We start from the raw sequence: 288358 nt of genomic DNA, 5'->3' as shown, positions 1-288358 counted from the left end.
TGAACCTGAATCACAGACTCCATGATGCTTCCTCTGCCAGGCATGAGCAAATTAATTCACAGCCGAATTTTATTAATGGCTGGGGTTCCTCCACAGCAATTCAGAGACATTAGGATTGAAAAAGACCAATTTCTACATTTTTGTCCTCCTTCTCTATAAAGTCAGGGCTAAACCCTTTGTTCAACCACTCCAGTTTTGTCTCTCCAGCTCTGTTTGTCTCAGCCCATAGGTTTTTCATCATACCCGAGGGAGTGCTCCATGGCATGAGGCATTCCACTTCTAGGAGCTTATCCAGACACTTGGCTTAGATTATTTCTTGCTTAATTCTCATCTCATTAGTTTTGGTTATTCTCCTTTGTGGTACCTGAGATATATCTTTTCTCTGCTTAGTTTTCATATCCTTCAGCTATTTGTTAATGGTTATCTTGATGCCTTTAAAGCATTCCACAGCCAGACCATGTTTATTTAGATCTTTTCATCTTCCTTCATAAGTCAGTGCCTTCAGCCCACTTTAATCATATCAGTGGCTTTGCACTGACCTCTCTCAAATTTACAACTCTTCTCAATAATGAGAGTCTCAGGGCTAAACACAATTTTCTGAGAACAGCCATACACTGCAGGGAAATGATTTTACCTGTGATTTCAAGTGTGATGTATTTGCAGCTGCAAACTATATTTTTCCCCTGCAGTTTTGCATTGAAAGGTCTGTTTGCTGTCACGATTACCTAATTTTCTATAAGATGTCCACTTTTTTTTTTTCCCTTCTCCTTCAGATCCATAGACATCATGAATGAGAAAAATGTTTCAGAGGAATGTGGAGATCAAGGGCACATGGAGCTCTCACCCAAGTGGTGTGGAAATAAAGGGAGGGTTTTTTGTATTTTTACTTGAGAAGTCAGAGAAATGGGCATAGTTGCTAAATCTAAGCATCAGACTCAATGAATTGCCACTGTATATAGGAGAGCTGGGGAGGTGTAATTGCTGCATTCCCGGCAGTTTTTGGGTTTTAGAATTTTCACCCAAACTGGTGATCTGCACTAAAGTCCTTGTCCGTGCCAGTGGAGATGGAAGAATTTAATGAACCTTGTAAGCCACCCTTATGGGAAGGCTCTCACAGTGAAAATCAGCAGCTTCAATTCAATGTGACAAAGGAAAAAAGCCAGCAGAGGGTAGCAAACAATAAAATGATCAGCCACAGAAGGCTCATTTTAAGATAGCTTTTGTTAGGGGCATATCCTGAGCATGAACTGAGAGGAGTTTTGTTATGTAGGAAAATGTTTGCTGCTGCTGAGGACGTCAGTGATGCACATTTTTTATTTAGAAAGACACCCACACCAGCAGAGGGGTGAATGAAGTGGAGATCTGGATTGTCACTTAATGAGTGATTTGTTGTTACTGTGAGCTCAACTTTTCTACTATTTCTGCCTTTCCTCATGGTGCAGATTTGTTGTCAAGGTTCTCTCAAGTTCCTGGATAAACTGTAAGGGACTTGTAACGGGAAAAAAAATCCTGCCTATGGCAAAAGTGGTAAGTGGAGAACAAATCACGCTCTGCAAAACTTCAGGCAGGATTATGAGGAAAAAATATTGTACTTCTTTAAGATTCAAGTTAAAACCCACATTCATTTCTAACATGGCTCAGCAAGCATGCCTGTTATTTTTAGCTCATTTTTTCTACAGATTAACTACTGCAATGATCACACTGTATAACTTGTCATAAGAAGTACATGTTTCTCTTGAATACAGAATAGTGTCATAAAATGTAGATGACAGAACATATAAATTACGGGTATTCTCACAACGTGATAAACTGTAGACTTTTTTTTGGTGAAATATTAGATACTCAGTGCTTTATCCAGATTTTCTGAATATTTATCTTGACTTTGTCTTGATTTTGCTGCGTCCTCCAGTGGAATTCATGTGATGAACTAAATGGTAAAAACACAGGAGTCACCCCAGATTTATTTAGTGTAAAAAAGGATATGACTGAAAGGAAAAGGGGACTGGATGTTTACTAGGTGAGTACTAGCAGCACAGACCATCCTTTGATCTAATTTTCATCCCTATTTCTAACAACATGGAGCAACTGGGTGTGACAAAAAAGGCCTTTAGAACTGCCACGTAAACTTGAACATTATAAATAGAAATTGTAACTCATATATTTTGGGTTCTCACCTCTGTTTGACTAATGATTCATATGAATAATCAGTATTCAGTCTAGTGGTTTTTCTGTGGCTCAGTTTTTAGACTAAAAGAGTGTATCCTTTCTCTGTTTAAATATGTGTATGTTTATCCATGATGATTTAGCCATGGCCAGAACTCTAATGTGGAAAATACTATCATAAAACATTAAGTTTTTCTTTTAATGAGCCTGGTTTTCTTGGAGGAAGTCTTCATTTTGTATGTGATTCCACTGCAATTAATAAAGCTTCAGATTCTAACCAGGATATAAATGGATGTCTGATTACTTATGTATTCAGAGCAGTTACTTCTATTTTAAAATACAGAACCTAATCATGCCACTTTCTTCATTTTGGGAGCCCTTGCTCTTATGTTTTGCCATTCATCACTTTCTTTCAACTTCCTGCAGATGCACAGAGATAAAGAGATGGTGAATTTTTCTTTTATGTTTCCTTAATGCATTTTGATGGGTAGGGAGTAAAAAATTGTCATTCACATCAGTGTATATAATAGTAAAATTATATTTTCAGCCTCTGATAGTTGAAAGAAAAAAAAAAAACCAAACCAAAACTCTGAAAATCACAAATGAGTAAAACTTATGAGAATAGATATTTAATTGAGACAAAGCCTAAGTACCCGGGACTTTGATAGATGAAAAATGGAAGTCTCTTAGCAGAGTTAAAGAGTCAAGGAGTAACCACAAACAACTCAGGTAGATAAGTTGGTTGGGCACTAAGTTACAACCTTTGATCTCCTGTGATCTTCACCTGCCTCTCCTGGGGAGATGCAGCCTCAGCATTGCTTTAAGGCTGTGACCTCTCCTGTAAAACCTCTCCAGGCTTCTGAAGTTTTATCTCAGTGCCCACTGGAAGGCCTTTAAAGGGAGCTGAACAGCATGCAGCTCTTGTAGACACTCTTATGTGCTGCTTTTTGATGTTTTTAGGGATCCCAATAATCATGGATAATGGTCCTCCAGAAATTGCCAAAGTCAGAGGGAGATCCTGAAGGCTTTTAATCAAAGCTATATTGCATTGATGGAACTCTACGGATTTTATGCCAGACAGAAATTTAATCTGTATTTAACAATTATTGTGAAAAATATCCTTATGTGGTGTTTTTTTTCACCCTTTCCTCTTTTGGTCTAGTTCTCGAACAGCCAAGTGCCAGCTCTGATTGCAGGTGACACAACCATTGTTTTGTCTTGCCAGCCATGGCATCAGTTCAGCATCGTAGGGTCCCACAGACATAGCAGGATCCCAGATTTTTGTTGCAATTTCAGCTCAGCTCAGCCTGGAAGGAAGTGACACTGACACCCATGGGATCCAATGCACCACCAGCACTGCAGAATTCCCACCCAAGACAACCACACGTGGCTCTCCTTTCAGACAGCCCCAGAGAAAAACCTGTAATAAGTAAAGGTGGTTATGATTATTCTAGGCTAAGTCATACCAGCTTTTCACACACAGGCATCTTGGGGAAAAAAAAAAAATCAGTGGGATATCCACGCAGCAGCAAGGATACACTTGTTGTAAGAGAGATTAGTTTGGCTGTGTGTGCTTTTGAGACACTAATCAAAGAGAATTGAGCTCTACAGTGTCTCCAGGTACAAGCCTTCCTCTGAATTCAGTAGGACTTGTCTGTGCATAAGAACAGCAAGATGTGGCTGTGATCCTCACCGTCTTCTGCCTAAACTGAAGCTGTCATAATCAGGTACTAAATAGGATCACTGAGAGGTGAACCTGAGTCTGCTGCCAGCCCATTACGAGTCAGTGTCTGATTGTTTCAGAAAGCACAAGCTCAACTGACAGAATTGCTTTGTGCTCAGATAATAAAACTGGTGTCATTCCGTGACATTTCTCTGGATTTATAGGAGCTCTGTGGGCAACTTAACAAAATTCAACCAGTTATTTTTAGAGAACATACAAATTGAATCTCAGGACAAGTCTATATTGTTCCTGTTTAGCAAACACTTTTTCTCTGAATGAAGCACCTTATTTACTAGTTAAATATGTTTTCAGTGTCTGCTGCAGCTTTGCTGAAGTAACAGACTTTCTACTGACAAAAAAAAAAATTGTGCATTTAATTGTTCCTTTGCTGAAGAATAAGGTTTCATGAGTGCTTTCCCTGCACCTTTCAATGCAGTTGTTTCACCTTCTGTCTGCTTCTCCCCTTCTTTTCTGTCTTACTCTTTCTCAGTGACACTTTATATATTCATAAAAGTACGAAAAGTGTGAATTGTCACTGTCATTGTTTTGTTCTTCTCTCTTTCAAGAACTGACACCTGTGATCTTAGTTTAGCAGCTAATTAATCACAACAATAATTATCCTAGCAGTGTTCATAATATGAGGAATGATTGGTAAAGATGTGTATGTCCACTGAAATACCTGTATTATCCATTTCCTAAAAGCCTATAATGGCATAAAAACCCTTTTTTTTTTTTTTTTTGTAGGAGGAGTGTATGGAGTGGCACTCACACTGCAGTAATTATTTTCAACTTTCAAGAACACCTGAATTTCCAGACTCCACAGAGTTTGAATGCTGGACTGATCCAGAATGAGATTCACACAGTTGTCATGCTCTTGGTCCCTCCATCAGTAACAGGGGTTCCACTCTGCTGCCTCTGAAGCTCTGGCACCTTTGAGCAGCTGAATGTCCAGGCTCTCAGGGTGAGAAGGGACAAACCCTGTGCCATCCAGGCCAGGACAACTCCCACCCAGAGGCAGGAAGAGGAGAGAGGAGTGGGGTGGGGCCCAGAAATTTACCAGCAGCTTAAATTCACTGTGCCAAACCCCAGGACAGGAGTGGGAAGAGCAGCCTCCTGTAGCTCTGGTTGCTGCACCAGAGTTTCTGCCTGGCACTTGGAGGAGAAGCATGGGAGACTTGATTCAGTGCTGCCCTGCAGCTTTTGATCCTCATTTGTTGGTGCAGCATAGTAAATCTGCACTGTACCATATCCTGTCTGCACCAAGTTAGGCAAGTACTGGTTCCAATATACCTTCAAGCTTAGGGAAAACAAAATCGAGGTGCTGAAGGGAATGTTGCCATGAGTTATCAGGGAGGCAAAGAATAATTACACGCTGAATTCAAGTGTCATTTCAGTGCTGTTCTGAACAGAAGTGCAAGTGCATTAGGAATTCCTGGATGTGCTCCTTCTTTACCTCCCCACCTCCAGTAATCACTTTTTCCTGTACATGTGTACTCTCTCACACACGCTGTTTTCAGAGAAAATTTTCAGAAAGTCCAAACACGAAACTTGAGTCATCCTTCAGTTTTGGGCTGAATTTGAACTTTTTACCTAGTAGTCAAAAAAACTGCCTGAATATACTGTCGCCTTGTTTCATCCCTCAGGTTCCACAAAGGGACCATTTTTGTTAACAGGAGCATGAGCACACTGCGGTGGGATTAATCATAAACCTGGGCCTGCGAGTGTCTGTGCGTGTGAATGATGCTTTCTGTGAGTTGAGCTGTGACCAAGAACAAAGTTAAGGCCCGAGCCTCAGAAAGCAGCCTCTGTGCTCTCCTTTAAATGCCCTAATTCATCTCTGGGCAAAGGGGACTAGAACATACCAAGCAGGTCCCCTGAGGTACCCGGTGCCGTTTGTGTCGTGACAAACGCACAAGGCGAGGGCTTGTGTCAGGTGTACTGTGCACTCCATTGACAGCTTGGGAAAACTCTTCCAACATTTCCTGCTTTCCTGTGTGGAGGAAAAATATTTCGCCCCCAAACGGCGCGTGGCTGGGCGCGTGGATGCGTCAGGGAGAGGAAGAATGAGGGAAAAGCTCAGCAAACTCCTGTCCTTTCGCCTCAGTTCAAATCTGAGCACGAGCTGGCATTTTAGGAGGGAATGTGGCAAAAATTATCATGCCTTGACAACGTTCCTGAGTTTCCAGTCCATGGGGAAAGGGCCATGGTGTGGTGTGGAGTAAAACTACCCTGTGATTCAGCCCTGCCTGCTTCAAGGAGCCACTCAGCCACTGAGTACCCTGAAAGGCGGCCCCAGGAAAACCAGCTCCAAGGGACTTGGCTGGGGCTAAAATATTGTGCTGCACTCTGTGTAAAATATTAGTAGTATTAGTATTAGCATCAGTATTATTACTGTTAGCATTATTATTATTTCTGGTTATACCCTGAAAATTATTCTGACACCGGCCTCTTAGACCCAAAGAAATCCTACCAATTTTTGACTTCCTGGAACAAGCCAGCAAGCTTTTAAAGCAGTTTTTCTGAATAATAAAATTTATAAAACATAAGAAGGTGGCACAGCCCCAGGGACATGTTTTGACACATTATTTCTGGAAGGTTCCCTAGTGTGTCACCACTTGTTTCTCCTCTTACACGGAACAATTAAGCCAGCAGATTTGAATCTGAATTTAAACCTTATAATTCAGACCAAGTTACATGAAAGAAAAAGTTTCATCTCACCTCTTGTGTAAGGGGACTCTTTGTGCCTTTGCTGGCCTGGGTTGTACCCTGCCTTGTGTTGAATTGTGTGAGGACAAAGCATCCTCCTTCAGTAAACTCAGCTGTCAAATTTGAGTGTTCGCTCCTGACGGCTCAGGTTTGTTGCCTGCTCTGGGAAGGTAAATGCAAAGTTTTTCCCTTGGTCCACCCTGCAGGCTGGAAGGAACCTAAGGCAGAAAACAGCCAGCCTCTGGCATTCCTTTTCAAGTCAAAATCTTGCTCCAGATGAAAAAGGAGAGATTTGTGTGTTTGTGATAGTTTCTTTAGGGCAGAAAGTATCGACTTCTATCACCTTTGTGGGTTGTTTCCCAGCACCTCAGGTTTCATTATGCTCCAGAAGGTAATGATTATGTGACACCGTTCAGTGAACTTGGCTTCCCTGAGTTCCGTAATACTATCCCAAATGTTACAAATTAATTTGCTAGTTGATTAAAGCTGATGAGAATAAATTCATTTAAACTGCATATAGAGGTCATCTACTTTTCCAGACAGAGTGTGATGTGATTTTTTCAGCAGTTAATGGACATTTGTCATTGTGATTGAGTCTTCTGCAAGAAGATGAGAATAATGGCCTAGAATAACACTCATTCTTGTTGATACTTGAATAGCCAGTCTCTTATTTCAGTTATCGTCATAAGGAAATTAATTGGTAACAATCACATTTCTGGATTAACTTTTTTGAGTCTGAGTTTGGCTTTTTTTAAAAGGTAAGGTCACTTTTCCCTCCATGGCTTCAGCTCTCTCTTTTTTTTTTTTTTTTTTTTTTTTTTTTTTTCTTTTTTTTTTTTTTTTAATATGACCTTCATTATTAAAGCTTTTAAAGAATGAGGAATTAATTCTCACACTGTACTCCAAGGCTGACCAAATGTCCTTCAAGTTCAGGGGTCTTAAGAATATGCAGCAAAATGAAATAAATGCAGAACACCACCCTGCTTTTAATGTGTGTTTATTCAGATTTTATATAATAAACCGCGCTCCTCAGGAACTCAGCTATACATTCCTGGTGAACAAAATTCCCCCAACACCAAATAAATGCATGCTTCACTCATCATAGTTATAAAAGGCCTCTTCATAGCAGTCAGAAAACTCACACAGTCCCCAGTGAAGGCTGGAAAAGTCAATTCACTCCAGGCTTGCACCTACCCCACCCCAGTGAGAGGCAAAATAGAGGAAGCTGGCTTCTCACCTAAAGGATTAAGGCATCAGAGCTCTCTGACTGTAGTAGGAGACAGCCTGTAGGTATTTTAAATTTACATTGAACCATCTCCACTGCTATGAATTACAGCTGTGGAGTGTGAGACAAGAGGCACTCCCTTAGCTTGCCACATCTGAAACCATGTTTTAGAGGGTAAAATTCAACACCACAGGATGCATCTGCCACGACTTATCCTGAAACAGTGGAGCCATGGCTAAAATACTGGAAATTTTGCTCTACTTTTACTCCTTCTAGATTTAGAGTGTGTAATTTTAAGTCTATAAAGGGCTGAAAAAGGTGCTCAAGGAGAGATACAGTCTGTTTCCATGCACTGAGATTAGCTGAAGTTATTTAAACCTCCCAAGACAGGTATTTCCCTGCCACAGTGCAGTGGTTCCCTCTCTGAGATGTGTCTAACTCTTCTTTAATGCAGGATACGACAGCCAGCATCCCATCTGAGAGTTTACTAATCACTCTAGAGCAGAGTAATTTGGTTTTATGTCCTCTGCAAAAGAATGCAGTGTTAGTATAAAACACAAATTTAAAGCACAGTTTTAAATTTGTGGTCTGCCTATAACCCCCAGGTTCCTTTTCTGCTACTTGACTCATGCTTTGCCCTCATTTGGCATTTGTGAATTTGGGGTCCTCTGTCAAGCTGAATTCCTTTCTGGATTTTTAAAAAATTCTTTCTTGATAAAATTTTGAATTCTGACTCGGTCTTTCAAAGCACTTTCACCTACTATCTGCAACATCGTCTAGCTTTAGGCATATCTTAACAATAAATAAGTCAATAAAGAAGTAAATTGCAGGGGAGAGGGGAAAATTCCCCATGACAATCAGGCTCACATTCACATTCAAGAGGAAAGTTTTGAGCAGGTCAGCTGGGTGATTGATTTTATTGTTCCTTGGTGACCGACAAAGTAGGAAGCAGAGCCAGAACACAGGTGGAGGCACATGCACCTGTGAGAAGAGAGATGAGACTCCCACACAGATATAGAAGGAAAAAAGTTTTAGAACACAAGCAGAGAAGCAAGTGTAATATCCCCATGAAAAAACTCTTGTCAAAGGTTTTGAGCAAATTTAAATCTAGAAATAATCAAGGGGATGACACATCCTTTATAAACAAGTGCTAGTGGGATTCACTACTCAGTGCTACATTTTTAACCCTCCCTGTAGGAGACAAAACTTTAAAATCCCAACTCTTTGGTTCAGAGAGGCATTACAGGACATGAATTTCTTTTGTGAGTAGGGTAAGGTTATGGCAGTGAGTAGAAATTCATTACAGGCTGCTGCAGGAAGGTCCTTTGGTACAAGTTGCAGACAATCAATTAAATCAAAGTTCATCAGCCAAAGGTTACATCATAAATCTCTGATCTTCACATGCTGCATGGATACAGCTGGAGTGCATTTCCCCGGGCTTTTTGGTATTTTTTATGATCTGAATTGTATTTTTGCCCTGAAAATATTACAAGTTATTTAGTTTTCCTTGCATCATGGTCCATTTTTACTGCCACTGGCATTGTGACAGGTATTGCCACCTGCTGCAAACAGCAGTGTATTTTAGTCATGAATATTTGGTTGCATTGGTGCCAGAATGAATGAGAATGGGAAACTTCCTCACAGCAAGAATAGAATACCAGCTCTAAACTGTAAGGGATTGGGCACATCCATTTGTAGGAGCTCAAGATATAAGACTGATCCACTCCTGCATCCTTGCAAAGGTCTTTGGGGTTACATCACTGTAAGCCTTTGTGATGATAACAGAATCATGTGGGAGCAGTAAGATCTCCAGATGTTTGGGAATTTGTCTTTGAATCTTATCCTGGCAGCTTTTGTTGCCTCTTTATTCTCAGGCCTTTCTCATCACAGGTGGATTATCCCTTAAAATTCTGTGGCTTCTATGGAGGGCTCAGCTGTACGAAATGCCAGTCTTTGCCTTTCTGAATTTTCTGTAAAGAGGCCCTGACAGAAATATAAGTGTGCTGCTGATTCTAAAACAACAGGGACAATTATTAGTCTTACCTTTCTGTCTCCCTGTCTCCACAGCCTCACCTGTGAGAGTAGCTGCTCTTGCAAACAGCACCAGGACTCTCGAATAATCTCAGTTCCCAACCCAAATCTTCCCGCTGCTTTTATTAAAGGTGGTTACTGGTGCTGGTGCATTCAGTCTCCAGCCGTTTTCTCCACACTGAAATGAAATGACAAAAGTATTTATTCTTTCTTAATAACAGTTTTGCCTCCTCATTGCTTAGGCTCTGATTTGCATCAGCAATATGTGAATAGACCTTAACTATTTCTGTTTTTGTTTTTCAGGTTTCTAGTTTCTGCACTTCTCCAGCTTCTTGTACGCTCATGCGGTGAGCTAGAACATAGAATTATCAGTCAGCAAATTTTACTGTGGGATGCATAGGAAGAAGGGCTATTTTTTTAGGTCTGGAAGAGTCCATATGCCACATTTGCTCAGGTGCAGGAGCAGATGTACAGGTACAGCAGAGGGGACTCAAAAGGTGCAGGTGGGAGAAAAAGGGGCAGACAAAAAGACTAATGCATAATTACTGCCATGGCCTCATGGCCACTCAATTAGGTCCTTTCCTTCTGCCCTCCTGCACAAGAGCTTTCAATTAACATTACTACTACACACCTTAATTGCTGCATTCCTGGCTTCAGGCTGCTTTCCCCAGCTTGCAGCTTCCTTAAAGTATGAAATCGTAATTTTATAAATGTGCAGTTTAGATATGCAGTGTGCAGCCCCTTCTTAAGGTGTAGAAGTTGTAAACTTGTGGGCTTTCCTTGGAGTCCATTTATATAACTTGCAAGCACATAATAATTGCTGATCTGAGTACAAAATAACCCTTTGTACTTTATAAGATTTAAGACCCTCAAATTATAGGTGTTGAGCTAGGCAATAGCCCAGGTAATTAGTAGTATTTAAATAACTGATTGGACAAAGAAGGGTTTAACCTATTATCACTTAAAGCTTTCTTTGAAGTGCAGAATTGTTCCCTTGTGCTTATCCCGGCTTCTTGCCAAAACTGAATGCAGTCACATTCCTCTGTGGCTGCCTTTAAATGCACTTTTCTTTTTGTGAGTGGGACAGTCTGACACAAATTCTGATTATCTCCATTTTTTTCACACCCGTGGTGCAACTAACCTTACTATATCTTCATTCTGAGAATAAGTACAAAGTTATCTTAATTTTCTGGAGAAATTCATAAGGTTGTCTTCTTTTTCTATGTCTTTCTATAGGAAAGTAAACTAAACTTACTGAGCATAACAGAATTATTACTTTCTGTTGATTCCTCTGTAATTTGGGTTTCTTTGTCTTTATCTAGTTCTGTAGTCCAGACTTTGAAAAATTGTACTGTGATCCAGGAAATCTATTTCTCTTTTCTTCCTGACACGTTGATCCTTGTGCTTTAGGAAGGCATTAACAATGCATGAAAAAGGAGTCATTACTCATAAGTAAGAGAAATGGTTGTTACGACTGGATTGTCTCAGTTTTAAATCAGTGTTTTGTATTATTGTTTGTAAGCTCCCTGCTTAATCCCCTGACATCAACAAAGCAACCTTAAGGAATGAGTTTAGCATTTGCAAAAACCGCTTCATGCCCAGAAATAGGAAAAATAATATATGGAGTTTCTGTTTACTGATAAGGCTGGAATATGGGTTTGAATCATGAAGAACAGATTGCTGAATATATTAAGCAGTGAAAGAGAACTTGCAGCTGGACCAGGTTTGCTAATGGATACTTCTGCAGCCTGTGGGAATAACTGCAGGTCCAAACAAGCATAAACATGAAGAGAAAAAAACACCTTCCAGAAAGGCAAAGAAGGTTAATGAGTTAGCCTTCCATTTTCTGGCTGCAGAGCAAAGTAATTAAAAGGTATCTAAGTGAATGTTATGAGCTGGTGTTCATTTCAAAGATGCAGAGATGATGTCAGCTACTGAATGGTGCATTAGTATAGGTGTGACCTGCTATTCTAATCAATTATCCCTTCCCCACAAACATGGGGAAAACACATTGATTTAATCTTGTGATTTTGTTTCTGTATACAGCCTAAATTGCTTTTGGCACCTTGAGCATGAGAGTAATTTACTCTGCTAATACTATGCTTTGTGGTCTCCGGTGTATTTAAATACTGCAATTTCCTCTTATTAAGCTTATGCTCCCCCCTTCAGCCCCCCCTCAAAAGAATAAAAAAAAAAAAAAAAAATTAAAAAAAAAGAGATGAACGCTTTTGCAGGTTACTTTTTTGGTCTCTGAATAATCACCATGTAGGTTTTCCATGTAGAAAGTGATTAAGATTTAGACAGAATATTTATTGTGCCTCTGCACTCTGTATACTGTAATTTGTGAAGTTTATATTGTAAATCTAACCAGTAATCAGAATAACAGCATGAGATTTTACATATCTCCTACTTGAATTATCACGCAGCTTTTGTCTTAAAATTGGCTCCTGCATGCAGACTTGCACCATTAGGATTACTTTCATGAAAAGTATTTCCTTAAGCCTCCATTACCTTAAATTTTCCTGTGTGTTTCCTTGTCTCTTTATCACTCACACTGAAATAAGTGACTTTATTCTGACATTCTCTACCACGGTTATATCATAGCACTGCTTTTTGATTTCACCCCTTTTCCTTCCAAATATCATGACTTTATCCTGTTTAACCTCCTTTTATCTCTGAAAATTTTATTTAGGGATCACATTAGTCCTTTTCTCCATCTGTCCATCTCATCCACAGTCATATATTGTAGTCAGAACTTGAAAAATAAAAAAGTTACTGATGTCAGAGTACTTTTTTAAGTTCTCCAATGATTAAGCAGATCTAAATCGGTTTAATTTTGGAAATATTCTCTCTCTTATTGACACTCCACGTTTCATGGTCCTTGACCAGAAAACCAAAGGAAATGTTAGTGATCATTTATCATCCACAGATGAGAAAGAAGCCAGCATGAAAGGTGAAAACACTGGCATGCATCCCTCTCCTCTGCACACTTTGAGAGGCTGACAGAGCCTCAAATTGAGGCAAAATGACATTCCTAAGGTGGTTTCTCCTGTGGAGCTGTGGTGGGCTGCACATACTTCCAGATGCATAGAACTGGGCAGACTTTTCCTTACCCCCTTAAATAATTAGAAGGGAATGTGATGACCTTCCTTCCTTCCTTCCTTCCTTCCTTCCTTCCTTCCTTCCTTCCTTCCTTCCTTCCTTCCTTCCTTCCTTCCTTCCTTCCTTCCTTCCTTCCTTCCTTCCTTCCTTCCTTCCTTCCTTCCTTCCTTCCTTCCTTCCTTCCTTCCTTCCTTCCTTCCTTCCTTCCTTCCTTCCTTCCTTCCTTCCTTCCTTCCTTCCTTCCTTCCTTCCTTCCTTCCTTCCTTCCTTCCTTCCTTCCTTCCTTCCTTCCTTCCTTCCTTCCTTCCTTCCTTCCTTCCTTCCTTCCTTCCTTCCTTCCTTCCTTCCTTCCTTCCTTCCTTCCTTCCTTCCTTCCTTCCTTCCTTCCTTCCTTCCTTCCTTCCTTCCTTCCTTCCTTCCTTCCTTCCTTCCTTCCTTCCTTCCTTCCTTCCTTCCTTCCTTCCTTCCTTCCTTCCTTCCTTCCTTCCTTCCTTCCTTCCTTCCTTCCTTCCTTCCTTCCTTCCTTCCTTCCTTCCTTCCTTCCTTCCTTCCTTCCTTCCTTCCTTCCTTCCTTCCTCCCTCCCTCCCTCCCTCCCTCCCTCCCTCCCTCCCTCCCTCCCTCCCTCCCTCCCTCCCTCCCTCCCTCCCTCCCTTCCCCTTTGCATATTTCATTAAAATCACAATTTTTTTTTGCACTTTAGAAGTGACACCACTTCCCATCTAAGTATATTTCTTTGGTGCATTTCCATGTATTTTTGCCAAAGCAATGTTTTGGTAAGCCTGGAAAATGATTTAAAATAAGTGTTTCAAAATTTATCTACATGGACGTACTAGGAATGATATTCTGGGGTTTGTTTTGTTTTTTGTTGTTTGTATGTTTGTTTGTTTTTTGATTATTTCCTGTTTGCAATTATGTTTTATTGACATATATTTAAATTTTCAAATTTCTCCTTTTCTCTCGTGTATAAAACATACTAATAACCATTGGAACAATGGTTTGTCTATCACATATCCCATTTCTTGACACCGGTCTATAGCAGATTTTTCAAGTCAGAGAATCCAATAGTAGAAGGAATAGGAGATTATGAATATTCCCCTTTTGTGATGGATGTAATCTTAGTTTTTGAAACTCACCTGGACCATTCTTTATTCATTTTTTATCACTGCAGTTATCTTACATTTCACATTTCAGGAAGTAATTTTGCTCATTTATTTGTTTTATGGCTATGGGAAATCTGCACAGCGACCCTCCTTGATGGAAAGTTTTTATGGGATTTCCTTGCTGCACTGGGACCTCATCTAAGAGAACTTTAGAGCTCCTTATCGTTTTTCATTGTCCAGACACAGTTTCATTTCACTCACCCACACACACAGGGACACACATCAATACATTTATGAAGCTTAGGAATTTCTGTGCGTTTTCAAGAAAAATGATGTTCAAAAGCCTCCCATTGATTTTTTGATAAATGGTTCATGCAGAAACTTGCTTGACAGCCAACAGGAATGAATAAGCTTATTCCAATAAAATCACCACCATGTCTGATTACAATATTTTTCAATGGCCAGTTTTGTGCAGAGAAAGAGATCCCTACGGGGAGGTCATTTGTCAGCCTAAGTCAGAGCTTTAATGTTACTCTGAAATAGCTTAGTTGAAGTTGTGTGAGAGTTTCTCTTTCTCCTTTCAGAGGAATAATAATAATAAAAAAAAAAAGGTGTAAAGAAAGTAGAAGAAAAAAATAGAGAATCACAGCAGTTGTATAAATCAGGACACAGCGGCCAAAGTGATTTCCTGCAAGCTCCTGGTGCCAGTGCATTCATTTTGTGTTCTAATGGGGCACTTATTTGAGAAAAGCCTCTTTTACATTTTTCTACATCTACATTTTCTTTAAATCTATTGCAGCCTATTTTACCAGGGTCTGCTTCAGCACATTTTAATCATAAGATTATAGGATTCATGTTTATCAGTGCAGTGGCTACAAAAATATATACTCTGTCTCTAGGAGTTACTTTTGCTCTCAGCTCTTCCCATAATTATTTTTAACTAGACTATTCTCTGTCTGAAACAGTTTCTGCACTAAATAGTTTTTCGGTGGGATATGAAATTTAAATGGCAATTAATCTACATGTTTTGCTCCACAGTTGCCAGCCAAACCAGATTTTTTTCTTTTTCTGTGTAAAGTATGCATTTTTCTGGTCACATTAACCATTTCAACACCATCTAGAACCTGCTATCCTCAGTTAAGAAGGCCTAATTTTGGTGGAGTGACTGAATGAAGAGCGAAGGAAAGATTTTTCTTCTGTGTGCTTAGCAAATTCTAGGTGGAAGTGTGAGAAGTACAAAGAGGAACAGTTGCTATAGGTTGAGAGTAAAGCTTGAGGGAAGAAGGATTTCTCTTAGCTTTTCCTATTTAGTCCGATATGCAACTGGTACAAAAAAAAATCATTATTCTTTGAGGAAAAGATCAAGCCAGGTTGGATGTGCATATGTGCTACCCTTCCAGTTCTGCCAAGACAATAATGTTTGGTGTCCCTTTGCTTCCAAAACACAATGAAAATTTAATTCCTAGCAGTGCCTACCCTTCACCTCTCTGTTTTTGAGAAGGGTAGATCTCACACATTAAATTTTATAAAAAATATTCCAAAACAACTATTCAGTTGTTGGGTGTTATCATGTGTGATTTTTAGGAGGCTTCTTCCCACAGCAGAGGGGCTGGGATTAGGTGATCTTTGAGGCCACTTCCAACACAAACTATTCTAGAATTCTATGATTCTGCCCAGAGGGAAATCCCAGTGACTGAGGCACTTCCTGGATGTTGAGTCTTTGCTTCTTTTTTCCAGGGCTGGGATTAAATGTGTGAGAGAGCATTTCTTGTTGGGACTCAGATGTTTATTAGTTCTTATCTCTGTTACAGTCTCACACACTCTGAGTTCTACAGCACTTCCCTCTAACAAACTAAAAAGGGAGTCCTGTCTCTCTCTCTACAAGGCCTTTTAAGGATAAACTGTGCAATTAAGAAATGACACCTCAGTTATTTTCACTTTTAACCCAAGAACCAACCACCTGTGCCTGCAATGGGGACTTTTTTTATCCAATAACACAAAACCACCCAAACCCATGGAGAAGGAGGTGAAGAAGAAGGACCAGCCTCTGCCCCAAAGCCTCTATCTTGCTTTATAGATATTACTGTATTCTAAACCCTTAAACTCTGAGTTTTCCCCCCTGTGATATCACACACTTCTATTCAAACTCCATAACCCACAATCCCAGATCTGTCATTCCATTTTGGAAGCTTCTCCACGGCCTCAGGTCACTGCAGTGTTCTCTTGGAGGTCAGTGCCTGTCAGCACAGAAAGTCTGGAATTCTCAGCAGCCAGGCTTCCAACACATGGGGACCTGTCAGGAAAGAATTCAAACAGGTCAGGCTGCTGAACAGGGAATTTGGGTGGAGATAACCAAGGGAGCATGGGGCCAGGTGAGACCTGAAACCTTGTCCTTCCTCAGATTTTGGCACTATTCAGAGTGACACCATCAGGTGGTGCTCAGCACGGCCTGTCTTCATCAGGCCTGGGAGGATGGTGCTCTCCTGCAGTGCTGAGCTGAAAGGTTTCTGCCAATGAGGGTTTTAAGGTGGTTGAAAGAATCAAAAGTGTTGGCAAAAGCAGGTTTAGTACAAAAGTGAAAGTGCGGCAAAGTTTGCTGGCAAGATTCACTCTGCTACTGACTAGATGGTTAAAGCACACAGAGAAAAAACAAACAAAACCCTAAAATCAATCTAAATGAGCCCGAAATCAAGCTAAACAACATCTCTGTGGAGGCTGGGTAGTAGGCAAGGGGGAGAAAAGGGTGAGGGTAAGAAAGGGCAAGGATGAGAAGGAATAAAGAAATTCCCCTTTTTGAGTCACAAAGTTCAGAGTGGATCCCAGCTTCAACTGAGCTCAGGACTTGAGCAACATGTCAGGCCGAACGTTTTTACATAATTTAAACTTAACAGTACTTAACTGATAAGTTAAACTATGTTAAGCTTAAGTTAAGTGAAAAGATTTATACGTTACACCACAGCACTAACTCGTTTTCAGGCCTAACCTACTTACAAATCCACGTTACTTAAAGGAGAGGGACATCCCTGGGACATTTGCTGTGGCATATTCATATCCCCCCACACACAGACCTAAGGAGTCCATACAAGGTTTATATATGTGAAAAAGTGCCCTTGAATTCAGTGACTGACTCTTGCAGGATGCCCTTTGCATCTTCTTAGGGGAGGTTGGGGAGTGGGGGAATCAGCTCAGGACCCACTGTCACTGTTTGCCAGTGCTCCAGGTACATCAAACTGGAGAGCTCACTGGCTCTCAGAGGTGCCCCACTCCCAGGAAAATGTTGCTCATAGCCAGCCTGCTGCTGTCCAAGAGAGCTCAAAAGTCTCTTGACTGCTGTTTATAGGGTTGCAAAGAAGTTGGTTTAATAATAATTTTTCTCCCCGGCCAAAATTCAGGTCAGTAACTTTCCTTGTAAGTTCGATAACAAAAACATTATTTCACTTGGATTCAGGCAAGAAAAATTTCCAAGGCTGTTGTGTAAAAAGCAGGAGCTTGTTAGACAAAATTCCTGGGAGCAGAAGGTGTTTCTAATGAGCTGGAGAGGGGCTCAGCCCAGGTGCTGCTCATCAAAGCCGAGGCCTAAGGACCAGTTCTGAGATCATAGTGCAGCTCAAGAGCCTGGGGTGGGGGAGGGAGGTAAATGCGCCACCGCATCCTCTCCTTAACCAGATGTGCTTGACAAGAAATCATGCCCATGGCAGGGAGGCTGGGACTATGTAATGGTTTAACCCAGAAGACAGCCAAGCACCTCACAGCTGCTTGGTCACTCGGTGGCGTGGTGGAGAGATTTGGAAGGGTAAAGCTGATAAAACCCATGGGCTGAGAGAATGCTAATCGAGTTTAACAGGCAAATCAAGAGTTGTGTTAACAAGCAAGCAAAAGAAGGAATGCCTTCTCCAATTCCCATGGGCAGGCAGGTGTTCAGACCCCCCTTCCAGGAAATCCAGACTCTGTCATGTGTAGCAGTGACTTGGGAAGACAAACACCATTGCTCCAAACATCCCACTCCCATTCCTACAACTTGCCCCGCTCTGCAGGCTGAGCAGGGCACTACATGGAACATCCCTGGGGTCAGCTGTCCAGGCTGTGTCCCCGCCTTGTGCTGGGATGGGTGAGCAGCAGAGCAGCCCTGGCTCTGTGTGGGCACTGGCCAGCAGAACAAAACCATCCCCGTGCTATCAACATCACTTTCACCACAAATCCAAAACAGCCCCAAACCACCTTTCTTGACAAAAACTAACTCTATCCCAGCCCAAACCCTGCACTACCTAGATGACCTTGAAGGTTGCTTCCAACACAAACCATTCCGTGAATCTGTGGAACGGGTGACTCTCAGAACAGAGGAGACACGGCGGGTGCTGTAGTCTGATTTTGGGCGTGAAAACTCATCCCCCATTGCTGCTGCTGTGCTGCAGAGAACACATTTCACACAGAGGGTTTACTCTGTGCTGTGGGAGAGCTGTGGGCAGCACCTTGTGTCAGGCCCTTGGAGCTGGTAGAGTGTTGATTTCTCGGGGTTCTGAAGGTCAGCGTGACCCCGAGATCGTAAAGAGTCTTTGCTTCCTAACCCGTGCTGCCAAAGAAGGAGCCTGGAATGTGTCTGATTGTGCATTCAAGGTTTATTTTTTCTTATCTATTTTTTCTTTCTCTGACCTGCCGAGCTCTGACTAGAAAGGAGGCCATGGCATTCTGCTCCAAGCCTCGGGCGGCTCCCACCTTATATATCAAAACTATGTGTAGTTTATTTACAATTTCTTTGCCAATACCTAACATTTATGTTGGACAGTGTATCCCTATCTTAAACCAATAGAAAAGTGTCACTATCACACCAAGACATGGAGGGCAAAACGACGGAGAAGAAGGCCAGGACATGCCCATATTCCTCCATCTTGACCCCCTGAATTATATTCTAAAACCCCCAAATTTCTACTTTTCCACCCTGTGTCAATTCCCCTATCACACTACTCTAACCCTTGTGGCTTGTAGTTCCTCATACAAAGTTGGCAGTTTTTTCCATGGGCTAAAATGGAAGCCACAGGTGTCTTTGACCTCATGCCCGGGTCTCTGAGCCCCCTGCCAGGGTCTGGAGACAGCCAGGGCAGCCAGAGGGATGTCCTGGACTCTGACAGTAGAGATGCCCTGAGCCCGGGTACCAGAGTCTGCTGAAAGCCCTGGAGCTGTGTTTGGCCTTCAGCTCTGTCACCCTGAACCAAACACGAGATTTTTGACGTGAAACAAAATGACTTTTAAGCAACTAAAGGGCAAAGTTAACAATGTGGTTGCTAGATTTGGATAGAGAAGGCAAAGAAACAAGGCAATTACAGCACCTTATTAGCCAGCTGCACTTGGCTGGGGTTCCTGCCCGCACTCTGCTTGTTTGTTTGAGGGCTGGCGGGATGGATTTGAGCTTGTTAGGGCTAGGACCAAGCTCGTGTAATGAGCCACATCCATCTGGCTTCATCTGTCCCTTGTTGGAGCCTCCTACCTAGGACAGAGCCTGTCTTTAATGAACTACTTTGCTCGCCAAGGTTTCTGCTAAGTGTAAACACACCACAAGGGAATTGTCAATAACCTCTGATCTTGATGATTAATTTGGTTACTGCTTGAATTTATGAGCTATCTGCTAAAGTCAATCTGTCTGATGCAGTATCAGCTGCTGATACACAGACATGTTTCCAAAATAAAACTCCATACTGGATTGCCCAGGGTCTTGGTTTGAAAAGACAGGTGGCTGCTAAGGAAGGCAGGAGCCTCCCTTGAAATGGAAAATGCAAAACCCCTCCCTCTGAATTATTACAATTTTGAAATTAAGGGGCTCTCAGGCAAAGATATGGGAATAGGAATAACAATTATTTATTAGGAAAATTAAAAATACAAATGCAATAGAACAAAACAAACCAGTGCCAGAGTCAGTGCAGGCCCTGGCAGCCTGTGGGTCAGGGGGGTGGCAGCAGTCCCATCCCATGGTGGCTCAGCCCTCCTGCAGTGCCAGCTGTGCTTCTGCTGGAGCAGGGATCCTGCACAAGGGTGGAGTTTTCCTCTGAAGCTCCAGGGCTGGTGGGGATGGGCCTGGGCTTCCTCTGGGAATGTAGTGGGGAAGAAAGCTGCTCCTCTGGGAATGCAGTAGAGAAGAAAGCTGCTCCTCTGGGAATGCAGTGGAGAAGAAAGCTGCTCCTCTGGGAATGCAGTGGGCAAAGGCTGCTGTGGTGTTCCAAGGTCAGATTGTATCCAGGTAGGAATGCTTGGCTCCTCCCCTGGGCAGAGCCTCTCCCCATGGGATGATGGAATTTTCTCATCCATGCAGGGACACTCACTGGCCATTGACAGAAGATAATTAATAATTAATAGCCCATGAACAGGAGATAATTAATAATTAATAGCCCATGAACAGAAGATATCTCCTGGAGGGAGGAGTGGTGGTGGAAGGGATAAAGAAAAAACTGCCCAGTGAACAGAAGAGAACTGCCCCACCTCCAACACATGGCAATATTTCCCTATTTCCAGCCTAAGACATCCAGGTAGTGTTGTCACTCTCTTCATCAGTAGATGATGCCTTAATACCATGTAAATGCCATATAAAAATGCTGCTCTCAATGCATGGTTGGTGAATGTACATGGAATCAACTGAGCTTGTAAGGCTTTGGGTAATTAATTCTGCTAGCACATCAGATTTATTTATAACCATATCACTTCAGGGACAACTAAAATTATAGGCAAGAGATTGGTGATCAAAAGGAAACAGCCAATGGAACATGGTTTTTTACTTGGGAAAATCTCAAAAAGCAAATGAGTTGTTCAGATTTTGTGAATGGGTCAAAAACTTTATACAGCTTTCATATTGGAAAAGTAAAGTAGGCATTTTTCAGCTTCTTGTGAAATAAGTAGAAATTAAAACAAGCAAAAAAAGTGAGCTGAAACACTTTCTTGAACAGAAAAATGCATGTAGTTTTGGTTTTGGGTTACAGAACCTTTTAATTCACCTCAATTTTCAGGGAAAATAGTGGTTTCAAAATGAAAAGCCATGAATGGTGAAATTTATTAAAATGTTGACTGCAAAATTTTGGGAAGTTCAAAGTAATTTTTTTATTTCATTGTCATGTTGACTTCTTCCAGGTGACTTTGATGTTAAAGTTAATCTTATGTTGGGAAAGTCCTCTTCATTGGGAGAGTTTTATCCTGCATCAGACCTGGGGGGACACATTGCTCTGAGTGATAGGTGAGACTGAAAAAATTGCTCAGCATCTGCAACCTAATTAAGGGTAATTGTCTGTTGCATCTTAATGATGTCCAGTGTGACCAACATTAAGTTTCTTCAGGATAGTTACAGATGAGCTGTGTTTTCAGGGTTTGGGTTTTAGAGCTCAAATTCTGAACAAATTTTGTTTTGATGTCATTTGTGTCCATCTTGCCCAGGGCAACAGGGAATCTATCATTACTGTGTTTTTAATCTTTCAGACTTGGAATAAGTGGGAGATTTCTTTTGCCTTCACTTTTGTAGCAGTACCTGGTGATATGTAAAGTTTTTGGTACAACAAAGAGCTAAGACCAGGTTTACTGAAAGATTCTTTTTTTGATGAGGAACCCCAAATTCACCAAGACTCCTAGTGCTTGCAGCACATTTATGTCTCATGGAAACAGAGAATATCCTGAGCTGGAAGGGACCTAAAAAGATCATTGATTTCAACTCCTGGCCCTACAGAGGACAATCCCCAGAATCCCACCGTGTGCCTGAGTGTGTTGTCCAAATGCTTTTTTTGGCAAGGGTAATTCATTAATTCCTGATTGAGACTGTGTCTCACCCCTTATTCTACACCCCCAGTCAAAATATAGAGGTGTTTCTTTGCAGTACAATAAACTAACTATTTTTCCCTAGTAAATGTTGCTTCTTCCAGTATATGTTTTCCCTACAAATAGCAAAATTTCACAAGATAAGCTGTCATTATTTACACTTTCACAAACCTTGCAGTGGTGCGCTCATTTTGCAGAGGAATTGATGCAGTGCTCGAGGCAGTGCAAGGCTGGCAGCCCTGAAAAATGAAGTGCTTCAACCACTGCAAGGCCTCCAGACTGAGGCTTCTCAGGCTAATTTTGCCTGAACCTCTCCTGAACTGCCTGGAGCTCTCTTTTTACATGGTGTAACCACATCAGTAATTTTTCTAAAAACCACGTGGCTAGACGTAATTTATTTTGCTTTCGCTCGTCTTTGTGTGATACAACCAGGGTTTTTGTGCAGATAAGTGTAACAAGCCATTATTCTTCTGTAAAATGAAATATTTTTGAATTAGATGTGGTGTAGAGGAATGGAATCCTGGAGTGGCATCAGGGCTTTTGAGAAATAGAGGTGTGGGATGTGAGGAAGAGGAGCAGCTGTGGGGTGATAAGACAGAGGCAGCACAGGAGACCTTATAGCTATAGACAACTTGTCATTAGTTAGTTAAATAAGAGAAAACTGGGCAAAGTCAGCTTTTTGGGGTAAAAATGAAAACAAAATCCAAGTATATAATGTGAGGAAGTCCCTGTGCAAATTGTGAATTTGGACAGAATGTGACTTACAGAGTGATGAAGAAAGACCAAAGTGTAAAGCACATTAGTAAACATAAAATAACCCACAAGCAGGTCCTGGAGTAAGAAGGAGAAACGCCCACCATCCTCAGGCTGCTCCAAGGGAAGAACTCGGGAGTGCTGACAACCTGCTGTGGTGAAAACATGAGCAAACACCTGGGAAAATTGTTAGAATGTAGAATTGTGTTTACAGTATTAACTATACTGCGATTATTGAGGGATTTGGGTTTGGATTTTTGGGTATTTGTGGGGAAGTTTTGTTGTTGTTTTTTGGTTTTGATTTGGTTTTTTTTTGTTTGTTTTAGTTTTCTTCCTTTTTTTAACACTTTTTATTGTTTTCCTTTAAATAACAGCTCTTTAAGCTATTATGATTTTACTTATCCTGATACTATATTATTGATTCTGCATATAACTGAATTCCTGTTCTTGGCCATGACAAAATTTTGAGTGTGACTCAGCTAGACCTGTAGTCAGGGATATGATCTTGATTAGATTCCCACATAACAATTGGGCTGTTTTCACAGTAAGTAAATCCCCTCCCATGTGATGGAATTTAGATTTTTATGCATCTGTAGTTACCACTTATTTTAAAATAATTGAAAGATGAATGAAAATAGAATGAAAACAGTCAATTAATGTTTCATGGAGGTTCTATTTCTCCTGCCTCACCTTTTTCTTGTTTTACGGAGCTGTAAGAATCAAGGCTGTTATCCCTGCAGAGGGAAGGAGGAGCATTGGGATTGCTCTGAGAAAATAACAGGAATTCCGGGAATAACCTAAATGCTATCCTTCTGTATTTATCGCCTCCATTTCACTCAAATAAAGAGATAATACACCGCATTCTTTGTTTTCCTACCCCTCCCATTTAATCAGCATCACAAAGAGGGATAATTTCACTTCAAGACTGGTGGATGGGAGATAGGGAGTGAAGCGTTATGGGATGGCGTAAACCAGGGGTGTGGTTCAAAGGCAAGGCCCTGCAGATGCAATTTGTTTTAGGGAAAGAAGTCAAAGAGTCAACAGAAACCCATTTTTCTTGGGTTTCCCCGTGACAAAGATATTAAAATATGACCTGATGCTCATAGCTTTAAAATTTGGGACAGCAAGCTCAATGGGAAGGAAAGCTGAGAAAGAACAAAGAGGGGATTGATGACTGGAAAAACATGGAAAATTTTGAGGAAACCAACCTGAAAGCACATGAGAAAAAAACTCAACCAGCAAACTAGCCAAAAAGGAAATGAGGCTGAATTCTATGGCATGGGCTCTTCTTATTAACTATAAGGACTTGCAATTTTTGCTTAATAGAATAAAGGAAAGAGAGAAAAAGAGGCAATCTCTTGGAGGTGGTGAAGAAAGGAATACACAGAGAGGTGGAAGGAGTTGAAAAGCTCCCCAGAAGTTAAAAGATTATATAATTCAGCTGTTTGTTTTTTTGTTGTGGTTTTTTTTTTTGTTGTTATTTTTTTGCAATAATTTGCTTTTCACTTGTAATTTATTTACCTCTTTGCCCATAAATATTCACTAAATTAATTAATTAGGGCCTCAGTAAGCACCATCAACTTCGGATTCAGGTTAGTGGAAGAGAGATTATTCTTCCTTCTGCACAAAGAATTCTCTTTACCAAAGGTATGAGGTGATGAGGTGTCTGAAAATGACCTGACAACTCTCCACATGGACATGATCTGGACTTTTGCATTTTTATATTTCTATCTGTGGAATTTTTTTTGTTTGTTTTGTTTTTTTTTTTTTTTTTTTTTTTTTTTTGAAAGCTCTGCATGCCGAAGAAGAATGCAGTTCTGTTTTAAAGGTAAATTTGTTGAGGGGAAGGGGAATGTTCTCCTACACATGGCGGAGATTTATGGCAGAATGGTATCAAATGAACTGTAATTGTCTTCAAATTTTTGCTGATATTCACAGATGAACAGAAGTTAATGAAAAAACATTTTACAACACAGGCTGCATTTTTTTTTTTAATTTTGGGGATTTGTTAGCACCAGGTGGATTGTATCTGGTGGAAAGTGATGTCCTAAGTAGTGAGGGTGGCAGCTAGGAGAGGATGTTGGTGCCATGGAAAAGTTATATCCAATTATGGCCTTTTTCCAAAAGGAATTTAATGTAAAGGCAACAAGTCACTGCCCTCCATTACCTCAGGATATAACTCATTGTTAATAAAGTAAAAAATAAAATTTCTGTGTTTCTGAAGAACATCCTTTCTGCCACAAACATCCTCAAACCACTATGCTGTATAAACTCAGCAATTTATGAAGTCTGATGGGCCCAAGACTTTCAAGGCAACACAAGGAGGGTGACACAGAGGAAGCAAAGTGCAGAATAAGACAAGGAAAAAAAAACCCAAAAGAAAACATCAACACGGTTTATTCTAATATCAGGAAATTCCTCCTGATCCCGTGTTGCTGAACAGATAATGCTGAGTGCACAGCTGTGAGGGGCAAGAAAAGTTTTCCACGCTGGCAAAAGCCTAGGTCAGGTCTTGGCAGTGAAAAATACCTAGAATTTGTGAGTGGAAAGGGAAAATTGTTCCCTAATCCTCAAGTCAGCTGTCAGAAGCTTGAAAAGCTGAATATTTCATGGTGAACACCTTATGAGTAATATTATGAGTATGCTTAAATGTGCAGGATGTCTTTGCTGCTGTCACTACAGTAAATGAATACATTAAACCATTTTGCTGGAGTGTAGGCTTCCTGATCTCAAATCCCTTTTTTTAAGACCTGCATCCAACCTTTTGCATTTATATTCTGTTTGTTGTGGCTTAATCCTGGAAGGTAACTGAGCCTCACAAAGCCACTTGCTGGGGACAGACCTGGAAAGGCAAAAGTGAGAAAAGTTTAGGGTTGAGATAAAGACAGTCAATAGAGAAAGCCCAAATCAACTTTTGGTTAGGATATTTGTTTTCCATTTATATCTACTTTCTGCAAGTATTCAGTGATTAATCATATTCTCTTTAACTCTTATTTTCTAGTCTTCAAATGCACTTTTGTTATCCCTACAGGGATAGTTATCCTGTTATCCTCCTGGTAATCCTCTCTACAGGCCCAACTAAATGGACCTTATTTTTACTAGGAGTGACATGGATTTTATTTAAAATGACCCATAGGAATGGTCTGTAAAACAGAGAAGAACCTGCTCCATAATTTTCAAGGAGAACAACCTCAGTGTGGGCCAGGCATGGAAATACACAGTGAACAGCAGCATCCCCAGCATTTCCTGTAGTGTTTTGTCTTCATGGAAGCAGTAGCACCTTTGTGAGAGATTATTAGATGGACAATTTTGATTCATGAGGACTTTCTCAAGGAGATTTCAAAACTCAGTCCTACCATCAGGCCCGATTTACCTGAGCAGGTTCCAGAAAGTTTTGGTTTTGTGACTTAAAAAAAAAAATTGTGTATGTCTTTTTCTCACCAGCTTAAGTTCTTCTTGTATTGGTTTAAATATTGCTTGCCAAGAAAAACAGATATAAAGTGGTCTATCATATTCAATGACTTTTTTTTTATCACATAAGGCACCAAAAAGTTATTACATTCAATTTGTATTTACACCAAAAGTAAGAGAAAAGCATTATCACTCAAAAAAAAATTATTTTCTCTGGGAATTTTTCCTCTTTATAAAAAGAAGGTGCAATGCTGTGGTGAGTCTGTATCGTGCCATCCAATATTAATTTTAGCATCTCCGGGGTGAGTGCATCCCCTGTGGCACAGTGCCATCCTGTGGGCCCCCAGGTGATCCAGGGCAGCCACAGGGATTTAACAGTGACACAGCTTTTGTTTAAAAAAAGAAAAAAAAAAAAATCATAAAGTCAGGCCTGACTTGTCTCAAAAGCCCCTTCTTGATGGACAGCTACACTTTTGGTGGTATTTGTTCAAAATTGCTGTGAGTGGTTACATGCCCGTGGTCAGGACAGAGGTCACACACGTGGGAGAGCCAAGGCTCAAGGCTTGGCTGTGATTCATGAGGAGTTTTTCCTCACAATTCATGCTAAATCAACAAAGTCACACCCTGAGGCAGATTCAGGAGGTTTCCCATCTCCCTGAAACTTTTTCTTCCTTACTCATGTGCTTGTGAAATAACTTTGTTGAGCTGAAAACTCGTGTTGAAAAAAATTTCGTCTGCCTCTGAGAAAATTACTTTGTCTTCCAGAAAGGACTTATTTCCTGGCAACCCTTTTTCCCCCCAGAGGTGGAATCTACACCCTTGCTTTTAGTGTTTTGATGGGCCTGGAACAAGGCATCCAGCAGGTCTTGGGAGACTTTTAAAACAGCTCTAGAAAAGGCTGAGAAAAAACCCTGAGAGTTCATTCCAGGGTCTGGCTGGTACCAAGCGTGTGACCCCGAGTGGATAAAGGCTTTTCATTTGATTTATACACCTGCAAACATAATGCTGCTCCATGCAAAAGTGGTGAGTGAATGCTCTCTGGTGACCATTTATGAAGGCAGAGTGTTAAAAGTGTTAATGTGATCAATAAAAAAGGGAAAGGGTCTGGGAGCAGGACTCAATCTAAATTGTCGAAGCTTTACAGAACATTGCCACTGAAATAAATATTTAGTAACTCTGCACTAAAGGTGCTGTTCTTCTGACAGGATGAATTTCATGCCTCACAGCACAAAAGTTATGAGATTTTCAGTCTGTATAATCAAATAACTTTTTTTTTTTTTTTTTTTTTTTTTTTTTTTTTTTTTTTTTGGTGGGAAAAAAGACATTGCTTTTTTTCCCCCTGACTTACTGGTGATTAAAAGACACGGTTCCACCTTTTACCCCCTCTGCCATGCATGCTTTCCATTTTTGGGCAAAAAATAAGTACAAGCAGTGGGGGGGAAAAAAGAGTACAAAGAGAGAAGAGGAACAGAGGAAACAATAGGAGAAAATGTGTGTTAACCACCTGAAACTGGTGAATTGGTGTGGGTGTGCAATAGATGCCGCTGCATGACACTGTCACATGGTTTGAGTCTGAGGTGGAATTGTGGTCACCTGAACCTTAAAAATGCTCCAGAGCTCATGATTTAGATCACAGGGAATGGACTGAGACGTAGACATGAAAAGTATTTGGATATAAAATCAGTTTCAGTTGTGAAATACATCAATTTTTTCTCTCTACTACGAGATTACTGTGTCACATATGACACGATGTTGTTTTGCAGATAATTTTTTGTTATTAACTAATTCTACAAATTTATTTTTAGACTACATCCAGGCCACTTCACATAGACCTTCCAGCTGTGGCAGTGAGGTGGTGCAGAAATATGTGTAAGCAACACATAAATAATAAAACTGTGGCATGTTTCTGATGAGATGCTGGAGATTTTCAGACAGCTGAGGACTTTGGCAGGGAGGAGAGCTCTGGAGAAGGTGTTTCTGCTACGAAATACCTTCATAATGTTGCCTCCTAAAATGTTTTCTCTCTGCTGGAATCCTCCAGGTGAGTGATGCTGTACATGGACCTTGAAATCATATTTCCATGAGTGTTTCAGCCTCCAGGGACTACACCACGGCCACCAAAGGGGCACTTTTCTCTTAAGGCATAAAATTTTCCTAACTGTGAAGGGGCAAAGCTGCAAGGGCATATTTACCTGTTAAGAAGTTACCTGTGTCAGGCGAATGGTTGGGACAATTCTGCTGGGAGCCAGCAGGAGAGAGAGGGAAGGGACAGGGAAACCTGTACTGGTGTGAAATAAATTACTTGGCATCGAGCAGCCCAGAAGTGGAACGTGCTCTGTGAGACAGAAGGGGTGATAAATTGGCATCTGAGTGTCCTTGAATTCCCACGGTGTGACTTCCTGGAGATAGTGAGGGAATGCCTCAGAACACAGCCCAGAAAAGTCTCCTAAATAAAGAAAAAGATTTGCAAATAAACAGCAGAACTAGCTGTATTTCTAATCATGTACGGGCTGCAGCCGTTAGCAAGTTATTCTGTTTCTTATCTAAACTCAGTGTATTTCAGACATTTAAAGTTCATAAATAGCTTAAAATGCCTTGAATTGTATTATTCTTGGTGCCTAGGACAAGCAAGGAGGATAACTAAACACACGTTTTGGTAGCAATGAGGTAATTTTTTTTTTAAATTATTTTCCTTTCCTTTTCAAAACTGAAAAGCTATTATTAGAAAGACAACAAAACCACTAATTTTTAAAGCAATTTTTGAAATCACTTCCACCACTGTGATTCTGAAGTCACCCCCCAGTGGCAGCCAGAACTGGGTTCTGCCATAATTTTCAGGTGGTTTTGTGCTTTTCAGCAGCACTTTTGACTCTCTCCAATCAGGGTAATTAGATTGTGGCCAGCCTCAGGTGTCCTGAGGGCTGTTGTCTTTTCCTGTAAGCAAATTTGCCTAGGAAAATGAAAATGTTGAAATATACCTGTTCTCAGATGAGAACACGTGATGCAACACATCATCTCTGATTTTGTGTTTTATGGCTTACCTCCCAAAAACTCCAAGGAAAAATCAAGAAGAAAGGAAGAAGAAAAAAAATCAATAAGGAAACAATCAAGAAGAAAAACTCCAAGGAAAAAATCAAAAATCTTAGGTGACGTTTCATGCATTTTCAACAAATTTTTTTTTCTGTGTGGTTTTTTTTTCTCAAACACTAAGAGAAACCCCTCAATATCATTTCAATATTTGTTTGCTGAAGATATTGCCTTAGTTCCCAGGAGAAGAATTTCTAGTGAGATATCCCATTAGTGGAAATTTCTTCTTTCTATTAAGTCTTGGTACGTAATAAAAGTGTTGATTTATTAATTTTTTACTTTTTAGCTTCTTAAATGCTCACATGAGTCTTGCTTTTAAATGTGCTGGAGTGGGGAGTGGAATCCACACAATCTGTCACCCTCTGTAGAAATTTATAAAATTGATAGCTCAAGTAGTTAATATTATTTTAGTTGTTTTGTTTATGTGTTGGGTTTTTTTTTTTTTTGTGTGTTTTGGCCTTTTTTTGTGGGAGGAGGAGGTGAGGATGGTAAGAAGTAAATTCCCCTGTAATAAAGGAACACATTATTGCCTTCATGCCATTCAATATATTCCCTGCATTTTTTGTTTTATTATTATTCAAGTGGCTGTTGTGAGCAGGGGGTTTAATTGCAAATATAGAGGAAATACCCAAATATATTTTATTTACATAAAACACAACAAAACACCTCGGTTAAATGAATGGTTTATTATAGGATGAGTTATATATTAGGGTTGTTTTCTAGTAGCTTAAACTATCTTTTTGTAGAGCTTATTTATGACATAAAATTGATAGTTGCAAGGAAAAGGTCTTCTGATTTCTTGCCTTTTCTTTTTTTGGCTAAGCTTAAAAATCCCAGCTGTCCTGCTAAGGTAACCACTACCAAATATATATTTAGAACACAGTGCAATTTTCTCTGTCCCTTCACTGTATTGACTTTTGTAGAGGGAAAAAAAAAAAAAAAAAAAAAAGCCTGCCCAGGACATGGCTAAATATCTGGTAATTTAAAAACAAACAAACAAAAAATGAAAGGGGAAAGACATATAGTCAAGAAGAAATCTTTTGAAAGCACAGAGTACTGGCCTCAGATTGCCCCCACTGAAAGTGCAATTATTGATTTCAGTGGATGCTGAGTGATGTCAGCACTCATACAGCTCATAAATTTTTATTTTTCAAGCCTATATGTGTATACATATATATATTTAATAATTATACTTACCTGCTGTGATAAAGAAACACAAAATTGCATTTGAAAATCAGGTGGATGAGGTGGACTCTCAGACGCTGCAGCCAAAACCTGAGGGGTACCTCAGGTCCTGTGGGCTCCAAATTCTGCTACACATGATGGGGAGACAACCTGGCCATGTCAACCTTCAGCTCATAAAAAGGAGTTATTTACAAGACAAGTGTGTTTCTTTTGGTTGACTGCACTAAAACCTTTCTGTAAGGACCTCCTCAGCTTTATCACAGAAGTCACGCAGGGCAAAATTTTGTCTCAACCAAATATATTTGGTGTTTTGCAACTGTCAAACAGAGCTCAAGTAGAGGACTTTGGAATATTTTTTAAGCAAGCAGAACTCCCATGTCCTGGTTTTAAAATGATGCTCAAAAAATGGTTATTTCAAAGGTTGGATCTCACAAAAGTCAGAGGAGCTTCTAACCCATTAATGGCTACAAAATCTTTCATTCATGGCTACAAAGAACATTCAGCTTCAGCTCTCCAAGGGTTTAAAATGGTGGTTTTTTTTTTTTTTTTCAAAAATGGTATAGCAAACCCCACATTTGGAACCCTTATTCCAGGTTATATTGAGTTATTGCCTTGCCCAGTGGCTATCCTTAATGGCTCGTGTGTTTCTTTGCAGAGCTAAGAGCAGGTTGGGCATTCTTAATTACACACATTTGTTATTTACACTCCAGTCAGCACTTCAGAAGTCCACGGAAATATCCTGAATGTACATGTTTGTGAGAGAGTGGTAACATTTCTATATTTTCTAACAGTTCAATGCTGTAAATTCATCACTGTCCCTTTCTCCTTCTTGTATCTGTGTTGTCCCCTTTCACCAATATGTATTAGTGAATATATATTTCACCAGTATAACAGGAGGTTTCTAGGTACTTCACTTTCAAAGCAATTCTTGCCACTTGCTTTTATATACAACCATCACCAAACTTCTTTTAAGCCTTCATTTAAACTTCATTTCACAGCAAACCCATTCCAAATGAGCTTCCCGAACTTTACATTTCACGTCGTAATTATCTGAATCTTTTACATACTAGTCAATAATTTTTTCCCCTAATATATATTTTTTTTTCAGTGAGACTGGTCTCAACACACAGAGCTGAAAAAGTATATATATATTTTTTTCCTTCTTGTCCAATTTTTTATGTTTGCTTTTTTGCTTTTTCCTCAGACTGGGCAGTGCTTGCCCCTCTGGGCTTGGAGGATGATGGCTGTGGCTGTGCTCTGCAGGTGACACAGTCCACAGGTCTGCTCAGGGGTCATTTTGCTGCTGGAGACAGCTTCCTGCCTTTGGATGAGACATAATGCACATTGTGTAAAACACCAGGTGATCTGAATTGATCAGGATATTATTTGCTGCTTCGCAGAGGCTCCTGCTTGTTTCGATGTTGGAGGATTTTTTTTTGTCTCTTTTTAAAAAAATATATATTTATTTATTTATTAATTTTTTCCCTTTCATACCCACTGCTGAAGATGCTGGGTGCATTTTAGACTTTCAGGTTTCCTTGGTGTCTCTTTTCGTGGCCTTTATCGATCAGGCAGCTGGATGCCCTGCTCCAAGAGACGGCCAATGCACAACTCTGTTGAGCCACATTTTTTTCTTCCAGGAGGGATAAATCAACAATTCTCTTTTAAAAGTTTGTCTGTCATTAGTCCTTTAAGCTATCCTAATACTGAACTGCTTTACTTTTTCGATCACATTTTTGCCCATTGCTATACAGCGAATTCCATAGTGGTGTTGAAGGATATTTTGATTTTCCATAGAGGCAACTAGATTTTGCAAAAAGTACTTTGTAGGGAGGGAAAGAAAAAAAAAAAAAATTTGGTTCTCGTTATCTACACAGCTATTCTTTCAGGTTCTACCCATGATTCTATGAGGCATCCTAGAATTTTTTTTTCCTTTGGAATGGTCAATTCCAAGATCTCCTCAGAGCATAATCATGCCTTTTCATCAAACCTGTGGGGGTTTTTTTTGTCTAAAATCACACAGACCTTCATAAGGAAATAAAGTACAGGTCATATTCTAAAATTTCATAATATCTGATTTTTTAAAATCTAAAATTAATGCAATATGAATGCCTTCTTAATGTACTAGTCATTAATACAAATGAATTTTCATTATGCATTAATTTAATTATTGCCTCAGGAAGTCGTAGCTGATACGTCTATGCCTAGAGGGGCACAATTATATTCAATTCAAACTTTACCTCCCCAAGTTGGACTTGCAGAGTTTTCTGCGCAGCTTCCCTGAGATGCAGCTCTGTGTGTAAGTCACACATCCTGGGAAGGTTCTGAACACCCAGATCTGCTAAGGCAGCTGCAGAAGCCACGCTTGTGATTCCTAAACTAGGAAAAGAAACCCGATAATGCATATTTGACTCCTTTATTTCTGATGAAGAATGGAGTTAGTGGGCAAAAAAGCCAAGCACCTTTTTTTCTTGTGGAATCGTGGAGTCACAGAGTGGTTTGGGTGGGAAGGGGCCTTAAAGAACACCTCATTGCAACTCCCTTGCTGTTCTTTCTGGTTTTCTTTAAAAAAAAAAAAATTAATTTTTGCCATGATTAGCTGCAAAATGGAAAATACTTATGCCTTCAAGCAACTTTCTAGTGTCATGCTCCCTGCTTTATTATCAGGTCCTTATAATAATTTCTGTTGGCAACTCAAAATTGCTACTGTGAATTTTGATTATTGTAATTTGTATAACATATAAGCCAAGTATGTTTTTATTCAATGACTCCACGACAGGGATTTTCCCTCCATATATTGCTTAAATATATTTTAAAAGGGGCAGATTTTCTTCCTAAGGATTTTGAGTGCTCCAATGAGCATCTGAAAATGAAGGATATTCTGTGCACGTGAATTGAGTGGAATTCATTTCCTTGCCATTGACCACCAAAAAACTGAGGCATTTGTCAGCCCTGAAATTTGTTTCCAGAGGATGGATGTTGTGAATACAGCATCAGCTATTCCAAGTGCTTATGAACAATTTCACCTTGTGTTTCTTACTGTGTTTATGTAAAAAAATAGACTATGAAATAGAATATGAAATCCATATTGAGCTTAGGCATTTGAAATTATACCCTGTATCATTTCAGCCTGAAAACTTTATATTTCCAGCCAAAGAGAAACAGATAACGCAGAAGGTCAGGGCAGGAGAAAGTAGCAACAGAAAATATCTATTAATATTTAAAATTCCTTGTTACCAAAGATTGGCTTTTTTTTTCCCTAGTGTTTTATCAGAGCCCAAATACAGCAAGACAAATGTTTATTCCTAAGTGAAATATTCCAACTGAAACATTCAACAGCACATTTACTTTTTCATATGTGTTCACACACCCATATTTTGTAGTCTAAGATTTCACTAGTGGCCTCTGCTAAGACTTTTTGGTGGTTTTTTTTTTTGTCACATTTGGTGTTAGCAGTTTAGCAGGATTAAACAGGGTTTAGCACAACTGCTGACTGTGTAGGAGGCAAAATGCTGTACACAAAGGTGGTAAAACCCGGAATAAACTCGAGGTGCCATGGACTGTGTCCCGGGTGACTTTCTGTGATAGACAAATTTGCAAAGGACAAACTATCTGGAAAAAAAAATTATTTAAAACAATTGTTGATCGCATTTATGTGCACAAGCGGGTCATTGCGTTATACTTGTGCAAAATCATGGCGTGTCAAGAAGGAGAAGTCTCAGGGTCAAGGCCAAGAAGGATCTCACAGAGAAGCACTGGAAGAAGGAAATGTCTGTTTTTCCCCTTCTGGAGGTTTCCCTGTGCCCTTTGTGCTCCTCTTGGGATGTTCTTCCACACGGGCATTGCTCCAGTGCCACAGTTGCCCTGTCCCTGTCCCCCACGCAGCTCCTGTCCCACAAGAGCCTCAGAGAATAATCCAGTAATTATTCTTCAGGAAATAAGGATTCTGTGCCAGCACAGCAGCTTGAATGACCTGGGTTTCTGAGTTTTCAACTCACAAACTGTGCAGGTGCTCCATGCCCTGCCGATGTCCCCGTGAGGTTGTGTAAAACTCTACTTTATTAACATTTGTTATTTCTGCTGGTGCCTCACAGGCTGGGTGAACACATTAATGGTCTCTGCACATGGAAGGCTCCAAGCTGCTGCTATTAACAGTGTTTCCATTATGGTTTTCAGCTGTGCACCCTCAGAATTCACCAGGATAACAAAAGCGTTGCTTTTCCCACCTTCTGTGTTACTAAAGGGGGAAAAAAAAAAAAGGAAAAGGTGAAATTCTGCAATGCTCCAAATTGTCAACACTGCAGTTATCTGAGCAATGACCAATAATAATATCAGCCTTCCAGTCCTTTTCCTATTAGGTGTCATGAGAATAAATAGTGGTTGTGTTGGTTTTGGTGGAGAATGGGAAATCATGTTTAAAATGAGATGCTACAATTATCCTTCTTTTTTTCTTTCAATTTTCCTTGCACAGGCATTGGGAGATATTTTTAAAGTCATCTTTTAACTACTATTATTTTGGTGCATTTCATAATACATTTTGAAGCTCATCATTTTATTCTTTCTATTCTGTCATCCCTTTGAAGCTATGTAGTATAAATCACAGACTAATGTGAAATGAACTAATAAATTGGTACATAATAGGCAATTTCTTTGTATCTGCTGAAGTATTTCACCCACACTACTAAATACATTATCCTGAATATTTGTAAGTGGCTTTTGAAGAATGCAAATTCAGAAATCTCTACTTCTGGAGAAATTTAAACTCTTGACATTCAGTGCTCTGGGAAGACACAGGGGTTTGGGCCTGGACCATTTTTTTTGTTTTGTATTTGTTTTCCTGGTGATAAAAACACAGTTACCTGTAGCCATGGAAGTAATATGGGGAAAGAAACTCCAGCTAAGCACCACAGAAAATAATCTCTTTATGATGACCTTGTGTCAGTGCCAGTACAAAACTCTCTTCACAGCTGAATGCTCTAGCCCTGGGGATTACTAATGATGGAAAGTAATAGCTTTTAAACTTCTAGTCACATGAGCTGTGTGTCACATACATTTATTCCCGTCGGAATTTTAAAAATGCATTTATGCAGTATCTTTGGGGATGTTTTCAGAGCAGCAGAATCACCCTGGTGATAAATTTGCTTGAATTTCAGGCACATTGCAGTAAGACACTGTTAGTGATGAGTTATCTCCAGGGAGCCCAGCTGCTCAGGGCTGCACATGGCAATCTAGAAAACATTGGTGACTCTCTGTTGTGTGGGTGTTCAGTACGTCCAGTAAAATACTCCCTGGAAATGCTCAGGGAAACAAATCAGCAAAATATCCATAAGAATTTCTGCTTTGTTTCTGTTCAGAGATACGGATAAAAACAATCACTTGGATAACAAGAAGAAAACCCCAAAGATTTATAGGCTTAAAAAAAAACGAAGGCGTTATCTCCTGTGACCTTAATTTCATTCCTCTCTGCACATCTGTTCCCTAATGAGCACTGGCCAGCCCAGGTTTGAGACATCAAGCCCTGAAGATGCCAGGTGTTATTTTCTTTGAAAGGTTCTACATCAGCTGACTCCACGAGCAGGAAGTCAGTTATAATTTCATGGATATCCCTGGTTTGTTTTGAAATCTTGTCTCAGTTTGAAAAGCCAGGTGTCTGCTAAGGAAGGCAGGATCCTCCCTTGAAATGGAAAATGCAAAACCCCTCCATCTGAATTATTATAATTTTGAAATTAAGGGGCTCTCAGGCAAAGATATGGGAGCAGGAATAACAGCTCTTCACTAGGAAAATTAAAAATACAAATGCAATAGTACAAACAACAAAAAACAACACTGCCAGAGTCAGAGCAGCCCTGGCAGCCTGTGGGTCAGGGTGGTGGCAGCAGTCCCATCCCATGGTGGCTCAGCCCTCCTGCAGTGCCAGCTGTGCTTCTGCTGGAGCAGGGATCCTGCACAAGGGTGGAGTTTTCCTCTGAAGCTCCAGGGCTGGTGGGGATGGGCCTGGGCTTCCTCTGGGAATGCAGTGGGGGAGAAAGCTGCTCCTCTGGGAATGCAGTGGGCAAAGGCTGCTGTGGTGTTCCCAAGGTCAGATTGCATCCAGGTAGGAATACTTGGCTCCTCCCCCTGGGTGGAGTATCTCCCCATGTGATGATGGAATTTTCTCAGCCATGCAGGGACACTCACTGGCCATGGACAGGAGATAATTAATAATTAATAGCCCATGAACAGAAGATATCTCCTGGAAGGAGGATTGGTGGTGGAAGAGATAAAGGAAAAACTGCCCAATGAACAGAAGAGAACTGCCCCACCTCTGACAGTTGGGGATAGAATACACAACCCCGCCACATCTTGCGTTTGCAACCTAATAAAAATCTAATGCTCATTATTGATACCAGACCCAGTGCAAACCTGAAGAAGAGAAGCAGCGCTTTGCTAGAGGTGCTTATACCAAAGAGTGGTTTGGGCTGTAAGGGACCTTAAAAATCATCTCATTCCACCCCCTTCCCACAGCAGGGACACCTTCTCCCGTCCCAGGCTGCTCCCAGCCCCAGTGTCCAACCTGGCCTTGGGCACTGCCAGGGATCCAGGGGCAGCCGCAGCTGCTCTGGGCCAGGGCCTGCCAGGGCCTGCCCACCCTCACAGGTAACAATTAATTCCCAATATCCCACCTAAATCCATGATCTTTCGGCTTATGATGTAACCAGCTGCAGTTTGGGTGAGCCTGAGGTGGAGTGCACAGGTAAGTGACTGTTCTGCAAGATAGCTATGTGATCTTAAATGAGAATTACTTCATGTATTCAGTCTTTAAGGAAGAGAAATTATCTACTTTCACTTGACTTATTTTGTTCTTATTAGCTATTTTTGAAATTTATCGAGACAGTGGGTTTTTCTAATCTCTAGCTGGAAGTGGATGATTAGTCAAAGATGAACAATTGGCATGGAAAAAAAAACCAACAAAAAAGATGTGCATTAGCAAGTACAGAATACAACAACGCAAAGAAGTGTATAATGTGATTGTGTGTAAAGATTTTAGCGAAGCATTTCATATAGTGGCTCATAAAATTTGGCCTGGAATGTATAACTCAGGTCAGTTGGGAAAAGCATGAGGAGAAAATTACCAGATCATTAAAAAGTGCCATGATAAACAGTAATGTGCTAGGATGTTGGAAGGTTGCTGTTGGGAAATCAAAAGGATTAACACCCACTGTCAAACACTCAACAGCATGAGCTGTGCTCCTTTACAAGCTTCTAGGCACTTTTTTTTCCCTTCTGTCTTTATAGAACAAGTATTTCTGTGATAAGGAGCATTGAAAGCCCTCCCAGTGTCGGGAGGGTGCTGTCCAAACCAGGTAGACCTTTGGGCTTATCAGCAATTTATCAATAATACCTGGCTCCACGCTTATTTTCTTTCTCAAGCCACCTCTGTCTGTCAAGAATCAGATTTTGACAGCAATTAGCACAGTGCTATCACTGAAGACTACCCCCTCCTTTGTTATATTGAAATCTTGTCTTTGGCTCTGACAATAAAGCTAAAAATAATCATCTGCTTCCAACAAAACCCATCTCATGGGATTATATGTGAAAACAGAGCAGGTACACTCTGCTGGTTCCTTGGTGAGCAAAACAAGAAGTCACCACAGCTGGCAAGTGACAATTTTTTGAATTTTTTAAAGTGTCCCCACGGCTGCTTCTGTCTGAAAGGGCTGAATATTCACTGCTGCAGATTTCATAATTTTTCTCAGGCTGAGACAGTTTAATTTTATCTGTTGGGAAAAGTGATGAAAAGAAAAACAACCCACCTACTGGAACCAGCAGAAGCACACAGAGGATGATGGAACATAAAACAGCACAGTATATATGGTCAGGTGGTTTAATGATGCAGTTTTGTTATTTCGTGATAATTAGTGTCACTTGCATGAAAGCTTACCCCTAAAATATATTGATTTACTCAGAAATTATCTGCTCCAATGGTACCCTTAGGGACAGCTGTGGGTAATAACAAAGGGAGGAGATGTTTGAGCTGGATGGGTATTCAGACAGATGGACAGGCAGGTGATTTACATGAGTGTGGGGTATATAGGTACAGGCCTTCTAATTAAAGAAGAAACCACCAAAAAAAAAAAAAAAAGGAGTGGATAATTTCTCATGTTGTGTGGCTGAAATGGAAACTCTCTCCCCTCTGCACTCATTTTGCTACTTGTGAGGTCATTACCTTATGATTCAACATTCACTTCTCTTTCCATCTCAGATTTCTTATGTAACCAGTTTTCTTAATCTCAGGTTTTTTATTCTGGCCTCATTGCCAGGAATTAGAGAGGTATCTGCACACCCAAGAGTAATTTTAGTGAAGTAGGGTTATTTCTCATCCTCTGAGGAGCTGCCAGCACCTTTTCTTGGATTTGCTGCACCCAGATATTCCAGTTGAAGAAAATTATTTTTATTTTTGTGCTACAAGGGGGTGACAGAGGAGTTATACACCAGATTCTGTGCTGACCTGGTACTGAAACTACTAGCAAAGTCTGCAGTGGAAAATAGTTTTGATTTTAAGCAGCTGAGTGAGGTGCAAAGGGGATTTTTCACTGTCATTACAATTACTTTGTGCATGCAGGACCCTTTCTCTTACTGCTCTGGTTAAATGCACACTGGAATTTTTGTGTCTTGTCCAGAATGCAGGGAAAAAAAGAAAAAGAAAAAAAAAAAAAAACAACAATTGCTGAAAGATCCTTCCTTTGATACTGGGGAAAAAAAAAAATAAAAAAAAAAAAATAAAAAGCATGTGAAAAAGAATAAAAAGATGTAAATGATAAGTAAACTAAGGAAATAAATGAACTGGAGAGCTGGTTTTTTTCACTTCTCTAAGACTTCCTGATCATCTCTATAACAACTTAATGGTAAAACTCTATATCTAATGAACCCATATAATTGCTGTCATATCCATATAATTAGTATTGTTCAAAATCCCCCTTTATTAGAATTCCAGTATTCCCTTCATCCCCATTTATTTTTCTCTGCCATTACTTTTCTATAGTTCTAAATTGCATGCTTATCTCCCAAAAAGGTTTTAAAAGCATAATATATTCATGTAAAAAGAGATCATGGTGACAATTGAAAGGATCTCTTGAATTGCATCTCCTTTAGTAGTCTTGTTCAAACTGTGCTGTTATTTCTTTGTCAAAGAGTGAGAAATGCGTCGTGTGCCCTCTGAGCTCCTTGTCTTTAGGGACTGGGGAGTGTAAAGCAGAGTGAACTCTGATACCACAAAGATTCTGAGATAAACACATTTAGCAATTATCCTCAGCATTATGTGGGAAAGATCAAGCAAAACTAATCAATTTTTCCAAATCAGAGATTCCATCTCACTAAAAAAAAAAAAAAAAGAACCAACAAAAAAACCCCCAAAAAACCAGAAGCCTGCCTTTATTCTTCCCAACACCATCCACACGGCCATTTTCCATCTAGATGTTCTTGTCAAGAAAAGGGAAATACCAGAACCTTTCTCACGACAGCACAACATCAAAGCAGCGCAGTGGAAGGCAGCCCAGGTGACCCTGGTGTAAAACTGGTTAAACCATCAGAATCAATACTTTGAAAGCCCAGTTAAACCATCAAAATCAATACTTTGAGAACTCTGGAACGAGCTCTGTTCCCCCCAACCCTGATGGCACTTTGTGACAGGTCCACACCAGCCCCAGCCTCCCACAGCAGCTCAGTCACAGCTCCACGTCTCTCCTGAGCCTGCAGAGGTTCCTGCAGCTGGTATTTCCAGACCTGCACACATGTCCAGCCTGGTGGACAGGAGAAATGCACCAGGACCCTGCATTATGCATGAAGGTCACTGGTTTGCACCCGTGCTGGAGGAATTCTGCTGTGCTTTGGTTTGGGGGGGCTTGCCCCAGCTCCAGCGTGACAGTGCTGTCAGCAGCCTGACAATTCTCTCCCAAACTCATCCTTTTGAGGGCTCTGTGCCAACCCAAGCTGTGCAGGAGAGCAGAGGTGGAGAATTTAGATGTTGGTATGGATATTTTTGAAGGAAGGTCTTGTGAAGAACAAACACAGTTTGTTGTTCTGCAGGGCTAACCTTGAGCCGCTCGGTTTTTTTTTGAACAGCCTGTTTGAACAAGATTTACGGGCTCACTGTTCACGGGTGGCTATATTTGAGCAATGTGATGTGTGTAAAGTGCATTTAAGCTATATATATATATATATATCAAAAACTTCCATTGCTTAGGAAAAGTCTGAGGGTGGGAGTACACTGCATAAAGCAGGTGTGTTGGCCAGAGCCATCAATTAAACCTTTGCCTGCTTAATACTTCTTTTATAAAAGGATTTTATGGTTATGCATCAGAGGTGGCATGTGTCTATCAGTCCAAAGTGTTTCCAAAATTCAGAATGCACAGATCTCACAAACAGCTGTGAACTGCTATCTGTTTTCACTGGCCTTTTGACTTCACAGCTTGATTTTTGTGTTAAACTTTTTTTTTAAACACTCACTTTCATACTGTATTGCATGTGTTCGAAAGGGCCTGGCTCAGGTCTCTATTACATTAGCTAAACCATATTATAAAACCCACTGAATTAAAGGTCTCCAAGACATTTATTTGATGACTTGGGATTTCGAGGAAGCAGTTGTCCATTGTTATGTTTCCTGAATCAATGCTGCTCTGAAGGAGTCACTGAGTTAATTTATGATTTTAATCCCATGTTGCTTGCTCAGTCTGGCAGCTGTGGAGAAGGTCAGGGGAGGTAAAGCTGTGCTTCTCAAGCTGCAGTGGCTCAGAGAAAACCTGGGTCACTCTAATTACTGCCAGCCCAGGCTCAGCATCACAGCATCCTGCCTTGTGCTTCAGAGAGCCCGGCAGTGCCCTGCACCTGGGGAAAATGAAACACACTTTTCTGTGTCAAGCACTCGCAGGGATGGAGTGGCAGTCACCTGGGATGCAGCTGGATTTGCCTTTGAATGAAATCCTCTGAAGTGAAGCAACTTAACTGCCTTTTGTCAATAATTACACCTGCTACATGGATCAATCACCACGTGGGCCTGACCGTGCATGGCACATCTATGACATTTTCCTTGCCAAAAGCAGGAAAAATGAGAAAAAGAGCACTTGGCAGAGCAAAGGAGCTCTGTGCCCTGTGTGGGTCGAGTTTCTGCCTTCCTCTTGTAATGGCATCTGTATTCTGCCCAAACCCAACCAAGCTGCTGATAAATTCTTCAGTTTTGGGTACATGCCCTGAGCTCTGCACCTGGAACCTGTCATGCCCACGTGGTCCAACCAGCCTGGGTGCTGAGGACATTTTCCTAATGATCAGCCTACAGTTTAGTTTTCTTTCATAGATCCCAAGTGTCCCACAGCCTTCACAAATTGTCCATTTTATAACATTTGAGTTTCTGGCCCTGCCTCCCCTTGAATTCATTTCTGTATTTGTGAAAGTGCAACTGTGCATGAAAATGTTAAGCAAATTGTGCTAGACATTTTCTACACTTTGGAGGGAAATGTTTCCATCCAGGCATGTGGGAATTCTTCAATATTTAATAAAAAAAAAGTGTATAGCATTTGAAATAATGAAGATTAACACATGCTGACAGTTTCTGGGTTAAGCCTTCTCCTCTGAGTAGGTTTGTTCCTTGTGACTTCAGAACAATAAATTGTGTAAAGATGGTAAGCAGTCACAAATAAAATATACATTCCATTATTATTTAGGTAGAGCTCGAATTTACTGAAACAGAATTGCACTTAGTCATATTAAAAACATATCTGAAACAAAGGGAAATATGTTAATGTTGAATATGCACTTTCTTTACTTTCTTCAAAAGATTCTTCAACATTTTTAGATGAAATATCCAGAATCAGGCACTTCCGAAAATGTCTGTGATTAAGAATTATGATCGGAAGCAGAAAATAATAATCTGAATTTACTCCCCCCCCACTCCCACCCCCCAGTTTCTATTATTAATGATGTAGAACTTCACCTACAGAAACAAACCCCGAGGAGACTCTAGCTTTTAAGTGCTTTTCATCACATACAGGCTATTCCTCTCTTTCTTTTCTTTTCCAAATAATGAGCATAATTTTATGACACGCATTTCACATGTCTTATAAAGAGCAAAATACTGCCTCAATTAGAGAGAGACTTGAGCTGCAAAAAGACTTAAGTGTTCAGCATTCACTGTCTTCCTTCAGGCTGTGAGGTAAGGCATAACCTCTCTCCTGATGGTAATTGTTTCCTGCATTTATCACATTCATTTTCCCTCCCTCTCAAAGTATGGCTGAAGAAGGATGGAAGAATAGGAATGGCTTCAGCAAGAGGGATTGAGCAAGCTTTATCCTCAAATATTACACAGCATTCCACAAAAACAGTAAGAGTCATCCTCTGCATTAATAACGTTTGCTGTCTGCATAATATTTGACTAGTAAATGCTACGCTTTATGAATTTAAAACTGCATCACTGAAAGTAAAAGGAAGACCCGAATTAGATGCACATTTAATTTTTTATTAGTATGTTTGCATGATGCATCTGTTCAAGACAATATTCTCAGAAAGAAAATATGGTTATAGACTCACAGAATGGTTTGAGTTGAAAGGGACCTTCAAGATTATCTTGTTTCACTCCCAGCCATGGCAGGGACACCTTCCACTGCCCCAGGCTGCTCCCAGCCCCAGTGTCCAGCCTGGCCTCGGGCACTGCCAGGGATCCAGGGGCAGCCCCAGCTGCTCTGGGCACCTTGTGCCAGGGCCTGCCCACCCTCACAGGGAACAATTTCTTCCTAATTCTTCATCCAAGTATACTCACCTTCAGCTTAAGGCAAATTCCCCCTTGTCCTGTCACTGCATGTCCATGTAAAAAATCTCCCTCCAGAACCCCTTTAGGTGCACGAAAGCTACTCTAAGGTGATATCTAATATTTCCACTCCCTTCCAACTTAATTTGGATTAAGATCAACAAACACCTTTCAGGGTCCACAACATATTAAAATCCTGCAGTACATTCTGGCTTTGAGATGCAAGCTGATGGAATCAGAACAGAAAACAAAGGGGCACGAAACAATCCACTGTGCCCAGAGGTGAGCACAGAGCTGATGGCACTGGAGAGGCTAGAGGAAAAAGCCTGTATCTCCCTGGAGGACTCCTAGATCTGGCAAAAAGTCCTGACATAAATAATGTACAATTACAGAAAGGCTGAATATTGTTGTCTTGGAGTTTGGTGGTGAAGTCCAAGCATAAGGGACACCTACAGATGTGCAAAACGCACATTTGGCTATCTCTCACAATCAGATGGGCTTCACATGATGAATTCCACTCTTCACCCACGTAATTGTGTCAGAACAAGGCAGGTGGGACATTGAAATGGAGGAATAATCCTCATCTGGTGGGCTGGGGGCTGCTCACAGCCTCAGTGACACCAGCAGACCCATTCTGCAGTGCCACTGTGGTTTTCCTTTGGGTCTTCCCAGGAAAGAAGGGGTGGATTCCTGCTCCTCTTGCAGAGAGAAGGGGCAGATTTCCCTCTGCCCTCTGCCATGGCTATCTAGGAGGGTTGGGATGAGGGTGCTGAGGGTGCTGCCAACCTCCCTGCTGTCCTTCAGGCACCTCGTGCCACATCTTGTGGTGGATACTACAAGGATGTGCCAGAGTGGAAAAGGCACCATCAAAGCTGCAGGCACAAGGGAGAAAAACAAAAAGTTTGTTGCTACATTCCCTGAGAACAGCTTGTGGCACATCCTCTCTGGCTTGCAAATAAATCTGATGTTTTTCCTCATGTCTCACGTTTCTCACCTTTTCTCTAGCGCCTGTTTTGCAAGTATTCACATTGCAAAAGCAAACACTGTTTTCTAGGTAAATAAGCAGAGTAACATAGAACGTATTAGCAAGCACTGATTTTTTTTCATTGTACTGAGAATTAACTCTTTGGTCTTTGTTTCATTGTCAGCTGCAAGGAATAATTAACATCGGACAAAGAACGGGTGCCACTGTAAGGAGCAGCACAGCTGAGATCTCTTGTCTCATTTGCAGTTATGCCTGGAGCTAACAGGATCACATAGCAGGCTGAGATCCTGCATAATTAGTTAAGAGACTTCAATGTAATAGGAATAGAAAAGAAGGTCATGGTGAGGAGGCAGGCAGAGATGCCAGTCATGCAGCTGTGCCTGCTCCTGCGTTTTGCAGTCTGTGTGGCAGTTCCAGGCAGTTCCAGGCAGTTCCAGGCAAACCTGAGCACTTACCCATGACAAAGCCCATCACACCTGCACACACCTCTGGGGGGCTGTGCTGCCCTGAGGAGGGCAGGGAAAAGGTGCCTCTTACAGCTTTGCTCCTCCTGCTTCTGCAAATATATCTCAAATTCCAGCTTTTCCCTTTTCCTCTTTTCCCTTCCTCCTTCTCTCACCTACCACAGCACCACCCCTTAAACTCCAATTTAATAAAGGGTGTGGATTAGTATTCATGGGAATGATCTTTCCTGTTCCCAAAGCGACTAATTCTCCTGCATGCAATCAGGTTGTTTCAAGATGAAAACAGATAAAGAAGAGGCCCCTGTGAAGTGGTTGAGATGTGCATTGAGGCAACATTGACATCTGAAATAACTTTAGCCGGAATTGTGTCAAATCAATGAGACTTTCCAGCAGGTTGGCTATAAAATTAATTTAAGTTAATTAAGGTGTGGGGAAACTCAACTGCTCAGAGCAGACCACACTTCTTAGGGACTGGGAGACCTGGAGAGTCACGGGACTGCTGAGGGACTAAGTTCAGATGAAGATCTACCTTTTTTCCCCTCCTGTCCCTCCATAATGACTATTCGGTCCAAATAAATTGGATAAAAAGCAACAAACCCAAGTTCTGTGCTGCAGAGGGTTGGGACAGCCCTTTTGAATGGGAGGTGCTGACTCTGCCCACGCTGTTTTTGGCAGTGGTGCTCACAGAGCCTCGTGGTTGGAATAGCTGCATGAGGGGTCAGCCCAGTCCTGCCTCCTTCCACACTTGCTTCAGTTTCTGTGTGCTCTGCACCACGGGGAGAACGCCAAGCCAACACCACGGGGAGGCTCAGAGATTCTGAGGCAGAATGGGAGCTGGAGTCACCTTCAGCTTGTCTGTGCCAGCATTTCTTATCCTCTGCTAAAATCTCTGCCAGGAGTGGTGCTGATGGGAGCTTAATTTCTGCTGGGCAGCTGGGGAAGGACTGCTGAAACCCCAGCTTTCCCCACTGCTGAGGGAAGCACCAGGATCTGTGTCAGATCCTCTGGGATCTGGGCTGGTACAATCAATATTTTTACTGCAGAGCTAGAGGAAAAGCCCCTGGAGAAGAAGATAAATAGGAAAAGGGGAGGTTATCAAAGAGCCTCTCCCCAGCACAGCCTGATCTACACCTTCCCTGGTTTGAAGTCTGGCCAGGGGGAACCAGGCCAGGGTGCCTTGAGACAGTGAAGGAATGCTAATAAGGCTTTGCCTGTTCAATCAAAACGCTCCTTTGCTGCAGTTCAGGAGATGGTCTGGGCTGCAAAACTGTCAATACATTCAGCTGATTCACTGTGGCATGGGAATACAACCAAAAGGATCATCCATATGTACAGAGGGCTCAGAATAAGGAGGAAAAGGCAGCTCTGAGAGGGCCCTCAGTGATTTACCGACAAATTCTACCCATGGAGATTTTCACAAGACTGTGCAGTAGGATTTCAGCATCACTTGTGAAAGGCATCAGGTGAGAACCAGGGAGTGCTCCTTCGAGCCCTGGGGATACAGAGCTGTTGGGTGGGTGCCTGGCAGGGGCACAGCACCCATCAGAAATCACACCACCACTCACACTGCAGCATCAGTGACACATCTCACTCTCCTTCAACCTAAACCAGGTCCTTAGCTCGGTGAAGTGGTGGTTTGGTGTCAAGTTGTTTGCTCATCTGTTTCCTGGTAGCACCAAGGGGGTATCAGGCAGCCCTTCCCTTTGGCAGGATGGAGATGCCAGTACCCTACATCTCATTGTGGAGTTTTGGCACTCCATTATCTGACTTCAGGAGAATATTCATCCACTCAGGCAGTCTAAATGCATGACAGACATGAATCTGAATAGAAAGCAACCCATTGGAGAAGAAATTAACCACAAATGCTTTTTTTTTTCTTTCTTTTTTTGCAGGCCAGAGGAATGCTTGCGGGCAGAGGCGAGGGAAATAGATTGCTAAACGTTTTTAAAAATACCCAAATGTTTCAGTTGAAGTGCAGTCTTTTATGCCATGAAGGGATTAACTGGGACATGTTTGCTGAGCCATTCCTGCTGCCCGCTCCGTGTTTGCAGATGTAAACTGTGCATGCCATTGAGGCAGCTCAGCTGCTGCTCTGGGACCAGGGGTGAGTTTTCCTCCACCACATCACACCCAGCCCCTGGGCTGCTCTGGTTTGGAAGCCTGGCTTTGGATTCCCAGAAATATCTGGGGAATGTGGCCGTTACTGAGTGAAAAAGCCACTTGTGAATAGCTGGTCTCACTGCCACAGCTGAACAACACTTTCTGTCAGGGCTCAGAATCTGGAAAGGAACAGGGAGGTGGAGCAGCCGATGCAGGTGGTGAGTGGCATGTGCTATATAAGTATGTTACATAAATATTGGGTCAGATTCTTCTGGGAGCCACTCTGACTCCCATCTTTGTGAACCAGAAAACCTCCCCACTCATTCCGGTCGCTGGCCAGCCATGGCTCCTGAAAAATATGAAAATGAGATACTTGCAAATTCCTCAGTAAAGGGAAAAAATGGCTTTAAAATAAAGAAGCGCTTCTGACTTTCAAGTAATGCTGCCCATTTCCATGCGAGCTTCTAAGGAAAGGTAACTGGGGACAAACCTTTTAGCTGGCTGGACAAAGGGGAAAGGGTTTTAAACTAAAAACGTGTCAATTTAGGTTAGCTATAAGGAAGAAGTTTTTTTGCAGTGAGGGCAGTGAAGCAATGAAAGAGGTTTCCCAGAGAGGTGGTGGCTGCTCCATCCCTGGAACCACTCAAGGCCAGGTTGGATGGGGCTCCGAGTGACATGGTCTGGTTCAGGGTGTCCCTGACCAAGGCAGGGGGTTGGACTCTTTGGCCTTTAAACCCAAACCATTCTGTGGTAGCAAACAGGGTGCAAAATTAAACACCTACAAGGATGCACCGTTTTCCCCATCCTCATCAATTTTTTTCTTAAATGGAAGAAAATTATATCAGCACACATCAAAAGAACAGCTAGATTAGGTTGATGAGCTTAATTAGCATCTTTGTAATACTACTTCCACTTTTCTCTCTCTATTCTCAGATGAAGTGTGACATATATGACGTGACCTGTAGAAAATGCAGATATATATACATATATATAATATGTATGTAAATGTTCACTCCATATTTACACAAACAACTCATGCTTTAATTGCTTAATCAAAAATGACCCTTTAGTGCCTTTTCGCTGTTAGAAAGAAGCTGTGAACACACACTTTAGAGAAGCTGTGAACCTGTTATAGTAGCATGTAATAAAGGAATTACTCCATGTCAAAAATAGTAGAGGCACATCCTGCAAGAGAAACAATGAGGGAAAACCACCAATTTCTCTTCCCTCATCCCCCAGTGCTGTAGCTGCATCACAGAACCCACCAGACTTCTCAGGCACAACTTGCCCTCAGTGGAGCCAGGTGAAGATGTCAGAAATCATCTCCTTATTTTCCATGTGCCTTGGCATAATTTCCATAATTTAGAAGGATCTAATTTTTTTAGATCCTTCTAATTTTTTTTTTTTTTCCTTAGAAGGATCTAAATTTTTCCATAATTTAGAAGGATCTGCTCGACCTTCCCAGCGGCACCTCCCACCCTTAATTCCCCTGTTAAAAATTTAGGTTATATTTCCTCCTTTACAGTCAGTGAGACCTCCACCAGACTGCCATGACTTCTCAAATATGACAAAGGGTAGCTCAGCCCCTTCCCCTGACAGCTCCCTCATGACCCACGGGTGCATCCTGCCAGGTGCCATGGCCTTGGGAACCTTCAGGTGTCTTGGTTGGTCTCCACCCCGATCACTCCTCCTACTCTGGGCAGTTCCTCAGCCCCTCCCTTCACCTTCTGCACTTTGGGCAGTGTAACCAGATCACTTCTTGGTGAAACTGAGGCAAGTGGTTGAGTACCTCATCATTCTCCATGTCCTGGGTCTCCCATTTTCTTCCAGAGTGGGTCCCCATTTTCCCTACTTCTCCTTTTGTCACCTATAGAAACTTTTCTTGTTGCCCTTGATGTCCCTGGAAAGATTTAACTTTACCTTTTCCAACCTGATCCTGGAAAACTTCTCTGTGTGCCTCCCAGGCTAGCTGTGATGACTCCATGCTCTAGAGACTTCCTTTTTGTGTTTTTATTTGTCCACGAGCTCCTTGTTCACCCACACAGGACCCTTGGCATCTTTGTCTGATTTTCTTTTTTGTTGGGATGTTTTGGGTTTGGAGGAGGTGACAATTGAATATTAATCATCTTTTTTGGGCCCTGATTCCCTCCTGGACTTAATCCCATCATACTTGACCAAGCAGATCCCCGAAGAGGCCAAATTCTCCTCTCCTGAAATCCAGGCCATTAAACTTGTGTGCCTTCCTCACCACCCAAAAGATCTCTGATTCCACCATTTCACAGCCACCACAGCCCCTCTTGGTAGGTTTAGTTTTTGGGAAGTCAGGAAGAAAAGGTGGGTGGGCTTAGTTATTAGGAAGGTATTCCTTCCTGGCAGGGTGGGCAGGCCCTGGCACAGGGTGCCCAGAGCAGCTGGGGCTGCCCCTGGATCCCTGGCAGTGCCCGAGGCCAGGCTGGACACTGGGGCTGGGAGCAGCCTGGGACAGTGGGAGGTGTCCCTGCCCGTGGCAGGGGGTTGGATTAGATAATCTTTAAATTTTCTCTCAACCCAACCCAACCCATGGTTCTCATTTGGGGTGCTTGAAGTCCTCCTTGAGGACCAGGGCTTGTGAACACAAGGCTGCTCCTGTCTGTCCCCCGAGGGGCTCATCCACCCTTCCTGCACTCTGTGGCACATCCCTGCCACCCTGTCACTTGTCCCTGCCCTCCCTGTGAGCTCTTTGTCATCTCCTCACCCATCCCAGCACAGCTCCATGAAGTCCAGCTGGTCTTTTGCTTAGGGGTGACATCCCCTCCTTGTTTCCCCTTGCCTGTCCTTCCTAAAGAGCCTGTGGCTGAGGCTCCTCTCCCCCAGAGACTTTAGAAGGGTAAATCCATCAGAGACAGACTTGTGCAAGCTCACTGTGTGTCAGACCACAGCGTTTACATCATATTTTCTGACACTTTCATCAGAAAGTAGCATGTATCACTTTTTAGGGGCCTATGATCTCGCCTCAATGCCTCACATGTATATTTTATGCAGTCTGTGCACTTTATTGCATTTATTGTGGCCAAGGCAGCACAATACACTCTGCCACAGCTCCTACCGACCTCCCACAGCATCCCAGAAAACAAATACACTCACTTAGTCTGCTTTTGATTTTCCAGCCTGATGCAAATGATTAGCAACCTTTCCTAGTGTATTTTGAGGGTTGGTTTCCTCCATCTAGTGAGAAGTGTGCCTGCTGACCTCAGATCATGTTTGACCTCAGGTAACCACAGCCCATCAGCTGGCAAACTGCAGAAATAAATATTATTGTGGCAAAGAGGCTGTGCTCCTGCCATCCTCCCCCCCTCCTGTGCCCCACCTGTGTTCCACCAGGTGGTTCCAGCTTCCTTGAACATTCCCACACACGTGGAGCCTAATTCCAGTTTGATATAAGCTGCATAAAAACCCAATTATTCTTACTCGCATACACTGGTCAAATAGATTTTGCTGCACTCCTAGCAAGCTAAATTGTGAGAACAAGATATGTTTCCATGTTCTCTCATTCAGAGGAATCAAAAAATATATATTTACAATGATATATGTATCACTGAAAGGTAATATGAAGTAAATGAAATCGTAAAGCTGCACAACAAATTTTTGTGCAAGTCTGCCTTTTATATTTTAGATTTTTAATCGAAAGCAGCATTCTGCATTCTAAAGTGTATCTCTCTATTAAGAAAATTATGCAAATTAATTAAAAAAATGAAAATACTTTGGGATCAGTAAAATTATTTAGTCCTGTTTAAAAATTATCTTTGATTTCTAAGACTAAGTGATCACAGGTCACTTAGTAATCACTAAGTGAACAGATTGACCTCCTGCTATTAAATCTGAGGTATAAAATAAGTGTCATTGTGTTTACCACAGAAGTATCAGAGACTACTTGTTTCATGATGATATAGAGTGTTGATGCCCATGTTAATCCCTTGAGCTCATTAGCAACAGATATGGGAGGATGGACATTGATAAACAGTTGCTATTCTGAAGAGATTTACTCATTATTTTCTCTCATTGGCTTCACTAGAATTCCTGGGTTATGAAGTATGTGAGGAAAAAAAAACACTTTTCAGTTCTTCAGGAAAAGTCCTGAAGAACTTGTTTTTGTGAAACAGTTGCAATTTATAACCAAAAGTCAGAAAGTTTCAAGATGCAGAAATTCATGACTGAAGTGCTAATATTCAGCTATCATTCTCCAAAAGTACTCCTCTTCTCGTGTGCAGCACCGTATTCTCTTTTTTTGTGACTGGTGGAGACATGTAATAAGGGGAAATTGCAATTTTGTGACTTTTCTTCTTAAAGACAACATGCTGTGGTGAGTGTTGAGACTGCATGTTGGACAGACATTGTCACCAGTGAGTGCTTGTGGATGGTTTTTGTCTCTAAAAGATGATTTTTGGAGAAAGGGCACAAGCTGAAACTCATAAAACAAAAGGATGTGTATTTTTACAAAAGGGCTCATTCGAGGTGTAAACTATTGAAGCTTCATCTCTCTTCAGTAAACATAATATTTTTATGTAATTTAATAGTTTAAGTGGTTTGGGAGCGAATGGCTTTTCCATGTGCTACTTTAATCCTTAAACTTCTTCAGAAATTGAAATTATAGAGTTAACTATCTTGGGGAACAGATAATAGAGTTAATATTTTGGGAACCATTTATTATGTACAGCAAATGAAACAGAAAAGGGGCAAGGGTGTCAGCAAATACCAGCTCTGCTGTGGCATCTCATAGCAGGTCTGGGCTGCAGCCACTCCTTATCTTCTCAGAAATTAACTTGCCTATGCAGGAGTGGAGGAGAGAGGATGAGGATTGATAAATATCCCAGGAAATTTGACTTACAGGAAATGAAATTGTCATTTTACATTTCTGGTGCTCGTTCAGAGAGTTTCAGGATAGGACAAAAAAGGTATTTTTAGACTCATTTAAACCTACTTTTTTTTTTTTTTTTTTTTTAATCTGGAAGAACAAAGGGAACACATTGAGGGGAGCACAGCACCAACAGCAGATTTTTCCAGAAACAAACTTACCTGCCACAAAGACCCCGTGGACGAATCCAGGAAAATGCCACGCGATATCTCTGCTCCACACATGCCACCACTGAGATAAACTGTGTCTCCTCCAAGGTGTGGCAACATAACAGCTTCAACAAAACCACCTCATTTTTCAAAAGTTTTATTGTTAAGTTTGAAGACTAGACAAGGTTGTACTGGTTTTACATCGCTCTACATGATTTAGGTATATACAAAACCATTTGAATATCACACAGCTTGAAAGGTTGCAAAGGTCGTTTGTGTCCGAGATACTTCTGTACTTACTGACACATCAGAAGCCAGCACTGAATATTATAGTTCACATTGGTTGTATAGCAAAGATACACTCATTTAGTATCCTTAGTCTCCAAAACTGACACTTAATTTGTATGAAGCCATTCCAAAAGAGAAAGTCAACCTTGGATCCAGAGCCGGTTGAGGCGACGGGCCCCAAACACTGATAAAGAGGAGCCTCGTGCCATTGCTTTATTTCCCAGGCTATAAATGTAGCATATTACCTAGCAACATAAAGGTGAAGCCTGCCTACAAATACTTAACTGGTTCAGGGTGAAATTTAATTGGGAGAACACTTCTGGCCTTGTTCAATGTCATTGTTAACAATTAATGCAGAAGGATAATTTCCGAGCTTTTCTCCGTCCTCTCTTAAGGGACATCTCCTGTCCTGCACTTCTGGTTTTTTTTGGGGGCTGGTTGCTTTCACTGGGAGAAAATAGTTGTGTTAATTTATAACTTGCCCCTTATGGCAATGGTATGCACCTAGACAACAGAAGAAAATCAAATGGAAAGAGTTTAATTCTATGGCCTAATCTGATTCCCACCTCTTTTGTTGAATCTGAAGGATTCCACTTAAACCAGGAGTTATTTCAGACTGATACTGCTGATATTGGGAGCAGAATTTGGTGCTGTAAATGCCATTCCAAGAAGGCTTTTTGGTACAGGAGGAATAATGTAATTGGAAAAACTCCTAGCATGCAGGTTAAAACTGTAAGGGCATCAGATATATGATTTTTTAATGAATTGTCATGGAGTATTATCACAAGCACTATCCTCGTGAAGACTGCTGACAGCTGACCCAGGACATGAGGGTGGAAATACTCAACACAAAATTAATACCAAATTAAAACTACTGTGTTACATGAAAACTCTATATGCAGATGAAGGGGTTACAATTAATCTACTTAACCAAGAAATATTAATCCAAAAGCAAAACTGAAGTTGCAAAAGATGAATTACGTGAAAAAAAAACCACCAGCATTAAGAACGGAAACCAAATATTTCAAAAGAACATTAACACAAGTTTTTAAACTCGGAAGTCTAATTTTCTGATATGGCCTTCTGTTTTTTGGATACAATCAGTTAGAGAAATATCTACATGCTATTCTTCATATCTGTAATTAAATTCAAGGCCAACTGCTCTCCCATAATAGGAAAATGTATTTAAACCTCTTAAAGTATTGTGTGTTGATACCCTAAAGAGTAGTTTTTATCTTATTTTTTTTCTTTTTAATCTAAAGCCTAAATTACAAAATATAGGCGGTAGATAATGTAGGGATAGACTTGTCCTCCATTATTCAGATTTTTTTTCTTGTTAGAAGTACCACCAAAGTGATTGACTTTCTCTTTAAAATTGCTCCTTTTGCTTGAAGACCACTCCATATATACATCATTAAGGAATGCTGTTAACACAGTTACAGACAAGACAGTAACAGTCTAGTGGCTTTTGTTATGCAGCACAAAGTAAAAAATAAAAGAACAAACTTAGCAGTGTTGCACAGGACCTCAACATTTCTTACACATACTTTTACCTTTACAGGACTCTTCTTTAGAAGTCTTTAAATGTCTAAGCCTTATAAAATAAATACTTGTATAAATACAGTTTAAGGATTAAGTCATTTTGTAGAGGCAGGGTGTTCTGTTTGCTAAAATGTGACAGTTTAAGTGACACTATCAGAAAACCGCCACCATTATATCCCCAATTCTTGTATGTAAAATTCCTGGCTGCTATTCTAGAGTCTTTCACAGTTCAATGGATAATATATATTTACTCTGTGGTGGAGAATGTGTGATTAAATGTGGGTTTTTTCAAAATCCAAACCATTTTGTTTCCAAGGTAAACTTTGCCCTTTGCAGATTTTGGGCCAGCTAGCTGCTGGCCTGGGAAGCAGTGCCCAAGTTCAGAGTTTTGGTGAGAATGGAACAGTGACAGAAAGTATAAGTTCAGTGACATTTACTAAAACATGCAGCTGCATCTCTCTCTCTCTCTCTCATTCTCTCTTTCTCTCCACATCAGCATGTTATGATATTAAAAGGTTGGCAGTAATCCCAAGTGCTGTTGTTTCAGGTAACAGATAAAATGTCCCCTCACTCCCTGTCCCGGGATCTTTTTTAGTCTGAGGTGCTGCTTTAACTTAGTCACAGAGCACTTTACTCCAAGGGAAGCTGGATTGCTCTTCAAAGGTTGGTATTGTCATCTCAATCAGCAGGGGAAACTGAGGCATGGGGGAGAATGTCCCCCCTACTTCTCCACTTTTCCTCCTAAAATCTACTTTTTAAACTGGGGTTGCTATCAGGCTGTGTGTGGAAGCATTCCTGTAGATGGGGCATGATGGGAAACAGCCTCCTCGTGGCTCACTGGTGTGTATCTGAAAAGAATTTTTAGGAGCAGAAGGGGACAAGTGCAAGGGTTTGGTGTGCTCCTGCGTCACCTCTTACCTTTTGGGGAGGAAAGCTGTGACTTTAGGAAGAGCCTAAAGAGAGAGGGTTTCCTGGCAGTAAGGGAGTCATTCCTCCAGTGTGTCCTTTGGCACCTGGTTCCTTCACCCTACATTTTCCTCCTCGCTGGAATTCAAAGCGTTTGTGAAAGCAGTGATGGGGTGGGCAGGTCACAGTCTGGGGCTGTGTGCTCACCCCTGGACAAATCATCCTGGAATGGGATTTCTGATGGAATGTGTGGGCACCCAAGATGAGACACCACAAGTACCCTGGTGCCTCACCTTAGTCTCCGTGAAAAAGCACAGAAACTTTGCAAATTCATAAACTTTGGCAAATTCGTTAGCTTCATAATAAACTGATTTGGTTACATATGCAAACAGGTGACATCTTCCAAGGAAAACAACACCAGCACAGTGTGATACTAAACAGAAAAAAGATGGAGGCCGTGTCTACAGCATGCAAAATAGAGAAGGAAAATGGGGTAGTTAGGAAAACCCTCCAGGTGCGTGGACTCTGCTGTCTGGATGAAAGTGGTGGAAGGTAGCTCGTAACATCACAGGTACTGTGTTTTTAACAGTACCATGGAGAATTTCCCAAAATATATGTTGTAAGAACTGACAGTGTTTGTTAGGCACAATTACTATAATGCAGTCATCCCCAAGTAAACTTATTGCTAAAAGCTGCAGTATCACTTTTTGCAAGTAAGATGACGGTATGATTTGTGGAGAACTCGTCAGACCAGTGTTCCTGAAGCTGCAAATGAGCTTCGTCACACTATTTCTCTTCCCTTGTAAAAAGGATGCTGCTGTTTTTTTTTGTTTTTGTCTTTCTCTTTTTCCCTCAACGCGTTTCAACTGGTGGTGAACAACCCAGAGGAGAACTAGGAGGATAATTCCACAGCAGAAGGGACAACACCAACAGATTTCAAGGGCAAAGAAACCGGATTGGATCGTTTTAAAAGGGCAGGCTTAGACCTCCTGGCGAAAGACAGCTAGCGGCCTACCATAAAAATGAGCGAGCACTGGTTCATGGAAAAACCCCACTCAGCATCCTACAAGCTTCTTCTACAGCAGGAGCAGGGCGGGCTCAGTCCTCGGCTGCGCAGCCCAGCAGCTCGGACCGCAGGGTGATGCGGCCGTACCACGACCAGGGCAGGATGCGCACGTGCCGGGCGTAGATCGGCGGCTCGATGACGTTCTTGCGGTGCGTGTCGTTGTCGAAGTTCCCCTGGAACACCTGTGGGAAAGCAACGGGGGAGGTTTTAGTGGAAGTTCCACCTGGAATACCGCCGGGGAAGCAATGGGGAGGTTTTAAGGTCAGCCTGGCCTAGGGTGAAATGCCGACGGCGCTGGATCCGCGCAACTTTTAATGCTGTTTAAGCTTAAGGTTTAAAGTGGCAAAGAGAAGGTTTGGAAGGTTTTAGAAAGGAACCCTTCACTCTGAGGGTGGGCAGGCCCTGGCACAGGGTGCCCAGAGCAGCTGTGGCTGCCCCTGGATCCCTGGCAGTGCCCAAGGCAGGGTTGGTCACTGGGGCTGGGAGCAGCCTGGGACAGTGGAAGGTGTCTCTGCCATGGCTGGGATGGCACTGGATGGGATTTAAAGTTCCTCCGAACCCAAATCTTTGATTCCATGAGCCCCTGCCTCTGCTAAACCTTGTGGTTCATTCACATTCAGCCCTGGTGCAGGCAGAGCCTTCTACTCAAAGCTTCACCCACTGTTGCATCAGGGCCATGCTCTGAAAGTTACACAAAAATCATTAACATTTAAAAAATTAAATGTCTTTTGACTTGGCATTTGTACCATCTCAAATTAATCCCAGGAGATCCTGTTACTGTTTCTGAGAAAATAGCATTAATGATTAAAGTTAAGAATTTTTATTGTATCACTTATGAAGGTAGCTGGGATGCAACCATATAAACCCTTCTAAAATTGGTGATTATCAAGGATATGATCTTCTCATGTCAGGCAAAAGTCAGCAGATGAATTAAGAGCATCAGGCTGTGATAAAAGTAAAGCATGCTGGCTCAGTACAATGCCTGCTATGATCCTATTTCCACCTGTATTGGTTAATCCACACAAAAGTGAGTTATAAAACTCCTATCTGTGATATATCAGTGCCAGATTTTCCCCCTGCCAGCCACTATTTAAATTCAGAGGCCACCGCATCAATTGTTGGCAAAATGATCAGATTATCCCCTTGGGTTATTCTCAGTTTTTATGGGAAATGTTCATTCTCTTAAAATGTCAGCCAATTCACTTCTCATTTGTAAAAACTGAACCTGATGGCTTTTTGACTTAAAATGAATGACTGTTGTTTGCATCATGCAGAGAAGAATATAGACCTCCTGGAGAAGTGCTTATATGACTGAATTAATGCAGAATTACAGGTTTCCTAGAAGTTCTTGGGAAAATATCAGAGTTTGAAGTGGCTGATCTAGCATTTTAGCCCTGACTCAGGTTCCTTTGTGACGTGTTCACAAAGGTTTTGGCCTCCCTGCTGCACCTCTTTGGATTTTGGAAGCTTCTCTCCAGTGCTGTCCTTTCAGGACATCAAACAAAATCTGTCCCCTCCCCAGGTGATGCTGTTTTAGAAGTGATGAATTCCCCTTCTCGTCTGCCATCAGAGAGGTGGGAGCATGAAAGGGTGTGGGAGTTCTGATAGATGGACAAAGTAGTAGAGAAAATGACCACAGAAACATCAGTTTTGTGACTCTAAGGAAAAAATAACCAAAAAACCACCAACAGACTACCAAAATCATTTAGCACAGGGAAAATTGTTTTCAGCCCAGGTACAGTGTTGATACATGAATCAGCAGGAGCTTGGGCTAACAAGGTTTGCACCTCAAGTCTAGTTTCATTTGTTGCAAAAATTTACATAAGTTCATAACTGAAATTACAGTGGCACCTTCCAAAACCCAAAATGCAGCTAGGAAAGCTTAAAAGTGTTTTTTTTTTTTTTTTTTTTTTTTTTTTTTTTTTGTTTGTTTTTGTTTTGTTTGGTTTTTTTCCACTTGATTTCTTGCACATGCATGTGAAATTTCTGTTGATTTTTTTTGCTAGGCTAGACAAAGGAACTTTTCTACAGCCCCAGTGTTCATATCTGCATATAGATATGAAAGATAAATAAAATTATGTGATGCAAAACCAGCAACAAATGCAGCTGAAGGAGGGAGGATTATGTAATTTACTTACAGCATGAAAACAAGAATTTAATTTTAACTCATGCATGATTTTATTATCACTTGAAGTCTAACTCATCTCTCTCAAAGGTTATTTTATGCAAATATGAAATACACCTTATCTCAAAATTCAAGATCTAGTTTTAAGAAATTAACCAAATGTGCTAGATCAGAAGAAGGATTTTAGGGGAATAAATTTATCAGAAAGTAGGGGAAGTATTGTCAGCATGCACAAATGTGACCTGCATGAAATATAACATTCTAACAGAAATTTACTGTTCTTTTCCTGTGGCCCCATGGCAAATTTCTTATGGGAAATATATCCTTTCCCACTCTTAATTTACTTTTTAGCCTCAATTCACTACTGGAGTCAAGGAATTTGGAAGGAGCAAGAAGGACAAAGGACAAACCATGAGTTCTCAGTAGAAGAACTTTTAGCTTTTCTGTAGCTAAAAGTAAATTTCTTTACTCTATCTGTTCTTTTATGCCCAAGCAGTCAATACTAAATAAGACACCAAAGTAATTAAAACCCTTGGAAAGCTGATGCCTCTCAATGACCACTCCTCACATTTGTTCCTGAGCAGTTTTTTTCAGGATAGCTCTGAAGACTGCTATGACTTTTTAAGATTTCAGAGGCTGATGTTGGAATTACAATATAATGTTCTATGTAAAAAAAAAAAAACCAAAAAAAACCCAACCAAACAAAAAAATCCCAATGGTGAAATAACCCCAGGGTGATTTGTACTCAAGAAATAAAGACCAGAATGTAAATTATCAATGTGTCAGCGCACACCTTCATTTTCAGTTTCGGGTGAGTGCAGCTCTGCTCCTGCCTCACCCCAAAACTGCAAACACAGAGAAAGAAGCAGCAAGAAGTTGTTTGTTTTTTTTTTTTTTTTTGGGGAGTTATTAAACAGATAAGTCTCTCCAGCCTGAGAGGAGATACTGTGGATGTCTATAAAACCATAAGTGGCGTGGGGAAAATCGATAGCAGGCAATATTGCAGTGTCCCCTCAGCAGGGTCTGGCCAGGAGGGGACAGGCAATGACAGCAGGGTCATCCAGAGCCATCTAAAGGTCACAGTTCCCCTTTCAACACATAATTAAACCATGGCACAGCTTCCACAGCCTTCAACCACTGCTAAAGATCAGATAAATTGTGAGGGGGAGAAACAGCGTGGGGCTAGTAAGGACACGGACAGAAAAAAAAGAATAAAGATTCAGAGCTGGAAAAGGGCACTTGGGAGGAATAACAACCTTACTTTTCCTGATGCCTTGCTGGGATTACCTAAAAACAGAGGGCAGACAAAATTAAGGGAATAGAAGGTGGTTATATTTACTGAAGGGCCTTCAGGTAGATTTTGGGCAGGCAAAGCCCCCCAGGGACTACACCCAAAAATGGACCACGGGTCATGGGTCTTCACACTTTTATAATTCGGGTCCATTTGCACATTGGGGGTTGATCTAACAATTACAGCTTCAGCTCATGAAGTCATTTAGCCCAAGTTTCTCCCCCAAGTCACTTTTGTTTGCATTTCTGGGCCCTGAGGCACTGAGGTGTCCTTGGTTGCCAGGCCTGGAGAGGAATTGCTGTGTCTGCCCAAAATGGGACAGCAGCAGCTGACACTGGATATGGAGCTTGGAGCTATTCACCAAAGAACTGCAGGACCACAAACACATGAAAAATACAAAAGCTAAAATCCCAAGGCAACATTCCAATCCACAGGATACTCCATCCTTTGGACAGAGCTTCACCCTCCCCAAAACCCGTGGCTGCCACGTTACAAGGTGACTTTTCTTTCGTACAAGTGGATCAAAAAGCTCCTTCTTTTTGCCAACCCTGCTGTAGAATGTTTCAGATTTTACAGTTTCTGTATCTATGTCAGTCTGCACACTCAAAAGGTGTAACTTTCTGGATTATTTACTCAGCATGTCTAGCAGTTTTACACATACAGACCCTCCACACACTCCTCTGTAGCTCAGTCTCTTGAAGCTGCTGTTAAAAAAAAAAAAAAAGCCAGAAAATGCATGCTGCTGTACTTTTATATATGATAACTTTATTCATGATTACTTTATGGAAAAAGAGTGAAGGACAGGAAAATAGGTACTGATATTCTCTGCTGAAAATCTGAAATACAAACAAATCTTGTTTATACTTGTGTCCAGCAAGCAATTTGAATGTCTTGATGTCAAACATTCAGTGAGATTTTTCAATGTAAACAAAGTGTTTTATGGCTCTAGCAGAAAATCCAGGAAATCCATGACAATGTAAGTTGATTAGAATTTTTAAAAGAAAACTGTTGCAAGACAGAATAATTTAGGAGAAGTATCTGAAGACTAACAGCCTGGGGAAAGGAGTGTTGTCTGCTGTACCTTAAAAATATTTTCACACCTAGCAGAATATTTTAAAAATGTTATTTCATGAAGCAGTTAATCCTGCTCATATTAGAAGAAGAATATTTTATAAAGCATATCCAGTCATGGCTCCTGTTTGGAGTTTTCTTCAGTGCAAAACATCTCAATATTCAGAAAAATAAAGGTGGCTTGTGGATGTGTTTGTGGGCACATGCATTTTTGGAGTGAATAAGAGGAGAAAAAGTATTTTTTTCTCTCAGTTACTATGGATAAAGTGCACACATATCATATCCATGAATATCTTTATACAGTCTTTATTATTTCTCCATGTTCAGAACAGATAGAGGGAGATAAAACGTTAAACCTTATGATACTTTAACATTCTCATACTGTCTTTCCCATGTGATCTACATGTTGACGCTACAAAAAAATGGGCATTTAGTCCACTGCTTATAGGAGGTTCAAAGTTAAAAAGAGAAATATTTTGAAGACAAACCTGCCTCCAGAAATGCTTACAGAAATTCAAGGTAGGTTGTTGAAATGAGCATTTTGTCTTTTGCTCATTTTGTCTTCCCCTAGCTTTTGGTGTGGTGTCAGGGAGAAAAGTGTGTGCTGAGGGCACACCTGAAATGAGCATAGCTAGATCTTCACCTGACACAAATCATGGTAATTCAGCTCAAAGTAGTGGAAGTCACTCATAATTTAAACCAGTGCAGATAAAAAAGTCACTTAGATTAGAAATTACAACTATTATAAAAGATTACTATCAAATAGTAATGATTTAAGTAATATTACTCAAAAAAAATCATTACCTGTGCCAAGTATAGGCACAGGTATATATAGGAATTGAATCTACCAGTGTAAACCAGGTATTATAATAATCAAACATCATCAGGAAAAAAGCATTAGCAAATCCAGCAGAAAGATTTTTAACCTGACATGATCTAACTTTTGTTAAAGAAGTAGGTTCCTCTCTCCTCTCACCCTGGCAATTGACTGCAGATTCAGAAATGTGTAAATTACGACTAGTTCATCATTTTGTGTACAAACCCAGTGGCCATTTGCATACTAGATATTGTCAACCTGCAGTTAATTGCACTGCTGATGGCTGATGGTGACTGGCAGTGCTGCAGACTGCCAGACTGCTTTAGGCTTCTTTCAAATGTTCTCATCTTCCTGTAAAAAAACAGCCTCTGAAATGCCATTTGACACTGCAGCTGGCCTTGAGTTACCTACAGCAGGCTGTGCAATTTATAAATCACATGTGGAATGTGATTAAAAAAAAAAAAAAAAAAAGAAAAAATAAAGAAGGAAAAGGTCAGATTTGGTTTGGATGTCCTCAGCTCTGGAGGCACAGTGAGCTACTGACCTCTAGTTGAGAAAAACAAGATAGCTATTAGCTCTGGTCCTGCTTCTAAAATATATTTTCTTCCTATGTGACAGCCTGCAATGTAATTTATTTTGCTTCTTGATGGCAACAGGCAAAGTTTTCATATTTTTTCCAGGCAATTCAGTCAAACTACTTAAAATGAATGAGAAAGGCTCTATTTGCCTTTTTTTTTTCCTCCCAGTACCTTTTGTCTGCACTCACAGGAATTCAGCACAGAGGTGAAATGAAATGACTGGCCATTAAAATAGCAGAAGCCAAGCGGGAGCTGCAGGAGACACTGTTCTTGGAACAGCTTTTCCATGTGAAATACTGCAAAACCTGAACACCCTATTTCCTTCTCCTCTAAACCACTGTTTTGTTAAGGATTGACCCAATTTACAGGCTGCACACAGTGTGCAAGAGATGATATTTTATGTATTTATAAAATATATAAGTAAAAGATAATGTATTGTATACAACATAATACAAGAGACCGGTAATTTTCTCCTTTGTAAATGAACTTCAGGAAATATTGAGGAGGGATAAGTGAACAGCCCCAGGAATTCAGTGAGGTCTGCTGATCTGTTAGGACTCATCTTGTAAACAGATCAGCAGTGAGAGGCTAAGCACCAGATGGGATTAAGTTCTTTATAATTGCCTAAATTATAAAGCTACAATTTCATTATAAAGTCACAATATTCACCCACAAATCATTATCACCAGCCTACCAATATCTCCATAATTTCTTTTTTGTCTGTGACTTTAAATTTTTTTTCCCCCTTTCATCCTGCTTTCCTTTCCCTGAAATGTTTCGGAGCCACCTTTCCCCTAAACTTTTTTGTTGTTAAACAAGGTAGAATGAGTACAGGGTGACTAAATCACCTGCAGGAGAAATAAGAAATCTATGTGTTGTATCCTTCACAGAATAAATCAAGGTGTTCAGTTAATAAATAGATGTAATGAGGGTAAAATATGAGTAACTTATGTTTGCTGCTGTTGATAGTTTTTGATATCTACCTTTTACCTCCCTTCTGTATCTCCTGAAAACAGATGTAACATTTCACAGAATTTTCACTTTGCTATGAAAACTTCTTGTGGTTTTGTTTTCTTTTTTTTTTCACCGTTTCCTTGCATTTGGGAGCAAATCTCACCTTAAGATAAAGAAATTGTAGTAGATCCTGTTCAAAGGCGGCAATGTCAGACAGGACCAGTGCTGCTGTTCCTCTCCTGCTCCTCATGGATGAGGTACAGCATTGCTTTTTCTCCTTGTGATTTTATTTTTAATTTATATTTCTGTTCCAGTGCACACAGACCAGGGTTTCTCTCCAAATCCCATGGGAGCACTGCATCCACCCAGCTGGAGTGGTGGTGTCAAAAAGGGTTTACTGGGTGACACTCCATTCCTCTGTCTGAAGAAATTTATGCATTTTCAGTCAGGAAATGTTTGATGGAAACAAAGAAGAAATAGGTTGAAATACTCCAACCAAAACAAAAAGATAAAAAATGAAGATAAAATCAGTTTTTTTTGTGTCCTCCGAGGAGAGGGTGGGTGTATGGCAGCAAGGGGGATAAGCCGCCTTTCCACTTTAGAGGATATTTAAACACTGGAGCTGACTGTTTATAGAATTTTCATCACAATCTGTCTCTTGGAAGGTATTGAATAATAATCTGTTGGAGGGTGGTACAGCCTTGTCTGAGGAGAAGGAGAGGTGAATGAATTAAGCCTTAGCTCTGAAATTTACCTGTCTGCACCTACTCCATGGTGACAGGAAGGGGCTTGGGGGTTCTTGAATCCCATTTTCTGCTGAGGCTGTAGGAGGAGAGGACCACTGTGCCTTTGGAGGTCAAAAGCCTTAGTGCTGTCTTGAAATCCTTTCCTGTCCCACATCCTATAAAGTTTTGCCAAGTTCAGTGACTTCTGGCAAGTCAGACTCTGTCATCAAACTTTTAACTTTTCTAGATATTTGTGATATAGATAAAAAACACCCCAAAGCCCAGATATTTTAGTTTGGTGTAGGTGTAGACTCAAATCAAGTGAACTTATTTATTTTGTACAAATTTAGATTCAGAAATCCTGACTTCTAATTTCCAGTGAAGTGCGTTTGATCTTGTTGTGCTTTTAAATGATCTTGACTTGTTGAAGAATCGTAATAATATGCACTAATTTTATTCCCAGGGATGTTAATTAATACAGGGTGTGATATGCTTAAATGAGACAATGATTAGGAGTTTCCCATTGTTCCTAATGGAATATGTGTGTAGCAATTAACAGTCCATCTGATGAAGGAGGCAAAAACAATTTAATTGCTTTGGTCAATGGTACAAACAAATGTAGACTGGAACAGTACTTTAAGTCAGAATGCATTATCTTTTAGATTTGCTGTGACTGTGTTATCACCAGGGATCCAACCCGTTTCTTCTTTACAATAAAATGAATGCTAGCACAAGTTTGGCTTAGAGAGGACATTTCTTTCACTTTTCCCTCTCTTTTTAATTGCCAGGGATTTAAAACAGGATGTGTAGAAAGTACTGAAGCCACTACCTGTCATTAAATTGAATGTATTTGTGGTATGCCTGCCAAAGGTGAGCTGTTTGTTTCCAATTTTTATCTGACATCCAGTTATACCAAAGACATCCACAATCCAAAAAAAGAAGTCATTGGTGGCTGAACCTTGTGAGACAGGTGGCTAAACCTACTGATTTTGTTTTCCCCATCTAAAATCCTTTAGGGGGAAAAAAGTTTCAGTGTTAGGTTAAAGCCACAGTGAGGTGGCATTTGGGTTTCAGGAATTCACAGTTTCACATCTGGATAGCAGGGCCTGACAATGCAGACACAAACATACAGCCATGCAAATACTCAGTACCGTAATTTAGGATATATATTATACATAAATACTCAATCCAGTCATTTAGGACACATTCCCCCAGTCAATGACATTTAATCAATCAGTTAAAATCTGTGCAGTTGTCTAACCCCTCATCATTAGGTCTCCCTGTACTCACACAGAACATTTCGATGCATATCAAAAGTTTTCTCACTGTTTGAAAGAAAATTAATTTAATTGACTTACATGAGAAATATGTCAGTTTATTTCCTGAAGAGTTTTTATTTATACTAAGAAATGTAAGTGGAAGTCTGAACATTTATCACCCTGAACACCCAGATTTACTGAGATGTTAACAGAAGCATCAGCCATCTGGTATTTCAATAAATTCATCTTCTGTTTCAATCAGACATAACCCTACTAAGACATTTAATAAATAATTCACATTTTGTCATCTTGGTTAACATTTCCCTAAGCGATGCATATGCTGTAATATTTTTCTTAACAGATGTTTTTATGAAATTCAGGTATTTGCAGTATAAAAGTGTTACACTGTTTAAAGGAAAGGTGTAATGAATAACAAGAGAAAAGTTAAATGCTTCCAGGTAAATCAACCAGCAAACCTGTACTTTCCCTACGCCTCTCATTAAAAATTAGCAGAGGAAGTTGTGAAACTTTTTTAATGTTTCTTATTTATTTTATAGCATAATAAAAATAATATTTTCAGTGGGTATTTGAAACCCTAGCCATAAATTTCCGGAAAAAAAACCAAAAAAAAACCCCTGTCTGAAATGGCTGGGTAACAAGGATGTGCTTCACAGGAAATCACTGAAAATAGTCCAAATGCACTGAATTTTTTTTTTTTTTTCTGAGTATACAAATACACTGCTATTTACACACCTTCTGCTCTAAGGTTAAATGAAGAAATAGTTTTGAATAAGGGAGAACTGTAAAGTTTTATCTATTTACCAGCATTAAATCAGGTGCATGGCACTGGTAGGTGTGATGCCACTGTCACTGTGTTTTGTGACTCTTTTATTCACCCTGACTCCACCCTGTGGCATCCCATGCATATGGAACCCAGTGAAATAATCTGCAGACTCCCAGGTGTCATCACAACCAAAACACTGATTTTTCTCTTTGCTTTACCTTGTCCTTCTTCTGCTTTTCATCCTGGTATATTTTCCAGTGCTCCCCATCGTTGCTGTAAGCAAGCTTGTAGGACCCCACAAACTGGACGTGGCCAAAATCTTTAGCTCCTTGGGTGATTATCCCAGTGATCTTCGTAGGGATGAGCAGGTCAATCTGAACAGAACAGTTTAAAATTAAAAAAAATAAAACCACAAACGAACGAACAACTACCAAAAAAACTCCAATAAATCAACCAACCAACCAACCAACCAACCAAAAAAAAAAACCCCAAAACCAAAACAAAACCCCAACAAGAAAACAAAAAACCTGAAACAAATTTAAAAAAACCCATCAAACCTCCCCCCTCCCAAAATAAATGAATACATAAAAAATAAAACAGAAGAGAACATAATTGGAACACTTTCTGTTTCTAGTCTGGTTTTGCAACACACCAAAGCAAAATGGTGCAGCTTTGGTCCTCCCACTGTGTGCTGACACCATGGATAATAATTTGCTTCTCCAAGCTCTAAGTCAATCGATTTACCTTTATTTTCCTTTTTTTTTTTTTTTTTTTTTTAATGGCACAGCATGGAATAATCTCACACCTTTCTCCATTGTGATGCGTATCATACACCAACCCCCCAGAAAACCCAGTTAATCTACACTGGGAATGATCTGAAGCTAAAAAGTGTTCCCATGTGCTGCTAATAATCAGAATACATGGCTGATTCCCCAGGTGCCTTTCCATTTCCTTCTTGAGCACGTGCTTTAGTAAGTCTCTTAAAACATTTGCCATCATGCTGCTTTTCCTCCTGAAATTCCTTTTCACTTTACGCCTTTCTTTTTCTACCTCAAAAGCTCAAAGTTTGTAATTTCTTGAATTTTTTTATTTGGTTGGTTTTTGAGTCCTTTATTTTATAATCTCAGCACTATGCTTTTTAAAAATGCAAGGCAGGAGGCTTAAAGCCTAATAAAATCTGAGCTTTCAAGTGGTTTCCATGTGAGTCAGCATGTCTGTGATCAGTTCTTTTTGAACCAGAGCCCAACACTGAATGTAACAGATTTGGGCCAGATGCCTTGGATTAAAATGATCAAGAAAGAGAATGCAATAACAAAAGTAAATTGACCTAATAATGTAATTTCAGAGGCAGAACGAAGGAGTTGAACTCCCTACTAAAACTGATATTTTCTTGAAATTTGAGATTTCATTCTGTGTCCTCCAGCAACGGGGCAAGCCAGTAGCAAAGAAATTAAAAAAAAAAAAAAGTGGATTTATTTCAAACTATAAATGGCTGTGAAGTCAGCATTTTAAAAATTGTCCCTTAAATCAGGCAAGAGAGACTCAGAGTAAAAATATTACAGTAAAGTGAGAGGAGGGCTGAACTCCACAAGCAGATGATTGACAAGTTTTTGCAGAAAAAAAAATTAGAAAGTGAAGAAATAAAGAATCTCTGGCTGATCAGATGATGAAGATCCAGTGCTGGATTTTTAGGAAGCTGAGGACCCCTGAGCAAACTCATGTTGGATGGAATGTAGGGCTGGTCAGAAGAACAGATGTGCTGTGGAGCACAAGAAATTAATCACGAGAAGAGAAACAGAAACAAATGATCTTGAGAAGGCAGCTCCAGCTGGTCCTGGGCAGTGCCGTTGAAAGATGGACATTGGGGTTTGGATTTGTGTCCCAGGCCAGGCTGGACAGGGCTTGGAGCAGCCAGGGACAGTGGAAGATGTCCCTGGCCATAGCAGGAGTGTCACTGGATGGGATTTAAGGTCCCTTCCAACCCTTCAGACCATCCTGGGAGTCTTTGACAATGTAAAGAAGAGAACGACAGAAAAGTGTAAGAGTACATTTATAAGAATAGAAGAGGAAAGATTCACTGTTTAGAGCAATCAAACAAAGTAACCCTGGAGATGCCAACATCAGAGCAAATAGCAGCAAATAATAAGTAGTAAATCCTTTGAAGAAGAGGAATGACTTAAAATATTCAGTACTGAGATACCAAAAGAGTGAGGGGAAAATTCAGGGTCTGTAGATGGCTCAAGAATTTTGGTTTTACCAGAACGAGCTAATTTATTGCCATCATTTACTGCCAGTAGCAATGTTGGGGCACCCCAGGATATGAAGGAAGTGTCCCTGGGAGGCAAAACTGTGTTCTTTTTGTTCAATGGGGAGAGGGAGGGACTCAGTCAGAGCAGGATCCTGCTTTGGAAGCATTCATGGATGGCTTGAAGGGACTTTTTTCTTCTGTAAGGAGTGCAGGGGAGCTGGGTTCCACAGCCTAAGTGGGCCCCTGGGAAATGAGCACTGCTAATTAGTGTAAGTCTTCCATGAATTAATAAACACCAGGTCTCCAGACCTTGCTTCCAAATATTTTGGAGTGTAATGAATAGTCTGTTTTTCTAAACAGACTGATCTGGTAGGGAATCACTAATTGGTCCACAGTTTCAGGCAGCTTTTGAACTAAACATTTCAGAGTCAACTTTAGATTATCTTTATAAATAATTTTGACATTAGCATTTTACAAGTGTAACCTCTTTTTAGGAGAGAATTCTTCTTATACTAAAAGTCAATGTCTCTCCTGTTAACTTGAAAAAAATGCCTCCACAAAACCAGTTGTTTATTTTTAAAATGTTGAAAGTGAGCTGAGAGGATTTCACAAATATTTAACATGGCCATGACACTCAGAGTACTCCTAATTGAAATTCAGAACAGGGAGAAAAAAAAAAAACTCTCATTAAGATTCAGGGGATTCCAAAGGTAGAATCACAATAAATCTTTACTATCACATACATCCAGTGTTAATAAAAATGTCCTGGTAATGATTGTTTTGTGCTTATAGGACATATCCAATGGCCCTGCACTCTTGTACAGAAAATGATGTGGGAAGCTGGAAGATAATTTGGCATTTGCTCAGTTTTTTTTTTTTTTTTTTAATAAGACTTACATAGGACTGTGTAGATTATGTGTGTGTGGGCTTGATTTTTGGAAAAAAAATGGAAAAAAGAAATAATAAATAAATAGACTCTCCTAGGTCTTGACAGTGCAGATAACACATATTGCTGGAAATGAAGGAAAAGAATACAGGATATAGCACCAGCATTTCCACCTCATTTTAGCAGCTTTTTTACTTATTTATTCATAAGCAGATGAGAGGTCTTCAGGCAATAAAGATCATTATTTAAATTAAAGAACTACAGCTTTTACTTTGTAGCCTCATTACCTTCTACCTTGCTTTCTTTTCTTTGTATTGAAACTACTTTAGAGCAGAAAGTTGAGGAGAATTTACACGACTTTCTAGGTAAAACATCTGCACTAAAATAGCTTAAATGAAAGTCATAACTTGCCATCAGGACATGGAACACTTTTATTCAGTTACTGCCGTTTGCAAGTAACAGGCAATCAAACAAATTACCAGGGAGAGAAGTTGAATTAACACACAACCAGTGTGTACCCTTCAAAGCTGAATGTGATTAACAGGATTAGAATGTGGCTCTGGCTTTTTCAGTGCAGCAGAATTTAGAAGGAGGCAAAGGCAATTAGTCTGCAACTGAGAGGATCATTAGGTGGTTACAAGAAGAACCATGGTCTACAGTTAATGTACATTTCTACAAGCAGCTGATCAAAAGACAGTTTAGCATCTTGTGTCTGAAAGAAGCCTCTTGGGCTGTAACTATTCCCTTTTCCTTTTTCCCACCTTGTTTCAGATGTTACAGACAACTCAGGGTGGTTTGGAGAAGAATCAGTTTAAGGAGAGCACAAAGATAAATACACCTGAGTGTGTAACACTTCTAAGGAAGCACTTGCATAGACGTGCAGCACGAGCTCGGTGTTGGTGTGCAGTTCATAGGATGATCACCAGAGATTCATTGCACCCCCAGCCATTCTCTGGCTCTCCAACACATGGCAAAACCCAACCATACTGCCCAAAATGCCAGAGACTGGGAGATAGGCACATTTATTCGGCATTCACACTGACAGACACCACAGGGGAGCGGGAGCAGATCTGCAACGTTGGCACCACAGAACAGGGTGTCTGCACAGCTGTGCTGCAGGGCTTCCACTTCCAGACACCCTGGACCACCTTTTTCAGCACATCTTTTGGCTTAATTTAATCTGAAGGGAGCCCATGGTTTGTGAGGATAGCCCATCATGTGAACCAGTGCGTGAAAAGTGAAGGTGTCTTTAGAAATAACACAGTCCTCATCAACCTGGCAGTGTCAGAGGAGAAGAAAGAACCCTCAGGATCCAGGGAGTGCCAGGCTCTGTTTCACAGTGAAGATAATGGTGAAATGGCTCACTGTGACTTTCAGGTGTTCATCATTTCAGGAGTATTTAAAGTGTTCAGTTAAGTTCTGTCTTCATACAGACATTATGGTTCTGTTCCCAGTACAGCCCATGCTATCTTCAACTTTTCTTGTCATTATTAGAAATGCCATTTTTTCCCACTGATTTTCTTTTATTTACCTTCATGATCCTGTAGATTGTGCTGGTTTTTTTTTTGTTTGTTTGTTTTATTTTTTAGGTTTTTTTTAATCACTCATCAGATAACACTGATGAATGCTGGGCAATCTCAATCCACTTGGCAAATACAAAATCACTGGGATCAGAAATAAAGAAACCTGGATCCAACGAATATGACAACTGGAGGGAGTCACCGCCAAGGTAGAGAGAGTTCTTATCCTTAAGGGACTGAAAGAAGAAGGCCACAATTGTCTCCAGCTGCTAATTCACTAAAGTGTAGACCTGATTATAAAATATCCTGATATCACAACGAGGCCTTAGATTATTTTGGGATGCTTAAGATATCGGCTAGAACTCATGGTTGGACACCAAACCCCACCAAGAGAGAACAATGTGCTTTCCAGGTAAATAAATGGAGAGTAAATAACCTGTCTTAAGCAGGTTATTTACTCTTCATTTAAGACCTCATGATTGCCTTGATTTTTCCGGGGTCAACTGGCACAGTCAGAGCTGTGACATCTACCCTAAGAAAAGGAGGGACAGGATTGTAGTGTCCACAGCAAAAAGGCAGAAATGCAACTCTCCTCGTCTTATTTCGTCAGATGAAGGTGCTTTTCACTCTCCTCCATGCCCAAAATCTGGATGTAAAGGAAAATTAGTGCCGGTGCAGTATGCTTGCTCAGATGTGCAACATCTGTATGTTTCTAAAAACATTTCACCAGCAGCTCTGTTTTGTAAACTGAAACTCAGCATTTCAGGCTTTTTTTCCTAAAGCCTAAATATTAAACCCACAAAAAATCCCAAACCCCAAACCAAGCCCAAACTATAATCCATCATGACCAATTGGATCTAAAAACTGTTATGGGGGGAAAAAAAAACAACTGAGCAACTAGATGCTCTTTGTAGAGAAATCTAATTTTCATCACAGGATCTTCCATAGGAGACAGTTTTCATTGTTCAGTCTCTTAAATATATATTATTAGGGTAAATATCTAATAATATAACCTGAAAAAAATTAAAGCTATGACAGAAAATGAATTGCTCTAGAAGAAGCCAAAATAACTTAATAGAAAGCAACATTTTCCAGCATTTTGATCAATATTTCACTATACAGGATTTTAATGCTTCCTAGGCAAAACAAAATGAAATAAAAATAAAAAGTTTTTCATTCAACAGGGTATGTATTAGCTATATCAGCTGTCATATGTTTAAAATTAAACTTCTTATCAAACCTAGGTAGAGATGGGCTGCTTTCAAATAAAATAAAGCAGGAGAATCACTCTTTTTCTCCTTTAAAAATGTGGAATTTTTTTTTTTTTTTGCTGGCTTCTCTTTCACTTAAGCATAGACCTTCAACATGATTTTAACACTCTGTCACTATATTTTTAATGCCTGTAGTCCTCTAGGCTAAGATGATAAATACTGGTCTTATTTTCTTATTGCTCTTAATTGCTTTTCCCTCTGAATGACTTTACAGCTGCAGTAACTGCGCTGAAGAAACAGGTTAGGAAGAATTCCATGTACCATCAGCTGTCTCCAGTACAATTTAAAATTAATAAATTGGAGGGTGAAGCCTTTTCTTTGCAATCTCCATGGGCCATCAAAAAACCTCCCAGGTTTTTTCATAATAATTTTTTTTCATTATTTTTTTCTTAATCATGTTGAAAATTTTTGGAGTGAAACCCACAACCAGGCTGAAAACTTACTTTATTTCCACCATCAACTTCTTAAGTAGCCGTTACTTCCTAAAAAGTAATAGTTCAGATTGTGTGAATCCTTCCTTATTTACATACTTAATAATCCCTGTTATATAGCTATTACTGGAAAAGGAGGAAAAAAACCCAGCTAAATTACTATAATAGTTTTTCAGCATTTCAGTAAAAATTCAGATAAAACAGGTGTATATGATCAACTATTTGGACATTTTCAGAGCAGTGTCTATTTATTGCAGACCAGCTTTTCATAACTACAATTTACTAAGCCGTGAATAATCTCATTTCATTGGTATTTCAAAAATGAAATATTAAAAAAAAAAAAAGAAAGGAAAAAAAAGTGAAAAAAAAAAAAAAAGGAGAAGGAAATTTTAGCCTTAAGTTCTGGATTTTCAAAAGCGCCAGAGGGAATTTGTTGCCCAGTTTCTCTGGGTCCTTTGAGGCAGATGATGTGCTGTGGTTGTATCAGCACCTTGGTAAATCCTGCCCACAGCACACACGAGGTAATGCTGTTTTCCTCCTGATCCTGCAAACCAGAATGAATTCCACATACCTGGATCACCCTCACAACTTATCAGGGAGCACTCGCAAGGGAAATGTTAGGACAAGGTATTTTAAGGTCTGAAGTAAAAGAAAATTTAGAGTTTTGAGATGATAACATCAGAGATGATTAAATCCATAACCTTTTCTCCTCCCACTGGGTATTTCACATCTGTGCATGGGATATTCTGGCTGTAATCGTGATTAGAGGATTTTTGCAGAGATGACACAGTTGGCTGAATTAGTTACCAACAGTCAAGAAACCACTAATAAAACGTCTGTCTCTCTGCTGTGGGACACTCAGAGCCCATCAGCCCTTGAGGATGCCAGGATATTTAAAAATAGCCCATTAAATTACCAGTGATTAAGCAGGCTTAGACATCTGGTGGAGCTCGGAGAAGCCTTTGAGCTGCTTTAGTGCACCCCCAGAGCTGATAAAATCTGGGGCACTGTCCTGTGTGAGGTCAATCACTTGAAATTCTTGTGGGAAAGCCAAGGGCAGAACAAAAATTAGCCATTAAAATAAAGCAGAGAGAATAAAAATGTGAATATGGTCATGACACAGCGCACTGACTGTGTGTTATGCTGCTTTTCTGTGAGGCTCCTCAGCTGAACACTGCTGCCAGCAGTCCCAGCACCTATTTATGGACAGAAATAGACAAGGAAATGAGAAATTTAATTTACATTCAGTTCTTTATAGAATAGAGCCAAAAAGGCAAAAATTGCAAAAAAAAATTATTGTCATCCTGTATTATAATAAGAAGCGGGTTTATTTCTGGAAGATGTAATCTGAAGTAGTTCTCACCGAACTTACAATAATGATTGTGAGAACTTTTGATCGAATTTGTTGGCTATGACTAGGGGTGAAAATATAGCACAAAAAGAACGATTGCACAGTTTAAAAAAATTAAAATATTGACTATTTGCATTTCTGCTCGTCTTACTTTTAACTTTTAAATAAAGAACAGATCATGTTGAAATGGTAGGATTGTTCCACTCTCTTCAGATATGGACAGGAGTAACACAATGGTTCTGTTGCCTCTCTTTATTTTACTAAAATATATCTCAAGTTGATAAGGAAATGCATCAGTAAGAATTTCTGCATAACACTGTCCCAGTGAAGATTCCTTAGTTTTCTTCTAAAGAGCAATACTGGGAATCTCAGGTGCTGGAGTGGGTAAAACAGCAGCAAAACACTGGCCAAAATGAAGAGAAAAAAAATTTGAAATATAAGCAGAGGAAGGAGGGTGTATTTAACCATAAATTTCAGAATGGCACCTGATAGAAATGTGAGCTCTAGGGAAGTTTGCATGTCATAGCAACACTTGCAAAGGCAGCTAGGAGAAATATGGGTGTCTTTGTGTTTTTCTTGGGTTTTTGGTGCATTATGGGTTTCAAATGGAAATCAAAGATGATGCAATGACTGGGAAGACAAAAACCCTTCCCTACAAATGAAATATCACAAGTTCTGCTTGGCTTTCAGTAGAGAGGATGAGGCAGCAGCTTTTATGGCAGGACTGATAAATATCTTTTTACAAAGTGTTGGGATCATAATCTACACACAAGCAGCTCATTTTGTTTTTAAAATGAAAATTAATGGTGGTAATATGGAAGTTCATTATTTACCTGGTTGCTTTGTTTTATTTTTTTTTCCTTGGGTAATTAATAATGTTGCAAATATTTTCTGGAGCACATAAAAATGTCTCAATAATGTATGAGTATCTGGGCTACAGATCGATGAGCAGAGTGAAGATAAGCTTGCACACCAGATACTGTAAAGTGACTAATAATTAATATAACTATTGAACTGTTGAAACACTAACGAAAACCTGCCTGTAACCAAAGCTAAGTCTGCCTAGAGGATAAGTGGGGTTAAGGCTGGAAGTTTCTCCTTGTGTTTTAAAGCTCTGACTGCGTGATTCTTATTTTTGTAGCAAACGTAGCCAAGACAGCATCACTCAGCCATTGTTTCTAAGAATGACTTTGCCCATCTGTCAGCAGGGATATTATGCATAACCTGTTCCATACAGCTATGCTGCTGTAGCTATACACTAAAAATTACAAAATTGTGATACTAGATTTTGAAAACAGCAGCAAGCTGGGGTCTATTTGTTTAATTTTATTTGGGAATTTTTTGGGGGTTTTTTTTGGGTTTTTTAGAATTTTTTTTTTTTTTTTTTTTTTTGTGTGTGCTACCCTCTGAAATTTTAGGGCAAGCTTTTTTTCCCCCAGTGATACACTCTTAATAATCAGCACAAAAATATAAAATGGGTGCACTATATTGTAGAAAACAGCTTTGGCTGTCTTAGACAGAGAAATATTTTTCCAGATTTAAAGAAGAAATCAGATTTCTCTTCCCTTTTAGACTGAATGTCTTGTCACTTCAAGGCAATAATCTCATAATATACTTTCTGGAATGCAATTAAAAGGTCTATTAATCTTCATTCTGCAGGACACAAGAAAGATTATCTGCTATTAGTCAAAAAGACACCCTGGAGCCCCTACTGCAAAGCTTGGTAAATAGACCTCTGGTCAAAACAAGCCCGGGCTCCTGGCAGGACAGACCCAACCCTGGGACTCAGCTTTGATCTCGCACAGATTTATTTTCTTGGCTTCGCAAACCCCCTGTGAGGCGTTATCAGCTCTGCAGCGACCGCGAGGCCACGGCTGATTTTAGGGATTAATGCTCTGCTGAAAGCCTTGGCCAGGAAGAAGGGTGGATTTTAGAATAAGATTCAGAATGGCACTTGGTAGAACTGTGAGGTCTGGGGAAGTTAACGTGTCATAGCAGCAGTTCCAAAGGCAGCCCAGAGAAATATGGGCGTCTTTGCTTGCGCTTTTATTGGGGTTTTGGCGCGTTATGGGTTTTAAACAGAAATCAAGGGCTGGTGATGCAATGCCTGGGAAGACCAAAACCCTTCCCTGTCGGGGTCGGGTTGACAAGACCCCAACAGTTTGAAAGTCCATTTTCCCTAGCCCAGCAGCCAAAGAAGACGTCTGGAAGGCATGAAGCTGAGTTTTCAAGGTTGTTTATTTCTTCTTATCTAAAATATTTTCTTTCTGACCCGCTGAGGTCCAGCTAGTACAGAAGCCATGGCAGTCTGCCCCGAGCCCCGGGCGTCTCCCACATTATAAACTCAAAATTACATGTACCATGTTTACAGTTCCCATACCAATACCTAAAATCTCTGTTGGACAGTGTGTCCCTATCCTAGACCAATAGAAAAGTGTCACTATCACACCGAGACATGGAGGACAAGAAGAAGGAAGAAAAGGCTAGGGCACGCCCAGATTCCCGCATCTTGTATCCCTGAATTACATTCTAAAAAAACTCCAAAATTCTACTTTTCCACTCTGTGTCAATTCCCTTATTACACTACTAGAGCTCTTTTGGTTTGTAATTCCTCATATAAGGTTGGCAGCCTCTCCCATGGGCTAGAATCGAAGTCACAGGTGTTTTTGACTTGCTGCCAAGGTCCCCGTGCCCCCTGCCAGGGTCTTGAGGCAGCCAGAGCAGCCAAAGTGATGTTCTGGACTCCAACACTTCCCTACAAATGAAATATCACAAGTTCTGCTTGGCTTTCAGTAGAAAGGTTGAGGCAACAGCTTTTATGGCATTACCAATAAATAACTTTGTAAAAAGTGTTGGGATCCTAAACGGGCTCATCTAACGCACAAGCAGCTATTTTTGTTTAAGAAATTAAAATTAATGGTGGTAATACGGAAGTTCATTATTTATCTGGTTGTTTTTGTTTGTTTAGGCCTTGAGCGAGGTGGGAAAATAATTTCCTGTTCCCCAAAGTTAAAAAAAGAAATAAACAAATCTCTACCTGCTGCTAGAAGTGAAAAAAACCCTCAAAAATGCAACAAACAAACCAGCCAAACAAAAATCAACCAAACTCACCAACTCTTCCCAAAGCAAACAAACAAAAAAACAAACAAACACCCCCGGACAGGGAAAAAACCCATAAATATTGTAAGAGATAAAAAGTGAAGTATTTTCCTTTTGAAGGAGCTGATCTACATCTTGTCCTGCTTGGCTCAGGTTCACTTTTGGTTCCACATATTGAAAAGAAGAGCCATGAGAATGGAGTTCCAAATTCCAGAGAAAAGTAACAGCTGAGTAACTTTTACCATTTTTAACATATATGTATTCCATTCTAAAGCATACATGATAGAAGCTCCACAAAAAACTGATTCATATCATAAAAATTTTCAACAAGAAACTTAGATTAAATCAACTTTCAAACAGATTAAAATCAAATTTTAAACTAGAACTCACAGATGCAGCAGCAGCCAATTAAAAAAAGGGTTGATCCTTTTAACAGTGGAATGAATTTCTGTAGAAGAAATTTCAAATTATACAGGAAGTTCTTTCATTTTCAGAAGAACAGGTCTGAAAGTTGAAGTATGAATGCCAAAAGGAAAAATATGGCTGTCAAAATATTTTAAATTTAGTAGCAAATTTGAAAATGCTGGATTTTCACCTAGAATGTTGTCCATGTCTTTTCATATAAATAAGAAAAGCACCTCAATTGTAACAAGTTTTTTTTAAAAATAAAAAATGGCAGCTATTCCATCCTTTGTACTATTAAATAATTAATCAAAAGAGCTGTGATGTTTTACTGCATAAGCAACAGGGTAAATCAATGCAGAAAAACTATTTACTAGACTCATCTGTACTCTTCTAAGTTTGGAAAATAAATTTACAGTGAAGACTGGAGGTGGGCATGGAGTGTGGTGGTTGAAGTTTTTTCTATTTTGGAATTAATGCCTCTCCCTATGCCTCTAGTAGAGGCATCTTCCTTATGGAAATGACAAAATTTCTGTGAATGACCCCTAAAACTCCTTTCAGCACTCAACAGTAACTTTTTAAAGAACATTTTTTCTTTAGTTTTTTACAATTCACTCTGTTTGCACCCTCAGTGGAAGCATGAAAATAATGCAGAGACATAAATATACCCATCTCAGCCTTCCATTCAGCGTAGAGCAGAGTCTTCAAATTTTTCTTATAAAGCTAAGAAAGTTAGGACTGAGGCTGAAAAAAATGTCAAAAATGATGGTTCCCCCAAAAAGAACACTGGATTAACCACTTCCTGGGTTACAGGAAAAAAAAATTAAAAAAAAAAAAAAAGAGGTTGTGTTTTTCTCAACTCAAACACAACCTTGAGAAGGTTCCTGCACATAAAACCTCTATAAGCCCCCCTGGAACACACAGAATGGACTCAATGACTGTTAAAGGCCTAATCTTTGAGTGGAGATTTAAAACCCTGTTGTGAATAGGTTAAAAGTGTTAAATAACACCACTATTTCCAGTATAAATAACTACACACAGGTTCCCAAGACCATGTTTGCTGCTTTCTGCAATTGACTTAATGAAGATGTAGATAGAAAAAAAACTGTAGGCCATTTTCTGGCTGAGCAGGTTAGTAGAAATGTTTCTTTTTAAACATATATTCCAAAATTCACTAGGAGTACTTAGGCCACAACTAACTGCAACCGATATTTGTGGAAAAGAAGAAAAGGGTTTTCTTGAACCGAAGTAAAAGAGAAATGTACAGCAATGGCTGGAAAAGTGTAAAACATCCTCTCAAAAACGTAACTGTTTCTTACAGTCAACAGGGCTGGATCCCAAAGAAAGTAATATCTGGAGCAAAATATTTGCAGATTCTATATTTGCATATACCCACACAACCCCTGCTGACATCTGGTCCAGCTAACAAAGAGGAGCACAGAGAGGGAACTCTGCTCTGCCATGAAGCAGCACAGGGTTAGGAGGTGATAAATTATTAACCAAGTTGAAATCTTTAAAGTTTGGAACGCCAGCACACAGAGAAGTCTGTGAAATCACAGCATTAAGAAATCTGAAAAGAACATATTTTCAGCTCTGGGCGATGTGTTTTCCTTGTAGATCCATCAGATATTTCTTGCCTTTTTTTGTTTTCTCTTGTTTTGATTTTCCCTTGTGTTTCCAGTGTTCCTTTCACAAAGATTAATCTTTTAAACAGCTCCTGCAGCCCTTGCTCTGTCAGGTGGGTGTAAGTCTGGTTTACCAAAACCCAGTGTTTACCATCAGAGTACCTGCACAGTTTTGGAAAGCAAATTTCACAGTCAACCACAATTTTGGAACTCAGAATTTTTCAGCCAACTTTGAGCAGGTGGGAAGTGTTGTGACACATCCACTGCCTTACTATGGGGGTTAAAAATTGCTTTAGGTGTATAAATCAGAGAAATAAACTTGACTTTCTACCAATTGCATGTTGCAGAAAAAATTCTATATAAAACCATGTGTCAATGTAAATTAACTTCTACCAGAAGGCAAGAAACTACAGGCAGACAGAAATAAAATATCTTTGGCTTTATTTTGCAGATGCATTTTCCATCAAGAATTCAAATAAAAAGTTATATTTTCTCCACTGCCTGTAAGTAGGTGTTTCTCACTCATGCATTGCAGTTCCATGGAGTAGGCTGTTCCCTAAGGATTTGCTCTGTAGGCAACTGAAAATAGACCCCTGTTACTGTAACACAAATCACCAATAATTTGTGTCTTGCAGCAGATTATTGTGCTTTTGTCAGATGACTCAGTGATAGTCATATTTTTTAATTTTGCTGTGGTATCCGATAGTGAAAATGTTTGCTTTTCTCATAAAAAAATTCATTAAAAAAAACCCCACAGGGATTAATAGAAAATTTATATATTGTGAGCAAAATCATCTTTAATATTTTTCCTCACTGACTGATTCCCAGCAAGTCTTTGCAGAATGCCTTGCCACCAGCCTTGCCTTTAACCACATGCCCAGGGTACTCCCATGAGGAATATAATTGCTGTGTTCTCCCCAAATGTCACCTAAAACTAACCAGACTTCAAGGCTTTGTGTAAGTGAGTGAGAACATTCTGCTCAGAGCCAGCCCTGTGCTGCATTTCAGCTGGGATTGAAGTGCCTTTGCTTTAGCCACAAAAACACACACAAAAACGGCTGATTAACCTCCTGAACAAGTACCAGGGTAGTTATTCCTACAAGCAAAAAAAAAAAAAAAATAAAAAAAACAGAAAAAAACCCAACCAACCAACCAACCAAAAAAAAAAAAACAAAACAAAACAACAACCAAAAAAAAAAAAAAAAACCAACAAACAAAGCAACCAAAAAACCAAAACCCAAACTTGTCATTAGGCATATGGGTCCAGGTATCAAAGATCCTGAGTTCACAAGAGGTTACAAGCTGAGTGAAATTGACCTTATTTTTGTCACAGATCTCACCCTGAGGTACAGATCATCCCCCAAGACTTCTGGGTGAGGTATTCCAGCCCCTTTAAACTGCAAAGCCACTCATGGGGCAGAGGAAGCTTTCCCTGCAAATACTTTTGATTTTACAGCAGGGGAGGTTTATATTGGTTATGAGGACAAATTTCTTCACTGAAAGGGCTGCCCTGGTGGATCTCCCACTCCTGGAATTATTTAAAAGCCATTTGGATGTGGCTCTTGGGGACATGGGCCAGCGGTGGCCTTGGCAGTGCTGGGGGAACAGTTGGACTCAACGATCCTAGAGCTCTTTTCTAACCTAAGTGATTCCCTGATTCTGTAAACACTTAAGGGCTACCCTGATTTAGAAGTACCTTGTGCCTCTCCATGGAAAATGTTCCATATTATGAAGAGCAACAGGGCAGACTGGGAAAAAAAATCTACTACAAAAAGCATTGGTTTTCTTAGTAGAAAGCAGGTAGCTTGCTCACAGCAGTGGATTTACTTGTGGAACTGTGGCTCAAGAAAATAATTCCTAAATTCACAACAAACATAAGTATGGCAATATTTTACCTGTATTTCCAGAACTACAAATGCAATCATGCTGTATGGATGCTGATATTGTGTTTTACATTCAGTAATTTGTTTTAAGAGGTTGAGATGATGATCATATGATGGCTGCAAATTTTGACCTTTGGTTTGAAAGAGATACTTGGAGGGCAGAAAAGGGACTTTTTGGAAGGATCAATAGTGCCAGGGGGGAATGGCTTCCCACTATCAGAGGGCTGGATGGGATATTGGGAAGGAGTTGTTCCCTGTGAGGGTGGGCAGGCCCTGGCACAGGGTGCCCAGAGCAGCTGGGGCTGCCCCTGGATCCCTGGCAGTGCCCGAGGCCAGGCTGGACACTGGGGCTGGGAGCAGCCTGGGGCAGTGCAAGGTGTCCCTGACATGGCAGGGCTGGCACTGGATGGGCCTTCGGGTCCCATCCAATTTAAGCCATTCTATGATTCCATGATTCTGTGTCCTGCTGGTGCACAAGAGCATAAATATCAGAGGCTAAATCAGAGACCAGCATTCATGCTTTTAAAGCTATCTCTTCTGCATTCCTTACTTCCATTTTTTGATTTCACATTCAACTGCCAAAGAGAGCCCTCAAGAAAGAAGCAGATGCATTTCGCGTGTCCAAGCAAGACGCGTTTGAAATGGACAATGTTTTTTTTTTTTTTTAATGAAACAACAAGATTAAAAAAAAAAAAAAAAGAAAAAAAAAAAAAAGAAACAAGCCCAAACAAACCACCACATAATCCCTTCTCTTTTCCTGGGATGCCTCACAGAAAGCCCCACTGGCTGGGGTGGCAGTGAAATTATCTGCAAGCAGCAGCCTGGCAGTATTTTGATTGCCTGGGAGCCAACTGGAGCCTTAACACCTGCAGGATCCTGAAAGAGCTTTTATTTCAGAACGTTGTAAGCTGGCACCAGCTGTGGACAGCTCTGGGTGGGAGGAGCACCCTGTGGAGATTCTTTAAGGGGCTGGAGGGTGAAATATCACAGGTTTGCATGGTAGCAAGGAACACAATTCACCCCTGGAGCTACACAAATTATTCATGCAGGGTGGATGGAAAACCCAGGCAGAAATTCTTTTACAAGGTTTTGGAAGAAAAATGCAGATGTGAATGAAAGAACCCTTTCAGTACATTTGGAGGCTCCTTCTTTGTGTTCTGGAAGTCTTTTGTGGTAAAAAAAATGTTATTTTATTACAGAAATACTCATGTTTATTTCTAATCTGTATCATCTATCTCTGTCTCTATTTCTATCATCATCTCTATTTTTATCTCTATCATCTCTATCATTTATACCTATATTATCTATATCATCCACAGATGCACACATACACATACAAACAGAGGAATATATACTTACTTGTATTCAGACATACATATTTAAAACACAGGTAATTTTTGCCTAATGGTTTTCCTATCTGTCAAATTGGTCTTGAGTTTACATGCACATTCTCCCCAAAATACTTAATTTTTTCCTTTAAAATTCTAAATTATTTGTACATGGAGACCAGCCCTTAACATAGCACTGTGTTGCCCCATGCCAGGAAGAAATTTATAGGGATTTGTGTGCTCTGTAGAGAGGTATAAATGTATTTTCAATAAATTCAAATGCAATCAGGTGAAAGTAGAATCAAATTTTAAAAAGAAAAACATTGGTGAACACAAGCAGGAAAAGCAAATTTCTTGGAGTAGAGGAAATCAAAGACCAGGAGATGCAATGCAGGTGAATTAATTAAAAAAATGAAAATAAAAGTGTGGGGGATGTTATGGCTGCTGTATCTGAGGTATCTATAACAAAGAGCTCACACCCACAACTTGAGAAATTTTATTTTGGTGCCAAGGACATATTTGATGATATTAATTCCTTAATAATTAAAAAAAATCCATGTGAAATATTAAAACTTTTAATTACATATTTTTTATTTAGTCTGAGGTTGATGCTTCCTTCTGTAGGCCTGCACTACCCCACTGTCAATGCAGAATATTTCAGTATTTCCTGAAAGTAGGGAAAATTAAGGATATGGTCTTCCCGTTGACGGCAGCAAGCCTATCAGCTGGCCCCATAAGGAATATCCATTTTCTCTGCAAACCCAGTCTCAGCTACATCCTCACTGATGCATGCTAGTGATGTTATTTGCTATACACATCAATGCTCTCTCAATTTTTTTTTGAATATTGTAGGAGTAGCCTCCTTCTATCATTGCTTCCTGCACCATTTTTACTTGCACTTACCCTTACTAATCAGAATTCTGGCTTTTCTGAAAATCAACAAAAATAAGACAATAAAGTTTTACTGGGAACTGAAAATGCCTTTAAACTGTTCTTTGCTACGAGTTCTTTGCTACACTTAAGTCACGTGTGTGTTAAATTTGCCCCTGCGACAGAAAGGAGGGTTCTGCATATGGAACGCTGTGTTTTATTTGTTTATGGTTTCTCAGCCTGCAGATCAGAGAAAGTCAGGCTTACTTCTGCACAGCAGATGAAATGCAATGATCCCAGAGAAATATGGGACTAACCTTTCTGAGGAGAAAGCACTGAATTAAAATAAATGAGATGGGACTTGCCAGTATTTTTTTATGTACCACTTAATGTAGAGCTCTGCAGTATATATTTTTATCTGCACAAACTCCTTCAGGAGCCAAGCCTTTTCTAAACAGAGTACCAAATCAATATGAAGCTATATGGCATATGTTTTTTCCCTTCCTAAAAGCTGATAATTTTATCTGCACTAAATTATACTCCTCCTGTTCCAAGGGTATCTCTGCATGCATGCAAACAATTCATAGCTATGTGCACAGCTGATGTGTTGCCACACCATCCCAAGAAATTGCAATTTAATCCACAGCTAAACAAAAACAGCAGCACTAAAAAAAACTACAGGTAGATCACCCATGTTTCAGGCTGACTCTTTCCCACAGACTGATGCAAGGAACTGTGGGACACAAAAGTTCTTCTGCCTTTGATCTTAAATTAGTGTGGCTTTCATGGGCTCCAGAGGGGAAAGTGTTGTGTCTTGCTCTCTCAGTTCCCATGAGCACACAGATTAGCCTTGCTTCTCTCTTGTTCCACTGCCTGGAACAATGCTGGGAGCTGTTGCAGCAGCTACACCACCAGTGACAGGCAAAAAGTATAAAGGTTAAGCTTCCCACAGCTGCTCAGTTAGGAGTATTCTCATCAGACTGTCTATTTGTTTCATAATTTTTTTCCAAAGCTGTTTTATTGCTGAAAGGTAGCCATGCAGGCACCTAGACCTCTTCATCCATCTTGTAATCTGCTTAGTTATCGTACAAATTAAACTCTGTGATTTTTTTTTTTTTTTTTTTTTTTTACTCCACTGAAGCATAAAACCACTACTTCATAAAGGAAAGTATTTAAAAAGCGCTGTTCATTATTTTTGGCTTACTGCTTAAAATGTAATTCTTAGCATATTCACCACCATAAACCATCCCACAGACAGCTGATTACTTCAAGCACCCACCTGAATTTAAATACAGGTTAGAAATGTGTTGACACAGCCAGAGATTAAATACATATAACTGCATTTGGTCATTAAAGTAAAAAATACAAAGAGACAGCAGTTATCATGTAACATTCTGCAATTGGTTTCCCTGACATTAAATTTACCTGTGTTGGAGTAGTTAATGCTCCAGCTTCTCTAGTCTCAAATTTGGTCATCTTTTGATGTATAAATTCTACATGCATATGGATGCAGAATATTTAGAGTTTTGACAAATCCTGCACCTCCAAACCTGGCATCACTGAGGTGGGTGAAACCATGGGAGGCAGGAGGACAGGTGGCAATGGCAGGTAAATGCAATCCTCTGTTTGTTTTAAGGGGATGAAACACCCACAAGAAAATTAAATCAGGATGTTGACAACACAACTCAGGCTGCTGCTGTTTCAAGACAGCAAAGTTATCTTTATAGGAATTATTTTTCCAGGTAGGTAGGCTATATTGGATATTTCTGTAGTGTGACTGACTGAATTTTAAAGTTAACATGAGTCTGGAACCAGTGATACTTTTAATTGGAAAAATGTTTAAAAGATTCTGCCCTTTTTTGTCTTGGAAGTGACACACTTCCATTATAAAATCAATATGCACCTCAGGATACCCTTATCAGCTCACTAAATCCCACAATTTTGGCACGGTACACAGCAGTGCAAAGGTGTGAATTACAGCTATTGAGCAAAGTCTCCCCATGAATTTGAAAAGACATACAGACACCATTAGTGACAACATTACCACCCCTGGGTAATTCTGATTTAATTTTTATTCTGGCAGGGTGACCAGTGCATGACTGCAATAGAACATCCAATCTAACGTGCTGGTTCAGATCAGTGGGTTTGAAGCTCATGTGAGGCTTCAGATGGATCCTGCAAAAACAAGTCACCACTTCACCCCTTGTGATGCAGCTAGTCAAGAACAGCTCATTAGGTCTCACAGCATGTTTCATGTTAAGTGTGCATAAAAACTCAGCAAAAATAAAATGCAGATGCACTGACGATCTCACTATGAAAGGTTAATTATTTTTACAAGTATTTTGGCATTTTTTGAAATATTTGAAGTTATTTATCTGTGGATATATGTAATTTATAATTGAGATTATTTGTTTTGCCCAGAGAAGTTGCCCCTGGATCCCTTGCAGTGTTGGATATTGGGGCTTGGTGCACCCTGGGGTAGTGGAAGGTGTCCCTGCCATGGAAGAGGTGGAATGGGATGGACTTTAGGGTTCCTTCCAACCCAAACTAGTCTGGGATTCTGTGAAATCAGTAAAAATTTATATTTTGGAACATATGTGCTAATTTGGAAACATGTAAAATAATTGGCAAAAATTAAATATGACAAAAACGTTGAGTTCTAATGTAGGGTATCTAAACAGGTCCTCAAGTGTAAAATTGCACCACCCATGCAGTATCCATTGATCTGCTGTACAAATTAAACCACCACAGGGGGAAAAATAAAAACCAGACCTAGGAGAGTATATCTTGCGGGTAACATTCCTCCTCCTTCAGGTGATAACAAGAACAGACAACAGAGAAACACCTGCTTGTTCTTTTTTGGGTGGACAAGTTCTCATTTCCATGACAGTTTCCTGGTGCCTCTCCTGCTCCCTGTAATGTTCCCTCACAGCAATTGCAGCAGTTTTTATTGTTATGATGCAGTGCCAAGCATCCAGGGTTCCCTCACCACTTTTTAGCCTAAATCACTCTTTTTTGTTACTAGCTGAAAGCTAACACAAAGTGCTTTCACCTCGATCAGGGTGCAAAATCTTTCACCCTCTGTTTCCAGCAAAAGACTCCTGAGAGCCCTCACAGCAAAAATTGAGGCTCTTGTTGCACTCACATTTTAAATCTCTATATTTTCACCCTGCTAGCATCTGGAGTGGACAGAGCCAATTATGGTCTATGCCTTGGTTACTTATCAATGTGCCAAAACCATGTTTGGATGTTACAGTAAATTAAGCTTTTTGTACATATTTTGCTACCAGCATCTTCTCTGTTCTCCAATTATGTATTTAAACCAGACTGAAAACTATTGCCATTTGTATAAATCAAAGCAGCTGTTTGTACTTTTAAAATCTAATTGATTATTAGAAACTCTCCAAAATTCTTCTGTGAAAAACTATTTTATGTCTATCTACACAGTAATTTTCAATTCCTTAATGAAGTATAAGCTCCTCTGTGCAATTTTACTGTATAGCAGAAAGAATATTGTGAGGATCACTTGACACTAACACACGTAATGGTAATTTAAGGGGTTAGAAATACTGATAATGAAGCAATTATTATTAGGTAATAACATAAAATGTGTCGTTCTCCTGGCTACCTGCTTAATTGCCATGTAGGTGATTCATTCCATGGTAAAGGTATGTCAGCCATATAATGGGAAATACTGCAGAGTGCTTGAGATGAAAAATGCAGGAATCAAAAGAGGAATACATGCACACAGAGGATTTATAAGATATAAGGGAGCTCCTTGGCAAACACCAGCTACTCATCACCCTCCTTGTCCACCTGCCAGTGCCTGAGGGAACTTTTCAGCTTGGTGATATGGATGAAACCAGCAGATCTGCTAAAAGCAAATCCCAAGTGCTTCATGTTATCTGTCCACACAATCAGGCTGCCCTCACTGCCAGCCTCCAAGGTTTTCTCCATTTCCTAGGGGGTGACAGGAAAAGGAGTATGTTAACTGCAGGAGATGCTGGCACGATGCCATTTGTAGAATTGAAATTGATGTGGAGGGATATATTTCAGGTTATTAGCCCAATAATATTGGAAAAACCCCAAACCTGTTGGACAGTCATATTAAAATTACTTCAACTAAAAATACTGCATGACAAATTTGGGTAGACCTTTTATTTTGGTTAAAGGTAGGCCCCTAACAAAAGGTAATCATGTCAGCTCAGCAGATTCAATGGAGGGAACAGTGTGTTTATTTTTTGTCTCCCAGAGAGGTACTTCACGTAAGTGGTGATTTTTCTTTGCCTTCCTTTAAGTAAGACTCAAGAGGTGGAGTGCCAGTGACTTGCTCATATTTGCCTAAAGGGGTTTAGGAAAAATGCAGACACATTTGTGCACAGTAAAGAATCATATCAAGGTTATCTTTTTGCAGGAAACACCCCATGGTAAACCAGAGCAACAGTTGCAAGACATGATTCTACAGAAATAAACCTGAAATCTCTATAAACCTAGAGTAGCATCCATAAATCAGTCTTTTTGACTTTATTCCTGAGTAAATGGAGTTATGCAAGGTCGGTGGGGAAAAATTGCCAGGCTACACATGTGCACAGCAATCTAAAACAAAACAAGAACAAAACCAAAAAAGACCCAAAACCCAGACAAATCCCCCATATATATATATATAAATATATATACACATGCACACACAGAGGCATTTTTCATTCACTTTCAGATCAGGGAATTCCTCGAGCCTCGTGTGTTTTCCCCATTTATTAATTTCCAGTGGGTTTCTTCCTGTAAGTACTGGATGACACCATGTCCTTGGACACAAACCTTCTTCTCACAGCCACAAAATCACTTGTCAGAGTTTCTCTGGTCTATCCTGCTCTGTGTAAAACCAACCCCTAAAACCCGACTGGTGATACCCTCTGGTTCCTGTTGCACATGCTTTATCCACAACAGGCGGTTTCTTATTATTCCCTAATGGGAGTACAGAGAAGATAAAGGAGGTGCAGAGAGCATAACATTGGTAAATTCATAGAGACTATAGGTGTCTGCTGGTATGGACTATCACTACCAAAGCGAGCTCTTAGTGTGAATATATTTCTTTAATTTGTATAAACCTGCCACCTGCTACTCTCCTGTGACACCATTTAATTCTTATATTGTGACAAATGCTTCATACTGCATACCGAACCCACTTTTTCTGTGCTCTTCTTTATTTTTTTTTATGGTACCTACAGAGAACTTAGAAGATTTCACTCAAATTGGGGGGGAAAAAATCTGAACATACACCAGCTAGCTACTTTTACCTCTGGTGCAAGAATTGTTTCTCCTGGATATTGATCCTTCTGTAAAAAAAACCAAAAAAAAAAACCCCAAAAAAACCCACAACAGAACAACTCCCCACCCCCAGCATTTTGTAAAATGTGTCAGTTAATGGCAGTTCTTGAGCTGTAAAAATCCTCCCAAATAGCTCCTATAGCAATGTGGTCCTAAAGTTGGTGTGATAAACTAATTGATGTAACAAACAGAACTGCCTGCCTTTTCCTTTTAATCCCTGCTACACGACACTTAAAATCAAGTGCAGTTCAGTGAGGAGATCTGTGTTTTAACAGCAATGCCTTTTTAGAGCCATGGCATTGAGTTTCTTTTTATGCTGTTCCCTTTAATCTGTGAAATAATGCAATGACACAATGCAAAGTGACAGATGACCAAATTGTCCAGAAAACTCCTCGCAGAGTCCCTATTTCAGTTTTAAAGACCACATTCCCTAAATGGCATAAAGTGCCACCCTAAAATGAAATTTACAGGTCTCTGGAAAACTGAAGATCAGATTAAATTTGAATAATTAATTTTAATGTTTTCATTTATTTTCTTCTGCATTAAACTTTAAGTTGCTTGTATCTTTTATATGCAAGAAATAAAAACCTAATTCCCAGGGTTCAGTTCTCATTTCAGCCAAAATGAAACAGGAAGGCTTGTGCAGTGTGGGAGGACTGCAATGCAAATTGATTAGCCACAGTTTCCACCTTTTGAGTGAGATACCATAATAGATGACAGAATCTTTTTTTTTTTTAAATTACAGAAATAGATGCTACTGAACATGACAGCACTTATTTACAATTGCTCCATTTACCCCAGAATGCCATTATTCCACTTGAAATTTAACTTTTCAGAGGGTCAGAAAATTACAGCGCTGTGGTCCTTCATGACCCATCCTCTCTTGCTCTAATAGAAGGTGTCATTATTGTTTCATTAGAACTAAAACCAGATAACTTTTTATGACATTTTTCCAGTGGAGTGCAATGCAATCAGAAAACTGGAAAAAAACTGTAGTGGAAAAAAAAAAGGTGCATCTGCAGAGATAGAAAGTAACTCAGACATACAAAATTCTCAAAAGACCCTTTCTTCATTCATTTGTAGTTTGTCTATGATGTATATTTTAAATGGAAAATTACATTAGAATTATTAAAAAAAATGCTCATATTTACAGGGTCATATTCCCTTAGCAACACAAAATTACATACAGTAGGACGGGGAATAAAGAAAATAATGGGAATAATGCTAAGACTCTCTAATAATAACCCCCAAATAGCTCTTAAATTCTCATAAAACAGAGATTTAATTTTTAATATCAAAGTACTTTCTAGGACTATGAATTATTTCTGTGAACCTCAGAAAACAAGACTTCTAAGCTCCTCTCAAATAAAAAACAACCCTCCTGATGTGTTGTGGAAAGCAGAGCAAATCCTACAGCGGTCCTGCAATTTATACGTGTGTGTGTGTGTGTGTCTGGGGGGAAGTGAAAAGAATAAAAAGTTTGGCGGCAGACGCTGTGAAAAATAAAATGGTTCAACACTTGTAAGTGAAGAAGAAGGTGTTTTAAGGCAGCTCTGAGGGTTTTTCTGAGTCAAGTGGTCGTCCCAGCGGAGGCAGACTGGCCTGAAAGGCACAGCCAGGCTTGTCTAAGGAGCAGGATGAACATGTCATTTTTGGTTTTCTGTCACCACAGCATTCTGGCTCCCACCAGCTCCTTTGGGCCTGGCTCAGGTTGCCCTGCAGTGTGACCCAACTCTGAGCTCCTGCTGAGGTGCAGAGTTCCTCACCTGGGGCTGAGGCTCGCCCCACTCGCTGTGCAAGCGTCAAGATGAGCTCACACACAGGAGAAAATGGTGGCGTTCCCAGAGGGACTCTTGGGGCAAATGAGGAACCTCAGTGAGAGCCGCTGAAAACAACAAGGCTGTCTTCGTAAAAGGGTGGAATGGTTTGGGCTAGAGAGGATCTTAGAGCCCATCCAAACCCACCTCTGCCACGTCAGGGACACCTCCCGCTGTCCCAGGCTGCTCCCAGCCCCAGTGTCCAGCCTGGCCTCGGGCACTGCCAGGGATCCAGGGGCAGCCCCAGCTGCTCTGGGCACCCTGTGCCAGGGCCTGCCCACCCTGCCAGGGAACAATTCCTGATTGCCAGTGTCCCATCCAGCCCTGCCCTGTGGCCCTGGGAGCCGTTCCCTGTGTCCCGTCCCTCCAGCCCTCGGCAATTGTCTCTCTCCATCTTTCCTGCAGCCCCTCCAGGCCCTGCAAGGCCACCCTGAGCTCAGCCCAAAGCTTCTCCTGCCCAGGTGAGCAATGGCAGCTGTGCCAGCCTTTCCTGCCGGCAGAGCTGCTGCGTCCCTCTGCTCATCCTGGAGCCTCCTCTGGCCTGGCTCCAGCAGCTCCAGCTGCTCCCTGTGCTGGCCCAGGGCTGGGGCAGCTCTGCAGGTGGGCTCTGAGCTGAGGGGCAGAGGGGCAGAATCCCCCCTGCCCTGCTGCCCACGCTGGGCTCGGCCCAGCGCGGGGCTTTGGGCTCCGGGCTGAGCCCAGCGCGGGGCTTTGGGCTCTGGGCTCGGCCCAGCGCGGGGCTTTGGGCTCCGGGCTGAGCCCAGCGCGGGGCTTTGGGCTCCGGGCTGAGCCCAGCGCGGGGCTTCGGGCTCCGGGCTGAGCCCAGCGCGGGGCTTCGGGCTCCGGGCTGAGCCCAGCGCGGGGCTTTGGGCTCCGGGCTCGGCCCAGCGCGGGGCTTTGGGCTCCGGGCTGAGCCCAGCGCGGGGCTTTGGGCTCCGGGCTCAGCCCAGCGCGGGGCTTTGGGCTCCGGGCTGAGTCCAGCGCGGGGCTTTGGGCTCCGGGCCGAGCCCAGCGCGGGGCTTTGGGCTCCGGGCTGAGCCCAGCGCGGGGCTTTGGGCTCCGGGCCGAGCCCAGCGCGGGGCTTTGGGCTCCGGGCTGAGCCCAGCGCGGGGCTTTGGGCTCAGCCCAGCGCAGGGTTTGGGGTCCCAGCCGTGCCCACTGCACCCCCAGGGCTCCTCCAGGGCTGCTCCCTCTGCTCAGCCCATTCCGTGGTGGATCTAGGCCTTGCCTTGGGCCCTCTAGGAGGCACCTACACAAACCCCGCTGATCAGTGAAGTTTGTAGTCAGCATCATCATGTAAGGCAGCTAGTGAGTCAAACAAACAACCCTTAAAAATCTCATCTCACTTTTATTGTTTTGTTCTGTTAAACTGCATCAGCCAAAGCTCTTTGCTACCTTTCTCTCTCAAAAAAAGACAAAACTTCTCCTCCAATGTGCTATTGAGGCTTCTAAAAGTTGAGGATCCTCAGGATTCTCTAGGAAAACAGAAAATTGTACTCACAATGTTTTTTTAATCTTGTATTATAGCAGCCGTGTTTGAGGTAGCATAGCCAAAATATAAATAAGACAAACTGAAGAACACCTCAAAGTCAAGAAATATAAATTCAGATAAAGAAATGTGCAGGGAGAGTCTGTTCCAACACATAACATATCAAGCCTTTGAATTTCTGATGCTGCCAAAGGGAGGTCATTAGCCATCTGCAGTGAGGTCTTTAAGTGATATTCTGATAGTTTTCTTCTTAATAATTCTTAGCTGAAAATAGTATTGGTGTGTTGTAACTCTCATTACCTCTTAACAATGATAACCCATTAAGGTGGGTCTAAATATTTTTACTTCTGCCATTGGAAAAAACAGACCCGTGTCTTTACAGAGGTGCTTTATTTTCACTAGCTATATATAGAATTAATTTCTAATTGTGAAAATACTTTTCTGCTTAATTATACAACAAAGAAAGGATGGCTTGAAATAGGATTAATATATCTTGTAGTTAATTAAACATGAAGCTTCTAAGGAGATCACTCCAGCAACAAAAGCAATTAAGGCTTGGTTATGTATAGTACATAATTAAGCAGGAAGTTCTTGTAATCCCAAGGACTAACTTTCAAAGCTTGTATTGCTTTAAAACAACCTATTTTCTGGCTTATTTTAGAGAAAACTATGAAATGTAAGTATAAGCACTGTCAACTCAGGTATCTTCTCAGCTCTGTCCTAATGTTGTAAATGAATTATAGCATTAAAAAACAGCTCCATTGTGAAAAAAATAGAAGTGTCTATTTATATCTTTATGCCTGTTGAGTGAATAGATGTATAGAAACAAAAGCCAAAAAAAAAAAAAAAAAACCAGGAAATTCTGATGAAAGTCTGTTGTGATACTTTATATTACAAGTCTCAAGGTGCTCTTGAACAAGGCCCAGATAATTGGGGAAATGTTCAGTTGCAGTATTTCAGTGTCTACAGTGATTTCCCTTTTAAAGTCTTCCCTGCTGAGATTTTCTCTTTTCTGTCATGTTTTCTGACAGGGAAACTGCTCTTGCTTTACTTGAGGAGTGAGCAGGATGAATGTTATTAAGTGGAGTGCAAAGAGGGTCTTGCACAGCACATTGCTGCAGAGACACACCTGACTTAATGTGGAAATCAAAAACAAACAAACAAAAAAAAGAGCCCAATATTCTGATTGGATCAACACTTGACTCTGAGTAGGGTGTTATTAGGGAAAAATACATGATGAAACCAATGGATAGTTGAAGATTCAGAGACCAACAGGGAAATGCTCATATCTACTTTCTGTGATGCTTCAGCATGCTGAGATACAATTTCATTTTCTGCTTACTGCTCGGTAAATGTCAGCCTGGTTTTAAGCACACTTCCCCCTCCTCTGAAGAAAGATGCAAAATGCTCTGCTGCCTTCAAATTTAGATTAATTTCAAGTTCCTTTTCCACAACTCCTTCTTTATGTTTGTGTCTCAATTTCATTATTTACTTAGCTAAAAAGATACCATCTTTGCTCCTCATTTGACAAGATAGAAATCAATCTGTTTCTATGCTCTTTATGCGGAGAACAGAATACAAAAATGAATAGCAGATTTTGAACAAAAATGTTCTGAAGTCAACTAGAATCTCACAATAAAGCTTCACTGTGTTTTCAAAGTGGCATAAAAAGAATGCAAAATTGAGTCTTATTCAGAGCAGAATAGATTTCCTTGACCCTTGAGATGCTGATAGATACACGAAGGAAATATTAAGTATCTTGCCTATTAAAAAAAGTAATATTTGGGAAAATATGTGCAGGGCTAATAAAAATATCACATCTCAGTTAATAAAGCATCAATTTCTTGGAAAACAGAACTAGATACAGTTCCATTCCATTCTTTCACCCTCATTGTGCTCTGGCTTTTTGTTGCGTCTGTGTTTACATCAGGTATTTTTTGCTTCTTAAAGACAGTTGACCTTGACAAGGTCGTTTGTCTACTCTCTGTCATTTCCAGATGAAAAAACTGTGACCAACTCTCCTTGAGTCAAAAACCAATTCAGGGGCAGCTACGAAAACAACAAACAATTTTATTAGGAAAAAGTGGATGCTATTTTGAAGCACCACCATGGAAGAAGAGGGCACGCATAAGAAACACATTTGGACCCTTTTTTTCTGTATTCTTACCTAAACAATTGTGTAGCTATTTTATTTTTTTAAGGGCGTGCAAGGGAAATATGCCTCTGCTTCACAAATTGAGACAGAACATTATTTCAAGCCGGTGAAAATGATAGCTTGGTAAAACAGGCAGGAATTTAAAACAATGAAAAACTAACATCTTTCCATTAAAGTTTCATGCACTGCATTTTCAGAAGGTGCTGCTATTCAAGTAATACCAACATTCCCACTGCAAACACACAGCAACAAAAACTGCCTCAGACTCATATCCCACGTACATCAAAATTCACAACAACCAGGCAGGTTTTGCTTACACTCCCAGATTTTCTGAGGCAAGATCAAAACCTGTTATTGTAATAGGAGATGGGTCATTACTCAATTTAACTTTCATCTGCAGGGGAGTGATACTCACAGAAAAGCTGCAAGTCAGTGAGGGAGCTGACAGTACTCTCTTGCAGGATTCCACTATTTAGGGAAACTTCCCAAGTAATTTCTGTTAGTGATGATGAATTTTTTATGTGTCAAAGACAGGCTCTGGAGCACTGACTTAACCCCTTAGTTCTTAGTGAAGGCTTAACAGAGAGAGCAGGGAATATAATTCAGAGAAAAGAGCAGGACTTTGTGAAACACGACATTTTTCCACTATAAACTCTTATCCATAGCTAATTTACAGCTCAGACAGGGTCTTTGTTCCTGCTCATGGTTTAATGGTTTAGTGGGGGTGCTGGATTGATGGCTGGTCTTGTTGATCTTAAAAGTCTCTTCCAACCTTGATGATTCTATGATTCTATGAATGTGACATCACACAAATTTTTGTCACAGAGTATAATCATGCTATGTCTGTCTGATGCCTATTTTCTGGACAACTTGCAGCAGAGTGCTCCTGTACTCTGTCTGTCCTTCTAATAATCCCTCTGTATTTTGCCAGAGTAAAATCAATGATTCTACAGATGCTTCAGACTTTGCTACCTATATGATAGACCACAGCCTAAATAATGCATTTCAAAGGAAAAATAAACCAAGATTTTATGCTGCCTTATTTAATTTCCAGGCTTAAATTCAATTACTACTATAAACATTTCCATAAAATGAATTGCAGAAGAAAGCTTTGCAAAGTCAAAAGCAATTTAGGAAGGGCAATGCTGAAATGCACAATTTAGTAGCATTCTTAATGTGAATAATGCATTTAATTTGAAATGATTTAGGGAAAAAACTGAGTTAGAGTGCAAACCCTGGAATGGCCATCAAATACTGCTGGAAGACGACTCTGAGTAGGAAATCAAGGCATAACTCCTAATACAATTTCTGTAAGATATACGTTGGTTAGCACTGTTAACAACAGATTGGCAACATACAAAGATTAAAAAAAAATAAAACCTGAAAAAAATAAAAAAGAAGGGAAAAAAAGGCTTTTTGTTCATCCTATCATCTTGAGTTGCACACTGTCCTAAAAGCAAATAGTGACCATCTAGTTGCAAAAGTAAGCCTATAGTTTATGGGCGACTGAAGAAGTGAATAAAGTGACCAGTTTAACATTCTAGCCTAGGTAATGCAAAGTCAGTACATTCAGCAGTGTGAAAATTAGAAGTGGGCATCAGTCTTTATCTCCTTTTGTCTTTGACTACATTGCTCAGAGCTCTTTGTCCTTTATTACCTTATCCGACCACTGGCTGCTTTTTTGCAGGAAAATTTATCTACAGCAAGTCTCTGGCAAAGAGTGGGAAAGATTTGTGTTAATAATTTATTCCCAGCCAGCCTTGAGATGCATCCTGTGAGTTACCAGGCTGTGTGAACAGAGTATGGCACTGTGAAGCCACTCATCATGGTGGGCACAAGAGCAAGGAGGTGCCAAAACCCAGTGTCCAAATTAAGTTCTTCAAGTAGAAATAGCAGCTGCCAGAAAAGAGATGTTTTTGCATTGGAAAGATAAAATGACTGTAAATATAATTTTTTTAACCCAATAGAAACCACAAAAAGGGCTGATCTCTGCACAATTTTCATTTTGTTTTCTGAAATCTCAGAACTTTAGAATTGTGAGAAATTCTAGGGAAAAAAACAGCACCAGCTTTGCGTCTGGAGAACCAGAGACCAATTTTGTTGCTGTTTCTGTAAAGAACATTGATTTCTTTCATGGCCTTGTGGTTTATTAAAACTGCAGAGAAATACAGGTGTCTTCTGTTTATAATGTGATATATTTCAGTTCACAGCTCCTACAGAACACCCTGTCTCTCCAAGCCCACTCACGATGCATGGCTTAGCAATCCAACCCTCATGCAATTTCCTCATTATGTTAATTACCAGACTGGTTTTAAATGAACATTTCATCCTATTCCAATATTGTGTCTTTCAAGCCCTTATTTAATTAAGATGTTGTTAAGCATTTTCAGGGGATTTTTTTGTGTGCTTTTTTTTTGTGTGTGTTTTTTGTGGCATTTTTGTTTGTTTGTTTGTTTGTTTGTTTGTTTGTTTTTTACTCAGTGTGGGTGTTAAAACAATTAAACTACAGGCCACATATAAATCTCTTATTTGGCTACTTTAACCAGTGCTGGTATTAATACATGTTTTGCTAACGACACAAATTGTCAAAAGAAAATTAAACAATCCACACTGTTTTCTCCTTGTGAGCTGTTGAACAGATCTCCAGATGAGTTGTTGAATTTCTATGGTATAGTGGTTTCTTATCTAGAAAGATTCTTCAGAATTCATTGCAAATGAACAGATTATTACATCAAAAAAGGGGGAAAAGGGTGAGGTGGAATAAAAACATTCCTTTTCTTATACTCTATAAAAAAAGACTAGAAGCTGGGTTTGGCTTAGCTATTAAACAACAACTCTGATTTGATCACTTGGAAGCTTAAACACTGGAAATAAATGCTAGAAAATGAATATAAATATAAATGAATATAAGTGATGAATATCATGATGGCATGATAGAGATGCATTTTGTATATGTATGACGAAAAGAGGATAATTATTTGGAATGCAATTTTGCCTTTGTTTTCAAACAAGAGGCATTTTGATGTGAAAAAGATGGTTATGCATTAAACTGAAAGAATAATTTGATTGCAGCTCTGAGACAATCTAATGGCATTGATAAAGAATCTCAATAATATTGTCTAATACTGGAGATTAGTTTGGCAGGAAAATACCCAACCCAAATGTATAATACCACTGGCAATCATCACATTTTTAAAGCATGTAGATATAACAGTTGCTCTGCCAATCTTCCAACAATCTGTTTATCACCAACTGCTTTTTCTAATAGTGTTTAGCTGGCTCCACAAGCAGAAGGAGAAATATTGTAATTTGACATTGCTGTTGCCTTCACAAAAACCCAACACATCATCAGTTTTAAGATAAAATACTGACAATACCCTGGTATGGTTGCAAAGTCAGGACTAGGACAACACACAAAATTTATTCAGAGGGTATGGTTGAGTGGGAGGAGAAAGCTCCACGTGCTTGGGGACACCAAATTAAGTGACACACCAGAATTTAACTAAAATTAAATAAAGAAAGGGGAATTTAAGCTGCTGCCCTGATTTCACAACTTATAACAGCAGAAAACTAGTAGCAGAGCAGGCCTGGATTTTGAGAAAAATGTTAATTATTTTGAGTTATATCCTCAGCTAGGAAAATGAGATACGGAGTGATGGAAATCCATTTACAAGAGCATTCTCCAAGCATCTGAAATATCAGTTGCACTTTAAAAAATAATCTTTACAGCCTCAGTGCCACATTTTTGGACATAAGGCAGGGAGTTCTCCATCACATCCTTTAATGCCAAATAAGTGAAAAAATGGTAAGTGGGGTGACCAGATGGAAGAGCAATCCTGAATGGTGTCCAGAAGGAGCCTGAGCACTCCAAAAACTTGCAGCTTCCTCTTCAAGGGAATGACAAGGGTATCTTTGAGGAAGCATGTAGGGAATTCAGCCCCAAGTTTATGACACAGCTAGACAAGTACAATGTTAGTCATACCATCGATTTAACTTTCTCTTCATGTCAAGAAAATACTTTTTTTTTGCTCACTAATGGTGGTGTTTGGTGTAAATAAATGTTATTTTTGCAATCTGTAGCTTGTAGAGTCTAAGTCACGGCAGATTTTCAACAACTGCAGCATAATTAAGGTGAGTATTTTGCCCCCAAAAGTGTGCATTCTGTGCCTGGACACACAAAATACTTCTTATTCCTAAATTATGGATGCAGCAATCCAAAGCACTTTAAACCAAAGAGCTTAATTGTTAATAGCTGCATTTTATAATACATAGGAGATTCAGAGTTATCTTTTTTGAAAGAGTAAAACAGTCCCAGCTCCCGAGAGAGGAGAATTTATCTCTAGAGTTCATCCAAAAGTGCAAGTAGCATTTGATGCATGATTCAAACATCACCTCTCAGCAAACATTATCACAGCAGGCGCTCTGAGACGGATGTCAGCACACCAGCTTTTAAACTGTTGGTAGCAGCAGTGTTTAGGCAAGGATACCCCAACAATGACATTTAGTAAGAATCTGTTCAAGCCATCCACATGCCCCAACAATAATCATAAAAGGCAAACACCAGGCTTTCCCCCCAGTTTTTCAGACTTTCTCATGAAAATCAGAAAACATATAGCAAGAAAGGCCTGTGGAGAACATTCAAAAGGCATGGAAAGTTGACATGGTAAATATGACATTGGTAAGTCAGCTACTTCAGCAAAATCCAGAAGTCTGGACTAAATGTCTGGCTTTAAACCCATTTCAGGGTACCATGGAATCATCGTTCCGGGCCTGATTCTTTGTGGAATGGCTGAGGGAGTAAGGCGTGCAGACACATTTGCTTTCACACGCTTTTCCTTACAAATGTGTTTTGACTGAACTCTGTGGAAGCAGCAGCAGGGTGATAAACCTTTCAGTCAATGTGTTATAAGGCTTCAATATAATACTCTGCGTTTTAAGGAAAAGAAAAACCACCAAAAACCCGGGGAGAACTACCAGCAGGGAGAACAAGAATGAACAGATGAATTCAAATGATAGACATGTCTCTGTTACAGAATCATTACCTACACTGGAAGCATATGAGACTGTCTCAAGTCATAGCCTGAATTCAGAATAACCTCCCTGTAGCAGAAGCTAATGGCCACCTTAAGCACTGAAAAAACAACTGGATTTAATGCCTTTTGAGGTTTAGATTTGAAGTTTTTTTTTTTTTTTTTACTTTTTTTCCCGAACATGAAATGTTAGGATCCTTTTTTGAAGAAATATCATTATGTATAATGATTTTCAGGAAAAGGTAGATTGTGGATATTCTCAGTTCAGTCAGAGAGAAAAAGAGAAGGTTTTCTAATCAGGCGAGAGCCTGGGAGACAGTTGGAAAGGAATGTAAATAATTTTCTAATCTCTCTTGTTGTTCACATTGTTTATAGATATGTTCTGCCACCATGCGTCATTCACTGCACACCAATGGTGTGAGATGTTTTCACTCTAAGACCAATGAAATTAGTCCGCACGATGTACCCTATAAATAGAGCGGTGCATTTGAAATAAATCATTTAATTCTCTGGCCTTTGACTTGGAGTCTTCTCATTACCGTCCTGCTCTACAGCGACAGTAGGTAGTTAATATTCTTGTGGAATTGTTGAAGTCGATACATAGCCATATGAAAAACTAACTAAAAGATGAGTATTTCTTCAAAACTTTCTTTTTGACCAGACAATAAAAAATTATTCCTTATAGTTCAAAGACTTGAAAAGACAGTGCAATTGATCAGATTAAATTTGCAGGTTCAGGTAAATTCAAATATAGAGAGACTATAACAGCCTGAAAAATTTGAAAATATAAAGATTAACTATGCAGCCCCTTGCCATCTGTAGTTAATTAAAAATACACTGTCATCCACAGGAGCAAGCACACAACAGGAAATTTCTGTGGAGCGTCTGCACACCCTTGGTTTGACTGATGGGGCTAAAATATGGTGCAACCACCTCTCTTTCCTGTGGAAAAACATTTTCATCTGCTTCTCCACCATAAAACACAGCAATGAAATGTTCATCCTCCGCAGAAGTTACTAACTGCTCTTCCAACACGCTGCTCTAAAAGAATTTCAGGAGATTCCAGGATCTCCAGCTATTCCAAAGTTAAATAGGGCAATTTCTCCTTCCTTTTATGGAAAGTGTGTAAGCTTGGGAGGAAAAAACAGTAATCGTATTCCTAACTTGCTCAGCAGCTGTAGGCAAAAAAGGCTAATATGTCATAATTTATATGTGGAGAGATTGCAGGGGGTTAGTAGCCATGTCTGGTGCTATTGAAGCTTCCCACTGAGAGCTGCACTGCAAAGTGGCAGCTGACTGAAAACACTGCTATTTTCAACAGTTCAAAAAAGGTAAATGTGTCAGTGGCTGGTCAAACAAGCTTCCGCACTGGTGATTTATTGAAATCTCTGACATTAGTGAGTTGTATGAATCACTTCTGGGCTGAAAACAACCCCTGGGCACAGGTTTATAATGGATTCAGGTGCTGAATCAGTCTTGCTGGCTCCAGAGTCCTGTCAGAAGGTAATTTTGGGCAGCCTCAGTTAGACAAAGATGATTTCTACGGGCAGGATTCGCTAAGGTGCACAGAACTGAAAGTAAATATGCTTTTCCAGGGAGCCTTGGAAGGGCAGAAGAAAGGAAAATAAACTCATCTCTCTCAACAAATGAGGGGAATTCAGTGAATCAGATCTGCAACCACCATTTTTGTTCATTAACAAAGGAAAACTGGGGCTAGTGGAGGCATCCCCAGGCAGATTTTTCTGCAGCTGTGATAACAAAAACATGAAGATATGTTGGGCCTTCAGAGCTTGTGGCAGGCCTGGGAGGGTTACAGTCAGAAACACAAGAATTTGAATATAAAACTAAACTAGAGAACAGTCCCCACACCTGAAACACAAAGAAGACAAATATCTGGGAAAAACCACGTGAAAATTTACCTGCAACCACTGTGACTGGTCATTGTGGCCGGAGGTCCAGGCATTAACTTTGCCTTGCTTGTCCAGCCGGGCTTTCCTGGGCTCCCAGGCGAACATGTCCATGTTGAGGGTACGGAAAACGCTGGAGGCAGTGATCTGGAAGTCCTGGATGTGTCCTGATTTCATCCCCAAGGGCTCAGAGCAACCTGGAACAGCAGGGCAAGATCAGTGGCACTACCTGCTTATCTCTGTCAGGGGTTTAGGTTTTCTGTTATGGCAGAGAAAACCTGCAATACTTGAAGAAAAAGATGTAATCAAGACTATTGTTGAAGACACTCGAAAACAAATAAATGAAAAATAGTCAATTCAAGGTGCTTTGTTTCAACAATTGCTTGGGTGAGTCAAAATCAAGATAGAGAATTCAACATATTTTATCCTGGCATACACTTATGAAGCGAAACAAAATGAAAAGATTACTTTTGTCTGTGCTTATCATATTTTTATTTTCCTCTCCCGTAGGAAAATATTGTTTCCCCTGTTCTGTTTGATTTTCCTTATGCTTTTATGCCACCTCACATCCACCATGTGTTTGTTTACTGAGCAAACATTATTTTTTCTTAAAACCACTGCTGCAATAAAATATAAAAAGCACTGAGCTCTTTTACACATTTGAATTATTTGACATCTAGGTGAAAATCCAGAAAGCCCAAAATCCCACTGAAGGAGGGAGAGCCCACAGAAAAACAATTGTGGAGGGAGGATAGTAGGAGGATATCACTTAGGAGAAATCGATAGTTAATGGCTTATTTGTTTGTGGACATCCCACACCATTGAGTTATTTTGCTGTAGAAAAGATAGATATTGGTCTTCTCCCTTCTCTGTTCTGCATGAAAAATGATAAAAATAAAAATTGGTAAGTGGCTCTGTGTTCCTCTGCCTTGCTGTTGTGTCCTGGGAATGTGGAAGGTACATTTGGATAGAGAAGAAAGAGGGAAGAAACAAGATGAGGCAGCACTGAAACAACGGGACTGGAAACCAGAGAGGGCAGATGACCTGCATAGTTCTAAGATTTAAACAAAAACAAAAGCAAAACAAAAACAAAAAAAAAAAAAAACAGAAAAAAGAAAGGCAAATGGCAGAGAGAGAGAAGGCTGCTAAAGGTGGATGTACGGCTAAGGGGATGGAGTGACACTTGACAATTGGGGTAAAGTGCAAGATGGAAAAGATGGAGATGGGAATATAAAAAAAGAAGCTGTTTTCTGATTTCTTTCCTGTCCCAGCAGTCAAAAACTTGCATACATGCAGTTATAATACTAACATGATCTTTAGTGCAATATCTCCTGTATTTAAAATTTGAATATTGACATGCTTCATGTTAAATTAAAAAAAAAAAAAAACAAAAAACACCAAATAAACAAATGAAAAACCAAGAGAAAACAGAGTTAACTTTTGAAAAAAACCTCCAGTCTTAACATAACTGATTCTCTCTCAGTGCACAAATGGAAATGGCACAGCCTTGTCTGTAGAATGGATTCATTCAAAAACAACAAAAAATTTTCCTGGGAGTGGGAGGAAGCAATTGATAATAGAAATAAGAGAGACTAATCTGCTGCTTTGGAGAGGGACTTTGCTTATTATTAAATTCTGAAGTATCTCTCCAGGATCACAAGGACTGTCAGCAAGGGTGTTTCATCTGAGGAATGCTAAGGAGGCTCCTGACACAAAACCATGGGTTGTCAAAGCTGTGATTCAGTGTTGGCCCAATCCATCAAAACCAGTTCTATCTTTTCTGAGTATTATTATTGATTTATGAAGCAACAGCTGTGCCTGCCTGTGTGCCTGTGCATGCGTGCATGGATTAATGGGATTTTACACTCGCCTGCCTCCTCCGTGGCCACAGAGGGGGTGGGAAGACAGTTGTTAAAGGTAACGGGAGAAAGTGAGAAGAACAGTGAGAATCTGAAGAGGCAAATGTGATGCACACCGGTGTCAGGATGTCTTGGTGCTGTGTCACAGAGAGCAGCAGCTTCCCAGCCCCTGCCACAGGAGATTGTGGCTGTTTGGATGACTGAGCCATAACCTACAGCACAAAGGGCAGCGTCATCAAACCAGCACAGGGCTTTGTGTCATCCCTTACAGGTGTGTGTTTATAACAATGCTTATCTCTCCCTGAAACATATCCTCTTCACTGCACTGTACCTTTAAATTTGCTTTTCAATGTCCCTGTGAAAGGATTCAATTTCCATTTTTCTTTTTTGAAATCTGTTGAAGTCAGATATAGCTGATGCAGACACATGGCTACACTCAGCGGAGCATCTTAGGCTAGAATGTTTGAGATGCTTTGGATACCTCCCTCTGTGATAAATTATACCTGATACCTCTGTATGTTTAAATCTAACCAGGTATAAGTTTGCAAGACTTATTTTGTCTAGCTCGATGGAACAGGAGAATGGAAGTAAAGAGAAAGAGTGGGGATTAGCAACTGAAAATTGGAGGAATAAACACAAAGGTTTTTCTCTGTTGACTCTTCAGAGGGCAGAATCTTTTACTCTTCAGTCTGCATCCATACTATGCCTCTTATCTACCTCTTCCTTTGAAAAAGCTCAAACCCTCAAAGGAAATACTCAATATCCAATGTAGCAAAGGCAAACCCACAAATGGATCTGCATGCAGCGGTTTTCATGAATCTTGTCTTGGACAAAGATTTGTGTACTGTTGGCAAAAGCAACGTATGTCAATTATTTGAGGGCAATGGTGATTTTGTTTTGATTCATACTGTGATTTTTTTTTTCCTAAAACTTGAGAGATTTAAATTTTTTTCTTCATATTTTTGAATCATAGAATAGTTTGGGGTGATAGGGACGTTAAGATCATCTAGTTACAAATATAATTCCAGCCCCTTTGCCATGGGCAGGGGACTTTTCCTTAAACCTTGATGCTTTAAAGCCCCATCCAACCTGGCCTATAAATAACAAATATAGAATTCCTTTCCAGATTACACAGTTCTGAGGACAAATGAGGAAAGGGGAACCTATCTTTAACTGCAGGTGTGATAAAGTCCCCCTGTGTGTCAGTTTTGTGTGAATGGTGCCTACAGGGTCTGTTAGTGATGCTTCAGGGTTTAACTTTTATATTTTTCAGGTTCTGTAATGTGTAGTTCTGAGCTTCATATTAGGGGATGGTGAGCTCTCTTCACAGAGCAGGGAGACAAAACAATTCCTTCTCTAGCTGGGGAACAAATGATCCAAATCTCAGCCCCAGGAGCACAAGCAACGTGGGCTGAAGAGTGAAAAACAAGAAGGATGGGACTTCATAACCTAAAGCTATAACTGGACAATTAACCCCAGTATGCAAATGGAGCAGAGCTGATCACAGTGAGAGCCCCCGGGAGCGCTCGTGCATTTTGGGACCATTTGGGTCCATCTTGGGTGCAGCCCTGGCTGGGCTCTGGTGCTGCCCAAGGTGGATCCACGGAGGAGATCCTTTTGATAAATCCCTGCTTTATTCTGTAACTCTGTCCAGCCTCTATTCTAGCCTTCACAAGACATCATTAGGATAAAGAAACAGTTACCAGGGAACAGCATGCCTGAAGGAGATGAAAATTACACACTCAGGAGCTTTCTCTGAGTGAGTCCCACAGGGATGTTTAGGTTCTGGAGGCCAACATCCCTCTGCAGGAACTAAGAAACCCCAAACACCAAGAGCTGGCTGAATTGGTGCACAGCAACCAACAAACACGACTGTGAGCAGCAGGCTGCAGGGGCTGCCTGCAGGAAGGCAGATGCTGGAGTGCAAGAGTGAGTTCCATGAGTAAGTGACACTGTTGTGTGAGCACTGATCTGCTGTTAAAAACAACAGCTTGATGCTGCTATTAATAACAGCTGAATGAATAAAGGCATCCTAATAAGCAGTAGCTGTGATCTGCTTCTCTCCTCACATCAATACTCTGTGAAGGGAAGGGAGGGCAGGACACAGAGATGGGCAAAACACAAGTAAGGCAGGAACACAGGGCCATGAAAACGAATGCCTAATTTATTGATGGTTGGCTCCACAGCATTCATGTGGTTTTCAATGAGATCTGACTGTGGGTCCTGGTAAGTAAAGCTATTTATGAGACTAAAGCAGATTGCATTGAACATTTTGCTGAAGTTTGTCCTAAGAAGGAATTAGCTTTTATGATGATCCAATGCTGGAAGTCTCCATCTGTTTGTCACTCACTCTCTTCTCTCTCACCAGGTCATGTTAGAGAAGGCAGACCCCTCAAAGTGCAGACCACCTGGAATTAAGAGTGAATTAGTCTGTGTAATTACACCTTTCCTTCAGTAAGGTTGAAATTGGTCTGTTGAGCCTCAGCTGTCCACAGTTTTAAGAAATGATGACCTTGACACTGTTAGGAGACCACTGAAATTAATTCACTTCACTAGCTTTCACAGTTCTTTGAGCAAAACAATTCCTAGTCATTCTCGCAAGGCCTTACTCTAAATTGTGGTTCCAGAAGTGGAAGACATAAAAAAAAAATCTAATAGAACAAAGCAGCTAGACAGGATTTTCTATTTACTTTTAAACCTATCTATATTGGAAAAGGGCTACACCGAGATTAATGCATTACCTTTTCATTTCTGAATCTGGTCTTGACTGAGAATTGTTTAACTCCAGCTGTTTTGATGTATCACTCATGAACTGGATGACTATTGTTAGTAGAGTAAAGAGGCAGCCACATAAAAATCACTCCTTAATGAATCAGTGGAGTGCTCCCACCAGTAAAACGGTTTATCTCTTGGAAAAGGATAAAACATTTACGTGCTTTTCTGAATTTGTAAGGGAGCACAGTTCTTGCAGAAGGTGGCTAGAGGTCAGGCTTTACATTTCAGAACTTTAATAAGAATCTGAGGAAGGTTTATATTGGGTCCACTTTTTCATTTACTTTTTGCTACAAGATGCTATCCCTGCTTCTGCTAAACCCAGAAAACAAATCCAAACTGAACTCTTGATTAAAGCAGCCCAACCAAATTGTATCTTATTGGACTGGTCCTCGACAGCAGGGGAAGCAGACTCATCCCTCTGAGGACATCACACAGCACAGGGTTGGTGTCACCCCACAGCCAGGAGGAATTACCCAAATCAGGTGTGACAATTGCTGCTGCCATGGGTCCAGAACAGTGCACAGCCAGCTCTGGGGCTCAGAAACCATTTTCAGGCCTTGGGTGACACTCCCTGCCCTGTAGTCTGCTCAGGGTGGGACATTACGAGTCCACATAGCTGTCAACACATGTTAAAATTGCTAAATGACCATCCCTGGAGGTGTCCAAGGACTGGCTGTGGCACTCAGTGCTCTGGGCTGCGTGACAAGGTGGGGATCGCTCACAGGTTGGACCTGATGATCTCAGAGCTCTTCTCCAGCCTCACTGGTTCTGTGATTCCTGTGACCAACAGGACATTAACCCACACAGGAAAAAAATTATGAAGTGTTACTGGGTTAATACCACACAGCCTTATTGGGACACATTCCTGTCCCACTGCAAGTGGCCATCATCACTCAGCTGAGCCAAGTGTTGCGCTGGTGAGGCCACACCTCGAGTGCTGTGTCCAGTTCTGGGACCCCAAATTTAGGAAGGATGTTGAGGCACTGGAGCGTGTCCAGAGGAGGGTAACGAGGCTGGTGAGGGGCTTGGAACACAAATCCTGTGAGGAGCTGGGGGTGTTCAGCCTGGAGAAAAGGAGACTCAGAGGTGACCTTATCATATCTAGAACTCCCTGAAAGGTGGCTGTGCTCAGGTGGGGTTGGTCTCTTTCTCCAGGCAGCACTGACAGAACCAGAGGACACAGTCTTAAGCTGCACCAAAGGAAATATAGGTTGGATATTAGGAAAAAAAAATTACTGAAGGAGTGATAAGGTTCTGGAATTGTCTGCCTGGGGAGGTGGTGGAGGTGTTTAAAAAAAGACTGGATGTGGCACTGGGTGCCAGGGTTTAGTTGAGTTGTTGGGGCTGAGTTGGACTCCATGATCTTGAAGGTCTCTTCCAACCTGGTCATCCTGTGAATTCTGTGATTTTATAACTTGGACAAAGAAGTTGAAAGAGACTGGACAAACTCAGGCTGGCCAAGTGCATTTCACAGGGGGGACAAAGCGCTGGAGGGGGTGGAGGGCTGGGGGCTCTGGAGATCCCACCTGTGAGCTCACAGCCAAGCAGCTCCATCCTGAGGGTGCAGTGCCTCCTGCACACCTGGGGGTACAGCCGGATGTACTGGGCCTTGATGGGCGGCGTGAAGGAGTTGGCGTACGGGGTGTTGTTGTCCACGTTCCCACGGAACACCTGCGGGGAAGCAGCGTTTGCACAAGAAAAAAAAAAGTGTCAGGAGGATCCCTGGAGTCCCAGTGAGTTCCCGTTTCTCAGAAGCACCTGCATTGTTCTGTCTGTGAGGGGTTTTCCCCAAATTGCAGCTGTTTTAGTGCTGCCAGTGCCCGACACAAATTTTCCCAGCAGAATGTCCTGCTGTGCCATATTGTGATGGGTTTGCCACCTGGGCCAAACCAAGGTCTCTGCCTTGTCACTCCCAGAAACTGAAGCTCCTAATGCAACTAAATTATGCCTTCTTTTCTTGATTAATGTATAAAATAGTTGCAGTCCAATTAAGCCTGGACTTTGCTGTGACTGATGTTTATTTCCCCCCCCACCGGTTCAAGATCCAGCTCCCACTGAAGTGCACTGTAACCCTCCCACTGATCACAGAGGGGATGAGTTGAACCCGCCAGCATTTTTCTATTCACATCTCACTCTAACCAGACATCCCTGTGCTGTGTTTCTCCCCTTCATTGTGCTCCTCTTCACACAAAATCTTAATTTCCTAAAGGAGAAACTACATCTAATGCTATGCAGTGCCTGAGTTCTATTCAAACTTACACAGTAAAGGGGTTTTTTTCCTGCTCTGTGTGCACAGCTCCATCAAAAATAAGTGGTAACTATAAACTGCAAACACACACACCCCGCTGGATGATACTGTTTGTGCAGCACAGAGATTAGCATTGATGAATGGGCTCTGTGTTTCCAAGGGTTAAAGCTAATCTGCCGATGCAATAAAGTGAAATTGAAAACAGAGCAATGAGTAATTACTGGTAAACTAATTAATATGAAATTCAGTTAAGTGTAATAAACAGGATTATTCTAGCTTGGGGAAATTGTATTTATGCAACCATCAATTGGTGTATGAGAAATTCTTAGCAGACAGAAAATGAAAATTTGTTGATTTTTTTTTTCCCCACACAAAAATAATAGCAGTGAAACCTATATCATACTGCCAGGCAATTAGGCTTAAATACCAGAGACATCTCATACTTCTGAATGCAGCTAAACCATGAGATGGATTCAGACACAGATGACTTAATCTTACCATGTCTTCCTTTGTGCCTTTTACTTTGTACATTGTCCATGACTTCCCATCATTACTGTAGGCAATTTTGTAAGATTTTACATATTCTGGACTTCCAATCCTCTTGGCACCTTGGGTTATAACTCCAGTGACACGCATCTTCTTCTGCAGGTTTATCTGAAATAACAGCACACTGTTAATCTGACGGACACAATTCTTGATTCCTTTAATTCTCTTTTTTTTTTTCCTAAATGAGAGGAAAGAAACATAGCTGTATCATTTAAATGACTATTTTTATACTTGCATTAATTCTTTTGATCTTTCATTAATTTCATGTGCAAATATATAAAGCAAATGAATGAAAAAATTGAACCAAAAGCTTAGACTATGCTTATTTCTCGTATGTGTGCACACACATATAAATATATTATGGAGATACAGAATATTACTGGGTTATTGCTTAATTTTGGCATATAGGGTTGCTCCTACATATTTCCCTCCTGAAAGGGAAATGAAACAGGGTGATAATTTGCCAAAAGCTATATCTTCTGTTCTGTCAGAAGCCAATTTGCAATACCATGCAAAAGGTCCTAATCTAGCTTCAACCAAAACTTCCATGTGAAGCTAAAAGTACATGGAAGACAGCAAAGAAATTAGACTTCTCCTGACTGTCACTGAAAATTCATATGATCAAGGCTGAAATGCTAAACCTAAAGCAGTCAATAGCAAAATATCAATCAGTGGATATGAACATTCCTGGTGTGCTTGTCTGAGCTGAACACAACGCCTTGAAGTACAAAATGAAGATTTGTTCAGAGTGAACAAATTCAACATTACTCCAGCAGCCGTAATTCTGCCTCCTTTTCTCACCGGTGGCATGGGAACCCTGACAACTCGGGGTGTGATATTCAAACCCAACAGTGTCAGACTCAGTCTGTGGCAGCTGCACTCCCTCCCTGTCAGCCGAAATCTGTGACTTTTGTACCAAATGAAGCTCGGCAAAGAGCTGTCACACCATGAGAGCTGTGTGAAGGTGCAGGCAGATGTGCAGTGCAAAGAGAAGAGTGGAAGTACGAGAGAGCAAACAACTGGGACAGAGTAAATAATACATTACACTGCATTAGCACCTGTCTCCTCGAGATGAGTTTTATCTTTGCTCCGCAGTGGCTGGAGCTGACCCTGTGCAGTCCCCACTGTCTGGAGCAGCAGTCCCAGCACAGGCATGGGAGGGCTCAGAGGCAGATCTGCTGTCCAAATACCTTAATTGCTTTATTGTTTACATTGTGGCCTGAAGATTTTCTCCCTCTTGGTAATAAAATCTAACCTCTGTGAAGGGTGAAGGATGTAAGATGATCAGACTTTTTTTTTTTTTTTTTTTTTTTTTTTTTTTTTTTTTTGAGTCTAGCTATTTCTCTGCTACTTTTCTGGAATAGTTGGCTTTTTGGTGTAGTTTTACCATAGTTCTCCCTATAAGAAATTATTAAACACTCACACACCTTCGGATTAACAATGTGTGTTTTCGAGGTTTAGACCCATTGAAAGAGGAGAAGCCTCCTACAAAACCACCAGATTTTTTACAGGATCTTCCCCACATGTACCAGGAAAGCTCAGGAATATTTGCAGCTCCACTGGGGAGAATGGACTCACAACAGGAATTCAGACAGGTATAAATTAGAAGAGATTCATTACTTTTTTCAGCCTTGGAAAACTTCTTTTCCCCAATTCCTGGTCCCCCAGAGGGGAAAACAAAATAAAATAAGTATGTTATATTTGTAAAAGGATAGCTCCAGAGACTACTATTAGTCCCATAACTACATTAAAAATGTAGCTAACATGGTATAGTATCCACTTAAAGATTTATGTAAGTCTCTTATGAGTAGTTCATTCTCTATGTGGAATTTCAGAATATTAATTAACAGGCAAATAAACCAATTTTCTATGTATTTACAAAATTGCTAATAATGAATTGAATAGCATCTGCAAAACTAAATTAGAAAGCACAGGGAAACAGAAACCAGACATTGATAATTTGCTGACTTGTAGCATCTTCACATTTCACTGCATGGGAAAAGGAAGGTATAACACAACACCAAACAAATTTTGTTTGATCCACTGATGCAGATAACTAATATTTTTTCAACTTAATTACCAATTTTTCTATTTCCAGGTAGTAAACTTTGGGATTTTGAATAAGAATTTATGGGGATTTTTTTCCCTGTTTGCTGTCAAAGAATCATTTCTAATGAAACCATGGCATTAACCACTGGATGTCCTATTCCCATGTGCAGAATCTTTCCTTTTAGAGGATTTCTTGATCAGTGTCCATCCTTTGAGTCACAAACTGAGCTTTATGTTTAAGCAGTATTAAACTTGATGCAACATAAGAAATTAAACCAGGCTGCCTTGTTTTCCAAGCTCTACATATCCTGTCAACGTTTGCAGAAAAATCCCAATGAAGTGGGGGAAAAAAAAATGCTTTTCAATGCCCATGGCTTGCTTATATAGAAATCCCTCCAGGGCTAATGCCATGCTTTTCAGTGAATATAGATACACCAGGAATTAATTTTCCCTTTGTATCTTTGGGTTCTTTAAAGTGTTTTAAATTTTTCAAATTTGACCTCAGCAAAAATTAAAATTACTGCAACTTTGGCAATGGCTGTTACAAAGCAGGATACAAAATCTTTCCTATTTAATATACTTCAGTAGGAAGCCGTGAAGAAATGTGAACTACATCCTTTAGTGCTGAAAGCTTTTTCAAATGTGTTTTCCTGTGGCAATTGTGAGGGAAAAACAGCTCAGGAAACTCTGCTTTTTGGATTAGGATCCAGGACAGAAAATTATACGTTTTAATTACATGTGTGATGATGCTTTAAAACAAAGAGGTGAAAGTCACCAGGATAGAAAAAAAGAATAACATATATTTTTAAAAAAGGTCATGGATTCACTTCTTAAGGATCGCTTACCATTACCTAGATGAACTGGAAAAAAGCAAGGATGAAAGAAGATCAATAGTGTTTTGAGATTTACCTCAGCAATTTAAGTAATAAGGCATGGTAAAGGCCTTGTAAGAACAGGCAGGCATAGACATTTGAGGAATCTACTCACAGAGAGAAAGAGAGAGAGAAAGACAAGAAGAGAGAAAGAGAGAGAGAGAAAGCAAAGAAAGAAGAAAAAGAAAAGAAAGAAAGGAAAAAAGAAAGAAAAGGGAGGGAAAGAGGGAAAGAGGGAAAGAGAAAGAGAAAGAGAGAAAGAAAGAAAGAGAAAGAGAGAAAGAGAGAGAGAAGAAAGAGAGAAAAAGAAAGGAAGAAAGGAAAGAAAGGAAAGAAAGGAAAGAAAGAAAGGAAAGAAAGAAAGGAAAGAAAGAAAGGAAAGAAAGGAAGAAAGAAAGGAAGAAAGAAAGGAAGAAAGAAAGGAAGAAAGAAAGAAAGAAAGGAAGAAAGAAAGAAAGAAAGAAAGAAAGAAAGAAAGAAAGAAAGAAAGAAAGAAAGAAAGAAAAAGAAAGAAAGAAAGAAAGAAAGAAAGAAAGAAAGAAAGAAAGAAAGAAAGAAAGAAAGAAAGAAAGAAAGAAAGAAAAAGGAAGAAAGAACAGATCAGTTTTACCATTTTAACATTTGCCATTTAAATTTATTTTAGGAGCAATGGATTCAGACTTGACACTTGACCTCTGCTCAAGGACCTGTGTTCAGCACCAGCTCAGAGGGGTCTCCTGCATCCAGTGACTTCCATGGGATTTGACAAACCCAGGATATGCCAGGGATTTGGCTGCAGTCTGAGAACACCCAGTGCCCTAAAACCTTACGGCACAAAGAACTATATGAAACTCGGATAAGGTACTTCTTGACACCTGCAGGCTGTGGAATCTGCTCTGATAACCCTTGCATGCCAATGAGGAGGATTTCTGGAACTGGAATGTGTGGTGAACATGGAGTTTGCTCAGGTAAAACTGTGTGTAAAAGGAAGCCAGTAGTCAGATACCAATGTACTTAAATCTGACTCTACAGGAACTGGATTATGCCACACACAGGGTGGACGGTGCAAAGTCACTGTGCTGGTGTTGAGGAAAGCACAAAGAGAGCACAGGCATGGAGTCAGCTCAGTTTACGTGAGTTCAGGGACTGTGGCAAGAAACATCACCTCAGGTCCTCTGCTGGGTACAAAATTGAAAGTTGAATTCATCCATATAGCCAAAACAAATAAAATAAAATCACTTGAGGCAGACACCCTCCAGAGCAGTGTATGACTGAGAGCTAGGGAATAAAATCAACTCCTTTAGAATAAGAAGTCCCTGAAATTCCTTCTAATCTTATTTGTTTCAACCACCAAAGTTCTGCCAACTCCATGATTACACAGATCACTCTGATGGTCACAGCAGGTCACAGAGCTGTGGCCTTTCTCCACAGGAGGGTAAAAAGGGACCAGGGTGCTGTGCTCACTGCTTTCAGCACTGATCTTGTAGGAGTGATTATCTATTAAACAATTTTCACTAATTCTTTGAACTCCACTGATTCACTCCAATCTGTTTGGTGATGCTATATTGTTGTCTATACACATGAAGACATACCCAATCTAGATTTTACAGGAACCTAGGAAAAAATCCATACTGCAAAGGAAATAAACAGGGAAGACTTTTTCTCTAAGAGAAAGTGGTAATATGAACAAGGTAATTTTAAGAGTTCCTGTTGATTGTACAGTGCACCATTTTCAGAGGCAATTCTGCCAATCTGCATGGTGTGTGTGCAGCTCCACTGGTAGCTGTGAGTTAATGTAGGAGCTTGTTTTTCATAAACAAGTCTAAAGGGCTCCACAAAACAAAGGCCATGAGTAGCTTCTCAGCATGGTTTACAAGCCTTAGAACCATAGGAAAAAAGAAGATTCAATTCAGAATCGTAATGTGTGAATGTAACAGAACAGCAGGGACTGGGACAGCTCCAGTGCAAGATGTTCATCTTCCTCTTACAATTTATGATCAAATGCTAGCATATTCACTTTGCAGAAGCTATAAAATGGGCAAAAAAGATAAAAAACCACCCAATTGCATCCATCTTATCTACATTATTCCTGGTAGGAGAGGAGAAGAGGGATGAGAAGACAGAGTGACTTTAGGAAGACCCCTACATGATGCTCCTGGACAGAATCCATAACCATATTCCCCTCATTTGTTATCTCACTCTTAGCAGTAACACCACTAACATTTCCTGCAGAACAGCCTTGTCTGAAGTGTTCATTCAGAGCAAGCTTTCCAGAAATGCTCAAATTAAAGCCTATATGAAACCTTGGGTCTTTGAGATCTTAAATGTAGTTTTTGGATTCAAAAACTGAAATGCATTTTATGGAGAACAAAGGTGTTTACCTGTTTCAGTCATGAGATTGAATAGTGTTGTCATAAATAATTCTTCATCTTTTCTAGCACAAAGTAAATATATCTTTACTGCTACTAACCATTACTCACATAAAATCGGGGTTGAATAAGAGATCAAGGTTATACTGGCATTAAAAGATTTATTACAGCAACCCTTCCCTGCTGATCTCATCAGGTTTTGAAGGATTGAAATTTAATTTTTTTTTTGTATCTCCTCTCTTTTTTTTTTTTTTTTTTCCAAAAGTCATAATTCTGACAAAGCTAGGTAGAAAGCACCCAGACAAACATTTTCTGATTAAAAATAGGGATACTTGCCAATAGAAATGTTTTTTAATAAACCCAGGAAATGAACAACCTGACACAATCCCCTCAATACTGGGAAAGTCAGCAAGTCAGAAAGCTCCTTCCCATGCTTCCTTTTCAGTCTCCAAGATTGTTTCCTCCAATCTGAGCAGGACAGACTGCTGTTTCACCCTGGTGCCACACCAGCTGCAGAGCTGGGCTGGTGATGAGGAGCAGGAAGGGCACAGCAGGTCAGCCACTATTAACTTCCCTTGCAAAGCCTCGCTGGCACCTGCACACAAGGTGCTCATCTGTCTTGCCTGTCTGTGGCTTTTTGATACTCTCCTAATCAGCACTGTCAGCAGAGCTCCCCTGGATTTAGTTCAGGGCATTAGTGCAGTCAGCACAGTGGCAGTGATGTGTGCTCTAAGCAGCACGCAGCGAGGATATGCAGTGATTTATCCACAGCAGCACCGTTGCTGACATTCTGGAAGAGGGTCTGCCCCACGGAGAAAAACAAGTGTTATTGTAAAATGTTCACATGATGGTGTAAATTGTTGTCTTGCAATAAGCTAAGAGAACAAAAGTTTGTTACAGGTTGTTTTGAAAATAGTAATTCCCAGCGTGGTTGTGGGATTGCACCTTGAGGACAGACCAATTAAACACTCAGGTTGTTTCTGATCCCAGCCCATTATGTTTCACTTATGTGGAAGCAAGTCCAGCAAAACACCCTCATAACTTTGCTATTACATCCTCTGAAAACTCACTCTCCTGCAGTTTCCAGTTTATCACACCTCAGGGTAAGAACAAACACCTCTCAGGACTTCCCTGTACCCACCAGCAACTCATCCTCAGGCAACCTTCTACAAACAACTCATCACCTTTGCCATCCTCAATGAGACTTATTCATGTACCTGCTTTAAATTAGACATGCAGAATCAGAGATGCAAATTGGACCACTAATGCAATTTGCCTCTCTGTGAAAGGATCAGAATATATGTTAGACCCTACTTGTATGGAAAACATAAATACAAGGATTGTTTGGCCCATGTAATGCTAATGTGGGGGAACATATGCTATGAGAATTATCAAAAATCACCTGCTTCATTTGGCTTTTTTTGAGAACTTTCAATTTATGCCTCAGAGAGTTTACATAATTAGACAGACTAGAAAACTTGCTTAGTCTGTTCCTTCTTATTATTAAGTCATTATTTTAGTCCCAAAGGTAGTTGTTATGAATGCCATTAACAGGTTTATATGAATTATTCAAACACTGGCATGTTTAGACTGCCATCTCAAGAAGGGGCCAATAATCAATCTCACATTGTTCAGAGGTTTTTAGCCCTGCAAAATATAATCTTATTTGCAAAGTATTGATCAAATGAGTATTAGCTATCTGAAACTGAATGTCACCTAAGAAACACCAAGGTCATTTATTGCTATTATTACTTTCTTCATATGCTTTGAACTTGTGAAAACTCTTCCTGCCTTTGGAATGTTAATGGCTCTCAGAAAGAGCTTCCCTACAATGTCTAGAAGACATCCTGAAGAATCAGCCTAAGAATATGTAAATAAAAATGCTATTGAAAATATCTGCATGTATTTCCCCTTGTAAAATGGCTTTGATCAATAGCTTGTAGATCTAGAGGAGGCGATGTCAGACTCAGGTCAAAAGCACATACTTTTCATCCTATATGAAAACTGTCTTCCTTAGGGAAAAGAAGGGAATTCTGAAAGGTGCAATATAAAAATCGCCATGAAAATACACTCAGGGAAATTTCTGGTTGTGAAATAACTTCAGATATTGAGAGGTATTTTCTCTCACACATTTTCCATCTGTTTTTATGGCACTTTGGCAGATGCACTCTGGTAAAATCTCTGAAGAAAATTATGATCTTTTCTTGGACAACTGGGACAAATTCCCACTCCGGCTTCAGTGGGCTTTGTCTAGGTCCTGTGCATATTCCCAGACCAAGAAGTCATGGAATTATAGAGTTTCAAGGCTTGAAAAGACATCCAATGTACTGATTCAAGGAGTGTTAGCCATCTGAAATCTGAGAATTCTCAGGAGACAAGGTTTTCCTGACCCTGTGAGATCCCACTGCACATTCCCAGAATAAACTTATCTAGTGATAACAGTGCAACCTGTATTAAAATATGTATCTTTATCCCCTTTCTTCATGGTCAAGGTAATCTTAATCAATCTTTGGGGATAACCTGTTAGTCGATGAGACACTGCTTGCGTGAGGAGAGAGGCCAAGATTTGGGATGGACACAAGGGGAGTGAAAGGCTAGTGAAGCACACAGGGGGCAGATGGCTATGTGATTGATGAAAAAACTGCACCACTCAAATGATTTCTTGGCCCACAGATGCTGTTACAGAACGCAGAAAGTTGGCTCAAATTATTAATATCTTCTGAACCCTAAGAAAATGGCTATTTGTTGAACCCTGACAACCACACTCATTAAATATTTTTATTATCTTTTTAAATTAGGACTCAAAACTAAAAAAAAAAAGTTCATAAATAAATGTTGAAAGTTACCCTTTGGTGAGATTTTCCCTATTTATATGCATGTTTTTCCTCAAAATATTTTTCCTTCTACAAAAATTTGAAGGCAAAAGATTAGGTTAAAAAAAATTAAACATTGCTTGATTTTGTGATAGACAAACTTTGAAAAGTCTCCTTGAGACAGTTAAGGCTTGAACCATGTCTTTTTATCTTAACCACTCATGGAGGAAGTAGGTTCTAAGAGTGTAAGAGTAAAATATGCTCACATTTTTCAGTTCACAGAATTAGTGTGTGGCTTAAATTGGAAGGTCTTTGAGATGACAAACACATGCCACCTTTTCCAGGGGAGGTCAAGGAGGCTGGGTTAACTTCAGCCCTTGTTTTCTGTGGCAGTTCTCATGGCGCTGGTGACATCCTGTGCTTCCAACAGCCTGGACTGCTGTGGGGCCATGGAAACTGAAGTGAGAGAAACTTGGACTGAGAAATGAGTGAGCAGCCGGTCCAGAGGGTTGTAATCAGTGTCACGGGGTCTAGTTGGAGATGTGCCACTGGTGGTGTTCCCCAAGGTTCAGTACTGGGGCAAGGAATTGTTTAATTTGTTCCTCAGTGATAGGATGAGGGGTCCTCAGCAGTTCACTGACCACACATGGCTGGGATGAGAGGCCGAAACCCCTGAGGGGTCGTTCAAAGGGACCTTGACAGGCTGCACAGTTAGGCAGGGAAGAAATGCCTGTAGCTTAACAAGGGAAATGCAAGTCCTGCACCTGGGCAGCAACAGCTCCAGGCAGCAGCACAGGCTGGAGGGGACCTGCTGGGGTGGCTCTGTGAGGAAGGACCTGGGGGTTCTGGTGGGCGATGAGCTGTCCCCGACCAGCAGAGTATCCTGGGGGCAAGGCAGGTCCATGGGATTTGGGGGGACATTGGGAAGAGCATTGCCAGCAGGTCAGGAAGGGGATCCTGCCCCTCTGCCCAGCCCTGTGGGGGCACATCTGCAGTGCAGTGTCCATCTCCTCCGGACAGGAGGACAGGGAGCTCCTGGAGCAGGGCCAGTGGAGGGATGGGGGACAAAGGTGATTCAGGGCCTGGAGCATCCCCGTGCCCAGGAAGGGCTGAGGGAGCTGGGGCTGCTCAGCCTGGAGAGGAGCCCCAGTGAGAGCGGCCTCAGCCCTGGCTGTCCCTGAGTGTCCCTGGGTGTCCCCGTCTGTCCCTGTCTGTCCCTGTCTGGGTGTCCCTGTGTGTCCGTGTGTGTCCCTGTCTGTCTGTCCCTGTCTGTCCCTGCCTGTGTGTCCCTGTGTCCCCCTGTCTGTCCCTGTCTGTCCCTGTGTCCCCCTGTCTGTCCCTGTCTGTCCCTGTCTGTCTGTCCCTGTCTGTGTGTCCCTGTCTGTCCCTGTCTGTCGCTGTCTGTCTGTCCCTGTGTGTCCCTGTGTCCCCCTGTGTGTCCCTGTCTGTCCCTGTCTGTCCCAGTCTGTCCCTGTCTGTCCCTGTCTGTCCCTGTCTGTTCCTGTCTGTCTGTCCCAGTCTGTCCCTGTGTGCAGAGGTCAGAGCAGTTCCAGGCTCTGCTCCAAGCCCAGCGATGGCCCCAGAGCCCCGGGCAGGGCCTGAGCCCGGCAATTCCCTGCCCAGGAGGCAGAACCTGCCCTGGGCAGTGCCAGCCCTGAGCAGAGCCCGGAGAGGCTCTGGGGTCTCCTCCTGGGGATATTCCAGAGCCACAGGGACACAGTCCCATGTGCTCTGGGGTGGCCCTGCTGGAGCAGGGAGGTGGCACCAGGAGACCACTGTGGTCCCTTCCAAGCTGGCCCATCCTGGGATTGTGTTTGTATGCTTGCATACCACACAAAAAAAAAAATCTTAATATCCTGACATGTAGTCTTTATCTTAAACTTTGTTCCCTGAACCTTAGCTTTATTGAAATAACTTGAAACAACACTTTTCTAGAAGTCAAGTCTAGCAGGACAGAAACTACGAGTGAGGATCATTTGCTTTGCCAGCTTTTAAGCGAGTGTTTAGAAGGTAAAAATGACTCATTTGGCTATCACACATCAGCATGACATCATCTCACAGATCTGGATGCTGTCCTCCCCACAAGGTGACTAGGATACCCACACATCATTCTGTTATGGACCACCACAAAGGTGCTGGAGCACCTTTTACTTGCTTCTTACTGATGCAAAAAAAAACAAGTGGGCACATGGTTGTTCCTTTTGGTGTCACCACTTTCTACGAATTGATTGCTTTTAATGTCAGAGTGGCAAATGGGAAAGAAAAAATTAGTTGGAATGCATACTGTTGCAGATGCAGGGAATAAAGTGTTTAAAGGTCCTGTTCCTTCAGTCCTTCAGCCACATTAGGTGGAGTAATTAAGGAAAGCTGGCACGGGGGCTGACAGACCATGTTATGGATGGTGTTCATAACAGCATCCTGCCTCAGTTGCCATGGGGATGCTGACTCTGAACTGTTTGTGCGCCCAGAACTTCAGCCCAAAGTTGTTTGAATGTGTCTGTGCCTGGGATGAAAGCGGGAGCTGTGATATGAAATGGATACCAAGACGCAGGGCACCAGGGAGTCTGTGGATGATTACAATAAGAAATAGGCTCTCAGCCCCTTTGTTTTCTGCTCTGAGTACATAAATTACTTTTTTGGCCTGTAAGCTAAATGTTTAGATGCTGAGGGAGGTCTGCAGAGAGCAGACACTGGTATTGAGTTCACTGAAGTCAGTGAATTTATGGCAGACTTTGGCTAGCAGACAGCCTTTTCTAATTCCTGCAGATCAAAGGTCCTGAATGGCATTGTTTTAATTCAACTGCACTTTCCTTATTAGTTTCTGTTCTCCACAGGCAAGGGCTTTCAGATACTTACTGCCTTTCATCAATATCCTCCAAGGAAATCCTTCTATGATATCGAGCCATATTTTTAAATATTGACAATAAAAAGAAGAAATTTAACAACTTTTTAGCATTCAACTCAGTAGGTTAAATCTTCCTATGTGGTGCACATCACCTTGCAGGTTGACTCTGAGACTGCACTTCATAAAGTTCACCTGACACTGAGATGAGAGCTACATTAAGTGATATAAAACATTTAAACTGCAGTGACAGGTATTTTTGGAAGCCCGTTCACCAGTGCTCATGAATGAGGAAATGAACTTTGACAAAATGAATGGCTTCACAGATGGCAGTTTGCTTGGAGCTCTCACCAACAGATGTTTGAGTGAATGTTCTGCAAGGCCTCTGTGTATTTTGGGTTTTATCATTTCATTAGCAAATAGCTATCACCTGGTGTGTACTTGCTCTTTGGAGGCTCTTGATGAGGAAGCTGATAATTTTTTTTCCCCCTGCCTTTTTTTTTTTTTTTTTTTTTTTTTTTTGTTTTGTTTTGTTTTGTTTTGTTTTTGAGGAATAAAACCCACACAATTTTTGTGGCTTTCTGCTTGGGAATAAGAATGATATGGAACTTCAGGTTTTTTATACAAATAATGTCAGCGTGTGTCATAGTAGTTATGATTAGGTTTGTGAGATTCATAGTCACAGATTTAATTATTCTATGGGACTGAAAGTCCCAAAAAGGTGAGGCTAATGACCAGAGGTGGAACTGAAACCAAAAGTGGTGTGGAGACACTTGTGTAAAAAACATATTAAGCCTCAATAAAAACAAAAGTTCTACCTAACAACAATAATATGGCAATATAATTAGACATTTTTTTTAAAGCGTTCTCTGTGCTTTTCAATAAAAAAAAGACTAAATAAATTAATTCTAATTAAGACAGAGATCAGGGAAAGTTTTTTGCCCCAACTCTGTTGGGCTCGGCCCCTTTCCATCACAGGTGATCTTTTTTATAAAAAATATCTGCAGCAAAAATGCTTATAGTTTCAAGAAATGTACTGAAGAAATTTTCTTAAAGCTGGGCATAGTTATTAAAGAAGCTAAATTTAAAAAAGCAAAAGGTATTATTTGCAACCGACACACTGCAATGATAAATAAACCAAATATATTTTACTTTGGACTGGAGTGCTAATATATTTAAATTGCCAATCAGAGGTTGGGCACATTTTCCATCAAACTGTTGTATTTCTCATTATTGTGTTTCATCTGAATTTCAGCACATAATTTCAGAAAAGGTGTCTGGGGAATAAATTAGCAAAATTATAGAATTATTTTTTTTCCCCCATATATTCTAAGTAAGACTTTTAGCTTTTCCATTTTGAAATTACAACATGACTTTCAAAAATTGATTCCAAACAGAAAAACATATGAAATATGGATGGAAAGGGATGAATTCTTTGAAGAAGAAACCTCAGAATAAATATTTGGGATCATCTTGTATGCAATAAAACCTAGAGGAAAAAAGCTGAATAATCAGCCTGAACCAACTTTACTTCCCACTTTTGGTTCTGCAACAGAACTGAGCGGTCTACCTGTTTTGTAAATGAATCCTTCAAACCTCCAACTACTCACAATAACAAAATAAATATTTGAATATTTTATTAGAAAAAAATGTTTTGTAACCATACCAATGTCTCTGGAGAAACAGTTTATGCCATTTTAGTGAGAGATAACAAAATATGGGTTTTATTATTCTATTTAACACTTTACATTTATACATAACAGTCTCCAGCAACAGATCAGGTGATCAAACACATATCCCACATAGTGGCATGATGCTCAGTAATTCATGCATTTTCTCAAAATTCTCCAGGTACAAGCTACACTGGAATCTGCTCTTGGTGACTGTGGGTTTTACTCTTTGTAAAAACAATTTCTGTGTCCAAAAAAAACACAAATCACTTCAAAGTTGTGAATACGGGAAAAATGAATTAAGAAATGTGGGGATGGTTAAAACTGGGAGACCAAGCTGGGAGTGTTGAAACTGGGAGAGGAGAAGAAGTGTAAGGGCACAGGCATGGATTCCTAGGCTGGAATTCACTGGAGAGGAGCAACATTCACAAACTCCTGCTGGCAGTTTGTGTTTTTTATTAGATAGTAATCCATGGGCAGGATCATATCCATGATCTTGGATATGGTAGAGGGAGAACAGAAACAATAATCCTGCCTATGGCCATATCTATTCTGAAACATATTGCCTTAAAAAGAATAACTAATACAGGAATAGAAAAATACAGATGCAAGGAATGAGCAAAGATGAAGTAAAATCAGAAAAAAACAAACCAACATTTTTTTAAAACCATAAATACAAAAGGACAGAAGGGAAAAGAGAAACTGCTTAAAAAAAAAGAAAAAAGAGAGTCATTATTGGAACAGCCAATGTGAGCATTTTGGTTATGCTTCAGGAACAATTAATGAAAAATAGATGTATGTGATTTTTTTTTTTTTTTTTGTCATTGTATTTCCAAACCATAAAAGTTAATATCACTAATAAAGTGCTAAGCAGTACACAGGTGCTATTTTATCACAGCCAAACTGTGAGGAGAAACAGAGGTCAGGAGAACTTTCAAAGGCAGATATGACTTACTCAGGCTTTAATTTGCTTCCAAAAACCTGGTCAGTGACCCTTTAAATCACAAGCCAATTACAAGCATTGTAGTGCCATTACTAATTACATGCTGAGAGTGTAAATTTAAAATGGCAATTTCAATTTTCAGTTCATTGGGAGAATGCAGGAAAATGAAATTGCATACTAATTAGTTCATGTGTATCAGACACCTGAAAGATTAGAGAAAAAACCAAAACTTCTGCACTCATTACAAGTGAGTTACAAGCAGAACACTCAAACCTTTTATTTGCCAGGCTGCATATAAATAAAGAAATTAAATGACAAAGAAAATTGATAATGATGGAACAAGGCAAAAATAGCTACAGGCCTGTACATAATCATACTTTGAGGGACTTTGCCCATTATACACGGCTTCCTTTAGAATTTATCTAGCATTAGAAGCTACAAGAGGGGAACAGGCGATTGCTTCAGGTTCACCGCACTAAATGTTAATTTGCATGTCCTAAAAATGGATTTTCTGGCTTTGTAACTTTCCACTTAATCTCTGCCAAACACTCACACCATTTTTCAGTGCCTTCTTCTGGACCAGGTGCTTCATCGCTCAGAGGAGCAAGGAAAAGATTCCTTGTGCTGCTCCCAATAGGGTCTGGGAAGAAGCTGGTGACACAACAGAGTAAAAACCCAAGTAGAGGGTTTGACATCTTTCTCCCATGAGCCAGAAATTTAGCCCAAACCTGGCTTTTTTTGCCCCTCCACAAACATTTATGGAGCACCTCCCTGGGCATTACAGAACCTGTGCAGAAATAAGATGTGGGAATTCTGCTTCCCCTCTCATCAAACTGCTTACCCATACGAGGGTCAGACAGTGTTGGTTTCTTAAAGCTTGAAGAACAAGACAGTGCTCTGGTGTAAAAGATCTACTATGCATAAAGTGTGAGTCTGTGGAGTCTGTGACTCTCCACCTTGCCAGAGCTCAAAAGAGTTTCTGTAGAACACTGAAAAGCACTTTTTCCTTGCAACGATCACCTCCCTAAAAAAAGTTTTGGATTTTCTGGTTCTAGGTGTTTTAAAGAAAGAGAAAAGGAAGGAAAGAAGTCCTCTGAAGACTTCTGCTCTGAAATGACAAATAATGTTTTTAATTTAGCCCAGAACTGAAGGAAAGAGGATTAAAAAATAGCATTTGGCAAGTTTTGTGAAAATGATAGACTAAAGTTTATTTTGCAAGAAAAATGAGAAGGAAAATAAGGAAATGCTTAAAACACTTTAACTGTATGATGTAAGCTTCTCAAAAGTCCCTACACCCCATGGTTGTCAAAATTACCTGTAAGGGACTGGAGTAACCTCCAAACCTCAAAAAAAAAAAAAAAAAAAGAAAGAGAAAAAAAAAGAACTAATTCTTCAGACCTGATGCCATGGGCTGAGATTTTAGACACATTTTCTTCACTGGCCCAAGGATGTTCCTTGCAGCGAGAGCAGAGGGAAGACTTCCCAGGGAGCAAAGTCCAAGGGAGCCTGGCAACTGCCCCCATGGTGCCAAGAACAAATGTGGAAGCATCAGACCATTAAATATCCCTATCCAGCTCTTCTCCTCAAAAAGACATGTCTAGGGGGCCAGTGCTAAATGATTTTGAAATCTTTCTCCAGCTCATTTAATAAAGCCTACACTCTAACACAGCCCAAAAGCAGACTTTTTCATTATGCATTAAAGTTACATTAGCTTTCTACTCCCATGGAAATAAATCTGCTCAGGTTTCCCTGCATGATCCTTTCCAGTTCTTTTTAATGTATAAATTTCACAGACTTCCTAACCCCTCTGATCTTTATGGAGGAAAACTGACTTATAACACGTTGAAGGGCCTTTGTGTTTTCACTCTACAATAAATAACAAGCAGTAACACTAGTTTTTGTTTTCAGAGGTGACAAAATCCAGCACTCCCAATGCACCAGTTTCAGAAGACTTCATCAAACGGTGCTTTGTGTCTGCTCTCCATACAAGAAAAATAAGCAGGTAATTCTGTATGTTTCTAACCCTAGATATGTAGGAGCATCTCAGAAAAATAAAAATGGTAGTCAGGGCACAAACAGTGACTATGAACAAATATTAATGCCATGTACACCAAGGTAGCCTCAAGAAGAGTGTGTCTAACAGAGCTGAGGGCATTATGGACAGTTCAACTTAATGCTGGCAGATAAAATGCTCAAATACCATGTTTTGCTAAATCCTGGAGTGGGTTCACTGGAAGGAAAGCATCTTCCTCACACATTGAACATGAGGATCAGTGCAGAAAATTTTCACATAAATATCTAACTCACTGACTTTTATTAACCAACAGCTGAAACTGCCAAAGCTCTGCCCAATTCACAAATCATGAAAACATAATCCAAGCAAAGAGCTACAGCAACCCCTAGATAATTATCTTCATTAAAACACTGCTACAGGACTTCAAACTCACTGCTTTTACTGAATTAATTTTTTGGGCACGGGGAAATCCAGTACACAGTGAGGGCGCTGCCATTTGAATCACTCTAGCAATAACATGCTTGAGTGGGATGTGAAAACCTGTATTTTCAGCCTCATGGATGTGTCTGAACTAACAGCTGTTTCAACCTTGATTAAAACAGTTCTTGTTACTTCCAGTAGTAGTAACCTGTGTGCCCAGAGCAGCTCAGCAAAGAGGACCAGCTCTTCCAGCATGCTCTGGCACTGCCAAAACCACGCTTCAAGCACCTTTAGCACGTGTCAGGGTATCTCCACCAAGAGATAAAGCTGTGATATGCTTCTAAGGAGCTGACCACCAAATACAACATCTGTAGAAAGCAGCTTTTTTTTGGAAGGAGCCTGCATAAATCTGCTTCCACGGTTTAGAAGCCACAATGGAACATATGCACACGGTTTTTTAAATTAAAAATAAAAAAAAAAGAAAAAGAAAAAAAAAGGGCTTGTGCTCTTGTAAAGTCAAGATTATCACTGTTTTGCAACTAAATAGTCCCTTTTAGCCTCAGCTATGTCTCTGACAGTGAATAAGAATCTAGCTGTTCGTTAACCACTTGTCTTCATCAGTTTCTTAAGTGACACTGGCAATTGAATCAAGGATATTTTTTTCCTCCTCAGCTCCATCTGTTACCTGAATCCATGGCCATCTGTCATTTTCTGCAGCAGTCCAGGCATTCACAAGACCCTTCTTATTAAGCCGTGCATAGTAGGGGTACCACTTCTGGAGTCCAAAAAGAGCTCGGTGAGTGGAGGATGCAGTGATTTGTTGGTTTGACACAATCCCTCCTTCTATCCCTAGCGGGCCAGAGCACCCTGCAAAAAAAAAAAAAATAATTTGACCAAAATGATCAACTGTTCTGAGCCCCAAGTCACTGTAATTGCAATAGCATACAAATAGATCCAGAATATCATGCCAAATCCAGCTTAGAAGAAATTCAAAATACTTCACTATATCACCTGTTCATAGAAATAAAAAAAAATGCAAAGGTATTCCTTGCAAATAACTATTCTCATTATACAAGTAATGAAACAGATTAAACTTTCAATTTCTTTTAGCTTGTTTTAGCTGAAGACTTGTGAGTTTGGGTTTTATGGACACAATGAAGAAAAAAATCCTCAGATTCAAATATTGAAATGATTGTTAAAAGTATATTTAAGATCCTGTAATTACTGCAAAGTTCCATATTGCTGCTCTTCCCTCAAAGTTCAGCATTTAACCAAAGTGCTGCAAATTGTTATTGCAGTTCTAGAAATATGAAAATAGACATGTTATCATTCAGTTACATTAAAAATATTTAAAGGTTTATCCATTTAATCAGCAAGTCTCAAAGTATGTATTTAACTGAAATGGTCCAGTGTTCATAATTTTATGTATGGTATTCATGATTAATTTATTCACCAGAAATACTTGTAGACCTAATCTTTTTTAAAAATCAAGATATTTCTGCATGCATTGTTTTTTTGAAGCCACTCCATTTGGGCACAGGAACAAAAGCATTCAGCTATTGTGAGCAATCCACAAATGTAAATTGAGAAAATTGTGAAAATTCATTATATACAAACAATCGGCAGTTTATCTACTATTCAACACCCACCTAAGTACCTGAGATTTTCCTTTCCTCAGTTCTGATGCAGAATCTGGAGAGAAGGTAATCCCACAAATTATTCTGGCAGCCAGTGTTACTCTGTGGCCCAAAAGACCTTCTGCTTTGCAGGTCAGCTGCACTTTGGCAATTTTGAGCACCACAGGGCAGATGTTTACTTACATTTCAGGTTTTCTCAGAAACTTGGCAGAGTTTCACCTCAATCAGTACCCAAAAATGAATTCTGAAATCATACTGTTACGAAATCCTTACACCACACAGGCAGAAAGTCACAAATAATTTAATTCCTCGTTAATTTAAAAGTGCAGAGAAGAAAAAGTGACCAGTGCAATTTGCTCCTCTCAGCCAGGAGATGGTGCAGGGTCGTACAGTCCCCAGGTGTGGGGTGATGACGGAGACAAAGATAAACTGAACTGAAGTTTTAAATTGATTATGGTGATGGACAAGCACATACTTGTGCTCTGAAAAGGTAAAGCAAAGCTCCCATGCAGGTGGACTTCGGGAGTGTTCCTCATTAAAATCCCTAAAAACTTTCAGGAGATGCCCAAATGAAATCCTGGCCCCACTCAAATTAGTGACTGACTTGCATCATGTCATGATTTCACACAGGTTTTTACCACCCCACAAAGCTCAGCTAGAACCTAAACTCCTCATGCTACTTCTCTTTATCAGCCAAAAATAAAAGCTTTGCCTTCAGCACTTGAATAATAACTGCAGAAAACATGACAAAACGCGACTCTCTCCTATTGCTGTGCCAGGCGTGAGGCAGCACAAGAAGAAAAGAAACTCTTTGTCACCAGCATGGGCAGGGACAATGCAGAACACATTCAGAAAACCCACAAATGTTGGGAAGGTGTCATTCCTCATTGTGTTTTCATCAAGAATTACTTGACGATTGAAAGGCCTATTCAAATCTTAGCTGTTCCTGAAGTATTTTCATTGAAGCAGAATGCAATCTTTTGGTGTGCAAACTGCTGCATCTGCTTGAAATACAGAGGTAAATGACTCCTCTCTCCTAAGAAAAGTGCAGGTTTTCAAAAGTTTTTCATAGCTAATTATTGAAAAAAAAAATTGTGCTGTTTCATAGTGGAAAAGAAAATTCAAACAGATGTGTTTGTGTGCATGTATAACTCACCAACACAACCATACCTACAGGACAAATGAATGAAATAAATTAACCATCTTTAACAGTTTCAATCATAGACTAATAATTATTTAAAAATAGAGCTGCAAGAAAACAAATGAAGGATTTTCTGAGGGGACCTTAAAGAGGAGGCCTGCTGGAGCCATGTTAATATTTGCCATGTCTGTTAATGCACCTCGTGTCTGAGATGCATTAAATTTTATTTGAAATATGCGTGAAATCCTTACAAGACAAAGCTGAATTTTCCTTTCTAACTTGAGGGCGATTTCCTTTCTAAGTTTAATTACCAAGCACAGCACTTTATTTTTTCAGCTATGACCATACAAGCTCAGCAGTGTTTATCTTCCTTGGCTTTAGGAGGATTATTCCTGAAATCCAAAGACAATCTCTACCTTCAGGGAGCAGGTACTTTATTGTACAAGCTTCTTATTTTCTTTGCAGTTCCAGTCATGGTTTTGTCTTGTTTGTCCATTTTTCAGTCTGAGCAACAAAAATACCTCTCCTAAAATTTAAAATTACCACAGTAGAGATACTTTCTACTTTAGTGTTCAGTTCAAACACAACAACATGAGATGTGTGGAAAGCATGATACTAATTAATAGTTCCTAAACAATATATAATTATATTTCTTAAATTACCAGAATATTCTCCTATATTTTTTTTAATTTTTAATTTATTGAACAGCCAGTATTTCAGCAAAAGTTTCATTAGTATATTATCAGTGAAGTCCTTCCACTGTTAAATTTGCACTTTTGCTCACCCTTTAGGTATTTATTTTAATCAGACATCATTTTCTGCAAGAAACCCTTTCAATTCACTGTCTTTTATCGGTTAAAATCAAATATTGAACATATTTTTGGATAGTCAAATACCACAGCAAATGGACTTCCCTTAGCCATATGCTCATTAATTTCTTCCAAAATCTCCACTAGATTAGCAAGTTACTCTTCCTTCTTCTAAAAACTCTAATGGGGCTATTACTCTCTATATTCACAAGAAATTTGTTTTTCCTAAGAACTCTCAGCTGAATGACCCATCTCTGGTTCCATTAAATGTGGTTTATCACTAAAAGATTGGTTACAGACCACTTCCTGCACACGGTATTAAATTTCAGACACAAACCCCACTTTTCTTCAAGTTATCAATTATTTCTTTATGTGTCTAAGAGCTGTGATATACCACTGACTTCTAACAGTGATAATATGCAAAAAGAGCTTTTTCAGTTTGTTTTTTTTTTGATTAAGAGGCATATTTTGCAGAACAAGTGCAAGATGTATTATATTTTATTGCTACGCTTCTGCTTCTATTAAATCCATGGTTATTTTAACAGAAATCATGTCAACTTGGGAAATAATAATATCACTAGAGTGATCGATTGTGTACAATTCAGACTGGTCAATGTTAGTCATTAAATCAAAAAAAGGATATTTTTATTAGTTAAGGCAGATGCATTGGGGTATGACAACACACTTGATGCAAAGAAATAAAGAAAAATTTAACAGCAATTAAGCTGCCTGACATGATACAGAATCTCCAGGCAGATTTTGTCATCTGGAGATGTTATTTCAGTATCATTAAAAAGCAGGGTACTAAGGCAAGTTATATCCTACAGTGATAAATATGGGTATGCACTAAATAAACCCCATTTAATGCTTCTCTTTTTCTCACCAAACACAAACCTGTGCCCATAAAAATCTCACAATCCATGGAGATAACAATGCCAAGGTGTACCAAGAGCTACGTGAACAGATCCAGAGAAGGATGGGTAAAGCCAGTAACAGAGGAAAAGTGAATTTTTCAGTTCTCCTGAGAATCCCCACCATGTGAAGACAGCAGAGTTATAAATCTGCCTTAGAGGCTTCTTTTACAACCTTAATTATATCTAGAAACACTACGCACCATTTTGCACCACAAACCAATTGGTTTTTGGTCCAGATTTCCCTTGTAGACCAAGGGTATGGGGATCAAACAGCTCCCCAGAAAGGAGATGGGTTCTTTGCTTCCACCCTTATCTCTGGCAACAGCAAATCCCTCCAGCTGAACAATAATATTTGAGCAAAACAAAGTAAATGACAGCTAGCTTACTGTGGTATACATTGATATCTCCGCAGAAGAACATTAAAGTAGGGAAATAAGTAGCTAATTCATGTTCTTTATAGTGAAAAGACAAACTATTTTAAGAAAAAGAATTACTACAGCAAGAGATAATAAGAAGAAATGACTGGGTAAATATGTTACTTGAACATATTTAATTTGAATATTTTATGTTTATGTCAGTCCACAAATTAAGCAAAATGTCCAAATTGTTTAAAAATTGCTTGAAAATGTGATGGTTATGCCTCTGCAACTAGAATGAAAAGGTTTCTTGTTATTGATGATGAAACATGCCTGATTTTGCAGCACGAGTATATAACTCTTATTTCCTCTGTTGGTCTGCCTCTAGCTAACGTCATCAAAACAAACAGATGCAAAACTGGAGGCAGGGAGAAAACAAATCTGCTTTAGACATCTGCAATCCTTTCTTCTTCCAAGCACCTCATTTTCTGGAATGAGATTACCCTGGCTATGTTTAGCGGGGCCTGGCAATGGTGCTGAACACAAACCCTGACAGTGGGATTACAGATGACCTCTGGTCCTGCTCGTGCTTCTCCCCACCACCCAGCCCAGGCTCCTATTTCTTCTCATTCCTTCTGACACATAAATATTCTTGCCCACTTTGCTCTGCCAGGGACTGCTCTTAGATAACAGCAAGTCTGATTTTTAGGAGCTCATTAGATGGGTGCTTGAGAGTCTGCTACCAAAGTGCCCACCCATATACAAAGTGATGTTTTTTCACGGCTTGCTTCATCACAACCATTTCATGATAACCCCAAAATCTTCTTTACAAGTGCTACCCAAAGTGCTTTTGCAGAGAGGTGGCTGGAGACACAGCTTCCATTCCTTCCTGAGGTGTCTGCAGACCCCATCATGGTTGCAGTGATGTGGCAGTCCCCAAATGCCAACTTTACCACTGGACAATAGGGTTACAGATGACCACTGATATTGCATTAATTAATGCTGGTGTTTGCATAGATTACACACATGCTTATGACTATTTCTTCTTGTTCTTCCACACAGAGATTTCCATGCCCTGCCAATGAGCAATTTTCCACACTGCAGTCCCTAGGCTGGGATTTACATCCCTCTGATGGATATTCAGAGGAATTTCCTACCTTGAGCAAGTGTGCAAAAAAGTTTTACTTCCAGCATAGCTCAGGAGCATATGGAGACAGCAGTGAAAACAGATTATGTCTTTTTCTATATAATGTTGCGATTGAAACGGAGGGTGGTTATTCAGGACTTGTTTACTCAGTTCTAGTCTAATTCCTCCGTTCTGCTCCTCGAGTAGGATGGATAGGGTTGCAAATTTCACATCAAAACCCATTTATGCATAGATTAATGCTGGGCAACTGCAAGAGAAAACAAAGCTGAAGAAGGGCAGTAAAAAGGAGCAGCAAAATTAAAGGAAGACACAACTTCTGATTCAGGAAGATCCTTATACTGAAGACTCCTTGAAGCTGGGAAAATACACTGGGACAAACATTTCTTGGTGCTTTTCCCTCTTACACTCATTCATCAATAATTCACTTCTGATCACTGTCTGAAACACAGCCAATGCATTGTCACCAGACCAAGCATTGTTATTCCTATGCTCAGAAACACGGGTACATCTAAAATCTGAAAAGGTATGGTCAGATTTTTTTTTATTTCATTTTTTTTTTAGTATCTCTTCATAAGGTGATTGTGTTTTTAACTCCATCAAGTTAAAAATACTGACATCATCCCCTGGCATATTCAAAGTGATTTTAATGGAACTAGGCTGAGAAGAATTTGAGAAAGGAGATTTGTGTATCCCTAGCTGAGAAAACCATAGCATCAAACTATCTGGAAAAGCTTCTATCCAAAGAAATGCCAACTACATTGCAACAGCACCATTCCCAGTGTGTTTCCTGAATCCTTTTTTATTTTTCCAAAGCTCTGGCAGTGAACATTCAACAACCCCACTTGGTGTTTGATTAGTATGACTTGGATCTTTTTTATTCCTGATTTTTTTGGGTCCTGATTCTATGAACGTGGACCAAAATACTCTCTTCTTAGAACAGCACATCTCTTCTTGCCATATGGGTTACTGCAGAGCTGGAGGCACAACCCAAATTCCATGGCAGAGTTTAGAACTCAGGAAAATGATTGGCTGAACCTTGACTGCAATGCTTATTTAACTACCAAACACAAAATACTTCCTCTGAGAAGGGGCAGACAGGAAAGGGAGAAGAGGTGGAGGGGTGGCCCTTTATATTAGGGAGGTTTTGATGCCATGGAAATTGAAGCTAATGATGATGGAGTTGAATGATTGCGGGTAAGGATTAAGGGGAAGGCCAACAAGGCTGACATCCCACTGGGAGTTGGTTATTGTCCACCCAACCAGGAAGAAGTGGTGGACAACTCATTCTACAAGCAGCTAAAGAACGTTACAGGATCATCGGCCCTTGTTCTTGTAGGTGACTTCAACCTGAAAACAGCTGAAAAGAGCCAGTCCAGGAAATTTTTAGAGTGTGGAGGACAACTTTTTGTTGCAGCTGGTGGGTGAGCCCACCAGGGAAGGGACTATGTTGGATCTGTTGTTTGTAAATAGAGATGGGCTGGTGGGAGATGTGGTGGTTGGAGGCTGCTTCGGACACAGTGATCATGAAATTATAAAATTCTCAATATTTGGTGAAGTCAGGAGGAACACTAATAAGACTTTTGCATTGGACTTCGGAGGGCAGACTTTGGCCTATTCAGGAGACTTATTCTGAGAGTTCCTTGGGAAGCAGCCCTTAAAAACAAAGGAGTTCAGGAAAGGTGGGCATGCCTCAAAACAGAGATCTTGAGGGCACAGGAACAGACGGTCCCTGTGTGCTGAAGGATGAGTTGATGAGGCAAACGCCCAGCCTGGATGGGAAAGGAGGTTTTGAAGGAACTTAGGAATAAAAAGAGGATGTATGACCTTTGGAAGGAGGGTCAGGTCTCTCAGGAAATATTTAAGGGGGGCCTGCTAGAGCATGTAGGAAAAAAAATAAGGGGGCCAAAGCTCAGGTCAAACTTAATTTGGCAACTTTTGTAAAGGATAAGGAAATATGTTTTTTACAAATATATTAATGGCAAAAGGCAGGGCAAGACCAACCTTTGTTCTCTACTGGATGTGGGAGAGAACTTAGTAATGCAGATGAGGAGAAGGTGGAAGTGCTTAACACCTTCTTTGCCTCAGTCTTTGGTGGGAAGATGGCTTGTCCTCAGGACCAGTGTCCTCCTGGGCTGGTGGATGGTGTCAGGGAGCAGAATGGGCCCCTGTTGTCTAGGAGGAGGCAGTCAGAGAACTGCTGAGCTGCTTGGATGTTCATAAATCCATGGGACCAGATGGGATCCACCCCAAGATGATGAGGGAGCTGGTAGATGAGCTTGGGAAGCTGCTCTCCATCATTTACCAGCAGTCCTGGCTCATTGGTGAGGTTCCAGATGACTGGAATCTGACCAGTGTGACACTCATTCACAACAAAGGAGGGAAGGAGGATCCTGGTAATTACAGGCCAGTCAGCCTGACCTCAGTACCCGGTAAGGTCAAGGAACAGTTCACACTGAGTGCCATCACACAGCACTTCCAGGATGGCCAGGGTGTCAGACCCAGCCAGCAGGGGTTTAGGAGGGCTAGGTCGTGTTTGAGCAACCTGGTCTCCTTTCATGACCAGGTGACCCTCCTGGTGGATGCAGGAAAGGCTGTGGATGTGTCTATTTGGACTCCAGCAAGGCCTTTGGCACTGTCTCCCACAGCACACTCCTGGAAAAGCTGCAGCCCACGGCTGGGACAGGAGCACTCTGTGCTGGGTTCAGAACTGGCTGGATGGCCGGCCCAGAGAGTGGTGGTGAGCGGTGCTGCATCCAGCTGGGGACAGTCACCAGTGCTGTCCCTCAGGGCTCTGTGCTGGGGCCAGCTCTGTTCAATATTTTTATGAGGGGATTGAGTCTTTCATCAGTAAATCTGCAGACAACACTGAGCTGGAAGCATGTGTCCCTCTGCTGGAAGGTAGGAGGGCTCTGCAGGGAGACTTTGAATGGTTGGAGGGATGGGCAGAGTCCAGTAAGATGGAGTTTAACAAGTCCAAGTGCCCAGTGCTACATTTTGGCCACAATAACCCCCTGCAATGGTCTAAACTGGGGACGGTGTGGGTGGGCAGTACCCAGGCAGAAAGGGACCTGTGGGCACTGGTCGACAGCCGGCTGAACATGAGCCAGCAGTGTGCCCAGGTGGCTGAGGAGGCCAATGGCTCCTGGCCTGGATCAGGAATGGTGTGGCCAGCAGGAGCAGGGAGGTCACTCCACCCCTGTGCGTGGCACTGGTGAGGCCACACCTCGAATGCTGTGTCCAGCTCTGGCCCCTCAGTTTGGGAAGGATGTTGAAACACTCGAGTGCATCCAGAGGAGTCAACGAAGCTGGAGAGGGGCTGGGAACACAAACCCTGTGAGGAACGGCTGAGGATGAGCTGGGGATGTTTTCAGCTTGGAGAAAAGGAGACTCAGGGGTGACCTTATCATCTCTAGAACTCCCTGAAAGGTGGCTGTGCTCAGGTGGGGTTGGTCTCTTTCTCCAGGCAGCACAGACAGAACGAGAGGACACAGTCTCAAGCTGCTCCAAGGGAAATATAGGCTGGATATTAGGAGGAAGTTTTTTACAGAAAGGGTGATAAAGTTCTGGAATGGCTGCCCAGGGAGGTGGTGCAGTCCCTATCCCTGGGTGTGTTTAAAAAAGACTGGATGTGGCACTGGGTGCCAGGGTTCAGTTGAGGTGTTGGGGCTGGGTTGGACTCCGTGATCTTGAAGGTCTCTTCCAACCTGGTGAATCTGTGAGATTCTGAGTTTATACCACTTATTTAAGTTACAGCATTTAACAATTCACTGATAAACATTGCTTTTATTTTATTTAGTTCTCAAGCAGCAAATCAGGAATTTTTGGGAAAAAAATAATTTATAGTGCAGTAAGGCCTTTAGTCTCTCAAACTCTATTGAGGTCTCATGTAGAAATGAATTAATCTTTACTTGAAAAATGATTTTTACCTTTCAAACTGACACTGTGCAAAATAACATTTCTACCATGTCTGAGTGTTGACATTAACCATCGACATAACTCACAGCCACTTAAATACCACTAAAATTAATCCAACTAAATTATGATGCAACACTAAAAAAAAAAACCTACCTCACAAGAATTAAACTACATTTATATTAGAGAAGATAAATTCATAGTAACTTTCAAGTAAAATAACTGTCATGATTACACATCTAAGAGATGACAGACAAAGAAGCTATAGCCCCTAACTGCCACATAACAGCAATTGATTATTAATATTTTTAACTTAGGGTGCAGTGACATGAAAAAATACATGGTTCTGAATTCTTTTTACCAATCCCAACATTTTTTGTTGGACCTGGATTTGGGCAGAGGTGAGTGGAGGAGATTTGTGCAGTGGTGGATCTATTAATTACCTACTTCATTTCTAATTGTTGCAAATGGTTGTGGCAAAGGCTTTAAGCCAATTAACAATTTAAGCATAACTTAGGCATTTACAAACAAAATTAGGAACCAAGCTGCTCTTAAAAATAATCTTTATTTACTGCTACTGGCCCGGGCACAATCCATGCATTTCTCCTCTTCTCAGGCAGTGATATAAATATTTTTTTGAACAACACAAGAAAACTCAGCAGCTTTCTAGCTGGTTTTTTTTGGGAATTTGCAAATTAGACACTGTTCTGAGAATTACAAACAACTTCTTTCACAGTTTCTACACTTTATATTTGCATTCGTATAGCTTTAGTGGCATGTAGGTTTCTTTCTTTTTTTTTTTTTTTTGTTTTGTTTTGTTTTTTTGTTTATGGAGTGTGCAGCACAACCAAAACCCTACCTGTGGGCCAGTAGAATTAGATTGCAGTGTATCTTCTATTATCCTTAAATTCACTCCAAAAGATCTCTCTTTTTTTTGGGCCACAGTGCAATATTTCTACTAAAAAAGTTAATAATTTTGAAAACCAACTGCAACTATTGCCAATCTGAAGGCTGCTCATGACATATGCATGTATGTGGTTAACAAATGCACCTTAAATCCACCTGCTCCAAACAGCAACTTTGAAAAAAAAAATGCCAAAAGCCCAAACCCAAAGGTTCTCTTGCAAGTGAAACTGCAATGACAAGACAGAGTCACACTGAAAGACAATCTGCATTTTCCTAGCAGGCCTACAACAGAAATCAGTGGGATCCGAGCACCAGGGTAATTAGAATTCCTGCCAGCTGGCTTGACAATGAGCATGTTCATTTGCCAGGAGAGGACTGTGTGCTTTTCAAGAAGCAATTCTTATTTTGCTGCCTGGAGATGTTCTTCCTGCCTTTTGTGGTTTTGGCATTGTTTTTATTCCCCCCTCCAGAAGAACAGCAACTGCTCCTAGAACTGACAGCGCTGCTTGTTACAAGATGTGTTCATTGAAATTGTTATAAGAGGGATTCATTGGAATAGTTTAAAAACTACATTTTGGCACTCATGAATTCTGCATTACAATGGGGTACATGTTCTTGAGAAAGGAGTAAAAGGATGGGAATATTCTACAATATCCTGCTGAAGTGATATGCTAAATATGAGCAATATTCACTGTACTGGACACAAACTGCATGCAAACGATAGCAATTTAAATCTGCCTACACAGAAACAGCCCTTATGGTCTCTAAGCTGTTTCCATCTTCTTCTATAACCCATCCAACATCTTAATAACTGGAAATTCAGATATCTTCATTTAGATCTTGCTCCCAGAAGCCGTTTGGTATAGATATAACCTTATATTCATGTAAAGCAGCTTTATGGATCAGGGCTCGAAGCCCTGTTAAAAAGACAGAATTAATTTAAGGGTCCTGCACTTTTATAAGGGTGGGAAAAAAAATTCAGAATGTAATTTCAGAAAGTTCTGGTTTTACATATATATGCAGTGGAAGAATTCTTTTATTAGTATAGCAGTGCAGTAAAATGAGATGTTTTATTTGTGACTCTTGTGGTGTATTTTAAGCATAGATATCTACATCCAGATTTTCTGAATATCCCCTTATTTTTCTTTATATCCCCTTATTTTTCCTTATCAACATCTATTTAACCATAAAAAGGGCATTATTCTGAATTGTTTAGAGAAATATCTAAACAAACGAAGCAAACATAGGAATGCAATTAATGTGTCTCAGCTTCAGACATCTGAAATTTCCATATCTACCCCAGGGTAGTTGCTCAGGCTTTGTTTGTCATTTGTGGCAGGAAACAGGCAAGCCTAAAACACAATTTTTATAATTTCATCAACTGTTAAGAAAGCATTCAAGATAGATGTAATTAGTTTCTTCTGTATCTACGGACCAAGAACAAACATAGAGCATTATCTCAACTTAGTGCCTAGGTTTAGGTGGATAAAATTAAGTGAAATTAATGCAATGAATTTTAAAAACACTGAAAAAAAACCATTGCTTTAAAAATATATGTTGACCCATTTTTCTGCAGAGCTAGAGGTGGCTAGTAAACACACCTGGACTTTGCCAAAAGAGGTATTTGAAGAAGGAATGAAGAAGGAAGGAGGAGATGAACATAATAATAATAATAATAATAATAATAATAATAATAATAATAAAAAAACTAACAACATCCCAGACTTCGGTTTTCCTGTTGACAAAAATGATCACAAAAAGGTGGATGTGACTTTGGAATTGGCAGGGATGGAGTATCTGACTTGCAAGGAGACACTGAGAACTGGAAGTGTCCAGCCTGAAGAAGGGAAGGCTCAGGGGGATCTTATCCATGTGAAAAAATGTCTTGTGGGAGGGCGTGAACACCAAGGTTTAAAATGTGAATTTCTAACATCAGGTTTTAAAATGGGAAATGCCATTTGAACACAAGAAAATGGGGTTGGTTTTACATTTTAGGTGTGTGTGATTTGAGTTTTGTTTGGTGGTTGGTTTATTTGTTTGGTTGGTTTGGTTTTTGTGTGGTATTTTCAGTCTTGGGGTTTTGTTGATGTTGTTGGGTGTGTTTTTTGTTATTGTTGTTGTTTTTGTTTTGGTTTGGTTTTTTGGGTTTTGTTTACAAGAGGCTGTGGAAATCTGTCTTTGGAGACACTCAAATCCTGAGTGGACACAGGCCTGGGCAGCTGGCTCGAGCTGTCCCTGCTCAAGGAGAGTGGCTGGAGTAGCTGGCCCTGCCAATCTCATCTTGCCTGAGACGTTCTGGTTCCAAATTGCTGCAGCTCCAGTTATTTTCAAATCAATGCTGACAGAGAGGAAATTCCTGGCAACAAACCAGCCCAGAAGATTCCTTCCCAAGAAGGAATAATCTGACATTGTTTTTCTTGATTTTGGAAACACATCTTTATTTCTCTTATTTAAAATAGGTGAAGATTTGTCCCTGAAGTACTTGACTTCATCTAGTACTATATAGTTTTACATGAAATAACAACACATAATTTGTTCATTAGCACTTTATGTCCCCTAGGAGCCAGTCATAGGCAGAACACTATATATTTACGTACATGCATATATACATACATATGTGTAGAGAGAGAGAGAGAGAGAGAGTGTACAGTTTCATAATGTGCTTGCAGTTCTAATTTTTAAAAACAAATTTAGATATGAAAATATTTTGGTTCAAACCAGTCCCAGCCTTTTAGAATGATAGCTGACAAACAAATATTGTGTTTCCTTTCCTATACCAAATCAATTTTTTCCTGGTAGCTGTATGGATAATCAGCATATTTTAAAGAAGTAGAAGTTCTAATTTTAGGAATTACATATTCATTTCCAGGGGAAGGTAGAGGATCAAGGAGAATTTTCATTTTACCAGAAGCTGCTGCTTTTGCAAGTGTGTGCAGACCATATGTGTGAGCTCACACCACGACAGACTGAAGAAGAGCTAAAACCTGAAGTTATTTGAAGCACTGGTTTGGCTTTGTATGTTCAGCTTGACTTCAGTCCTGCTTGCACAGAGCACACACATTGTCTGAAGGACAGTTATCTATCCCAGCTCATTATCCCATTAATTGTTACGTGGCTGGGCTGCAGTGGTCCAGCAGCACTCATTGCAGAGTACCGGTGCAGCTGGAGGTTATGCAGACACAGAAGGTATATTCCTAAATACTCCTTTTTTGAAATGCATTTCCCTCCTTTCTAAAGTTTTTTTTTTTTTTTTTAATTTTTATTTTTTTGCCAGGCACATTCTCAGTGCCATCTCATCTTTCTCAAGTTCATGACATGTTTTGTTTCCCCCTTCATGAGCAGCTATTGCTTCTTATGCCTCCTCTCAAAACATCATTTTTAAATACAAGCAAAGCCTAAGCCCTCCCACACAGAGGCAGGTTTTCACTTGGAATTAATTCCAGGTTGTGCAAGACCTGTGCATGGAACACTAACTTTTAAAATTTTAAAACTCCACAGATCTCTAAAATGAATTTAAAATTACCATTCTCCAAAGGAGATGGTGTAATATGACAGTCATGTGAGCTATAAATCTGATTTAGATAATCAGACCATTACTAAAAAACTAAAAACCTCTAGTTTCAGCATTTTGGTGCTGCTTTGGGATTGAGTATTCAGTGTCTCATTTTATGGGCTGATGTTTGAAGAATCCTTGTGACCACAACACAGCTCAGCTCTGCACATTTTAGCCACTGGGTATTTCAATCATTCTGCAGCTGATCAAACTGTTTGCTCAGTCCTGATAGCTCAAGTGTTTTTTGTTTTTTTTTTTTTCCACAATTCAATGTTCTGATCTGAGAGATATTGAGCAGCTCTGTTGTAACGACTCGTGTTAATTGTTCTGAGGACTCGTCCTATGGGCACAACCCAATCAATGTTTTCATTCCCATTCAAGGAATTTAATCAGCATTTCCACTGGGACAAGGCAGCAAGCAGATCATGTGTTCCTCTTTCTAGTCAATCACAGTGCAAATTAAATAGCAAAATATAATTTACAAACACTTTTTTTTTTTTTTTTTGCACTTCAGTAGACTTGGAGAACATGCAGTGCCAGTGATAGTGTGAGATTTTTTTTTTTCCTAGATAAAAAAGAAGTCACAGGCTTTGTAACTTCAAGGTGACTCCTAACTACACCATGGAACAGCACATTTTCACGTTCCTGGATGTGGTTATTCTATAAAGCTGTTCACCTCTGAAATCTGAATAACAGAAGACATTTATCTCCATAACTTTGCCCCACTGATTTAAAACAAAACAAAATGGATTTCCTTGACCTATTAACATTTTAATTATTATTACTCTAATTCCTGAAGTATGACTCCCAAGGATGTTAGTAGATGGTGTGGTGCTGCAGTACTGAGGTGCAGGGTATGATTAATCTTGTTTTATGCCTTCACATAAAATAATGCTCATCAAAGGCAACATCTTCACCAGTTTGCTTCAGCAGCAGCTAATGAGCACACAGACACTTTCAGACAAGCAAAACTTTTCAAAGGATGCTGTATTGAGCTTCAGGTCTGCAGGAAGTGACATGAAAATGAGGTGATTAGCTATGTTCCACGCAGCAGAAGACAGCTTTTCTGACAGAAATGGGAAGAATTGCCACCTATTTACTGATATGTCCAAAGGGATTAAACCCTTTTTATGCTGATGCAACATCTCCAAAAGCATTGCATTATATTCTATTATCACCATGGCCAGCACAGTCCATGTGTATAAGCAGTGGCCATCAGGACTAATCAAATAAAAAGAAATTGAATGTTACTTTCTACTTCTCAAGTGTGCCATTACTGACAAGTGACTGTCGTGTGCTTCCATTATCAAACCTTCCATCATGTTTTTATAATAATGAAAGATTAAGATTAAGATTGACTTTGGGCCTTTATGTGCTCTACAGACTCCATGCTGAGGACTCAGACTGAAAATAAAGTTAGGCAACTCTTGTATAGTCTGAGATTTAAAAAAAAAATAGTAAGCAGGAAGGATTTTAAGTTTCTTTCAGGCTTTTTTTTTTACACCACTTCTTCTAGTGGTGAAGTTATTTCATGGCACAGAGTTTTTAAGAATTGGGCCAAAAAAAAGTTTCGGGAACTACAGAGGTTTACTGATAGATAGTTCTATAAGATCACAAGAAACCTAAGAAAAGGTGTGAAAAAGAGCTAATATTCCCCCTGTAAATTGCAGTTCTGCTTCACTTGTTGCAGTCCTTTAATAGAGATGATATGCACAGGGATAAAGGAAACACAGTGGAAACAGCACACTTGGATTTTCAGAAGGCACTTGATGAGGTTCCACATGAAAGGATCTTTCCAGGGAGTGGTGAATTGGCCCTGCTATAGCCAGAAGTCTAATTACAGAACAAAAATGTCTTTTCAGGACAAAATGTTACCAGTGGCATTCCCCTAGGGTCATTGCTGAAGTCAGTTTTACTCATCAGTGACATGAGGAAATTGTGAATGGGGAAATTGCCCAGTTTGAAACTCTGTGGCTCAAATGCCACTCAGATGATGAGCAGCTCCAGAAGAACGTGGAAAACTGAGTGAGTGGTCAAAAGGGTGACAGATGGATGAACCTCAATGTACTCAAAGGGAAGAGACAAAAATCCCTAAAATGTGCCTGCACTGTACTGAACTTGGAAACGGCCTTTACAGCTGCAAAGAGCACAGGGTTGTTCATGATGGAGAATGAGGAGGGATACAACTTCACATGAACACTGGCAAGATGAATACAGTGCTGCTTGTCCCCTTGACATTACTGAAGTGAGGGAGCACTCACTGAAATTCACAAGAAATCAGCTTAGCCTGTTTAAAAAAAAAAAAAAAAAAAATCATTCTTGTCACGGTGGGTTGTGATCTTCTGGAGTCTTCCAGAAGATGCAGCACCCAAGGGTTCAAAAAGGAACTGGATGAATTCTGGCACTGCAGGTCCAAGGATGATGCTAAAGAGAATCACCAGGGGTGTACTTTTAATATTCCTGCTAAATGATTGTCATTACCACAGCCAGAGACACATCCACTGATGAAATACCTGCCCTAATGTGAAGGATTTTTGCATTCTTAAGAATTTAGCATTAACATGGTAGTGAAATTTAGCTAAGAATCCCTTTTTTTAAAAAAAATTCATATAAGTAGCATATTTAAAAATAAACTCTCCAAGAAAACACTCTGCATACATAATGAATGCATCCATTAGAACAGAAACTAAACATTAAAAAGCTACTTTTTTAGAAGCATATCTTTTTAATGCTGTTTATAGGCTTTTTACTTGGTGTTCTGTAGGAAATCTAATTATCCAATGATTTAATATTACACAGGAAAAAAAAAATTGCTAGGGGATTACCTAGAAGAGGGTTGTATTTCTAAGCTGAAAAGCTAAGTAATAATAATCTCTTTTTCTGAAATAAAAATAAACGTGATCAATGAAGCCAGCAGATAACTGTGGTGCTTACATTTCAAGAGTTTAGGTAACATCATGTAGTCACCAAAATCCAAATAATTTGGCATTTTTGTTTTAAGAGTAAAATATATATAAACATTTTAATTTATTGTGGAGAAAATCTTCTCTCCTAATCTCAAAAAAAGCTTTTTGAAGGTGTTTGAAGAGGCATAGAATGATTTTGTAGCTTTCACTACCATCTATGTGAAAACAACAATTCATAAATGCTACAAGAAAAGGCAAATGTGAAGTTACCTGTCAGCAATACATAAATAGGTGTAAATACACCAATTTCCCTTGATTCATTAAATTCTGATGTCTGAATGTGAGCCAAGAGGCCTTATTGTGGTAACAATATCTGTATTAGGAAATTCCATAAAGAGTTGCACAAGGCAAAATTGCAGTGCAATTACCAGGTCCGACCCATTTGGTTATTTTGATTCTATGAAATAAGAATATCACTAAACTAAGCTATTAGTTATCCATAATGATTTATAAAAAAACTTTAAGTTTAAAAAAACAAAAAAAACAAACAAACAAAAAAAAAACAACAAAAAAAACCCCAAAAAACCCCCCAGCTTAAATTCCCAATATTTTATTCACTCCATGTCCTCACTGCCAGTGCAAAATTCTCATAAGACCCCAGAAAGTTCCTAACGTTTTTCTTGTCTAAGTCTCACTTTGTAAAATTCCTTGTGACTTCCAATCCCTTTGGGGTTTACAGGGACCAAAGCCTTACAACACTGGGGGCTGTTTTGCTAATTCAGTTGCAGGAGGAATTGACAGAGCAGGGAAATTTGTTTCCCAAGATGCCTTTTTGAGAAGACCTAATCTCAGCAAAACTCAGCATCAAGGGAGGGATGTGAGCACTTGGTTGCCATGTCTCTTCACCATCCCTGTTTTGCATCCAAAACTGTGAATAACAATGAGCTGCAGGGAAATGGGGCAGCTGGAGCTGCAGTTTTATGTCCCTTTCAGGAGTTGTAAAGTTTGAGTGAACAAGACTAGGGTCTGCTTGCAAGGGAAGGAAATTCCTTCCCTGTCTGATCAGATCTGGAATAATTTATCCATGCCCCAGCTCCTGGGGTACAGGGAATTCTTGCCTTCTGAAGGTGCTCCAAAGTGCAAAAAAATTCCAGTTACATCAGAGACTGGAATCTGCTTTCCCCTTCTCCAGCCACAGAGGAGGATGGTGACCTCTCAGCTTTCCCAAAAGGAAACACTCCTTTGCATTACATTTCTTAGACATGGGCACATTGGGCAGGTAGAGTTTTTTGCTGTTCACAAAAATTACTCTTTTGCCATCCTTTCTTTCCCACTAATTTAGCAAATTCCCTACCCAGTAATCTTGGTGAATCACTGGGCCTGTTTCTCTTGTACTTTAAAGCTGTAGTCACTGGACTAGATGGCCTAAAAATTAAGTTTTCTACCTACCCCACTTTTGTTTTTAAAGTGAGGAAAGTCTCTGAAATTAGCACTTTCCATCACTAAATAGCAACAAAAAAACAACATAAAAATAGTGTTTCAATATTTAAAACAATGTAAAATCAATTCTAGAGAAATGTAACATCTATAAAGAGGGCAGACATGTTGAACTTCATTATTAAATCCCATTTTACTTCCAGCAGATATATCTTTGTGTCTAAGATTAAACACACCTTTTAAAGGACCCATGCCCCATTTCACCTGCAGAATACTCAGCGGAAAACCCACCACACCTTCAGCAGAGATGAGGCTGAACTGATTCCATTGTGCTTTTTGGGAAAGAAGTTTAATTGAGGATTTTCCACCTGACATTTTTTATCACCAAACAAAATCTTCCTATATCTAAAAGTGAGTGAAACCAAACACTCACTCAAATTCACACCTAATGGAAGGGAAAAAGACATTGTGAAAGATATTCTGGAGAGACCAGGAGGTAAGAAAAAGAAGATAAGAGGTATCATTAATAACAATAAAATTAATGTTCAGTTTCCTGTATGGAAGATCCTATCCAGAAGAACAAGGAAATTTTTCAGAATTACTAAAGAAAAAGAATCCTTTTCTGCTGAGAGTGGCCATGATTTAAATTTGCTTTCGAAATCGTGAATTCCCCAGCGTCATTTGTTTTTTGCTAACTTTGATGTAATGAATTACAACACTGTTGCTTTTTGTGCTACCTCTACAATGAAAGCTCATATCACAGATGGGTAAAATTGAATTTCATGAAAAACAGGAAGAGTGTAATTACAAAATTAGATTTCAGCAACAGGAGCATAAATGGGAATTGATACTATTAGAATGACAATAAATATAATATTGCAAACGACGCACTGAAACTTGATCTTCAGTGAAGGCGTGCAATGTTAATATCAAATATACAGATTTCCCAATGCAGGGAAATCATGTTTTTGGGTGAGGTCTATCAGACTTTGCTGAATCAGCCATGGATTTTATTGTGTTTTAAAAGGTAAAAGTATTACGTGATATTTTCTTAAAGAAAATTTCTATCTGTACCAAACTAAGATAGATGGCCAAATTACATTCAGCATTAATGCAGGAAAGCAGTCGTTAATAATAAGGAAAATTGAAATAAGAGTTAATTCTGTCTGCTCTTCTTGGAAGGCACTCTTGTAAATATTTAAAGTTTTCACTCTACTTCATTTCAAAAACTCACTTGCACCCTTTCTGAGCCCCTCTTTACCATCAGCATGGCCAAAAGAAAACAAAATTTGTTCTCTCTCCCTTTTGTGCTGCCACCAAATCTTTCACGTCAGCTCATCGCCTTGCAAGCCCTGGGATGATTTGATGGAATGAACAAGTGGAAGTGGTGGCAGCTGGGGACCAGAGCAGCTGCCAGCCCCCAGCCTCCCCTGCCAGGTCCCTGACACGTGGCTACACCAGTGCCCGGCACTGCGGCCGTGCCAGACTGTCCGTCTGTCCGGAGCAGCAGGAGCTGCAAACCTTCCCTCAGTGGGAAGCTGAGCACTCCACATTTCTCATTTCCTTCTCCTCCTGAGAGCTGCAGGTGGGAGAGCTGTGCTGAATGTGGAGACTTTAGTTCATCTGGGGCTCATGTAACTGCGTTCTGTTTTTTATTTTTTTCTTTTTTCCCCTGTAGTTCATATGGATTTTCACGTTTCACAGCTTGGTTCAAGCTCCAAGACTAAATGAAACTCCAAAATATGAGTCAGCTTTCAAAACTCCAAGTTTTGCAAGTTTTATGCCATGCTCACTTGTAAGTCTACTCTGTGCCTCGCTTGTTAACTACTTCAGAGCTTGAGACGCTTTCATTTTGAGGAGTTTGTACAGCCCTGGAGATGATTTTACTCAAATTGATGATTCCTCTGTCCACCAAAGGGTAGAAGCAAACAAGACCAGGCTAATTCCTATGGCAAGCCATCCTCCACAATCAATCCATTTGGAAGTAAATACCCAATATCTTATATAATAAGCCTTGAAATAAGGTATATCAAAATGTTCCTGTGACTTGGCTATTGGGAACTTTTTTAAACCGACTGCAGCTGTAAATTTTTTATATTTAATATACCCTTATATGTTTGTATTTAATATATACCCCTTTTCATACGTTTATAATTATTAGTGGTTTTTCATTCCATACTTTTAGGAGGCTTTTTTTGGTCATAAGAAGCCATGATTTGTTTTGAGCTTCCTTCTACAGTCTACAGTCCAGCTTTTATTTCTTTTATAGTACCAATTTCTTACCTGCAAATTATTTTTCATTTCTGTGAGGACATAAAAAAAGAATGTGCATTATTGACCAGACCAGGAACTTAAGAGCTATAGGGGCTACTTTGAGAATAATGGAGTGCTGTAATTTTTCTTTTAAAGCTTAGAAATACTGAAATATTCATTGTCATAGACTTTGCCACACATAAAAACGCACATAAAAGTTCTTCCAACAAAGGAACAGTGGATCATGTTTCTAAGATGAGGACTTTTTTTTTCTCCTCTACTCTTTGTGAGTGCCTAGGATTCTGTGAAAAGCTAAATTCACAGTGCTCCCTCAGTAGGAAAACAGGTAGAAGGAATCCCTGACTCCATCCCCTTTTTACTGAGGGTGACTGAGTCAAGAATGACACAAGCCCTTTAGAAAAGCAGATCCATAGGTTAAAGAAAGAAAACATGGCAAGAGAGTTGCCACAACAAGGTGGTTAAATCTAAAGTCAACAATATAGGGTTGAATGCAGGGTTGAGTTAATAATTGTGGGTTTTGACACCTCACAGAAGCTACTATTGCACTTGATGACTCATGGAGTAAGGAAACAATTACACATTAAAATTGTTCCTATTAGGCCTTCAGGGCTTGCCTGAGTATTTTACATTGAGTTTCTGCCAGGTAAAGATGGAATCCTCCCCTGCCTAATCAAAACAAGGTACTGAGAAATTAGTTTTCAAAGGGAGATGTTTCTGCACAGTGCCAGTGGAGCAAGATGAAAATGTACCCAAAGGCACAGGGCTGAGGACTTAGTCTCAACATCAAACACGGCGAGATCAGTCTCAGTTCATTTTTGTGCTGAAAGGGAGAACTGCAATTCTGATCTGCTGAGCCCAGTTCTGCAAACACCTCTGTGCCCTGCACGGGATGCCTGGACAGAGAAAGTCCCTGGTGGAAGGGCCAGGGTGGAGCTTTGTTTGAAGGTTTTAGAAATGTTGGAGTTTGATTAATATTTCTCACTAGGTCATTGAAATGCCTGGGAGAACATTTCAATGTTAACAGCGTGTTCTGTCGTTTCTATAACATTTTCTGCCTCTTTGCACTTTCATACCAAATGAAAGCAGAAATGCCTGCCAGACAAGATTCACAGAGTGGTGCAGATTCAGCAAAAATCATCATTTTCACCAAGAGGCTCAAGAGGGGTTTTGTCCAATGCAAATATAGAACTTGCATTCCATTCAAGATTAGCTGAAATAGTTAAAGATGTGCATAAAGCAGAATTCTTATCACTGATGTTAGCCTCTCTTTCAAGGAACAATTCAACTTTTGAAATAATTTTTGCTTCTTTTCTTCTGGCATGTTCAGTAAAGGACAAATTACTGAGGTTGAGTTGAATTACATGGCCTAAAGTCACATTTGACATGTAAAAATTCTCCCACCTGAATTTTGAAAGAATCTATGTTTCTGCTCTGAGATATTTCTGTAATCCAGGGAGCTCGCACTAATGCTATTAACTTGATATTAAATTGATAAAATTCTTTTAGGCACAATTTTTATTTTTCATTATTTCTTTTGCATGAGATTAATCCCACATAATCCCATAATCCCATAAATCCACAATGATATCATATGAATGACAAATTAACTACCCTGAGGACATAAAAAATTTAAATCTCCATGATTAATAATTTTATATACATACATCTACACATGCACATACATATATGCATATCTATAAAACTTCCTTAATTTTTCCATGGAAGTCCTGAACTTGTCATCTAAATAATGACTAACAAGAATATTGATATTTACAGAATTTTTCTGCAGTTTATCCTCTGCTGACAATAAACTGACAACTCTGACTTTTAAATTTTATGATATCTGAATTGAAAAAAAGCAAGAAAAATATTAAAATTTAAATAAACTCTTCTCTTAACCTTAACAATTAACTAAAGAAGAGTTTCATCTTGCTTGATTAGACCATGGCCTGATTAACATATTTTAACTGGTGTTAAGCTTTGATTTCGTGCCCAGTCTCTTTCCCCTGCCATTTCTTTGTACCAGCCCAATACCTGTGTGGCTCTGAAGTTCATTGGATCAAAGAACTGATCTGCTTTATTAATTACCTTCTTTTCCCTCCTTTGCCACTCTTTCATTAGTATATTTGTCCAGCTTTGTATTCCAGAGATTTCTGATTTGATGTTTAACACTCATGATTTGATATCATGAAACAGGCACACATTCAAAACAATCAAGAATAAGCTTAAACTCAAACATCATAATTCATTAATCACAGAATTAATCAAACTGATTTTTTGAGCTGTAGGGAAGAGTATGCCCTCCTAAATGTCATTGACAGAGATTTTTATGATAATCAGTAATTTAGGGAGCTAGAATCTGTGCTGATTCCTGACAGGTGAAGGGTTTCACAGTGGCTCACTGCAAGCTCAACGTATTTACTTGTCTTAGGTTGGAAATGAGTGTGTGTATTCTACTTGCCATCTGTCAGAGGTGGGGCAGTTCTCTGCTGTTCATTGGGCAGTTTTTTCTTTATCTCTTCCACAACCCATCCTCCCTCCAGGAGATCTCTTCTGTTCATGGGCTATTAATTATTAATTATCTCCTGTCCATGGCCAGTGAGTGTCCCTGCACGGCTGAGAAAATTCCATCATCCCATGGAGAGAGGCTCTGCCCAGGGGAGGAGCCAAGCATTCCTACCTGGATACAATCTGACCTTGGGAACACCACAGCAGCCTTTGCCCACTGCATTCCCAGAGGAGCAGCTTTCTCCCCCACTGCATTCCCAGAGGAGCAGCTTTCTTCCCCACTGCATTCCCAGAGGAAGCCCAGGCCCATCCCCACCAGCCCTGGAGCTTCAGAGGGAAACTCCAGCCTTGTCCAGGATCCCTGCTCCAGCAGAAGCACAGCTGGCACTGCAGGAGGGCTGAGCCACCATGGGATGGGGCTGCTGCCACCACCCTGACCCACAGGCTGCCAGGGCTGTTCTGACTCTGGCAGTGTTGGTTTGTATTACTACATTATTTATTTTAAATTTTTTAAATCTTCTTCCCTAATAAAGAACTGTTATTCCTGCTCCCATATCTTTGCCTGAGAGCACACTAATTTCAGAATTATAATTTGGAGAGAGGAGCTTTACATTTTCCATTTCAGGGGAGGCTCCTGCCTTCCTTAGCAGATATCTGTCTTTTCAAACCAAGACATTACTGAAGGTGAACAAAAAATCTCAGGCCTTGAAACCAAAGTTCCCCAGCAGGTAATCTGGGAACAAGGCATATATGCAATGGGGTCTCCTTTACCATTCAGTTCCTAGCAACTTAATTTTAACAGGTCAATTCCATGAGCTGAGTTCGCCAAGAAAGCCCCTAACCACGTTTATTGATTTCAGAAAATAATAAAATTCTGATTCCTAGCCATATTTTGAAAACACAGATTTCCTAGAAGGCAAAAATTTACTCAGCAATAAGCCTTCCCCCAGAAAACATAGCTTTTTAATGTTTCGTGAATTGTTTTATTTCGTCTGTGCACTTTTTATGCCCTCATGTCTGTTTTGAGTAGGGTTTTTCTGAACCTAAGCATGGAGGCTTTATCAGCCCTGGACCCTGCTGGGCCAGGGGTGGTCAGAGCTTGATCTGTAAGACAAAGATATCCAAAACTCACCCAAGAGTGTGAGCATCAAGCAGAGGAGTTCTAAGGACAAGCACCTGCAGCCAAAAAGACCCAACAACTCTGCCTTGAGGATGCACAAGTGAAATACAGATGGCATGAAAAGGAATAACAGTCTATTACAAAAGATACTGTAAAACAAGTTATTTATCCCACACTACAAATCATGTGAGCTGCAGGGTCTTGCCGTGGAGATTATTTTGAGAGAAGGAAAATTCTAAAATCATAATGCATTAGTGTGCTTTGGATGAAACCATCTAGTCTGGGAGTATAAGGCTGCATGTAAGTAGAAGTCTTGACCATCTCTTTATGCCTAGATCTGTCAGATCTTCAGATAATTTTTAAGCTAAAAAGACATTGAAAGAACAGGAATTTTCATGTGAATGGAAAGGAAATACCACTTTGATTTCCACAGAGAGGAAGGCAGGAGGCAACCAAGAGCAATAGAAACACAACAATGTACTAAACCATAAAAGCAGAGGACATCAAGGAAAACAAGGTGGAGGTACACTGCCCAGCAGGATTTCTGACATGCTAGACAAATAAATTGTTGCACTTGCTTTGAATGCAGCTCTCCTACATATGGGCATGTTGAATCCACAGGAGAAAAGGAGGTGAAGCAGCCATGGTATATGTAAAAAAAATATTTATAGTGACTATTTTGATCTAGATATTTAAAGAAAAAAGCATGAGAAAATTTGCCATATGCTTTAATGGCAGCAACTCTTGGCATTTAGCAAAACACAGCTCCAAGACGCACAGTGGTGGAATTGTAAGCTGTCCACTGTCTGGTACCATCTGCTTGATTAAAAACATTAAAATGGAAGGGAAAGTGATCAAAAAGTCATCTGTGGAACTGCTCACATATTACTGCAATTCTCCACCCACACTGATCATGGGAGATTTTAACAATATAGATTTGCACTGAATAATGCAAACAGCCTGGCACTGATGAAAGAATGCTGTGATCTAGAAAGTTAAAAAAAAAAAAAATCCATATAACCCTCCAACCACAGGAGAAACTGTCTTGGAAGCAGTACTTTATTTATGGACTCTCCAAGACTAAGGAAAGCTGTAATGGACATGACCATAATTGATAGTTTGAATTCATCAGAGGAGCAAGAAATTGGTTCAGAGAGTGGGAGAGCAGAAGGAGATGCAGCTGCTTCAAAGAAATTCCAAGGCCTTAGAAATCTGGGAAGTAATATGGAATTAATACAGCTTAAATTTTACATTCAGAAGATGGGGAAAGGTGCTTTCTTCCCATTCTGTGTTTGCTAAACATCTGCAGGCAGATTCTGTGAATACCAGATGTTTCTTGAAGTGTCTCTTAACAGGCTGATAAGCTCATTCCAGAATGGCTGAATATGTTTTGAGGCCGTCAGTGCTCTCACACTCCACTTTACCCTGCTTTTGCCTCATCCTGTGCTTTCCCGAAATGAGAAGCAGCTGGTTTAAATGCCATTTATGCCTGAATTGCTAATAAGAGAGAGAGAGGGAGAGAGAAAAAAGGAAAAGAAAGAAGAGAAGAGAAGAGAAGAGAAGAGAAGAGAAGAGAAGAGAAGAGAAGAGAAGAGAAGAGAAGAGAAGAGAAGAGAAGAGAAGAGAAGAGAAGAGAAGAGAAGAGAAGAGAAGAGAAGAGAAGAGAAGAGGGAAAGAAAGAAAGAAAGAAAGAACCTGAATATAAACAACTCTGAATCTCATCCATGCCAGAAATAGACTCAGAGGATGGTCAAGGCAGTCCAAATATGATTTAAATCTCATTTTATTTAATTTTTGTGCTCAGTTTCAACCCTTTCCTTCTCAGGCCAGCTGAGACTAGCTGCACTCGTTCTTTCAGAGAATTTTGGGACTACTCAGAAGGATTTGGGGTGGGTGTCAGACAAAGCTCCCAGGATTTGGGTGTAGCACAGCAGTTGTCTCACACCTGAAAAGTGCTGCACATGAGATAAAATGGGAGGGAATTATTTAGGAAGTTAACCAAGAGGAATTAATTGTGGTGAAATCAAATGGTGGAATTAAAAAAGAGGGAAAACATAGTAGGAAAAACAGTCTGACACAAAGTACAGGCGGCTGATGAGTAACATGACAAATCCTTGTTGGAAAGCAGTGATATTTGGGTTATAACAAACTAGATAAATTATTAAAAATACATCCTGGAAAAGCAGCTTGTATAATGCACTTTTGCAGTTTTTTTCATTCTACATCTAGGATATTTTACATATTCTGTGATGTGACTCAGGAATCTTTGAGCGTTGTGAGGTAATTCTGAGACAGCAGTCAGTAATTTACGTAATTAGCATAACAGTATTTAATTATATGATTACTGTAAATATGTGTAAAACTTTGATGGTGTAATTAGAATGTGTAATAACTACTTGTAATTACGTAATTAAGTGTGATGACATAACCAAACTTCTAATGGGAAAAAAAAGTATTTTCAAGCCCAGCTATAAAAAATGTGCAAGTTACAGAGATGATAAACTATACCTATATATATTTATATTTACATCAGTATGAATCCTTCAAAATAAGACCCAGAAAGACAGAGTGTGGATAACGTATTTTGCAATAGAACAGCAGAGTTCTTTCACTATTTCAATAAACTGGAAAATTCCAATTTTTTTTTGTACATATATATACTTTCTCTTATATGCTCTCAAAACCAGAAACGTGTGTTTGTGCTTTTATATACACATACATAAAAATAAATTCAGTTTAATATATGAGATATGCAACTTCACACAAAAAGTTATTTTTGTATATGGCTACATATACATCTATTTAAAAAAAAAAAAGAATATAAAATAACAGATGATGGTTCAGGAAATGCAATGATCACTTAAGTAACAGCTCTGACTACCCCATTTCCAGCAAAACAGGAGATTGGGTTTATGTGATCTATTATCTGAGCAGTGCTCATGATGCAACCAAAATACAGAAGGGATAAACTCTGAAGAGATGGATGAGATTCCTGGTAGAATTCCAAATGGCAGTTCAATTGCTCCTAATAAGGAAATGCAAGAATTGCTTCACCAGCAAATTCTGAAAAATACTTTAATAGATAGGTTTGCTTTTCTTTATAAATTCTTTCAGGTAGCCATAGAGACCTATGACTTTCTCAAAGCAAATCTTCATCTTTTATTCCTCTCTAGAACTACATACATTTTATGTTGAGTGCCTCAAATTTTTTTTTCTGCTGTGTATAAATCTGGGAATTCACTGAAGGCACTTCAAATAAACATTTGTTGTTATTGGTCCATCCTGTTTTCCTCTCTCTTCTCCCCGATACATCCACAATGTGAATGCAGGAAAAAGAATAGTATTTTTCATTTGTTATGGTTTCATTTATTTATGATTCAGCTTGTAACAGCTTTTCTCTTTTTTTTGCCACATGGAAAAGATTTTCCTTGCACTACAAGCTCCCTTTCTTCAATGTGGATTAGCCCAGTATTTCAGGCATTTTGAATGTAAAACCCAGCACTGCTAAAGCCAATTGTCAAATACTTTCCTGTTTCTTTTTATGGTAATATGCATTGGAACTATATTTGCTTTATCCACAATACCATCATTTTAGCATCTTTTGTTTGATAAAAAGAGACAGGCTCTCATCTTTACAGTGTTTAAAAAAACCCCAACAACCTCTAATATCTAAATATTAAGGTATATTGCATTTTGTGCCAAAGCAGTTTATTCTATTTTTGTTATTTTTGGTCTTCAGGATTACCTAATCTATCATACATGAAGAATTTTAGGAATCAGACCTTCATGGTACATCCATAGTCAATGTCATTGAAAAAATCATGTGAGGTTGTTCCCAGGACAGATCCACTAATGACTGCTAATTCTATTAACGACTTCCACACAAAGCAGTGGTCCAAATTTCAGAGGCTAGAGACATGTCAGAGCAAATAACAGATATTTTTGCCCTGTTCCTACACTTGTTGATTTCTGCTAATAACATTGCTGGAGACAGGATATTTGATGAGATGAAATCCCAGCCTGAATATTTTTTTGTATTTTTCTACATTACACTATTTTACTTCTGGTTTAACATAAGATATTTATTACACATTTTGCAAATGGTTCCATCATATCAGATTTGGTCTCTGAAATTCCCTCAGGGAATAAGATGGCTATTTTGAGGTTTATTTATGTGTAAAGAAGTATTTCCACAGTACATTAAAGCACTGTGGGGTTTTTTGTTTGTTTGTTTTGTTTTTTTGTGTAGGTTTTTTTATTGGTTGCTTGTTTTTTTGGTTTGATTTGGTTTGATTTTTTTTCCCTATAAAAATAAAATCATATATTTTGTATTATTAAAAAATAAAGTTTCAAAACCATGCTGTACTTACTCTGTTGGCAGTTCCTTCCCATAAATTCACCTGGACATTCACAGGAATAGTTGGCAACAAGATCTGTACAGATTCCACCGTTCCTGCAGGGTTCAGCTTCACATTCATTCACATCTGCAGGAAGCACACAAGAGAATGCCAGGATTAGCAGAGAAACGGTAAAAGCAATAAGCACATGCTTAAAAGAACTGAAAAAAAGATAAAGAAGTGAGAGAAGTTTTATTATGTCCTGTATTACAATAAATTCCAAGTTTTGCTCAATGATTTCCACTGTAACTTCCAGATGATATCAGGGCCAAAAGTTTGGCCTCAAAAAACACCCCCAAAAAAATCCAAATTGTAGTAGTTCTAATGGAGTAATCAGCAGGGATTCTTACAACTTCAAGGAATATACCTACTTCTTTATCAACAGATGCCAGTTAAGGATGTATCTCAGTTCGTCTTAATTAATTAAACATGTAATTGACAAGACTGTTTAACCATCTAAAAAATTCCCTTTCTGTGAATGGGTTAGTGGGAAAATTGAAACTAATAACTCAATCTAGAAGCCAGCAAATTTCATTAAATACAAAGGACAGAAAAGGCAGGTAATCTCACTTGACTTCCTCTTTTTCAGTACACTTTGCCAAACTCTGCAGGAATAAAACTCCCCTGTGTTTTTCAGTGTAGCAAACTTAGGTGTAATATCAGATTCCTTTCCTCAAATGCGACACAGAATTTTTCAGTCAACATTAAATCGGCAGAGGGATTATATTGATGCATCATAATTAAATTTCTCAGTCTCCACATTTATATTTATTCTGAGTGGATTAGAAATGTTGTATAGAAATGTTATATATGTCATTGTCCAAAAAGACTGCACAGTTAAATATTTTTAAAAGGGTAGAGGATGTGATAAATATGGTAGATGACTTGGCACGTAATATGGGAAATCACTGGGAATTGAAGTAATGCTCCTTGCAGTTGTATTGAATCTGCTTCTGTACCCAAAATGCATTTTTTTTTTGCTGACATCCAGAAACTAAAGAAAATGTTACCAAAATGTCTAAATCTTGTGCAACATGGCTTTGCTCAGGAGAAGCTGAATTCAGTTCTGTCAACAAAGTTGCTTGATATTTATTAGTTTGAGTATGTGACTTCTGTACTTTCAATTTGATTTTTTTTTCATTTTCCGGGAATCTGTATTCAAAAAATAAGTGTTTTATACAGTGAATAGGAGAATCTTCCCATTGCTGTGAACAGAAAGGCAGAGACAGGTCTTCAGTGAAATATGAAGGCTGATTTAAATTGTTTGAACCAGAAAGTTTTCAGATTTTTTATGCTAAAATTAATGATGACAATGGATCCCTGGGCTTCTTTTTAACCCCTCATGTTTTTCTATTTCTCGCTTATAAAGATATTACATACTGGCATAATAAAACTTTAGAGTTAGATGAATTTTCTCTATTAAAGATGAACAAGAAGAGTAACAACTTAGAGTTCAAGAAATAAAACCTGCCAAGGGTAATGACCAAAGAGCAGACCTGCTCAGTTCTAAATTAAATTCTTTATATGTATTTATAAAATTTAACAAGATTCCTCAGCTCCCTATTTGCCTTTTTAAGCAAAGCCCATTAACCTTACATTTTTATCAGGTTATTCATCATTTTAATACAGGCTAACACATTTGTGGGGGAGAAAAAATCAAGGTCACTGTGAACTAAAAAACATTAAGTGAACATATGAGCTATCTCTCACTATCTCCAACTATGCAGGTGGTAATTTATCCTCTTAAAAGCTTTTCTGTGTAAAGAAAATATCTTCTCAAGATTTTTTTTTATTCCCTACTTTGCCATTCCTGTTGAAATATATAGGAGAAAATGCACAGCTTTCCAGAATATTCCATATTGTCTGTGTGGTGATGGAGAAAAATAAATTGAGCTTGGAGTACCTCCTCCTTTTAAAGCAATCCCCATATTCCATCCCGATGGAGCAATCAGCAATGATCAGAGCAGAGAGATGGAAGCTGTTACTTATTATCTTTGTTACTTGGCTTCTACAATGATTTTTCCCAATAATTTCAGAACCTCAAGTCCCATCCGTTCAAACAAATATGTCATATTTGCTGAATGAGTGAGGAAAGATTGGTCATTGCATCGTGTCTGATGTGTTTAGTTGAAAATAAAATCAAGTAAAACATGTTAAAGAATAAAAAACATTATTGAACATGGGTTAAATAATAATTTCTACAGAATTTTATATTTTCCTGATATTATTTTATGTGACTGAACATGCAGGTGAAGAGTATTTAATTAAGGGTGGTTCCTATGAATTGTGGTGAGATTAAGTTCAAATTCCCAGATGTGCCAGTTCTGATACCACACTTTACACCAGCTATTGTGTTCATTGCTTCTGAAAAATGTGAACTTTGTTATATGATCATGACAAGAAGTAAATTTCACTACCAATTTTAAAATATCAGAGTTTCTTGAGTAGTTGCTCCTACAGGCAATAAAGACTCATACAGAAAACTCTCTTTCTGTTATCAGATTCTAATTCTTCATCGACCACATAACCTACCTACATAACAAGGATAAAGGTTTTCTTTTGCTGTAAATTAATAATGCACAGTAAAATCACCGCAGGATGCTCATGACTTTTTACGTAAGGTTAGGTCTTAGCTTCAAGGAAAATCCTTTTGCTTTGCAAAAAATAAAATACAGAGACCTGGATGCTGCCAGAGAAATCTGAGTTCCTCACAGAGGGAGGTGGTAGAACTGATAAACACTGAGTGAAAAGGACTCATCAGAAGGCAGAGGGAAAGTCTGGATCTCTAGATAGTGTCCAGTTAGATGAAAAAAACAACAAACAAACAAGCAACAATAAAGAAAATGAAAGGAAATCAAGAGGAACTGCAATACCCAACAAACAAAAGAAAGCAGAGAAGAACAAAACTAACCCCAAACCAAACCAAACAAAATGAAAAACCCAAACAAAACCACCCCAAAACCCCCAGACTCAAAAAACGCAAATGCCCAACCTCTCATGATTTCTCTACTGAAGAGGGATTCTGAAATTCAAGGTGATGCAGGAACAGGGAAACTGAAATTTTCTGAAAACAGATTGTTTCTTGAAAGAAATAGCTTGAAGGGCTGAGAGAATTGATTAGGAAGTAAAGGCTATGCTAAGGTTTCTTTTTATGCTGCAGATGGTTGAATTTAAATTTCCTATCTCCTAATATCAATCCATAATCACAACGTTATTAAGAATATTTCTGTTTGAAGCACTGTTGTGGTGCAAAACTGCAAAACTGGAACAAAACTACATTGTCAGAAATTAGGAAAGTAATAGAACTTGGCTATGTGACACAGTGACTTGGAAAACCATCAAGAGGCAGATTTCTGTGCTTTTCTCTTCCATTGATTGGATTTTTTATATAAATATAAATATAAATATAAATATAAATATATATATATATACACTTATTTAATAATCTAAATATTTAATAAAAATTTAACAAAAACATAAATAAAAACTAATACTTGTAAATGCAGTGTAATTAAAAATGCCTAGCCCCTATTTTGGGTTTTACCTGTTAAATGTAGTCACACATACTTTCCTGAAAGATCACCCCCCACCCCATGAAATGGGTATTTAAATTATGCAGCCGTCATAATAAAAAAATTAACTCTTACATAAAGCCATTTGAGTCCTTCAGCAAGCTACTTGGTATAAACCTGACTTCTTCTGAAGGGACCAATAAGCTCAATTTTACTGCATTTTTTTTTTTTGCCAACACACCTTGTGCTTTGCCTGTGAGTTCACATCAGTGTCTTGTTCCTGTCTCCTGCCTGTTTGTTCTTTTCACAGCCCAAATTCCTGGTTCCTGCCACCTGAGCCCTTGTTTCTGGTCCAGGACTGCCTTTTGCCATGCAGGCTTCCTGAAGCTCTCTCCTGCTGACCAGAGCATTCCTTCCTTATATTTTGATTTTGTTCTTGTTTTGCCTTCTGGATCACGCTCAGGCTGCTCATCTCAACCTTAAGTCATGTTTTAAAATCAGTCTTCTATTGTGATAAAATGGTTGGCCCATCACAGGTAGAGCATTTATGCTCAAGAACCTTCACTGGAAGCTATCATGGCCTTCACTAGGAGAATTGGTCTAACAAAAATCCAGTTATTTTTTACTAATATTGCAAATATTTTTCTTCCCCATAAAAAAGTCAATTGAGGATACAATTTAGGAGCAAAAAAATCATCTAGCTATATCTGTTGCTTAATTGGCTTCTGGGAAGGGCCACAGCTATACACTGGATAAAGATCAACTCCCAGTCTGAGTAACTTCACATCTGAGCCCCAGATTTCAATATTTTTAAAGAAAACTCCAAATACATCCCTACACCGTTGTACTTCAAAATAAAACTTTTATCGAGCTGACAATGTGTTCAAATATCTTTACTTTTGGAAGCTGATATGGCATAATGTGGACAAAAAGATAATATGGAATAATTATCTTTAAGTTGGGGTTTAAGCTAAGCTATTCTTGTAGTTGCTTGATGGTTCTTTATAGATTTTTAAAATGCATTTTAGGTATCTTTTCTTTAGTGTACATTGATCCTGAAAGATTTAATTACACGAATCAGTACCACATGAGTAAGATCACACAAAATGTATGATCTTGCTTGCAGAATTGTGTAGTACCTTGTTATTGTTTAACCTTAAGCTTTCAGATGGTCAAACTTTTTATTATGAATTTCCTAGTACCATGAAACTCAGCTTACATACTCTTTTTTTCTATTTGCACCAAGTCGCTCAAGCGACAAATATTTTAAGAAATACTAAATGGCAAAGCTCCATTGAAAAGAATGAAAGGATACTGGTTTTATTTGGTAAATAGTCTGGCTCATGAGAAACTGAAATTTAATAAATTATCTTAACAGTGAGCTACTCAGTGACATGATAAAATTTGAAGCATTACAGTAATTCACATACAGAAAGACACATCTTCTTTAAGAGCAGGATATTTTTGGTAAAATATTTACCACAAAAAAAACCCAAATCAAAGCATTCTTCCTCATATTCATAGAGTTTATAAAAACAAGCCTAAACTGTAAAGATCTCCTAAATTAGGTTAACTTGCTGTTTGGTTTTTTTTTTCCCTAGAAAGCTAATAAATAAATAAGTAAATAAATGTGTTTAAACAGAATGAAAATGCATCAGAAAAAGCACAGGTGGATGACCTTCAATTTTTGGCTAAAGATAAGGAATATATAAATAATGGTCATGATAATAAATTATTTTAATAAGCTTAATTAGAGGTTTAAGGAGGTCTCTAACATGTTCCAAATGAATGTTTGTTTGCAATTTATGTAAACAGATAAACTGTAACTTCAACTATAACTGATCCTTGACTTAATTAGGATTATGCAAAAACAAGCAGTAGCACGTGTTTGGCTCAACACTGGTGTGAGACTTTTAAAAATAGTGTGGCATAATCCTGAGAAATACAGGAATTTAGTATATATCATTAAATCTGAATTGGATGTATTGACATTCCACACAGGACAGGCATCCGTTAGAATTCAGAGGTTTCACTGCTTTTTCAAAGCCAGTTTCCTAACCACAGAAGGCTCTAAAAACACTGTGCCAAAAGAACCTGCAGGAAACTTCAAGTGTGATGTGCCACCCTGAAGGGATCCACTATTCAGATATCCTTATTATCTGATCTTCAGAAAGAGAGGAAAACTCCTTTACACTGGAGACAAAAAAAGTACAAACCTCTTGCTCCCTCACCCTTAGAGGTTAAACATTATATTACCCCTGCTCTCCTAATTCCAGATAAGGTTTTCCTCCTCCTGTATTTGGTACAAGGTACTGTGGTAAATGTCCTCCAGGATAATCCACCACAGGGCTGTCTGTTAGGATTCTTCCTGGAGCATTCGCTACAAATATTTTACATTATGTTATCCTGGAGCTCCTGTCTAGAACTCCTTCAGAAACTGCTTCTCAACCATCCTCACATTCTTTTTTTTTTTTCCCAGAGCAATTTTATCTCTTCTCAGGCTTCTTTAAAAGTTCAGATTTACACATTTTTAAATATACTTCTGTAACTAGACTTTTTGAAAAAAAAAAAAAAAAAAAAAAGAAGATATTTCATGCTAACTGGTAACAATCCAGTGTAGTTTCCCATCCTATTGGTTCTAAAATATATCTAGGTCAACTTGTTTCAGGAAAATTGGAATATATAGTATGATCCTCTTCACTTTGTTTTGCAAAAAAGAAAAAATCCCGGCTCTGAGAAAATGAAAAGTAAAGACTATTTTTAAGTTTTATTTTAATTAATACCTTCTTAAATTTGTCATGGTAAGTAAAATCCTTAATTTAGACAAACCAGCATTTTTTATGATGACTAATTTCTTTCTCCGCCAGTTAATTTTTCATCTTTTTTCACCTACAATTTACACTTCTGTTCAATATTATAGCTATAGTTATTATTCTATAATAGCAGTGAAATTAATAGTGGCAACTATTTAGAAATCCAGTTTAAAATCGATTTATTATCTATAGCCTTTTCCGACTTTTCTTTTGCATTCTATATTGGCACTTAACCCTATGCTACCCTCACTTAAAGAAAGATCCAAAATTAAAGTTTTGAAGTGACTCCATTTCCACACAATAGTAACTATAATCACAGGTTTCAGAATGCTTGGATTAAAAGTAAAACCGCTGGAAAAATAATAATTTTAAAAAATAATCAACTAAAAGAGACAATTAAGTGTATCCCAGAATACATTTCCGCTTTAAGTTTTCTACTTCAAAGGATTTAGAGTAAGGCAGGGCTCTACATTTATTGTTGCCACAGTAGTGATATATCTTGTGCTCTTAACAAGATTTTTTTTGTGTATTTTTAGATACCTTTTTGTCCCTATATCAATTTTGAGAACTCTCATAAAATAGACCATGCAGTGAAATTATACTCTGCATGGGTACCTAAACTCTATTATGCAAAATACTTATTTTTTCCTTATAGCCATTGAAAAGTTATTATAATGTTCTCTGTGGAGTCATACTTCCAACACTGGACTACTCAGTATTTCCTGATCTTCTATTTACCTGTTTAAATGCCTATTTAATGGCTTTTCATCTGAGGTAATTTTAATCTAATGGAATTTTGCAATAGCCTTGCCAGGACGTTCCTTATTAGTTTTAAAGGAGTTGGGACTTTAAAAGTTTTAATATGTATCGATGCAGATTTTTTATTTTTAATTACTTTTAATGAATGTTGGCATGAAAACCATCGTCCCATTAAGTAACCTACCATTTAATTTTACACTGTAGAAGTACATCTTCAGGGCAACTATTCTTGGCGTTTCCAATGAACCTTATTAAAATAATTGGCTATTTATATAACAAGCATTTGACAAATCATTTAAACTGTAGTTGAGAAAAGTAAAAAAAAAAATCTTATTAAAAAGTGATTCAGCTAGTGAGTAATTTTTCATTACAAGCAATGCTGCAAAAATCTCAGCTTCAGGAGTAAGTTAAATTATGCAGCATTGGAGCAACTGGATGATTTGCTAAAAGAATGTAGGTAGTCATGTGGCAATAAATAAAATTATTTTCACAATTACTTTGAACCCAAATCACTAAATTAACACTATTCCCCTTCATACATCCCAGAAAAATTTTATCCCCTCAAAATCCAGTTGTTTATGCATTTCAGAATAGAGTGAGTGTAGGGTTGCATTGTTTTTATGTGAGCATGGCTATGGGTCAGGTTTTTAAAAATGTCACTAGACAAACAAGTCCTGGAAGATACAAAGATGGATGTTCTAAAATGAGAAAGCCTGATGATTATGGTTTTTTTTTTCACATGCCTTTATTTGATATATAGAGGGTGAAGTGTACTCATTTATGGCCAATCTGTATAAATCTCATTTAAACAATTAAAAAAAAATTGTCTGAGGCAATTTTATAAGTGCACATGTATGGGCTACATAGAGATAATTTCAACTCTTTGCTGACAGTTTCCAAATTCAGACTCTTAGTTGCTCATAAATATATGTATGTTTTACTGTTAATGGATCTTGTATTTAATCTACAGCTGCAAGCTGGTGAATGTCACCAAGGACAGAAACACTCATCACCAATTCTGCCTTTTGGTCTGTGGTGATTTCCTTGCCTCCTCTGCAAAGGGGACAAGGAAGACCCCATCTCCCACCCCACAAAAGATGCAGCAGTTCCACCACATCATCAATGACTGTCTGGTTCAGAAAAAAAAAAAAATATCTTCCAGTCTGTACATAAAACCTGTACCTTAACCCAACGGTGTGGGTGCTACAGTTCCTGTAAAAATCTCTAGTTTTGCTGAGAAATGGGAGAAAATTCTCTCTGTGTTATGAGCATTGACATAATGAAGTCAGAAATAAGCATTTTAAAATGCTTATTTTACATTTGGGCAAAGGCTCTCTTCGCCTTGCACCGTTTTCCTAATTTTGGTGTATGTCTTCTTAAGAATTATTCTGAAGCTCCCTTAAATATTTAGTGACGAAGAAATTGGAGAGGATGAGAAGGGGGCAGATTAGTTTCTTTTGAACAGTGACAACTGCTGGTATGGAAAAGAATGCTGCTTTTAAGTAAACTGTAAAAACTGCATGAGAGTAATAACTGCATGCATAAACAGCTCTGCTAGGGACATGAAAGGATCACACAGAATACATTTTCAGAGCCAGATGCCACCTTACTGACTTGTGGGGAGGGCAAAATGAGATCTGACAAGACTGCAAAAGTTAATTATTTTTTGGAGGTAAATAACATTTTAAATACACTTTTATGGTGCAATGCTACACATCTGGACCAGGGAGCATCAATTCACTGTTAATGTTTTGATGTAACAAGGCAATTCCTGAATGTAATTTCTGAATTGAATTTATTGGTAATGTAGAGCTGGTGGTTTCACCTTCTATAGAATTCCAGAATGGTTTGGGTTGGAAGGGGCTTTAAAGATATCTAATTCCAACCCCCTGCCATGGGCAGGGACACCTTCCACTATTCCAAGCTGCTCCAAGCTCGGTCCAACCTGGCCTTGGACACTTCCAGGGATCCAGGAGCAGCCGCAATTAATGCAGCCATTCATGTCCCTCTGCATGTTCCCAGCTCCTCACTTCTCTAGGACCTAGCACTGGCCACATTCTGTGACCTGATCCCACTGAAAGTCCCTTAGTGCAGTTAGTTTGTGCAGTTCCAGACAATCCTGGTGAGCTGATTCAAACAGAAGTCTGATGGGGATAAATTTTCAGTGACGGTGGGCATCATTGCTTTTGGCCGAATCAGACAATCCCACCAGAGGACCAAACAAATCTCAAGCCAAAGCATGACTGATAGAAAGCCATGTGGGTCTCATGACATCAGACACTTAGCACATGATAAGAAAAGGAAGATAAGTTCTATTTAGAGTTTTCAGTGTACTTTGAGAACAGCAGCGGTTATGCCTACAATTGTAAGAAGCATGGCCTTACAGAATTTTATGTGCAGAGTGAAACCCACAGAGCTGAGAACACAATGTCTGCACATCCCTACACAGTTCTCAGGCATGTTTCCTCTTTTCAAATTCCCAGTATGTCAAATCCCAGAAATTTCAGACTGCTGGGCTATTTTCTTTTAGATTATTTTAATCTCACAGGGATCCAGTTCTTGTGCTCTCAGCCTGCTGTCACACAATGCAAAACATGATAAGTAGAGATGATCAAGAGATTTTCTTTAAAAATACACTCCTGACTCAAACTGAAACTCTCAGCCAGGTGATCTACAGAAATAATTGTATGTTACTGAAGAGTAAGTGTAGAATAAATGCAAAGTACATGAATATCCTGGGTATTCATATGAAAATGTGACAGCACCGTGGGTTTTGCTTGAGATATTTTACGAATACAAAGGGATTAATTTGTGATGCAGACTGGTTTCTGCCATTAGACCATTTTATCATTATACTGAACTTCAAGCCGAAATACTGATTTTTCAAGTTTTTCTTGCACAGGCAATGAGCCTGATGCAATATCCTTCTCTCCCTCCGTACAATGCTTGTTCTCAATGTGTATCCCCATGAAAAAATACTGCTTATAATTTCAAAAGAGTAGCTAGACTACTGAATGTACTCCTGGATCTTCCTTCTAAGTTCTTTGACTTCTCCAAACTTCTCACTGGGTCTGTAGTATTAAAAAACAAGCCCTAATAACTGAATTTGTTTTCCTTCTTTAATTTTTCAGCAAAAACTGCCATGCAGATTGTTCAGCTTTGAAACAATAAAGCCACTCATAAAATTTTCAGCTAGATCAATGAGCAGTACCAATATTTTTTATTGGTAATAGGGAACTGCACAGTCATGTGCCAGCAAGAGTTCCAAACACAAATACAATATTTCAATTCTGCATCCCTTACACACCTACACATACAGATGGCTGAGCACAGTAACTCTAAGAGGAGCAGAACAATAAAACCAAGAAAAATATCTGAATTACAAAATTAATCTTTTTTTTTTTTTTTTTTTGTCCTAACAGCTGCTTCCAGACCACATCTCTGTGTGACAAAATTCTAAGTGGTAAGTGCTGTCTTATTAAACAATCAGATTTCATTTCAAGATTTTATTTATTACTTTATCTTCCTCACAGGAATGTACTGGTGTATCTTTAAGAAAGTTGCTGGTGCAACAAAGACTGAATGCAGTTCTTCTTTTAAAACTTCAAGTGACTGTGTCGACAGTACACCATCATAGTGGCTGAAATTGACTTATGGGTTGCTGTGTCTACCTAAATGGGCCCAAAAAGTGGGAAAATTAAAGGAAAATAGATGCTTTGTCCAGCTAAAGTTATCATGTGTTCTTCCTCTAACCATACACCTCCCTACTGCGGTTCATCAACTCTTCCCTGCGACTCAGTGCACCCTCAGATAGTGTATTATCTATTATAAAATTTCTATTATAAAAAGAGGAATATATGATGTAGACATTACAATGGATAACTATTCTCAAATTTAAACTCCTTTCATGCAGTACTTTTTATTTTTAATTCAAATATAAAGAGAAACCTGTATGTATAAAACATCTCCATATGCTATATTTTTAATGCAAAGCATGAACAAATTTAATCACTTTTGCAATCAAACAGCAATTCCTGCATTTTTGGAACATTAATTTCTTTCCACCATAAAAAACAAAACAAAACAAAACCCAAAACAAACTACTCCTTAAGAAAGACACCAATTAGAGGAAGACAGATTTACCCACCTACAAAATAAGTTTACAATGGCTATTGATAGCCTAAGTGACTTTTACACCATAGAAACACACATCTTCTGAAAAGCACCATTCATTATGTAATTCAGTCAGTGCCTGGGTTGGAAGGAACCCAACCCCTCTGTTTAATATTGCCATAAAACCCCAAAGCAATCAGGAAAATCTATTTCCTCCCACTATGGAACCTTATGAAAGAAATCAGCCATTACCAAGGCCTGCTTAAGAAAAGCCTCAGCTCCATACCCAGTTCTGGTTAAAACAGGGGGGGGGGAAATCAGAAGGAAATTTAACAACAAAATGCTGCCTAAAGAATACAGAATGTAAGGAATTTCTGACAAATAAACCTTTCAGCTTTCTCTTTACTATAAGTCACTGCTGCTGTAAAATACACCACTGAACAAAGAAGGTTTTGAGAAGGCCATGGAGAGACAATTTAAAAGTGCAAGAAAAATCAAGACACTGAACAGAAAAAGCAACTATTTTAACTGGCTGCACAGGAAAAGCAAGAGGCTGCATAACAAATGTCTGTAATGTAACAAGTGGTGCACACAAGGCATTCAAAAACTGCTTTTCTTCCAGTCTTGTAATAGACAAAGGATGAAACATTTAAAAGATGCTGAAAGACAGCAGGTTTGAAATTGAAAAGAGATTTTATTTTTTCAATATACAGCAAAATTAGACTTTGAAACTCAATGCTATGTATGAAGAAATTGTTAAGATCAGTAACTCAACAAGAATAAAAAAGCTATTTGAAGTGCGTATGGATAAAAAGAATAAACAATGCTATACAAGCAAATTCTAAGATGAGTGAAACAAAATTGGTGAGGATATTATACTTCCTACCTGGGACTTTAAGGCAATCTTTAAGGCTTTTACTGAATCAAATAAAATCTTCAAGTAGGGGGCAAGCCTCAGCTCAGTTACCTACTGCTTTAACCACAAAATTTATTTGGAGTTCAAGGAAACAAAACATGTCCTTCCAATTGCCCCAAAATGGGTGTCACTGTTGTCCAATCTCACCACACATTTGTTCTAAGAGGATCCATCAGCAAAACATCCTCCATTTTCAGCTGACAAACCTGTCATTTTTCTCACCTTGTTAGAGAATTTCCTTTTCCAGTCCCCTCACAAGCTTCCCTGGACTTCTGTGTATGGGACAAAACCACCAGGGGCTCCCACAAATGTTGGTTCTGACACTTCCTTCAGCGCCCTGACACGGCTTCAATTTTGGGAACATTTTACTGACTTTTCTTCCAGTAGCCTTCAGTGGCTGTTTCTCATATCCTTTATTGGTGATTTCTCTCAGATGTCTTTCAAATTACCCACTTTCTTTCACATTTCAGTTGAGGTAAAGCCTGGAAGTTTCACAACCCAATAATGATACATCCTTCCTCCTTCCTTTCTTGTCCAACCTACTGGTCAAACACAGGAATAGTTTTCAAATTTCAGGTCTACAAGGCTTAGAGGCACAAGGATTTACTTACACATCTAACGGGCTACTGTACTATGGAGTTTATTACTATAGCAGTAAGTATCTTGTTGGCAGTATAATTTGCTAAAACTATTCACAAGAGTTAATTTTTATGAAAATTAACCCCTCCCTCCCTCCCTCCCCCCGCCCCAGAATAAAAAGGAGGAACGTGTTAAAGTTTAGAACAACCCAAACAGATACTTTTCTCCAAAGGAGGAACCATAGTCTGTGTGTGTCAGGAGGAGCATGGGGTGAAAATCTAGTGTGGTGCAACTGCATGCACACTGGTACATTAAATTTTCCCACTTGGCTCTTGGGATGGCTGGCTTGGAGCAACCTGCATCTGTGCAAGAAAATAATGGTTTTTAGCCTCCAAAACAGGGCAGCTGCATGGAAACCATCTGTGTGGAATGGTTTCTGGAGTGCCCTGCCACCCAACTGCAGCCAGGAGGGGTTTAACGAGAACGCTTAATCACTGTAAAACAAAAACCCGTGTCGCATTCTGCAACCCCCTCACAGTAATTCCCTCCTGGTAGCTGGAAAACTCACAGTGATTGTGCCCCTGGGATGGGGTAACTTTGGATGCACGGACAGACTGGGGAACGAGAGGCTGGAAAGCAGTGCCAGGGAAAGGGACTGGGGGTCCTGGTTGTGGGAAATAGTAAAGGTAAGATGATTTCCAGAAAGCTGTGAAAGCAGGTCTTAGAAACAGAAAGAACAGAGAACTCAGAGCTGGCTGCTGCTGCAGTCTGAAAGTAGAAAAAGTTACAATGGTGTAGCAAGCAAGGACATGAAACAATAGCTTGAGTTTCAGACTTGGCTAAGATAGACATTAAGACTGCAGGAAAATATGCTTAGCAAGATCGCAGAAGGTTTTAAGCTCAATAATGGTGTATTCTTAATAGAAAAAAGACAAGTAAGCATTGTGTGAAGCAGGTGTACATGTACTTGTAGTGACTGGCTACAACAATTGTCTGTAAGCTTTAGCGTTATTCTATTGGCTAGAAAGTTTTTAACATGCTCTGTAACAATGAAATCTTTGGCTGCTGCTGGCTGTACGTGAGCTTTGCCATCTTCCTATTGTCTCACCCACGTAATGAGGCTGATGCAGCAATAAAAGCTCAAAGAATGTACCCCAGCAGTCCCATCCCGTTTGTGAAAAAACCTCCAAGCACAAAGGTCAGAGGCAGTGCCCTGGAGCCAGGAGGGACATCCCTGTCCTGAGGGACATCCCTGTCCTGAGGGCACCAGGCCCCTGCCCAAGGCAGCCAGAGCTCCAGGTGCGTTTGGACAGTGCTCCAGGGATGCACAGGGTGGGATTTTGGGATGTCTGTGCAGGAACAAGCTTTGGACTTGATAATTATCATGGGTCCCTTCCAGCTCAGGAGATTCCTTGACTGTATACTGGAATTTGCTGGTAAAGACTATGCATCAGGTCAGCTGGCCAGGAATGTGTGGCCACTACCCTTTCCAGCTGTGGCACCACAGGAAAAAGGCAATGCCCCGTGGATAGCTGGGATGATGCCTCAAGGCAGAATGGAACCTGTGCAGTTTCCCAACACATTTGTTTAGCACATGTGAATATCACAGGCCATCCATGATGTGGAAGAAGAAAGCAGAGAACTCTCTAAAACCCTGGGAAGGGCATGCTTACGCTATTAAATGTGTTTGATTAATAACTCTTATTCTTGGAGTGCAAGGATTATAGTTATGTCTGGCGGAGTTAATGATCCTCAGAATGTAAACTCACATGCAAATCAAACATTTAAATCTGAGCCCTTTATTGCTCGAAACATGAATTTTCCTGGTTGGATCTCTGTCCTTTCAGCTACTTGAGTGGCAGCCAGTAACAAGTATTGTGTGTAATGTCTCAAATTCCTACTTTTTCCAGTATGCAGTCTGTATCTCATAATCACAATAATGTATACTGTATATATCTTTCAGCTGTGCTTTTTTGTGTTGTGAGGGGTTTTCTTTCTCTTTTTTTCTTTTGTGTTCATTTGTATGGGGTTTTTTGGTGGGATTTTGGGGGTTTTTGTTTGGTTTGGGGCTTTTGGGGTTTTTTGTTAGTTTTTTTTTTTTGTGTGTGTTTTTGTTTTTTATTTCCGCTTGGTTTGGATTTTTTTTTGGGGGGGGGGAGGGTTTGGGTTTTTAGGTTTTTTGTTTTATTGGTTTGTTTGGGATTTTTGCTTTCGTTATTTTTGTGGGGTTTTTTTTGTTTGTTTGTTTGTTTTGTTTTTGTTTTTGTTTTTAGTGATAAAGCTGTCCATTTCAGTTTTTGGGGTATTTCCATGGATTCTGCCTTGCTCTAGGCTGTTTTAATATCGAATCACAAACTGGCTTGGGCTTTAAGGGACTTTAAAGATCACCTAGTTCCAGCCTCCCAGCCATGTTCCAGCTTCTCCAGCTCTCCTGGTGCCCCTTTAGGCCCTGGAAGAGGCTCTGAGCTCTCCCTGGAGCCTTCTCTTCACCCCCAGCTCTCCCAGCCTTGCTATAGAAGAGCCCGTGACATGAATCTTCATTCCAATCAGATAAGTAAATGCCTCTTAAATAATGGAGGAATATTTAAAGAACAGATTTGCTGTGGGTATCAGCACAAAATCCAGTCCAGGCCTCTACCTGAGGCAGACTTTCCTGGTTTTGGGTACTTTACGAGCTTTGAAAAGGGAAACTCTTTCCTTTTTTTTTTTTGCCACCAGACTCTTTTGAGGCAGCCACGGCCAATTAACATCAGTTTTGCAATAAATCAAGAATATACAGTCAGTAAAATTGCTAATGATCTCTTTTATAGTTTACATATTAATTATTTACATGGGCAAAAGGCCAACAAATCTCAGAAATACTGACAGGGTGTTTGTTGATTGTGAATGATAAAATACCAGCTTTGAGAATGTATCTCGACTGCAAAATCAATCACCTGGCTTAATTGATTTGGCAACAGAATATTAGACATGAAAGAAATCCAAGATAAAAAGCTTTGTACAAGAGAACCATAACGTGGCTTTCGGAATTCTTGACAGTGTAGAAGAGACGTGCCTTGCAATGAGGTCATTTTAATTTATCTCTTTATGATAAATTTGACAGACTTCTTACTTGATTTACAGTGAGTTCAGAATTGAATTGCTAAACTTCATGAAGCAGAGGAATTTGTATCAAAGGAACACTGTGAATTGAGCTGAGGTGATATTGTATATAAATGTTAAATTAAGTCCACCACTGAAAATCCCACAATTCTCCCGGACTGCAGAGAGCTCTGCGGCTGCCTCTCACAGCTCCCATGCCCAGAGACCCTCTGGACACCTGGATAGGGTATCTGATTTATCATCCCATCTTAAATCAGATTATCTGAAAAGGACTAAATCTCATTCTCCCCCAAAGAATAACTCCTCACATAAACTAGTCTGTTCTCAAATCACTTCAGCTGCCTTCTGGGGTTGTGGTGAGCCTGGGTCAGCTGTGTGAGAGCTTTACCGCTGTCTTGAAGTTGACAGAAACACGCTTTGCTGATTATCAGGATCATTAGTTAACACGATATACCTCGATGTTTTTAAAAGTATGCTGTGGACCCAGCAAAAAAAACTCTGATGAATCACTCTGTGATGCACCAGCTCTATGTTCCTTGCTCATCAATTAGGTGGCAAAAGATGGCATTCCATCCAAAACTCATGCTCAGCAATGCGTTTTGATTGATGAGAACTTGTGGTATTGTTTATTTATTTAACAAAGGTCAGCTCCTTGATATTTGGTGGAAGAAGTGTTGTGTGCCTCGCTGATGCCTCAGGTTTTAGCTTTTCTGTTTTTCAGGTTCTGTGCTGCTTTAGTGTGTGGGTCTGGGTTTCACATTAGGGGATGCTGAGCTCTCTGCACAGAGCAGGGAGACAAAACAATTCCTGCTGCAGCTGGGCACCAAGGACAAATGATCCAAATCTCAGCCCAAGAGCACAAACAACGTGGGCTGGAGAGAGAAAAACAAGCAGGATGGGGCTGCATGGGCTAAAGCTGGAATGGGACAATGAACTGCAGTGTGCCAATGGAGCAGAGCTGATCCCAGTGAGAGCCCCCGGGAGCGCTCGTGCATTTTGGGACCATTTGGGTTCATCTTGGGTGCAGCCCTGGCTGGGCTCTGGTGCTGCCCAAGGTGGATCCATTGAGGCCTTTAATAAATCCCTACTTTATTCTTTAGCTCTGTCCTGCCTCTGTTCTAGGCCAGCCTTAACAAAGCATCAGTTTCTAGCAACCCAGATGGGATGAAGGTGTCTGGAAAACTCCCTGGACCAGAGCCAGAAGAACATCCAGCCCTTGCCATCAATGTGACAGGTCCCATGATGGAGCATCCCTGAGCACATGTGTCCATGTGATGGGATTTTCACAAGAGCTCATCCACGTGGCTGGACATCAAACACTCATTTCCATGCTCCCACTGGAGGACGTGGGTGTATATTTTCACTGGATTAAGTCATGGCATTGCCCACGTTACCCACATAATTAACTGAGAGTGTGGCCAAAGTTAATGGAATTGAGTATCCGTATTCCACTCTTTGGAGACACTTTCGTCTGAGTATTCAAGGGACATAACAAACATGAAGAAGTTAGCTGAGCTGCACTGTATGGTTCCTGGATACTTCAAAGTATAGACAAGTATCTAAATGGAGCAATTAATTCAGGTAGGCTGGATTCAGTGCTTAGTCACTGTGGTCTGAATGAGTGAACTAATTTCAGTTAGTGGAACTGGATTCTTGACTATTTCCTTGAGTTTTTTACCTTCTGCAACAGCTGGGATACAAATGCATCAAGATTTTAAGAGCCATGCTGCTCCTGGTTTAAGAACAATTCATGCACAAAATGGGAACCCCAAAATTTCTCTTGTGAGCTTCTCCTCAGGCCAGCACTTGTTTTGAATGAGCTTTGCATGTGAAAAAAACCCACAGTTTCTATTAAAGTAACGGAAAATGCAGACTACATTTATAGGTTAGCACAGGACCTGGTCAGTTACTAGCAGATGTATATCCCTCACTAATTGGTTTTGATTGCTGGTGGGGTGGAGTGACAAGCAGAAAAGCTCCTGCCTCTGTGTTAGGACTACCCAGCAGTAACTAAAATATCCGTGAATTATCAATGATGGTTCCAGCACAAATCCAAAACACAGGCCTACACCAGCTACTGTGAAGACACTTAACTCTGCTCCAGCCAAATCCAGCACACCCAAAATTTCTATTCCCATATGCTTCATTGTAAGTTCCCTAACAGCACACTCTAAGATGAGGATACTGACCTGCTGTTCCAAATCTGACCTGAAAATAGGAAATACTCTCCAAATAAATGATAAGAACTAGAAAGAGATCAAGAAACTATATTTTAAACAGGGTTAAATTTACATGATGTAAGTCTGGAGGTTCTGCTCATGAACTTAGATACTGTGATTCAAAACATTTCTTCATTATTTATAAAGACATAGGTAAAGAAAGATGTAGAAGACATATTTATTCAGAAATTTCAGGTTTTTTTCCCTTTTTTTTTAGCATTAATCAAAGCAAACCCACAAACACTATTGAGATAAGAAGATAGTTCTACTATTTCAAATACACTTCTGCACTAAATCCCTGCAAAATACATTTACCTCATCCTTGCCATGGTCTAAAACATGCATAGCAAATCATGTCCTGTTGTGTCCAGTGGGTTGGTAGTCAGGCCATTTTCTGAAGGCAGCAGCAGCAGTATTCTGTGGTATTAGCTTGCTCATAATATAAAGGCAATGTCTGATATTCTCCAGAAAACCAGATCCGATATTAATCCTTAACAGTGCAGGCAATAAAAAGGCTCTAATCTATAAATACAATAAAATTTACCATGTGGAACTTACTGTGCTGGCAGTGAATCCCATTAAATCCCTGTGGACATTTACACACATAGCCTATGAATGTGTCGCCTCGGTATGCTTCACTAATTTCACATATCCCACCATTATGGCATGGATTGGGAAGGCAGGGTCCTGAGAGAAGGGGAAAAAAAAAAAGAAAGAGAATTATGTACACATCCACAATAACAACCATAATAATTCCAGTCATTTATAAGCATTCATTAAAGAAATAAAATGCCTTACGCAGGGCTTTATATTCCACTAACTCAGTAAAATACATCCTTCGCTTACTTCAGATAACTTGCTAGCACGGATTTTTATGAACAAGAAAAAAATATGAAGTATGTCACTACTCATTAATCATGGCATTAGCTTTTAATGTGAGAGAAGACAGGAGACAGTGAGGCTAAATCTTGCTCTTCTGTTAAAGATAACAGGCATTCTAGTTTTTGCACCACTGAGGGAATAGGTATTAATCAAACATGCCTATCATGCTCAGAGTGACATGTACAGTGTCCCTGAATGATCACGACATGTCAAGTTAGCAGTCTGAGGAGATCTGCTATGGCTCCGGGTGACTTTCTGAAAAGTGAGTATCTGGGTTAGCAGCTACCAAACCAACTATTCTTTTCCACTCAGTGCCTCTGTAGCCACCTGAAGATGATTTGAAAAAGCTCGTCTGACTAAATTTTCCTTTTTCCCAACACATCACATGCTAGGATGCATAAAGTGTCAGCATGGAGATCTGCTAGAATTGCAATTACTATAGCTTTAAGTACCTTTGAAAAATGGAACTGTTTGACTTGAGGTCTAGAGTTTACTCATTTAACAGCACTGGAAAAGAGCTACTTACATTTTAATGTCTTACTAACACTGCCCACAGCACGACTTCTACCAGAAGAAAACATTATTTTGATGATTTTTTTTCCCAGTCTCATTTTAAAGAAGTGGTAAACATTGTTTAGAAAGCCCCACATGCAAGTTTGTCTGTGATTTGTAAATTCAATATAAAATTATTTGCAACCTGTTCCAGCTACCCTGAATGGTGATAGCCACTGCTTTTTGAAATGCAATGTCATAATCATTCACTTTAAATTGCATTTGGAAAAATATACCCAAAGCAAACAAAACAGAAAAGAAATCTAGAGCATAATTTACTGACAACCAGAGTTGGGAATTTCAGAATCCCAGAATCACAGAGGTTGGAAAAGACCACCAAAACCATCAAGTCCAAGCTGCACCTATTGCCCATCTTATCCCCACCCCAGGGAACAACCAGCCTTTCCTGGGACACCTCCAGGGATGGGCACTCCAACCCTTCCTGGGCACTTCCAAGGCTTGAGCTCCCTTTCCATGGGGAAATTCCTGTTGCTGCCCACCCTGAACCTGCCCTGGCCCAGCCTGAGGCCGTTCCCTCTCCTCCTGTCCCTGTTCCCTGGGATGATCCCAAATCCCCCCTGGCTGTCCCCTCCTGTCAGGAGCTGTGCAGAGCCACAAGGTTCCCCCTGAGCCTCCTTTTCTCCAGGCTGAGCCCCTTCCCAGCTCCCTCAGCCTCTCCTGGGGCTCCATTCCCTTCCCCAGCTCCGTTCCCTTCTCTGGCCACGCTCCAGCCCCTCCATTCCCTGTGTGCGGGGCCCAGAGCTGCCCCTGGCACAGCCCAGGGGCCATCGGCCTCTTGGCCACCTGGGCACCCTGGGCTCGTGTCCAGCTGCTGTCACAGCACCCCCAGGGCCTGTCCCAGCTTTCCAGCCCCTCTGTCCCAGCCTGGAGTGCTCCATGGGGGTGGTGTGACCTGACAAGTCACCTTAGTGAACCAATAAATGAACAAATAGAATGATTTAGACTTTAAAGATCTGTAAATTCAAAGTTTCTGTGTGTCTGCCTGTTCATGTTTTCAATTACAAGCCAGGGTTTGAATGATTCTCGCAGCAGCTCCATTCATCCAGACGTCACATCAGTGAACACCGCGCTCTCCAAGCACATGTTAATTTGCAAAACATAAAAATTAACTGAATGATGAGGATGTCAGAACATACTCCCCAGTTATTACTGCCCATGTGGCTATTACAACTTGAGAAGCCACGCAGGTGCACATTTCTACTACAACTGTTGCCATCAGCCTGTTCCAAGACACAGCCCTGCAGAGGCTTTGCTTGTGTACATCATTAAACATGGGATATGTCTCACTGAACCAAGAAAATAATGGACATGAACATACTGCAGATAATTCCAAATGGTATTATTAGCAAAAAAGAAGGGCAAAAATTGTGAAGATGGAAACAAGGAGAATGGCTGCTGCCTGATTTGCCTTTCGCCACACACACTCTATACTACAATTTAAAAGTGGTGGTACACTACATACTTAATTCTGGGAAGACTCGTGTCTTTCAAGTGTTAGTGCTTCAATTCTTTCAAATATTACTACTTCATGCTATTTCTCCTTCACAATAATTTGGGACTAAACCTGTCTAATAATTTGCACTTTTAGCCTCCCAATAAATACGAACTGTGTTATTTTTTTTTCAAGCCTCTCTCACAGTGCTGCAGTTTGGGGAGTACCTGCAGGCAGCCTCATGTGTTAATTGTTTCCATGCAAGCAAGATCTCTAATCTTCCAAGAACAATAAATCTTTTAAAAATTACTTTCTCATTTTGCTTTCTGGTTTCTCTCTGTGGCTTGTTAAGCACACATTCAGCCTACTTTCATCGATTTTCTTTATATTTTGCATTTCCTCAGATCAGTCCAAACTGCAAAGGCTTAAAAGGTCATCTGAGGTGCATAGTGATAAATATACTGGTGCATGACAGTATTTCTAACTAATGTTTTTCTTCTATGAAGCCTTTCTTCTGGAAAAAAAAAAACAAAAAACTAACAAACAAAACACACACCAACAATATGATTTTTTTTTCCTGATTATGGTCGTTATGGACAAATAATATCGCTATTTTCAATATAAATGTTGAGTATTTTGCTTTGGGTATTTTTGTTTGCTTTTGTTGTTGTTGTTCATAGAAACTGGTGGTTCAAAGATTATTTTTAGACCAGCAAAACATCCTCATTAATTGTGCTCAAATTAAAAATTGACAGTCACATAGTTTGGACTAGTTAACATTTATTAATTGCTAAAGACATGGGTTAGACTAACTCTCTGTTCTAAATGAATGAATGATTGAAATATAAAAGGCTGTGCCACCCTACCATTGCTTCTCCTAATTCTTTAAAGGACCAAAATTTAAGTTCACACATTGAGCTTATTTAAATTGCATGGACACCCTAATATGATTCCTCAAAATTAATTAATTAGTTAATTAATTAATTTTAACTGAGTTTTAACAGGATCCCTGATGCAATTTCTGCAGATTTAAGTGTCTTGAAGGATCTGGGGCCTTATCCAGCCACCATTCCACTGAAGCACCAAAAATGTAATGTGAAAGATCTGGGCACAGACGGTGCATGAGGAGAGGTCCCAGCCAGCTTCCATAGGGATGTCTAGGCTTTTAAAAACCATGGTACTAAATTCTGGATAATTAATTCTGTGACAGCCTGACTGATATGGTCTGCAACTCAGACCTATAGCAGCAAGTCCACAAATATAATTTCTTACAAAAACAAAACAAAACAAAACAAAAAAAAAAACAAAAAAAAAAAAACAACCAAAAACCAAAAACACAAACCAAAAAAAAACCCAACAAAAAATAGAAAAAAAACGACAAAATAACAAAATGAATATGTCAACTAATTTTCAAAGCCAGTGGACTCCAGGGATTGATTGGGTTTTTTAAAATCAATAGTGGTGTAATACTTTTACAGGTAATCTTTAAGTAGCTTCCAACACAAAAGAACAACAACATTTGATCAATATTAATGAGCAGAGGAATTCAATGGTGTGGTTTCCAGGCATTTTTATCCATGTTCATATAAAATAATGTCAGCAAGATTAATTGTGCACTCAAAGTAATAGATCTGTTCACTTTGCTGCTCTTTTGAGTCCTTCTTTGTTCAGTTCCAGGAGTATCAGCCAACATAATAAGTATAGTCCAAAATACATCATCCTGTTATTCAATTGAAGTCCCATGCTGGTTTTGAAAAAATATTGAAAGTTAACTTAAAGCATAGCAGGTTTTAAATTTTAGATGTTCTCACTAAAACCTCTGAGACTTCATAGATATATGAATCAAATAAATGCATCCTCAGCAGAGCTGCAAAGGGGCTCAAGGCAGAATCATGTTATCTGTTTTCTCATTTGACAAGTAGGGTCCACGAAAAATTTATAATAAAATCTTGTAACATGCCATACTGCAGTGGAAACTGCATATTTGAGAGAAACCTTGAGTTTGTCTAGAGAAGATAAAGCCAGGAAAGCAAGGAAACCAGTTTAGTGATAGCCATCTGCCTCTAGAAAAGCAGCATAAGCAATTTTTTTTTTTTTTGCCAAGTATAAAATCTGCTGATGCTTTGGTGGGAAAGACATAAAAAAATTACAGGGGATGTCATTAAACATGAAATCAACATCAGGCCATCTTCATCACACAGTTGGATTCCCCTAATTCAAAAGTGTGCTAAACTGGTGATCAGAAATCAAAGTCCTTTTTTTCTTAGTAAGTCAGGCTTAAGTGACAAGTATAAAAAATATAAGGCGAAAATAAAGAAAAAAATGTGTACTCCAATGGAGTGAAACACACAAAATAAGCACATTTTTACAAGTAAAATCAAGTAAAATGAAATAAAAAATGTTAGCTCTTTTGTTGGTATCAATCCATTTTCTCTCCAAGTAGAAATAATATGACTTTAATGAAAACCACTAAATTAGATATTGACCTTAATAGACATCAAGGTAAAGATACAAAGCTAATTGTTTCATTTATTTTGTGGAGTACTACTGAAGCAAGATTAATAGATAATGTTATTCTGATCATATAATAACCTGCATATACCAGCAAATCGAATATTGAGAGCTATCATCAGACTGATAAAATGTATCAAATAATTTTAGTTTCCATTTTAAAGAAAAGTACTCTCCAGCTGCATGCCTTTGTGGCATCAGCTTTCCTTAAGTTCCTCTTGGCTTTACATGAATGTCAAATATGGTTTTTCCCCATCTGATAAATTGAGATCTTCACCAGAGATCTCTCACACAGTTTTAACATCAGTAGTTGAAAGTTCTCCTCTGTGTTTGGATAATACATGACACTTTAGGTGCTTCCCCTGCCAAAGCAAAACCTTCAAAATGAGCAGTGGCAGAGGTCACTTAGCAGGAGCTCCTGTATTTTGGAATTAGTGTGTGTAAAGGAAGCCAGCGTCAGAAACAACTTATTTCAACTTTATGGGAAGACAAGAATCAGCCTCCTTGGTACAGGAGCCAGCAGAATGGCACAAGCTGCCCATGGTGGGGGAGTTAAGGATTTTCACACTGAATGGGGCTCAGTGTCCAGGTCATCCAACCCTGCACTGCCTCTGCTCAGCAGTTCCTGCAACCCGAGCACAAAGATGAACCATCCCGCCATGGAAATAAGAGAAAAAAATGTGCACTAGATATTTTACAAATATTTGTGATGAGCTTAATTTCCGAGTCTTTATAGTTGACATAATTTTCTAAGCGACGTGTGTGTTTTCTTCACACGGTTGAAAATGCTACCACCGTTATGCACACAGATGATGGACCGCCTTTTTTTCAGAGATACATTGACCTTTCTCTTTCCTTGTCACCCTTTTAAAAACTCAAAATGCATTTTAGGAAGGTCTGCCCCTTCAAATGTGAGGCTGCAGAATTCACACTTCAGCAGACACAAATCCAAAGTATAACCTAATCCTATTCAAAAGGGACCATCTTCCACAGAGACATGCAGACAAGCATTCAGATTCACCAGGAATGCCCCTATAGGTTCTGGCAGAAAACAGCCTTATTGCACAAAAAGGTCAGGAATATAACAAAAGCTTCTGAGGGTCTCTGATCTTCCTCACATTTACTGCTTTGGTTGTTAATTCAGTATTGTTGTGAAGACTTTACCCAGCACGGAGGCTGTTTTTGAATGCCCCCAGGTGCCTGCCTTGCAGTACAGTCTGGGGACATTTGAAGAGCACATTCCCAGCAGATGTGCTACTGACCTTCTGAAGACACTGCAATCGTGAAAATGTCTTCTAGACAACATGCTCATTCTGCCACTGAAGTATTAAAAGTATTAAAGTATTAAAGTATAAAGCATCGGCAGTAATGAACAAATACTTTGTAGTCCAGTATTTGCTCCTCCTCACTCAAAAATACTTTTTTTACATTTTTTTTTAATTTAAAAGTAATCCTGTGTTTAAAATGTGCATGAACATCTGAACATTTTAGGGCCCAACTCCAGGTATATTGGTGCACCATGACAAAATGGTAATAAAGATAAAAAAGATGTATTTTTAACTAACTCATCCTTCAAAGCTTCTGAAATGTAACAAGAAATTCTTCCTTGCCCAGCACACTCTATTATTTGTAAAGTAAAGAGAAAAGGAAATAAACCAAAACGCGACAGCTCCTTCCTACCCTTCAAAATATTCCTTTTTGAATTTGCTACTGTTGCTTCTACTTCACTGCTGGGAGACACATGTACTTTGCATCAACAAATATGTATTGACCTACACCTTGCTTTTTGTTTGGTTATTTCAACCTGAAAAGAATAGGCACATCATTCACAGTTTATGTGGAATATTGATAACAATAACTGATTACTGCATAATTATTCCAGTTAATGCATGAAAGCAGAGAAAGTAATTAGATGACACACACTGTCATCTCATGAACATTCCCAAAATATCAGCTTTGGAGGAAAAAAAAAAAAATTAAAAAAATCTGTTCAGCCTGGCTTGTAAGTGAATTAGTAGTGTATTAGACTCTATCTGCCTATATATTCATTATAAACTGATGGCAGAGATCCAGACTTAATTGCACTGTGATTAAATATTTATCTTGTTTTTAATGCAGCAAATGGAGCGTGTTGATTATAATGATCAAGGTGTCTCCATGTGGATGCAGCAAAAGATAAAGTTCACCCCCTGGGTGCAAAATGGCTTTTGGGTCATTTCTGCACATTTCCCTCCAATTCTATTCCATTCATTTCTTCTACAGGGAAGAAATTTAACCTGGTCCTCCAGCCAACTCCCAAAGTTTTTTGAGCTGAATAGCTAGAATATTTTCTGAAAAGGAGCACTTTGTACTTTATGGATATACAATGCTTTTCCTTAAGAGTCTTAAACTTCACACCCAAGCCTTTGATGGCAAATTGTACCCAAATTTGAGGCATGGTGAGTGTAGCAGGCACTGTAGTGATTTTGCAGAGGGTGAGACATGAAAACACTCTAAAATATGGGGGAAATGTTCAGGGCACTACAAGACATTTTCCCCAAGTCCTCTTCCATTATTTCTCTTCATATTCCTCAGCTTTCAAGGCTAAGAACTTCCTTTGCCAATTTTCAATGCTGTTTTTCACCTCTTTGTACTCTTTGCCACCTAAATATGTGTTTCTGAATAATGCCCACAGTATTCTTCCCCCACAAGCTCTCCCATAAACCTTAGCAAGTCTTAATGTGAGACCTGTTCTGCATCTCTGCATCACCCTTCACAGGAGGATTTTATCTTCCCAGGGAACACCTGATCAGTTTACAGAAAATACATTTCCAAGGCCTCTTCCTCCTCCTTTAACTTTCCACTCAGGCAGCATCCTTGCTGTTTTTCTCATAGATGATCCTTTTTCTGTCACTGACTTCTCCCAGTCTTTCTGACCCAGCTGTGGCATCTTGTTTGCTACACTCCTTTTGTGCTTTACTTTGTCTCTTTAAAACTAGATTAATTTTCCAAAATTCATTAGAAATATTTTCCAAATTTACTTTTCATTTGATTCTGATTTACATCAAACAGAAAAAGAAAACCCACCCTCTGCAAACAGAGAGAATAATTTTGTAAAAACATTGCTGAAGGACTGCAGACTTTAATTTTTAATGCTAAAATATTCAAAGAAAGATTAGATTTCAGTTGGGATGTCTGGAAGATTTAGTTCAAAAGTGCAGTCCTGAAAAGGCTAATGTCTACAGATTCTGCATTAAAATAAACTCTCCAAATCCATTTTCTACATGATTGGAACAAATCCATGTCTCTGTTTACTGCACTGGTAATGCCTTAAGTAAAACAGACCCAGCAATAAAGAAACTATATATTGTTTTGTATGTAATGCAGAACCTCACTTGCAATTGGGGTTTCTGTGCAACAGTGTTATTTTTATCATCATAATTGTTGTCATCATATATGAAGGTGTCATTTTTTATTGTTTCACTGCCCTTTAAACTGCCAATGATGAGGACTTCCCATCCTTTTTCCCCTCTATAACTGGAAAATGGAAAAGAAACCTGCAAAGATTATGTGAGCCTTAATTATAATAGCAAATAGAATAAATCCAGTTAGTCCTCTTGTTGAGGATTCCAGTGGGAACTAAAAAATGCCACAGCCTAAACTTAGGCTGTTCATATTTGTATGAGTCAGATCCTAATTACTAGTGTTGCATTAATGACACAGAAACAGCAGAAGGGATCCTCAGAGGGTGGTTATCCTCAGGACATGAAATATTATTAAAAAGTGATGAAAGAGAATCACTAAATGTGAAATATATATAGTCCAAACAGGCATAAAGTTGTCCACAGCAGAAACCAAGGGAAATAGACAAGAATTACACACCAGTCACTTATTTCCCTGAGGATGTAGGACAGAGGAAATATATCCTTTGCCTTCCACTTTTTTTTCCCAAACTGCCATCAAACCCTGCTATTTCCATGTAAAAAAACCCCAACCCTATATCCTATTGGATTCGAGATCCTGTCACTATTCTCCAGCTCTTTCTCCTTTCCTAGCTAGCCCATCCAGCTAGGAAACAATTTCTCTTTTTTCTCCTCATCTCCCACTCCTGCTCCACATTGTTTTTTTTGTCAGCTCAGAAGCCTACACTGATTGAGAATCCCAGCTTAAAATCACAACCCATGTTTGCAGTCACGAGCCTTCAGTTCAGAAGATAGACAGCAGGATCACTTGAGATTTGCTTCCTTTGCACCAGCTACTTCCACAGCACAAATTCAGATTAATTGCTTGTGATTAATGTGGTTCACACGATGTCAGTTGCACCTGGATGGCAGTACTGACTTATTTTGGTGGTTAGTGGCAATGCACAGCAATACTACAGGCTGGTGTTTTCTGATTAGCTTTAATGCTTTAACTTCAAATTCCTGCTTGTGTCATTACACACAATGTAATAGCTTGCAATAAGGAGTTCAAGAGCAGCTCTCAGCACAGGTAAATTTTGACTTCCAGGGCTGGAGCTTGAGCTGCAGCACTCCCCAGGGGACTAATTTATTCCTTTAGGGAATGGCATGGCAGACTTCCACTGGAGATCCTGCCTAATAGCCCCTAGAAGAGCCAAACAAGATTAAAGTGATAAAAAATGTTAGTGTTTATTGAAGGCCCTCCAGGTGCACTTATGGCCAAAAGCACATGTGATACGGGGCTTTGACACTTTTATCAGTTTATCAAATTAGCATAATTGATGAGAATCTCCAATTAGAAGTACATTTAATATGGTAACCCCCTCTGCCCCCCACCCTTGTTTTGGCCTCCTGCTGAATAAACTGTAGAATTACACAATAATACTTTACAGAGTTACAAATAGATGAAAAAATATATATAAAAAGGAAAAATCTTTTGGCATCAGAGACAGAGAACCTTTCCTGGTGTCCACCGTCGGCTGTGTCATGGGTAGCTTGCCAGACACATCCAACTGCATGACTTAAAACAGTTTGAGGCAAAAAACTTATTTTGAATTTCTTAGGACGTTATATTGTCTTGCCTGTATTGTTCTATAAAAGTTTGAGATGGAAACATGACCTGATGAGAAACACATTGGTTTACACCTTCTCTCCCTGCCCCTGCTCACAGGAGTTTAGAGAAGAACATGCAGCTGGCAGGATGCTTGATTTGTATTTTGTTTAAAAAAGAAACCCCCAGCATTATTGTTTTGCAGGGAAAAAAAATAGTAGAAATATTTTGTCATTTAGGAGGCTGGATTAAAAAAAATAAAATTGGGATATTTTTGGTCAACATGGAGAGATATTGAAATACTCTCACTCTTTCCCTTAGTGTATATTAATAAATAAACTGTTCTGCAGATTGAACAGGATGAAATTCTGTCGAAAAGTCAAAACTAATGAAATTCATGAATAACTGTAACACTGACTTGTAATATTACTGTGGAGTGTTAATTCATGCTTTGTTAAAACACAGTGCTGCAGGCAAATTGAATACATAAATCTCTACCCAGACCTTTTTGTTCTTGGGCTGTGCCTTCTTCCTTGTAGCTATTGCAGCCATTCCAATAAAACTTCAGGAATTCCAAGGCATTTCTCAGGTTATTTGACACAAATAACTTTCAAAGTATATAAAGGTAGATTTCATGTTAACATATTTTTAGTAATAGACAACTGGACATTCATGGGAGCGTGGTGCAATTGAAATTGCAATTGTGTTCATAATTGGAGCATATTACAATTTCAAAATTGTTAATTTTATCCCAACAGTTGCCACACAGCCACCACTCCCATGGCAGCCAGCGGAAGTTGTGTCTTGAAAAATAACTGGACTAGGAAATCTTTTGGCCTTTTACTTATCTTCAGTCACTCTGACAATTTTCATTTAGTATTTTATTGCTTTACAGTAATGTGGATCATGTGTAAATGGTTTTGCCATTATTCTGTTTTGAAGTCACATGGCGTTTATTTGTAAGGAAGACTACTGCAGACAACGGGAAAAAAAAAAGAGAAGAGAAAAAATACAAATACAGCTGTTTCCAAAAATAATTTTTGTAGGTATATGGGCTGGAGCAACCCCCTGATGTAGGTGCACACAGAGCTATGCAGTGCCAGCACAGGCACACAGGAGAGCAGGGGAGCACGGGTGTGCCGGAAGGGGCAGTCAGGAATGTGTGAAGGAAAAAACCCTGGCAACAGCAGACAGCCCCACGCGGATCATCCCACTGCTGCCTTTCTCTCTGCATCCCTGCCTTCACACCCACTCCCACTGTGCCCATGCTCAACTCATTATTCCCTTTTTTTTTTTTGCCTATCAGCTTCCTTCCCCAAGATTTCCTCCTCTCAGTTTTCAGCGCTTCTCAGATGAAAATCTGTCCCTTCTAGCAGCAGAGGGTTTTGTCAACTCTTTGTCGTGTTTAGCCTTTTCACAGAATCCCAGAATCACTGGGGTTGAAAAAATCCTCCAGGAGCAGGAGTCCAATCTGTGACCAATCCCAACTTGTCAAACTGACCAGAGCACTCAGTGCCTCATCCAATGAAGTGGTTCACTTCCAAAATTTCGTGTCTCCCCAAAAAAGTTGTTCTTTTTGTACATTTCTCCTGTGTTTCAACTCTACTTGTCCAGAGAACAGAGGACTCAAGGAGGAACAGAGTTTACTGAGATCCCTGCAGCAACCAGAACGAGTAGCTCATTCATCTTTTCATTCCCTCTCCATCTTCAGAGGATGAAGAAATAAATACCAAATAATAATATTTGGATTTTTTTTTTATTATTCACTTCTCTTAGCTGCCCAGAGCTAGAGCTAGTCCTGCTCTTTTTATCTGTCCTGGCAAGGACTAGACACCTGCAAAATTTCTTTTTGGGGAACACTGCTTCCCAGATGGGAGCAGCTGCACCTGTGCAAAACTACCCTGTTGCTACAGAGTCCGCATAAAATCATAGAATGTGGGTTGGGACTGTAAATATCACCCAGTGCCACCCCCTGCCATAGGCAGGGACACTTTCCACTAAACCAGGTTTCTCAGACCTCCATCCAACCTAGCCTTGATCAGTCTGAGGCAGATGCCTGGCATGGAAAGCTTCATCTTCATCTAGGAAAACTTCTCCCTCAAAACTCAGGTAAGAAAGGGAAAAGTGGATGGAAGGAAAAGTTCATGTCAGAAATCAGTACCTGGTTTAGGGGATACCAAATGATCTCCCACTTTATTGATACACTGGCATGAATATTGTATAACCACCACAAATACCACTCTTTGAAACTGTGCAGATTGTAGAAAAATGCCCATGCCTGAGTTTCTCAGGCAGCTGCCAGCACTGCGGGCTGATCTGAAACTCCTGGCTCAATTTTTTTGTCAGTCTTGAAAAGTAGTGAGCGATTTTGCCAAATTGTGTTATTTTTATGATATGTGGATGGACAGCCACTAAGGGATAGGCTAAAAATATTAATTATTTTTCATTCCTGACCTAAGCAAGATTTCCAGCTTTTAAATGTGACAGGCTGCTCCAATAGCCTTCAGTGCCACCTGGCATCCAGGACTATTTTTACTGCATAAGGCTCATTTCCATCAGAATGTGGTTCAATATGACCTTTACATAATTTTCTGATTTAGTCTATATTTTGCTTGGAATAGATGGAAAAGTAATTAGCAAGCTAGCTCCAGGCACTGGAAAAAAATAAAATATGCAGTTGGAGAAGAAAAAAGGAAAAGGAATTGCTACAAATGCGTAAACCAAGTTCAGCAAGACAGTAAATCTGTGGCACAGTCCCTGGGGGAATGGCAAATCCTTTCCCTTAGAATAATTCTGAAAGATGATTTCCCTCTTTGAAATGTGCAAAATGGAAGAGCTTTGCACACCACAGCAAAATCACTGTGGCCCCAAAGACAGCCTGGGAGCTGTCACAAAACCACCACTCCAGATCCTGCTGTGCAGTGGGCAGGAAACTGAAGTCCTTGAGAGTTGACCAGACACATCCTTGATGCTTTGAGGGTGACACAGAAAGCAGATTAAACATGTCATGCTTTTATTTTTAAAGTTTCATTTCAATAACTTAAAAAAAAAAAATTAAAAAAAAAAGAGAGAGAGAGAAATCTGGTTTGGTTTCTCTTTTCTGATCTTCATGGAATCATAGAATGGTTTCAGTTGGAAGGGACCAAAAAGATCATCCAGGTCCAAAACTCATCATAGTAACCACTGAAGAAGGTAATTTTTTTTCTTTTTTTTTTTTTTTTCTTTTTTTTTATTTCCTAATTAATAAAAGACTCAATAATGCCTCTTAATAATGCCTCTCTGGGCATTATTTTCTCAGAGAAGAGAGACCCTTTGTGAAACCCAACTTCAAACCCACATCAGTTAAGTATTTTAAGGACAAACACATGTTATAGTTATTATATAAGGATATAAGGATAATTTTCATAAAAATATGAATGCCAGTAAAATCTCAAATATTTTTCATTTCAATTCTTAGCCTCATTCTCTAAGAACCAAGGACACATGCCCACAATTTTAACCAAATGGATCTCACCTGCTCTTTGATGAGCAGGGCAGCACCAAATGGCAAAAGAATTTTCTGACATGAAGCAAGGAAAGAAAAGGAAGAATCAAGAAAAGACCTATAATATTTGAATTATAGACTTATGGGCTGGTTTGGTTGGGAGGGACCCTACAGCCCATCCAGTGCCACCATGTCAGGGACACCTCCCACTGCCCCAGGCTGCTCCCAGCCCCAGTGTCCAGCCTGGCCTCGGGCACTGCCAGGGATCCAGGGGCAGCCCCAGCTGCTCTGGGCACCCTGTGCCAGGGCCTGCCCACCCTGCCAGGGAACAATTCCTGACTGCCAGTGTCCCATCTAAACCTACCTATTTTTAAGCTGTCTAAATTAAAATTATTTTAAACGACCTAATATAAACCTTTCTAAGATTGGTGCCAAATGAAACCCTCCCTCCTTCCACTTTACATCATTGTTAAAAATCAAAACCATGAAAAATTGATACTCTGAATATCAAAGTAATATTAAACTGCTACATGGGATTTTAATAATAATATATCTAGTGTTTTAAATTTATAAAAAATGACAATCCAATAAATTTTTAACTTCAACGATATTTAGATAGAGAAAACTAATTATTTTACCACATTTTTATAATACAAATTCCATTCTGTTGGTTTTTTTAACTCTAGGTGTCTCATGAACAATTTTATTTCTGAGGATCCAAAATATCTAGAAGAAATACTCTCCTAAGAGTCATCAAGGCTGCACCCAGCTTTGAAATATCTATTGACCAAAATAATTCATATTACCTTTAATCTTTCATCTTTCTTAAAACAAACCATATTTTTTTAATTCTATGAATAAAAAGACAAACACCAAGGCAATATGTTTTGGTATCCCTCTTAAAAAGTTTCTTAAACACAGGAGATCCAGGGGAAAAAAAAAAACAAACAAGCACCAGAGAAACCTGGAGTTCTCCTAGCAGAAACAAAACAAAGCATATAACTTGTGTTTTGACTTTTATTCTGGAATTTAGATTTCAGGTATTGCTTAATACCATGCTCCTAGAGTAATGGTAATGGGTAAGTAAGTAAGGGTAAACTCTCAATAGTTTTAGATCTCTATTTCTCACGACTGTTTTATAACTGTAATTATTATGTCTAGCACAACTTTCATCCTGGAACCTTTGGTCTTCCATTGTAATTATTTTCTAAAATTCCCTTAATTTCCTTTAATGAAATAAACTTAATTATATAGATTTTTACAGCAGAAGTCTCATTTGAGAAAGCATTTTCAACTTTTATTCTTTCTGAAAAGTGATTTTTTCCCCCTATGTTATTTACTTCTTTAGGAAAAACTTGCTAAAATAACTTTTATATAAGTCGAAATTCTAAATAAACAGGGAATGGTTTAGATATAACATGGAATTTTGGAAGGGTAATATAATTTTCCTTAGATACACAAATATTCAATGCAGCTTACATTCTCTGCCACAAGGTTGTTGAAGGGATTATTTTTTAGTAATGTCTTTGAAGAAGGAGGCCCTGCCATGCTGTGAATCTTTAATCTCTACAACGCTTAAACTTAAATAAGACAATAGCAAAACTCACCCTGTAAAAGAGCTTTCCTTACCATGAAACTCTAAATGTGTTTGCATATGTTATATAGATGGGATGCAAAGATGAAAATGCCTTGTTTCCTAAAGTATTACGATTAAAAAAAAAAAAATTAAAAATAAATCAGTGGCAGAGGAAAGGAATGTCTCCAGCTAAGTGATGATCTCAAAGGAGATGCATTTGTTACCTCAGCCAAAACCACTGTGTAGAGACAGACAAGTGAACAAACTGCTGTGCTCTGTCTCACCAGGTGTTGGAAGAATTACTCTTTAATAATTGTAGAAACTACTCCAGGCTCCTTGAGGAGACGTGGAGGGGAATCCATAAAACCATGGGGAAACCCTTTTGGGATGAAAAACTTCAAACAGCAGGGCATCCAGCAGGAGTTTCCTGGTACATTAGGCATTTAAAAATAGTTGCCAACAAAGGAGTCTCCTCCCAGCTCAATAAACAGCTTTCCAAAACTCATGCCACATATGGATGGGATAAAAACACGCGGAAAAGAGAGAATTTTCCTGAGATTTTCGTAGCTTTATTCAATAATTATTTAATTTAATAATAATTTTATTAAATTATTTTATTCGGTTTGATTTGAAATCAAAACAAATGAAGAAATACGGCTAAGTGACTCAAAATAGTGTTAAGATGTCCACAATGAAATAAAATCATAGGTATTTAACTGGAAAGAAAAAATAGATCTAGAACAATGCTTACCCAGAGGCATTGCTAAGGAAAACTTTGTTGAAACTGTGAGGAGTACCTGGAAAAACTCCTTGGTTTATCTTTCCTTATAAAGCAACTTGGGTGAAAAACATGGGGTTATGATTAGAGTTCATAATTAGCCTGAAGCATTCTGAAACTGAAGGAACTCCAGTGAAATATCATTTCTATAAAGAGAGAACTTCAGGGCACTTATTACTACAGGATTAATAATCTTCAACTCAATGGTTACAGCACTCAAAGCTAAATTTTAAATTTTAAAAGTTTGCTTCTGCAGGATTCCGCACAGATGGCATTGTCAGAGCAGCTAGACCCTGTCCCAAAAAGCAGAGTATGGGAAATAGCAGTGTTTCATCCCTTTGGTTAAACAGGAAAGGAAGTTTTAGCTTTGGTCTTGATCACAGGTCAATTAAAAGTTTGTAATTTTCATAAAATGTGGAAAAAACGTTTATAGTCTTACTAAAAATATTAGCTGCACTTTATCCTACCTCATGTTGTTTCATAAGTGAAGGCATTTGTTGGAAAAATACTATGTGTATGAATAATTATTAGATAAATGTCATGAACTGGAGAAAACTTGCTGCACTATTTTTTGTGGAAAAGAGCAAAATGTGGTATTGGATAAAACTGCCTCTACCAGGCACAAACTGCTGAAAGGCTCTAGGTGGGTGCATGAGGTTTTGGATGCAGTTTCTATTTATTTTTCTGCACCCCTGCAACTTCCAAGCTGCACGGCGGCATTCCTACCCTGAGGGAAGGGAATCTGCTTTAAGCAGAACCCACAGTTTTAGAAATGCCAATACAATCTGAGGAATAAGTTGTATTAAAACTATCCTGTAAGAGTGCAGAACTAATCTGCTACTTTCAAAACAGCAACATCTGGTCGTATCTTACAGCAAAATCAATATGAACTATAAATTATGGAGCATCTGAAGAGCTGGCATTGCTTCTAAAGTTTTAAGATAGAAATTAATGTTAGATTGCACTTTATACATGGATTTCTCTCTTAGTATAAATCATATCTGTAGTGCAGCCAACGTGGGTGCGTTATAAATTCCTCTTCCCTCCACTTGAACATTTTCAGCTGATGTACCAGCTTGGCCAGATCACAGTTAGGGGCTCTCACAAAAGCAACAGTGGTGTTCAGAGAGGGAGGCCATGATTTTTGGGAGATGTTCTCAAAAAATGTGTGTATTTAAACCATTTCCCTAAAGGGAAAAAGGCTCGGGGTATTGTTTTTTCCTAAGTGAAAAACCCCATCCTTTTCTAATGTTTCTGTTGAATGGCTGCAGTAGGTTTTTGCTGAAACACTTTCCATGAAAACTACAAGATTCCAAGACAGATCTCTCAAGAAATGGAGAGTTGAAAGTTGATGTTTAGTAATTAGAATGCATGGTCCATGGGGGTGTGTAAGTACTCTACATTTTTCCCCCAAATTCCTCTTTTTTCTCTCCTTTGCAGTGCTATTTCTCATCTCTGTCCTCCGACCTGCTCATTTTGCTGCCACATTCATGTTTAAAGCTCCCTTTTGCTTCTTTCTGTATTCAGTTCTAGTCTCAACTACTCTCCCTCTCTCACATTCTGCTCTTGGCTTTGTTCTCTGTCCTTTCATTTATTATTCTCTGCTGTATCCTAATTACTTATATTGCTCCCAAGCTGTAGGTTAGCGTTGTAAACAGTGTTCAATCCTTCCTTGCCATCTTCCTCTCTTCATTCACTTTCCTCACCTTTTCTCTTTTGCTCCTCTGGAGGCCTTTCCTTCTTTTAACAAGCCACTATAAAGTGATTCCCCATTTATTTGATGTTTTAGCTCGCTGAGTTTGTACAACTCAGTGCCATTTCAAATATGTTAGTCTGCTCAGTGGCATTCTTCTCTGGTACACTGTCTTCTTTTTTCTTTAAATACTCCCCAGCTAATGGATTGCCAATTAATTAGAAATACTTAATCTTCACAATAAAATAAACACGATGCGTTTGTGTCTCTCTGGGAGCTCCTAAACTAATTTTTATGACTGTGATGGTAACCATTCTCACTGCTTGGCAGCTTGTCAATGGAAATAAAAGTTCTCTGAGCAGATACCCCAGCCATCGTTTGGAGGATGTTTTCTTTGAGCACAATGCTTCTGCATCTGCTGCCTTTCTTTTCCCTTCCTTCACTACTTGCTCCCAGATTTTTAAAGGATGTCAGTTTTGGGGCATCATTCGGCTGACTGTTTTGCCAGCATAAAGTCAGAGAAAAATCTAACATAAAAAAAAAAAAAATCACTGATTTTTTTTTTCAGCTCCTAATTGAATAATTTTGTTATCTGAAGCTTGACATGTCAGCTTAAGCATGGAAGAAGGAAGGAGCATGCCACTGATATTTTTAAATGCTACAGGAGGATTATGTTTCCTACTGACTTCAAGTTGAGGAGAAGGAGAAAAACAGAAGGGGGGATAGAAAAGGATAGGTCCCACCTGTGATATTTACCAAGTCATACACAAAATGAAACAGGCTAAAATGGTTTTAGTAAAGGCAGCCCTCAAGGAACGGTTACCACAACGCAGATGTAATGTAAATAATTCATACCTGCTGAAGTTGGGTCCTCTTCAATGGAGGCTGTGCAAAAAGGTGTCAGGAGTGGGGAGGGAGGCAGGGACAGAGAATGGGAAGAGGAAGGAAGGGAAAGAGAGAGAGAAAAAGAGAAAAAAAAACACAAATGAAGAAATCCACGTAATGCTAATGGTTGTATTATTTACATTTTCTTAACATAAAAACAACTAGAACAAAAAACTTTATTCTCATAATCCTCCACCCCTTCTGTTCCACTCAGATTCTTGCCAGCCTGGTGGGAATTGCTGATTCGGAAATTGAGCAGTTAGGGAGCCAAAGTGGCAGTTTTGGGGTGGGTTGTGTGTGCATGTGTGTCTGTCAGGGACACAGTTACCCACTGGGCTCTCCATTCCAGATGTTTATTTTTCTGGGAAAAGCAATAAAAATCCTGTCTTCACCTCTCCCTTTTGTTGACAGATAACTATTAAATTGCCTTAAGTTACCATCAAAAAGCTCTGGACTATCTATTACCCTCACATTCAAAAGAAGGAAACAGACATATTCCCAGCAAAAGTGCATTTTAAAAGTACATCAGTGACCTAATTCTTTCTCTTCTTTTAGTCAGTGTGGTTTATATACACATGCATCACAAAAATGGTCTCTTCACAGCCTTGAAAAACTTTTGGATGACAGTAAAAGCTGAATTCAAGTGTTTCTCACTTGGATACCGTAAAAGGAACCCAGAAGTGAGGGAACTCTCCATAAAGGTGATATAGAGGCCCCCTTGAGACATTAAACACGTGTATCCATACTTTTACTTTTTCTCTTTTAACGACTGTCTGCTGCCACTTGGAATGGAAGCTCCTCCTGTTTTGATTTCTTGCAGAACAATCTCAGACAACACTCCTTCATCCATTGATCCATCCTGACAGAGCTTGCACATGGCATGGTTAAAAATTTCAAACATTTCCTCAAAGACCACCACCACGCTTGGTAAACTGACATTTTTTTTTTTTTTCCTTTTGCTGCCACCTCATGTTTTATGCAGGGAAAAACTCTAGGAGAGGGGCAGGGAGACCTTCCCTTTTCTTGGCCAAAAAAAAAGAAAAATGTCAACAGACACCAAGTGCAACTGAGAGGGGCATAAACCTTGGTTAATTCAGCACAATATTCTGTATGCAATTGTATGCAGCAACCAGTGCTGAACACATCAGTTATTCCTAATTGCAGGGCAGCATGGTGTCCTTTTGGGGACTGTCAAATCTATTCGAGAGGAAATAATGAATTACTCTCTCAAGTACCAGCCAGCCATCTTGTCTCTAACCACAGTCTTTGGAGGTAAACAGGTGATTTTTATTTCTAAAGTTTGGCATTCAGACAAAACCTGAAGAAGGCTACACAGAAAAAAAAACCCATAACATTATGTCAGACATAATTTAAAATGGCCTAAACGTGGTACTTAGCAGAGCCTTGCCTTCTGTAACTCCTTATTTTTAATGTTTGAATGCGTGTTTCAAAACTAGATTAATCCATTATGCAGTGTACATATGTAAAGATCACATCAGGCTTTAACATGTTCTTTTACTACTTAAACTAAATTTAAATAAGATGTGTTTGTGGTAGTAGAGGATTTCAAGGTACTGAAAGAACAGAGGGAAAATACCACACTACTGTTTTTAACTTGAACTAATCAGTTAAATCATTAATTTAAGAACATGAAAGCTGATTATAAACACACACAAAAAAAACCCCACAAAAACCAAAGGAGCCAACCAACCAATCAAAAAAAAAATCCAAAGAACCCTGATTCCTCAAACCCTACAAAAACAACAACAACAAGCCCCCAGACCAGAATATTTGGAATATTTAAATCATATAAAAACAGAATCTGAAGTAAATAAACAAGCTAAAAATGAAATCAATAAAGTAGGTTGCAATTTCTCAGGGTACCAGTGGAAGAGACAGCTACACAGACAGAACAGAACATGAAAGCAGGAAGTCAAAATTTTACAAATGCCCCAAATCCATATCAGCTTCCAGCTCTACTGCTGCTTGAATGAAAAATAATTCAAAGTACCGGAGACTCTGCTTTAAAACTGGTTAAACAAAATTGTCCAATTATACAAGGAATATTTATTCCAGTAACCGTTTCCTTCAGACTGCTATTTGAATAATATTCTGAGACTTAATTATCAGGATGAATGGCAGCATTAGCAATTCAAAGCTGGATTCTGTTGCTACTCTGATGGTTGTTGCAGAGGGACCACTCTGCACTTAGGTACACATCTAAATAAAACAGGCTGAATCTCATCTGAATATATCACTCAGATGCCAAGATAGCTATGCCAATAATGTTACTTTTCTGTTTATTTAATTAATCTTGGCTATTTGATTGCTGGTTTAAGCTCATCCAGGAATAGACTATGTTCTTCTCCTGTCTCACTTAGAGTTAGTGAGAACTGCTTTTGCAAAAAGACCTAATTCTACTTGTCAATACTGTATTTCTTAATCCTAGACAGAAATTAAAGATGGGTATTAAAAATGGAGATGAAAATGCAGTTATGAACTTTTTCACAATTCAAACAGACTTCAGGAAAAATTTAACTTAATCTCTTGCTTTTTGTGACGGGATATTTTTACCTCCCTTTAGATTAATAAGCCATGTTTAAAAAAAAGGGCCTTCAATAAGATCTTGAGTACTCAAAGAATACATCTACTTTTGCTTTATCATACCAGCTCAAATGCAGTATCAGCACTCTGCTTTCCACTTCTTAAGGAAATGCACTAAATCACCACACCAAAAATTTCCTACACGACACCACCTTTTTTTTTTCCACCAGCAGTGATTTAAAACTCAGATATTTTAAAAATCTGTTTATATAGTGACTCATCCCCAGGGTAATTATCTGTAATTTACTCTTTGCTGGTTTCAGAGGAGTGGAGAGGGGTTAAGATGGAGTTGCCTTGCTCAGCTGGGCTGGCAGAAGCTGGTGACTCACTGCTGTGGGTGGTGGGTCTCCATCAGCCTGGAGTCCTCCTTCTGACTGCCACAGACGAGCCAGAAATTTAACTAAAAAAAGGGCCCCAAAAAGTCACAGGCATCCCCAAGTCATGGTTTGATACCAGCACTGCATGACCTTAAGCTGTAAATTACCTTACAGGTTTAAAGCATTTCTCACAACGCATTTCTTCCCCTTTTAGTGCATCATTGACAAAACACAATAAGATATATGGCAGGAGAGATGTTGGATTTTATCTTCTTCAGAAAAAAAATCTGACGTTCACTTGGGAAAATTTAATTTTGATTTTCTTAGAGGGAAATAATACTGCATGACATAAGTGGGATAAAAAAAAAAAAAGCCAAGAAGACACAGGCAGGTTTGGAAAGCTTGTATCAAGTGACACGTCATCCAGCATTAGCTTAAGAGAGAAAATGCAGAAAGGCAATGCTTGGATAGTATCTGAATATCTACACCAGACTCCTGATTATTTCTGTTACTATGGTAGAAACCTTGACAGGTCTAGGAAAAAAAAATCTGAATTTTGAAGCATAAATATCTTGGTTTAGGCAGATATAGTGTAACAGCCTGCTATGCAATGTTATATCTTATGACACATAACTCTAGCTTTGCATTATATTAAAGCTTGTGTTAAGTTTATATTAATGTGATTTTTTTTTTAACATTCAAATAAAATGTTAGACTCGTATACAAAGGAATAAAATTAGATATATATATATATATATATAGCATTATCCCTATGGAAAATCTGTAGAAAAAGTCCACAAAATTATCCAAAGGAACAGTAAGCTCCAAGAGAAAATAACATTTTTCTGAATGCAGCATCAAAAATAAATTATAGTCTGCTCAGCATCAATCTCAGGGGTCTCAGAGGACCTGTGTGCAAGGAAGACTGACTGACTTCCCAAAATCTCAGCTGTAGTCATTAGGAATGTGATTTTAATGCTACAGATGTTTCGCTGAAAACATGTGCCTAAGAATCCTGTTTCTTCCCCCTCTCCACATCTGACAGAATTCAGCATCCACAGGCCCTTGGAGCAGCATTTGCCTCCTTCCTGCTTCAGCTGGCCAAGCTGGTTTTGCACTCATTCACGAGAAAAAGACAAAAACAAATCATTAAAAAAATCCCGAAAAAGTGCTACAAACACCCCAAACAAGCAGACAAGAGAGGCACAACAGAACAAACAGAAATGAACACAAACAAAGCCAGAAGGAACACACCAGGCCCCTCACCAGTGCATGGCAGAGATAACTCTCCATGAACTAATGGAACTCTGCTTGGGTGACAGATGTTCGATGGAAAACAAATATATTAATTAAGAAAGCCCAGAAATGGCCCTTGGCACTTGGTAAAGGAGATGCATCACTTTCCACAGGTTTACATCAATTTAAGCACTTAAAATCTATGAAAAAAACTTATTCTTTCTTCATTGTTTTACTTCAAGAAAAACGTATTCTAATAAAAAAGTGGGTGTCTGAGCAAAATGCTGTGTACTATTAAAATCTAGAATGCTAATGTCTTAAAATGACAGTCTTGGAAATTCCAATAAAAGCATCTAATCCATTCTCACTGGTCTTCCTTTTATACCAATCACCAGGGCTATCAGTGCTGAAGGAGAATATGTTTAAATATGTAAAAAAAATTATTATATGAAATACTACAATTTATAGAAGACAAGATTAGATAATGATATTTTTTTAAGTGCCTTCACATTTACACCTCTCTAGAGCAAGGCAGGAGTGCCCAGGTATTTTTCAGGATGATCTTTCTTATGGAAAACAGTGCAAAGAAATTAAGTTTTAAAGCAATTCTTGAGTTCTTAGTCAGCCCCAGTTCTTGCCAAGGATTCCAGTGCTGCCAAAGGCACAACACTACTGAAAATTTTAATTCTGAAACCAGGAGTAGTCTGCCATGGCCTGAAATATCACACAGTTTTACACACACACACACACACACACACACACACACACGATGCCATATGCAGATTTGAGAATATGTGAATGTTCCAAAAGAGCAGGAAATGTAATGAGAAGGTGCCCCTGGCACTCTGGTGCCCAAAAAATAAGTGTAGCCAAAAAGGTAAAAGTGGATAAAGCTGCAAATCAATGTGCAAATAAGTCTTTGCTTCTTTAAGTGTCAAAGAGCACTCTCCAGTAACCAAATGAATAATCTTAAAAATAAAATGCTAAAAAAAGGCTGTAAAATGCAGTTATAGAAGAAGGTACCTGCTAGCATCTGTTACTGTGGATGCAAAAACCTACCTGGGAATCCCCACAGTCACAGATAGAAAGCTTTGCCTTTCAAGACAAACAATTTCATCTTTTCATATTTCAGTCACTTGCCTGACGCTGTTTCACTTGGTTGTTTTGTGTGTTTTAAGGGAAATTTTACTACCTGTTCTTATGTGAATGCAGAATTTTAAAATAGCATCACATACCGCACTGCAAAGCCATAATGGTGAAAATACTTTTTATTTTATGGCTATTCTCCCACCTGGGGGAGAAAACAAAAAATGCAATAAAAGCCCACTCAGATGTTCACAGAATGCTTGCTGGCCCTGGGCTGGTCCAGGAGGCTGGATTAGGTCTCTTCATGTGGTATTTTATCTGTACCACACCACCTGAAAATATTCGATGTACAACATCCAGCAGCATAAAAAAAGGATTCAAAAGGCCATAAAAATGCCCCAAAAACAGATGAGAAAACAGCAGTTAAGACAAATAAACACCATCTCTATTCAGTCCTGTAATATCGTTCACTAATCTTAATGTGTGAGCTTTCAGTCACAGTATTTGCCATTTTTAACCCCAAAATAACTTCAACCAGCTGGCCTGCTGCCAGGCAACTGCACCCAGACTGTCCACTTTGCCTTGTGGAAACACATACTGGGAAGTTAAGTGAGTACACAGGAAAGCCCAGAGACTTTCAAACCCTAAAACTTCAGGATAAATACGAATCCTGAAATTATCAGTACTTTCCCAAATACTTTGTGAGTTTTGGCAAATTATCTAATGTGCCAATTGCAAAGTCTGTGCTGCCACCCTTTCTGGGCAACGAAGCTGTGTAAGCCAGCAGGCAGACAGCAACTTTATCATAAAACCATTAAGATTTGTCTTAAAACACAGAGCCACCAATATTAAAAGTCTTTAGTTTGAAATTAGGCGAGAAGGACTCAACAGCCACAGTTCCATAGAAAATACATCATGATGAATAAAACTGCATAGGACCAGGGGTATACACTTCTTGGTGGAAATAACTGGCTTCATTATAGGCCCTGCAAAAGAATTAACTGCTTTTTTCCTTATATTTATTCACAATAAGTCTATAGTACCCTGTCCAGCATGACTGGGGGCTGGCATGCTGCTTTAATACCATGACACGATCTCCATCACAGGAAACCTAAATTGCATATCGTGCCAAGAGAGGAGAATTCAAAGGAGCAGATGGCAGATGAATCGAGGGATGTGGTGTTGGAGGGGTCCCGTGCAGGGAGACACGCCGCTTTGGTTCAATGTGTGGTTTTTAATAGTTTTTTTTTTTTTTTTTTTTTTTTTTTTTTTTTTTTTTTTTGTAAATTCAGGAACAAAGGAAATGCCCTACCATAAAGCTGCACAGCATGAACACGGGTGTGGGAGAAGAATCAAGTCCTGGTGCAAGAAAGGCAAAAAAGATATTTTTAAATGAATAAAACACTATTTTCATTGTTCAGGTGGAGTTTGGAGACTGGAATTTACTGCTTAAGGAATAAAAGACACACAAGTACTCTCTTCTAACTTTTCTAGTTGGGCAGAAACAAAAGAAGATCCTGTGAACTTTGCAGGCAATACTGGGTTTATATTCAGCTTCAGTACAACCAGAATAAGTATCTATCTGAATCCATTATTGTTTAGCATTGAAAAATGTACATTGAAAAATATGTGTGATGTAGACTGTGGCAAAACGGTGTCAGTAATACCCAGTTTCAATAAAACACTGCCCTAATCTAAATCTCAAAAATTTATTACAACAGATCTGGGGTTAAAAAGAGTGATAATAAGCCTTATATCAATTTGTCAAAGGGTATCTGCAGAGGCCATGCTGAAGCCTGAGCTGTTTAAAAATAATACATTGTTCTGCCCTGAAATATGAGTGGTAAGGAAGCTTACTTTAAAACTTGGCCAATTTGAACAAACTTCTGTGTCCTACACTGGTTTTACTGAACACACAAACTCCTTTGCTGAGACCTGTACTTCAACAAAGAGGAATGCCAAACGGGAAACGTGCTCAAGTGTAAAAAAAGGTGGTTTTTCTCTCTCTTGCTCACATGAGCATGGGTTTGCAAGGTGCAAACTAGGCAAAAGGACTGTGATAGGAAATAGAAAAAATACACCTGGTATGAATCTCCTCAGAAATGCTGTATTTTTCCTCTTAATTTTCCATCCATTTAATTCTTAATTTTATTCAGAAAATAACTAGAAATTGAGGCCTTTTTTCATGAACCAGGGAAGATCATTTAGACTAATTTTTCTCTTATCTTGGTAAATAAAACAGTTGACTGGAAGCTAACAATTTACCAGCCTCTCTGAATTCACCCCTGAAAGACATATTTTCACAGCAGCCATCAGTGAGCACTCTGGTGCTCCTCCATGCCCTTCACTTTTCATTAGTGTAGGAGTCGGGGCTATTGATTTTGAGTTCTTCTCTCTCTAATTTTTTTTTTTTCTTCTTCTTTTAAAAGATGTTTTTATTTCATCCTGAGCGTATGGATTTTTCCATGTCTCACCCTCTTCCCCATACATTTCTCAGAGGACATTTATTCATTTTCAATGCAGGGTTTTGGGTTCCCAAGGGGTGCTTAGCACCCTTTCTTGTGGCTCCAGTTCAAAACCCTTCCCAACCAGCACCTCCCACTTGGAGGAAAAAAAAAAAAAAAAAAAGAGCTGCCAGGCTCTGGAGTGCTGTGCTAAAAATCTGCCCTTCATTTTTGGATTTTCCCCTCTTCTGTTCTGCAAACAGATGGCAAAACCTCTCCTTGCTGGAGGGAAATAATCCTTCCAGCTGATGTTGGATGGAGTCTAGAAGTCTTCCACGCATTCCCGTCTCACCGTGCGCCGTCCCAGCCCATCACAAAAACAAGGAGTACTATTATAATCTGCTCTCCTTGGCACTGGAGATGCTGGAAATGCTTTTTAACTTGGGTTGTTTCAGGTCAGAACAATGAAAAAAAATGCTTTTTGTCCTTGCTCCTGGGTTCAAGTAATGCCTTGTGTTTGACAAAAAGGCGCAAAGAAATGGGGCGTGCACAGAGACAGCTGGGCTGGAAGACACAGGGAATGGCTTCAAGCTGAAAGAGGACAGGGTTAGATGCGATATTGGGAAAGAATTCCTGGCTGGGAGGGTGGGCAGGCCCTGGCACAGGGTGCCCAGAGCAGCTGGGGCTGCCCCTGGATCCCTGGCAGTGCCCGAGGCCAGGCTGGACACTGGGGCTGGGAGCAGCCTGGCACAGTGGGAGATGTCCCTGCCCATGGCAGGGCTGGAATGAGATCTTTAAGATCCCCTCTAACCCAAACCATTCTGAGATTTTATGGTTATTGACATATGCTAAATTTAAGAGATTAATTTCCTTTTTTCTTCCATAGTCTTCCTCTCAAGCATTCAGGGTAAATACATTAAGTGTGTCATCCTGGAGATCTGGGAAAATGACCAGCAGATACTCCACATGGTGAAGAAAGCCTGAGCTGGAACTTGGTTGATTTTCATTACTGTTAAATACACTAACAGAAAATAAATTACCAGCTTGTCTTCTCCATCAACTGCTCAGTTCAGGACAAAACCTGAAAAATAATTTTTTTGTTTGTTTTCCTGTTTTTTAGGTTTTTTTCCCAACACCTATATGTTTTAAAAAGTGTATTTTAAGTAGAAGTGGAAAACTTTTTATTTGGGTCAACCAAAAAAATTTCCATGCTTGTAGTTAATCAACTCAACTTCAATCTTTTCATGAGAAAAAAAGAAAAACTCACCCGTTTTAAAGCACTTGGAATATTCTTTTTAAATGTTCAAATTTAGGCAACAATAAACACTCTCTCAAAAATTAAAATGAAAGTAATACATTTTCATAAATATTTTCCTATTTTTTTTAGGTTGCACTTCTTTCTGTTAGTTTTTAGGTCAAAGATATGTGTTTGTTTTTAAAGTTAAAAATTCCTTCTGAATTTAACACACGCTCATGAATAATTTGCATGGCCCCTGTGGCACTTTCCAGTTAATATTCATGCAAGGAAAAGTTCAGGTTCAGAACTGGGTGATCCAAATGCTAACAGATGCAGTTTTACTGCATTGTCAATTGCTCAACTTTATACAGCATTATTAATGCTAACATTAAATACTGACTTAAGTCAGTGGAGTTGCTGAAATCTTACAAGGACTTAAATTAAAGACAAAGACCAAATGAAAAAGACAGGAATTAATCCCCAACGCTAATTTTTTCCCCACCAAAACCTTTTTTCACCAGGAATTTTGGGATGATTTCAGCAAACAGAAAATATTCCTTTTAATGAAATCCACTGGGATATTAAAATTTACCTTAAACCACCTATTTTAAAGTCTATGTTAATTACTCTATACAGCACTCTGCAAGCTCTTTCTACATCAAAGATTGTAGTGACTAAGTTGAAGGTATGTTGAAGAAATCAGACATGAAAAATATCAGTCATGAAATATTCATCCGTTGAGCAAATTGCTCCACTTCATAAATATTCCATGTTTTAACCTAGTGAATTTTATCCATGACTCTGCATTAAAAGGACACAATGACACACTATAGATTTTAAAAAACACACACAAAGACACATATTCAAACATACATGCCCTACTCTCTATGTAAGCAGACAGAGAAAAGTGTCTGCTAAAACTAAACAGCCAATATTTGGCTGGATTTTCTTCACTTATCTGTCCTCTTCCTGATTCTCTGTTACACACAAAGCTTTTTAAATGAGATGCATTTTATAAGGATAAAAGTGACTGACTGAGTTTATTGTCTCCTGCTGACCTGGAATAAATCAATGAAATACACATTTATATTACTTTTCACTAGCTGTGCTTCTTTTACTGTACTACCTTGCAGTTTGAGAATTATTCTAATGGCCCCTCACATGACCTTATAATGTAGATACCCACTGAAATCACCAGAGCCTAGTCTAGCAAGGACCAAATCCCAGCTTACAACTCCAGGATAATTAATTCCTCCGCAATTAGGTCAGTCTTTCCCAGTAGAAAGCGGTCGTGTAAATTTTGCTACCATTTTGCCATAACTAATGCGAACCTCAGTGAGTGAAAGGCTTAGTGAGGTTCTTTTCCAGCTGTTACCCAAAATATTTTCAATCTCCACTCCACATGTAGCCCCAAAATTCTGGGGGAGGCCAGTAGTTACTGACATCTCTGCATAAAGGTCATCAATCAGGTCTCAAGAGAAAGTGTTTTTCCCGCCCTTTTTAGGTTTTCTGTTTGCTTCTTTTTTTTTTTTTTTTTTTTTAAATTAGTTTGGGTTTTTTTGTTTGGGTGTTTCATTTTGTTCTGTTTTTGGTTTTTTTTTTTTTTTTTGTGGTAGTGTTTTTTTGTTGCTGGGCTTTTTTTTGGTTGTTGGTTGAGGTATTGATTGGTTGGTTGGTTGGTTGGTTTTGTCTTGTTTGGGTTTTGGGTGTTGGTTTTTGGGTTTTTTTTTGTTTTGTTTTGGTTTGGTTTTTGTTTGTTTTTCATTTTGTGGTTTGGGTTTTTTTTGTTTGTTTGGTTGGGGATTTCAGTTTGTTTGGTTTGTTTGTTTTGTTGTTTTTTTTATAGGTTTTCTTGGGTTGCTTTTTGTTTTGGTTTCGTTTTTTTTTTTTTAAATCTTCCAGAAGCTTTTGTTCTCCTTGGGGGATAGGACAGCAGAATTTGATGAACTTTCCTTTTCTTCTTCATTCTTACACCTGATTTACCAAGCAACTTAAGCACTGACAGCAAATTGGGTAACTTGGTAAAAACTAAGAAATAGCAGATGTTCTTTGTTTCCAAAAGACATTAAGAAGGAAAGATGTTCATGGTGTATCCATGTTATCCATTGTCATGGTTTGACACTGGCGTGATGCCAGCGCCTCCATGAAAATGTACCTTTTTAAATAATTGCTGTGAGATGTGATCAGGAACAGAGCAGAGCAGGCCCAAACTTAGTAACAAAGGAAAGAACTTCATTAAACTACTTCTACTATAAAAACTACAAACACTAAATCCTGGATGAAGACTTTCCAAAACACCCCTCTCCTCCCACCTAATTTCCAAACAAACTCAACGGTGAGACACCACTCAGGTTCCTGATCAAGTTGCCACCCTTCAGATATTCGAATACTCAGTCTTTCAAGGGAGACAGGAGTCTCTCCTGTGCCACAGACTCCCCAGGAAACACAGTTGCCACCCTTGTGTTTCCATGTCACACATGGCGACCGCCCGGAGAAAATCTGCCATGGTGACACTCTCCTTTCCATGTCACAGTGCTCTCACCACCGTGCATGGACAGACTGCTCATAGGGCTCCTTTAAGGATGCTTTGCCATGGACCAAAAGAGACAACAGTTCAGTTTCTCATTGCGGGACTACAGTCCCCCCCATTTTCCCCTGGGGCTGAGGGTCCAAGAACAGAGGTCTTCTTCTCCTCTTCTTCTTCCTTGAAGATAGAGGGCTTCTCCACACCTTCTCTCTACTCTTCTGTTGGTAATCACTGAAACAGGTCTCCTGACACACCAATGCACCACCCTAAGTGCAGCTTCTGTTAGGAGAATTTGGTTCAGTCTATGGCTAACAAGAGAAGTCCAGCCACAAGCCACTCCATCATCTCCTTCCAACTCGAGAATTTCTTCTTCCATCATCTCGGATCCCAGACTGTCTCTCTTCTACTTCAAATCAAGGAGGAGCAATATTTTACAAAGCCTTCATTTCTCAGGAAAGGGTTAAAAGCTCAGACTCCCTGGACGGCTGATATCTCTGCCCAGCAGCCGATTCCCAAGGCCAAGGCTGGGTGCCTTCCCCCACCCCTTCTCCTCCGCACCGGCAAAGTTACAGGTGCCGTCCGGACTCTCTATCTCTTCCTTCTGGGGGGGGGGATGACAAAGACATCTCCGCTTCTCTCCACCCTTCCATCCACAGGAGCTGGCTCGGTTCCAGTCCTTCTACCCCTCGGCTCACCTCGACCAGGCCGCATGGCTTCCCCTCCCCCACCCAGCCCCATGGCTGGGCAGGGGAGATCTGCACAGCACCCTGACCGGAACCAAAGAGAGCGAGCTCTTGGGAGTTCTTGCTTTTAAACTCCTGTGATCTCAGAGGCATATCCCTATCTTCAGTGGTCACTCCAGGTGCCAATATCCAAACTTGACCACTGATTGGTTTGACTCAGCTTCCTGAAAAAAATCACTTCCATGTCAAACCACGACATCCATAAAAACTGAACCAGTAAACTTAAGGAAAATAAAGTGTTTTCTGTCCATATTCCATCTTCTTCAGGTTCTAAAGTCCTCTGGCCTTTCTTAGACACCTTGAAACCTGTTTAAGGATATTTCTGATCAATTTTCTTGCTCTCCACTCCATAGTGGCATAGGGGATGCTGTTTTTTCCTTTAAAAAAAATCTGAATTATTGGTCAAAAAAAAATCCTTCCGATCAAAATCTTGAAAATCAGTTAGAATTTCTTACTTCTCCAATAAAATTATACTTGGAAGTTGCCACAACCTTATGCTTTGTTTTCATAGGTTGTTTTTCTCTTTTATTTCCAGTGCCAGTTGTACCTGATGTTATGATAACTCAAGGATTCATCTGGACCCACAGCAACCCCATGTTTAAGAACACCTTCTAAACTGTGTTGAAAATGCTCAATAGTACTGAAAAATTACAATTTCACATCCAGTTTTATATTGAGTTACAGCCATTGATAGTATTTGGGTTTGAATGATATCTGCAATATCCAGTTGTCTACATGACAGTGGTTCTGCTGAGTGTCTGCAGGCCAGATCAACATATTTTCCTGCTTAATGGCTTTTCCATCAGCAATTTATACAGTCTTTTATTTGTAAAATATATATTTCCTATTAGATTTCCTATTATTATTTTTTATTTTCATTTTTATTTTTTATTTTTATTTTTATTATTGTTTTCCTTTTATTATTTATTATATTATTATCATATTTCCTAATATATTTCCTATTTATCCAATGATCAAATAATTGCAGTATCACAAAATTATTTAAGTTGGAAAAGACTTCCAAGATCATAGAGACCAGTCTGTGCCCTAAGCCCAGCTTGTCACTTCCCTGGTCTTCCTGGCCACACTATTTTTGATACAAATCCTCCTGCTGTTTTATATGCCATCCATTTTCCATCATCTCACCCACTCTTTCTCAATAATAAGAATAAATATTGCAGTCAATGAGATTCCTGAACACTGAGATATAAAACATCTTTAAAAAAAAAAAAAAAGTAAACACATAAAATTAATTTGGTGCCTCCTATAATGATTTTGAAACAGATTTGGGTTAAGTTTTCTGGCTCTTGTGTCTACATTTCGACAAAGGCTTGAAAATATCAAAGAAAGAGAAAATTGACAGAAATGTTACCAGAACAGGAAACAGTAGAAATAATCAGATGAGGGTTAGAGTGTTCTGTTACTTGATTGATTAAAACATAAATAGAGAAGCACCTGAGCACTATTTATACATAGAAAATAAATCCAGTGCTGAAAAGCTGGTTTTGTTTGTTCATTTGTTTAATTGTTGACGCCCACCTCAAAACAAGAAGTGGCATTTCTATACGAAGTTGTAACTGCAGATTGTACCACAGTGGCACTCAGGTCAAGGAACAGGGGGGGAAAAAAATCCCTGAAATACTTATAACCTAAACAATGCCATTTTCCTATTACTTCTAGAGCAGAGACTGCCAGCTAGATCAGATGGGTTTCTCCCACCTTATCAAAGTCCCTTCTCTAAATCCCCTCTTCTTCCTGGATTTTATCCTATTTGTAAGATTCCTGGGGAAAGCAAAGCTTGGGGAGGCTCTCTGGACTGCAGGCAGCAATATTTGGGTGTGATTTACAGAGGTCATCCTGCATGTCCTACTGATGGCCTGTTCTACTCCTAATGTTGATGAATCCTCACAGACAGACACAAATCTAACTGTACTTGAGTTGTAACTGGTGAATAATGGGTCCTGAGCACCTGTTAAAAATGTTAAAGTGCACGCAGACTATTTTTTACATTTTTTATTTGTTCTAGTCTCTGTGAATGCACGGCTCTTGCGTACTCAGCTCCTCTGCCAAAAGGTTTGGTAACCCTTCTCCAGTCTGAGAGGATATTTCCTATGCTCCCAAATAGTGGAAATATGTGGTCCTGCAACTGATATAGCCCTTCAGATCCCATTAAACCGCCAAAAAAACCTCAATTTCCCTTAAGTTTCTCTGGAACCGTGCAGTCACTTCCCTCTCCCTGTCTTGTGATGCTGTTCAGCTGCTTTGCTAGGCTGTTTTGATTCCTTTTAATCAGGCTGCCTTCATCACTTTGTTCTCACCAGGCAGGCCATCACTGCTATGTTTCACTGTACTGCACTCTGGTTTTCTATTAATCACATCCTCTTTGCTGCTCCAGTTCTTACCAGACAGGGTGTTGCCACTGTGATTCGGGTACCACACACTGGCTAACAATGTGAAAAAAAAAAAATTGCTATGTTTATGCTGCTAAACTGTCTCTTTCCTATCCAAATATGGTCGTGAAGGCTGTAAAAATGCAAATAAACAAGATTTATAGTGCCACCCACAAGTCCTGTCTCCTCTTCTACTCAACCTGTAGAGTTCTCAGGCTCCAAGCAGAGCTGTCACACCAAGCCAAGTGCCTTCAGCACAGAAAATCTAGATTTTAGGGCTGCCAAGTCAAAGCAGAGCTTTGCAGCTACTATGGACCATTTTTGAATGAACACAGTTCATGAGAAATGCAGATGCAACACTCCCTGTTAGAGAGTATGAAATTAACTTCAGTGGCAAATGAAATTATTAAAAAAAAGCCATTTAATTCAACGCTCATTAGCCAGATTATGGTATTTTTAATACATAATTTTCCTAAACAAGGGTCAGGTATCTCTCCAAAAGTATTGCCACCAGTTTGATTTCAGCCAGACCAGACAAAACCTGTGTAATTTAATTATTTCTGTATTTTACTGTAAGATGCATGAAAGAAATGCTTGACACATCCCAGTTCTAATCAGTATCAAGATTCATAGCCTGCTAGTTTAATATTTACATTCCTTATTTTAGTAAATTTTTTTTTGTTTCATGGTCTTTGGGCATTCATTTATTCACCTGCAATGCTTGAAACACAATTAATTTATTTTATTTTGAGTTACTGATTCTTTTGAACTGCTCAGGTTTCCTCCCACCTGGGAGGGCAAGTGATGGAGGCACCGATGTTTCAGAAGCATGCACCACCTTGCATTCAGACTGATATATTCATTTACTTTGTTTATGCTACATTGGTCAGGATCTGTTGGTTGAATGTAAGTAAAACTGATCCCAAAGTCGCCACCAGAGAGGGCAAAGTTAATCCACTGCTCACTTTTGTTGCTGACTTAGGCTAATGTATTGTTCAGCTACGAGCTAATGACTACTGCAGATGTTTCCTATTTCATGCCAGGAAAAGCAGAAGCTGAAATTAAATATTTTCTTTTTATGACTGTCATCGTTCCCCTTATAAATCACAGCCCATTCAGTCATATTTTTGAATAAATCAAATGACACTGACAACGCAGTTTTGCTATCTGCAAAAATTAATCTTAAAGGAACAAATTCTGGCCTCATTAGGCTGTTCATAATGAATAATATAACTGGTGATTAAAAAGTTGACCTGCTTAAGAAGGAGAGGAAAGTAATAGGGATTTTTAATCAAGACATGCTTCTCTCTCTCAATTGCAGCAAGATTACATTTGTACTTGAATATGTTGGCATACATCTGTCTTCATGTTATTTCACACCCTTACAGCCCTCATCTTAGTTAACACACGGAGAAAACCAAGACCACTTCAAAAAATTATTTTTGTTTGATTTAATGTCAGTTCAAATTGAGTTGGACAGAACTGGATACTTAATATGAACTGGATGCTTTATATTTCTTGATAATGGTAATATAATACACTGAGATTTAGCTCTTAAAATTATTTTTCTTACTGGGTTCGCAGGGTTTCAAGTCTTGATCCACAACCAGGGTTCTGTTGAAAGCCTTGATGCCAACACTGCCTGTGCAAATGAAGATCTTGTGCCAACACAGGGCTGCAAAAATTCCTCAGAACCTTTTCTCAGGTGTATCTAAGTAGTTAAGAATCTTCAATAATGATGAAAACTCCTCCTTGCCACAGTAGGAATGTTTTTAGTTTGTACTGTCCCAACAGGAGAAAGCTAGTTAATGTAGGGGAAAAACACACCTGCCGTAAGAACATGGTTTTTGTGTGCAGAACTAAACTCAAAAACATGTCTTGGAGAATCTGAAAATGGTGTGGCAGTGTTTTATAATGTCTTCTCATCACCATTAGACAAGTATATTCTGCTGAGTCCCATAATACTCACTGTAGATTCTCACTGAGAATATAATTTTCATCTTTATTAAATGCAAGTTGTTGGAACTGAGCTTTCAACCCATTATAAAGGTCTAGTCACTGAAACTGCTGAATAAATTAGGAAACAATAAATGTTTTTTTAATGAAAATATGGATAACATAATAATATATTAGTATCATGTTGGAGAAGAAATGGACATAAAATATCTCAGTTCTTCAGCACATTTCTAATAACATGCTCCCTTTTCTTCAGGTACGTCCTTTCTTGTCACATCCCCATTGATGGCTTTTGCACCAACACGTCTGACAGTCTGGGGACTAACATACTTTTTTTTCTTCTTGCTTTCTTGTTGTTTTGTTGTTTGTTTTCTTGTTGTTGGTTTGGTTTTATAGCGGTTATTAAATGTTCATTCACAACCAATCCATTTAAATGTGCATTTGGAAGCTGCAGTTGCTTCCAGTCTACGTTGGAAATGAGACAAAGGCATCATCAACAAATGAGAATTTTTTTTTTTTTCTGCCCTGGTTCTGTCTGCATTGTGAAACACATCAGACTCCATGAAAACTCCTAAGTATATTTAGAAGGAACAGAAACTCTAAGGCAGTTGCCACAGCAGCAGTTGTTCTTTCCTCTCTAGTTTTCCCTACACCTGCATTTAGCAGGACCAGTTGAGCAACCAGAGTCAGCAGAAGCCAAATAATTACTGCTGTTCAAAGCCACGAGGATCTACAAAAAAACCCAAACTGGCTGGGATTTAGAGAAAAGACTCTGGAATTTGCAGATATCTTGGATTTCCCCCCTGAAACTCTGAATCCACAGGCAGATCACTCCCAACCCTGCCTTCCAGAGCGTGGCATCCTACTCAGGATAAATATCTGCAAGTCCTGGAACTTGTTTCAGTGATCTTTTTGGCTGGATAAAAGGAGAAAAAATTGCATTACCCAGAGGACATGACTTTCTGCAATAACCTATGTTTATGTGGATACAAAGGGAAAAGGCCAGGAAGAATTGTCTATGAATGGAAATGCAATATGTGAAGCATCTCCATGAGGATTCGAAGTCTGAGCTTTTGTATCCTGCTGTCTATGAAGAAGATGGCAAAACTAAGTATTCCAGGATATTTTGACCACTTCTGTTAGTCTGTTAGGAGATAAGTGTAGGACATCATTAAGGCTGGGAGAATATGGATTGTTCAGCCCAGAGAGGAGGATTTGGAGTGACCTCACTGTGGCCTTGCAGGGCCTGGAGGGGCTGCAGGAAAGATGGAGAGAGACAATTGCCGAGGGCTGGAGGGACGGGACACAGGGAACGGCTCCCAGGGCCACAGGGCAGGGCTGGATGGGACACTGGCAATCAGGAATTGTTCCCTGGCAGGGTGGGCAGGCCCTGGCACAGGGTGCCCAGAGCAGCTGGGGCTGCCCCTGGATCCCTGGCAGTGCCCGAGGCCAGGCTGGACGCTGGGGCTGGGAGCAGCCTGGCACAGTGGAAGGTGTCCCTGCCGTGGCAGGGCTGGCATTGGGTGAAATTTAAGGTCCCTCTGAACCCAAACCATTCTGTGGTTCCAGGATCAGAGTACTATGGATATGGCCAGGCAAAGAAAGCACATTGTATATGCATGTCTCATAACCATCCATGCGAAAAAAAAAATTAAAACTTGCATGCATTCATGCAGATTGGAATCAGATATCTGTCAAAAGCATAAATCAGAAGAGTAGAACTACACATATTTGTACCAGTTATGCATGAAGTGACACATAAACCGAACAGAATCATAAACACCAAGGAAGCTGAAGTGTGATTTTGCCGAATCGTGAAGCTCTTGAACTGTGCCTCACTCTTTTCCTAATTTCAGAGGCAAAAAATTATGGTCAGGTCTGAATCAACCTTCTGAATTTTCCAGACTTCATAATTCCCTGATTTAGACTGGTGCCATTCCAGTGCATGTTTCAAAGTGAAGGTGGTATTGATAACTTGAGAGTTTGTACCCCAAATTAGCATTCTAATATTACAGATATAGCCACAGGGGAGCAGCTGAAACATTAATTTCAATCTCATTGATTAATTTCTTCTAACCTAGGAAATAATATATTGACTCTCCTAACTCATGGTGCAATGTCAGTTCTCAAGCAGGTTTTTAGCTCAAGTAATGCACATGAAATACTAGCTCTGCAACCATAATTCAGCATGAAACCTCATGCCTTAATAATTCTGGTCATTAATATAACATAAATATAAATTAATTATTATTAATCATTATTTTATAGCATCATCTAGTAGGAGAAAGCTGTACATCTGTGGTACAACCTGGAAAATACCCGTCAAAATCAGTATCTCTAAGCTGAATTATTCACATGCTTCAAACAGTCAGGATGTCGCTCAAGTCCTCATTATGCTCATTATCCATGAATGCACAAAAAGATGAGCACGTGGCATGTAGTGTCTTTTCACCCCAAAAGAACCATCCCAGATAATTTACTGGGTAAATGAAGGAGGAAAAATGGGGGTATTTCAGCCGTGGTATTAACACCTGACAAGAAAAGGTATAGCAATAAATCCAGACAAAAACTAAAACCCTAAAATGGGGTAGGAAAGGTGGACACCCCTCTGGCATTTTTCTTCCTGTTATTTTGACTGATAATTTTCATAGCTAACTAATTTTTTATTATATTTTATTATATTATCTCATATATAATTCCCCTGTTTTCTTGGTTCCTTGCAACAAAATATGCATTAAATCTGAAGCCTAACAGGAAAAAAATTCAGGCATAGACTTCGAATGGAGTTCCTGTAATTACACATACATTTGGGGAAAAAAAAATAAAGAAAAAAAGAAAGAACAACAAACCATTCAAGAACTAAAGCATTTAGTTACTCCCCTTAGGAAAATGTGGAGTAAATGAATCCCTTGCTGAAAAAAGTTTAAAGGCCTCATCTGATCTATATCAGCATAACTCTTCTACATTCTTCTAAAACTGTAGAGGTTTTAGAAGAGCAACAGTGCTCAATATCCTCAGCATACTAAAGAAAAAGGTTTATTTGCTCAAGACAATACTAGTTTTATATATTCCAGTTTAAAATCTTCAACAAGTTAATTTACTATTCTGGAACTGAAAAAAAAAAATTGTAAGGGAGCAGATATATCATTCCACAGTATTTTAGATGCTTAAGGGGATTTTGCATATGGATGATGAACACCAAAGACCCTTAAGCAAGCAACTTAAGAGAGATTTTAAACCAAAAAAAGGAATAAGCATAGAAAGGAATCAGATGACAGAGAGTTACACAGTGAAAAGAAATTTCTGAGCTACTAAGTAGCAACTTTTCCCAGTTGGAAATATTAAATTTATTAGGAGAAACATTTGTGTACTCTTGTTCTTCTGCTTCTGCGCAGAAGTATTTTTATTACGGGAGAAAAGCAAAAGGGTTCCTGGACTATTGCATCTTTTTTTGTAGTAGCAAAGATGCATTTCCTTCATTCATTACTTAAAAACAAGTAAACATACATGGAGAGAAAAAAGTAAGAAAAAAATATGCCAAAGAATGATGTATTTTGCTCTGCTTAATGAGCCCTTCATATAAATAGTTTTGAAAAAGAAAAATCTGGTAAAAAACTTAAAGAGGAAAAGGAAAAAAACAACAATAATGTCCATCTGTCTCTGGATCCAATGTTCAGCTTTTAATTTGTGTTTCTCTTACTCTGGAACCAAATTCCATTTAGAGCTTACATTAAGTTCAACATCACCAGGTTTTCCATCTGATCATTTTTTCCTAAGAAGTATAAAATCTTCTAATCTGAATCTCCTAGGATGCCAGAATTAACATCTCATTAAAGACCAATTTGCTTTTTCAGCTAAAGAATCAGCTTCCTTCTGGCATTTTTATTTTTTAGCGAGTTGCTTCCATACTGTTGAGTCACATCCTTCTACATAAAAATCCAGGAGAAAGCTCTATTATATAAAATGGGAAAACAAACAGAGGCAGCACTTCAATAACATTTCTTAAGTCAAAATTTTATAAGAAATTATGTTGTCTGGTCTCTTAAAAACCACCAAAATTATTTACTTTGCATTAGCCAAGAAGCTAAAGGAACAGGAAAATAAAGCTACTACTCCATTGCTAGCAAAACCAAATACTAATTAATCCTGATCATGATGGTACCTAGTGATTCCTAATCTGTAAGAATTAATAACTCCTAATAAGTGGTGTATTTCAAAAGTACAAAAAGTCCTTCAATAATTAATTTCTCTAGAACCTGAAGATCTCTAGTATTTGTCAATGATAATGGTATGCATAAAAAGAATTATCTGGCAATAGAAACTGTCTTAAAGGCAGTAACAATTGATTAGGAACAATAAGACAAAGATGGTTTCCATGTAATAATAATAATAATAATAATAATAATAATAATAATAATAAATTATAATTATAATTCAAAAGTGGTGAGAGATCCATTTTCAGCGCCAGGACAGGGACACCAAAGGACAAAGTCAATAAGACATGAAATATCACAAGAAGCAGCTCAGCAGCTGTGTCAGCAGTTCTCACAGGCACCTGGACCACTCCAGAGGTACTCATGGATGTGAAAATGTGCAGGATATTGTGTACTAGAATATTTATTTCATTAGATCTTGATGTGTCATGTGCTCTGCTGCTTTAACCCGATGCAGCTTCTGCCCACCAAGACATCTTCTCTTTGGAGTGGCTGAATTATTTGAACACTTCTCTTTCCAGACAATGCTAAGAGCACCTATCCAAAGAGCAATTTTCCCCTGTCTGTCAGCATGAGCTCTCCAGACTTTTATGTGCAGCCTATTTCACTGGCAGGTCTGACAAAACATAACTGGTTTATTCTACCTACTTCTTTTGAAGCTGGTTTAAAAAATATATAAGGCCATAGGTACAACACGTTTCTGGGGAAAATGCTTTTTTTTTTTCCCCTCTGTTCTTTTTTTTCCTTCTCTTCTTCACCCAATAAAACAGGGAAAACCTTATGGAAATGGAGCTGGCTCACTAGAGATGCCTTCCTTCCAGTACACACAGCCCAGGCTGTGTCAACTCCTACTCCTGCAGCACCATGCCTTTAGCAGGCTCTCTGTACTTGGAATTTCCAGTTAAAGAACACCTGGATGGAAAGCCCACACCTCACAGTTTGTCACAGCTCTCCATGACCTATATTCATGATTTTCTGAGTATTTTTGCATGCAAGGCTTGGCATCAGTGTTGGAGCTTTTAATCAAAACATCATGCACTGCTGAGTCCTTCACCCCTCCAGCTGAAAGCAGAGGTTGGCAATGAGTTTTTGCAAATAAGCCCATGCTCACAAACTTTATTTTTCTTTGTGAGGTCCCATCCTTAGCAGTAGGCCTGCCAACATGGGGCCGGATGTTTTCCATTTGCCCTTTTAATTAGATGCATAAAATGCATAAAATCTCCTTCAGAGTGGACGACTGCTCACCTTCCAGTGTGTGACCTGCTGATCCCTTACCAGTTTGCACCTCCAAATAAAAAATTTGCAGACAGAAAGGTAAGAAAATGTGATATCAGTTCCAGCATGGGGTTCATTCAGCAGGGGACTTCTCATTCAGGTGTGAAAGTTTTCACTGCCTACAAACATTGTGCATGGTCACATTGACCTGTGGTACCACTTACTCTTTTAAGGTCTGTCAAGTATTTCAAAATGCTTTATAAAATAAATATTCTGATGAAACCCAACAGAATATTAAGCACCCTTTTTACAGGTGCCAGCAGCATTCTGAGATGCGTTAGGAAGAGCACTGCCAGCAGGTCAGGGCGGGTGATCCTTCTCTTTGCTCAGCAAAGGGACACATTCTCAGTGGTGTGTCCAGTTCTGGGTCCCCATGGGATGAGAGGCACAAGGACACTGTGGAGCAAAGGGACACAAAGATGGGGAAGGAACTAACTGCAGGATCATTCACACAAAGGGCAAATTAGAGGTGAAGAAGTCATCACCCGACTTTGCTCAGCTTTTGTGGGGTCCCACCTGGAGCACTGTGCCCAGGTGTGGTCCCTGTTATGCCAAACAGAGGTTGGCAGGCTGGGCAGGGTGCAGGGAAGGGCCACAAAGAGGATCCAAGGGCTGGGAAGTCTGACTTGTGGGGGAAGGCTGAGGGACGTGGGTTTGCACCTCACCTCGTGTTCCACTGTTGTGGTGGTCAATTTCTTAAGTTGAATGTTCTATGTTCCAATATAATGGCATGTTCCAGTGTCCCCTGAGTTATTATAGCTGGTTTCTCCCCTGTGTTATGCCCTCCTACCCAGGTGTCCCTCAAAGAATCCACTCCTTTCTTTCCAGATCCTTCCCTGCCTGCCAAGGCAACCTGGCCCCTTCTCCCTGTCTGTCAGCCCAAACCCTACCCTTTGTTCCAGAAAGTTCCCTGTCCCTCTCCAGTCCCTATCCGGACCCTCTCTCCTCGCCTTGTTCTGGTTCGTTGTAGCCCTAAAGGCCACACCTAAAAGGACAAGGGGTGAGGGGTCCAAGAGCCTCCTGGGGAGGCTGTGACTGCACACCAGAGGAAACATTTTCACCACAACAATGAACCGCTGGAATAGCCTCCCCAGGGAAAGGGTGGATTCCCCAGCATTAGATATTTTCAAGATTCAGCTGGACAGGGCTCTGGCCCATCTTGCCTGGACCGTGATTTTGCCAAGAAAGTTTGACCCAGATGATCCTTGAGGTCCCTTCCAGCCTGGGGTTCTATGACTGTGAACTCCCATTGTTGCACCCTCTTCACCAATTGTGACTCAAAGCCTTATTTTGCCAATAAATCAAAAATTGGCAATCAACACCAAATGCAATTTTTTTGGCAGAAATATTATAAATGATGACTTACAACATTTTCTGCCCTGCAGTCAATGCTATTTATCAGGCTATTCTGCTTGCATGCATTCAGACCACTCAATTTAGATTTCTGTGCATTATGCACTCTTCAGGCTACCCAAAAACTAAACATTAGGGCTTAATTTGTCAAATTATTTTTATTAATATGTATTGATTGCTTTTAACAGAGCTCCATAACCTGCGAGAACATCTTGATTATGTGATAATTTCTGTTTAAAAAATGTGTTTTGCATTTAATTCCGCATAAAAGACTGCTGTGTTGCAGAAATGTGAAGCTCTAGGGTTTAGGCTTCAGAATAGAGTACTGAGAAATGCCCTCAACATGCAGAAGACCTGCAGGGATGAATTTGTTTTCAATCCCTCCCCTCCCTCTCTCTCTCACTCTTTTCCCAGAAGAAACTGCCCTTTAACCATGGAACCTGATTATTCTTGCTGAATTCAAATAAACACAGGCCCACCTCACCTCAGACGTTAATCTTCTGTCACAAACAGAGCCACTGAAATGTTTTTTGGGAGTGAGAATATCAGCAAAAAGAGAGCAATTTCCTTTGCAATTTTTTTTTTCCAAATAGCGAATCAGTGTCAAGAGAAAAGCATGACAGTTCACTGAAGAAGAATTCACAGTTATATAATGAAGTCTTCCTCCTGACAATGAGAAACGCGGTGAGTAAGTCACTTTGCATAAATTTTGCTAATATAGGAATAAATATAGCCAATTTGGGTGGCTCTACACTCAAAGCAGTGACAATAGGTGCTGAAATCTTGAGTCCACACTCTATTTCCCAATATCCTGGGCAATTTGCACCCAGAACTGTGTTGCATTAGGGAGAGGAGTGTCAGCAGGCCAGGGGATGTGATTATTTCCCTAAAATCAAACAGTCAAGCTTGAAGAAAATAAAAAATAAAGACACCAGAGCCAGGGACTTCTCAGTGCTACCTAGTGACAGCACAATGAGAAAAGAAAGCTAAATTTCACAAAATTGCATTTAAATATATTTGGACTTTTGGGATTTGTCCGTTTGTCTCCTTGCTTCTTTTTCTGCCTGTGAGGGTGATCAAGCAGTGGCACAGATTGCCATGAGAAGCTGTAAAGTCTCCATCACTGGAAATATTCAAAACTCAACTGGAAATGACCCTCAGAAACCTGCACCCCTGGGTCATCCATTGAGAACTGGGGTTAGGCTACAGACCTCTGCAAGTGCCTCACATCTTCAAGTATTCTGATTTTGTGAGGGCCAGTGCTATAATTTGCTTTATACCAGGCTACTTTATTTACAGCTAAGGTGAATACTTTCATATCAATTGCATACTAGATGCACATGACAGTAAGTAATTTGAATTCTTTGGTGAGGGTGGATTCATTTCGCTGTGTCTACCTTGGGAAATCCATTAGTACACTTGTTCAACGTGTGGTGCAAACAAGCCTCCTTAAAAAAAAGAAAGACAAAACACACATGGTAAGGCTATAAAAGCATCTTTGAAATCACTCAGTCATTTCTAATCATGGCATTGAAAAGCATCTGCAAGACTGACAGGAAGTGACTGACAGCACTTTTATCTGTACTAATTTTTTTCAGAAGCCCTTGTCAGTGCAGAGGTCAGGAAAGCAAAAGTGGAGACTTAGGTTGTGCAAATAAAGTCACAAAACAAACAGATCAGAGCATTCTGGGCCTAATCCATCTCACTGAATTTTTATTTAACAGCCTGAAAAGGGAATAACTCCTTTGATTCCTGCGCTTCTGGCCGAGAGACAGTAGCTGTCAAAGAAATAGTTTACTTTGGATACTAGGAAGACTGAACTGATATGGAAAACTGCAACATGCCACACAAGGAACCCCTCAATCACTTCGTAATCACTTGGAAGAATAAAGATGCCATGGGAAACTGGCATCTCTGGTTCACCTTTCAGCTCTTCTCCCTTCACTCAGCCTCCATGCTGCCCTTAAACCCAACTTCCCTTGATCATTAACCATAGGATCATTAACTTGCCTTTCCACCCTTCCAAAATGCACACAGGCATTTTTTCAGCATGTTTTTCAATAATGAGATCCTCTCAGTGAGAGCTGACATAAAAGGTACAGACACTTTCCAAAAGGATGCTGGCAGCCCATTTGACATCAGTTTGTTTTTTTTTTTTTTTTTTTTTTTTTTTCACTTAAATAAACTAAACATGTTCACCAGTTTATCCTCTCAGACAGTTATTGAACTTCAGACTTGGAAGATCAAAACCAAGTAGTTTTAAGATGCTCAGATTTCAAACGTGAACATGGTCAACTCATGGAACACACTCACATTGCCTTATGGCATAATAAAGTTAATAAATTATTTGTCTTGTCATTAAGGTTGTGTTTCTCCCCCTGTTTTCCCTTATGCACACACTAAACAAAACAGGAGTAATTTTTATTTCAAAGAAAACTCCCCTCAGTGTCATTTTATAGATCCCCTCGTGTGCTGTCCATGGCTAATTAGTCACACAAGTTGACAGGCAGCACATTAAGAGTTTTCCGAAGCAGAATTATTAATTAATTACTCCTATTAATTGTCTGCAACAGTTGTTGTTTATTGCATTTTGATAATTTACATGATTCCTGAGAATTACTTGTGAGTTATTTAAAAGATGTAAAATCTGCCAACTACCCCGTAATGCATTTCAATGCCAATATTAATTAACTGAAAATAATTTTTTTCCATTTAGGTGAAAATTAGTTTCCATATATCTAGGCAGGAGTCTGCTGAAGAGTTAACTTGGACCATAGTGTTATTACTATCTTTGGAAAACATCCTTCTCTTTGGAATGTTTGATATAATCACCTTTTATCTGTTCAGCCAAATCCTTTTTCACCTCGCTGGAGGATGTGCTGTACTGAAAACAACTAAACACACACATTCTCCTGTCTCTATCTTATCCTCTGCCAGTTTATCAGATATTTAAAATCGGCTAGAGCACTGAGAAACCTGGCCGCACAAATGGGGTGATATTACAGATCTATCACCTCATCTCAAATCTTTCAGCACAACTAAGTTTGGTATACAAGTACACATAGGAAATAAAGTGGGATTTGCCATTAACGAAAGAGTAGGGTCAGAATGGGAATAGCAATTGAAAGTATACAAATTACTCTCACAAGCATTTTTTTATAAATTTTGTTTTAAGCACACTCAGAGCTACAGGGTCAGAAAAAAAAATGAAGTATGGCAGAAAAGTAATATTTTTCCATGGGTAAATTTATAAAAACACATAATTGATTAAACTTATTAGCTTGAAATTGGTATTATCATGAACATCGGGTTATTTTAAATTTTATTTCTATTAAGGTAATAAAGGAAGCTGCATTCTTGAGTATCCATACAGCTCACAAACTGTCTGGAGTATTTGTTGATCTGTTTAGGGAAGACTTCTACCTAAATGTTTGATCTTCCTGGGTACTTGTATGCATAGTTCATGACTCGCTGTCTGAATGGGACTGCCTTTTATTTACCCACATTAATGCATGATTAAGTAAAATCCCTGTTGTCTTTTACTGTGAAAATCCTCCTGTTTAAGGTATGTCCCTTGAAAAATTTATTACTTCCCAGCAGGTGCTGAGTTCAGCAGTGCATCCTGTCATTGCACAAAGTCTCTAATGAGGGGGATGCAGACAACACCAAGCTGCTTTTAAAATTTTCTGTGCAGCCCTTTTGAGGGAGACAGAGTGGCACAGGCTATTCTCTGTGCTGTTTTCTTTGGTTTTTCCCCTCACCCTCCTCTTTTCTTTCCTATAAGGTACCTCCTGACATCCTAAACACTAATTTTTAACTTAGTGTTTTCAACTACACAGAAAATTGTCAAGAAGCCTTTTCTGAGAAACGAGGGATTAAGAGATTAGCTTTTGGGCAAAAACTTATTAAAAAGCCATAGAGGAGCAACCTTTGCTAGCATTCCTTCTTAAATCATACACCTAATAAACACTCTTAGTAAAAGTGACCACTCAGGGTCTTGCACTCCTGGGCTCCTCTAGACACATCTTACAACATTATTTTACTTTAAACACTTCACTATTTGAATTAATGCATCTGATTGACTCACAGCTTACACTCAACACCATTATTTTCATTGGAAAAAAAAAATCAATTTATTTTCTTGAAATACCTTTTTTTTTTTTTTCCCAGTGGCTTATATGACTGTATACAGGGTTACATAATGCAGAATGATCTTTTACTAAAAAGAAAAGATTATTTTGAAACCTATTTTAAAGTTTTTAACAAGGCTAGACTGAATCCATACATGTAGCAAACAAGACCAACACAAACTAAATTAACATTCTGGGTTTTATTTACTATAGGAATATTAATAGGTTCTTTATTTAACCACTGTTGTCCAGGAGATATTCCCCATGGATTGCAAAACTAGAAATGTAACATCCTGCTTCTGTAAGTGCCGCGATTGCCACACATTGTCAAGTTATTTACTTATGCTTTAGTTTGTTTACAAAACTGAGTTTTTGTTGAAGTGGTTGAAGATGTTAGTTAAGTATATGTGTATCTTTTAAAGCCCTATTAATACTCATCTGCTAATTACAGTGACAATTATCACAATATGATTTTTTTTCTCCAGATTCAGTCATGTCTGGCATCCTCCCAATCATGTGCAATGCAATTTCCCACCAGCCAAGTACACAGTAAATCCAAAATTTTCCTGAAGTGAAGCCATGTCTAGGCTTTTTTAGGGTAGCATGACATATATCCGTAGGACAAATTCAAGCACTGATAAAAATTATAGGGAAAGGGATGGAAAATAAGATTTGAGGCAGTGTCTCCAGGCTTCTTGTGTGGGAAACAAGCACCTCCTTGTGCAACTCAAATTTTAGGTGGCAACCAGCTGCAGCGACATTTTAGAGTCAGAAAAAATTGCAGCTGGTGTCTGAACTTGATCATTCTCCCACAGGAACTAGCTCTGTTTCTTTGCAGAAAGTTTAACCTAAAATGAATCAACTTAAATCCAAATTCCCTTACAACTGCATTATGGACACTTGGAATTCACTGTCAGAACAGCAGTAGCAGCATTTTCAGGAAAGGGAATGAGCAAAAAACCCTCATAAACAGAACAGCCCTTTATTTCTGTGCTAAGTTCTGCTCCCTTTTGCCCTATGGCAGACGCACTTAATCCACAGAACAGTGAACCTTGGTTCTCTCTGTGTAGTTCTTTGAAACATATTTATTAAATTAAATAATTACTAAAAAATGAGAACCACACAGATTTAGGAGAGTTGTAGTGTTGAGCCCAGCTGTAACAGTTCCATCATTTTGCTCTGTAAATATATTTTTGTGCCTTCTTTGGGATAGTACAAGAGCTCAGTTAACTTTCACTGAGCTGTCTACCTCCACTTTTTCCTTCAGATTCTCATTTTCTTCTTAAGTTTTCTTAATATGGAGGCTTGGCCTGCTGGATGTTTTGGATCTACCACTCAAATTTAGTCTTATTTTGAGTCAAGTGCACATCACAAAATTTCAGTACGTTTGACTTGTGCTCTATGCACTCATCTGATGACTAATTACAGCCTCCAAATGGACTATTATTTTGAAATTCAAACCAGTGACCACTATGTGTTACTCTGGTTTTCTCCTATGCTGTTCCTGTCTCCTCGTCTGTATAAGAAATTAGTCTTTACTCTGGATAAAAGTTTATCAGCATAGAACTATCAGAAATAAAGATTTGAAGGGCACTTGACAAAGAAGGATACATAGAATTATCATAGAATTATCTAGAATTGGTCTTTGAAAAATGTTGGCAACTTTCAAGCCACCACTATGGACTTTTTTTGTGAACCACTGGACTTTTCTGAGTAATTACGTTCTGCAGATGCCATTTCAACTTAATTACTTAACTTCCAACTGTTAATTATTATAGAGATGCCTATGGCACAGATATAAGGTTAGAAACCCCAATAATGATCAACATAATGACCTCATTGATGCCTTGGGATTTTAGCTTTTGTATTTTTCATGTGTTTGTGGTCCTGCAGTTCTTTAGTGAATAGCTCCAAGCTCCATATTCAGTGTCAGCTGCTGCTGTCCCATTTTGGGCAGACACAGCAATTCCTCTCCAGGCCTGGCAATCAAGGACACCTCAGTGCCTCAGGGCCCAGAAATGCAAACAAAAGTGACTTGGGGGAGAAACTTGGGGTAAATGACTTCATGAGCTGAAGCTGTAATTGTTAGATCAACCCCCAATGTGCAAATGGACCAAAATTATAAAAGTGTGAAAACCCATGACGTGGTCCATTTTTGGGTGTAGACCCCGGAGGGGACTTTGCCTGCCCTAAATGTACCTGAAGGCCCTTCAGTAAATAGAAAATGCTTTTTATTTTTATTTAGTCTGGCCTCTGTATTTAGGTAGCCCCAACAAGGCATCACCACCGCCACATAGAACGCCACGGACAGGATCACTGCTGGGCCAGCCACAGGCTCACGGGCCACTGGAGCCATTTCACCAATTTAATTTAATTTGCACTTACCAACCTCCACAAGGCTGGAGCAGTTGGGGTCTGTGAAGCCCTGGGGACACTCGCAGGAGTAGAAGTTGTCATTGAGCCCTGACAGGCAGATGCCACCGTTCTGGCAGGGGTTGGAGTCGCACACGTCCGCTGTGGGCACAGGGAAAACACAGTTTTTTTAGAAAAAGCCACCAAAAGTTACCCACAGGTTCTCAACATGTCAGATTTTTGGTAACTAAGCACAGAAAGAAGGGATGAACTCTTATGTCCTTTGGAATGACTTTTGGCTCATTCCATTTTGTATTTATTTAACAGCACAACCCCAGGTAATTGTCTTTCCCTAATCTTCCACCCCATAAAATGTCTTAAACTCAATCTATTTGCAAAAGACAAAGAAAATGGTAATTTCTTACTTTTTCTAACCTGAAGACTCTCAGGATATCTACAGATTGCATTCTGTCACCAATGGGATAACTGGAAGCAATCCTAAAGAACAACCCCTAGGCTTTGGTCAACTTTAATGTAATGATTTTTCTCAGAGAGTTTATCTTATATTTACATACATTTTTATTTATCTCAATCTTCATCTTTAAAAGCAGGTTGTGCTCTCTACTGCTCAGCCTAGCTTTTAAAATTAACAGTACTTTCTTCAGTAAATGCATCTGAAAGAATGATCTACAGATAGACAATTATTAGAAAAGAAACACATTATTTTCTGTGGGCTTTTTAATTGGAAATTGCCAGTTTTTTTTTTTTTTTTTTTTTTTTTTTTCCATGTAATTGAAGAGATTTAGGGAAATTAATTTGGTTTATGTCAGCAATACTGACATTACAGCATGTTTTGGATTATTTTGGTGGCAAACTCAGCTCAGTATTTCAACACCTTTCTTGCATGTGGATTTCAGATTAATCCTTGGTGTGAGAATTTATATCTAAATATTTTTTAAGAAATGTAACTGATGCACAACAATTCCTTTATGAATTCTGTGCTCCAGTTGCACAGAAAAACTGGAGTTGTGCAGTAGTTTGCTGGGTTATTTGCAGTTTTATTTAATTTTTGGTCAGCTTTAGGGTGCCTTCATGTCACAGACAGCTGCCATGTACTTGATATTAAGTTTTGTCTTGAAGATTGTCCAGCTGATGGAGAAGCAAAGCTATTGACATTTTCTAAACTGTATTTAATTTAACTAAATGACATTTTCTAACTGAATTTAAATAAGCCAAGACTTCCCGTTTTCTGCTTTTGTTGCATTATTGGGGTAGCAAAGGATGCTTGTTTATTACTTTATGGGGATTAGACAATTGGTGGTGAAAGAACAGCTACTATTAAATGAATTCTCTGACAACTGTATTCCCATACCTCTAATTAAATTAATAAACTGAATAGCATCTGGAGCAGGAACACTTAGTATGCAAATCCACATGGATATTCTGATTAAAATGAGAGAGGATATTTTTGCTACATATTTCCTGATTTGGTGTAATTCTGATTTCAATTATGCCATTGGCGTAAAAGGCAAAAAGACAAAATACTGTTTGAATCTGTAAATTCTGTATTGAATCACAAGCAGAATTCAAACAAAATTTTACATTATATTTCCAGAAACTGAAATCTCCTGAAATGACCAAAGTGTGGACAGTCAACTGACTGGTTTTATTTTGCCTGAAAATTTGTGTTGGCTTTTTCAGCCTGAAATAAAGTGACCCGACCTGCAGTCTGGGACTAATAAAACAGATGCTCTCCTCTGTTAATAGCCATTTATTTCCATGTTCAGGAAATAACTGCACTAATTGCTCTTTTGACCCACCACCTTGGCCTGTCAGTCACTGGTGTAATTTTTGTAATGTCATTATACCACAGAAACACCAGAAATAAAATTAATAAAGAGCACATCTAAAGAGAAGGGGTTAAAAAAAAAAAAAAAAAAAAGAAAGAAAGCAAAGGGAACTAAAAGTTCCAACCATAAAAAAAACCAAAACAAAATAAACCAGAAAACCACAAACAAACAAAGCAAACAAAAAAAAACCCAACAAAAACACAACCAAAAATAAAACAAGAACCAACAAAACAAAAACCCAAACAAAGGCAAAAACAAAGAAAGAAACAAAAAGCCGAACAAAAAGCAGCCTATCTTGTATGATTCATAGAATGTTAACAAGGACTAAAGAGAAAAAGTCCTTCTGTAAACAACAATGGTTAAATTATATCATAGTACAAAATCAAATATGATGCAGTAAGAAAAATGAGAAGCTGCACAATTCTACTGAAGAGGAGGTACCAGGCTGTGAAAATGTTGAAACTTAAATTACCAAAAATCATGTAAAATGTTATCTCCGTTATTTATAGCTTATTGTCTGTGAAATGGGGCTGAACAAAATAAACATCACCTTTGAATCAACAAAATCTTCCTCAATCTACATTTTATGCCTCTTGAGAGGATGTTCATGCTGAAATATTGAAATCTAATTTGTTATTCATTCCACTGGGCTTGATGAACAGAATTTGATTCTGAAGGCTCTGTTATAGGTAAGAAAAGATGATATGGGTGCATTGTGTCTTAGCACAACTGATAAAGGGTTTTGTTACCATTAAAATGTGACACAGCATTTAACACAACACTGGTTTTATAATTTAACCTGAGAGATTTTGTGAATGGAAGAGTAAAATAAACCCAAGAAAGGAAATATATAATTTACAATAAATCTCACAGGAGTCTGCTCTGTTGCTGATGGCTTTCCATGGTGATTGGCAATATGCTGTTTGTGTAACAGACTGTGTAATTTGACAAATTTCTGCAAATTAAACAAACACTCCAGGAGAAATTCAATTATTTAAAAAGAGAAAAAAAAAAAGACCAATTACTACTGCACTTTTATTAAGATATTCTGAAAGGATTCCAGTAAGATTCAGTGTCGAATAAAAACAGTATTTCATGTGTTTCTTTCCAATGTCTGACTAACCTTGTGCTTTTCTTTATGTGACCTCTCAAGTGTAAAAGTGTCTGAAGACCGTACATAAACCTTTGATACTTGATTTAGTATCAAAGGGTCCTAAATCTGTGGGATTTTTAAAATTATTATTATTTTTCTGCTCATCTTTCAATTTTTCATAATATTTTGAAGTGAAATTTGTTCTTGAGCAAATGGTCCATCCTCTCTTTGGAAACCATGCTTGGTTAAGAATAACAAAAAAAAAAAAAAAAAAAAAAAAGCAAGCATGACAAAAAGAATAAAATCAAAGGGACCCATGCAAACTCAAAATAAAAATTTTAATTAAGAACCTTCCCTAATTCTCCAAACCCAGGAAAAATAATACAGCAAAACTCAAATAAAATGCTGATATATTTGCTCTCTAATAAAACCTAGGATTTTTTCTTTTAAGGAATGTGATGTTTTTTGTCCATAATGAATAACTCAACCAATGAAACTGGCTCTTTTTCATTAAAATCCCAGAGAAAAACTTTTCTGCAAGTCCATCATGCTCTTTTCCATGTGTTCACATAACTATTTTTAAGCCACATGCTTTTCAATAAAATACTGAAAATACAGCTATTGCTCCTTTCCACGAGCAGGTAGTGGTGGGGAGCTGGGTAGAAGTTGCACACCCACTCGTTGCTGAACTTTAAACATTGATATAACATGTTTTTGATCCCATAAAACCCCACAGAAATGAAACATTGCGTGATTCCTGACTGAGGAGTTTAGTACTTTGCTTGACAGCAGAGGACGGCCTGAAAGAAGAAGCCCAGCCCTTTTGTGTATAAATAATGCAGCTCTCTGTGATGTTAGCAGTTAGACCCATCAATCCTTGTCAAGAACAGAAATTCACAGTTTATGAAAACACCTTCTGTGTCGTGAAGGATGAAGGAGGTGGGCAGAGGGAGAAGTTCCATCCCACAACCGCCTGCACCTTCACAAAGCACTCATCCTAAAAGGAGATAGAGCAGCCAGCTGCCCTTATTATACACTAATTAATTTGCAATTAAAAAAAAATGAAAAATAATTATTTAATCCATCTTAAAGCAGTTCACTATTTAATGTTACAGTTTCTGGGGCAGAAATACCTTTCAAAAGCTAAGGTATCCTGAATTAGGCCTGAGAGAAGCATTCCAGTCCCCATGCACAACATCATTAGCCTGAAATGGAGACAATTTCCCTCAACTATAACACCTAGAATGATAACTATTAGGCTTTCTGGCAGAACTGCTGCTCTGAGAGACATCTGCTTGAGACAATGATATGATGATAAAGAAAGAAACCCGCCTTAAAAAGATCCTGTGGATTCACATTTCAAAACTGTAATGATAGAAGTGATTGAATAAAGAGCATTCAGGTGTCTGGGCCACGTCTCCTTCTATAATTTAAAAATAGAGCACATTCTGTGAAACAGCAAGTGTGCATGGAAAAAATCAACCCTCTTTATTCTTTCATGTGATGGGCATTAAATATAAATACGAACACATTGAGTATACATTATATAATGAGGCAGTGAAACCCACAGCAGCTGATACTGAGGTAAATGTGCTGATGCTGTAGCTGCAAAGAGAATGACATATGAGCTCATGATGTTAGACACACAGATTTTTAGGGAGACATGATGCTCTTCTCTGGTATTCTATACAGCGTGTGTTTTAAAGTTCAACTTTTGGTTCCACCATTGCTGGGAAGAGGAGGGCCATCATTTCTGTCTAAAACAGCAGCCATAATTGTACTCAATTTCCTATGTGGCTATAGGAAATAAGGCTTATTTCATAAGCTCTTTCAGAAGAAATAAAAATAATGGCCATTCGTTTTCATGAGAATAAAACTTGTTCCAAAAGAGAAGTCTCCAGGCAGCACCAAAAAATGAACAGCCCAGGAAACAGCCAGTCAACCGAAATCTGGTATAGATATAGCAAAAATAAGCACCAGTTCTGAAGCCAAGAAGAGCACCTAAACTCCAGAAGAAGACTGAGAAAGTACTTGCCGCCTGTAGCATTCTCATGTTAAAATAAATTTTCAGAAAAAGAGCTTTAATAGTTTCGTGATTTACAGAATCATCTGCACAGTGTCCAAGTTCACACCTATTTCTCCACAGAACCATAAATCATGTTGAAGACACACCTGTGCAGAGATGCAAAGTGTGAACATAGAAACAGATGAGCTCTGCAGTTCTTTTTAAGAAATTTGTAAGCTGTTTCTTCAGATTTAATGGTGAGGCAGCTAATTTGTTTCTCCTAAGGTAAAAAAGACAGTTGGAATAATTAAATTGTCTCACTTATTATTTGAGAAATAAGGTTTCTAGATACCAATAGCTCACCTACCTCTTTCTGCTTCTTTTCTAGGCTGATTTGCTTACTGTGCAGGTAGAAAGTTCAGCTAAATTTTTAGCTAGAGCACTCCTGGCAGAGTGTCTATATGGTCTTAGAAAATGCATGAAGCAATAATGGAATGTCCACTGGCTGGACAAGAAAGCTACAGGGGAATGGAAACCTCAGAGTAAAAAAAAAAAAAAAAAAAGAATGATTTTATCACAGGTCTCATGAAAATCAAGGTGGTTACTTCTGAAAGCCTCTGTGATCAAGAGATTCTACGCACTTAAGCTGTAGCTTGTAGTTGTGGTGGAGAGCTGCAATGAACTTGTGTAAAACCAAGCGTAAAAAATGTTTTCCAATTTTAACTTTTTCTGTTCTCGTAATCTGAGGAGATGCACCAGCTGATTTCTCTAAACCTGAGATGGCATTGCAAAAAGAAAATCAGATTATTCTAATCAGGGAATTACCATTTGAATCCCACTCTGGGACTGGGCTGAAACATTAATCCTGGGTGGAGATGAAGTGCTGATTTAAGATTTGGATTTAATCTGATGGTGCAATACTGTAAAAGTGTGTCCCTACTTCAAGAGTTAGAATAAAGCCCTAAAGTAATGTCTGCAGAGATTAATTTTTATCATACAAATCCCTTTCTGCCTTAAAAAAAAGTATAATCTCTTGCCTTTCTAAAGGTCTACACTATGAGCTACTTTATTAATTTGAATGTGAAAGAGCAGCAGGTCACTGCACTTCAGCCTGCTGTGTTATAGACCTTTTAAGCATCTGATGTTTGACAATATGAAACACAAGTAGAAACAGAAAACAGCTTAAAAAGTAAACTCTTCTCTCTTCCATAGGTTACAGAGAGTTCATTTCTATGCCAACATGCTCTGCAGTGGAAAAAAAGAATATGAACTATTCCTGTCATTTCACATCTTCATTAGTAAAAAATGGATCAAAAACGATTAAAGGGGGAATGTGGTTATATAACACGGCTCTGAATATTTTTGCAACTTTTGGGAAATCTTTCATGCACAGGCTGCTGTGCAGATTTGAGGAAAGCTGCCATCAGTTGAGACAGTGTTTCAACAAAGGAAAAAAGAGAGATATTCCCCTGCCTGCTCAGCTGACAGCAGGGGTGACACCACCCCCAGCACCCAACCCCAGCCAGCAGCAGTGATGCTTCCTGCAGAACCAGGGAGAGGGAAGAAAAATGCCTTTAATGAAGATACCCTGGTCCCCATCAACACAGCCTCCCACATCTCTCCTCTCTGCATGCTCAACAAAACTGGCAAAAAATTACCCAGGCAGTCCCTGCACACTTTGCTTTGGTTTTCTGGTTGTTGCTCACCTCAGTTGTGTTCACATAGTTTTTTTTTTTGCCACTTGCTGAGACTCAGGTGAATAAATCTGCGTTTTCGGCACCTGTTCACAGCTATGGGGTGAAAGGGGTTTATGAAAAGGGAATGAATAAGACCTTAAGACTTTCTGCACAGGGTAATTAGGCTAAACTGTCTCTCTATTAATTTCTTTTGTTCAATTAAAAATTTTCAGAAGATATTCCAAGTCATGACAGAAATACCTTATCATTTCTAGTTGCTCATCCTTTACTTTTAAAGCTGATCTGAGCATTTTTAGCATTGTGTTCACTCGAAATGTCTCAGTTAATAAAATATTCACATTTCTTGCCCATCCCATTTTCCACAGAGGAACAATGAATGCACATAGCTTAATCATTAGCACAGTCCCTCCAAATTAACAGCTCTAAGTGATTATGATCTTCTCTAGACAGATGACATCTTCTTTCCTTCCTGTCCTTACAGACCTAAAAGCTTTCAGATGCACATATTTTTACTGGTCTTGACTGTTTTCTTTCCACTTTCTACTTTCACTTCATCAGTGAAGCAAGACAATTTAAAACAGAACCAAAACATTTACTGTGGATTTATCACTTTTAAACAAAAATGCCCAATTTTCATCCACATCTTAGATCTTGTTTTTGCCTCTCCATTAATTTTTTTTTTTTTTTTAATGATCCACAGCATTTCAGGATGGAAATCTGGAAGAACTAGGGTGTATGTCTATGTTTGTGCATGCACAATGTATTTATTTCCACACTTTTATGCTTATACATACTTTATATATATGGAAATGAAAGTGGTTTGTTCTTCCTTTGTTTTCCCTACATTAGATATATTCATTCTCTGGTTGCTAGGCAATCTTTAATCTCAGCACTGGTGAATTTATCTTTTCCCATCCTAAGCAAATCCAAATTTGAAAGTTGAGCAATTAAAAAGTCATCATTAACAGTTTTTAAACTCTGATTATGCTTCGTTATACCCTTCTATCTGCACCAAAATGAAGTACTGTAGAATAGAAGTTCTAAGCATATTCTCATTACACTTTGAAAAGTATTGATTTCTAGTTACTTCTATTTTTGGATATCCACTCCTAAACACCTTATTTGGCAACATTTTCTTACAAGAGATGCCAACATTATTGAAGTGATGATGGTTTTCATGTTTACATTATATGAAGCTTGTGGATTTTGCTTCAGTTTTAATCACTTCACTCCATGTGATCCCAAGGTGCTCCAGTCACCGGGTGTTAGTTCAGAATCAGAACCTCCACTCGAATTCAGATTTTCCCCACCAAAATCCATCTGCAGGCAGGAGTAAAAGGAGTAGAGGATGTGGAGGCAGCCAAGGATTCACTTGCAAAACCCACCAGCACTCCAGATGACCACTTCAACCCACATGCCAGCACTGAACATGCTTTCCGACATGGACAGCATCCACAATGCCCTCTTTTATTACACCAAATCCTATGCATAGAGAGAATAAAGCAAAATACTCTGTAACTTATCATCATTATAGTAAACAAGTCTTACTGCATTCATTTCACACATTTTTTTGTCACATGGACTTTTAGTTTTTTTTCGTCACGGAAGTCCTGCCACTGTCAAAAAAGACACGTCACCTAAAGAGATACAACAGCAGTGCCAGTTTTCATTATTTTCTTTCTGATTTTACAGGAAGGTGATGTTACTGGTCACATTCAGAATATCAATTAGGCACTGCAGATATGAGCCTCTTGTGTGAGGGATATGAAATAGTAAAGGGCATTACAGCTATCAGCTGCAATTAAGAACTGATTCTGCTTGTTTTGGACAAGCAGCTGGCAGTGCCATGTAAGCTCTGTGGATGAGTGATGAAAATCCTCTAGGTCATTTTTGCTAAGAGCCTCTGGAAAGGATAGATGCAATTTTTACCTCATTTGTTCCAGCTTGCCCACAAACAGAATGGAATCCGAAACTCTCACACGTAAAAAGACCCCTGTGTAAATTCTACTAAGTACTCGTAAATGAGGTTTCTTCCTAGACTTTTCTCAAATATTACATTAAACTGGATTAAATAATGAATCTACCAGGTTCATCGTAACTAAAGCCACCAGGAAACAGCCCCAGGATGGGCCAGCTTGGAAGGGACCACAGTGGTCTCCTGGTGCCACCTCCCTGCTCCAGCAGGGCCACCCCAGAGCACATGGGACTGTGTCCCTGTGGCTCTGGAATATCCCCAGGAGGAGACCCCAGAGCCTCTCCGGGCTCTGCTCAGGGCTGGCACTGCCCAGGGCAGGTTCTGCCTCCTGGGCAGGGAATTGCCGGGCTCAGGCCCTGCCCGGGGCTCTGGGGCCATCGCTGGGCTTGGAGCAGAGCCTGGAACTGCTCTGACCTCTGCACACAGGGACAGACTGGGACAGACAGACAGGAACAGACAGGGACAGACAGGGACAGACAGGGACAGACTGGGACAGACAGGGACAGACAGGGACAGACAGACAGGGACAGCCAGGGACAGACAGGGGGACACAGGGACAGACAGGGACACACAGGGACACACAGACAGGGACACACAGGGACACACAGACAGGGACAGACAGGGACACACAGGGACACACAGGGGGACACAGGGACACACAGACAGGGACAGCCAGGGACAGACGGGGACAGACAGGGACACACACGGACACACAGGGACACACAGGGACAGACAGGGACACACAGGGACACAAAGACAGAGACAGACAGACAGGGACGGACAGGGACAGACAGACAGGGACAGACAGGGGGACACACAGGGACACACAGGGACACACAGACAGGGACAGACAGGGACACACAGGGACAGACAGGGACAGACAGGGACAGCCAGGGGGACACAGGGACACACAGACAGGGACAGACAGGGACAGACGGGGACAGACAGGGACACACAGGGACACACAGACAGGGACAGACAGACAGGGACGGACAGGGACACACAGGGACACACAGGGACAGCCAGGGGGACACAGGGACAGCCAGGAACAGACAGGGACACTCAGAGACACCCAGGGACACTCAGGGACAGACAGGGGGACACAGGGACAGACAGGGACACAAAGACAGAGACAGACAGACAGGGACAGCCAGGGACAGACAGACAGGGACAGACAGGGGGACACACAGGGACACACAGGGACACACAGACAGGGACAGACAGGGACAGACAGTGGGACACAGGGACACACAGGGACAGACAGGGACACACAGACAGGGACAGACAGGGACACACAGGGACAGACAGGGACACACAGGGACACACAGACAGGGACAGACAGACAGGGACAGACAGGGACAGACAGGGACACACAGGGACACACAGACAGGGACAGACAGACAGGGACGGACAGAGACACACAGGGAGACAGGGACAGACAGACAGGGGGACACACAGGGACACACAGGGGCAGTCAGACAGGGACGGACAGGGACAGACTGGAACAGAGACAGGAACAGACAGACAGGGATAGACAGACAGGGACACCCAGGAACAGACAGGGACAGCCAGGGACAGACAGGGACAGACAGGGGGACACAGGGACAGCCAGGGGGACACAGGGACAGCCAGGGACAGAAAAGGACACTCAGAGACACCCAGGGACACTCAGGGACAGGCAGGGCTGAGGCCGCTCTCACTGGGGCTCCTCTCCAGGCTGAGCAGCCCCAGCTCCCTCAGCCCTTCCTGGGCACGGGGATGCTCCAGGCCCTGAATCACCTTTGTCCCCCTCCCTCCACTGGACCTGCTCCAGGAGCTCCCTGTCCTCCTGTCCAGAGGAGATGGACACTGCACTGCAGGAACTGTGAGCCTCCGAGGGCACGTAATCCATGCAGCAGCATGTGACATGAAGAGACCTAAACACAGATTTAGCCAAGGTGTAAACTGGGCTATGATAAATTAATTTGTTGCTCTCACGTGGTAGGCACTGTTACAGCCACTTCTCTACACAGTGGTTTACAAGAATATTAAGGAAACAGTTTATATATGCCAAAACCTCGTCTCAGTATGGCCACACTGCACAAACAAACTGTATTCTTGGCAGTGGTTTTTAATTTTTTTTAAAATTACCTGCTGTACATTGTAAACCAAGCTTTAAAAAAGCTGCTTGGAAATCCTCACTGCTTCTATGGAGCAACATTTGAAAATGAAGAGCTGGGAACAGTCATTGAGAAAGGGTGAAAGAGGAAGAAGTCAGACAGAAAAGAATAAATTACAGATGGTCACAACTGGAGTGACCAAGGATGTGATGCTTTCACAATGCTCTGCTGTAACAGGGAGCTTAAGTGTTATTTTAATAACAGTACATATAGATCCTGGACTACTGAGCCAGACAACTACTCTCTTTCAGCTTCTGAACACAGACAAATGCACCTAAACTAATCAGATTGTTCTCTGGCATCACAATATGACCAAAATGTGGAGGAATGAAGGGCATGATAACTGCTTCTGCTCACAAGACCAAGTCGTTAACCTGCCCTTCAACATCCCAGATACATCCCAGGGGCCACAGCAGACCTGGAAACAAACTTGGTCTCCCACTCTGGCTTAACAGTGGTGAAAAAGCACAAAGAGGGTTGTCTAACTGGTCTCTATTTTTTTGTTTGTTTGTTTGTTTTTGTGTTTTTTTTTCCCCTGCAGCTTTGCTTTATTAACTACATCCAGGTAATGTGGTGTGGTTGTAAAGCAGTGCAATGCAATGTAAACCCTGTTAATTAGAACAGGATGCCTACATCATTTCATGTTTGAAATGCAACTGGTCTTTGACCCTTAACACGGTCCTGTAGCGGCATGCAGTGTATGCATTTTTAAAACACAGGACTAAGGATAGAGTAAATCCCAAAGGGAGGGAAAAATACTAAGAAGGAAGTGAGAAAAATGAATATTATGAATACTTATTCACAAATAAATATAAGCTATTAAAATAAAAATAAGAAAATTAACTCATTTCTTCATCCAGTGTACAGGAAAACGGGGAGGAAGGTGATTACAGTTTGATGGGTACAAATAAAGTTATAAATGTACATCAGTCCTTACTGATCCTTTTCCACTTTCCACATCTGTGAACATGGGATGTCACAACAGAGGACTGTGGGGTTTTTTCAGATTAAGAACAGAGTCTTTAAATGGATTTGTATGGGATTAGCACCAGACCAGTGGAATATGTGTGTTCTCTTTATATACTTCTGTGATTACCACCAGTCTCCTGCTTCTTCTTGTTCTTCAGCTTATTTTTAAATGTCTTGATAGAATTACCTTCATTCAGTTTTCTTTCTCCCTTCACCCAAAACACAAAATGCACACCAATTCAGCCCCCACCCTACACTTACAAGTGTTATTTTGCTATCTTTTTCCATTGCTGCACAGCAATTTATGCCAGCAACAAAAAACACAGTAGTTACAGCACAACCAGGTGATTAGAGAAGCCTCACTATTCACCAACAGAACATATAAAAGAGTTGTTGTGAGTGCAAAAATATGTAGCTGCAGCCTGATCTTGACAAAGAGACCACAATTACAATGACTGATAAATAAATTATAAAATTCTAGTCTGAATTTCAATGTATTCCTTCTCAAATGAAGGTATTAGATACAACCCAGAGGCTCATTAGGGAATTCCTTTTTCCCCTCTATTTGTGAGCCTCATTAAAGGAGTCACCTGTTATTTTTTTTTTTTTTTGTATGTTGTAGTTATGTGTTTTCCAGTGGAACTTCTTATTTATTGGAGTAGAGCAGTACAGTGTTATATATATATAAAATCTATATTATTTATTTATATATTTTTTAATAGCTGCTGATTCCTCCCTTTCCTAAAGTCAAATTATTGTCTGAGCACTCCTCTGTACTGCTGGGACCTACAAACATTTTTATTGCTGCCGTTTCCTTGCTTTAATATCTTGACCTCAAACTAACTCTCTGAAAATTCATTTTCCAGTAAGCTGTCCCAGACCACGAGGCAGTTACACCCACAGTTAGTCACCACTGTGGGGCTAGGACATCACCCTTGCCCTAAATTCAGTTTTTTGCCCCAAAAGATGTTATGTTTGGCTCCAGGGCACAGCCACTGAGCTGCCTCAAAGACAAGGCGTGCACAAGACTGAACATCCTGGATGATAAAAGCACTGTCTGCACAACACTTGGCACCCCTGCAGGTTTAAGGACCAGTAAATCTCCCAGCAAAGTTGGAAGCAAAAAAAAAAAAGCTCTTCCAGGGAGCTGGATCAGAGTGCTGGGACTGGGCCAGGAGCTGTTACACAACAGCTTCTAACAAGATCAGCAGAATCCATTTAAATCCAAAGGGTACCTGCCCCACGCTGCTGCCAGCCCAGATTAAATCTGATAACTCCAAGGTGTTGCTCCAGCTCGATATCGTCAACGGCAGCAGTATCTGATTTGTTTTTATCCATTAATTGAACCACAATTTTTAAAGAAATTTTCTTAGGCTTTAATGTCCTCATAGTATTCCTTCTATCCTTTCCTCCAATTTCCTGTCTCGTTTTCAATCCAGCAACATTTTAACCACATTTTCTACTTCTCATATGTTTCTGATTAGTTCTTTAGTTTTTAGCCACCATTTTTTTTTAATTTTTTTTTTTTTATTTCAGCGCCTCAGTTAGTAGTGTTTGTCTTTCCATTTGTGTACAGCCTTTTATGATTTTCCCCTCATTACTTACCTGCTACAGCTTTCTTGCTATGCAGTTTGAAGCTATTATTTTTAAGAAGCATCCAGAAACACTGGAGTCCTTCAGTGTATTCTAGTGGCATATCAATTATGTCTCAGTGGTGTTTGAGAATGCCAGGTTACTAACCCAGAAATTGCTGTAAATGGCTCCTTCTAGTCTTGCTCGAAACCAAATATGCAAGAGGCATGCAAGACAATTTGGAGAAATCAATAAAAAAAATTTATCCCCTGCTTTTGTTGTACAAAAAAAAAAGCCTAAAAGGAAGCAGACATTTATTACACTGGACAAAGGTATTTGCTGAATTCTCCTCCAATGTTATTCAGAAATAAAATTATTTCAGTTATGAAAGCTGCAATTGAAGCACAGGTATATTTTATAAAGTTCAAGAAAAGTCAGCTCAAACAACAATTTCTGCGTTTTTCTACATGTTTCTTCCTTATTCACCTACCCTGGTAGGTGACTGAAAGGAAGACAATGTGATATGAATATTTTCCTTTCAGCAGCTGCCAAGGAAGGCTGACAACACTGTCTGAAAAGCTCAACTATTGAAAGCAATCTACAAGGCATCACAATAGAAACCATCTTGAGTCATTATAGATCAAAGCCAGGCACTATTGCCCTCCACTACAGCTCTACTGAAAAATGCTATAAGTGAATAAATAAAACTTAAACATGAAGCAAATTTGGTAAGTTTCATTGTCAGGAGTGAAATGAAGACAATGGGTCTTCCCAGATAAAACATATTAGCATGAAAATAGATTAAAAACCGGGATCAAAGTACTTAAAGTAAACAAAACCATGAAAAGCATTGCATTTATCACTGCTAGAGGCCTCTGTATTTATCTTCAAAATCACTGGTTGGAGATTGCAGTTGTAAGCATTTCTGGAAATGCTAATCTATTCAGCAGCATGTGATGTAAGTTCCATGAACTTTTATTTGCTGGGGTCTTGCACTGCTTCTGGTTTTAACAACAAAATTACCAGTACCTCTTCACAGTCATCCACTCCCTTATCAATCCATCTGATACCTGGTCCTAAAGAATAAATCAGGTCCAAAGAGTATTGATTTTGGTGTGGTTTTTTTGTTTGTCAGTTTGTTTGTTGTGGGTTTTTGTTTGGTTGTTTTGGTTTTGCTTTATTTTTGTTGTTGTTTTAGGGGTGTTGGGGTGATTTTGGAATTTTTTGGGAGGCACTAGGAGGTTTTTTTGTTTGTTTTTGGTGTTTTGTTTTTTTTTCTCTTTTGTTACAAAGCCCTGTTCCTGCTGCAACTCCAATCCGAATAAACAGAACCAAACACAAACTGTTACAAATGGTGTGTGGAGCCAGCGAACACACCTCTGCTTATGGCCATCCGAAAAACAAAACAAACAAACCCAAAAAAGCAAACCCAACAACAACGACAAAAAACCCCCAAAACCACAAAAAAACCTGCTAAACTACAAAAAATCACACAAAACCGATATGATGTCCTTTAGTGAGTCCCCACAGGTGATTTATCTATTAATTGTACTGCCTAGTCTTTACACCCCACTGCCCACCAGTTTGTATCAAATATTCCAATATTGCCCAAGAGTTGACGTGATTCTGATATACCAAAGATAAGTGATTTCACCCAGCTCTGCCAAGAAAAAATTAAAAATTAAGCAGTAGAGCTTGTGATTAGATTATGCCTGCCTCTAAGTAATGAACCTTAACAGAAAAAAATCAAAAATCAAGAGTGGCACAGATTCTCTAGATACCAAAAATCCCCTTTCTGTGATATCACTGTCAATGATTGCATGATTCCACCTGCAGTTCTTGCTGCTTTCATAATGAAGGGAGCAGTGACTGACAATGCCAACATTCCTCTTCTAGCAGTATATTCAGCACTTTTGCTAATGAAAGTTTTTTTTTTCTCTCCCTGAACAAATTTGGCAAGAGCCTGGATGTTTTCTGTTAGCTTGAGGGTTTAGGGTATTTTTTTTTGTGTGTGTGTTTGTTTTGGTTTGTTTCATTTTGTGCCTGCACCTCACTGTTGCCATGTAGGTCAAAGTTCCAGGTGAGCATAAAACAGAAGCAAAAGTATCAAACATTCATCTTTTCAGTGGCAGAGTACAGCAGAGAATCTGAGCAGGGCATTTCTCAGGGCACAACAAACCCAAAACATCTCAGTAGCCATAAAGAAAGGAGATAAACCCTTATGTGTGGTCTCATTTCCTCCTGGGGAAGTGAAACCTTTTGGTTAAAGCAACGGTGACTGATTTTTACTATAGTTCTGTGGAAATATTAGGAAGTTCAGTGGATTTGTTTAAATTTTGCTTTGTTGTTTTGTTTTGGTTTGTTGTTTTGGTTGCTTTGTAGGTTTTGGTGGGGGGGAGGCCTTCGAGAACGTTTTTGGCTTGTCTTATGGGTTTTTTTCCTTTTCCTTTGTTTTTTGTATGTTTTGTTTTCATTTTGTTTTAGTGGTTTTTTTTATTTTTTGTTTGTTTGTGTGTTTGTTTGTTTTTTTGGGAGGGTTTTGTTGAGTTTTTTTTTTTTTGTTTGGTTGGCTGGTTTTGTTTTTTGGGTTTTGATTGCAGGGTTTTTGTTTTGCTTTGCTTTTGTTTGTTTTTCTTTTTTTTTGGGTGTGTGGGTGTTTTTTTTTTTTTTTTTCATTTTTTGGTGTTTTTGAGGTTTTGATTTTTTTTTGCTAAGGGGACAGTACAATCCCTGTCAGAATTAAGATCTAAAAGCCAGTCTACCATTTCCATTCTCCGGCATGCCAGAGCATTATGATATGGATTACTGCCCTGCCAGAATCCAAGCAGGAAAAGAGACATCTTGTTAATTGCTAAGAATTCGCAGAAAATTTTTAAAAATCCCAATAAGAAACCCAACCAACATCCAAACGAGTATTATTTTAGATCTTTTTTTTAAAGAATGCTGTTTGTGATATTACTCTTAGAAGGTCTGCAGTTCAGCATTTGAGAAAGGCCACTCTAACAACTTTAGATGCCTTGACAATCACCTGCAGAGTGGCCACACAAGTGATTCCTAAATGTGAAATTCCAATTCTAGATCTGCTGTACGAGAAGCCTCACAATAATCCTAACATTTCAGACATTTACCTGACTTGAAGTGCAATTTGTTCCATGGACATCAGAGGGGCACTTGCAACACAAAGCAGTCGCCTGCACTGAGAATCTTGCAGGTTTTGAACATCAAATTAAATGGAAACCAGGCTCACAGGTGCTCCCAAATCAAACCACTTCTATGTACACGTAGCTGATTTTAGTTCTGAGATTCATAATCCTTCAGAAATGTGGTGCTATTTATCATTTTGGCATTCAAGATGTTTCGCTAATGCCTGTGTGTTCCCCAGCTGTTTGGGCACAGGAATTGTGTCACACTGCTCCTCTCACTGCCCTCCTTCCCCTCACTTCGTATTTTTAAACAAACAAAACTGTCAGAATCTGTCAAGATCTTGTTTAGATGTCCACGTGGCTAACATGTTTCACAGAATCATCTACGTTGGAAAAGACATCCAAGATCTTATGCCAGGCTGTGCCTGATGCCCACCTTGTCCCCAGCCACCTCCACTCAGTCTCTGAGTGCCACCTCCAGCCCTTCCTTGGACACCTCCAGGGATGGGCACTCCAAACCTCCTTGGGCAGCACCTTCCAGGCAGTGCCTGACAAGCCCTTCACTGAATAAATCCCTCCTGAATCGTGCCCTGGCCCAGCCTGAGGCTGTTCCCTCTTGTCCTGTCACTGGTTGATTGTGACACCCACCTGGCTGCACCCCACTGACAGGTAGAAAGCAGGTTGTCTACCTGAAATGTTTTTTGCTTATTTTAAGTTGGACTGTATTCTGAACTCCAGCTTACAAACCCAAAAATAGTGAGTAAGAAATGTGTGAGCAATATTATGGTGTTGGTAATTTATGGTATCACTGAATTTAGAGCATCTCTGCTCCTCTCTGGAGCTGCTCAGAGGGAACACATCCATTTTCCCATTTTTCTCCCGGTGTCCTGCTCTTCTCCTTGTTCTCTTAGCTCCCTGCAGTCCAGCTGGGACCCACAAGCACAGGCAGGAATTGTGCCTCCTGGAAACAGCAAGCCTCACTCTCTCCCTGCAATATTGTGAAGTGCATTTGGAATGTTCATTACCTGTCTAACCTCATGCAAAATCTCCAGCTTGACTCAAACACCAACCCTGCTGCCTGGCCATCCTCTTTCACAATGCTGGTGCTTCCACAGAGACTTTCTGCTCTGAATTCCTGGCCTTTTCCCCCCTTTCAGAGAGAATTCCAGGCCATCATTAATCTGCAATGCTCTGCTCCCACGTAGTAAATAGGCTGTGATATATTCCACTTAATTACGTGATAAATGACACCAAAAAACTGTCCTGTGGAAAACACCAGCAGTGCAGTGCCTGATCCTGTGTATGCTGCTGCCTGGCCTTCCACAGGCAGAATTTCTAGATCAGATGAAATGAAAAAAATAAAAAAAAATAAGCACACTTCCAAGCCACCAGAGGAACACCTTGCAGTGCAAGAAATGCTGCCACTTCTCATTGTCACAGAAAAATGTAGTAGATGTGAAATAGCATCTCCTCCTCCAGGGGTTTCCTGGAATTTTATGATTAGCAGGATAAAAAGAAAAGGAAGAAGTCATGATAATTTTAGTTTCCGAACATGAAATGCATTGAGATGCCAGTGCTTGTGGTTTCATTATTTATTTATGAGACTAAAAACTGACTACAGAGTTTGCAAGGCTCTCTTGAAACTTATTTTTTAATAAGGATGCTCCTGTGAGACTTTCTTTCAGTAATGTAATGTAATCCCATGGGACACATTTTTATGTCACAATGGCAAAAGAAAATTGCCACTATTACCACCACATGCAGGAAGTGTTGATTATGCATGATAGACTTTAAGGTCAGTTGTTACTTTCTACTTTGGGGCCCAAGGGATTAAAAAATAACAAAAATATGGGGATGCACCACTGACAGGTTAGTGATTCTTCAGTTACACACCTACAAGCCAAAGGCTTGATTTAATTAAATTATAAAGATGGTGTTTATTCTATTATGAAAAACTCAAGAACTCCTTTTCTGTGTGCATTACAAATCCTTATTTTTGTTTGTTTCAGAATGCATAAAGACACATGCACTGTCTACACTCATCCATATCTTGATTTTTTACTTTCTCTGTATTAAAATAAAAAGTTAAAAATCCCATCAAAGCCATCAGGAGGTATTTACACTGGAATAAATGTGGTGTGAGGAAAATCACTGAACTCATTCTCTTCAGACTTACAGATAAAAAGAGACGTTCAGCAGTGTAACTAAGCACATATTTATTGCAAATAAGTCACCATACTCACACCTGGTCTTTTTTTCACTCCATCCAAAAACACTTGCCTGGCAGAACATTAAGGCAGGAAAAGTATTGTTTGAACAATCCCTCCATGTATCTCATGTCATGAGCCAACAGCATCACTTCCACCCATAAAACGTCTCTTTCATCTCTGGTCATATCTCAAATTTCAATTTTTCTTCAAGCACACAGAAATTAAAAAGGGAAGACAGAAACAATAAGCAGAAGGCAGTAAAAGATAGCATCAGATAAGCTAATCTCTGAATACCAGTGGATTTTCAGGCACCCAACAGGTTTGCTGTCATTATCACCCACTCCATGGCAAAAATCAAAAGGGATTATCTGGGCCATAATTAGGGATAGATTACAAAATTGCTTGCTTTTTGCAATCAGATCTTGTTGTTTTGTTCCTTTAAAAGGTCAATGAGGATTATTAAAAAAAAATAAAAAATCAAGCTAGCAGTGTATTATAAAGAAGCAGATGATGAGTGAATGGCAGCTTGTTTTGGGATCTTGTACTGGCAAGGATATGAACGTTGCTACAACACAGCATAAATATAATATTAATTCAGTTTTCAGTTCAGTGTTACTCAATATACCTCATACACAGTCAGCATAAAGTCACACATGGAAATGATTTGGAAAAGAGGATTTCTCCCTTAAATTTTGACATTTAATTACCATTACTTCATTTTGGGGTTGGAAAAAAAAAAAACAAAAAAACCACAATGTCTCGCTGTAAAACTTGCGTTGGTGTTGTCACTAGTTCAGTCTTACCGTGACAAAAAATTTTAGTTAGAAATTTAGTTAGATTATCTTGCTAAAAATTGATTAAATTGAAAGCACAGTTGGTATGTAAAGAATATGAATTCTCATAGCTAGCAAAATCTAATTGCATTGTAAATAAGGCTGCATTTATACAATGTAAAACTGTATATATTTAATTGTACAAATAAATACATTGCTAGTTAAATTTTCAAGAAATCTACCTTGCTTTCCATTTGAATTAATAAAATGTCTGTATTTCACAAGAAACTGCATCACTGTGACATAATTAAGTACTGTAATAGTATCTAAATATTTCTGTGGCTCCAGAGAATGTAGAAATCTTGGCCTTATGTCTAAGCTACTCAAATAAGGTCCTTCAGGATGCCAGCATCTGGCTTTGATTCAGGCTACAGAAACTTTCAAGTTCTTAGTTTTCTCCAAATCTTAATCCTGCAAAGAGTAGCCTGTGTAAAAACAAATCACTGCAATGAGTCAAAATTTTAATTTATCATTAATACAATAAGAGGTGACAAGTGACTTTCTGTAAGTAATTGCATCTTCAGTGAGGTCCAAAACACATATAAGCTACAGCTGAAATAATGAACAATCAGAGTAAGTTATGATGAAATGCGATTAATATGATGAATTGTGGTCATTTATGGTGAAATTCATAACTCTCCAGGGTTGCCATGAGAGCCTGATCTGTGAGATGAAAGCACAGCATTAACTACATTTTTAAGCTATTCAAAATGCTGCTTATGAGCTCTTAATCCATGAAATTCTGCACAGCACACCCAGGTGTGTTTTGTGGATAGAGGCGTAGAACTCTTTAGCTATTTAGTTTTTTTCACAGCGTTTGGTTTTTCTTTTTTTTTTTTTTTTTTTTTTTTTTTTTAATTTATTTTATTTTTTGAAGAGACAAGCAGGGATGGACAAAGATATAATTGAATGTGTTCTGCATGTGAATGATTCTTGCTGATAATTCATCACAGACAAAGCATGTGGACTACTAATGCAAAAATCCCAGCTCTTTCAATGACAACCCAGTGTTCCCCAGCCTGAGAGAGAGTTTGGAATAAAGTATTGTATCCTTTGCTTATCAGTACATTTACCCAAGATACACTTCTAGGTGACAAAATTATCATATATTCACCTTATTGTTTTGTTATGTTGGGGCTTGTTTTGTTTGTTTAGCTTTGTTTTTTTTTTCTATTTTTCTTTTTCCACACATCATCCTACCACTAGAAGCATTTGCATTAACATAAATTTAACATAGGTTTTTGGGTGAGCCTCTTTTAACTCAGGCCCTCTCAGGCAAACATCTTAAAACAGTCTTCTTTTAAAGAATTGGAAATTGGTGCAATTGGATGAAAAAAAAAAATCCCACCGCACTCGAGCCACAGCATAAAACATGCAATTATCGAACAAATAAGCAAGGCAATTTCCAAACTTTGCCAAAACTTTAAAATACAGCTATGACTCGGTTCTTTGTCAGGCAGACAGTGAAAGTTTGCTGTGGCTATTAAGTGTCCTCCCACACAGCACCAACTGAAATGTTTGTCCCAAATTTTAGAGGTTTCAGTGTTTTCTTTAAATACCTCAACACCAGCAAGGAATTGAGTGTACCTCTCAGGTCTGGAAGTCATCTTTAGAACATTAAATTTATAGCTCACATGTGAATTTGGAGAAGAGAGGTGGTCCTAAACAGAATCCAGACATTAAAGAAAGCCAGCAGTACTCTGCTTTTCAAAATGAGAAGAGCACATAAGCTGAGTCATGAGCTGACTCAAGCTTGGGTCATGATGTGAAACATTTTATGATTTCTCAAAAGCTTTGGGGCAGACAATACCATTACATTGCAATTCCAGATTTTGCTAGAAACACTGGTGATGTACAATGTATTAAGTGGGGACTGAACTTTTCTGGTGCTAATTAAACACAGAAAGAAGCAGCAGTGAGACAGCAGCCACATCCCAAAGGGGCAGGAAAAAACCCAAACAAAACACTCAAAATTAAAAAAGTATTACTTTTTTTTCTTTTTCTATTCTTTTTTTTTTTTTTTTTTGCAGAGACAAAAATTATTTCTGAAACTTCCTTGTTATATTTACTAAGGCCCACGGAGTAAAACAAAAAATCAAGTTCACAACTCTAATTTATCTAACAGCTCATCCATCCCCATTAAACAACAGACTGAAGGAATGTTATACAGCATCAGTCATAGTAACCAGCAAGAATGACAGGCACAACAGAGACCCCTTCCTGGGTGCTTTCTTCTTATTAATTACTTTGCAAAAAGAAAGCAATTAATTTTTTTTTTTTTTTACAATTTTTTGTTTTTTAATTTAGAGGCTCCATGAAATATGCAATACAAATATGTTACTGAAACTGCAGCAAGAAGGGAGGAGGAAAGCAAAATATATTTACAGAATGCAACTTCTCTCCTCAGATCCAAGAATGCCTGAACATTTAGTCAATGTTCAGGAAAACAGATGGGATGAGGAGATAAAATTAAAAAAAAAAAAAGTTTAAATAAAATTAAGTTATTTACAGCTGTACTGGTTGGTTACTCAAGTTATCACTTCTCCATTTGAACCAGAGGTTCCAAAATTTGCCAAAATAAAACTCTAAGGAAAAAGTGGGAGAATTGATGATCACATCCTGACTTCTAAGTCTTATAAAGGTTATCTTTATAGGGCCCACATTTGATTTCCCTCTAAATCTACAAAGGACCCCTTGGGATTGATTATGCAGAGTTCATAATTATCCAGCAAATATTGCAAGAGTTTCTGAGGGGAAAATTACAACTTTACAATTATACCATGCTATTTGAATCTATTTAGAAGAATGTAATTTGGAAAGACAGACACAGATAAAACAGAAGCCCCCAGCAGTTAATCTGACCCCTAGGCAATCAGGTGCATGGCAAAAAAAATCCTCCAACTGGGGGAAAAAAAAAAGAAAAAAAAAAAAAGGAAAAAAAAAATGAATTCCTTCTTCTTCATAAAAAAACCCTTTCAGAACAGGTTGTGGTAAGTTTAATGTTATTAGTAAGTTGTCATGGAACAACTCTGTATTAATTTGAGCCTCAACCCCACAATCTGTCTCCTAGAATGCATATTATAAGTCTCATTAGAGCTAATGAGGTTTTGACGAGGCTTCAGACTTGTGGACAGGATTTTATGATTGTGCACCAGACATTTCAATCAGACTGGTTTAATCCATTCTAATTTTTGCCAGCTTGCTTTGGGGTTTGCATCTTCCCCCTCACAAAACTGTTTTATTGTGGTGAGTTTCAGGGATCTGTGTCTGTAATTATGAAGTTATCTTAATCACAAGTACAGGTACTGCAAATTCATGCTATGATACAGCATTTATTTTGGGATGTCTGCTGTAAATACAGCTGCTTGGGTTATTTTTGCAAGATGAAGACCTCCACAGTCTGACAGGAATGTAAATGGGCCATGCAATTGTGCTGGACAAAATACCTTCTAAAGAACTCCCCTTAACAACTGGCAATTAATATTAATTCAGTATTAAACTGTCTTCTTCCAAAGGAAAAAAAAAAACCAACAAAAAAAAAAAAAACCCTAACAAAATAAACTAAACCAAACAAAAATCAATATCAACAAGAAGAAAAGACATCCAAAATGCTGAATCCACATGCCTACATTTATGTGGCAGAACTACTCCTCAAGGGAATGAAAACACTTGCCACAGTCAGAACATCAGGGCTTTGCACGCCGCAGTGCAGGAGAATCCACAGATGTCATCCACTGATTTTTGCTATTTTTGTCTGGGGCACTCACCATTAAAAAAAAAAAAAAAAAAATATATATATATATATATATATATATATAGAACTATACAAGTATGTGGATTTTCTCATTAATATACCTCATCATGGCTTTGAAACTGTCACCAAAGCATGGATTTAAGCAGCTCAAAAAAACTCAGGAAAAAGCTGTTGAGGATCATTGTTATCAAAGTCAGTGAAGGGAGAACTGAATTTACTCAAATTGATCTGAAAACTTCTACAATTCTTTCAAGACATGAAACACATTCGAGGAAAATGAAGATGTGATCCAGAGCTCTTGGGTGCTACCACAACATCTAAATGAACAGTATTTAACACAGACCTGGATGCTCAAGGATCATGACTGACTTTCTGACCTCACCCTCCTCTTCAGGTGATTCCTGGGGTAATTTTAAATGGGATTGCCACAGAAGTGAGCACTCACCCAGCAAAAATGTACATGTGTAATATTTTTTGCGAGGAATTCTCCACAAATAAGAGCCTCCTCAATTCTAGAATCTGGCACCGCTTGAAATTCTCTCAGCTCAGCCTGAATTATTACAGCCATTTAAGAGCTTCTTTCTGGGTGAGCTGAGAATGATTATCACTCAGTGGAATTAGGAAGACATGTAGGAAAACAAATATGAAATGGCATCAAGGGTCCCACCTGCGATAATGACTCTTGGAGCTACAAGACCTTCCTTTAAAGCAGCTTGGATATCAGGCAGAGCTCCCTCCACAACATTGAGGTGTTATCCATCTCACCTGACTTCAAAAGTTTTTTCTGCAATGTTTGCAGCTAGTTCCTTGCCTGTGTTTCTGCCCTCAAATAAATTTTGCAATCAAGAAGACCTGCAAAATTTAACTGATTTTTCTACTGCAACTTACATCTATTTCCTTTTCTTTTCTTTTTTGTGTTAGAAATTTCTTCATTTAGCAAAACATTTTTTCCAGAACTTATAGTAAATCTCACAATTTGCACAAAACCCCGTGGCAGAAAAACCCATGTTGTAGAGTGCTGCATCCAGCACCCCACCTGTGATAGCCTGGCTTAAAAAAAACACCAAAAGTGCCAAGAAAAAGCATAATTTACTCTGATGGTATGGGCCATGAGGTTTTGTGAGCCTTTAAGAATTGCTTAGTTCTGAATATACAAGAATGAAGTGTCCAAGGCCAGGTTAGATGGGGCTTGGAGCAGCCTGGGACAGTGGAAGGTGTTCCTGCCCATGGCAGGGGTGACACTGGATGGACTTTAGGGTCCCTTCCAACCCAAACCATTCCATAATTCTTTGATTCTATGAATTACACCGAATCCTGGAATAACTATATTGCCAACAGTGAAAGATTGCACATACATTTCCATTATTTGATTTTATCTGTTTTGGGTTTTGTTTTTTTTTCTGTAATTAGAAAACTAATGTTTATTGAAGTATCTGCCCCAAATTAATTTGTGTAACTAACTTAAGGCAGTTGCAGACAAGCACAATATGAAATTAGGTCCCAGGTGCTCAGCAAATATTGAACATGTAAGCTGTACAAGTTGTATTGTACTGGAGATTAATTGCTACTTTTTAGAGTGTGAATGTGCTGCATAAGAAATAAAAATATGTGAAAGGTTAAGTAACTGAAGATCTAAATATTAAATCTGAGATTCATATTAATTATATAAATATTTATTACCTCTACTTTAAAAAATAGTGGATGTCTAACACTGAAACAGAGAAAACAAAATGCTATCTGTTTTCACAGAAATGTTTTGAACTACCTGATGTTATCCCCCTTCTTTAATGGCAAATGAAGCATTTATTATCTTGTGGTCATTTAGTGGAACAAAATATATTACCTGTAAATAAACTAAATTTGGGATATTTTTCTACTTTGGTAAGTAACTAGATTCCACTGAGAATACTCTGGAAAACAGTGAGAAAGAAGCAACAAAAATTGCAACCCAATCAGGCATAACATCATGGGCACAACTTTGTGGGTGTTTGTGAGAGCAAATAAAAGGAGCGTTTAGTCTTGACTTGATACTAAGCAGTTTTCTTGTTACTTTGATGTGAAAACCCGTACTTTAAATAAAATTCAGCCATTATAGGAAAATGGCTGTAGAGAAATTATTTTTAAAATCCGTACAGCACTGATTCCCAGCTAACATACAAATGCTAGCATGTAAAATGTACTGATGTTACGTGCTTTAAAATGTTGCATTGCACTTGAAATAACAAACCTGATAAATTTGTACAGACTTGGAAATTTCAAGCAGAGGTGCAGTAGTGGTGTTCTTTAATCAAAATTCACAAGTTCCACAGAACCAATGACTGTCCTCACTCAAATATGTTAAAACATTTGAGATTGGACTCACTCCTCTATTTTTAGTTTTCTACAACTTCTAACTAGTTACTCCCTAGGAGCTTTCCAGGCTTGCATAAATCAGCTTAATTAGCAGAAACTCAGCTGAATCGTATTCTGTGTCCACTTTTCACCTTTAAAAACAGACAAGGACTCGTAAAATGCACACACAGCATCATTTCACCTAGGTCGATAAAACCTAACATTTTCTAAAATCCAATTCCTACTAAGTCCTTATTTGACCTTTTCATTTTTGAGGGGTATATCCAGATTTTGGTGGTGGTCACAGCTCTAATTCAGGAAGGATTGAGCCTTGGGGTATCCTTCAGTTACACCAGAGAAATAAATCACAACCCTACCTCAGTTAAACCAACCTGCTCCCCCTCTTTCATGGCCAAAAATTGCAGCTGAGAAAATCAGGTGAGGACTGGCTCATCAGTACAGTTTTAATTATTGTTATCACTGTCATATTGGAATGTTTCTGAAATGATTTATTTCCCATTTAAATCTCACATTGGTTTGCCTAGATTTCAGTTTCAGGTATTTTTTTAAATAGCTTCTACACAAGAGTGTGACTGCACAAGTAAAGCCAAACTCCTTTTGCTAACAGAAACTCACAAAGGTCACTGCAATATGAGCAAAACTCTTTGATTCAAAATAAATGCCTGTATCTCTCTCAAAAAAATTCCTACTTGATAGAATTCTGGGATATCTGACCTTCTCAAGAGAGCAGATTTAGAGCTGTGTCACTCCACGTTGGCAACGTTGCCTTGACTTTTCAGGGATATTCTTACCAGCCAAAATAAACCTTCAGGTGCTGCAATCTGAGAAATCGCTACCAAAAAATCCATTTATTTGGTGATTATGTTGTGTGTCTAACATTTTCCACCTTGGAACAACCACAACAACAGGATACAGATATCCGACTCAGTGCACAAAAACCCCAAGCCATACATCCAGGAACAGCATTGAGATGGCAGGACTTGCTAGAGGAACTATTTACTATAAAACCAAGAAATAAATTATACTTTCTCCAGTGAAATGTTATTTTTGTCAGTGTTGTCAATAAAATATTTTTCAGTGTTTCTACTTATCAAAATAGTCTTCAGGTGATTGGCCAAAGCACAGATTGGCACAAACCAAGCAGCTTGCTATTTAACTTCACTTTTTCCATCTGTCATTTGCAAGAAAGCACACAAACATGAAGATATAAGCAGAAAACAGTCTAAAAGTGAACTTGGATACAATTATTGGTGCATTGATGGCATTAATTCAAATTTAATATGCCTTGAATTCAACAGATTGCATTCAAAGGCAAAAAAAAAAAAAAAAAGGCACATGTAATAGAGACCACAGTCAGTGGACAGAAAATAAAGTTGCAAAACTATAGTAGGAACATAAGAATATTTGCATAGATAAGCCATTTTTACAAGCAAAAAGCTTCTCTGCCATGGCCCTTTCTTTTGAATCACACTGATAGCAGATTCACCTTTCCCTCACCCTTTTCCTCCTAATCATCTTGTTTCACTACAGTTAAGGATGTATTTGAAAGAAATGTTTCTCCTGACACGAAAGTAAGCCAATTTTATAGAATTTCTGTCTCCAGGAGAAAAAGCAGCCATCCAGAGTGCACTCCACATTCCTTTTGGAAGAAAAGGTTTTAGAGAGAAGAGGGTAAGTCCACATCACACCCAGCGAACAAGGAGCAGAAGTGCAATAGTTGATCACAGAATCATTTACTCTTGGTCTTACTGTCACTTGTATCAGCAATACCAATCCAAGGTGAAAAATGGAAAAAAATGTCCACAAACCTTCCCCCACAAAACCCAACAGGGCAATGGAATGGGTGGTAAGAAAAAATGAGTAATCAGTTAAAACACTGTAGTAAGTGCAAGACATGATTGGACAAACCAGGGTGTAAGGGCTGTAAGCCACAGCAAAGAACATTCCTAAGGGTGTGGAGACATGGAAGGAGAGCAAGCCCTTTTAAGAATACACCCCGATATCTTCAGGTTTGCTAGACAGGATTCCCCGAGGCTAAAAACCTGAATTTACAGATTCCCAAAACCACAGTATAGTTGGGGCTGGAAGGAACCTCTGGAGTTGCCCCAGCCCAGCCCTGGGCAGTGGCACAGGAGCGTGTCCAGCTGGGGCTGGCATGGCTCCAGACAGGGACACTCCAGGCCCTCCCTGGGCAGCTGCTCCAGGCTCTGCCCCTCCACGCACACAAGTTCTTCCTCCTGCTGCCCTGCACCTCGCTGCCCTTTCTTTTAGGGGCACTGCTGCTCCTGCTGCCGCTGGCAGCACCCAGCAGAGCCCGGCCCATCCTGGGGCAGCCCTGGGAGATGTTGGATGGATGGATGGATGGATGGATGGATGGATGGATGGATGGATGGATGGATGGATGGATGGGATCCCCTGTCAGCGTTCCCCTCTGCAGCCTGCCCAGGCCCAGCTCCCGCAGGCTCAGCCCAGCACAGAGATGCTGCAGAGCCCAAACCCTCTCTGTGCCTGCCCCGGAGCCTCTCCAGCAGCTCCTGGTGTCTCCTGTGCTGAGGAGCCCAGGGCTGGAGCCAGCGCTGCAGAGGAGCCTCAGCTGGGCAGGGCAGAGGGGCAGGATCCCCTCCCTGGCCCGGTGCCACTCTCTTCCATGTGCTCCCCAGGTTGTTCTCTTTATTACATTCTAAAAATCTTCCTCAACTAACTGGAAGATCAGCAAAAAACACAATTTTTTTTTTTTTTTTAGTTTCCACACACAATCAACCTGCATTACCTACTTTTCTTTCAAACTTTAAAACTCCTGCTAAGCAACTTAACTTCAAGATACATAATCCAAACAGGCAGGATATTTAAGTTCCCCTATTTTTTTTCCTCAGATAATAAGTTATAAAAATATTAGCAATGTGGATTCATTTCTATGGTCATCAAAATTTGAATGAGAACAATACCAGTTTTCCAAGAAGCTGCAGTCTATTTAAGGTAAAAATTTGATTACATTAGTAGATTATATTTTGCTGTCTGTGCTGATTGTGCCTTCTGGGAGATCCAGTTTCCATTTTAAGAGCTGTCTAGTAAACAGCTTAAAGACTATCACTCTGCACCAACAGATGCTCACAGCAAACCAGTAAGAGATTTCTACCAGATTGAGGGAAAAAAAGAACTACACAATGCTGAATAAATCTTATTTCTTTGGGATGTGAATTAAAAACAGATACAATGAACCAAGGATTAGACAATTCTGGTCTAACTGGGAGCTGATCTTTGTGTTTTTTAGCTACTCCAGGTAAAAAAATATTTATTGTGGGGCATAGGACCATTATTTATAATTTTCTCATTTTTTAGTTGATGAAAGTTAGATAGTGTTTAGGAAAATGGAAATGTTCAAACCATAGAAAGGGTCTTGGTGTTAATCACGTAACCTTGTCTAAATAGCTTCTTGACTCTTATACATGGTTATCATATCACTTTTCATCATTGGCAATAACTTGATTGTCTCCCAAATTGTGTCTTCCAGGACACTTAAGCCTTGATTTTAGTGTTAAGATGCCTCTTTCAGAAATTTAGGCTCTGTCTTGTGGTGGTAAAAACTGTGTACTTGCACCCACTATAGATAACTCACTATTTGTCATATGAATATTTCCTCCTAACAACTTGCTGTGATAGTTTAACCACTGCTGGCTATTCAAGAGAGCAAACTTACTCTGAAATATCTGCTTTTTAAAAATGTGTGAATCAAATGTTGATATTGCTGGGAAAGTTTTCTGCATTTAATCCATATCCTCAGTTCTGTGTGATGAAAAAATTCATTAAGGGCAGATGAAAAAAAAAATATAAAAAGATGTCTTAAATAAAGATTTCTCTGAGCACTTCTCAGATCTCTGGAACCTTGTTGTTTTAGAGTCTCAAGATGTGAAATGGAAACAGACTCAGCAGTCAGTAGTGCCTTGCTACACTGCCTGACCCCATTCCCACTCGTTCTGCCACATTCCCTAACAAACTCTGAAATCTCTACACAGTTGTCCACACAGTAGATTAAACACTAAACCACCCAGACCTCCCATTTAGGAGAGTAAATAAGTGTTCAAACCCATTCCTGCTGATATCCCCAAGCAGATTGCTTCCTCCCTTCCTGCTCTCCCTCCTGATGGGTGGGACTGGCAGAGCTGCTGCTTAGACAAGGTACAGGAGGAACATAAAATATGGAATAGAGAAGGTGTTTGCAAGGTAACCTGACTTCAAATAAACAGCAAGAAGGCACTGTGGTCATTCTTATGTTTCTGTCTGGGCAACTCCTGTCACCAGAGACAAAGTGATGAGGAAAAAAAAATCATCCCAGCAGGGCAGGCTAAAGATAATAATATTGAGTACAGAGTAAGATCTCTCCATCCCCATAACTGAATCTTTACAGAGAGACAGACACTAGTAAAATCCTTGGAGGAAAGAAAAATGCTTTCATAGCTTTTTTCCCTGATTACTTGCTCTGCTGTCGCCTGCTGAGGTTTTTTTTGTTTTTTTTGTTTTTTTTTTTTTTTTTTTTGTTTTGTTTTGTTTTGTTTTTTTTTTTCTTTTTTTCAGAAAGGAGTACATTTGTAAAGAAAGACTGGTCCTCTGCCTTAGAGGTTATCACAAAATCTATATTGGACACTACACCCTCAAGCTTCCAGATATTTACTAGTTTACTCTTTCCTATCTCTCTAAGAAAATGAATTTTTTTCCCTATGTTCTGCACACCTTTTCTTATTTTTCTTTTTTTAGTGCAGCAAATTGGGTTTTATTGGTGGTACTGGTGGTAGAATATACAAGAATACACAAGAAATCCTTTCAATCCTGACTCTTGCACCAGTGAAAGAGAGTAAATTAATCCTGGTTTCACTCTGAAAGTGGCACCTCCTCAGCAGAGATCCTTCTTGGATTGTCATACATATTTCAATTATCATTTCAGAACCTCCCTGCATCCCCTGGAAATTAGTAAGACAGAGGAGTACATGCTACACCTGAGTGGCTGACAGCCATGGCAACACTCTGAATTGCCACCTGAGAGCAGAACAGAGGATTGATTGGCACTTACTCATGAACCAGCCAGACTCTCCCATGATTACTTTATCTAAATATCATTTTCCTCTTTCACAGTGCATCACCTCCCTGAAATTTTCACAGCATTCACTTTTAAGAGATAACTTATCATACCCACTGCTGCAGCTTGCAGTTTGTCCACACTTGAACATCCATCATGGGTTTAATTGTAACTGATACCTCCATGCATGGGCAATTTCATGCATTTTAGATTAATCTGTAAGAGATATTGCTATACAAGTTCATGTGCAGAGAACTCAGCATGATGAGACACACAACAGCCTTTCCCTACTCTCTGTGCTCTTCCTCTCATGTTTATCTTGATGGTAAGATAAATACTTGTCTGTTGTGAGTCTCTGAGAGATTTTTTTTTTTTTTAGCAGATGAAGCAGAAGTAGATGGTTATGTGAAATCAGAAAAAGAAGTTTTGTTTACTACTTGGTTTTGCTGATTGTGTTGTAACACCATGGAATTTAATAAAATAAAAGTAAAATATGCAGCAGAATTTAGCAGATTGGGTTGGAGATAGAAATTTCAAAGTAATTTTACTGGGTTTGTGCTTTCATGGGTGTTTCTACCAGCTTTGCTTGCTGATGGCCACAATAAAAGCACATGAGAAGTCCTTATCTTTAAAGAATCTGAGGCCCCAGATTCCAATCTCTCAGCACCCTTTAACCAGCTTGGTTGCTCCAATATCTACCCTTCTCAGCATTGGATAGAAAACGTGGGTTATTTTCTCTCTGTTGAAAAGCAGGAGTTTATTACTTTCTGGTACTACTTGAGTAGAGGAAATGAGTGTGTATATCTATATGAAAGCAAGCACATTGCAAGATATAAAGTCATATTTCTGGATTTAGATACTAGAGCTGCTTGATATGGGCAGAAACATTCTGACAGGGATTTCCAAAATCCTGCTCTAAAGCTTTGTAACATAAAGAGTGTAAGATTTTAATACCCTTTTACACTTCCTGCTAACTCACCATCAAATAATCCAAATGTGCATTACCTGTTTTTCTGGTATCCGATAACCGTGGGGATCACAGCCTCCACAAAGCCAAAACACCCAGCAATTCTGCCAGCTGGGCAAATGGAAAGGTAAATTAAAATTTCTCTTTCATTCACTCATTTGGACGAATCAACACAAACTCTATGAGACTTGGATGGAGCTCTGCCATTTGCAGCAGGATTTTGTGGGGTGTTTTGTCGTTGTTTGCTATTTTGAAAAGTCTGAAAAGTCAGGAGTTTTCACACTGCCCTTCTGGGGCTGTTGGGTCTGTGTGCTGGAACACACTGAGTCTGGAAGCTGGTGGGCAACTGAGGTGTTTCAACATCTCCAAAAAAAACTTACCACAACCTGAGAGAATGTCAGTAATAGAGACAGACAGTTCTCACCTCAGGTGTGGAGTTCTTGACAGAGATATCTCAGGGAAACACAAGGGAACACCCTGTAAAAGATGGGGTAGGCAGCAATAAAAGAAGTTATAATAATAATGGATTTAAAAGTTGTGGATAACAAGCATCGCCAACATTAACCTAAGGGCTGATTCTAGCTGACTGTTGGAAAAACTATGGGTTTCTGCCAAGAAAGTAGCAATAATTAATATTTTAAAAGGAAGTCAGCCCAGATTTTAATAGGAAAAGTCTCAAATGCACATGGAAGGAAGCAGAACCTGCATCAAGGCTAAGGTGCTGTGGCTTTAATGTCTTTGTTTGCAAACTCTGAAATGCAGAAGCACTTACCAGGAAGTTGAGCCAATTATTCTCTATCTTAAAACCATTTGAATGTCAAAATGAATAAGGGGAAACAACCCCCAGTGTCTGTATCAACAACAGCTCTGCAGAGATACATGATAAATATGGGTTTATAACTTCCTTCCTGTTGACTCTGGCCAGGTCAGTCACTCATTCAACAACCATAGAACCTTGCTTTCTGTTGGACTGAAGTCTTAAAGGTTTTCTGCTTCAGAAAATATTTAATTGAAAGAAAATATTGTAATCAACTATGCCAATGAGGTGAGTGAAAATATGTGTTGTTAATTCATGGTGAAAACACAAACTGGAGCTCCTGTGCTGGGCAAGATGAGTTAAACTGTAATAGAAGATTAGCTACTCGTGGAGAAACAGAATGGGCTGAAAATTGTCAATTACAATTGAACTTCAATAAGAATTTGTACTCCCAGAGGAAAAAGCAATCTTAATGTTTTCAAGATGGCATAAGTATTTCCAATTTGTATCCTGAAACAAGGTTTCAGTTTGAAATGTGATTGCTGTGGTTTCCTTAGCAAAGTGAAAAACACTCCAAAACCACAAAATGTATTATTACAGGAAACAAAGACCAACATTTTCTGTTTGGAGGGAGAACTTTTTTTCTCCATTTATGTCAACAAAACAGTTATTCACAAAGCCAACATCATGAATCAGTGGTGAAAGATATTGGAGATATCACTGAGTTTATATTTACTGGAAGTGCCACATAATACAAAATGATTGACACAGGTAATCACAGGAAAAGGAAATGGTTAAAAAAGTGGAATAAAACCTCAGAGTTACCTTGTCTTTCACCCAGACTGCTTTTTAAGGGTTGCTACCTGTGATGCTCATTTTGTGAACTCCAGACAAAACTGATGAGAGTGTGAATCCCCTGCAATAAATGTTAGCTGAACTTTTAAAACTCTCCTTAATGAAGTGGAATACTGTGACAATATCAAGCAGTCAGGCTGCCCTGCCTCAGTTTCCTATTCCAGTATTTGCAATTACCTGATCTCTTTTCAGAGGGTTGTTATATAAATATTTTCAGACGCATCCTGGAAGCTCTCAAAGGAGACTTTTACAAAGATGAACACTGATGAGGCCTGCAAGGAAATTAATCATTCTATTTCAGGAGCAGGTTTTGAATAGTGTGCAATAAATAATGCCTAACTTTACTGTGATTAGAAGGTAAATGGGTTTTGGAGCCACAACTCTGAGATAAATACCAGGGAAAAGAAGCTCAGCTTCATGCAGGTTTGGGCTCTGGGCAGGTATTGTCCCAGTCTGCCCACAAGAATTGCACAGACAGAGCGGTCTGAAGGGCAGTCTGAGAAGTATTTCTTGATGGAGCTGAAAAATCACTGCTCGGGTGGAATGGGACTAAGTATTTGGCAGAGAGAATCAACAGCAGTTTAGAGCAGAGGTTTACAAAATCAGTGAAAAGAAATCCAGTACTTGGACACTCTGAGTTTCCACCAATTTACAGTTAGAGACTTTCCTTGTGTGAGTATGTCTGTAGTGCTTTTTGAACCTAAGCAAAACCTACAGCAATGATACATGACAGAAGACCACTTTTTTACCAAGACAGTGGATTAAGAACTACTATCTGCTTTAAACTGAGACCGTCTTGTCCTGGGGCATGGGGAACTAGATGTGTGCCCACAACACAAGGATTGAGTCCACGCTGATATTTTATCACCTGCCTTTATTTTCCAGTCTTTTATGTTCTGCCAAAATTTTTAATCAACTTCCATCCAGGAAGAATTTTGAGTGAGTTTGATCTTTAATTTTTTTTTTTTTTTTTTTTTTTTAATCACCAAACTGACAAAAAAAATTTCACTTTACCTGAGCAATAGGTACACATGCTCACATATTTGAGAGGAAGGGAGGACAAAAATATCTGGTTGTATCTGTAAGCACTTTACACAACTGCTGTCTTCTATTCTTATATTCAAAATAACTCTGCATTGCTGCTGAGATAATTGTATGATGAGTAAAATAACAAATGCAAGGAGATGCTAAAGAGTCACCTGTTACTGAGTGAGGAGATGCTCTGTTGAGTGAAAAAACACCTCTGCCTTGTGGCATAACAAAAAGAAAAAAAAACACTTTTAAGACAGAAAACAGCATGGAATCATTTATTACATCACAAGCCAAAGATAAGCTAAGTAAAGGCCATTCAGACAACATTAATTTTGTGTTTCCTTCCTCTGTAGTGCTTGCCTAACTCTGAAAATATAATGTTCCTTTAGCTTTTTTTTTTTTAATACCTTGCAGCTGAACACAAAAGAGGCGTCAACACATACTTCACCAAAAAATATAAAAATTGAAGAACACTGACAAGCAGAAAACACTTTCTTGCGGGGACAGAACAATTTAAAAATTTTCCTGAGTTACTAAATTTGGTTATTTTGGTAAGACTTTACTTTAGATTAATATTTAAAAACCATTAAAATAACCTCTAAAATTTACTATTATTGTGTAGCTCACTGGGAATGAAGCACTCAACTGAGAACACATTTCTGAAGGGAAGCAAATTGAAGTGGAGAGCAGGAACAGCCCAATGCTCCATGATTTTTAACATCCTTCAAGGTGGCATCATCTAACTAATTAAACTGATTACATTTGAGAACTTCAGAGGCCTAGAGATAAATTCCTAATCTCGAGTAGTCCTAAAAACCTTGATTATTAATTTGCTAATTGTGTGAAGGCATTTCCTATTAACTTCAGCAGTTCAGGAAGAGAAAATGAAACAACTTTTGTCTATGGCTCAAAGCCTTTTAAAATAATAATGTGAATTTTTAGGCTCTGATTCCCACTGCAGCCACAGATAGAAAGTAATTGCATTTTTTATCAGAAAGAAAATTTAAAGTTCACAGAAGAATAGTTAAAACTATCCTCAGACACCCAAAAACTGTGGCTTTTTTTTTTCTTTATTTCCATTTCAATATTATTGGAAATATTGTTAATCATGAGACCTGGGTAGGAAGGAATCTATCCCCAGTGTGGCCACGCTCCTCTTTACTGTAAGAGAGAGCATGTTATGCTTTGTTTTTAATGTTTTATGTTATTAACCCTATTTGTGACAAAGACTGAAGAAGCACCATTACTGCTAAGCAAGGAGTATTGCCTGAGTTAAATAGAAGCGACAATGAGCAGGAGCAGGGGGAAGGGGAAGAGAAGGAGGAGGAAAGTACCAAGAAGAAGGCAACAGGAGTAAATAATGGCTGTGGATTCCTCACAACTGAAACATTCCATCACTTTCCACTCTGTCCCACTCAAATGTGAGCTTGGGCCCAACTCTCCCAGTCCCTACCCTTTGAAGGGTTTTTTTTACCTCATTGCACAATTTCCCTGCAAGTTTCAAAGGCAGAAATTTCATTCACAGAGACCTGCCACATCTCCCTGCTCATAAGGAGGATTCTCCCTTGGTTCTCCTGCATCAAGCATGAGCTGGGAAAAAAAAGAGTTTTTATTTTTCCCCTTTTTTTTTTTTTTGTTTCAGAGTACAGCACGAAGAGCTGTGCCCTCTCTTCCCACAGAGTTCATCTTCACCTTCCACCCCTGTCCTCCCCCAGGGCTGACCTGCCAATAAACCTGTATATTAGCTTTATATTCCTTCTGGGTGTAGCCCTCCTTCCTGAAGGATGGAGGAAATTGGACACATTTTCACCATTATACAGAGTAAAACTGCCTCTTCCAGGAAAGTTTCTAAGTCAAAAGGAGAGAGGAATATGGAGAGAATTGGCTCAGTTTTTGTGCAGTGTCCCCTGCCTACACAAACATCTAGACCTTGGATCTACAGCTCTGGGTGTTTTCCCTCCCAGGCATAAATAGCACCTTTCCTTGGAATGGTTGGCCAGGCACTCCCACACCTCTCTGATTTCCAAGAACTGTTTTCCTCTGCTTTCCTAAACAAAAATATGTATGCATGTTAATTGGATTTATTTTTAAAATAAATGCATCAGTTCACTGAGTGGAATATTAAGAAATTCAGAATAGTTACCTCCTGAGGAGGTGAAAATAGCTGGCTCTAGAAAATTTATTCCACATCGTGTCCCATTCCATGCCAAAATATACAGCCCAATTATCCATCATCAGTTATCAGCCATCCCACTCTATAAATATGCTAAATACCAGTACCAGTTTAAAATCTGTTCTTGCAATCAAAATACATAACTAGAAAAGTTTTCACTGAAGTATTTAAATATTTTAAGAACACTTTCTTGACAAGCCAAATGTGATTTACAGTGGAGACACAGAACAACACGCACTATGAGCTGGTTAAAAATAGGGGGAAGACAAGCTAGAAAACATATTCACATTTGTTACTCACAAAATGACATCTGAAATGATACAGATATTTAAATGGAAGAAGATATGCTGCTGATACCTAAAGGAAGCCACTGAGCCCCATGCAAGCTCCAAACAAATACTATGGCTAGTTACCAGCTCTCTGTCAAAGGTTTGTGAGGTGCCAGTCAAGGGTTGTACAAGAATTCTTATTATCTTCTCCTCATTTTTTATTAAAAGATGCAGACTTTAATAAAAATTAAGCAGATTTTCTCAACCTGCCAGTCTTTTCAGAGCTAAATCAAAAGGCTCCTTCTGACATCAAGCCTTGGAAACCTCTCTGATGGAGAACGGTGCCTGCCACATGATTTAAATTTTAAAAATTAGTTACCTCATTAAGAACTAATGTGTGTTCAGCAGGAAGACAATCCTACACAGTGAGGAATGATAAGGGCCCAGATGATTAAGCTGAACAGCCAGTGGAATAAAACGTGTTCCATTCCAGCAGGTAGAATTCCTGAGCCAAAGTTTCCATGTTAATTGTTCTCTTGCTTTTAAATCCCAGTTTTCACTGAGAAATCACTACATAGTAGGCCAGGTGAGGCTGGAGACGCTCCAGTGAGTAGGTGGGAGAATTAAGGAATATCACAACTCCTAAAGCAGCTGAATGTGCAGGGCTAGAGAAGGAACCAGGAAACAACACATCCTACCATTGACTCTGTAGTTATCCAGCATTAGAAGCCCACAGATAAAAGCTCCAAGAGAGCTGGAGACAGACTCTGGACATGGGATGGAGTGGCAGGACAAGGAGAAATGCTTCAAACTGCCACAGGGCAGGGCTGGATGGGACACTGGCAATCAGGAATTGTTCCCTGGCAGGGTGGGCAGGCCCTGGCACAGGGTGCCCAGAGCAGCTGGGGCTGCCCCTGGATCCCTGGCAGTGCCCGAGGCCAGGCTGGACACTGGGGCTGGGAGCAGCCTGGCACAGTGGAAGGTGTCCCTGACGTGGCAGGGCTGGCACTGGGTGGGCTTTGAGGTCCCTTCCAACCCAAACCATTCTGGGATCCTTTATGCTCAGCAACCTCACACCAGTCACATTCGCAGCTCAATCTGCCTGTTATGTGAGTGGGGCTCTGCAACACGGCTGCTATGAAAAAAAAAAAACAAAAACAAAAACAAAACCCACACCAGAAAGCCAGGAAACAAGCAAAAAAGCTTGTTATCCATAAAAAAAAAAAAAAAAATTAAAGTCTTAAAAAAAAAATAGGTATGCTCTAGCATAGTCCAGCAAATGTGAGAGCAGAAGGTAGAAGTCTGTTTTCATGTGCTTCGCTCCCTGAATCTGTCCTGACTACGTGTTCAAACAGTTAAAGGGGGAAAAAAACATGCTGAAAATTTACATCAAAAGTGAAAGCCACAGACACAGGTTCACTGTTGTTCTACCTTTTCTAAAGTAAATTATTTCTTTCTGCAGTTTATAACGGGGATGTAGGGAAGCAGACTCTGTAGTACTGCAAAAAAGAGCTCAGAGCATTTTGGAAATATTTTTACCTCTAAAAAATTCTGGCCTTGGAAACACCAAAATTCACACACAAACCAAATACACATAAATAAAACCATGTACAAAAATATGCTTTGCACCCATAGGCTCCTTGGGTCCAAAACCCCCCTGCTTTTCCTATATTAAATATAATTTCCTATATTAATAAGAAATGCTGTGATCTCTGTTATGTCTGTAACTGTGCATTCTTTAAATATAAGTATATGGTACATTCTAAAAAAAATGTCTGGCCAGTCTCTTCTCCACACTGTTTATGCAGTTTGAGTGTATTAAACCACATGGAACATTACATTTTACTTCCACACATAAAAACCCCATGACTGTGCTCCAGAAGCTGCCAAATACCAGTCCTCTGTGGTTCAAGGCAAAAAAACCCAACAATTTTGTAAAGTTCAGGAACCCACACAAATGCTAATACTAATGTGAGATTTTCAGAAAGAATGTGCTACACCTATTATTTCATGGTTATTTTTGTGTTTTTTGTTAATCTTCCCTCAGCTGTTAAAAGAAATAGTGTTCTAATTTAAAGGCTGTTAGAGTCTAGTTTAAATATTATTATAAACATATTCAAACATATGAAATACTATCACCACTACTGGTTTGTTGTAGCCATGAGGAAATAAAAGGTGCAAGAGATTTTTTTTCCCCCAATACATTATGGGAAGCACTGAAAGCAGTAAATGTTTTCTGACATCTGAAAGCCTTCCTAACATGTCATTGAACCCAGCAAGACCCTTTATAGCACAAGAAGCATGCTCAGGATGAGGTTTAAAGTGGGAACTGATTCTACAGAGCTCTTTAACACTGTTTGTGGCTGTTTTGTCAGCCATACTCCACGGACATTTGAATTGTTTAAATGTTTGCTTGCTGACATAACCCGTGGCTGGATCAGGAAGACAAAGAACGGAAGAAATGCTATCAAAAAGCGGAAAAAAAAAAACAGCCTCACGTGAAATTTTGCAATGTTTTGCAGTAATATCCTAAAGGAGTAGGGATGGAAGAAAAAGAAGATGAATCAAGTGAGAGAAATATTCCTAATGAGTGATGGAGAATGCTATGCAGATTGTGGCTGAGAAAATACCTAAGCTAAATAAATGTTTTTTAAGAGGACAGAGCTGTTGATAAAATGTAGTTTAATCTTACAATTTATCACTGTCCCAAATTGAGGCTCAAAATGATCTGACTGAGAGTGGGTGAGTATCTGCCACTTCCCCTGTGTACTTTTTTAAGCTGAAGTGTTTTTTTGTGCTCACAGCCACCTTCCACCCAGATTTCTTTACTCTTTCCCTTGGAGAAGGCACACTAATATTCTACCTCCTCCGCCCCACCCATGACTTACCCTCACTAAACAACAAATTAAAAGACAGAGCTGAACGTAAAACCAAGCTGCAGACCAGAGAAACATCTCACTGTATCACATGGGATCACATCAAGGGATGTCTGAACATCCCTTCAAAAACACCTCCAAGGAAATCTTTCACTGTGGTAACACATTTCGTGTTGACACCATTCCCCACTGAAATGCAGACGACAGTAGCATTTATGAGCACATCAGCACTGCTCTTTTAGGTTTTTTTTTTTTTTTTTCCCTACCAGCTCTCAGGCTGTGTCCATAATTGCAGTGGACACCTGGAGGGACAGCCATATGTCACAGATGCTTTCTCTCCCAGAGCCATCAGAACCCTCAGCTTTGCCCCTCACATCCCAGATATCACAGGCATGCTGACACCCATGACAACGGGCACCCTTGCCTGTGCCTCCCAGACTAATTAGAAGTGTCACTTTTCTGGTCTCAGGCACTCTGCAGTAAAATTCTAATGAGTCAAATGCGTGTCTGAAACCATCACCCTTTACAGCAGACCCCAAAATACATCATTACCATAACAGGTCAGCTCCGTCCTTGTTCCCCATGTGATTTAATTGCAGATGCTGCTCTTTGTGCAAGATGCTGGAGGACTTGCATTCACCAGCTCTGTGTTAGCAGGGCCTCCTGTCAGCATCATTAGCACAGGAAATGCAAAGTGAATCTGGACTCCACGTGGATAATGAGCGTGCTGGAAAAGAGTGGCTCCAGCAAAGAGCCACTTGCTGCTGATCCACACCACTAAATTGGTGTTTTAGCATTTCCATTATCAACCTTGCTGCTGATGCAAAGCTGAGGGATGCTGTCAATACATTGAAACAGAAGAGGAATAATTGGGTGGACTCGGGGAGCACTGTAATACAGATGGGACAGCATTTAGAAGAAAAACAAGCCAGTTCTCAGCATGGAGGTATTTATAGGTCTCTCCGAGCTATGGGCTCAAAGATCTAATTGATCATAGGATCCATAATGGTTTTACTCAATGGAAAAGGCAGGTGGCACACTAAGGATGTATTAGATGAGGTATTTCTGATAGAGATGCCAAAAACCTGATTCTGGAAGATCCCAGTGAGTTCCTGGATTATACACAGTCATGGTCACTGATTAAAAGTTAATCTAGGCACACACAGGGGGCTAGACAGCTTACCACAAACATGGAATCCTGAATAAATAGATAAAGCAACAACACCTTCTGATGAATTTCAACCATTGTTCTTTCCTGATGCTTCCCCTCCATGTTTATCAGTACTGATATAAGCAGTCCTGCATGTAAGTTTTTCATACTTAACAGTCTGAAAATTTGAAGTGGTTTTTGCATATGCTTTCAATGATTGCTAATACTCAGCTCAGGAACTACTGGATTATTGCTCAGTACACACTTTAACCAAGTCAGGTGAAGAAAGGAACATATTTCTCTCATGTGATGTGAAACACACTGGCAAAAGGGGCAGGTCTATAAGACCATTATTTGATTCAGAACTGGGAACCTCTGATTTGGAACAGAATCCTCTAATCTTGCATTTGTTGTGTGCATCCAAAATTATGTTACAGTGCTTTAGATAAAAGAGCCTGACACCTGGAGTTATATGAGCAAAAGCCTTCAAAACTTCTGCTGTCAAGCAGTCTTAATGGTGTTGACTTTGCAAGAAAAACACACCCAAAACCAGCAAACCACAAAATAATAATAACAATAAGAAAAAAAAATTATATTAGCCATGTAATGAGAAATATATCCAGTGCAGGTCCTACAGTACCTATTTGACATCACAGACAACTCTGGAGTTACTCTATTCAAGGTGTCTGCAACTTATCTATGTCACATTCAACTTAATTAAATACATGTGCCTGTTCCACCTTCTCAGTCTTCTCTGAGCCAGTTGATTTTGATCAAGGGCACACATTTACTTTTTTTTTTTGGCTCATAAGCAATCCATCTGGGTAAGGACAGCAGACCTGATTGTTACCTCTCCAGCTGCAAAATAGCAGAGAAAAAGGGGTGTGTATTAAAATTGTAAGCATGGTTTTCACAAACCTGACAATTTAAGGACTGATGGCAAAGCAAACTCAAGGCGTTTTGTACTTTTGCTGAAATTATAGCTCTCAGAATGATTCCTCTCTGTCCAAACAGAATGCACAGAAAGGACCTTTAAAAGAAATTTGTCACAAGGCTATCACTGGATGCAGTGGTCAAATACACACATTTCCATCACTTCCCTCCATATGCACACAAAAAATCCCTAAAATAGATAAAACAGCCCTGCCAAGCTGTTTTCCACTATCTGAAATACTGTACATAAACTATACAATAATACTTAGAGGGTTTGCACTTTCAAGAGCAACTTTAACTTGCACTTTGGGTTACTTAACACCTCTAAAATAATGTTTCTCCTTCAGACATGACTAACAGGAATAATTAAATTTCACTTAGTGATTTTCATCTTTAAAAAAAAAAATCCCATGAAATCCCACATGGTCGAAAGTGGAAAATTTTACTGAGAATTTACTTTATTCGCTTCAAACACTCCCACATGAGACCAAAGAACTGTGTGAGAAGCACAGCCAGACTATTAAATTCCTCACTTTTTTTTGACATCTCAACCCCTGGGTGACCAAGACTATCAGATTATGGAAAGGGCAAGAACACGACAGTGAATTCAGAAGGACACAAATCATTTTTTCACTATAAAGGAACAAATAATTCAAGACAGAATTTATCAGATTAAGTAATTTTTCTTTTTTTCTAAATGAAGAAGCCAATCTGCAAAAAGTGTGATTTCTTTTTTTTTGTTTGTTTGTTTTAAACATGGAAAAAATTACTTGTTACTAATTGGGCAATTAAAACAAACGAGATAAAAGACAATTTCACACAGAAATAGATGGTTCCATTTAGATATTTTATACAGTGATATGATTTCTAAGTACCCAATACCTAGCAAGACACTCTAGGAATTATCCAGCTGTCTGATGACATGACAAGCATCTCTGATTTCACACAGATAAAACAGCCTGGTGATCTTTTTTTATGACAGTCCCTCCTGTCTGCTGATTCATGGCTTATAAGCACTTGGCAAAGGGCAGCTTTCAAATTTCCTCCCAGGATTCTATTCCAGATCCTTCTGTCCCAGTAAACACCCTTCACATTTCATTACTAAGCCAAGGATGTGTGTGTTTGTGTGATGGGAGGGGGAATGAACCAGGGGGGATAAAAAGGAAGAAAAGGGACAAAAAAGCAGAAAGTACAAAACCCTGGCAGTGGTCTGTGCCTTCTGGCACAGCCCTGAGCTAAGAGTAAAACTGGGATGTTTTCTGCAGATGACACAACCCTGTGTGAGGTTTCTTTTTTGCTCTCTGCATCCCACACCAGGGATGTGCAGTTTGCATTTGGCACTGCAGTGCTGAGCACCATCAACCCACTGCTGGACCAGACAACACAGAGGGGATAAATATGTCCAGACTCTTCGTACTGGGCTCACAGCAAGGGCTGCACTGGGGCGAAATTTGGCTTTTCCTTCTCAACTTTTGTAGCGCACAGTCTTATCCTTTCTTGTGTGTGTATATCTGGACACATCCCCTGTATGTTTGTTTGTTTGTTTGTTTTTAAAGACACAACAAACTCAAGAAATCTGGCTGCCTCAAAGCCTCCCATGACACACCAGCTTTTCATTTTAAGAAAGGGCCTGCTCCACACAGACCATTTGCAGCCTTCCATACCACTGGCTAATTAATAAGCATGTTGCCCATAAATCAAAGAGCGTGCTCAATGGAATCAAATATTTCTCCAGGTGTTATTAGTTAATGCTGGTAATTATGTTTGGTTACGAGACAGCAAATTATACTTCCCTGGTTATTTTCCTGTTACCATTGGGAGATTTTACTAAAGCAGACCCAGAACCATTTAGAGCAGGTCTGTGCTACCCAGAGTTTCTCAGGTGAGTCTAGCAGCTGAGAAGAAACTGGGAATTGCACAATGCAGCAGAATTACCAGGAGCAAGGGATGCAACTTGCATAAGGAGACCCAAGAGTCTTATGGCTTTGAAAATGAGACCCCAAGTTACCAGTCCACAAAAGACCTGCACTCACAGTCCCCAAAAAGACCCCAGGGAGCCACAGCCTGGTTTGTACATATCTATTGCTCTGGGTATAATGAGCTGTCCAAATGGTTTACTAGTCCTGAAGTAGGTCTTCATCATGAGAAATGCTTAAAGGAGCACAAAACAAGAAGTATTCCCAAATGCAGACACCTGGAGTCCCTGGATAAGGCTCTCATCCAGAGAAAGGACATTTTTATCAGTTACCCAGGTCTGAGTGCTTCGGTTTTTATGTGGAAAGTCCCAGTAAGATAACCAGTATTTCATTAGATTCCTACTGCTTATAAGCAGTCACACTTCACAACTGAGACGTCCTCAGTCTTTCTAAAAACCCCTAAAAGCTGCAAAACCTTGAGTTCCACCTCCTGCTGCTAACAAACAAGAGAAAGGTGTCCACTGCAATACAGGGAAGTGCTGCAGGAGGTCTTATGAACAGAGCTATCAAATTTATTTATAGACTCATTTGCTGGTGTCAGGTTTTCTCTTAACAGACTTAGTTTCACCCTCAAATATATGTTTGTAATACGCAGTTGCAATTTTTTCACTAGTTAAAGTGAAAAATAACCCCAAACCCAGCTTACACATTTTAAGGACTGTGTTTACTTAGAAAGCATTTGACTTTTTAAATACCTCAAATGATCCCATTATTGTCTGCACCTTTTATCCCATTGACTTCTCTGTCCTAGACTTATTTTGATGATTCTGCTGTCCTTAAGTTTTCCCGCTGGAATAGCCCTGGACTGAAATACTGCCAGATGATTTAAATCCTCTTGTGGCAACACTAGTGAAAGAAAAACACATTATTCCCATTTCAGATAGCCACATCACTGCTGAATACGGAGTACAGTCACATCAAATAAGCTGCTCCTGAAGTGCAGCCAAAAATTCAGCTTCCATCTGAAAACCAACAGAGGGAATACTGGAATGACTGGGTGTTTGTTCATTAATCTGAGAGGGAATTTAACTGTGTACCTTTAGGAAAAAATACACTCAGATATTAATAATTTTCAATGGGTTTGCATTACCTGATGATTATTTGAATTTGAAACCTTGATAACCATTAAGACCTTGGGGAGAGACAATGAAATTTTTGATTAGGCACCACATTCAAGAAATATCCCAATTCTTATGGCACACCCAATATAAATTCTTGCTTTTTCTTTGCTCTCTGACTTTTATGAAGAGCAACAGTTTCACCCTTTATAAGAAAACACTTACTATATATATATATTCATTTCCTTCTAGAGATAGTTATGGAAGTCTGAAAATCCATTTGCTCCAAGAAATTCTTCTATTATATTACTCAGTCATTTTAATTGCAAATTTTAAGCTGATCCACTATATACATCTAATTATCTTTAAATGAAAAATACTTGTAATTCTAGTGCAGAAAATTACTATTTCTGTTTAATGGAAGCCTGTAATCAGCATGATTTACTTTCTTACTCCTAAAAACTTCAGTAGCTGTGAAGTGAATAAAAGATATGGGAAATGGCTTAAAAATAACTCTAACACAGCTGAAATCAATGGAGTGTATTTAAAACCTCTGATTTTGAAGGACAAATATTTGAAAGCTGTAGGTCTTGGTGATCAAGAAACAATCCCTTCATGTATTAATCTTGGAACTATCCCATGTGTCTATACCAATTTGATGGGTTTTACTTGGGTTTAGTGACTTTGGTGACTTGGACAGGGAGGAACACCACCAGAATATCAAAAAGAAACAGGAGAAAGCATCCTGGAATCTTTATCACGATAGCATTAAGGAACTCAAAAAACAGATAACCTCAAAGAAAAGTTGCTCCATCTTTCTCCAAAAAGTAGCCTCATAATTTGCCTGAAACATGATTAAAAAATGAAAACAACTTTGTTGTTTTTGTTTTTGTGGGTTTTTTTTTTTTTTTTTGTAATTTACTATTAAAAATAAGTATATTATAATTTAAAAAATAAAGAAGTGTAACAACAAGCCACATCACTGCTGTCATTTATTGCTAAATCAAAATTCACTCTTGCTGGAATGACACAGAAAAAATTATCCTGGCCCTTGAATTACAGCACCTTTGGTTTTAACCTTATGGGAAGAGCAAAAAGCAAACATACAGAGATCCATATGAGAAGCACAGGGAATGCAGCCATAAATATCATGCAGCTAGTAAATATCATCTTTAGATGCCTGAAACATTGGTCATACATTTGCAGTATCAACATAGTCAAAAATCATCTTGGCTTTATTCTACTATTTCTAGATGTTCTACAGCTATTTGACCTATTTCCAGACTCTTCTCTGTAAGGTTACATGGAATTATTTGAACATAGTGGAAATTTTTGGGGTTTTGTGGAGGTTTTTTTTGTTGTTTTGTTTGGGTTTGTTTTGGTTTGGTTTGGTTTTTTGTCTTGTGGATGAGTTTCAGGGGGATTTTTGTGTGTGTCTACTGGGTTTTTACGTTTGGATTTTTTTTTTTATTGTTTTGGTAATTTTTGGTTTTGTTTGGCTTTTTGGTTGGGGTTTTTTGTCTATTTGTTTCATTTGGGGGGGTTTATTTGTTTGTTTGCTTATTTTTTTGTTGTTTTTTATTTTGGATGGTTGTTTTGTTACCCTGGTAGACAAGTGCTCATGAATGGTACTGGATAAATGTTTGAGGAAGCAAACATGGGCAAAAAGAAAATACCTTCCTGCATGTACCCAAACTCTGCACAGCTCATTTCTGTAAAAGAAAGCAGAAGAAAGGAGCAGCAGGTCCTTTAAGGTGCTGCTCTCTGTCAAAAACCTGAGACAAGACTCGCAGCTAGTGGAAGACAGAGATGTTCCAAAATTCTGGCTCCCAACCAGAAGCAAGCAGGGCTACTTTTAAAAACAGCAACTGCTGCCAGCAGGGTATGGAAACAAAAGCATAAATAACCTTAAGTTACTTTTACCTCTCTGGCTCGTTTCCTCTGAGACTCTGCTATCTCTATTTCCACAAAGACATGCTGCCATTTTGCTTTTTCCTGCAGGACTGAATTAAAAAATTAAACCTGCGCAAGATCTGTCTTCCATTCTACATTTACTCTGAGAGTAAATAGTGTCCAGTGTCCACTTAAGGTCTTTTTACAATTTGAGATGTAAAAAGTTAAGGAGGACACAAAGACTGATATGTTCCATCAGGTTTTCCCAAAAAAGCCAGGAAAATAATTACAGATATTTAAATATAGTTTATTTTTAGCTAGAGTTTAAGACAGGTCATTTTTATCTCAAAGAGGAAAGAGAAAATAATTTCAACTGTTTCAAGAACTGAGTAAATTAATATGTAGATTTTGAACAATACCCTTCCTTGAGTTTATGCAGACAGGGAATATAATATAAGGAGACACTCTTTCAAAGTTCTATTATTTACAAGTCTTAAAAGATGCAGCTTTTCAAATACTATTTAAGGGCAAGACACTAAAATACCCTGAAAAGGGGAGCTACAGAAAAAAAGGGACAGCTCATCTTCCTCTGGCAACACAGACTCTGCAAATAGAACACAAATGGAAGTCAGGGTCCCACATCAAATTAACTCACAATTCCTATTTCCCACCGGACGGTTCTGACTCTGACATGTACAAAATTGATTAGAGATCTGTTTTCACAAAAATTCTCCTATATGCTCTCAACGGCCAGTAAGTACTTTGATTCTTTCATGTTCCAAAGGACCTGTGCTCTTTTTTTTTTTTTTTTTTTTTTTTTACTTTGCGTGTATGTGTTTTTCTTTTGTTTGCTTGTCTGTTTTTAAGTTTCTAAGGATGGAAAAGCAGAGAAAACAAACAAGTTTCACTAATGGGGAGCAATGACCTTTCCCTGTGGCCTAAGTTAGCAGACCAGTGCCTCAAACTACCAAGATGTGCTGTTCATCACAGCCCATTCCAGAGATGTGCTTCTCCTCCTGCAGGATAAATTGGAACCTGACTAATGTTGCTGAACATGAAGTCACGTTTCCTCCTCTCTTTCTTGCATGAAACATGCTCTAGTGCCCAGTGAACTCACTGAATCTTTACACATGGCCATCTGAAACTTTTGTGGGTATTGACTAAATTAAATAATTTTCTAAGTCTGCCCAATTAAATCATGCACCAGACTGTTTTTTGAAGGCTAATGAGACTGGTGAGATCTGCATGCAATACTGATCCAGCATTCTGCATAATATTATAGCATATAACATATTAATTCACTTGAAACTTATGTTTAAAAATACTTTTTTTCCTTCACCTTTTATTTCCCCAAATGACTTGCACTTTGACTTTCATGAACTAAATCTTAAATGATCTTTCAGTTGACTACACAACTGGTTCTAAGATTTACAGTCCCCTAATTACCCACATTAGACTGGAGTAATTATAGGGCAGACCAGACCAAGGCATCTGGAATTCCATGCAAATTCCTGTCCTTGGAAATGACTGCAAAGGAGGAGGCCATGGCAGCATGCAGGGTTAGGGGTTTTCAGACCTCAGCCCAGCATAGTGCAATACCTGTACACACTCTTGGGTCTCAGAGTGTGAAATTTCCCCAGTTTCCCCTCATCTCTCATTTCAGAGCAGAGTCTCTCCTGCTTACCCTTATCTTGTGAAGAAATACAGGCCCTAGAACTTGGACTACAATAATTTGGATTCTTCTCCAAGATCTTTGTAACAGATTCATCGCCTCTCATTCAAATGACCATCTTTCACTCTCCGTCAGCTCTAGCAGTGTGGTTAAAAAGCAGATTTTTCTCCCACACAGTGAAAATTAGAAAATTAGAACCAGCTGGACATGTTCAACTAGTTGGTTTAGAAACTTCATCAGGGAAGGTTTTTCCCTTTTTCCTACACACTTCAAAGTGCAGACAGAAGAGCTCTTCCTGACACACACTGGAAGTTCTGGATAGAGATATGGATAAAGGAGAACAAAGAGTTGAGCCCTAACCTTCACTGTCCCCAAGAAGCACATTAAAACGGAACTACTCCCCCCAGGTCTTCAGGGACCTTGAATTTCTGCCATTATATGAATTATCCTGTATTATATCAGCTTCTATGGAACAAAATAACACTGAAACACTGACCAGTATTATTTTGTTTGCCACTTGAGTCTACAAGGGGTAAGAGTGAGGAGGTGGCTGACATTATGCCATTTTTTTTTCTTAATTATTCCCCCAGGACACCTCTCTTCCTGGCCACTGGCACAGCTGATCATGCCAAGTTCTCATCTGCTGGGATTTGTACTAATTTGCCATCTCTCACTCAGGCTTCCAGAAATGGGATAGTAGCTTTCCAACTGCTGTTGCAGAGCACTGCACAGGGCTCTTGCTTCATTTTGATCATTAATGTCCTTTTGTGACTCCATTTTCTCTCTCTCTCTCTCCTACCACGTCCCACATATGTCACCCCTCTGTGTTTTCAAAGCTCTTTGAAGCATCTCTTAATGAATCATCAATTACTCAGTAACAAAAAGTCCAGCAGAACCCTCCATGTATTTGAAAATTTGTCACCAAAGCACTTAGTGTTTCATTCTCTCCCATGTCGCCTTTTAGCTTTGGAAAAATGTTTTTAAGAGATCCAACAGAGCCGCTTTTCATCTTCTCTGAACCCAGCCTTAAAGCTCTCTGTGTCACACCGTACCCCTGACTTTTACCTATATCAGGAGATTGCTGTAGCCAACTTTGACCATCACAATCTAATTTCACCAGAAATGAGAAAATGAGAATTTCAGAATTCTCCATTCTGTGCTTAGGCAGTGTTTTTACTGATCATCTGTGTTTACACACTGCTTTCTTTAATAAACCAGTGCAGGCTACATTCATTTTACTAGCTAATTTGCTTGAAACTGATTTCCTTAGGCAGAACCAGTGAACTGAAGAACCTATAGGTTTTGTGAAAAATATAAAACCACTTTCCATTAGTTTTAAATATCAGCTACTTTATTATACAAAATGCCTCATTTTTTACCTCAGTCAAGAAATAGGGAGGCTTTAAATTAGATAATTAATTATTAGAGAATGTCTGTTCCTCCCTCGGAGTGTAACCAAAATGAATCACCAGTTCATTTTAACTTCTTCCTTCAACACTCAGCAGAGTTGTTAAACTCTTCACATGATCACTGAATCTCAAATCTATAAACTTCATCATCTGAGCAGGAGGTTTTCATCTGAGATCTCTTGTACCAAATCCAGAATTCATTTAAAAATTCAGGCTCATAACTTCATTCCAATGTGTTTGAAAAAAGCCACGGTTTTCTGTCACAATCTGGAAATTGGACATTTCTATTACTGTCTCTGGGAGGAAAATGTGCAAGACGAGTCTTTACATATTGTGACTCATTTTTCCACTTGGATTTCATAAACAAAAATAAAGGAAACTTAATAATGCAAGTAAATCTTTGGTTTGGGGTTCTTACTGGCAGCCAACACAACTGCAAGACTATAAAGTGAAAACTGCAAAATGAAAAAAACCAGAACACTGAAACACACAGCCTGTTTTTTTTATGTTGCTTAGTTTACTTTATTAATGATAAGCAACAATTACAAAGTAAATGAGCAAACAAAACCAAAAAACACCAGATGCATCCTGCATGTATTAGATTTTATTTTGCCAGCATCTACATAAAATACAACCCTATTCTTTCCATTGAAAGGAGAGACTGTTCTGCAGTATGGAACTGAACAACGCTTTATCTCACACAGGTACTCAAAATGAGGGTGATGAGGGGCACAAGATTTCATCCTCACCCCTAGTGAGGGTTATATTTACAGAGAAAATGACTCTGATTCTCCTGCCACGCACTGCTGTCTCTGTCTCCTCAGTCTCACTCTTCTGCAGAGACTCAGGATTGAGGATTTCTCCTCAATCTGCCCCTGCAATGACACAGCCCAGGTCCCACACGTCCCTCTATTTGCAGGGCAGGAGATCCAGTCCCCAACAACACCATGCTCTCCCTGACTTCACACCCATTTAAACAGTCCTTTCCTAAAATGGGGATCAAAAAATTAAACATCCCGTGCTCTCACAGGGGTTCTCCCTCCCAAAGGCAGGACTTGCCATTTGTTGTTCTTTACAGGTCCTTTTGGTTTATTTCCCCAGCATGGCCCCTCTTGGTGGCCCTTGAGGGCATCCCTGGTCACCTGTCAGGGTTACTTAGCTCAGGGCACCCATGCAGATGTGAAACAAAGGAAGCCCCAGACAGAATCCAGTTGATACAAAACTCCAGAGTGATGTGACTGATCGTCTACTGCCCTCAGTCCCAGCACGAACACCAGGATTTGTGTCAGTCCCACTGTCCCTCCCCTGAGACATCTCTGTCCACGTGGACGTGGGAGCAGCGACAGTGCCCAGGCCCCTGCCCCAGCCCGGGCTCAGGCACCCTCTGCTCTCTCCAGAGCCCTGCAGTCACCTCTCCCCAGCACACCGGGTGGCTCAGGTGGGATTTAACCCGTGCTGACAGCCCCAGGCTCCTTCTCCATCCCCACCCAGGAACGAGCTCCGTGGTTTTCCCAGCAAGGCTGGCCAGCCTGGAGCTTCCCCTTCAGCTGACCTGTGGGACTTTTTGGAATATGGGTGCAACATTCACCTTTGCTTGGCCACGAGGGCCGTCGCTGGGTGTCCCAGAGGTGACAGATGTCTCGCCCTGCACAGGAACTGTCCAGGTCCCAGCACCCTTGGATGAAATCCATCATGTCCATCCTGTCCATCCTGGCTCACTGACCTGGGGTACACTGTATTAATTTCCCATTTTTCCCCCTTCCCTTAGTCTCCTGCAGCGGCAAAAGTAGAGGTGGGGATGAGATGTGATATCAGAAATTATGAGTTTCCAGCTTCCTCCACCATGGACATTTCCACCCACAGCTCATTTGGGGGTGCCCCCTTATGTTTCCCTCCCGTCTCACAGCACAGGACTGGAGCTGTTGGCAAAAGTAAACGGCCACCTGCAACAGCCACACTTGAAAGACAGAGGTGCTCATTTTGGGGACAAATATTGGTACCCAACTGGCACATTGCAAAAGGGTGACCTTGCCATTTTGTATTTAAAAAAAAAAAAAAAAAAAAAAAAAAGGTAAATGTTTTATGTAATTGCTGGCAAGCAACTCAGATTAAGGGCCCCAGACCAGATCATAAAGAGACTCACAGTGGTTAAGGCATGCCACAAGTATTTCAGTGCGCTGGCAGTTTTTGCCTCTGTTTTTGACTGAAAAACAGGAATCTAAACCAAGGAATGTAATTTAACAAAGCAAAAATTTCAGAGAGGTTTTAGCCCACTCTCCCGTAGGCTGTAATACAGTTATTTTTTCTCAAAGATTCTTTGAAACCATAGAATTCTAAACTATGTCTACAATAATAAAAAATTGTACATCTGATCTGAAGATTTAATTATTTAGTTTAGACATAAAGTGACAGCTTGCAATATAGATAATAGCCTTGGCAAAGATGCAGACATTAATCTAGAGGCAGCTTCAGTGTAAAGCTGTTCTGGCTGTATTCAATAGAAGTGTCATTGTATTATTAAAATCAAGAGAAGCCACAAAAATCCATATTTCTCAAAAAGTTAAATCTGAAAAGCAACCTACTTTCAACATCAAGTTTGGATTAACATCTATCAGGGCCCTTGGTCTTTGAACCACCAACTGAAAAATCAAAAATCCTGAGGTTCAATAGAGTTCAAAATGGGAAACGAGAAAAAAAAATAAACCAAAGAAAAAGAAAAATGAATAAAATATTAAACCAGAGAAAAGCAGTGGGCTAAGGTATAATATAAATCCAAAACCTGAAAACACTTTCAAATAACATCATGTTTGACACAGTGAAGCTTTTTGTCTACATTTCCTCCCTAAGTGTACTACAGCTGCACCTGGCTCCAGTTCTTGGCCATTATAACTTGTAACATGGCTAATTATTAGAATTATTAGAAAGCTTTCAATTAATGGAAGAGTTCCAGGAAAAGTGAAAAATTCCATGTAAAGCCTTTGTGCATGGGAAGAGATCAGGATTTCATTGAAACCTTGGTTCTGAAGAAATAAAAAATCCAGCCAAAGAGATGACACCTCTTTCTACAAAAGTACATTAATAAATAAGTAAATATAGAAATTTTTTTTTTTACTCCGCCAGACAACAGTACATGCATCAGAAAAATTCAAGGTAGTTAGTGATAAACAAACTAGGTCACTACACAAGATACCAAGGATAAATTATACAGTTATTTTTAATGCAGGGGAACATTCCCAGACAATTTTTTGACAGCCTGAGACAGCTGTACTGAATGCAGAAATCTGTTTTGTCTACAAACATCACCACCACTCTTCACTTTTTGGTGAACACTTGCAGAATGTAAATACTGGATAAAGATATGTCCTGTGTCAGTGCTTACAGATATGTTAGGAAAAGGCAAAAGCAAAAAAAAAAAAATTGCATGTTAGTACAGCAACACACCTTCCTTCCCAGTTAATTCTTGTACAATTCCTGCCACTGCCATTTTCAGACTCCCCATGAGGTCTGATAGGACCATATGGGGACACACCTGTGCTGCCCCAAGAACAACCCTGGCACCACACCAGAAACTCCAGAGAGATGCAATTTCTTCAAATTCCTCATTTGCAGCAGGAGAATATGGGGTCTGTTATGTCTTAAAGAACATCAAGACTAAATACTCTCCCTTTTCACCCAGACTGAAGAAACAGGAATTCCTCAGTCACTGGGGGAATGATGCCCATGCCTCAAGTTGCTCCCCAAAGCATAAAACCTGGGTGAAGCCAAAGAGTAGGGGTGATTCAAGGAGGGGTAGGAGGCAAAATAAGTTGGGTTTTTTTTATTTTTTAAACTACATCAACTTTGAAGAAGCACCTTCCATAAGGCCAATTTCAACAGATACACATTCTAGCCTGTAATCTACTAAAACAGCAATTTTGTGCCTTTTATGCTGTTCTTTTTCAAAGAACACATGTACTATCTCTAAAGTCTTCAGTAATCTTACTTCTGTATCTTAACAGAAAATGGGGCTGAGAAAAAACAGTATCTTTCCACAGCTGTTTTTCCTACAGAAAATTTATTCTGAGACCCTACATAAAAATCTTTTAAAAATTAGCCCAACTGTTACAAGATACATATACCGTGTTGTAAACAGGCCAGGCATTTTCAATTTCAATTGTAAAAGCTTCTTGCATCTCATTTTGAAAACAAAAAAGAAATTAGAATCTCCTGCATGCATGGTAATAAAGTGAGAATAACGCTGAATGACATTAACTGAGAGTTCTCCTGAAACAGCATTTCCAGATGATTCCCTGTTTTTGAGATCTCTGAAAATCTTACGTATTTCCAGTATACCAACACTTCTCTCACATACACACAAAATGAGATGTAGATTCAAGCAGCTGCTGTGGCTGCAGCAGTGGAGCTGGCACTACAGGAGAACCAAAACATGGCTTTCATGAGGCACAAGTCATCAAAACTCATAATTTCTCTTAAAAATAGATGCCTTTTTCTACTTGATGTATCAGCCTTTGCTTTCAGACTTCAGAGACGGAAGGTACAGACACATCAAGGATAAGAGATGGGTGGCAAGGACAGGAAAAATCTTGATGTGACACAAAGGACAAAAGATTGCCATGAAATATGCTAACACAAGACTTCACGATTATTATTGGAGCTTTAACGGAGTGAAAGGGTGGCTTCCTGAAGCTCAGAAAACATTAAAAGTACCATTTTTTCTGCAATTATTCAGGTCTGCAAATGGTGCTCCTCTAGATTAAAAAAAAAAATAAATCATTAAATACCAGTGATTTTTATTCCAGTGAAGTTGGGGTACAGTTTTGGGATATTTCTCCTTCCCTCCTCTACCTCAAAGGAAAATGTTTAGATAGAATTTAAAATTCTGTTCAGATTTTTCTACAAGTATAATGCTTTAACCAGAAATCAACTGGAAAAGAAATCAATGTACCCAACGTTAATTGTTTGTTACTTTCTATGGGAAATTTTTTAAAAACCCACAAAATTTCAAGAATTTGTTTCTCAAAAATCCCAAACAATCCAGCAGCAGGCTAATTGGTCAAAATTAGTCTGTCAGGAGTCTCAGATTCTTTGAAGAGTTTTTTTCCTCCTGAAGTATCTGAAGCATACAATACTTTTACCCATTTTATCTTCTTTCTCTCTTTCTGTCTTCCTTCTCAGCCTTCAGCTGTTCTGAATGAAGGACCCAGAACCACATTGACTCCCTGGTAGTTTTAAAACAGATTTCTTGCTTGGAATTAAGCCAGAGCAGGATTTCTAAGGCAGGCAGCTCCTCCTGTTTCCACTGAGAGCACATGGGGACCTTCTGGGCCTTGCCTGCTCTGCGTGGCCCAGGAGCGATCTTTATCCACAAGATAAATACTTGCTACAAAATAATTAAGGAGGGAACAAAAACCACTGTAATTTGTCCTCAACAAAATAACTTACTGGGATAGACTAGTTAATCAACACTGGATCTGCCCCAGGATAGTGAGATGGCCACACTGGACTGGGAGATAGCCAGGGAAATATGGAATTTGCTCCTCTGCCTTCATCCATGCCAAGGCAAAGCAGACAGGAATGCAAGGGATGCTCATGGATCTGACTTCTGCACATTTCCACAGGGAGGAATACACAGCTGTACTCGAGGCAGGGCGAAATCTGACACCCTGTGTCTTAGAGTTGGTCCAGAAATGTATTTCTTGGGAAGAAAAATGTGTCAAACTGGCACTGAGAAAACCATCCATAACTCACCCCTGAAGGAACCAGCTGAGGACACATCCAGTGTTCAACATCCCTGTCCATGACACTTGCTTCTCCTTCCTTGTCCCCATATCCCTTCCTTACACGATCACTGGGACTGGCCTGCTCCTGCTTTAAGCCATCCCAAGAAGGCAAACTGCCAGAGAATTTTACTGTTCTGCGTAAGACCACCACCCGTGCTGGAATTACTGAAAAGCCAGTGGCAGAGAAATTAGATGGGCTTTGGCCAAATGATCAGATCTTACAGAGTTGCTCGTCTCAGCTCTGTCTTGCAGTAAAAAAAAAAAAAAAACACAAAAAAAAAAAAAAAAACTTTGGAGGCTTGGGAAGTTTCCTACAGAGCAGATACTTGTTTCACCCCTCCCTGACTAAACTGCTCTGGCCCACACGTTGGAGCTGCACCTCTTAGTGCTCCACTTTTACTCACACTCAGCAGGCTGACAGAGAGTATTTATATTTACATTAATTATTAGGAGGAAATTCTTCCCTGTGAGGTTGGGCAGGCCCTGGCACAGGGTGCCCAGAGCAGCTGGGGCTGCCCCTGGATCCCTGGCAGTGCCCAAGGCCAGGCTGGACACTGGGGCTGGGAGCAGCCTGGCGCAGTGGAAGGTGTCCCTGCCATGGCCGGGGTGGCACTGGATGGGCTTTAAGATCCCTGCCCAACCCAAACCATTTCACTACTCTATAACTGTGTGGTTTTAAATCCACGTTTTTATGTAATTATTCATCTATGCTGAAAGATATTGAGGCACACTGGAGCAATCACTGCTCTTGCTGTGTGAACCAATATAGATATGGTACTAACATTAAGTCAATATATATAGTCAATCACACTTTATTCCAGCTGATTTCCGAGCTCTTGTTCAGAATGTTGCTTTGATTTTTTTTTTCTTCCCCGATGGATTTCACAAAAGAAAAGATACACTGACACTACTTTCCCAGCTATGCCTGACATTGCTTCAATTACCTTTTTTTTTTTTTCTTATGACTTTAGTGGCAGGTTGAACCACAAGACCCACATTTGGAGTAAGAGTTAAGTAAAACCACCCTAGGAAGGAACCAGAGCATTTTTGTAACTGTGCCACAGTACAAATATGCAGCATTTCTAAGAGAAATTTATGAAAAAAGTTATCTCCCTGATTAAGGATACCAGGTTGAAGAGAAGCCTGGTGAAGAAAGCCAAGGAGTCAGAATAGGATGGGCTTGATCACACCCAAGAAAATGAAAGTCCTTATCAAAGAGGTTGATCTTTGTTCTGAAAGGCTATCTCTAGGGAGTGCATCATTCTGTACAAGGTCTGAAGGTAAAGCATAAAAAAAGACATTAAAGAAATTACACAAAAGCATCATTAAAGAAACATATATAGCATGCACCAAAGAAGGGAGCTACTAGGTCATTTCAGTTGCTTCCCATGACAACAGCACATCATTTCCCCATTTATACTGTACATTATTCACAGTATCAAGCTAATCTTCCCTTAAAATTGTTCAAATAAATAGCACTGCATGGTTTTAAAATAGTTCTGGAATGGTATCTGAAAGCAATCAGCTAGTGGGTCTTAGTTTTTAACCTAGAAAAGACCTTGCAAAGCAATCCCATGCAATTCCTCACACAAAGAAGGAATCTGACAACTTACATTGCATGTAATAGTTTCTCCATCTCTACTTCAAAAGCCTGAGCTGGAAAAGGAGTTAAAAATCCCCAAGAAAAAAAAAACCCTGGCAAACAAATTAAAGCAGGATGGTCTAAAGAACTGTGATACAGAGTAATCAGGAAGGAAACTTGGATTTCTGGGGCTGATTGTCTGTAGTAACACCCAGCAGTGATAGAAGCTATCCTGCATGAGGGAGAGACAGACTGAAAGATGTAAACAAATGCTAAACATAAAATAAATCTAATTTATTTTAATTTTTTTTCCTATTTCTCGTGCCTCTGCTTGGCACATGCAAGTCTTATCTGTAAGTGTTTCTTGGATGATCTGTTGTAGATTCACTGTTGCAGAAACCTAAGACACGGGTAATCAGATGCCAGAAATTACTGTTATTTATGCTCTGCTGTCACAGCTCTCCATAATTATGCAGGTTGACACAGCATCTTGACAATGACAGGGAAAAAAAGCAGATTTTGCAGAGATTTTTTTCAGCCTCCCTACACAGAAGCTCAGCAAATAAAATTGCTGCAGCTAAAAATTAGCAATGCAGTCATCTCTTTCATGTTTGGTTTGGGCTTTTTTTTTTTTGGCCTGTCAAAAAGTTACTATTGTGAGAGTACTCAAAGACATGAATAAAAAGGTCTCTATGCCTAAATGGTAGCTTTATCCTACAGTAGGACCATAATATAACTATGCATAAATAAATGCCTTGTGTTGTTTAGAATTGAAAACAATCAAGGAAAAAAATAGTTGCAGGGGGTGAGGAGCAAGAAGAATGGGAGAAGATTATTTACATAATGCTGAGAAAACACCCTGCTTTGCATTAAAAATAAAAATTTGAAACTCTGGGGTTCAAATGGATTTCTACACTATGAATAATGTGAAGCACTTACCAGTCACCTGAGCTCGTGCTGTCCCAGGTGTGCAAGCTACACCCCACAGTGAGGCTGTTCACTGGTTAAACTGCTGTGTGAACAGAATTGCAATATTCTGATAGAACACTTTGGGTTAGGAAATTTCTCTATCAGCTTTAATCAAGAGCCACCACTTGATGCAGAAACTGCACCCTCGGAAGGGTTATGCCTCTGTATCTGACCCCACTCTCTCACACATCACCTGGGAGAGGAGGCAGCAGAAAAATCCCACACTGAAACCTCCCACCTCCTCCCCTCCTCTGGGGAGGCTTTGCTCCCCTCCCTGTCCCCTGCGGCCTCCAGGGTCACAAAAAAAACCACAAATCTGAAGCACATTTTTCTCACACATCGTCAGATTCCGGCTGGGATGTGCCAAGCTCCTGCCCTGGCTCTGCTGAAAGAGCGCTGATCTTCTTGAGCCTCCTTATCCATCTGCTGCTCCTCCCTGCTGTCATCTGCACACTTCGGCTTGCTGCTTTAAATACCGCGCCTGAAACCCTGACTCCTAAAACCCAGAACATGTCATTCTGCTGCCGCAGTTGAGAGAGCTGAGATAATCCAGGATTCTCCACTTAAACAGCGTAGGCAGAAGGATGGCTTGGCTGAACAGGAATATTCTCTTGGAAGCAAGGCAATCAAGGACGGTGTGTGCCCAGTGTGAGCAGGGCCAGGTGGCATGGGAAGAACGCAGAGACACTGCTGCCGGTGGAGGGAGAAAATTGCGTGGCCAAGGCTCAGATGGAGTTGGTGCTGTGTCTTGGGGTTCTGTGGTCAAGATGACCCTGAAATTGTAAAAAGTCTTTTTCTCCCAGCCCCGCAGACAAAGAAGTCCAGATGCATCGGTTTTGCTTCTCAATGTTGTTTATTTTCTCTTATCTATAACATTCTTTCTCTGACCTGCTAAGCTCTGTCTAGCAAGTCGGATCGTGGCATTATGTCTGCCCTCTGGGGTGGTGTTTACATTTTATACTAAAAACTATGTGTCCTTTATTCACTATTAAGTCCCAATACCTACCACCTCTGTTAGACAGTGTGTCTCTACTCTAAACCAATAAAAAGTGTCACCATCACAGTGAAAGATGGAGGACAAGAAGGAGAAGAAGGACAAGACACCCAAATTCCTCGATCTTGCCTCCTGAACCCCACTCTAAAAAACCCCAAAATTCTACTTTTTCGGCCTGTGTTACATTAACTCAAACTCTTGTGACCTGTAAATCTTCATACAGAGTTGGCAGTTTTTCCCACGGGCTAAAATCGAAGGCACAGGTGTTTTGACTTCATACCAAGGTCTCTGAGCCCCCTTGCCAGGGTCTTGAGGCAGCCAGAAGGATGTCCTGGGTTCCCAGAGTGCTGCAAGAACTGTTGGGGACAATAAAAAGAGATTTTCTGAATATTGGCAGCAGGCAGTGCAAAAATACCATTGGCCTGCTCCAGGAAGAGGATGGTCACCTCACAGACAGGGACAGCGACAAGGCTGAGGTGTTCAGTGCATCCTTTGCCTTCTTCTTTGACACAGATGGACCAAGAGGGTCCCAGTGCCCTGAACTGGAGGACCGTGACTGTGACAGTGATCGACCCTAGTTAACCCCAGTCTGCTGCTCCAGCTGGATCCCTAAAAATCCATGGAGCCTGATGGGATTCATCTGAGAATCCTCAAACAGCTGCTGATATAATCACAAAACCTCTCTTTCTGAGTGGTCTTGGGAGTCCAGAGAAGTCCCAGATGACTTGAAGCTGGAAAACATTGTCTCTCGGTTTTCAAGGAGAGCAAGAAGGAGGACCCTAGAAACAGCAGGTCTGTAAGACTCACTTCAGAGCCTGGCAAAGGTATGGAGAACATTATTCTGGGAGGTATTGAAAAACACCTGGAGGACAAGTCATTGCTCACAGCCAGCATGTCTCCATGAGGGAAAAGTCCTGCTTCTCAAACCTGATTTCCTTTCAAGGTGACCCACTCCGTGGATCAAGGGAAACCAGCTGATGGAATCTTTCTGGATTTCAGAAAAGCTTTCCATGCTGTCTCTTACAGGATTGTTCTGGACAAATTTTCTGTCCCACAGCTGGATAAACACATCGTGAGATGGGTGAGCAGCTGGGTCATGGGTTGGGCACAAAGGCTGACAGTGGCTGGGGTGACATCAGACTGGGAACCCGTCACTGGAGAGATCCTGCAGGGCTCCATCCTCGCCCCTGTGCTCCTCAACATCCTCAGGAGTCACTTGGGTGTAGCACTGGATCCTGAGCAAGTTCACAGATGACAAAAACCTGGGGGGAGCTGTTGACTCCCTCGAGAGCAGGGGGGCCCTGCAGGGAGGCCGTGACAAATGAGAGCCCGCGGCCAGCTCCAGCTGTGTGAGGTTCAGCCACAGAAGGCGCTGGATTGTGCCCCTGGGATGGGCAGACTGGGGAATGAGAGGCTGGGAAGCAGTGCCAGGGAAAGGGACGGGGGTCCTGGTCAGAGGCAGTGCCCTGGAGCCAGGAGGGACATCCCTGTCCTGAGGGACATCCCTGTCCCGAGGGCACCAGGCCCAGCATGGCCGGCCGGGCCAGGGAGGGATTGTCCTGCTCTGCTCTGGGCCGGGGCGGCCTCACCTGGAATATTGTGTGCAGTTCTGGCACCACAGGGTCAAAAAGGCATTAACCTGTCAGGGAGTGTGCAGAGGAGGGCCATGGGGACGGTGCAGGGCCTTGAGGGGAAGCTCCGTGAGGAGCAGCTGAGGGCACTGGGTCTGTGGAGATGGAGGAGCCTGAGGGGAGACCTCAGCGCAGCCCTGCAGCTTCCTCATGAGGGGAAGAGGAGGGGCAGGCACGGATCTCTGCTCGTGGAGACCAGGGACAGGGCCCAGGGAACGGCCTGAAGCTGTGTCAGAGAGGTGCGGGCCGGATATCAGGAAAAGGCTCTTCCCCCAGCCTCACCTGGAAGATGGTGTGCAGTGCTGGCCCCGCAGGGTTGTAAAGGGTTATAAAGTTCAAAGAACTGTCAGGGAGCGTGCCGAGCAGGGCCATGGGGACCGGGAGCGGCTGAGGGCACGGGGTGCGTTCAGCTGGAGAAGAGGAGGCTGAGGGCAGACCCATCACAGTTACGGCTCCCCGGGAGAGGAGGAGGAAGGGCAGCTCTGAGCTCTGATCCCTGCTCCCTGTGACACTGGCAGGACCTGAGGAAAGGGCTGGAGCTGGGCCAGGGATTTGGGATGGATCTCAGGGAAAGGTTCTTCCCCCCAGGCTCCCCAGGGAATGGCTCCCCAAGGCTGCCAGAGCTCCAGGTGCGTTTGGACAGTGCTCCAGGGATGCACAGGGTGGGATTTTGGGGTGTCTGTGCAGGGACAGGAGCTGAGCTGGATGGGTCCCTTTCAGCTCAGCATATTCTGTGGTTGTGTTAGTATTTACTTGCCCATTTTCAAACAACTTCACCAAAGGAAAAAAAAAAAATATATATATATATATAAATGATAATCTGTAAGCCTTATGGACATAAGTCTTTTACATACAAGCCATAAAACCCCCTTTTGCCTCCTATTAAAAAGGTGTGTGGAGTGAGGAATGCTATCAATAACCTCAAAAAAATCCTAGACAGTGCTTTTCTTGCACATAACAAATTCTTACTTCAAATACAGAGCTGTGCATCAAGAATTCATAGGATGATTAGGTCTTATCTAACATTTCCTAAACTTCTAAGTATCAGACCAGATGTGAGGCACATAAGTGGCTGCAATTCCTCTGTATGGTCTCTGGAGTGTAGATATACCCAAATTATACCCAAAGTGGAGCATGTTTGCACATAACTGCTATGCATTATGCAAAATTAAGATGTTTTAATGTATGTTTCATATGATAACGCATTCACACACACACGCACACACACACACATAGTTATTGGCTGGATTAGCTAGAGACTTTATTAGATAATTATGGTCTGCTTCATTTCTCAGCTTTCGGAACTTAAAATAGAAGAACACCCCCGCTGTGAGGAAAGGTAACACAGCTTGCTGATTAGAGGGAAGAAAAAGCCACACAAACAAATGAATAAAAAACCCCACAAGTTTGTTAAGTATATTCCTTCACCAGCAAGACTGAAATTTGATGAAACCTCGAAGCACGAAGGTGTGGTGCAGGTTCTCTGCCTCCAGATTCCTGGGACACGGCTGCTCATTCAATCCCTGCCTTCAGAGCACACAGACCCACAGCTGCAGGTATTGGGTTTGGACCAGATCCTTGCTCTGTTCCCACAATATGAATGGCAAAAAAGCTGTTCTACCCTCTACATAGCTTGTTGGAAAGTCAGCCATACCCTGCTGTCACTACACACAGCGAGTTGTTCTCCCTCGAACATAAGATCCAAGTTTCCTAGAAAAAGGGAAACTTAGACCCATTATTCCTCAGACTGACACAGCACACTGAATTTAGGCTGAATTTTCCTTTACCCTTGGTTGTCTCCTGAACTTTAAATGCAAAATGTGTTTTGGTACTCCAATATAAAACAGCATTTTCCAGAAGTTTTAATTTTGCAGATGTTCTTACTACCCTTCTTTGCACTTGAATCCATTGACTCATCTTTTATTTTCTAGCGCATCATCTGACTAAGACTTCACTGTATTTTGACTTTGAACCTTTTCTGAAACTTAAATTAATACCTGTTTGTTGTTCAACTCATTCATTCAAACTCAAGCTGGGCTTCAGGTATGCTGCAATGATGCTCAATATCCTAGAATCACATAAATGGCTTGGGTTGGGAGGGACCTTAAAGGTCACACAGTGCCAGCCCTGCCATGGCAGGGACACCTTCCACTGTGCCAGGCTGCTCCCAGCCCCAGTGTCCAGCCTGGCCTCGGGCACTGCCAGGGATCCAGGGGCAGCCCCAGCTGCTCTGGGCACCCTGTGCCAGGGCCTGCCCACCCTCCCAGGGAAGGATTTTTTCATCACATCTAATCTCACTTGTAACACAGCTCCGGCCATCTTTCAGAATTTCAGAAATCCTGGCTCTGTGGCTTACCTAAGTTTGAGACGTTTAAGAGACTAAGATGAAAACAGTAACACGCCAACTCCTATTGTGACTCACAGTAAATTTGGGAATAGCAGAGATTCATCTCTGATTCTTGCAGTTTCTTAAACACAGCTTCCCCTGGTATCTTCACTTAGGCTGAAGGGGTTTCTGGCTGTGAGTTTGCTACTGTTGCTGTAGGGGAATGTGCCGCATAAACAGCTAATTTAAGGTATAAAAATCTTAATTAAAAGTTATTGTCTTTTGAAATAACTTCCAGAATGGATAACTTCCTGATTTTCAACTGGGTGGTAGTTGAAAAAATGTGGAGGAGGGAAGATAAGACAGTGACCCTTTCTCCTATGGTGCCATTGATACACAACCTTGTATGAAGTATGTCCTTTGAAAAGAGACATGAACGATAAGGACATAAACGATAAGGACATAAACGATAAGGACATAAAGAGGCTGGGCACATGAAAAAACCAAATAATACGACCAGAACGATTAATTCCAGTTATAATAGTGCATGGCTTGACATCAAAATTTGTCCTAGGCTGACCAGACACGTACAGAATACAACAGTATATCCACTATATGCTTTCTGGAGGCTATACGAGCAGTCATGGAAAATCAATTTGAATACAAATGTAATTTGTTAAAAGAACAGTGAAAATCATTATGCAGGGTCACACTGTCAGCACTTTGTACAGAAGCAGATGCTGTCCAAAGATGCAAAGGCATTCAGTAAAACAGAAGAATCTTGGTCTTTAAAAGCCTCTGTGATCTTTTCAGCCTTTCAGTATAGATACATGAGAACAAAGCTACAGTTTACCTCTCTTGTTTCTCAGTACTTTTGCTCCTTGCAGCTGATTCCAGCTGCAGAAAGGAGCTTTATAGAAACTTCTAAGCCTCAGAGAGAGTGAAGGTTCCCACTGTAATGGAGAAAAAGCAGCATCTTTGAAACACTTCCTTCAAAGTTCCAGAGTTTTTTGCTCAGGCTGACAGGATGCGGTCATAAAATAAAGAATTAGACTTGCCTGTTTTCAGCAATGTCAATATAATTTTTAGGCAAACCATACACAAAAACTCAGCAGAGAGCTAAGTGGAGGAGCATGATACAACCCAGGGAGCAGCTTCACTATAAAGACAACTCAAATGGTAATTTTTCAGAAGGTCCTGCTACAAAAATATTTGTCATGACGGTGTGGGATGCACTGATCTGCTGTGCTCCTATAGTCCCATTACTGTTGTTGATCGGCTTACACCATGGTCAGAGGTGCATCTCAGAACCAAAACAGCCACCACTTTTACATCATGCTTTCCTTTCATCTGATCCCAATCTTCACTGACGGTAAAGCTGTTGGGGACAAAAAAAAAAAAAAACAAACCCTAAAAAACCCACACAGTGGTACTCATGAATCTGTATCACTGCGGGTGGGATGCACGGTGTTTCTTCCTCCTGAAACAATCTCTAGTAGTCTCTGTAGTCACTCTGGTAGTTACTGTCTGTCCACGCACAGTAAAGCACCAGAGTGCCTGGCATTCAAATTCGACCAAGAAACAGCAACAGCGGCAAATGTAAAAGCTTACAGCTGTTTTTAAATATGTATAAAAGGGCATTGCTTATTAAAAATGCACCTGCATCTTTCTTGCAACCTAAGGGCTGGAAGTCACTGCACCCTTGAAGGCTGGTTTCATCATGTGCTTGCACATAAAGACATCTCTGAAGATCAGGCTCCTGTTACAGTGCATGAGATTGCAAACTCATCAGACTGGCCAGGAGGAAGAAAATTACAGTCTCCCATTGAGATGACTTTTTCATCCATTACTACCTTTCAATCTCTATCACCCTTCTCTCTCCCTTAAAATCAACAACAACAGCAAAAAGACAGAAAGAACCCCACCCCAAACTTGCTGACATACTATGTATTTGCTCCAAACAGTAAAAGCAAAACGTGCTTTTAAGACATCGTGAACAAACAGGATTTTGACCTCCACCATTACTTTGCAGAGCTCCGCCAAAAAAGGCAGTTGGTCTTTTCCTTTAACAGTAGGCTTGAAAGGCAGGTCAGTAATGAAGTATATGACTTAACTTTGATCCGTACTTGGAATTTACCCCGAGAGGCAGGTGGTAACCAGCCACCTGCACAGATGACACTTCCACTGGTTTTCATTCTCCACCATTATGGGAATGGAATCATAATGTGTTGGGACCAATTCTGCATTGTTCAAAACCTGTTTTTGAAAGACTTTTGGTTGCTCACAGTGCTCAGAGTCATTGCAACTTTGAGAGGATCTATTAAAAGGAAATGTTATGACAGCCACCAAAATTAACCCACTATATCAGACTTGTCAAGCACCATTTTGCTCCATTTCAGCTCAAAAAAATACTCAGTATAATTTTCTTCTGTTTCTTTTCGAGAGCCAAGGACAAACCTTTAACAGAACAATCACAGCTCAAGCAATCACAGAGCAAATGGATTTTTTTCCTTCCTATTTCACTTCTGCGAGAAAACCTATTAAGTTCTCTCTGTTCTGAAGTTACCTAAAAACATGGCAGAACTGTAGACTTTAATGAGAAAACATCACAGATATGAGCTATCAGAAGTTCCAAGGAAGCCCATTGCAAAGCACTTATGACAAGTCCAGGCTTTGTGGCAGACACAGTTATCTTCTGCTTAAAAAAGAGACTTTGGGGAATTAGCTGCAGGTACAAGGACATATTGCATAAGCTATCACATGCTCACTGCAACTGGGTGAATGCTACCGGATTTTGAGAAGCCGCCGTGCTGAATAATTTAAGGACTAATAAAATATTCAGTTTTTACTGATACACTGGTTTCATTTTGAAACCTCAAAGGAAAAAAAAAAAAAAGTTAATAATGAGGGGAAGAGGTCTAAAAGTCAGCGGGAATATTCTGGTACTCATTAGGACAACAGTTGTTTTACCAAGCATGAGGATAGAGGGGTCTCCACGCCGGGTTGGATCACACATAGACACAGAACATCCGCGGCACAGGACGCCGCTCGCAGCTCCCAGAGGACGAGGGGAGACGAGTCCCCTCGGGGGACTGCGGCCAAGAGGAGGGGACCCACGGGGGTCCCGGAGCCGAGCCCAGCGCCTTCCCCGGGAGCGCGGAGGGAGCCCGGGCGGGACAGCCGGGGTGGGCAGGACGCGACGGGACGGGCAACGAGTGATCGCCCACCGCCCCGGGCAGCCCCCCGAGCCTTCTGCGGAGGGGGGACCGTGCCCACAGCCCCACCATCAGCTCCTCGCACCACGAGCTCGTACAACTTTTCAGTGTTAGGAGGGTAAACCCCTGCAAGAGCTGATTAATATAAATAATAAAGACAACTCCCAAGAGATCTAAAGTTGTCTCTCTGGGGTAGGGTTGGTGTTTTCTTCTTCGGGAGGGTTTTTGGTTTTGGTAGGGGTTTTTTTCTTCTGTTTTGGAAGGGGGTGAGACCCCGAAAAGGCGCCGCGGGTGTTTTAGGATGCAGAAGACCTAATTAGAGGGAGGCAGCGAAAGGGTCGCCTGGCAAGAGCTGCTCGCTGCTGCCGAGATGCTCAAGCTCCCGAACGTGTTTGCAAAGTGTTCCGCGGTTTGCTGGGTCTCCGTCTCGGAGCTAGCAGCCTCCAAATTACAATGAAGACCGGTGGCTGGAGAGGGGTGGGGGGAGGAAGGGAAAAGCGGTGGGGACAGCTCTGCGGATATTAAATCTTCCCAGCCGCTCATCTGGATTACATTTAATCTCTCACGGCATTTCTTTCCCCTCTAATTAAACACAGTTTCAAAACAGAAAGAGTCTGAGGATGGATCGTCCGCCGGCTTCTAGTTCAAACGCAGAGATAAGTATTATTATTTTTTTTTTCTTTCCTTTGCATAATGAGAAAATGAGATCCCAGACAGCGGCACCCTGCTGAGAGCCACCTCCCCGGTCCCCCGCGCACTTGGACTCCGACTTTGCGGGAGCTCCGGCGCGACCCCGACCCCTGTCCCCCGTCCGTCCCCGCCGTCCTCCGTCCCCTCACCTCGGGCGGGGCGCGGCGCCGCCAGGCTCCCGCAGAGCGCCAGCCAGGCCAGCACCGCGCGGCTCATCCTCCTCCTCCTCCTCCTCCTCCTCCTCCTGCTCCTGCTCCTGCTTTCCGCCTCAGCCGAGGGATGCGAGCGGCGGGCACTGGCGGTGCCTCCGCCCGGTGAGGCGATGCGAGGCGCGGCGAGGATGCGCAGGTCCCTCCCGCGGAGTGTCTCCCGGCCGAGCGCAGCCCCCGCTGCTCCGCTGCCACCGCCCTACGCGCGGCGCGGAGCCCGTCCCGCCGCCCGCCCGCTCTGCGCGCCCGCCAGGTGCCGCCGCGCCTCCAGCATGGCCCGGCCGCCGCCTCCGAGCTGTGTCCCGCCGCCTCCTCTCCTCCCCCTCTTTCTCCTCTCTGCCTTCTTCCTCCTCCTCCTCCTCCTCCTCCTAGCGCCGCTGCCCTGCCCGCCCCGCGCGGATCCCGGGGGCGGTGACGCTGGACACACCCCGGCCCCGCCACGCCCGCGGCCGCGCCCCCGCGGTGCGGAGGGTGCGGGATGGAGCTCCCGCACGGGGCCGGGACCCCGCGGTGCGGAGGGTGCGGGAGGGAGCTCCCGCACGGGGCCGGGACCCCGCGGTGCGGAGGGTGCGGGATGGAGCTCCCGCACGGGGCCCGGACCCCGCGGTGCGGAGGGTGCGGGATGGAGCTCCCGCACGGGGCCCGGACCCCGCGGGCCCCGGCTGATCCCAGGGATGCTCCCGCAGCGCTCCCGTGTGCGTGGACGGCGGGCGCAGGTCTGCGTGGCCGGGGTTGTTCTCCCGCGGCAAATCGCATGTCGGGCTAGTTTGGTTTTGGGTGGGGTGCCTGCCCTCGTCTATTAGGGAGCGGACGCTGTTCACGAAGGTGTTTTACCCTCCGCGGAGGAATTTTGCCCTCCACAAACTTCTGTCTCGCAGGTGCTGTCCAAGCCTTGCGCTCTGCCGAGTGCTGCCTCGGCTTAAAATCCCTCCTGAACATCCACACAGGGAACTCGCACGGAATCACAGGATTATGGCATGGTTTGTGTTGGAAAGGACCTCAGAGCTCACCGCATCCCAACGCCCACGCCATGGGCAGGAGCAACTTCCACCAGACCAGGAGATGCAAAGGTCCTTTCTTTCCACCTCCCTCCCTCCTCAGGTAGGATGCCACCCTGCCCAAAACTGGAAGGGAGTCAAAGCAAGAATGAAAGATGCGGCGATATTTCAGAAGCAGCCCAAGGTAGAGGGTAGGAAGATCTCGCGTCAGACCACTGCACAATTTTTTTTTTAGTTTTCATCTCTTTTCCCTACCTGGTACATAGAGCCACGAGAGTGAAAAAAGTTTTCCTATTGGGTGTCAAAAGGCTCTCCAGATATTTTATATCTGTAATTTGCATCCCGTCTGCATGCCTTTGTGGTGAAAGACCACATATAAATATTATATTAAGCTTTAATGCACTTGCCGAGTGAGAAGGATGCACTGAACAGCGCTACTCTGTTGGGAAGCATTTCTGCAGATACAACCTGAAAGTCCGGGCTGCTTGCATGACAAGAAGAGACATCGTGAAATTAGGAGTGGAAACGACCCGTTAAGTCGTCTGATCTCTTGGTTACTTTGGCTGGCACCTCGCAGTAGTTACAGCATTTCCTTTTGCAAGCCCTTTGTCTGCCATTAAATTCCTGCCAGTGACAGGGTGACAGCCCTTGCCTAAAGCTCTGGTTCTACATCTGAGCTCGCAATTAATCACATTTTTCTTTGACACTGGAAGTGTTTTGGTTTCAACACCTTACATTGTCAGCAAAGATTTGAAAGGACGAGGCTTTTTTTTTGCGCTGGTTAAACTACGAAATTAACAGAAATGACACGCCTTGATAAAGAGCATTTGACACCCACAGTCCCATGGCTCTTCCTGCTTGCACACAGCTCAGTGGTGCCCACATCAGGTATGCACTTCACCCATCACAGCAGGGCAGGCTTCCTGATGGCACTCAGGGTGGCGCAGTTTTCCAGCAGGCTGGGACAGATGAAAAAAAAAAAAAAACAAAAAAACAAAACAATCTCCCAACATTAATTTAGCCCACAGCAGCAGAAAATATGTCTTATCATGAGCTGTAGTCCAGTGCAATGCTCTGGACATGTTCCCACATACTTGGTAGCACCCACCAAAACTTTTCCTGTCCACACTGTAAGGTGCACTAGCACAACTCACCTGGCAGCACTCAGGTGTGCTGCAGCCACGCCTTCATTAAGCTGCACAGGTATCCCTGAGATTGCATCACCACTTCCTCAGCAACCTGGATTTTATACATCGGTCTCCATGCCAGAGATCTCCCTGAAGAACCTCTGCCTGGAAAGAAAATACTTCTCTTTCTCCCCAAGAGTTGCTTTGCTATCAATAAAGATATAGTGAAAATTTAGGGAGCCTTAACAAAGCTTCTGATATTAATGCATCTTTTCTCTACAACGGTGCTAATTTTACCGCTTATCTCTGTTTTACAACCAAAAATCCAGCTGTCACAATTACAAGGAAAGCTGCACTGT

General features: G+C 39.9%; 1 protein-coding gene and 1 long non-coding RNA gene across 2 annotated transcripts; one reads left to right on the top strand and one right to left on the bottom strand.

Annotated features, from left to right (window-relative positions):
* Positions 1-51777: 51777 nt before the first annotated feature.
* Positions 51778-286208, bottom strand: EDIL3 (EGF like repeats and discoidin domains 3). Its single transcript, XM_068176120.1, has 11 exons — positions 285815-286208; positions 218809-218937; positions 188882-188911; positions 170667-170795; positions 152069-152182; positions 123764-123945; positions 107060-107215; positions 105840-105984; positions 99692-99876; positions 65261-65416; positions 51778-55620 (listed from the first exon to the last, which is right to left on the bottom strand). The coding sequence occupies exons 1-11, from the start codon at positions 285879-285881 to the stop codon at positions 55471-55473; spliced, it is 1443 nt and encodes a 480-aa protein (XP_068032221.1). The 5' UTR covers positions 285882-286208; the 3' UTR covers positions 51778-55470.
* On the top strand, positions 116916-123966 carry LOC137464676 (uncharacterized). The gene is made up of 4 exons (XR_010994349.1): positions 116916-117199; positions 121210-121323; positions 122553-122646; positions 123751-123966. It is a non-coding gene; the product is annotated as an uncharacterized lncRNA (long non-coding RNA).
* Positions 286209-288358: the final 2150 nt, after the last annotated feature.

The sequence above is a fragment of the Anomalospiza imberbis genome, chromosome Z, assembly GCF_031753505.1.
Source record: "Anomalospiza imberbis isolate Cuckoo-Finch-1a 21T00152 chromosome Z, ASM3175350v1, whole genome shotgun sequence".
NCBI classification, from domain to species: domain Eukaryota; kingdom Metazoa; phylum Chordata; class Aves; order Passeriformes; family Viduidae; genus Anomalospiza; species Anomalospiza imberbis.
Note: the sequence above shows the minus strand (reverse complement) of the source record. Positions and strands in the feature narration are given on the sequence as shown.

Excerpts from the sequence above, each read along its gene's own strand:
- EDIL3 (XM_068176120.1), bottom strand. The coding sequence starts at position 285,881 with ATGAGCCGCGCGGTGCTGGCCTGGCTGGCGCTCTGCGGGAGCCTGGCG. Across the intron at positions 107,216-123,763 it reads ACAGATGGCCATGGATTCAG|ATAAACCTGCAGAAGAAGAT; the intron begins GTAACAGATGGA and ends CTGTTATTTCAG. Across the intron at positions 99,877-105,839 it reads GCTTGGCTGTGAGCTCACAG|GTTGCTCTGAGCCCTTGGGG; the intron begins GTGGGATCTCCA and ends CTGCTGTTCCAG.